At 40.5% G+C, this 288,358-nt stretch overlaps 3 protein-coding genes and 1 pseudogene across 9 annotated transcripts in view; 2 read left to right on the forward strand and 2 right to left on the reverse strand.

Annotated features, from left to right (window-relative positions):
• Window positions 1-1,422: 1,422 nt before the first annotated feature.
• On the reverse strand, window positions 1,423-177,892 carry CATSPERE (catsper channel auxiliary subunit epsilon). 7 transcript variants are annotated; one of them, XM_005539623.4, is made up of 22 exons: window positions 177,710-177,892; window positions 175,219-175,267; window positions 161,149-161,222; window positions 160,788-160,857; window positions 158,678-158,745; window positions 149,525-149,549; window positions 144,041-144,118; window positions 123,978-124,084; window positions 90,568-91,060; window positions 82,037-82,514; window positions 70,695-71,137; window positions 60,992-61,050; window positions 58,787-58,862; window positions 54,043-54,095; window positions 50,873-50,923; window positions 49,163-49,196; window positions 49,013-49,092; window positions 36,808-36,907; window positions 33,805-33,891; window positions 26,006-26,163; window positions 8,580-8,633; window positions 1,423-1,997 (listed from the first exon to the last, which is right to left on the reverse strand). In XM_005539623.4, exons 1-22 carry the CDS (start codon window positions 177,772-177,774, stop codon window positions 1,847-1,849), a joined length of 2,853 nt encoding a protein of 950 aa, XP_005539680.2. In that variant the 5' UTR covers window positions 177,775-177,892; the 3' UTR covers window positions 1,423-1,846. The 7 variants fall into 7 exon arrangements, with proteins under 7 accessions (XP_005539680.2, XP_073890439.1, XP_045246936.2 ...); XM_074034338.1 differs by lacking the exon at window positions 123,978-124,084; XM_045391001.2 differs by lacking the exon at window positions 26,006-26,163.
• Window positions 177,893-188,124: 10,232 nt separating this feature from the next.
• Window positions 188,125-232,094, forward strand: ADSS2 (adenylosuccinate synthase 2). The gene is made up of 13 exons (XM_005539631.3): window positions 188,125-188,411; window positions 201,993-202,095; window positions 202,867-202,935; window positions 207,357-207,407; window positions 215,615-215,681; window positions 215,961-216,068; window positions 217,110-217,191; window positions 219,756-219,882; window positions 221,120-221,274; window positions 222,282-222,406; window positions 224,309-224,406; window positions 229,142-229,291; window positions 230,945-232,094. The coding sequence occupies exons 1-13, from the start codon at window positions 188,229-188,231 to the stop codon at window positions 230,995-230,997; spliced, it is 1,371 nt and encodes a 456-aa protein (XP_005539688.1). The 5' UTR covers window positions 188,125-188,228; the 3' UTR covers window positions 230,998-232,094.
• Window positions 232,095-240,015: 7,921 nt separating this feature from the next.
• On the forward strand, window positions 240,016-245,951 carry LOC135968875 (homeobox protein TGIF2 pseudogene; annotated as a pseudogene).
• Window positions 245,952-250,182: 4,231 nt separating this feature from the next.
• The window catches only part of SPMIP3 (sperm microtubule inner protein 3), a 41,025-nt gene continuing 2,849 nt past the window's right edge, over window positions 250,183-288,358 (reverse strand). The window contains exons 2-5 of the mRNA XM_065541001.2: window positions 279,267-279,335; window positions 268,553-268,648; window positions 264,116-264,288; window positions 250,183-250,873 (exon numbers count right to left, since the gene is read on the reverse strand). Coding sequence (XP_065397073.1) covers window positions 250,755-250,873; window positions 264,116-264,288; window positions 268,553-268,648; window positions 279,267-279,322 — 444 coding nt within the window. The 5' untranslated portion in view covers window positions 279,323-279,335 and the 3' untranslated portion in view covers window positions 250,183-250,754. The remainder of the gene's footprint in view (window positions 250,874-264,115; window positions 264,289-268,552; window positions 268,649-279,266; window positions 279,336-288,358) is intronic.

Genomic DNA, 288,358 nt, shown 5'->3' on the forward strand with positions numbered 1-288,358 from the left:
CATTCCTTCTCAAGAGTATTATTACCCTTTGGAGTTTTTGCTGTCAGGTGAAAAATGCTGCTACACCATGACTTTGGTTTGTATCTTTCTGACTGACAGAAGCTCTGGCTGAGCTTCCTTAGTGGATAATCACCTGATCTTGAAGCCAGTCTGCCTGAGTTTGAATTCCAGTTTCATCACTTACCAATGATACAACCTTAGTAGATTTATCTACCCTCTCTGTGCCAATTTCCTCATCATCTCCATAACGGGATAATAATAGTTCTTGTTTCACAGGGTTATTGAGGAGGTTTAGTTATTAGAAAAGTTCCTGGCATATAATAAACACTAAAAAAACGTTGTTTTAAATATGTTGATTGGCCGTTTGGATATGCTCTTTTGTGAGACGACTGAAACTTTGCTCATTTTCTATCGGGTAGTTTGTCTTTTCCCCTGCTCTCTAGTTTCAGATCTTGTTTCACCTCTTTCACTACATATTTTAAAGTTTTCTTCATATAGGTCATGTTCTTCTCCCATTAAATTTATATAATTTGTCACTACAATGAATAGATTCTCTTGCCAACAGATGATAACTATTATAGAGAAAGTATTGATTTGTAAATATTTGTCCAGTATAGAGCCATCAAATTCTCTTATTCTGGTAAAACTTGTTGGGCTTTCTTAGCACATAATATGATTTAAAGAGAGGATTTTGTCCCTTTTTCCCCAGCATTTGTACTGTTTATTTTATGTTTCTCTCATGATGTCAGAACTTTCAAAACAGTGATGAACAGCGGGTATCTCTGTCTTGTTCTTGATTTTGGTAAAACGAGAAATTCTTTGCGGACAACAGCTTTGATCAATGCCCGTGGAATTTCGTCTTGCTTGTGATCTTCCATTCTTGATTGCCTGCACTGTGGATTTCAGACTTGTTTAGCCAGCCTCCACGATCACACAATCCAATTCTTTTAAAATAAATCTCTTTAGAGGAGAGTAAGCACGCACATGCACGTGCGTGCACACACACACACACACACACACACACACACACACACACACCTCTCCTTCTGGTTCTGCTTCTCTGGTTGAATCCGGACTGATACATACAAATACTAATTATTTAGAAGGCTGTGGTAATATCTGGACAAATTAAGAAGCTTATTTGGAGCATCAAAGTCAAAATTTAAAACTTAGAATTAAAGTTTAGGTGTAGCTCCAAATTTTACACGCTCACGCCTGTAATCCCATGAAAGGCTGGAAAATTGCTTGAGCCCAGGAGTTCAAGACCAGCCTGGGCAACACAGCAAGACCCTGTCTCAAAAAAATAAAATAAAATAAAATAAAATAAAATAAAATTTAGAACATCAGCTGCTCATTTCTAATATAATATATTTTACATTTCATATGTGAATTTACCAGTAGAAAAAATCTGCTTAGGGCAGGTTATTTAAATCCACACACTTTTATTAAATCCTTTATATATAAATTAACTACAGTCATATAAGGTTTCATGTGAAAAGTTTCATGCAAAATAATACTTGACACATAAATATATTTTCAGAATTTCACTTTCATTCTTACAAAGGATTATAACAGTCAAATTTAGTTTTTCATGCCATGTAAGAGTACATAGAGTACCTTTAAAATGAAGGCAAACACATAAAGGATTAATTTAATAACACACTGTATATGAAAATATTTCTATTTTGGAGAGGGTTCAAGAATATTTTTCAGATCTTGAACTCAATGCCTACTATGAGCTTATATTTAGTATTCTTAATACTAAATACTAACACTCTCAATCTAAGTATAAAATACACTGTTTCTCTATATACATATATCTGTAATAAACAAACTGTCAGTTTTCCTAATTCTTCTTATGTTTTCGAGGGTTGTGAAGTGGTTTATAAATATATTGTCTATAAATCTTCACGTACTGAAAGTAGCTCAAAATGAGAATAGTGAAGAAGAGCAGCATCAGGACGAAGAGGAAAGCAGCCACCAGGTAGACACTTGGACTGGAATCAGAAAAATAAGAGGCATTAGAAGTCATTGTTCACACTTTGGCTGTTAATTTCTTTAAATAATTTTTGAATGGCTAGCTACTATGCCATTGACAGAGAACAAAGATGAATAAGACGCACCGTCCAGCCTCACGGTGTTTACCTTTTAGTGTTTGAGGCTGACCAGGCGGGAAAATAGACAAGGTGATCAATGCAGTGAGAGGAGGAAATGAAGTTGTCTTTTTTTTTTTTTTTTTTTTTGCGATGGAGTCTCACTCTGTCACCCAGCGGGGAGTGCAATGGTTCACTGGAACGCCTGTCTCCTAGGTTCAAGCCATTCTCCTGCTTCAGCCCCCCAAGTAGCTGAGATTACAGGCAGGCACCACCACGCCCAGCTAATTTTTGTATTTTTAGTAGAGTTGGGGTTTCACTATGTTGGCCAGGCTGGTCTCGAACTCCTGACCTCAAGTGATCTGCCCACCTCGGCCTCCCAAAGTACTGGGATTACAGGCGTGAGCCACCGCGCTCAGCCAGAAATGAAGTTTGAGGGAACCACACATCATGGAAGGCGTTCCAGTAGAGGGGATATTTGAACTGAGCCTGGGCAGGAAGTTCTGTGGGAGTCACACATCATGGAAGGCCAGGGAAGGGGATGTCTGAGCTAAGCTTGGGTAGGAGTTAGCTCAGTATGAGTATGAGTGGGAGTAGGAGTTAGCTAGTTAGCTAGATAAGAGTGGAGGAAGAGACCGAGGTGGGAACAGTGTTTCAGACAAAGGCAGAAGGGTATGGGAAGGCATGAAAACTTGGTAACACCTCAGGACCACTCCTAGACATTCTGGAACTGCAGCTCCTTCAGTATGACAGGAGCTCAGGTGCCAAAGGGAGTGGTTAGAGATGAGGACTGATAGGTGGGCAGGGCCAGATTGGCAAAACTGCTTAAGTTAAGCTAGAGAGTGGGTTTTAGCCTAAGGCAGGAGAGAGCTTCAGAGGGATGATATAGGATTGACATTTTACAGGGATGATTCTGGAGTGTGAAGAATGGAAGAAAGCAAAGCATGCGTGTGAAGGTAGAAAAAGCAATTATGAAGTATTTGAATAATCGAGGTAAGCTATAATGAGAGTCTTAACAAAATTAATGGCGGAAGAAATGGAGAGAAGTGGATATATTTAAGACACATTTAGAAGTTAGATTGGATCGATCTTGGTGATTATTAAGATGTGGGGTTTGAGAAATATGAAGGAATAAAGGTGATCTTCCTTGCATGCTTTGGAGTTAGGTTACTGTGAGAATGGTGTTACCTTCACGGATGGAGGAAATTCAGAGGGAGGAGCACTTTTTTGAGGGCATGTGCGTATATGGTTGGCTTACTTTGGTGCATATTTAATTTGAGGTACCTGAGGGTCAGCCAGGTGTGTGTGCGTGTCTGTGTGTGTGTGTGTGTGCAGCACTTACTCTAGCCAGATATCTGCCTCTTCACCTGGAACTCTGCATGGGTACTTTTTTTGTTGGTTTGTTTGTTTTTTGAGATGAGGTTTCTCTCTGTTGCTCAGGCTGGAGTGCAGTGGCATGAATACGGCTCACTGCAGCCTCGACCTTCTAGGTTCAAGCGATCCTCCCACCTCAGCCTCCCAAGTAGCTGGGACTATAGACATGCACCACGAAACCTGGCTATTTTTTTGGGTGAGGAATAGAGATGGGGTCTTGCCATGTTGCCCAGGCTGGTCTTCAACTCTAGGCTCAAACAGTCTGTCCAACCTAGCCTCCTAAAGTGCCGGGATATTAAGGTATGAGCCACCACGCTGGGCCTGCATGAATGCTTCTGATCAGAGTGGATTTATTTCTTAAGCCAGACACTGTGCTGTTTTCTATTTGGTGTCCTGGTATCTGACATTAGTTTTGGAGTCCCTTTTAAACCATAATTATTTGTTTTCAATGTTATAGTTTCCCCAGGCTTCCTTTGTCTCACCTTTCTCTTCTGTGGCAATAAACTTAATCTGTCCCCAGTGTATGATTTCCTTCTGAGAACTTAGTTAAGCCACTTCACCATCTCATATCTGCCTGACACTGTGCATGGTTCTAGCAATACAATGACGAGTGAAAACAGACATGGTCCCCATCCTTGGGGAGCTTACATTTTAGCGGGATATAATCATTAATCAAATAATGAGAAAATAAATAAAAAATTGCAACTGAGGTAAGAACTAAGGAGAAATATACAATGCAATGAAAGCTTCTGAAAGCAGGATTTAACCTGGTAAATGGATCAAGAAATGCCTTCATGGGAAAAAGGTAATTATCTTAAAATCTGATGAATAAATAGAAGTGAAGTTGGTACAGTGAAGTTGGTAAAGTGAAGTGTAGGTAAATAGAGGACGGAGGATTCTAGATAGAGGAAATGGCATCTGCAGAGGTCCTGCTATGGGAGAGAGCATGGAGAAGGACAGGACTGAAAGAAAGTTGCTCGGTCTGGAGCTGAGAATATGTGAAGGACATGATCCAAGATGAGACTCGAAAAGTAGGTAGGGGCTAGATCATGCAAGGATTTGTAGGCCAAAACTCCTTAAGGAGTTTTAATTTTATGGACAGAAATGTGAATGTTTCAAGCTACTAAAACTAGCATTGAAAAGATTACTCTAGCTCCAGTGAGGAGAATAAGCTAGAAGAACATAGGAGTGGATGAGGGGAGATTGGTTAGGAGTCTCTTGTAGAGATAATGGTAGCCTGGATTAAGGAGGTGGTGATGGAGTAAGAAGTGGATCCATTCAAGGATGATTTAGGGGATTAAATGAATGGCAGATAGTTGTGGATTGGATGAACTGGAGAGAAACAGAGAGACAGAGAGAGAGACAGAGAGAGAGAGAAATGAATGTAAATCCTTGGTTTCTTTTTTTTCTTTTTCTTTTTCTTTTTTTTTTTTTTTTGAGACAGAGTCTTGCTCTGTTGCCCAGGCTGGAGCGCAGTGGCCGGATCTCGGCTCACTGCAAGCTCCGCCTCCCGGGTTCCCGCCATTCTCCTGCCTCAGCCTCCCGAGTAGCTGGGACTACAGGCGCCCGCCACCTCGCCCGGCTAGTTTTTTGTATTTTTTAGTAGAGACGGGGTTTCACTGTGTTAGCCAGGATGGACTCGATCTCCTGACCTCGTGATCCGCCCGTCTCGGCCTCCCAAAGTGCTGGGATTACAGGCTTGAGCCACCGCGCCTGGCAATCCTTGGTTTCTTGGTTTTGGTTTTGGTTTTTGACTCCTAGAAGTTTGGCTTGCATAGTTGGATGTACATTTCATGGGACAAATTGTACAGGGAACAAGTGTAGGAGGGAACATTGGAAAACAGGGTACCATTCCTATCATAGCCTGTGTGAATGGATTTTCCTGGAGCTGTGCAAGGACAATCTATATGGCTATATGTAATTGTCCTAATGCATCAGTTTTAAGATAGATTAAATAATGGGATAGGGGAGCATGGGATAAGATCATGAGTTCACTTTTGGACATGTCCAGTTTGACTAGTCTTTGAAACATCTAAGAGAAGAAGTTAAGTAGACAGTAGGATGTATGCCTCTGGACTGTTTTAGAGATATTATTTGGGAGTCATGTGCATATAGATGCTAATTGAAGTCATAATTGTAGATGAGCTTGCCAGAGTGAGAAGCTCAGGACAGAACTGAGCCTCATGGGAGGCCAACATTTAAAGGCTGCTAAAGGAGGGTGAGGCTTTCTTTACTAGGGAGAGAGAGGCAGTGGCTACAGAAGTTTGGGAAAACCCATGGTGTGATGCAACAGCCAAAGGAAGAGTCAACACTGAAGAAAGATCTAATAAAATGAGGACTGAAAAATATCTGTTAGCTCAATGAAGGCCAAAGCTATTTCAATGAACTAATCGGTAGAGTGAAAAGACAGAAACCTGACTGGATGGACTGGAGAAAGACGGCCGGACACAGGGAAATGGAGGCTGTGAGTGTAGACAATACCTTTGAGAAGTTTTGTGCTGCAAAGGAGAAACTTGAGGGTCACTAAAAACCTATTAGAAGGATCTAGTTGAGAGGGAGAGTTGAATATACAGAAGAGAGAAGGAATAATTGATTTGAAAGTTTCCTCAGTAAGTGGAGAGGAACAGATAGGGTGCAAAGCATAGGTGGAAGAATTAGATTTAAAAGGAGGAATCATATTTCCTTTGTTGTAACAGGACGGAAAGAGGAGAGGATGGATATAGATGTTAGTAGATTTTTATGTTTGCAATCAGGCATAGAGGGCGTTCCTATCTCATGGTTTCTAATTTCTTTGTGAGGGTGGAAACAAGCTCACCTGATGATGATTAAGGAAAGCAGGTTTGAGGAGGAAGCGAATTAGATACAATCTGAAATCGCTGTTACAGAGAATGCTGCTCAGGTGTAGTCACAGAGAAGGTAGGTAGTTGGGGATTTGCCAGAGGGAGGAACAAATCCCAGAGGGGTGAGGGTGTACTTTCAAGCGTACTTGAAATAATGGACTTTGAAATGTAAGGAAATGCAAAGTACAAAAAGAGAGATTGAAAGTAGAGGGGGAGGTTCCAGGAAGGGTGAAGGGGGGTTGCGGTGGGTGTCGTGGAATTAACAAGCTGGAAGGACAGGAGGTCGTGATCAGAGAATGGGATGTGATGTCTGGATTGATGCTTTAGGAAGCAGAGAAGTTACAAGTAATGACAGTGTGGAAGGTGTAACTATGGGAGTGGACGGCTGAAGTACAGTAGAGGGAGGTCACCAAGGATGTGGTAAGGCCACGATTTTGGATGCTGGATGCGAACACTGATAGTGGGACTTGATGTGGAGAGGAAAACAGTGTGACGGGGCCAAAGTTGAGAATGAACGCAGCAGACTGTAGAGAGGGCATGGTGATGAAGACAGACAGCTGGGGCTGCAGCAGACGCCATGAGCCTCAAAGGATCAGGGTATGTTTTGTGTTGGTTTTTTTGGTTTTGTTTTACAAGAACGAGGATAAATAATGATCTGGAATTGGTAATAGGACCCCCTGAGGTACATGGGAGGTGAAAGAAAAGAGCACCACTTGAGAGGCCTGAAGGTGGAGCAGTGCCTTTGGGGGAGAGCCTGGTTACCCCTAAGGAGAGAGAGGGAGGGCTCAGAGGATGGTTGAAGATCTGGGTGAGTTTGCTGGTTAAAGGATGGCAATTCCAGAAAGCAGAATGGAAACGCTGGGAAAGTGGTGGGGTTGAGTGCTGGGCTAGGAGCAAGGAAGTGCCGAGCTCTCCGCCTTCTACAAACTCATCTCCAGTCGCTGCTCAAGAAAAGGGCTCCATTATTAAGAAAATAATCAACCACCAGCCAGCCCTGGTGTGCCTCTGCTACCCTTCAGGGCCCAGGTGTTACTGGAGGCGAACCTACAGTCACTAACCAAATAGACTGTCCTGTATGCTATGCTCATGTGCCCTGGCTGCTGGACTCTAGCTGCTGGCAGGTGAGAGCGGGGGCAGGTGGGTGAGATCCTCCTCCTTTGCCTTTCTCCCCGCTAACTCACTTGACTCTTTCTTTGGTTGATGGGTACTTGGGTGGGCATATACCTTAATATTCATCTAAATCAAACATACCAACCCAATGACCTTAATATTCACCTAAGTCAAACATACCAACCCCATGAGGAAGAAAAGTCACTAGGAAAAGGTTGTGCCTGTTTCCCAAGGTTATGTAGAAACAACTCTTGACTTCATTTGCAGGTTATTCCCACTATTAACACTGTCAGCACAGAAACCCCAGGAGCCAGTCATATTTACAGTGGGGCCATGAATAGCTTAATTGTTTTCCTTATGCCCTTATTTAACAATCCTCCCCCGCCCCCCCCAAAAAAAACCCATAAAACAAAACCCAAACACCCAAATTCCAAACACCAGGCCCAAAACGGAGTAGCAAAGTCATCTGGGGTTCTAACTTTAGTATCAGGACTTTTCATTCTGCCCTCCAAAGGAACTGGAGCTGAGTCCAGGGAAATCCCTTTACTGTTTCCTAAATGCATCAGAATGAGGGTCTGTGGTTGAAAGCTGACCCAGGCTTAGAGCAGAGGGCACAGCCACTGTCACCTCCCAATCCCTACCACTGCATTCTGGCATCTGCCAACTAGGAGCAGCTGAGACACATGTTTGAAAGGAAGACAGTGGCTGTTGAGTGGGATGGCACGAAAGGGGACCTTTGCTGCAGTAACAGTTCTCAGGAATTCCTTCCTGCTGTGTCCCTGTATACACATTATACACATATACAATTTTTAGGATGTCATATAGGGGGCAGAAGTAACAGGGCTTCAGGGAAACAGCAAGTTTCTGTCATTGGGAAGACAGATTTCACAGATAGCCCCCAAAAATCTAAATATAGACTGATTAAAACCATTGACTCTGCAGTGAACACTTCATACGTTTTTTTTTTGTTGTTTTAGGATTCATTTGCATATTATATACTGTATAATAATATTTTTCATAATAAGATTTAAGCGGGGGACCCTGAAAACTGAGTGCACAGGCTGCTTCTGGGAGACACGGGGGGGAGGTGCTTTTCCTTTTTAGCTGCCACTTGTATCTTAGAAATTCCGTAATTAAAGTCCAGTTAGGCACCGCTCATTACCTGGGAATCAGTCCAAACGTCTCTATTGCAAACATAGCTGTTAGGTTGCAGAAACTGCAAATTGGAAAAATAATATTAAAGATTAAATTAATTACAATATATTTTAAAATGCTCTCCATGTCCCTATGGTAACAATCAAACCATATATAATCCTAGTTAAGGTGTCATTTTCTTGACAAAGGACAGATGGATACATTCACAGAAGAGCTGTGATTATTTTTCCCTGTGTACGTCTCAGGCTTCTCTGAGATTCCTCAAGAGCTGTCTATCCTAACAGCCTTACATCATTTTGATAGTGGTTCCCAAGGCAACAGTAATAATGATATTACTAATAAGTATTGGCAGAAATAAAAAAAGCTAACCTTTATGAGCATTAATACTTTTTGAACATGAATACTGGCAGGCACGGTGGCTCACACCTGTAATCCCAGCCTTTGGGAGGCCAAGGCGGGCAGATCACCTGAGGTCAGGAGTTCGAGACTGACCTGACCAACAGGGTGAAACCCCTTCTCTACTAAAAATACAAAAATTAGCCAAGTGTGGTGGTGGGCACCTGTAGTCACAGCTACTGGGGAGGATGAGGCAGGAGAATCTCTTGAACCTGGGAGGTGGAGCTTGCAGTGAGCTGAGATCGTGCCACTGCACTCCAGCCTAGGTGACAGAGCGAGACTCCGTCTCAAAAAAAAAAAAAAAAAAGAATACTAATTGAGCATTGCTATGTACTAGGCAGCATGCCAAATGCTTACATGCATTATCTCAGTGGATCTTCACAGCAACCCTTCCTTTTAGATGAGGAAACTCAGATGAGCAGCTCAGGCAGGTTAAGCAACTTGAGAAAGTTTACACAGCTGTTAGCAGCAGAGCTGGGATTTGAAGTCAGGTTTTTCTGACCTGGCTGCCCATCATGTTCACCTGATGTAGGCTAACTCCTTCAGGAAGCTGAGTATTAGGGGCTCCATATATAAAACTGTTATTTCTAATGTTACTGAATGTCTCTCATTGTTAGGTATATTGCTTGGAATGAGGCAGGATATAGCCAAGCAAACATTTCTGACATGATTTCACCCACCTACATGTGGGAGAGCATAGAAGAAAGGTACTTATTTTTATTGCATATTTGTTATGTGCTTGGCAAAGTTAGAGATTTTTACCCAGATGCTTCATTTACTCCTCAGAATACTGTAAGGCAGGTATTATCAACCCATTCTACAGATACAGAACGGCTCAAAAAGAGTAAGCAATTTTCTTTAGACTGAGTAGCTAGTAGTGGCAAAACTGGGATTCAAACCAAAGTAGACGCTACCAATATATCAACTTGTGGAACTGGCATGTAAATACGACCCACAAACAACAATACAAGATACAGGGTTGTACATTCTAGGCTGGGCGTGGTGGCTCACGTCTATAATTCCAGCACTTTGGGAGGCCGCGGCGGGTGGATTGCCTGAGCTCAGGAGTTGGAGACCAGCCTGGGCAACATGGTGTAACCCCATCTCTACTAAAATACAAAAAATTAGCCAGGTGTGGGGGTCTGTGCCTGTAGTCCCAGCTACTTGGGAGGCTGAGGCAGGAGAATTGCTTGAACCGGGGAGGCGTAGGTTGCAGTAAGCGGAGATCGCACCACTGCACTTCAGCCTGGGCAACAGAGCGAGACTCCATCACACACACAAAAAAAGTGAGTGATGTAGACACCTATCACGGGAATGTTCACAGCACGGCAAAGGGGCTTGTGTTGGGTCCTAAAGGTTGGAGTTTAAGGATGAAGGGCTAGCGTATTCCGGGTATAGGGAGAGATGAGCAAAGGTTTGGAAATGGGAATGAATTTGTGAGGTTTAAGGGATGATGAGGAAATATCTTGGTGCATGTAGAGGGAAGTAGTGGGGGTTTTGTGTGTGTGTGTGTGTGTGTGTGTGCGCGCACGCTCATGCCTGCACATGTGCCCTCCAGAGGGCTTTAATGAAAGGCTTAGGAATTTTGACTTTACCCTTTTTGTATAAAGGAGTCATGACTGTTTTTGAATTTAATTCAATAGCAGGTTGTAAAGTGATTTGGAATAGAGAGATTAGATGTAAGTGGGCCATATGGAAATATTATACACAGTAGTGAACAACCCAGTTCTGTGATAATGAGGTCTAGACTTGGGTAGAGGCGACTGTGACTGAACAGAGGGCCAAGCTGACCTTTGATAGAATGAAATTGTGATGGAATCAGCATGGAATAAGTGCAGTTGGAACTTTACGGTTTAAAAGTTGTTAGATGTAGTATTGTCAAATGGACTGAGTTGGTTGATAGTGTAGTTTAGGTATTCTGTATCCTTACTGATTTTCTCTCTACTTGTCCTATCAATTTCTGAGAAAGGAGTGTTGAAATCAACTGTAGTTAGGGGTTTGCTGTTTCTCTGTTTAGTTCTATCCGTTTTTGTTTCATGTATTTTGAAGCATGTATTTAGGATTATTATACCTTCTTTATCACTATGTAATGAGTCTCTTTATACCTTCCTTGTTCTGAATTCCTGTTATCTGCTATTAATATGGCCAATCTGGCTTTCTTTTGACTACTATTAGCATGGTTTATCTTTTTTTTATCCTTTTACTTTTAATCAATCTGTGTCTTCATATTTAATATGGGCTACTGGTAGACAGTCTGTAGTTAGGTCTTATATTTTTATCCAATATGATAATTTCTGTTCTATAATTGGGATATTTAGACCATTTGTATTTAATGTAATTGTTGATATCTTTAAAGTTAAATCTACAGTCTTGCTATTTGTTTGCTATCTTAAGTTGTTATGTATTTTTAAGTTATATATTTTGTTTTCCTTTCTCCTTTTCTTCTGTCCTTTTTTGTATTAATAAAGTATTTTTTAATGATTCCACATTATCTCCCCTATTAGTTTTTATAGGATTGTATCTTTTTCTAATGTGGTTGGTATACAATACCAATCATTAATTTGTCACATTTTTCTGGCAAATAATATACCATTTAGTGGTATATTATTTGTATATATACCATTCTTAAGTATAAGAATCTTAAAACACTATGCTTCTAATCCCTACTGCCATCCTTTGTGCCATTGTTTTCATCCATTTTACTTTTATTACATGTTGTAAACCCCAAAGTATTTTCTTTTCTTTCTTTCTTTTTTTTTTGAGACAGAGTCTCACTCTATTGCCCAGGCTGGAGTGCAATGGCACGATCTCGGCTCACTGCAACCTCCGCCTCCCAGGTTCAAGTGATTCTCCTGCCTCAGCTTCCCAAGTAGCTGGCATTACAGGTGTGCACCACCATGCCTGACTAATTTTTGTATTTTTAGTAGAGAAGGAGATTCACTATGTTGGCCAGGCTGGTCTCAAACTCCTGACCTTATGATCCGCCCGCTTCGGCCTTCCAAAGTGCTGGGATTACAGGTGTGAGCCACCGCACCTCGCCACACAAATTTTCTTTAACTATTTTTGCTTTTTTTTTTTTTTAACCTTTTGAGACAGGTTCTCACTCTATCACCCAGGTTAGAGTGCAGCGGCACCATCACAGCTCACTGCAGCTTCAACTTCCCAGGCTCAACCAATCCTCCCACCTCAGCCTCATTTGGGTGAATAACCAGTGAGTACCACTGCTGGGTCATACAGTAAGAGTATGTTTAGTTTTGTAAGAAACTGCCACACAACTGTCTTCCAAAGTGGCTGCACCATTTGGGCTTCTATCAGCAATGAATGAGAGTTCCTGATGTTCTATATCCTTGTCAGATTTGATATTGTCAGTGTTCTGGATTTTGACCATTCTGGTAAGTGTGTAGTGGTATCTTATTGTTTTAATTTGCATTTTCTAATGACATAGGATGTTGAACATTTTTTTCATATGCTTTTTTGTCATCCATTTATCTTCTCTGGAGAGGTGTCTGTTCAGATCTTTTGCCCCTTTTTAAATCTGGTTATTTTCTTATTGTTGCGTTCTAAGCCTTCTTTGTATATTCTGGATACCAATTATTTACTGGAGCTCTCTTTTGTAAATATTTTCTCCCAGTGTGTGGCTTGTCTTCTCATTCTCTTGACATTGTCTTTCACAGAGCAGAAGTTTTTAATTTTAATGAAGTCCAACTTTTTTCAACGATTTATTTCATCGATCATACCATTGGTGTTTATCCAAAGAGTCATAGCCATATGCAAGGTTCATTAGTTTTTTTCCCTATATTAGTTATCTTCTATGAGTTTCAGAGTTTTGCATTTTATATTTAGGTCTATGATTTCTGTATTCCTTTTTTTTTTTTAATTTTAGAGATGGGATCTCGCAATGTTGAGCTTGAAGTTCTGGGTTCAAATGATCCTCCCCAACAGCCTCCTGGGTAGCCGGTACTACAGGCATGCAACACCATGCCCAGCTGTAAGACTTGTACTGAGGGGTTATGTTGCAAGCATAACCCAGTTCTTATCATGCTCCATCTCAACAAACATGTTGTTTCTAGACAGATTTAGATGCTACCAAGTTCTAGAGAGCAATAGGAAGTCAGACTCAGGAGAGGAAGGGTCACACAGAAAAATACTGCAGAATTTTGCCAACTCATATAAGCAATACCCTAAGAATATGTATAGAAAAATGAATTCTGAGAGTGTTAGACCAAGGAAGTGAAAGCATAACTAGGTCATATCCAATTGTTGATACGAATGCATTAAATGAACTTGCGAGGACAGCCACCCTTTATTATAATGTATAGAAATAAGTAGAAAGACTTAGAGAAAGGGAAATACTGGAGTGAACTGATCAGATGTGAACTACTCATTCTCCCTGAGATAGGACCCATACGATACTCCATTCACCATGGCATTGAGAACTACATCAGTGACAGAAACACCAAAGGTGTTGATCCCGGAACACTTAACAGTAAACTTCCTGCATGCTAACCTTCATCTCAAAGTTTCCTTTCCAGGCAACCTGCAACACCTAGAAGAACTCAATTTAAGTTTTTTGGTTGAACTGTTCAGAAGACTGATGAGTTTTGGGGACTGATAGAATATTATGAGATTAATCAATAGTGGCTATTTCCCCCCACAATGTATTCTCATCGAAGAAGCAAATCCATACTCAGCATCTGATAAGCAGCCATTCATTTAGCAAATTATTCCCTCCTCCCCACACCACTATCATGTAAACCTTTAACAAACTGCTGTTCCAACCTGAAGGAGTTCTGAATTCCAGACACTGAAATATATTACACTGTACAGAAAACAGTAAAACTCAAAAAGTACATGTGATATGGGAGCTTTCACCACCATCCCTCGACACTCTGACACCTGCAGAGCAAAGAACATGAGCTTTGCTATCAGACTGACTGAGGCTCAAGTCTGGTTTCACTACATTGTCTGTGGCCCTGGGCGAGAAACCCAGCAGGCAGAAAGGAGCAGAGGCCATTTGCTTTCACCGGGGGAATACTGTAATCCACCTCCCTTCTTCCTTCAGGACCACATCCACTCTATGATCCTGCTGCCATGGAGTTTGTTTTTATCATCATCTCATAGAACATCATGCTGGTCCACTATACTGATGATACATGACCTGGAGGGCAGGAGGTAGCAGATGCTGCAGATATATTAGTAAGATAAAGGAGACAAGGCCAAGTGTCGTGGCTCACACCTGTAAGGCCAGCAGTTTGGGAGACTGAGGCAGGTGGATTGCTTGAGGTCAGGAGTTTGAGACCAGCTTGGCCAACATGGCAAAATCCCGTTTCTACTAAAAATACAAAAATTAGCCAGGCATGGTGGTGCATGCTTGGAATCCCAGCAACTCGGGAGGCTGAGGCACAAGAATTGCTTGAGCTTGGGAGGCAGGGGTTGCATTGAGCTGAGATCACGCCACTGTACTCCAGCCTGGACCATAGACCAAGACTGTGTCTCAAAAACAAAAGATAAAGGAGACAAGGCCAAGTCTGCTGGCTCCCACCTGTAATCCCAGCACTTTGGGAGGATTGACTGAGGCAAGGAGTTCAAGACCAGGCTGGGCAACATAGCAAGATCTTGTCCCTACCAAAAAAAAAAAAAAAAAGGTAAGAGAGATAAATCTCACGAGTTGTGGGGTACATGATGCACTGTTGAGAGTCAAAGACAAGTTCCTGCTTTTTATACTTCTTCCACAAGAAAGGGATGTGCCTTTTTATGGCACACTTTGGATTTTGGAGGCAACATATACCACACATAATTTGGATGTGCTTCTCCAAAGATGCAGAGGGACCTGAAAGTCAGCCAGAATGGGGTCCAGGGTGAAGAGCCTGTCTAGATGGTCCAGGTGATGCAAACAGGGCTGAGATGTGGCTCTTAGGGCCTAACAGATCTAAAGGTGCTTGATACGTCTGTGGCAGGTGAGGAGGCTGTGTGACTGTGGAAGTTCTGATGGGGGATACCAGCAGATGCCTCTACAGTTTTGAAGCAAATGCAAGTACTCTTGGGCAAGTAACAGTTCTCTTGAGAAACAGCTCATGGTTTAGTTACTGGCAGAAACTGAACTTCTGACCCCCAAACACCAAGTAACCAAGAAACCTGGGTTGCCTCTCATAGCTGAGTGTTAGTCTTGTCTCTAACACCAGGAAGTCGAAAGTGCTCAAATGAACCCTGTCATGAAGTGTAAGTACAGAACTGGTCTTGGGATGCCGAAATGCACAAATAAGCATGTGAATAGCTGACTCAGCTCCCGTTTGCCTAGATGTGGGGAGTTCCCCACTGACTATAAAGAAAAAAATATGAGAAAGATTTACAGATTGCTCTGAATCCAGATGTGGACAGCTGTGGCACTATAGCTCCATCCACATGTAATTGTGAGGAACAGTGGAGAAGAAAAGGCCTCCGAGCATAAAAATCTTCAAGTACGATAATTTTCCCACTTTTCCTAATAGGAGAGGTGGCCTGAGGCATAATCACGGGCAGGGGTAAATATGTGGCCACATGGCCAGGACTTGGAAAAAACAAGAGTTGATGAGAAGAAATATGAGGGAAAAGCATGTAGATGAAATTCTTAGAATGAGACCAGTATATCTGAATTTTGGGGTTTTATGTGAATGTTTATCAAAACACCTTTACTAGAGAGGAAGCTCTTACCTTATCACCTGAGCACCACATGGTTGGCCTCTTTCCCCAGCTACTCGAATGCTTGCTCATGGGCTCATAAACAATGTGGCTGTGGTGCCTAGGATGACCTTATAAGCACGGATTTCCCTTACCAAGGATGGCCTGGATACCACCACTACAAAATACCATACAGTAGTCCCCCTTTATCCACAGAGGACGGTTCCAAGACCCCCAGTAGATGCCCGAAACCATGGATAGTACCAGACCCTACATATAACTGTTTTTTCTATACATACAAACGTATGATAGAGTTTAATTTATAAATGAGGCACAGTAAGAGCTGAACAATAACTAGTAATAAAACAGAACAATTATAACAACATGACAGAATCACTACTTTTGCACTTTGTGGCCATTACAAAGTAAAGTAAGGGTTACGGGAACACAACAGTATTGCTTTAACGCTACAATGGATCTGATAGCCAGGATGGCTATTAAGTGACTATCGGGCAGGTTGTGCACATAGCACTGATAGACTAGACAGAGATCATTCACATCCCAGGCTGGACGAGGTGGGACAGTGCTACATTTCATCATGTTGCTCAGAATGGCATGCAATTTAAAATCTATGAATTGTTTACCTCTGGAATTTTCCATCTCATATTTTTGGACCACTGTTGATTACAAGTAAGTGAAATCACGGAAAGCGAAACTGTGGATCGGGAGAAATAGCATGCAGGTATACCTTGTTTTGTTAAGTTTCACTCTATTGTGCTTCGCAGATACTATGCATGGTACCAATAGACTTGCTCAACACAGGGTTACCACAAACCTTCCATTTTTATAAACATGTGCTTGCTTTGTGTCTATCACATTTTGGTAATTCTCACAGTACTTCAATTTTTTTTTTTTTTTTTTAAACAGGGTCTTGCTCTGTCGTCAGGCTGAAGTGCAGTGGCACAGTCACAGCTCTCTGCAGCCTTGACCTTCTGGGCTCAAGTGATCGTCCCTCTTAGCCTTCTGAGTAGGTAGGACTACATACACATGCCACCATGCTCAGATAATACTTAAAAAAAAATTGTTGTAGTGATGGGATCTCACTATGTTGCCCAGGTGGGTCTTGAACTCCTGGCTTCAAGCTATTATCTCGCTTTGGCCTCCCAAAGTGTCAGCCTTTTTCATTATTATTCTATCTGTTATAGGATCTGTGGTCAGTGATCTCTGATGTTACTACTGAAAGTGTCCTGGTGCACCATGAACTGCGACCATATACGATAGTGGACTTAATGTTACGTATGCTCTGACTGCTCGCTGACCTCCATCCCCCATCTCTCCAATCAGCCTCCCTACTCCCTGAGACACAGCAATATTGAAATTAGGCCAATGAATAACCTTAAAATAGCCTCTACGTGTTCAAGTAAAAGGAAGAGGCACATGTCTCTCACTCTAAATCAAAAGCTAGAAATGATTAAGCTTCGTGAGGAAGGGATGTTGAAAGTTGAGACAGGCTGAAAGCTTGGCCTCTTGCGCCAACAGCCACATCGTGAATGCAAAGTTTCTGCAGGAAAATTAAAAGTGCTACTCTAGTGAACACATGAATGGTAAGACAGTGAAACAGCCTTATTACTGATATAGAGAAAGTTTGGTCTGGACAGATAATCAAACCAGCCACAACATCCCTTAAACCAAAGCCTAATTTAGAGCAAGGTCCTAGCTCTCTTCAATTCTAGAAGGCTGAGAGAAGTGAAGAAGCTGCAGAAGGAAGGTTTGAAGCTAGAAGAGGTTGGTTTATGAGGTTTAAGGAAAGAAGCCATCTGCAAAACATAAAATTACATGGCAAAGCAGCAGGTGCTGATGGAGAGGCTGCAGCAATGATCCAGAAGATCTAGCTAAGATGATTGATGAAGGTGGCTACCTTCCACAACAGATTTTCAGTGTGGATGAAGCAGACTTCTGTTGGAAGAAGATGCCATCTAGGACTTTCTTTTTTTGTTTTTGTTTTTTTTGAGGTGGAATTTTGCTCTTGTTGCCCAGGCTGGAGTGCAGTGGCGTGATCTTGGCTCACTGCAACCTCTACCCCCTGGGTTCAAGCGAGTCTCCTGCCTCAGCCTCCCAGGTAGCTGGGATTACAGGTGCCTACCACCACACCTGGCTAATTTTGTATTTTTAGTAGAGATATGGTTTCACAATGTTGGTCAGGCTGGTCTCAAACTCCTGACCTCAGGCGATCACCCACCTCAGCCTCCCAAAGTGCTAGGATTACAGGTGTGAGCCACCATGCCCGGCCTCACCTAGAACTTTCACAGCTAGAGAAGAGAAATCAGTACCTGGCTTCAGAGCTTCAAAGGATAAGCTGACTTTCTTGTTAGGGGCTAATGTAGCTGATGATTTTAAGTTAAAGCCAGAACTCATTTACCATTCCAAAAATTCTAGGGCCCTTCAGAATTATGGTAAGTCTACTCTGCCTGTGCTCTTTAAGTGGAATAACAAAGCCTGGATGACAGCATGTCTGTTTACAGAATGCTTTACTCACTATTTTAAGCCCACTGTTGAGACCTACTCTCAGAAAAAAAAAAAAAAAAAAAAAAAAAAGATTCCTCTCAAAATATTACTACTTGGCCGGCATGGTGACTCACACCTGTAATCCCAGCACTTTGGGAGGCTGAGGCAGGAGGATTGCTTGAGCCCAGGAGTTTGAAACCAGATTGGGCAACAGAACCAGATCCTCTCTCTTATTTTAAAAAGTTAAAAAAAAAAATAGGCCAGGTGCGGTGGCTCATACCTGTAATCCCAGCACTTTGGGAGGCCAAGGCGGGTGGATCACAAGGTCAAGAGATTGAGACCATCCTGGCCAACATGGTGAAACCCCGTCTCTACTAAAAATACAAAAATTAGCTGGGTGTGGTGGCATATGCCTGTAGTCCTAGTTACTTGGGAGGCTGAGGCAGGAGAATCGCTTGAACCCTGGAGGTGGAGGTTGCAGTGAGCCGAGATCGCGCCACTGTACTCCAGCCTGGCAACAGAGCGAGACTCTGTCTAAAAAAAAAAATAATAATAATAATAAAAATAACCCCCCAAAAAACAAAATATTATTACTCATCAACAATGCACCTGGTCACCCAAGAGCTCAGATGGAGATGTTCAAGGAGATCAATGTTGTTTTCATGCCTATCATGCCTACTAACACAATATTCATTCCGCAGCCCATGATCAATGAGTAAGTTTGACTTCCAAGTCTTACTATTTAAGAATTACATCTCATAAGTCTATAGCTGCCATGGATAGTAAATCCTCTGATGTATCTGGACAAAATCAATTGAAAACCTGGAAAGTATTCACCATTCTAGATGCCACTGAGAACATTCATGATCATGGGAGAAGGTAAAAATACCAACATTAGCAGGAGTTTGGAAGAAGTTGACTCTAACCCTCATGATGGCTTTGAGGGACTCAAGACTTCAGTGGAGGAAATCACTGCAGATGTGGCAAAAATAGCAAGAGAGGTAGAATTAGAAGTGGGGTCTGAAGATGGAACTGAATTGCCACAATGTCATGACGAAACTTGAATGGATGATAGTGCTTTGCTTCTCATAAATGAGCAAAGAAAGTGGTTTCTTTCTTTTTTTTCTTTTTCTTTGATGGACTCTTGCTCTGTCGCCCAGGCCAGAGTGCAATGGCGCAATCTCGGCTCACTGCAACCTCCACCTCCTGGGTTCAAGCGATTCTCCTGCCTCAGCCTCCCAAGTAGCTGGGATTACAGGCGCCCACCACCAAACCTGGCTAATTTTTGGTATTTTTAGCAGAGACGGATTTTCGCCATCCAGGCTGGTCTCGAACTCCTGACTTCAAGTGATCCACCTGCCTGTGCCTCCCAAAGTGCTAGGATTACAGGCGTGAGGCACCGCGCCCAGCGGTGCTTTCTTGAGATCAGATCTATTCCCGGTGAAGTTGCTGTAAATACTGTTGAAATAACAGTGTTTATCATATTACATATGTTTAGTTGATAAAGCAGTGGCAAGATTTGAGAGGACTGACTGCAGTTTTGAAAGTTCCACTGTGCGTAAAGTGCTACCAAACAGCATGGCGTGCTACATTGAAATCTCTCATGAAAGGAATGGCTGCAGCGAAGTTCACTGTTGCCTTATTTTAAGAAACTGCCACAGCCACCCCAACCTTCAGCAACCACCGCCCCAATTAGTCAGCATCCATCAACACTGAGGCAAGACCTTCCACCAACAAAAAGATTATGACTTGCTAAAAGTGCAGATGATTGTTGGCATTTTTTAGCAATAAAGTATTTTTAAAATTAAGCTAGTTATATATTTTTTAGACAATGTGCAATGCTGTTGCACACTTAATAGGCTACAGTATAGTGTAAACATAAGATTTGTATGCATTGGGAAACCAAAAAATTCACATGACTCGCTTTACTGCGGGGGTCTGGAACTAAACCTACAGTATCTCTGGGGTGTGCCTGTATTTGGCAGTGGCAGCAACCAACCAAAGCCTTCTGTGTGTGTGAATCCAGAGGTATCAGACAGCCGTCTGGTGACAGGTTGATTATGGCATGGAGGGGACAGCGATTTATTCTTTCTGTGACAATTTTGGGATTTGAATTTGCCTTTGCCTGCAACACCACACAGGGATATAACGAGTGTCATGTGTATTTTCATGGTATCCCCACAAGATTGCTTCTAGCCAAGGAACTCATTTTATAGCAAAAGAAGGCAGCGAGGTGGTGGCTCACACCTGTAATCCTAGCACTCTGGGAGGCCAAGGTGGGCAGATCACCCGAGGTCAGGAGTTCGAGACCAGCCTGGCCAGCATGGCAAAACCTCATCTATACTAAAAATACAAAAATTAAACAGGTGTGGTGGCGGGTGCCTGTAGTCTCAGCTACTTGGGAGGCTGAGGCATGAGAATAGCTTGAATCTGGGAGGTGGAGGTTGCAGTGAACTGAAATCATGCCACTGCACTGCCCTTCAGCCTGGGTGACAGAGCAAGACTCAGTCTCAAAAAAAAAAAAAAAAAATAAGGCAAAGGGCTGATACACATGTAATTCACTGGCCTCACAGAATAGTAGCATGGACTTTTAAGGCTGCTATTTATTATGAGGGTAACCATAATTACTGGCTACCTAGGACACTTTTGGTATTACACCTGCTGCTTGGGTGTAAATGTTAATAAAGCTTTATTTTACTCGCAGAAGTGCTCTGGTGTGGATGATTATATTGTAAAGCTGTGAAGCCAGCAGGAAAGGTTATCTGTGAGGTTGGGGAATTCTCTCTCGATGAAGTAAATACTTTTGTCAGTGAGTAAGATTTGGAGGTGTTTCTCCCACAGCCAGAATACAGGAATCTAAGAACCAAGTGATGGAACTGGGAGTGGAATTTCACGATTTCACTTATGGCCCCAGGAATGTACAGATACGGATTGCTAAGAGCTCAGATTCCTTAGTAGTGAAAATTGACAGCCTGGCCAACATGGTGAAACCCCGTCTCTACTAAAAATACAAAAATTAGCCAGGTGTGGTGGCACATGTCTGTAATCCCAGCTACTTAGGAGGCTGAAGCAGGAGAATCTCTTGAACCCGGGAGGTGGAGGTTGCAGTGAACTGAGATCGCGCCACTGCACTCCAGCCTGGGTGACAGAGTGAGACCCTGTCTCAAAACAAAACAAACAAAACAAAACAAAATACACACACACAGAAAATTAAGGTTATTCTACTAGGAAATAAACCTGAAATACTGGCTAAAGACATAGTGAACATAGGTTAGAAAATGGAGAAAATAAAAAATACTAACTATAGCTTCATGATCACACGTAGATACTAGGAATACAGTATCTGTACTTATTTTCTACCTAGCTGTCATCTATTTGAACTGATCTTTCTTTCTCCCATTTCCCCTGCTCTTTTATGTAAGGTGTGTTGGTAGTGGTAAACTCTGCCACCATAAAGGCCACAGGGTACGGAATAGGAAGGCGTGATCATGACAAAATTAAAGGAGGCCTGAGTATCATTCAGACTTTGGACTTGGGGCTAGCTGTGAGACTTCAGTTTGTTCTCTTTTGGGGGGCTAATAAGTACATTTGTGACTATGTAGGGTTAATGACACTATGGTAGGTGGAGATATTTGGAAGTTGAAGTTTTTTGGAAAAGTAAATGAGGATGTGGACTGTCGAGGACATTTGTTCTTTCCATTGACTAATTTTCTTTTCGTGAATGTCGTCTTTTGTTTAATCTGTGTATTGAGTTTTTAGTTAAGTTGATTATATTTTTTGTTTTTAGAAATTTTCTCTGTTTCTTTCCAGGTCTTCTGGTCAGCTTGGATAGTTTCTTCTTTCATTGTACTTTCAGGGCTCTCTTGTAAATACACTTCAGCATTTAAGCTTACATATTTTGTATTCTGTATGTAATAAACCCAATATTGGAAGCTTTGTAGGTTGGTTTTGTGGATTGTTTCTGTTGACCCTTGTTCATGATTTCTTCTTCTCTTATGTTTTGTTGGTTGGTGCTTTTCCTTTGGGAATTTTCTGAGGCTTGAGCTTAAAGCACAATCCTCCAGAGGAGGGGTATACATTTGCTTCTGCTGAGCATACTGGAGGCACTCATAGGCTGGGGCCACTTTAAATTTGTGGCTAGATTATTCTTTTTGGACAGTCAGCTAATATGAAATCCAGGCTTAAATCTATTCAGTGTACATTTGTAGTTAAAACTCTTAGGGAATAATTTTATTTTATTTTTTTAAATCTGGAGCCAGGATTGATTCAGGCATGTATTGTTGCCATCTTCCCTAAGGATTCTGCCCTTCGAAGCCTTAGGTTCTTTGATCTACTCTCCATCTCTGCTAGGGCCCCACACTTGTTCTCCTTTCTCCTACATGTTGCCTTGTGATCCAGGTCACTAGGGATACGCAGATAACCCTAGGGAGGATAGAGCGTCTTTAGATAACTCCAATAGGATGTAATGCATTTGCACTTTTTCGGAATTTCTGGCCTACAGATAATTCCCTCAGTTTCCCACCCATGTGGCCATGCATTTAAAAGGTGTATGCGTGTTAAATGTACTGTGCAGGAAAGGCTTTCCCTGAACACTATATCTGTCATATTGTAAGAAATAGAATGCTATTTATATTTTTTAGATTCTAGCCTGAATTGTAGCCTATAAAATGATGTTCTTTCACTTGTTAAAATTTTATTTTTGGCTTACCATAAGATTATTGTCACTTACAGTGTCTCCCTAGCACTGGGAGAGAATGTGTGTGCTCTGCAGGCATTGTAAGATGCGGCAGATCCTCCCCACTACCCACTCAACGTGCTTCTATTCTGAAGTGAATGAGAGATGGGAAACTGGAATCTTCCCTTTTCATAGTTGGTCTTAGTTCTGCTGAGCCTTTCACATGTGAACATCTTACACAACAAAGATGATTCTAGTGTTAAAAGACAAACAGCACCCATTTTTTCTACCACATGGCTTAAAATGTGGATCAAGTATTTCAACTGGGACAAAACGAAAGATCTGTTGAAATGTTGGTGGAACTACTGGCTCTACTGGACTCACTGAGAGATGCTATTTCAGTTTCTAGCATGACACCGTTTATGAGAAATCAAAAGTAATTTTGGCCACATACAATATTATCCTTACAAACTGACTTTAGATCCTAATTCCTAGATAAGCCAAGACTCCACTTTACTTATCTCTTGACTTGGGTTAATTAATAATTTTATTCACATTCTCCACTTGCTTATCTATTTTATGACTACTTGATCTATCAAATTCTGAGAAAGATATATTAAAGTCTCCTAATAAAACTGTGTTTTTGTCATATTCTTACCCTGTTTCTTTTTTTTTTTTTTTTTTTTTTTGAGACGGAGTCTCGCTCTATTGCCCAGGCTGGAGTGCAGTGGCGGGATCTCGGCTCACTGCAAGCTCCGCCTCCTGGGTTTATGCCATTCTCCTGCCTCAGCCTCCCGAGTAGCTGGGACTACAGGCGCCCGCCACCTCGCCCGGCTAGTTTTTTTTGTATTTTTTTAGTAGAGACGGGGTTTCACCACTTTAGCCAGGATGGTCTGGATCTCCTGACCTCGTGATCCGCCCGTCTCAGCCTCCCAAAGTGCTGGGATTACAGGCTTGAGCCACCGCGCCCGGCCTACCCTGTTTCTAATAGTTTTAGTCTCATGTATTGTCTGGCTTTTTGTTGGGTACATAAAATTCATGAATATTTTATCTTCCTTATGGATGATACCTCATATCACTATAAAATATCAGTGTTTTAGTCCCATTTAATGTCTCCTGTTGTCAGTGCACCTGTAGGCATCCTCTTACCTTCCAACTTTCTAGATGAGAATTAGGCATAATACTTGTTCCCCCATCCCCAAAACAGGAGGCCCATGTTAGTTTCCCTGAGTAGTTTTCTGAAGCCCCCTCTTACTTGTGGGGAAGCATTCTTGGCCCCATGGCATTCGGAAAAGCCTCCTGGAAGAAATCCTCTCTGTTAGCCTTTCTTATGAACTCCCAGCCTTCTTTCGAAGGTGCCTTTGAATAGCTTAGAGGCTAATAGTGGAAATAACCAGTTTTGAGACACCCTCTTTTCAAATCCTGCATTGATAATCATGATTTTAGAACATGTTTGGGACATCTCTGTTAGTGACAGTCACCTTTAAATATCCTGTTTTACTGCATTTTTAAAAATTACCTTTCTATTTTTGTCTTCATTTTTCTTTTATTTGAGTAACTCACTGGTCTGCCCCTTCCTCATCACCCCAAATTCCTTAACAGTGGGTGTCCCCTAAAGCCCTTCCATTCTCTATTTATAATCAGTCAGCTAACTTATGTACGTTCCTTGAATCCCCATAGAAGGTACCCACATCTGTATTGTTAACTTTTTATCATCAGCTCTTCCTTTCCACTCCGGGCCCAGATTAGAAATCTTAACTGTTGATAGGACATCTTCACCTAGATATCTCACTGTCCTCTCAAATTCAAAGTCAGAACTCTTATCTCAACACCTCACCCAAAGTAAAACCACCCCATTACCTATTGTGGTCAAAGGAAATACCATTATTTTAATCACCTGGTCTAGAAAACATGAAACTATATCAAGTCCTTCTTTACTTGCCACGTTAGATTGATATAATCTCTCGTCATCAGACTCTTTTTTCCCTTCTTTCCATTCTTACTGCCACTAGGCCTTCCTTTGACCTCTTTCCTTGTTAACGTCACTCTTCTCCATTATCCATGTAGAGTTTATTTTTACTTTAATTTTAATTTTATTTTTTTGAGAGGGAGTTTCACTCTTGTTGCCCAGCCTGGAGTGCAATGGTGCAATCTCAGCTCACCGCAACCTCTGGCTCCCGGGCTCAAGCGATTCTCCTGCCTCAGCCTTCCGAGTAGCTGGGATGACAGGCATGCGCCACCACGCCCGGCTAATTTTGTATTTTAGTGGAGACGGGGTTTCTCCTTGTTGGTCAAGCTAGTCTCAAATTCCCAACCTCAGGTGATCCTCCCGCCTCAGCCTCCCAGAGTGCTGGGATTACAGATGTGAGCCACCGTGCCTGGCCTGTTTTTCTTCCGTACCATTCTTTATGCTATTCTCAGGCTAATTTCCCTGAACTATGCTTTCATCACACCGCTTTCCTTGTGAAGACACTAATGAAGGTCTCTAGGACATGGGCTGAAATTTACTTAAACATTATGAATTGTTGTAAGTTTGTCTCCCTCCTTTGTTTTCTACCTTCCTCATTCAGGGCACTTTCTGCCTTCCTTTGTGACTCCACAGGCCGTAGACAATATGCTAACCTTTTGCTAACATGTAGCTGCATTCCGTTATCAGTGTGATTTTTTCACTGGAAGCCTCTGTCCCAGTCTTCTGGCAACGTAAATTCTACCGATGTTCTGTGTTCCCCAGAAAGTTTTCTTTTACTGCTCAAAAGAGCATTAATCTTTCCCATCTCTGAATTACTATTGTGCTGTCAATAATGCAAATAATTATATTTGAAAAATATCTCCTGTATTTTGCTCTGATTTAACTTTTCTTGGCTTTTATGTGCACCCCTCCCCCCACTCCTCCTTCTCCAGGCAGCTTAATTGTAAATACCTTGAAGGATGAGACTGTGCTTATATTTGGATCTTTCATGGCAACTGAACCCAGGACAGTCCTCAGAATGTAACTGTAAATTGATTAATTTAATTAACACTTAACATAAAATCTTCTACCCACATAGAATGTTTCATGTGATTGCTACAAAATGAAAAAGCAAATATGTAAATAACAAGAATAACAATGATTGAATGTATAGGATGCATCAAATTAAAAAAATGAAGATTTCATTTTGAAGAACTAATGCTAACACTATTACAGTAATACATATATTCACCTATAGTTTGGATCCAGGATCTTCACACGAAATACATACATTCCAGAATGGCCCAGGGGCCAAAATATATGGTTGCCATTAGAACTGTTGATAATCTCGTATGGTTGATCTAAGTCTCCTGGTTTTCCCATAGCATAAGAAAAACAGTGTATATAGTTCTGAACAAGAAACAAAGACAAAAATTTTAAGGTCATTTTATGACTCTGATAAGCAAAATTATAGTCTCATTTATCTTGAAAACTTATTTAGAGATGTAATGGCTATTCCCTTCTATTTTACCACTGTAGTGCTCTATATAGCCTTTTAAGAGTTACACTGGGTTAAAATTTGATAAAAAGTGATGCTTAGTGAAAGTAAATGTATTTATAAACAATTAAATTAGAGTGCTGAGAATATGTAAGCATATTATTTTCCTAAATCGACAAAATACAAAATGCTCCAAAGATGCTTAAGTGGGGACAGAAACAATTTTGATCACAAGATACAGACACAACAGTCAAGATGGTACATCCTTGGGTTTTTATCTTCCCCTAGGATCTTCATTTAGCCCTATTACCATTACCATGTCTTTCTATGGGTCTCAAGATACAAACTGTCTCCTGCCTGCCTTTTAAAAAACACAGATGAAACAAGCCTGTATTTTTAAAGGTTACTCTGTTAAAACAAACACAATGAAAGCAAATGATTATTAAAACTTGCAGATACCTGATCCTACTATTACATGGCATTGCTTCTGGGTTCTTTTAGATCCTGTATGTTTTCACACCCTACTTAAAGGACTCTTCCTCTACCATTCTTGCTCTCTGAAAGCTTCTCATCTGAAGGAAACAGGAAGCCTTACAAGGTCATTACTTTGGATGTGTCTGAGCTTTTGTCTATCAACATCCTTCAAGGTTGCATGGTTTGGATGCATCCCTCAAAGCTCACGTGTTGGAAACTTGATCCCAAAAGTTGAGATGGGAAGTGAGGTCTAACGGGGCCAACCAGGGGTTTGGATCACAGGGGCGCTACCTTCATCAATGAGTTAATGCCGTTATCGTGGAGTGGGTTGCTTATAAAAGGATGAGTTCAGCCCGCCTTGCCTGGCCTCTCACTCGCCCTCACTCTCTCTCTCCTTTTGCCTTCTGCCATCTGATGATGCAGCAGGAAGGCCCTCACCAGATGCCAGCTCCTTGATCTTGGACTTCCCACCCTCCAGAATCATGAACCAATCAATTTCTATTTTTATAGATTGCCCAGCCTCTGGCATTCTGTTATAGCAGTACAACATGTACTAAGACAATGGTATTTTTCTTTTTTCTACATATCTTGAAACATTCCTCCTTCATGAACAACTTTCTAGTCAGTAGAGCTTTGTGATGACTCAGCTCTTGCACAGTCTCAAAGAGACTTCCTCATGGCAACTCCGTGGATGAAAATGTTATCATGATTAGATGGCAATAATGGTAAGCTCTAGAGGGAAGCTTATTGCATACTGCTATATCCTCAGTCTGGCACACGGTAGTCAAGATACATTTATTGAATTAATGTGTGTTTTGTTTTGTTTTTAGGGATGGAGTCTCACTCTGTCACCCAGGCTGGAGTTCAGTGGCATGATCACAGCTCACGGAAGCTTCGATCTCCCAGGCTCAAGCAATCTTCCTGCCTCAGCCTCCCTAGAAGCTGGGACTATAGGCATGTGCCACCAAGCTTGGCTAATATTTTTACCTTTTTTTTTTTTTTAAAGGAGATGGGCGTCTCACTATGTTGCCCAGATTTCTCTCGAACTTCTGGACTTAAGCAATCCTCCCACCTCAGCCTCCAAAAGTGCTGGGATTACAGGTATGAGCCACAATACTTGGCCTGAAATTTTTGAAAACTGTTTTATTCAGATGTGAGGTACAATTCTGATTATGCCTGCCCTTACTTACCTGGATATCATGAAATGTGAGGATACAGACATATCCTACATACTATTACTTCCATTCCAATAATCAATTACAGTCGTGTACTGCATAGCAATGTTTCGGTCACTGACAGAACACATATACAATAGTGGTCCCATAAGATTACAATGGAGCTGAAAAATTCCTATTGCACAAATACTTACCATTTCCTGACATTATTCAGTACAGTAACGTGCTGTTCATGTTTGCAGCCTGGGAGCAACAGGCTCTATCATAGCCTAGTTATATAGTAGGCTACACTGCCTACGTTTGTGTAAGTACCCTCTATGATGTTTGCATAATGACAGAATTGCCTAACGAAGCATTTCTCAGAACATGTTCCCATTGTTAAGTGATGTATGACTGTATTCTTCATTTATTCTAGGAGATGAAATAGTCATCAAAGTCTGTAGCTAATTTCACAGTATAACTTTAATTAAAGAATTCCAGTAGCACCTCTTCCTGAGAGCAATGTTTGTGGATATTCGTCTTTTTTTTTTCTGTCTGTCCAGAGTCCATCATCATTTTTAATAGAATGCTGATTCCTCTTGGATATCATCAGAGTGAGGGTAATTCCAAGTCCCCACCTTTCATTCCAGAAGCTGACAGCCACAGATTCTTTTGCTCCCAACCCCAGGACATAACTGAGGTGGTGGCAGGGCAACTCTACCAATCCAAGTTATCTCCCAGGAATATGAATTAATAATGAGGGCTGCAACAATGAGAGGAATGTTTAGAGGTCGTTCATCAGAGTGCCAGTGCCCCAGCCAGGTTGAAGGACGATTGTTGGGAGTAATAAAATTTTAGGCTAAAATGCATTCCAGAAAAAAATGTAACATGTTACACGACTGAGTTCAGAGTAATATGCATAGGCCATCAAGATGAGGAGGAGTTTTACATGCATATATTACATGGTAAAAATGGAAATAAAAAATTAATTTAAAAAAAAAAGATTAGGAGGAGAAGTTGGCTTACCATTTATATTCTGGTAACCACAAGTATGAGTAGAGCCAAAAACCCAGTCTGACTAAATGGAGCAGAAAGCCCACTTGATACTCGGCTGTGTGTACGCCCCTGGCTGGTTGCCTTGGCTGTGGGTTCCCTCCTCGGGTTAATGAAACTGTGATGTGAAAGAGCAGAGGAAGTAAATAGTAACCAGGGACAGGGAACACATGTGTCCAGCTCTACTTTGACAGACCTCTGGGAAAAGTTTGGAAGATATTTGTATGAAAAGCAGAGGAGGAGATCACCAGATGGACAGAATTTTGTTGTGTGTAGAGTTGTATGGACCTGTACTGTCAAGGAATTTTCGGAGAAAACAGACTTGCCATAGATCCTTTGGCTTCAGTTAGAGTCATTATAAAGAATCTAAATGTGTTGCGTGCCCATGTTGCCATACCTGCCCCGTCTGTGGCATCTTTCCGGGAAGGAAACCCCCAGGCAGCAGGGGAGGGACTCAGGAGACTGACTCACGTGCAGGGTGGTGCCAGCTGCAGAAGCTCCAGGAACACAGCTTGAGCAACCTGTGCTGAGCCGAGGAGCCTTTCACTGTGTGTTAGTTTGTTTTCTGTTGCTTATAACAGAATACCTGAAATGGAGTGATTTATAAGGAAAAGGAATTCATGCCTTTCCAAGGAGGCTGAGAAGTCCAAGGTTGAAGGGTTGCATCTGAGGGCCATCTTCCTAGTGGGGACTCTGCACAGTCCCAAAGTGTCACAGGACATCACATGGCAAGGGGGCGGAGCATGACAGCTCAGGTCTCTCTTCCTGTTCTTATAAAGCTGCCAGTCCCACTCCCATGAAACCCACGAATCCATTATCCCGTTAATCCATCAATCTGTGAATGGATTAATTCACATTTGGGGGCTCTGCCTTCATCATCCAATCACCTCTTCAAGGCTCCCCCTCTCAATGCTGCCGCATTGGAGATGGAATTTTCACATGAGTTTTGGAAGGGACAAAAATTCAAAACACACTACCAGAACTGACTAATCATCCAGGGAAGGATTTTTGAAGGATTCTTGTGTATAGGCCACTGCATCCTTCGTTTGATAAAAGGCCAGGTTCAGGAGTGGGAACTTAGGAACAGAAGCCTCAATGGACACAGACCAGGACTAGTTATTCTAAGGGGAGAGATAAAGGCTGAATAATTCCTTCTCACTGAAAATTCCTCTATTTCCCTTCTTAGCAGGTCATTTTATTTTATGTAGGTGAATTATTCTATAATTACATTTTAATCATAAGCGGCATCCCTAAAACTCTTGATTATATTTAATTTGAAAATATTACTATATGTCTCGATAAACTCCAAAAATCATTTTGACATTGCTTTTTGAAAAATCTGTTTCTTCTAGCATTTCTTGCCTTTGTCTACCTTTCTGCCATTGTGGTCTGTAGCACTTTTATGAAACAATATGTTGGGTTAATGAAAAATAAGTAAAAGACCCATTTTTTAATGTATCCCCACTTGAAAATATAAAATACCTTATATTTTTTGGTGAAGCGTTCTTCCAGGTCAAAAACAAACTGTGAAACTTGTCTTACCAAGTTAGTTAATACATAGGTCCATGAACTTAATTGGAAAAGGACGTGGTATATTCCAAATATGTTCAGACGCTGTGCATATATCATACAACAAAGCATTGCTAACAAAGACTTAATAGCCTTGTGTCATTAGGTATTTTTGTATATAGACACGCAGGAATATTTATATTGTTTCCTATTTCGTTATTTCCTAATGTGAATGATGATACCTGCTGACTCTTGCTTCTTTTTCTGTGTCACTGCCAGAAAGATATCACTGCCTGATGTTTCCTGTTACATTATTAAAACTCCCCTGTCCCTTGCCATTATTGTTTTTTCCCCCTTCTTTTTTCATGTGAAAGCCCTCTTGATCAAACCACCCAGCCTCTTAGAAAACAAATCTCCTGGCTGGGCGTGGTGGCTCATGCTTGTAAATCCCAGCACCACTTTGGGAGGCTGAGGCGGGTGGATCACCTGAGGTCAGGAGTTCGAGACCAGCCTGGCCAACACAGTGAAACCCTGACTCTACTAAAAATACAAAATTAGCCAGGCGTGGTGGCACGTCCCTGTAATCCCAGCTACTTGGGAGGCTGAGGCAGGAGAACTGCTTGAACCTGGGAGGCGGAGGTTGCAGTGAGCTGAGATTGTGCCATTGCACTCTAGCCTGGGCAACAAGAGTGAAACTCTGTCTCAATTAAAAAAAAAAAAGAAAAGAAAAGAAAAAACAAATCTCCCCTAGCCTCATGCATTATACTCAATTTTTAGCCTTTTTAGCCAAGGACTTCCCTGTCTAGTATCTTCAGCCACTTCAAGAAACTCAAATCCGATTCTGTATTGTGTGGATGTAGACAAGCACTCAGTACCCATATTCTCCCTTTCCTTCTCAACCTCCAACCTTACCAGGAGAAACTGTGAAAATGCCACTTTTGCTTATGAGTCCTTCAGTGTTTTCCCTAAGAATGTACAGTCCCCAGAGCTACTTCCCTGATTTTTTTTTTTTTTTAAATGTAGGCGTCATTCATCCTTCTAGAATCAGAAGGACTATGTAGCAATCAGTATAGCTCCAATAACCGGAAGGCTTTCTATTTCGTTTCAGGTATATGTTTCAGGAAGAAAGCAGCCCTGATTGCCATGTTGAGATAAGATACAACGTAGTAATGACACCTGTCAGTGAGAGTAGCCTTATTCACGAGGACATAACTCGTCTTTGCAGGTACCTGCTTTCTGTTATATTCGGACTTCAGACTGAATTCACCCTTTCAGTGGTGAGCTTTAAGTTTCTCACGCAGTAGAATCGAATATGTAGGGCCTGGTGTGGGCACTCCAGAGTCTTTCTAGACTGTACGCTACCATTTCAATTGTTCTTCAACAGTCCCCAGATCAGCATATCAGTATCATCAAGGTGCAAATTTTTGGGCCCCACCCAAGACCTGTTGAATCAGAAACTCTGGGAGCGGGACCCAGCCATCTACTTTAACAAGGTCTCTTGGTGATTCTGATGTTTGCTCAAGTCTGAGAACCACTGTACCGTATCATACCGATTGCGGCAGGCTTCATGGTTGTCAATTACCCAGTGAGCTCACTGCTTCTTTGGAGTATGTTATTTCGGCAGAATCTTAGAATATTTAGGTGCCTTTTGTAAGATATGGGGATATCATCCTCACCTATCATTTATACCTATCCCTAACTCCAGACCCCTGGATGTCCTTCAACGAAAAATCAGGAGGATAAGTTTTCTTTTAACTGATTTAATTACCAGTTTAATTCCTTATGATTTTTATTTTTTAACGTGATCTTTTTTCTTTTTTGAGACAAGGTCTCACTGTGTCACCCCGGCTGGAATGCAGAGGCGTGATCATGGCTCACTGCAACCTCAGCCACCGGGGCTCAAGTGATCCTCCCACCTCAGCTTCCTGAGTAGCTGGAACTACAGGCATGCACCACCGTGCCCAGCTATTTTTTTTTTTTTTAATTTTTGTAGAGATGGGGTCTTACCATGTTGCCCAGACTGGTCTTGAACTCCTGGGCTCAAGTGATCCACCCGCCTCGGCCTCCAAAAGTATTAGGATTACAGGTGTGAGCACCGTGCCTGGCCCCCTTATGATTTTTATTTTTATTTTTATTATTTTTATTATTTTTATTTTTTTGAGACGGAGTCTCGCTCTGTCACCCAGGCTGGAGTACAGTGGCGCGATCTCGGCTCACTGCAAGCTCCGCCTCCCAGGTTCACGCCATTCTCCTGCCTCAGCCTCCCGAGTAGCTGGGACTACAGGCGCCCACCACCACGCCCGGCTGATTTTTTGTATTTTTAGTAGAGACGGGGTTTCACCGTGTTAGCCAGGATGGTCTTGATCTCCTGACCTCGTGATCCGCCCGCCTCGGCCTCCCAAAGTGCTGGGATTACAGGCGTGAGCCACCGCGCCCGGCATGATTTTTAAATAGTAGAAAAGTACTCTTTATAATAGGCATATGATCTATAATGAATTAATTTGGTCCACAAATATTTAATGAGCAACTACAATGCATCAGATGCAGTGAAAAAAACAAAATTTCCCTCATGGAGCTTACATTCTAGTAAGGGAGCTAGAAAATAAACAAGATTTTGAAAGTAGGCTATGTAACGTGTCATAGTTATAAACGCTAATGAGATTAAATAAAATAGGGGAGGGAGGCTGGGCGTGGTGACTCAAGCCTGTAATCCCAGCACTTTGGGAGGCTGAGGCAGGTGGATCACTTGAGGTCAGAAGTTGAAACCAGCCTGGCCAACATGGCGAAACCCCATCTCTACTAAAAACACAAAAATTAGCCAGGGATGGTGGCACACGCCTGTAGTTCCAGCTACTCAGGAGGCTGAGGCAGGAGAATTCCTTGAAACCAGGAGGCAGAGCTTGCAGTGAGCTGAGATTGTGCCACTGCACTCCAGCGTAGCAGCCTAGGCAACAGAGAGAGACTCCGTCTCAAAAAAAAAAAAAAAAAAAAAAAGGAAAGAAAATAGAGAGGGACAAATATGGGCTATCATGAAAGTGAAGGTTAAGTTTTTCCGTATGGTGGCCAAGGAAGTCCTCATCAATGACCTGACTTTTCAGTAAAGACTGAGGAAGTAAGGGAGCTAGGTAGTCTTTAAAAAGACTCACTCTTGATGCTTTCACATGTTTAACAGATATTTAATAATCTGCAAACACATATTTACAGCAGTGAAAATTAAAATAGCGACACAGAACCAACAAAAGATCAAACAGAAATTAAGATGAAGCATTTTAAATATACCATGATACAATATAAAAATAGGATTTGGTTTACCCAAACAAATTTAAATCCAAAATGTTTCCATCAAGGCAATGTGTCTCTTACCTCAGGTCCCCAGACTTCTTCTAGGGGGAGGTGCTTGTTAAGTTCAATCATTGACTTCCATGTCTGTGCTTCATGTAAACAACCACTCTGTCAAAAGATTGCATATATATGTGGGTAGGTAGAAGTTTCCATATCAACTTATTCCTAAGTATTTAATGTTTTGTTGCTATTGAAAATTTTGTCTTTTTAAAACTTTTATTATTTAAATGTTGGCTGGTAAACAGGAATAATTGACAATTGATTTTTTGTATATCGATCTTGTGTTGAGAGAATTTTGTTTTGAGACAGTCTCACTCTGTTGCACAGGCTGCCGTGCAGAGAAGATCATAGCTCACTGCAGCCTCGAGCTCCTGGGCTCAAGTGATCCTCCTGCCTCAGCCTCTTGAGCACCTAGGACTACAGGTGTGTGCCAACATGCCTGGCTAACTTTTAGTTTTTTAATTTTTGTAGAGATGGAGCTTCGCTATGTTGCCATGGCTGGCCTCGAACTCCTGGCCTCAAGCCATCTTCCTGCCTCAGCCTCCTAAAGTGTTGGGATTACAGGCATGTGCTTGGCTGGGAGAATTTCTAAACTCACTTATTAATTCTAATTGTTTCACATGAACAGTTGTGTCATCTGTGAATATGACAGTTTTATGTTTTTCTTTCCCATTCTTATCCCTTTTATTTGTTTTTATTATTTTTTTCTTATTACAAAGATCTTCAGGAATAGTGTTACATAGAAGTGGTGATAACACCAGAGGTCAGGAGTTTGAGACCAGCCTGGCCAACACAGTGAAACCCTATCTCTACTAAAAATATAATAATTAGCTGGGTGTGGTGGCGTGTGGCTGTAACCCCGGCTACTCGGGAGGCTGAGGCAGGAGAATCGCTTGAACCTGGGAGGCAGAGGTTGCAGTGAGCCAAGATTACGCCACTGCACTCCAGCCTGGGTGACGGAGTTAGACTCTGTCTCTAACGAAAAAAAAAAAAAAGAAGAAGTGGTGACAACGGCCACCCTTGTTTTGTTCCTAATTTCCAAGTGAAAGTTTTCAAATTTTTACCATTAAATACAATGTTTGCTAAAATTTTTTATATCTATATTTCAATAGGTGAAGGATGTTTCTATCTATTCATAATTTTCTAAGATTTATTTATTTATTTATTTGTTTAGAGACGGAATCTTGCTGTGTTGCCCAGGTTGGAGTGCAGTGGTACGATCTCAGCTGATAGCAACCTCCACTTCCTGGGTTCAAATGATTCTCCTGCCTCAGCCTCCTGAGTAGCTAGGACTACAGGCGCATGCTACCACACTCGGCTAATTTTTGTATTTTTAGTAGAGACAGGGTTTCACCATGTTGGCCAGGCTGGTCTTGGAGTTGACCTCAAGTGATTGCCTGCCTCAGCCTCCCAAAGTGCTGTAATTTTTTTCTGAAAGTGATGAGCTCCAAGATAGGAATTGAGCAACTCAGATACAGGCATGGATAAAGCAGAAAGATGGGTGTTTCAAGTTGCCGTAACAGCAAGCAGAAATAATACTGGGAAAAATGAGATATAGATAGAGATACAGAGAAATTGATATTGGCAAGATGGTGCTGGAGAATTGAACTATGGAGCTCACGCTGGATAGGAAGGGAAGGGAAGAAACGAGAGAGAGAGAGAAGGAGAAAGTAGAGGGTTCAATACAGCAGATGGCCAGGTTGCGTGAGACAAAGTAGGAGTCTGGAGTAGTGTGAATAACAATGAGAGAGCTAAAAGATTGGGGGTTGAGGTCAGAGAGTAAACTGTTTGAACTGAAATGCATTTTTTTTTTTTGAGGCAGGATCTTGCCCTGTCACCCAGGATGGAATGCAGTGGCATGATCACAGCTGACTGCAGCCTTGACCTCCTGGGCTCAAGTGATCCTCCCATCTCAACCTCCTGAGTAGCTGGGACTATAGGTGTGCACCACCACACCAGGCTAATTCAAAATTTGTGTGTGTGGGGAGAAGGGGTTCCACTATGTTGCCCAGGCTGGTCTCAAACTCCTAGGCTCAAGCGATCGTCCCGCTTCAACCTCCCAAAGTGCTGGGATTATAGGTGTGAGCCACCATGCCCCGTCCTTAAATGTAGTTTTAATGGGGGCTGCTATAGTTGCAGTGCGCTGAGATTGCACCACTGCACTCCAGCCTGGGCAACAGAGCGACTCTTAAAAAAACAAAAACAAAAACAAAAAACAAAAGAAAGAATTCTTGCAATACTCTGGGGAGTGGCAGGTGGAACTCAGTTCTCTTGGCTGCCATCTAGGTGGGTTATACTTCTGGATGATTAAGGTGTCTGGTAGATAAGAACATTACTTTGGAAAGAGCCATCCCTGGTTTTTTTTTTTTTCCGAGTGAAATCTATGGGGAATATTAGAAATCAGTGCTGGTAACTTCTAGGGAGGCCCCATCATGACAGGAGGTCCTCAGGGCAGAAAGGCCCACACAGGGAGGGGAAACGTGCTGACTGGGAGTGGTAAGAACACTCTGCTGTGACCTACAAAGTGAAAGGGCAGAATAAGGGAGATTCGCCCAGGAAGCCCAGAGCAACCCGTCATGGAGGGTGGAAGGAAATCAGCAGAGCGTAGGGACATTGAAGTCAAAGTCAGCGGGGTCAAATGATGCCGAGAAGCTGAGTGAGACGAAGCCCAGAGTGTCCATTTGACTTAGTGCAAAAGTGATAAATGTCCTAAAGCCAAAGGCAGACCCATAAATACTCAAACACTGAATATAGTTTGGAGAGAAAAGGAGACTCAGAGTTGCGTCATCCTACTATAAATGTTATTTTATTTTTTCTGACCCCTTTATGTCTGTCTTACGTGACGACAACTTCTTTTTTTCATAAATGAATTTGAGTAGTCATATAATTTAATCTAGAGGTGATTTTTTTCCTACCCACTGCTGCCTTATTCTATTTGCCTTAGATTGCTTATTTATAAATTTAAAACAGAAAGACATTGTCTAGTTGCATGCTAAATTCTGGTTAAATCCAAAGATGCCATACCTGTGCCATAGTATTATTAAAGCTATAGTCATCCCTGCCATGTATTTCCCACACTATGAAATTTGCTCCAACATCTTTAACGTAGCCATTATCATCAAATCTGAAAGAAACAACAAACAGAAAGATACTAGTTTAATATAAAATAGAGGGGTTAAGAGTTCCAACTTCTGAGTCAGAAGTGCTGAGGTTTAAATCCTGTCTTTATCACTTCATAAAGTGATAAAGTAACTCTGGGGGAGTTAAACTCTTGAAGTCTTGAATTTTTTTTTTCTGTAAAATAGTAACAGTATCTATTGTTTAGGTGTCTTTTGACAGCTGGATGAAATAAACAGATATTCTTTCATTCACCTCTCAAAATAAAACCTGATAGTAACGAAGGAGAAATGTTTTACTTTCTGACCATTTGGAACTCTAAGTTCTCTTCACTGGACAGGGTCCATCTGTTGATCAGGTGAGGGCAGCTTAGGCACTGCTGTCATGGGTGTTAGCAGGGAGAAGGATGGCGGGATGTGATGGATGGAGAAAGGGCAGAGCAGGATGCCCTGGTGTCCTTTAGCTCATATATTCATTGGCCGCCTATTATCTACTAGACGTACTAGAGAATGAAACCACAGAATTATTGTGATGAGAACGGAGATGCTGCAGATCCCCGCAGGAGGAACCAGCTGGACGGTGTGGCTGAGTCTGGAAGGATCAGGGGTGTCGGTAAGTCGAGGTGGGACTGAGAAGCAGACGTAGCCTGTACGCTCTCTGGGTCTATAGTCACGCCTAGCCCATGCTCAGAGAATGGACGACAACTTCTACCAACAGCAGACACCAGCAAGGGGACTCAAAGATGGACTGGCTACCCCTGCTTTGATGCTGGGGCTGGAGACACAGGCCCCATTGGGCTTATTTACCTCAAACTCAGTGAGTGTTCAAAAGAGCTGTAGTGCTTCATATTAATATTTTTCTCCCTGCTACCATGTGAACACAGAGGCTTGAGCTCAGAGGTAAAAGTTCAGTTCTTGATAAAGTCGTGCCTTTGCACACCAGAACTTGTGACCATAAGAATGATTGCACGTTTTCCTTCTCCATCAGTTACTCCCATATTTCCGAATGAAATTGTGCCCCCTGCCCGTTGGGTAGAATTTCACTTAGGACCTTAGTGTCAGGCACTTGTTTCGAGGCTGCTGGCTCTGGGACTGTCGCCCCACCTTCTCCATCTGATAGAACTTCTTGCTGCACTCACTTCTCTGTGTCTATCATCCAAAATAACAGGTCCTTGACAGTGTCTCCTGATGCACTGCCCCATCTCTGCTTCACCTCGCAGTTGTATCTGGCTTTCTAGGTCTGCTAAACTTGCTACCACCCAACCCTTGTTATTAAAAGCATTTATAGTCCCATTCTCACAAACTGGGGACAAAAATTTTAAATGTCAAAAAGTGGTACCTGAGAATAGGTACCTTTCCATCCTATTTAGTTTTGAGAAGTCATAGAGAGATGAACTCAGAAGGTTAGTTCTCAAACAGCATGACTAGCTAGGGATTGGAGTATTGGTGTTTGGCGTCTTTTCTGATAGGGAAGAAGGCCACAGAGAATTCGAAAACTCTACTGAGAGCTCTGGAACCCTTTTGCAACAGACGAATACACACATGTGTAGGCATACGCGTAGTTTTGTATAGTTTCAGATATTTGGGTCAGGCTTTAGCTAAGCTCTAATTCTAGGAGCTTTGGAAAAAACAGAATGTTTGATTGCATTTTCCAAAAGTCATCAGACTATTGAATTATTACTATTTATAGGTAATTTAGAGATGGGGTCTTGCTCTGTTGCAGAGGCTGGATTGAGTGGCACAATCATAGCTCACTATAACCTCTAACTCTTGGGCTCAAAGGATCCTCCTAACTTTAGGACTACAGGTATGTGCCACCACACCCAGTACATTTTAAGATTTTTTGTAGAGATGGGGAGTCTCACTATGTTGTCCAGACTCATCTTCAATACCTGGCCTCAAACCATCCTCCCGCCTCTGCTTCCCAAAGCACTGGGATTACAGGTGTGAGCCACCACGCCTGGCCAGATTCTTAAATTATTAAGAACTAGTTGCAAGCCATAAGTTTTATTTGAAAAAAAAAAAAAAAAAATCCTAATTGAACTGAGCCAGCATCTTTCGAAAGAGTAATACGCTGCAGTGCCATCTAGTGGCAATAAGTGTAAATTACATGACCCATAATTTCTGGATTTGTAAAGATCTTTCATAGTGATGTTTAATTTATATCATTGAAAATATCTGAAAAAATACTTGTCTATGTAAGCATGGCTTATTTTCATGAATGTTCTTTAATGTAGGGTATGATACTAATTAAGCCTCAGAAATGCAGAAATGTTACCAGTTGGCAACTCTTCCTTGCGATTTGTAACCTCCCCACGATGGCAGTTCCATTTTGGGAACTGGGAAAGAGACCTCTCCGTGGACCTGCAAACCTGTTAGACAAATCCTTGTGGCTATCCCATTGCACTAACCATGACTTTAATTTCCTGTATTCTGATGCCATAACTTCTGGGGCCGTGCTCTCTCTAGGGGGTCTGCGGAAGGTTAGCCAGTTCCTAGAGATAGCAAACAACTCTTCCAGGAGCCCCTGCCTGTGAAAGGGGTTCTTTACTAGTAGCCCTGGGCTACTATCCTCCTACCCTCATCACCCCAGAGGCAGACACCCCACAACCAGGGACGGTCCCTAGTCCCCAGAGCGCCACTGAAATTATTCAAAGTAGCCAATTTCAAACGTGCTTACCCTGCCTCTCCTATTCCTTCCCACAGAAACTGCAATGAGGCTCTGCCCACATTTTCCCCGCACTCCCTCTGCCTCCTGACTGACCCTGGCGTTTCCACGTGTGGCCCCGTGGGGTGTGCCTTGCCCCCAGTTTGCAGGGATCTGTATGTATAATACACTTCCTTCCTGATGGTCATCTCTGCGTCTGTATATCTTACCATACCTGACTAGAGCAAGTCCTCAGGACCCTTAAAACACCCACAGTATCTGTTCCTGAACTCCCTGCAGGGTAACAAAGAAATCCTGCCCCATTGTTTCCTCCAGGGTTGCTTCTGTGGCACTAAATTCTAGTTTGGGATTGGAGAGTAATAGACTCATCATCAAATGCTCGTAAGCGTGAGGCGAGCCCTGGGACTCTGAATCCAGCTGTGATGACTTCGGTTCCCAGCTGGATCACACTCCCAGGACTGGCTTCCTTCTTATGAGTGCTGGACAGTGAATCTATCGTCCTTTTATTGGTCAAACTCTGCCAAGCCTTGTACCTGAGCCATTCCCTATAACGATAAGGCATTTATTATAATCCAGAGGCCTAGACTATGGGCGAATTTCCCAGTGGCCACCCCTGCCGCTGATGCCGCTGATTCTCAAACTTAATTGATTCGAGTCTGCCAGAGTCTCCAAGTGAGCAGCTAAATTCACCTCTGATGAATACCTGATCGGATGCCCAGTTATCAACTATGTACACTATAATTCAATGGAACTGGGCGCGGGCCTTACTGATCTGTCCCTCTGTCGTTGGCCTCTAGTATTCAGTTCATTATCTTAGGAGAATTGGAAGCAAAAGGTTTGATCAAGTGATTCGTAGTAGCAAAGAGACAAATAAGTTATTTCCACAAACAAATGCTGCCACAAAAATCCCAAAGAGTGCCGTTCCAGTAGACTACTCTCCCGCCTCACCCTCTCCCATCCCCCACTTGTCCTGTCATCTGCCCCTTGACCTTGTAGAGATTTCCAGCTCCCCAATTCCTCTCTCCCTCCCACCCTTCCTTCCTTCCTCCCTCCCTGCTTTCTCGCTTTCTCTCTCCTTCTTCCCTTCCTCCCTTCCCTCCTTCCTTCTTCTTTCCTCCCTCCCTTTCTCCCTCCCTCCTTCCCTCCCTCCCTCCCTCCCTCCCTCCCTTCCTTCCTTCCTTCCTTCCTTCCTTCCTTCCTTCCTTCCTTCCTTCCATAGAATTTCACTCTGTTGCCCAGGCTAGAGTGCAGTGGTACAATCTTTGTGCACTGCAACCTCTGGGTTCAAGCGATTCTCCTGCTTCAGGCTCCCGAGTAGCTGGGATTACAGGCACCTACCACCAGCCCGGCTACTTTCTGTGTTTTTAGTAGAGACAGGGTTTCACCATGATGGCCAGGGAGGTTTCGAACTCCTGACCTCAAGTGATCCACCCGCCTTGGCCTCCCGAAGTGCTGGGATTACAGGCGGAGCCACCGCGCCCGGCCCTCCCTGCTTTCTCACACAGCATTTCTCTCCTACATTCTCTTCTTTCCCTACTCAGCCCATTCTCATGGCTAATCATCTGACCCCCAGTTATATTTATGCTAATTTTGCTGGTGAGAAATCTGTCAGTCTAGGTGACATTCCATTATAGGTAATCTGTCTTATTTGTATGACAGTGTATGTGATTTTCCCTTTTTCTTTGATGTTTTATGGCTTCATTCTGAGGTATCTGAGACTTCATGCCAATCCTCAACCTTATGATTTGGGCCTTAAATTCTGAAAAGTTTTCATATTTTCTTTCTTTTCATTGAATGTTGCTTCTCTTTTCAACGCATTTTCTGTAATTTCCCCTTCTGGAAAAAACTATTAAGCACATATTGAAATTTGTCACTCTGCTGAAATTGTTTCTTAGCCTCTTTCTTATTTATCTGTTTACCTATTTGTGTTGCATCCTGGTTAATTTCCACATCTCTCTTTTTTCAGTAATTCTCTCTTCACTTGTATCTAATCTGGTTTGTAATTGTGTCTAAAATTTTGAATTTAATGACTACATTTTCACGTCTAGAATTTCAAATTTTTAAAAATATGCCTTTCTTTTCATAGTCATATTATTTCATTATGGTTTCTACTTTATTTTTCCTCTTTATTCATTTTGAACACATTTTCTATATTGTTCAGATTGTTCTGTTATTTTTAAGCATTTGTTTTGTGTGCTCATTTTTCACTTATTTTATCTGCTGACTTGCCCTCATGAGGGTCCATTTCCTTAAATGTTTGTAAATTTAGATGATCAATTTTTTGATGGTGGTGACTTTTCCAGTAAGAATATTATGTCTCTGGATTTGCTTTTCCAATTACCTTTGTTTCAAGGGGTTTGCTTAGGGGTTTCAAGTCTACTTGATAATTTTTAGCTTCATTTTTCTTGTGGCACTTTCTGTGACTAAACTCTATTCCTATTAGGTATAAGTTCAGATCCACATCCATAGGAGGCCTGAGGTGGACATTTTGGTGGACATCTCCTATTCTTATAGGAGGTATGTTTTTGCCTACAAATTCATGTAGGTTACAATCTTCCTTGTGGCTGACCTGGGCATTAAGCAGAGTTTTCCAGTCAGTCTCTCTCTCTCTCTCTCTCTCTCTCTCTTTTTGGACTAGGTAGCTCTTAATATATCCTGAATTTACAAAATAGCCTCTTGGCCTCACAGGGGCTTGAAAACCCAGCTTCCAATTTCTAGTTCCATCATCCTGGGCCAATACCCCTGGATCACACAGGCAGGCTGAAGAGCGTTGCTCTGACTTTCAGTTCTCTCTTCACTTCTGCAGAGTGCACCTTCTTTCTTTCAAGTTTCGTTATGTACAAAATATTTTTGTTATGTTTTATCCAGGATGACGTGTCTATCACGGGTAGGGAGTGACTCACCTTAGCTCAGTCTGCTATATTACTATAATCAGAATGACTAATTTTTAACCTTCCTTTCTTTATCCTCAAACTGTAAACATGCTCATCTATCTTCCTCTTTAAAAAAAATCCAGGTTATATTTTGTGTTTTTCTCTATAGGTAAATTCCTGTCTCTTTTTTCTATTTTCCAGCCAAAAGCTGAAAAAGTGTAGACTACATTTTGCCTCTACTTGTAAACTTCTCGTTTATTTTGCAAATCCCCTGCAGTCTGGCTTCTGTTCTCCCCATTTCGTAGAAACTACTCTCCCTTGAGGAGCAGTAAGGAAGCCACTCGCTGCATCTGAGTGAGTGAGGTGAAGTTTAATCGGAGAAGGGTAACAGAGGCAGAACATCAAACAGAACCTTGGGAGTCACTGTAAGGGCTTGGGCTTGGCTTTTACTCCATGGTAAGGATTTTGAGCTTTGGAGCAATGTCCTTTGACTTTGTTTTCAAGGTTTTACTCTTGCTGCTATATGGAGGCAAGAGTGGAAAGAGAGAGAGCAACAAAAAGGCTGTTGTAATAATCCAGGTCAGTGATGATGGCTTGGGTCCGTGTAACAGCAGGCATTGACAAATAGATAGACCCAATGGGCTTTGCTAATGGATTTGATGTAGGGTATATGAGAGAGGGAGGAGTCAGGGAGATTCCAGTTTTGGCCAGATCAACAACATGATGGAGTTGCTATCACTTAAAATGGGGAAGGCTACTGGAGGAGCAGGTTTTGAGAGGAAGATTAGGAGTTCAGTTTTGGACAGGTTATGTTTGATGTATCTATTGATATCTAAGTGGAAAAGTGATATGTGTATTTAACATCTCAGTGGATGTGTGAGTCTGGGGTTCAGGAACTGTATCTGATTACATTTTATAGACCACCCTGCAGTTAGATTTGAGCCACGACAATAGGTTCTGGATAATGGGATGTGGCTGGAAACCACCTCTAGTTCTGAGCCTTTAAAACATCCCATACAATCCTCCAGCCTTTTTCCCAGACATGGCGGCAAGCTAGGAGAGACCGCGTCCGGATGATGTAGTTCTGCATATCAGATGATGACATGGAGAGTTAGGCACTGGGATTTTAGGGTTTATTTGTTACTGCAGCATAGCCTAAGCATACTTGACAGATACAAGGGGAGATGGTCAGGCTGTAGGTGCAGTATTGGGATATATCAATATATTGAGACATCCAGGCCCATGTGACTGGATGACGACATTCAAAGAGAAAGCTGAGATGGGGAAAAGAAAAGAAATCCCTGAGCCTTGGGGCATTCCAACACTAAGAGGTCAGGGAGAGAGAGAGCCAGGTGTCAAGCTTCTGAGCGGGAACGTTTGTAGTGCCTGCGAGCGACGAAAGAGAGAATTAAATATGGGTGATGTTGAAAAAAGCAAAAATATTTTTGTTTAGAAGTGTGTCCAGTATCACACCGTGGAAAAGGGAGGCAAGTACAAGACTGGGCCCAATCTCCATGGTCTCTGTGGGTGGAAGACAGGTGAGTGGCTGGATTCTCGTACACAGACACCAAGAAGAACAAAGGCATCATCTACGGAGAGGAGACATGGAAGGAGCAATTGGAGAATCCCAAGAAGGACATCCCTGGAACAAAAATGATCTCCACTGGTGTTAAAAAGAAGGCAGAAAGAATTGGTCACTGCCTTATTTACTCACAAACCAGAATTGTCTCATTATTTTATGTGTACTGTAGTGTAATTGATCTCATACACCAGAATTCAGGTCATGTATAACTGGCAGAATATTTTTGTGGGACAGCCCTGATAAGTAAGACTGGCTTCTGGTTAAATGAATATGATCAGTTTTTTTGAATTTTGACAGTAATTCGCACTCAGTAAATGCTATCCCTGTTTCTCCTTCTAAAGATATGATTGGACTTGATGAATAATGCTCAACTTTTCACAAAGGCGAGAATGCCATCCCCAAACCTATTGGAGACTGGCTTTTAATTTAGATGTGTATAACTAGTTATTTGAATATATTTTAATACTGGAAAAATCCTTGCCCTGTCTCAGAACCAAGCAAGACTCACCTGTGTTTTTGTTTGTTTGTTTGTTTTAAATTTGTGTTCATTTGCCTGTGAAAGGCAAGGGCTGAAGATAAGGTCGCAATGTTTATGTTTTTGGTCTTAACTCTGCCAGTCTAATTAGAATTTCCTGTATCTAAAATGCTGCCTTTTACTTATTGAAGGGCATTTTAATGGCTTATGTGTCATATCAAATAAAAACACTTCTCACACTTATAGATGACACTTGTCATCTTTTAAAAGTCAGTGTGATAAGAAATAGTAGCAAGTTACACTTTACTCTCAGACTCTTTACTAAGTCAGCCTTTTAACTTAGGATTGTCATTAAACAGCCATTCAAAAACTTAAAACTGTAGAATTCCTGTGTATGTGTGATTGGCAATGGCGCTTTGCCAACTTATTAGAAGGATTAAAGTAGAGGAGTTATATACACAATTATAAATTATAGGTGATCACAAGACTTAAGAAAATTAAAAACAAAATCTCAGATCATGAAAAAAAAGAAAAAGAAATCAGGGAGGAACTAAGTAATTAAGGGGGTGCTACCAGCAAGGAAGCAGGAAAACAGGAGAATGAGCTATCCTGGCAGCCAGATGAAGAAAATATTTCAAGTAGGAGTAAATGATTAACCATGTCAATTCTTGTTAATGAGATCAAGGAAGGTGGGACCTGAGCATTGACCATCGGTTTAGCTGAATGGAGGTCATGGATCATGTTGGCTGGCGGTGCCAATAGAGTGGTGAGCACAAAGGCCAGACTGACGGCGATTTGGGAGAGAATGGGAGAAGAGTTGGTGACAGTGACCATAGAAGCTGAAGGGCTAACAGAGTCAAGACAGGGTTTTTTGGTTTGTTTGTTTGTGATCGTGTTTGTTGATTTTGTTTTGCTTTGTTTTTTGGTGGGAGAAAGACCTGTATATTTCTAGGATGAGTCAGTAGAGAGGGAAAAGTTGATGATGGAGGAGAAGAAGGAGAATTTCAGGAGCAATGTTCTTGATTAGGAAAACCGGTGGGGATCTAGCTTACAAATGGAGGGACAGGCCTTAGACAGATACACAGACAGTTCATCCATAGTGACAGGAAGGCAGACAGAGTTCCTGGTACAGTTGCTTGAGGATGGACAGATATGGCGGTGGAAGTTTGTGGAGGATCCCTTCTAACTGGTGTCACCTTTGAGTCATTCATGTTCCTCATTCTCTTTCCCTTACCACTCACATCTATCAATTATCAAGCCCTGCCTATTATAATCACTCATTTTCTTTCTTTTTTTTTAAATTTTACTTTAGGTTCTGGGGTACATGTGCAGAACGTGCAGGTTTGTTACATAGGTACACATGTGCCGTGGTGGTTTGCTGCACCCATCAACCCGTCATCTAGGTTTTAAGCCCTGCATGCATTAGGTATTCGTCCTGATGCTCTCCCTACCCTTGCCCCCACCCCCCGACAGGCCCTGGTGTGTCTAATCACTAATTTTCTTATATACAGGATTCTTCTTCTTTGTCCTTGTTGCTATTTCAGTCATCTGTTTTTCTCCTCCTAGTGATGCAGGTGAACCCCAAACTTGGGGCTCAGCTTGGGAGGTTTTTGGCTTCACTCAGGAAAGAATTCAAGATTGAGCTGATGGTGAAAGAAAGAAGTTTATTAGAGAGAAGTGTACAGCAGAATGGCTGCTCTGTAGACGGAGCAGGGCTATCCCATAGGCAGAATAGCCCTCACTCATGGATAGCTGGCTAGCTATACTTATACCTATTCCTAAATATATGCTAAATAAGGGGAGGGCTATTCAAGAATTTTCTAGAAGGGGGGCAGGGACTTTCTGGAACCATATAAGAACACTTCTGAGTTATTGCCATGGCATTTGTACTGTCATGGTGCTGGTGGGAATGTCTTATGCAAATGCATTATAACTCTAAGTGCTAGCTGGTTTTGGCCAGTTTCTTGGCTACATCCTGTTTTGATCAGCAGGGTTGTGAGAACAAGTCCTGCTGATCTCCTACCTCACCAGGACTACCAATACAGTGACTAGCGGGTCTCCCTACTCAGATTTGTTTCTCTGAAATTCATCTTCTACGCCTCTCCCAGAAAGAACTAGCTAAAGCAAATATTTGATCATGCCATTCCACCGTAAGACTTGATAGAAGGCCTTCCACGGTCTGGAATCCACCTAGCTAGCTTCCCGGCCTCTTCTCCTGAGACTTCGTGACTAATTTTTGCCTCAACGACATCACACCGTTTGAACTATACATTTTCTTCCTCCAACTATCTGTTTTACTTGAAAGACTGACCCAGCAGAATTCAACATTACTCTCCTCACTTCTCTCCTTCCCTCTTCTGCCTCTAGCAAAACATTCATTATCCTTAAGACTCAGTGACTCAGCTCAAATGCGAGTCTTCTGGAACATTTCCCCGAGCCCCGCTCTCTTTACAGCTGGGTTGGAATCTTTTGCGTTTCAATCCTAACCACCCACACTGTTCCATTCTATCATTACACTCAGCGTATCTGTGCATATGTTTCTCTGCTCTATCAGACTCTTCTGCTTTTCAGGGTGGAAATCCTGTCACTTATCTTTCCATTTCCAGGGTCTAGCACAGTTCTTGGTGCAAAGTAGGTTTTTAGCAATGATGAACGGAAGTGTGCACTTCTCTGAGAGAGAAGATTAAGATTTTTTAACCTTGGGGGGTTAAGCATTACATAAACGAACAAACACAAAAACACAAACACACTAGGCCTCTGGTAGGGAAAGCAGTGCTTTGGGTGCCCAGGAAAAGCAGTGGCATGATTAGGTGTCTAGAAGAAGATCAAAACTAAGAAAGCAAGCAGATTAGCCGGAGAGCACGGAGAGCATGGAGAGCTCTGACAGATGGACTGCTGGAGTATGATTTAAGATGCAAAGGGCACATGGTAGCATCTTAGAAGTGCCACGGGCAAGGGGTAGGGGCCAGACCATGCTGGCAGAGGCCTGCAGGATCCCAGTGCGAAAAGTTCTGGTAACAAAACTAAGTTGGAGCGTCTTATTGATTACTTCTGTACCTACCCATCCTGAGAGATCTCAGAAGCTGTCTGCAGCCTAAGAGGTCCCCAAAAGCTGAAAGCCTTGACCAAGAACATTTTGTTGGTGTTGTAGACATAGGAATTTTACTGCCAGCAATCTATCCTAACAGCATACCTGGACTAGTGACCAAACATGTACATGAACGGATATTCACTATTATTTATTTACAATAGCAAAAAATTTAGAAATGTGAGTCGTTTACCTCATATTTTTCTATATTTTAAATTTTGTAACAAGCTGTATAACTTCCATAATAATAAACCAAAAATATAAGAATAAAGTCAGAGAGGAAAGCAAACAAATACTAAATCACTTGGAAAAGTCTTCCTAATAGCATTTCATTCATATTTTTATTATGAAATATTATTTGTTTTTGTTTTTCGAGCCAAGGTCTCACTCTGTTGCCCAGGCTGGAGTGCAGTGGTGCGGTCTTGGCTCACTGCATCCTCTGCCTGCTGGGCTCAAGTGATCTTCCCCTCTCAGCTTCCTGAGTAGCTGGGACCACAGGCACACACCACCATGCCTGGCTAATTATTTTAATTTTTGTAACCACAGGGTCTTGCTATGTTGCCTATGTTGATCTCGATCTCCTGGGCTCAGGCCATCCTCCTGCTTCAGCCTCCTAAAGCACTGGGATTACAGGTGTGAGCCACCGTGCCTGGCTGAAATATTGTTTATAAGAATTGAGTTACGGATGGTCAGTGCAATGGCTCACACCTGCAATCCCAGCACTTTCGGAGGGTGAGGAGGGTGGATCACGAGGTCAGGAGATCGAGACCATCCTGGCTAACACGGTGAAACCCTGTCTCTACTAAAAATACAAAAAATTAGCCAGGCATGGTGGCGGGTGCCTGTAGTCCCAGCTCCTCAGGAGGCTGAGGCAGGAGAATGGCGTGAACCCAAGAGGTGGAGCTTGCAGTGAGCCGAGATCACACCACTGCACTCCAGCCTGGGCAACAGAGCGAGACTCCATCTCAAAAAAAAAAAAAAAAATAGAGTTAGGGATAATATTTTTGAAATGACCTCAATGTACTTGTTGGCAATCTAGTTTCTTTTCTTATAAGTTTTCACTTATTATTGGCTTGTGGAAAGAGAAGTTATATCACCTGGGGAAGGTAGTTCCTACCAAACAGGCAGGGGTGCTGGTAGGAGCCTGGGGAGAGATTCAGAGGGGGTAAAGCAAGGGCTTCCCTGAGTCGGCAGGCTCTCAGCTCTCTTACCCATTGAAATTTCAGCTGCCAAATGGTAACGTCCCTCAACATGCAGGGACCATCACAGCCCAGCTTTGTATAACTTGTACTGAAAACTAAGTCTCACATATATTGAGTAGAGTCAGAAATACGTGTTGTTAGATGCATGATCGATTAATCTTGTTTTCATACTCTGAGTTTGAAACTGTCAATATAAGTTAAAAATGTTGATGAGAATATACTTACAATTGAATCACAGGTTGAAACTTTTCTGTGAAGTCAAGCCTCAGAGGGCAGCCATATTTTTTCCCAATATACCTTACTTTCTAGAAAAGGAAAAATACTTGAGTGATTTTATATATTTGGTCCATTGACAAAATTTTATAGTTTTCTTACCAAGTTTTTAGATGGTTGATGCCTCAGATATGACCTGTAAAAAAGACATTCCTCATTATTTATTTCTTGTTCCTCTTTTCAGACTTAAAAACTAAACCCGTGACTTTGTTTAGGTAAGGAGGTATCACAAAGGTCAAACAGATAAATATAATTATGAAACACTGAGCACTCACTATGTTTCAGGCACTTTCTACACATATGTACATACATATTAACACGCTCTTACAACAGCTAAGGTGTGAATTACTGTCCTCTCTTTGTAGATCTGGTACTATTCTCAGAAACTGTGTGAAACTCATTCAAGGCTACAGACCTTGCTTTACTGCTGAGCAGGATGTGTGACAAGAAAGCCCGTGTTCGTTGGGCTGTTCCAATGCAGTTCTCTCCAGAACATGAACAGATGAAAGAAGAGGATACTTCAGAATCAGTAACAATAGATGTGTATTTTAAAACTTCAGATATTTCCTAATTTAGATTTCTCACTAGAGTGGAATGCTTCATGTTCATGAACTCAAGGACTTACTCCTTCAAAATCACCTCCCCCACATTCCCTGTCTTCTCAGTCCTCATACTTGAATCACTGTTACCAGCCACATGTTCTATATATGTTACCACGTGGCAGGAAACAGACTCAGGAAACTCCCATCACAGTGACACAGTCTATTTCATATTCTTGCCTTTCAGGCGCAGCTGCCACCTAGACACTAAAAGGTGGTGTCCTCATCAACTATTAAACATTTTCTTCTCATCCTTGTATTTTACCAACGGCTTTCACTAAGCATTGCAACCTGGAGCATCTCGGCTGGGCCACTCTCCACCCTACCTTAATGAATGAAATCACTTAAAGAATATGCCTACTGGCTAAACATTCTTTCATTTATTTTAATTAATAAATTATTATTTTAAATAATAAATTTCTAATTAGAATTAGAAAATTTCACAACTTTTCAAAGATGCTTGTAAATATTTCAGACGCTGTGGACTTCTATATTTTGACAGTCTAATAAATATTTAACATTTTAAAAATGAAGATCTTTATCTGCCAAAGGTAAAAGTCAAATTTTGTTTAGTTATATGTTTAATACAGCACATTATTAAAAATAAATATGCATACAATTAAATATAAAATCTAGAAAAAAGTTCAGTTAGTATTTGATGTCAGGACTTTCCGAGTAAATATATTACTTCTAACTAGCTGAACTACAGTCATGTAGAATTTGAGCCACCATGCCCGGCTAGTGTTTTGTATTTTTAGTAGAAATGGGGTTTCACCATGTTGGCCAGGCTGGTCTTGAACTCTTGACCTCAGGTGATCCATCTGCCTCGACCTCCCAAAGTGCTGAGATTACAGGTGTGAGCCACTGCACCCGGCTTCAGTCATGTAGAATTTGAGAATAAGGATGTAGGCAAAAAAAATTCTTGTATGTCTTCCTTAAATTACAGGGAGCAATATGAGATTTGAGACTACATATATGTAAATGAGGTTTGCTTTGTTTATCCAATTAAATTGAAGGGGGAGACTGACTCTCTTGTATGTTTCAGGAAAGTTAATTATACCATCTACACATTTTGCTTAATGCTAAAACTGACTGCACAGTGTCAAGCCAAACACATGGATGCTAATAATAATCCACTGAATAAGTACTGATTGTAAAGTATTGGTACTACGTTAATATAAAACTCAGTGCTTATGTTAAAAAAATTTCTTACTTTTCAATCACGTATGAAAAATCATGGTGATGACATTCTTTTTTACTAAATCTACAAAAAACAAAACATAATGAAGTTGTAATATTTGCACACATTTAATCATTTAACTCATTGATTCTCAAACTGGAGAGTGTCACAGAATCATCATTTACTGAATTAGAATCTCTGGTTAGTGTGTGGCCTTAGCATTTCTGTTTTTAAAACATCAGTTTCATAAATGTTTCAGGAGATACCAGAATTTGAAATCTACTGATTTATCTCTTATATTTGATACATGTTTATTAAAAATTTATAGCAAATGCAGGGCTTGGGGAGAGGTTGCTGAAAAGATGGACAATTTCAATTAGATAAGAGGATAAGTTCCAAAGAGATCTATTGTACAACATGGTGACTTTAGTTCATGATATATTGTATTCTTGAAAAATGCAAAGAGAGTAGATGTGAAGTGTTCCCTCACCGCCAAAATGATAACTATGTGAGGTAATACATATGTTAACTAGCTAGATTCAGTCACTCCACAATGTATTTTAAAACATCATGTGGTACCTGCTAAAAACATATAATTTTATCTGTCAATTCAGAACAAAAACCCCAAACTCCCCAACGCAGAAAGAAACAAGAGTTGGCAAGGAAGCAGAGAAATTGGGACCCATATATATTGCTGGTGATAATGTAAAACAGTGCAGCTGCTATGGAAAACAGCTTGGAGGTTCCTTAACAAGTTGAACATAGGATTACCATACAACCTAGCAATTCCACTCCCAGGTACATACCCACGATAATTCAAAACGGGTGTTCAAACGAACACTTGTACACAAATATTCATAGCTGCACTATTCACAAAAGCCAGAAGGTAGAAACATCCCAAATATCCATGAACTGCTGGATGGATAAACAAAATGTGGTATATCCATTCAATGGAATATTACTCAGCCATAAAAGGGAAGGAAGGACTAATACATGCCTGTTGAACCTCAAAAACACACTAAGTGAATGTAGCTGGACGCAAAAGGTCGTATATTGTAGGATTCCATTTATATGAAATATTCAGAGCAGCAAATCCCTAGAGATTATGGTTTTGAGACAGCAGATTATGGTTGCCAGGGGCTGGGGGAAACAGAGAATGGTAAGTGACTGCTAACTGGGTAAAGAGTTTCCTTTTGGGGTGACAAAAATATTGTAGAACTAGATAGTGGTGCTAGCTGTACAACATTGTGAAGGTACTTAATTCCACTGAATTGTATACTTTAGAATGGTAAATTTATATTATGTGAATTTCATCACACTTTTTAAAAAACTGCCATGGTAAAACACACACATGCACACACAAATAAAAATAAAAACTCATAGAAAATCTATCAAAATGAAAACAAATTTCTTTGGACTGTTTTAGTAGACGTAAACTTTTTTTAAACACAAGATTTCTAGTTGCTACTATTGTGCAGGTAAGGAGTTATTTTACGGATTAACATAATTTCGAGTGAGGGTTCGTAAGACAGAAGGCTATAATGGTCGTTGTAATTATAGGAGTTTTTAGTTGGGTAAATTATTCATCTGACCATTTTAGCTGGCTGCTTCCAGTGGAACTTAGAAAGAACCCTCGTCACCACCATTTTTAGATAGATATTGGAAGTCTAGACCATCCTTCACCCTGAACCCAAATTGGACCCCAAGATTTGACAACTCTCCTTCAGTGACAAGTCTCCTGGCTCTCCAGAAGTATTTTGGACCCCATGCTATTCCAGGTCTCCCGTGGTGACTGTAAAAACCATAGGCCCACTGCAACCTGAGCCCAGGATATTAGAGCTTTTAGGGTTCCAGGGAAGTGGGTCATTGACTAAGAGGCCCAGAGTAAGGTCCTAAAATCCGTGTTTTCAAAACATGTTCTCCAAGTGATTTTGATGAGTAACTGAGCTTGATAATTATTATTTGGACCCTTCTAGAAACAGACTGCTTCAAGCTGCTTTCCATCTCACTTTAGAAGGAAATCAGGCCTGAGAAGGAATTCTGAATGCAGTGGTACTGGGAATTGATTTTGGTAACATGTTTACACCAGTTATTCTCAAACGTTAGTGCCCCTTGTAATCTCCTGGAAATTTTGTTAAAATGCAGATTTTGATTCAGCAGGTGTGGGATGAGACCTGAGAATCTGCATTTCTAACAAGTTCTCAGGTGATGCCAGTGTTGGTCCACAGGCCATGCTCTAAGGAGCAAAGATGTAAATCATCCCTGAAATAGGATGATACCGGCTGTATGAATCAGCTAGCCTTTTTGCATTTCCTGGGAAAGGAATTACAGGTGCAAAGATGTTAGGGAATGCAAATTTAGGAAATGATGAATGAGATGCAAATACTTATCAATCCAGCAACTGATTATTACAACTCAGTAATAATTAAAAGATTATTAGAATGACAGAGGAGCAGACACTTGTTTTGGATGTGAGCAAGTAATTTCATAAATACTCAGATAAGAGTCAATGTTCTCCTACTCTCACTCCTAACTGAAGGAAAGGAATCTCAATAAATTTCTGTCTCTGTTATACATGTAGCCTCAGCTAAACAGATTTGTGTATGCTGCCTTTGATTTTCTCCCATGTAGAAGAAAGAGCGCCATGGTGAATGGAAGGCACGGCGTCCAATGTGCTTCATCGTGAACCATAGTAGGACTGACACAGTTCACACGTTGGGATTCTCTGGGGCATCACTGAGGTTCTGCTAGGCTTGTTCTAAGAAATTTCCCATAGAAAATGGTGCAGAAACTGAGGCTTCTCTGATATGGGTGTAAGCAGTTCTCTGATGGAAATGAAATTATAACTGGTTTGAGAAGGATGGAAAACAGGTGTTTCTCCCTCCTATGTTTCTGGGAATGAGCCGTAGACTGAAGAGTTGAGACAGGCAACTGTGAAGGATAGAAACTGGCTTACCAAAAGGGAAGGTGGAGAAAAAACGCTGGTAATAGAGAAAGAGGATGATTCTTTTTATTTTTAGTATGATTCACATGTAGTATTTGGCAAAAGTTTAAACCAATTGAATCTAGGCATGAATGTCAATTCAGTTTTGGATCTCATTGTGAATGTGTCAGTCATTAGGCTATTATTACTACGATTATCATTTAGTTTATCATTTGTTTTAAAACTTAAAGAGTAACAAGTCAAATGGAAATATACTTACCCTTTAACTGCAATGAATTTTTTATCATCACAGCCAACAGCTATCTGGAACACCTAAAATGAAGTAACTTAGGTAGTGAGTTCAGCAGTTCTGATTCGTATGATCTAAAATATTACGACAGCTAAAACCAATTACATTTTAGATTTAAAATAGTAACTTTAAAATCTGGGGTTCTCTTATACTACTGCTCTGCACGGTTTTCTTCCTCTTTCCTTGATCATTTTTTTTTTCTCTGCTTCCTTTTGTCTTTACTGCTCATGAGGCCCAAAGGTTGGGTCTCTCCTTTCTTACGTTTGTATCTCAGGGAACTGATCCAAATTCATCTTTTTTTTTGAGATGGAGTCTTGTTCTGTCGCCCAGGCTGCAGTGCAGTGGTGCGGTCTTGGCTCAGTGAAACCTCTGCCTCCCGAGTTCAAGCAATTTTCCTGCTTCAGCCTCCCAAGTAGCTGGGATTACAGGCATGCACCACCACACCCAGCTAATTCTGTATTTTTATTAGAGACAGGGTTTCACCATGTTGGTCAGGTTGGTCTCAAATTCCTGACCTCAGGTAATCCACCCGTTTCTACCTCCCAAAGTGCTGGGATTACAGGTGGGAGCCACCATGCCCGGCCCAAACTCATCTTTTACCTGCTTCTCTACAACCATGACTATCAACTCCCTACTTCCAGTATGTACCTCTGACTCAGCTGGCAGGTTTCTATAATCCGTCCAGCTACTAATCTGACTTTCTGTTTTCACTTTTGTAGACCAGTAATTTCTCAGGGTACTAAGCATCACGTGAAGCAGCATCTCACAATCGTTATTCCTTCTTTAAGCAGCAATAACTCTATTCAAAGGAGCGCTGGCCACAGGCTGATTAATGAGTAAACCACTGTCCTCGTTTTATGGATATTTAATCGAAACATTACTCATAATTGCTTTTTTAAAGAAATGCACATACGTGCTTTGTTTGAAAACAAATGACCTGTGGATCCTATAGCTTTGTTAACAGAGCCCACGCTTCTCTGTAAGTCAACTTTGGGATACAGTGGAGAAAGGCAAGTACAAAATCAAACAATGGCATCTTATAGACAGGCTGTGCCATGATGCCTTGTTTCATGGGCTGGAAATGCCCAAGAAGGGCATTTGATATGGAAAGGCTCACTCTCAACCAAATAAAATCCCACTAGAATCTGATGCAATATATATTGCATCTACTCCCAAATGTACCTCTGCTGTTAGTAGCAATTTTTACCTTCTCTTTTTTAACAGATTCAATACTTTTGCAGTAAGAACAGGGTAGAATGAATATTACACACAAAAATTAAAATAGAATTTCATGGAACTTTGCTAAGAAGACAGGTTATATCTGGTAGCTGGAATGCATTATATCTAAAGATGAGACTATTAGCTTCATTAAAGCTCAGTTATTAGGAAAATGAACTGCTGCAAAATATCTTACCCTGCTTGTAATGCTTAGATACATGTTGCTTAAAAATAATATACGGGTTCCATGGAACTAAAATACAATTAATTACTATACAGACATTAAAGGAAGGCTAACAGAGATAGTGAGAGTTAAAGTGAATGAACGCTTCATTGATAAGACCTGTCAATTTTCCTGGCAGACAGTCATGGCTTCTTGTAACCAGCGTCCTGGTTCTCCTTCCACTGGGATACCTACTTCCATTTCCGCCCGGCTCCAGGACCCCTGCCCTTCCAGCAGGCTGTCTCAGTAGGGTCTACACACTTGTGTTCTGCCTTATGCATGTCCTCGGATAGTGCACATTTCCACAAAGCAAATCTGGAAAAACTCTAATACTTCCTACCCTATAAGAAGGACGTGGTGGTCAGGAGGGTGGGGATAGAAGAATGATGTCCAGCCAAGTTTGGTGGCCTTAAAGAGTTGACCCTGCTCAATCAAGACCTTTCAGTCTTCATTTCAAAGGCATGTTCCACAGTGGGGAGTTCATGGATTTTATTTCCTGGACCACTTGATTTCATGCACAGGGCCTGATTTGTTCTCCCAACCACTCTACCCGCAGTCCTCACCACCCACCATCATGAAATCGTTGCTTTCCTGATCAGAATCATTGGCCTGCCCTTTATCTTTACTAAATTATCTATATAAGAGCTGACAAAGGTTCTCAAATCTATCATAGTCAGGACCCACCATCGCTTGATGATCTCATTTGCAATATTTCTTCTCTTCCTTGTCCTAGCTGAAAAAAATCACCCCAAGCCTCAGGATCAACAACCATGGCTAGGATTAAAAATGTGAGTTAACCTGTAGGTGGATATTGAAAAGGAGTTGCAGGTATAGTGTGGGGAGCATGAATGATCCTGTTTTCTAGAGTACCCACTGCTGCAGGGCGGACATATGCCCCAGAACTGCACACCTAATTAGAGAGATTCTGACATATCGCCTAAATGACAACATTGCTCCTCAGTGCAGAGACGGAGCCGGACAGCTCCTGCCTTAACCAAGAGTCGGACACAGCATATTTCTTGTAACCAGACAGATTAAGTGACCTGAGACAGGGATTCTAAAGGCCCTCAACACAAATACTGTTAGATAATGCACTGGACAAAGTTGCAGTCATCCCTCCCTGGGAAAATTCGTCTCAGAAGGATTTACTAAGACCCTCTGGGGGCTGGCCTACATTGCTGCATTTCCAGTTCTTGGTGCATGGTTAAAAAATGAGATGCAGCCTTGTTGGAGCTCCCAGTTCTATTTGCTGCTCTGCTGCAGGCTCTGAACACTAAATGACAAAGACAACAGGCTCCTATTCAAATAGCGCAGTCCATGTCCATTGGGTCTAGCAGGTTTAGCAAGGGCCTAACTTCACCCAGTGGGATAAGTCTGTAGGCCATGGTTCTGTGTATACACAGAGCTGGGCCCTGTGTCTCTACACTATTTATCTGGGAGGCTGATGGCTTGCTAAGCCATGAGTATGGGAGCACAGGGAAGGGGCCTTAGGGTTGAAGGCATACTGCGCAGTTGTGTACACGTTTTGATTTCCTTGACTGCTTAGAGGACCTGCCTCCACAAGGCCATATTTTTCTGTTGCCTGAAAGGGCTACTGCATCTTTCTTCATTCTCTTTCAGTGGGTAGGTCAGGACAAACCACCTGCATTGGGCACAGAGGATGGCGAGATCTGTCCTGTCCTTGTCTGCAGGACACCAAAGAGGAAACAGAAGGAAGAAACCAGTGTATTAGATAATTACTATGTAATAGGCATTGTTTTAGGTACTTTACATGAATAATCTCATTTAATACTCTTGACAACCCCATAAGATAGATGGTACATTTTCCCTTTTACAAATGAGGCAGCTGAGGCTGAGTAAGTAGCCAACCCAAGCCAGTGGGGGGTAGAGCATGGATCTGAACTCGGGTTAGAGGAATCTGATTTTGTCATGCTTTGGCTGGGCAGGATAGAATGAACAGGGATCCCTCAAAAGATCTATAGATTAGATAGGGCTAGAGGAAACCACGATGCTTCGGGAAGGCATCCATAAAGGAAGAGGGTACAAGCAGTTAAAGACAGAAACTGCAGACCTAGGCTAGGGCAGGAACTTGCTAGGTTGTGGCTTCTTACTTCCTAAGTGGATTAAGCTGGCATGTGGTAGGCAGACGGGAGTTGCTGGTGTGCACCTGCAGGTGATTTCCTGGGGAAGCAGTGTGTGTCCACAGTGCTCAAGGATGGATCACGTCTGCCTCAGTTCAAGGCTCCCTCTAAATGTGTGGAACCTCGCCCTGGTAGGAACGCAGGTTTCTCACGCTTGGGTTCTGAATGGGAGGGGCCAGGTCCTATTTTGCTTTGTATTCCCCATATATAACACAATGCCTGGTATACAGTAGGTGCTCCATATATGTTTATTGAATGTTAGGCTGAGAAGTAATAGAGAGAGGAGACAAATGTGAAATATAGACTCAAAGGAGGCGGGGTTGTTAAGAATTTATGTTTCACAATAATATAATATAATAATATATAATATAATAATAAAAATGTTCAGTTACCTGAACACCCTGATACTATTTCATTCCTCCATGCCTTTTCCTGGAATGTTTTTGCACTTGCCTGTTGAACTTCTACTCATTCATCACTGGTCATTTTGTGTATCCCTTTCTTTTCACCTTTCCCCTCCCAATCTCAGTCAACTTCCTTAGTTTACTTTCCTCTGGGCTGTTTGAGAACTGTGTATACCACATTCTCTTAAGCTGGTTTATGTTTACCTCTAGGGAAGGTACTCTGTCTTTTTATTTTTGTAATTGCCATTACTGAGCGCATAGACTGACACACAGCAACACCGAGTAGGCATACAATAAACTTTTAAAACGGAATAAATGATTTTTCTTTTTTTTAAAATTATGAATAAACAATTTTTTGAATAAATAAGTGCAGGATAAATATGGATGTGGCCGGCAGTCTCTTCTTTGACAAACCATATCCAACTTTTGTCATTCCCACTTATTTTCAGTTTTCCTTTACACAATTTTATATATCTTCACAACTTCAGGAAACAGTGGTTTTACATCTTTGTATGTGTTGATATATCCCACTTTAGACAATAAACTCACAGAGGGCAGAAATCTTCTGTCTTCAAAATGAAGTGAGGCTATCTTTACAGTGGAACATTCCACAGAGTTGCTAAGTAATAGGAGGGTGGTATTGTATGGAGGTACTTTATGCATTATTTGGTTGACCACCTATACATTCTTGAAGTAAAATATTTGGGTCTTCAACCCACGTCACTTACCTTTTGGGCTATTGGACATGTTTTTGAATATTCACTAGGCCGAAGTTGAACCATCACAAGACCTGTGTTGTTGTGTCTAGGAGAAACAATCCGTGCAGGTTATTGTCTCATATGAGAGAAACAATCCGTGCAGGTTATTGTCTCATATGAGAGACAGGCATGACACTGTCTTTCTGCAGAGCAAGTGCAAAGTCCCAGTACACGGTGTGATTGGCCTCCCACGCGAATTTCTAGAGGCCTGGCGGATGGCGCTGCTGGTCACAGTTCTCTGCTTCTGCTAAGGCAGCTCTGCGTGCTGGTCCTATTGTAAAGCTGCTCCCACCTCATGGTATCCCATGTTTTGGCCACCATAGGGTTAATGCGATGGGAAACAGAAATGAGCATCCTATCAGCATTTCAACCACCCTATTTCATTAACACGTCCCTGGGTAATGGGGTTTTGCTGCTGACCTGCCTGAAGGTGGCAGCCACTGTGTGGGTTCCTCCTCTGGCTCCTACCCGTTTTCCCCTCATATTAATAATACCTTTGGAGTGATAAAGAATGAGTTGTAAAGTTAGTTTTCTGAGCCACATTAAGCTGTGTAATATGATCTGACTGGGATTGAAAGCTAGGTCAGATAGAATACCTTCCTCCACTATGAAGTGCACATGAATCATTTTGTGTTCAGGCAAAATGTGAGGGCTAAAAAAAATAATAGAAGAAGAAAATGTGAAAGTTTGATTTATACCTACACCTGCTAAGGTTTTTCTTGTCAAAAAAAAAAAAAATGAGGACAAACAAAGACAAAAAAATATCCTGGGCAATTTTATGTGTATTCTATAGCAATGTAAATCTTAGTAAATATCCACAAAACCAAAAATATCCTAGACCATTAGGAGCATAAAGAGATAAGCTGGTGGGTGAAAGGGAAAGGAAGGAATTGAGCCTCTCCTGGCTATGGAGGCTAAAGCAGCATTTTCACCCTACTCTTCCTGATCAGTCTCTGTCACGGATATGGTATTTATGTGTGTGTGTGTGTGTGTGTGTGTATATATAAATATAAAAATAACATATACATATATAAAAATAATATATATACACACATATATATAAAATATATATAAAATTCTGTTTTCTTTTCTTCATAGCACTTACCAGTATCTGGAATTACTTATTTGATGATTGGCTGTTTTCCTACTGGAGAATGGGTTCCATGACACTAGAACTTCATCTTTCTCATTTATCCTGTATTTTAAATACCTAGACAGTGCTTGGCATAAAGCAGGTACTGCTTTAAAACTCATTTGGAGTTTTAAAACTCACTTGCTTCCAAAACTCATTTGGAATAGCACCGGACTAAAGAAAAATGGATTCTTCCTGCCGGGCGCAGTGGCTCACGCCTGTAATCCCAGCACTTTGGGAGGCTGAGGCGGGTGGATCACCTGAGGTTGGGAGTTCGAGACCAGCCTGACCAACAATGATAAACCCCGTCTCTACTAAAATTACAAAATTAGGCCGGGTGTGGTGGCGCATGCCTGTAATCCCAGCTACTCGGGATACTGAGGCAGGAGAATCACTTGAACCTGCGAGGCAGAGGTTGCAGTGAGCTGAGATTGTGCCATTGCACTCCAGCCTGGGTGACAGAGCGAGACTCCATCTCAAAAAAAAAAAAAAAAAAGAAAAAAAGAAAAATTGATTTTTTCTAGGGAAAATATGCTATTTTTTAAGAAAATCCTTCAAGACTGTAATGATAGCCATAGGAATGCCTTCACACAGAAGTCCATGTTGGTTGTCTTCCTCCAGGCAGCCTAGCTGCTACCTTACTGCAGGAGTCAAAGACAGCATTTTATCTGGCTCTACGCAGAAAGAGTTTCTGTGATATCAGAGTTCTTGTTTTTGCTAGTGATGGTATGTAGAAACTTCGAGATGGGAACTAGTGATAAAACATGCTTGAAAATTATTCGATGAAGAAATAGCCCTTTTTTTGCATCTTCATTTGGATGAATGAGAACTTCAGATAGGTCCTGTTTCTTATTAAACTACAAGGAGTATTTTACATTTTATACAGTTAAATATTAATTTTACATCTATCCAGACATTGAAAGGAATTTGAAATTTGAATAGTTAAAAGAATATGAGGCCATTTAAATAAAAGAACACCCACAAATCAATAACCTGAGTAGCATATTTGATACTGAGAAAGTTCTTTTAAAAGTTATACTTACTGCATCTCGAAGTAATCATATAGTCCCTCATAATCTACATTCTGATAAAATGTTATTGTCTGAAAAAAGAAAATTTAAAATTTATGTAAACCAGGGAAATTGGGGGTGGTGATCCCACTTTAGTAGCACATGGCTTTCCACATCTAGGCACGCAAAATGCCTTCATTAGGGTATGTAATGATGTTGATCACTTGTAAGTGATCGACAAGATTGACTGGTGGATAGACAGGTGCATAGATATGTAATAAAGCAAGTATAATAAAATATTAATGTGCATAGTGGGTATAGATATAGAGCTGTTAAATGTAAAATTCTTTCAACTTTTCTATATGTTTGACATTTTCCATAATAAAATGTTGCAAAATTATAATATAAATTGAATTCATAGCCTCACCAAGAATCTCACATAAAAGTAATTCTACCTGATAGAAATGTTTATATGTGCTTTTCAGGAGGTATATACTAAAATATTCATTGTAACATTATTCAGAATAGCCCCCAAATAGAAACAGACCAATGTTCATCAACAGTAAAATGGCTACGGATATCTTGTAGTACATTCGTACAGAGGGACACAATAGGTCAGTGAGTATGAATGAATGCCAGCTACAGAAAACAACATGGACTTTCATGAGCATCATATTCAAAGACAAGAGCAAGACAAAAATACAATATATGTAGATATTTATGGATGGATGTGTGTATATAATATATATGCAATGATTCCATTCATATGAAGTTCAAAAATAGACAAAGCTTAGCTATATTACTTAGTGATGCATATGTAGGTGGTGAAACTATTAAGAAAAGTGAGGAAATTATTATTATTATTATTTGAGATAGAGTTTCACTCTTGTCACCCAGGCTGGAGTGCAATGGCACAATCTCAGCTCACTACAACCTCCACCTCCCAGGTTCAAGCGATTCTCCTGCCTCAGCCTCCCGAGTAGCTGGGATTACAGGTACCTGCCACGACACCCAGTCACTTTTTGTATTTTTAGTAGAGACAGGGTTTCACCATGTTGGTCAGGCTGGTCTTGAACTCCTGACCTCGGCGATCTGCCCGCCTCGGCCTCCCAAAGTGCTGGGATTACAGGTGTGAGCCATGGCGCCTGGCCAAAAAGTAAGGAAATTATTACCACAAAAGTCAGACGAATGTTTAACTTGGAAAAGGAGAAAATTCTGATAAGGGAAAACTCACAGGAGGGCTTTGGGTACTTCCAATGTTACATATTTTTTTACTTGAATGGTGATTACATGGGTGTTTGGTTTATAATAATTTGCTAAATTATGCATAAATGTTTTATTTACTTTTGTATGTGGCTGTTATATTCATTTGTGAAAAAACGAATGATTAGCTATGATGCTTAGCATCATACTAGCCAATCATTAGTCTGTGAAGTTACAGTGACCCAGTCCGCATTATATAAGCAAGGTGCTTTCATAATACTATTGTACTTCACTGAGCCTAAATTGCTATAGGATGTAAGACTCATCCTGATTTCAGAGATGTTAAATGTTAAGAAAAAAGTGCCCTATCGAAGAGATCACTTGAGGTCAGGAGTTCAAGACCAGCTTGGCCAACATGGTGAAACCTTGTCTCTACTTAAAAAAAAAAAAAAAAAAAAAAAAAGTACAAAAATTAGCCAGGCGTGGTGGCATGCACCTGTAATCCCAATTACTCGGGGGGCTGAGACACAAGAATTGCTCCAATCTGGGGAGCAGAGGTTGCAAGTGAACCGACATTGCGCCACTGCACTCCAGCCTGGATGACAGTGAGAGACCCTGTCTGAAAAAAAAACCAAAGTGCCTTAGAATTGATAAAATATGGTAGTTGTAGTGATGGTAGTAGTAGGAGTACTGGTAATAGTGGTAGTGTTTGTAGTAATGCACACATATAGTACTTACTATGTGCCAGGTGCTTTTCTAAGCCCTTAATGTGTACTAGCTCATTTAATCCTCATAAGAACCTTATGTGTCAAGTTGAAAGAAGAAAAAAAAAATGAGAATAAAAGAACCTTATGAGGTAGGTACTTTCATTACTATTGTTATCCCCAATTTACTGATGAGAGAATTACAGAGAGATTTGAAAACTTGTTCAGTGTCATTTGGTAGTAAATGATAGAGCCAGTATTTTATTAAAAATGCAAATTTTGTATTTTTGCAAAATGCAACGTTTTATTGCCATTGGTCATTTGTAAATTTTTTATGAGTAACTAGTAGTTTGAAGGTCTGAGTTGCAAATACACAGATAAACAGTAGACCCTTGAACAACACAGGTTTGAACTGTGCAAGTACAGTTACACATGCGGTTTTGTGTTTCAATTAGTATACTGGAAAATTTTTTGGAGATTTGTGGCAATTTGAAAAAACTCACGGTTGAACCATGTAGCCTAGAATATTGAAAAAATTAAGAAAAAGTTAGGTATTTCACGAATACATAAAATATATGTGGATACTAGTCTATTTTATCATGTGCTACTGTAAAATATATACAGATCTACTACAAAGTTAAAATTTATCAAAACGTACACAAACATTTATAGACCACACATGGTGCCATTTGCAGTTGAGAGAAATGCAAACAAATGTAAAGGTGCAGTAATAAACCACAACTGCATGAAATTAATGGCAGTACATGCTGTACTGTGTGATCATTTCACAGCCACCTCCCATTGCTATTGCTGTGAGCTCAAGTGTTGTATCTGCTTAAAATGCTGTGTGACACTAGTCATCCTGTGGGCAGTTTGTCCTTCCAGTAAATTGCATATCACAGCAAAAACTGATCTCTTGTGGTTCTTGCATATTTTTTTAATCATGTTTACTGCAATACTGTAAATCTTAATAACACCATGGGCCCATACAAAGTGTCACTAGTGATACTGTGGAAGGTGCTTCGAAGCAAAGAAAAGTCATGACGTTACAAGAAAATGTTGAACAAGAGAGAAAATCGAAAAACAGAACAAAACAAAAAAAGAGAAATGAAAAAAAAATGTTGAATTGATTGATATGCACCTGTGTGTGTGTGTATATATGTATATGCACTTATATATATAACCTGTATATATGTACCTGTATAGATATGTACCTGTGTGTGTGTGTATATATATACCTGTGTGTGTGTATATATATATATACACCTGTGTGTGTGTGTATTTTATATATATATATAGAGAGAGAGAGAGAGAGAGAGCTATATATATATAGCTGTAGACTGAGGTCTGCAGCTAGGTTGCCCATCATTTCAGAAGATTTATCTTGTAAACAGATAATGTAAAACTTATGGTATTGATAAATACAGTGTAGTATTGTAAATGTGTTTTCTCTTCCTTATGATTTTCTTAATTGCATTTCTTTTCTCTAGCTTACTTTATTGTAAGAATACAGCATAGGCTGTTTAGGTTAGGCTTCCAGTCAACAGTAGGCTGTTAGTAGTTAAGATTTTGGGGAGTCAAAAGTTATACCATGGTTGGGCATGGTGACTCGCACCTGAAATCCCAGCTCTTTGGGAGGCCAAGGCAGGCAGATCACCTGAAATCAGGAATTTGAGACCAGCCTGGCCAACATGGTGAAACCGTCTCTACTAAAAATACGAAAATTAGCTGGCCGTGGTGGCACACACCCATAGTCTCAGCTACTAAGGAGGCTGAGGCAGGAAGATCGATTGAACCCAGGAGGTGGAGGTTGTGGTGAGCCAAGATCACGCCGCTGCACTCCAGCCTGGGCAACAAGAGCGAAACTCCATCTAAAAAAAAAAAAAACTAATAAAAGTTATACCAGATTTTCAATGGGGCAGGGGTTGGTGCCCCACTCCTCACATTGTTCAAGAATCAACTGAATACTATACATCAAATTCTTGGAAAGAAAAGCAAGAGTTAAATATATCCTTTTATTTTGGTACATTATCAATCCAGTCCTATTTTATTTATCATACTTTACTTTTCCCCTGTATCATCTTCCCCCATAGTAGGCAGAAATATATCATACATCAAACAACTATGTTTGTATCCTTGAAAATATACCTTTGGCATCTTTGTATCCTTGGAATACGTATAATGCCTTTTTGTTTGTTATTTATGTGTATGTATTTGTAATATTCATAAATGTTATTACACTGATAGTGCTATGGTCTGAATGTGTTCCTCTAAAACTTATGTGTTAAAACCTAATCACCAATATGATGGTACTGGAGGTGGGGCCCTTTGGGAGGTGAATAGGTCATGAGGGCAGAGCCTCCTGAATGGGATTAGTGCTTTTATAAAAGAGGCCTCTGAGAGTGGCCTTGCCCCTTCTGCCATGTGAGGATACAGTGAAAAGACACTGTCTGTGAGGAACGGGCCCTCACCAGAGACCAAGTCTGCTGGCACCTTCATCTTGGACTTTCCAGCCTCCAAAACTGTGAGAGAGTAAATTTCTGCTGTTATAAGTGACCTGGTTTGAGTTATTTTTGTTATGTAGCCCAAATGGACTAAGATAGATTTCAAATAGTTTCTTATAATTTTCATTCAACTCTGTGTTTGAAGATCTATCCATGAGACTGCATGTAAATCTAAATCCATGTTGTTTCCAAATCTGTTGATGCCAGATTATATGATTATTTAAAATAAGTAATTATATATAATATTATAGATTGATAAAATAAGTATCAAATGAAAGTAGAGTTACTGTTTCCCTGAGAACTAAGTTGATTTTTTTGGAAAATTTTGATAAAGCAAGTCACTGAAGAAATTGCTGAATTAGTAGGTATGAGCAAGGTAATACTAAAAAACTGAAAAAAATTATAAAATTCTAGAGTTTCAGTTGCTTTTCCAGTGCCTTCAAGTATTTTTTTTCTTTATCTTAAAGAAACTGAAATAGGAACTCAGAAATGATGCATTATGAGCAAGGTTATACAAGAAAGGAGATGAGGAACTACAGTAAGTGGACCTATTTTAAAGAAAAGGCTTTGGTCCTATATGAAAAGTATGTTCACTTAAATTAAAGTAAAATGTTTCACATATATTAAAGTAAAATGTTTCACATATATTGGTTTCACTTTTTATGATTCTCTGCTTTCACTGACTTTGGAATTAACTGACCACTTCCAATCCATTGTATCAGATAGCAGGCTCACTATTATACATGCTTAAGGAAACTGAGCCAGGCTAGAAAGGGAAGGTGGGGAACAGAAACCACCACTTTGAGTTACACAGTTTTCAAGAAGAAATTGAAGTAACGTGAAATACTCACATTATGATATTAATTTGAAATGCACTATACAAAAATAATATACACAGTATATTTATATCTATTGTTAAAAGTAAAACGTTTATTCAGAAACAGAATGCTTGTTTCTTGGTACTGCAAGGAAAAATTAGCATTTAGATAAAAAGTTTTCTCAGCAAGGCAATTTTACTTTCTGCAGAAAGGATGCTCCTCGCAGATGGAATAATGGCGAGAGCACCCTTTCTGCAGAAAGTAAAATTGCCTTGCCGAGAAAACTTTTTACCTGAATGCTAATTTTTCCTTGCAGTACCGAGAAACAAACATTCTGTTTCTGAATAAACATTTTACTCATAACAAAATGGTGACCCATACAGGGATACATTCTCCTCTGGGGGCAGTCTCTAGTCCTCTCTCATGAGGAGGTGCCCCACTGCCTCATTGTGGTGGCCTCAGGGGTAAGGAATAGAGACCCAGTTGGTGTAATGAATAAATCTGGACTCTCAGCAACACGGAAAGAAACTGGCTGGCAACCTGGAGTAAAGGATCCTCACATACCACATGGACCAGGTAACCTCGTGCACGAGCCAAGGAATGAAACACTGGAGGAGCTGGTAAAGTATTTCCTTGGTGGTCAGGACTAAGGAAAGAAAGCCATGGGGTGGTAAAGTATTCCTTGGTTAGGATATACCAAGGAAAGAGATGTCGCAGGGGCAGTAAAGCATTCCTTAGTCAGGACTAAGGAAAGAAAAGCCGTGGGAGGTGGTGAAGTATTCCTTAGTCAGCCTGTCTTAGAGGTTAAAAAGAGGTGAAAAATCCCCATTAGAGAGAGACTGAACCTCACACAAACCTCTGGCAATAGGAAAAATATTCAAAACTTACCTTTCCTCTCTTCTCAATGGAAGAAAGAGGCTAAGCTCCACTCCCACCAGCTGCTCCTTAGGGGAAAGGGAAGGAGAGGGGAGAACAGCAGAGTAGGTGACTGGCAGAGGCAAGGGAAAGACCAGCAGAGAGGAAAGAGAAACTAGGAGAGGAAGTCAGAGAGAAAGAGAGCAAGAGCAGCAAGTGCAGCTCCACAGTTGTAGATCGCTGGCACCTGGCAGAGCGGCAATGGCTAGGATGCTGTCCTCGCACCCAGCCGTGCAGCTAGAGCCCCCAGGTCACCAGCTGCCAAGCCCAAAGCCTTCGGCACTGCTCAGGTACGTCCCCCCACCCTCGGAGGACACTGGCCATGGATGCCTGCAAGTTAGAGCCAAACAGGAAAGTGTGAGTGTGCCAGGGCCAGGAGACCACACTGCGCAGCCTGGCAGGCAAGAGGTAGGTCCCTCTCCCCAGCCTGGCTCTGCGTGGAAGAAGAGGACAAGGACTGGTGCCAGGAGGAGAGCAGAGGAGGCGAAAGAGCATGACTCATACAACTTGTGGCAGGCATCTGCCAAGCCTCTGGGCCAGCGACGGCCCGGGGCCTGGGCTGTGGCCACGAGGATTCCACCCAGTCCAAGAAAAACTAAGTGCAAGAGAGGAAGGGAGAAAGTAAAAAGGAAAACCAGAAAGAAACAGGAGAGACAGATGGCAGCACACACTCTGGGGCAGGTTCTGTGCCATTGCCCGGCCCCGCCAACTGCAAGAGTGGGAGAACTCAGGAGGGAGAGAGCATAAATGAGAGAGAGAGACAGATAGAGGGAGAGAATAAATGAGAGAGAGAGACTGAAAGAGAGAGAGATCAGAGAAAGACACAGAAGGTAAGCCTAGGAAGAAAAATAGTGTAAAAAGAAGTCAGAAAGTTAAGGCATGTCAAAGATTGTCTGTGAAAGTCATAAAAAAAGTTATAAAAGGGAATTTATGCAAGAAATATTGTATAATTTAAAAGTAATCAGGCCTCCTGAATATAAAACTATTAAAGTTTGTTAAGTTTCTTAAACTTAACAGGAGGCAGTGAAGTCAGACACTTTCAAGAGCTGACCCATCAGTCCGCCCTTATTCATCCCCACGTGAATGTATAATAGTATTATAGAGGACCTTTACCGAACACTCTGCCAAATAATTAGAGCAGTATTTGTGCTCTAGTTCAGTTGGCTATCCATTTTACCCTAGCATTTCATCAACCAGAAAAACTTTTCTTTTAAAAACTCAAGCAAAACAGCTAAGCCAAACATGTTAAAAAAGTTTGAAGAGAAACTATCAAATCAAGAGGAAGAAATTGTAAAAGTAAAAAGTTTCCTCTTCAGAGTTTCCCTTCTTATTAAAGAATAAATCATAAGTGTTAGAAATAAGTTTCTTTTTTTTTTTTTTTTTTTTGAGACGGAGTCTCGCTCTGTCACCCAGGCTGGAGTGCTGTGGCCGGATCTCAGCTCACTGCAAGCTCCGCCTCCTGGGTTCACGCCATTCTCTTGCCTCAGCCTCCTGAGTAGCTGGGACTACAGGCGCCCGCCACCTCACCTGGCTAGTTTTTTTGTATTTTTTAGTAGAGACAGAGTTTCACCGTGTTAGCCAGGATGGTCTCGATCTCCTGACCTCGTGATCCGCCCGTCTCGGCCTCCCAAAGTGCTGGGATTACAGGCTTGAGCCACCGCGCCCGGCCAGAAATAAGTTTCTTTTAAAGACTAACTTCCTTCAAGCCTTCAAGCTTGCTTACTTTGTGCTAAAAACTCTTCGTTAAGCCCTATCCTGTGTAGCTGTTAGACATGCTCACAGGCATGTAGTACGTCCTATGTCCTTGTACTTTTACCAAGATATCTGTGCTGGACGTGCTCACAGGCAGGTCCCAGCTCACAGCCTACACCCCTTTCTTATTTAGGAATGTTATTACTTTTGTAAGTCTTTTAGTAATCAACTTCCTCTTTTCCTTTGTTCCCTATTGCCTTTGCCTACTTAGGAAAGTTTTAAATTATTAGCCAGTCAGGTTCAGCTTAGATTGTGAGGTCTAGCTTCAGCCAATGGAGACAAGACACAGTAGCAAGGACAAGCCCCATAAAGGATAAAAATTGCTTCCCTCCTTTATTCAGGTGCGCTCTTGCCATTGTTCCATCTGTGAGGAGCACCCTTTCTGCAGAAAGTAAAACTGCCTTGCTAAGACAATTTTTTGTCTAAGTGCTGATTTTTTCCTTGTGGTACCAAAGAATAAGCATTCTGTTTCTAAGTAAACATTTTACTTATAACACCTATTATGACATTGTTTGCAAAGATGGCTGCAATAATTTTTCCCATTCCCATATGCATGTCCCGTATGCAGTGTAACTTGCTATTTCTCCATAAGAGCTGGAGTTCATGTCACCATCCTATGAGTTAGGGATATGTGGCCAAACCTAGGCTTCTGCTCTCAATGTCTTGGAACACTGCCCTGAGACTGCCACAGAAGAAGCCAGGTCTAGTCTGGAGGATAACACTAGACCTGGCTTATCCAGCAGAGACAAGTGTTCCAGCTGAGGCCCCTTATATTAATGAGGCCATCTTAGGTCATATAGTTGCAGATGAATTACCAGATGCCCACACCATATCAATGAACCCAGATGATACCAGCAGAACTGCCCAACTACTCACAGCCCAAACTATTGATTGATAGAATTTTTTGTTTGTTTGTTTGTTTGTTTTGAGACGGGGTCTCACTCTGTCACCCAGGCTGGAGTGCAGTGGTGTGATCTCGGCTCACTGCAACCTCCACCTCCCGGGTTCACACCATTCTCCTGCCTCAGCCTCCCCAGTAGCTGGGACTACAGGCGCTTGCCACCATGCCTGGCTAATTTTTTGTATTTTTAGTAGAGACGGGGTTTCACCGTATTAGCGAGGATGGTCTCAATCTCCTGACCTTGTGATCTGCCTGCCTTGGCCTCCCAAAGTGCTGGGATTACAGGCTTGAGCCATCCGCACCTGGCCTAGAATCGGTTGTTGTTCTAACCAATTAGGTTTTGAGGTGGTTTATTATATTACAATAGACAACAGAAGAGAAGTGAACAATACAACTGACAATGAGTTTTGAAGGAATGTATTATTAGTTATTAGGTGGCAAAGAGGGCTTGGATATTGAAAGCAAAAATAATGACTTGGGAATGAATGGCTTATCATTTTATTATTTATTAAAAACTCAGACATTCCTCAACATTTTCTCAGCTGAGCCTAGAAGGGAAATCCATTTATAAAAATGTTAATATTATACTTTTTTTTTTTTTGAGATGGAGTCTCGCTCTGTCACCAAGGCTGGAGTGCAGTGGTGTGATCTCGGCTTACTGCAACCTCTGCCTCCCAGGTTCACACCATTCTCCTGCCTCAGCCTCCCGAGTAGCTGGGACTACAGGCGCCCGCCACCACACCCGGCTAATTTTTTGTATTTTTAGTAGAGATGGGGTTTCACCGTGTTGGCCAGGATGGTCTCGATCTCCTGACCTCATGATCCGCCTGCCTTGGCCTCCCAAAGTGCTGGGATTACAGGCGTGAGCCACCACGCCCAACCATATTATACTTTTATACTTATTAAAATCAAATGAAGAAATTTAAAATATTAGCTTACCAGAGTTTTGGTGCAGTGTCCAAAGGCAGCTTCAAAGGAAATGTCATGACTCTCTTCTAATATTTTAGGGCCATAGGATTCCACAACAACATACAGACCAGTATTTTCTGGATAGATGATTTGAGTCCAAAGTGTCAGAGTCTCTCCCTTGTCCAAAAAGTAAAAAACACGAGCAACATTATTATGAAATGCCATGTATGGGCATTTGTCTTTTGTCGTGAAAGCTACACTTCGTATTTCCAGACTCAAGGGATAGTCCTGTATTTGTATTGTGCCATTGTCCAAAGCATACAGGAAATATGTGTAACCAGATGTACTTAATAAAATGAATGCTCTTGTTGTGTTATTTGTCCATAAATGCAGCTTTACTACATCTCTAGTATTAATCTTGGAATGAAATATTACATTATTTTCCATTTTTATCAAAATATTTCCATAATAATCTGGAAAAAAGAGAAAAGTTTGGTTAGTCTAAGCAACCATAAATCATGCTGTTTTAGTTAAGTGTACTTTTAACTAAAATAATTTCTTTTATAATGACCCAGTATTTTCATACTTCGAGAAAGTTAGAATGTGCAGATATGAACCCATAACTTTACACTATATTGGGGAACTTCTCCCCACTTCATTGTATTAGTTTTCTTCTTGAATACTTTATCACTGTGATATATAACATCATTTAACATAAAAAAAGAGCTGGAATTCGTGGATTCAGTAATAACAAGGATGAACATGGCAGGAATAGAGCTATTAGGAATTCCTCATTGTGTTGTGGATTGAATTGTGTCCCCCTCAAATTCTTGTGTTGATGCCCTAACCTTCAATGCGACTGTATTTGGAGACAGGGCTTTTAGAGGTAATTAAGGTAAAATGCGCTAAGAAGCAGGGGCTCCTAGTCCAACAGAACTGGCGCCCTTATAAGAAAAGGAAGAGACACCAGGGATCTCTCCAGACACACAGAGAAGAAAGGCCACAGGAGGACACAGCAAGATGGTGACTGTCTACAAGCCAGGAACAGAGGCCTCATCAGAAACCAATCCTGACAGTACCTTGATCTTGGACTTCTAGCCTTAGAAATAGGAGAAAATCTAAATTTCTGTGGTTTAAGCTGCCCAGTTTGTGGGATCTTGTTATGGCAACCCTAGCAGGCTAACATAGCTGTGATGAAGACATGGAGGTGAGTGGGGGTGACCGTGGCATAAAGCATAGCCTACCTCTGCAGGTTCACTCATAGCGGATAATAAGCTTTCTCCACTTCATATTCTGCCTAAGTCACAGTGGGTCATAGTGGGTAACTATCTTAACCACTGTAGTTCTGTCGCTATGTCTCTAAAAGGAACAGTAGGGCTAGATGCTTTCATAGCTTTCTTTTAAGATATCACATTCTCTGTGTACAGCCTCTAGGAATATACTTTAATTGTCAAAAGAACACTTGAAGAGGACTGGCTGGAAGGAAGAGGGGAATTCTTTGAGTGAAGGAGGTTCAGGCTGTGTTGTGCTTATGCATCTTATATTTGAAATCAGAATAAGTCAGTAACATTTTTACAAATTACTATAAATTGTATTCTACTTAAACTTACCTAATCAGAAATATGTGCAGTAGATCACAAGGTAGAAGGGGAGAAATGTGAATGGATGACATAATAACATATATTTCTATGCTGAATGAAAAAGTAATTGCAGGATGCATGCAGTAGAACGATATATACAATTTAAAACCCCAAGAAACAAAACACTACATTGTTTTTGGATTATATATAATGTCCAAATTGCTTCATGACGTGGCCTGTCTGTTCGTTAGACAGGTTTGTCTCTGCCATTTTTTGCCTTACACTGTGTTATCTACTGAGACTGACCTAACTTCAGTTCCCCAAACGTACCATGTTCTTTCCTGCCTCCACATCTTTGCACATGCTGTATTCTCAGCTTGGAACACTACCTCAATGCCCCATCCTAACCAGTGAAATCATTCGCTAATATATATATACTCTCTCCCCAGTTTTCAGTTGAGAAGTCATTTCCTCCACACCTAGTTTTCTGATCCCATACATCTGGATTGATGTTCCCAGTATTTGCTTTCATAGCACTTTCTCTTTAGCTGATCACACTGCTGACTACAAACATTATAAATGATCCTTACATTAAATATGAAGTTAAAATGAGAATTAAGAATAATTTAAAAGAATGATTTAAAAGATAATATGGCTAAAGCCATACAGAGAAAAATTCATAGCCTTTTGCTTGTGTGTAGCTTTGAATGCTTAGAAAACAAGAAAGACTAAAAATAAATGAACTAACCATTTAACTTAATAAGCAGGCAAGAGATGACTAAAGTTACAAAAAGAAAGCAGAAGTGAAGAATCAATAATGACAAAAGCAGAAATTAAATACAAAAGAAAGTAGATAAAATTAAGAATTCATTTTAAAAGGAGAAGAAAGCAAAAACAACCTAAAAAAATAGACAATCTCTTGCAAGCCAAACTAACAAGGGGGTTAGGCACAAACAATATTATAAATGAGGAAGATCATTACAGGTACATAAGAAATTTAAAAGTTAAAATAGCCCACTTTTACCAATAAATTAGAAAATCTACATAAAATGAATTATTTCCTAGAAAGATACGAACTTCTGAAATTGACTCAAGAAGGGATAAAAGATTAGATTAGCTCAATTAGAGAAAATAAAAATAATGAAGAGATACAACATTCCTGGTTGGGAAGACAAATATTGCAAACATCTATTCAACAAATTTATTGAATGCCTACTATGGGGCTATACTGTTCTAATACTTGGGAGGAATACATTCATGAGAAAAACAGAAAATTCCTTCTCTTGTATGGCTTACATTCCAGCAGAGAAGACTGCCAATAAACATGAAAATAAATTATTTAGTGTGTTAGGTGATTAAGGATATAGTAAACAAAAAAGTATAGCACCAGGACAAATAGATTAGTGGAACAGAATAGCCTAGAAACAATCTGGTTAATGTGAGGAATGAACACATAATAGAAGTAGCATTTCAGATCAGTGGGAGAGGTTTGCTTAATAAAAGAATGGTTTAAGGCAACATCAGCTTTCAATGGGAAAAATACAATTAGATTCCTAACTCTTGCTAAATATCAAAACATAAAAATCAGAATTATAAAAATAATGAAAATATGTAATATTTTTATAATTGAAATGACCTGTCATGGCATATCAGAAGTTACAAATAAAAATATTAACAAATTTGACCATATAAAAATACAAATTCGAAATACCAAACTCCCTCCAAAAAGGTACAGGAAGTTACACACTAGAGAAAGTAGTTGCAATACATGAGATAAAGAACATATGAATATAGATAAACCCAATGCAAACATGTCCAAACAGTACGAATAGAAAATTCACGGAAAAGGGGGAGTTGTGGGCAAGATGGGAGAATAGGAACAGCTCCGGTCTGCAGTTCCAGTGAGACCAACACAGAAGGTGGGTGATTTCTACATTTCCAACTGAGGTATCCGGCTTCTCTCACTGGGACTGGTTAGACAGTGGGTGCGGCCCACGGACGACAAGCTGAAGCAGGGTGGGGCGTCGTCTTACTGGGGAAGTGCAAGGGGTCGGGAACTCCCTCCCCTAGCCAAGGCAAGCCATGAGGGACTGTGCCATGAGGAACCCACGGTCTTTGCAGCCCACAAACCAGGAGACTCCCTCAGGTGCCTACACCATCAGGGCCCTGGGTTTCAAGCACCGTTTGGGCAGACACCAAGCTAGCTGCAAGAGTTTTTTTTTTTTTTTTTTTTTTTTTCCATACCCCATTGGTGCCTGGAACACCAGTGAGACAGAATGATTCACTCCGCGGGAAAGGGGGCTGAAGCCAGGGAGCCCAGTGGTCTAGCTCAGCAGATCCCATCCCCATGGAGTCCACCAAGCTAAGATCCACTGGCTTGAAATTCTTGCTGCCAGCACAGTAGTCTGAACTCGACCTGGGACACTCCAGCTTGGTGGGGGAAGGAGCGTCTGCCATTAACGAGGCTTGAGTAGGCAGTTTTCCCCTGATAATGGAAATAAAGCTGCCAGGAAGTTCGAACTGGGTGGAGCCCATCACAGATCCGGAAAGCTGTTGTTGCCAGACTGCCTCTCTAGATTCCTCCTCTCTGAGCAGCGCATCTCTGAAAGAAAGGCAGCAGCCCCAGTCAGGGGCTTATAGATAAAACTCCCATCTCCCTGGGACAGAGCACCTGGGGGAAGGGGCAGCTGTGGGCCCAGCCTCAGCAGACTCAAACGTTCCTGCGTGCCAGCTCCGAAGAGGCAGTGGATCTCCCAGCACAGCCCTCAAGCTCTGCTAAAGGACAGACTGCTTCCTCAAGTGGGTCCCTGACCCCTGTGTCTCCTGACTGGAAGATACCTCCTAGCAAGGGTTGACAGACACCTCATACAGGAGAGCTCTGGTTGGCATCTGGCGGGTGCCCCTCTGGGACGAAGCTGCCAGAGGAAGGAACAGGTAGCAATCTTTGCTGTTCTGCAGCCTCCGCTGGTGATACCCAGGCAAACAGGGTCTGGAGTGGGCCTCCAGCAAACTCCAGCAGACCTGCAGCAGAGGCGCCTGACTGTTAGAAGGAAAACTAACAAACAGAAAGGAATAGCATGAACATCAACAAAAAGGACGTCCACACAAAAACCCAATCTAAAGGTCACCAACATCAAAGACCAAAGGTAGATAAATCCACAAAGATGAGGAAAAACCAGCGCAAAAAGGCTGAAAATTTCAAAGACCAGAACGCCTCTTCTCCTCCAAAGGATCATAACCACTTGCCAGCAAGGGAACAAAACTGGACAGAGAATGAGTTTGATTAATTGACATAAGTAGGCTTCAGAGGGGAGTAATAACAAACTCCTCTGAGTTAAAGGAGCATGTTCTAACTGAATGCAAGGAAACTAAGAACCTTGATAAAAGGTTAGACGAATTGCTAACTAGAATAACCAGTGTAGAGAAGGACATAAATGACCTGATGGAGCTTCACAGCACGAGAACTTTGTGAAGCATACACAAGTATCAATAGCCAAATTGATCAAGCAGAAGAAAAGATATCAGAGATTATAGATCAGCTTAATGAAATAAGCATAAAGACAAGATTAGAGAAAAAAGAATGAAAATGAATGAACAAATCCTCCAAGAAATATGGAATATGTGAAAAGACCAAACCTATATTTGATTGGTGTACCTGAAAGTGATGGGGAGAATGGAACCAAGTTGGAAAACACTCTTCAGAATATTATCCAGGAGAACTTCCCCAACCTAACAAGACAAGCAAACGTTCAAATTCAGGAAATACGGAGAACACCACAAAGATACTCCTTGAGAAAAGCAACCACAAGACACATAATCATCAGATTCATCAAAGTTGAAATGAAGGAAAAAATGTTAAGAGCAGCCAGAGAGAAAGGTTGGGTTACCCACAAAAAGAAGTCCATCAGATTCACAGCAGATCTCTCTGCAGAAACCCCACAACCAGAAGAGTTGGGGGCAATATTCAACATTCTTAAAGAAAAGAATTTTCAACCCAGAATTTCATATCCAGCCAAACTAAGCTTCATAAGTGAAGGAGAAATAAAATCCTTTACAGACAAGCAAATGCTGAGAGAGTTTGTCACCACCAGGCCTGCCTTACAAGGGTTCCTGAAGGAAACACTAAATATGGAAAGGAAAAACCAGTACCAGCCACTGCAAAAACATACCAAACTGTAAAGGCCATCGACACTATGAAGAACTGCATCCACTAATGAGCAAAATAACCAGCTGGCACCATAATGAAAAGATCAAATTCACACATAACATATTAACCTTAAATGTAAATAGGCTAAATGCCCCAACTAAAAGACACAGACTGGCAAATTGGATCAAGAGTCAAGACCCATCGATGTGCTATATGCAGGAGACCCATTTCATGTGCAAAGGTACACATAGGCTCAAAATAAAGGGATGAAGGAATACTTACCAAGCAAATGGAAAGTAAAAATAAATAAATAAATAAATAAATAAAAATTAAAAAAAAATGGGAGTTGCAACCCTAGTCTCTGATAAAACAGACTTTAAACCAGCAAAGATCAAAAAAGACAAAGAAGGGCATTACATAATTAAGGTAAAGGCATTAATGCAACAGGAAGAGCTAACTATCCTAAATACATATGCACCCAATACAGGAGCACCCAGATTTATAAAGCAAGTTCTTAGAGACCTACAAAAAGACTTAGACTCCCACACAATAATAGTGGGAGACTTGAACACCCCACTGTCAATACCAGACAGATCAATGAGAGAGAAAATTAACAAGGATATCCAGGACTTGAACTCACCTCTGGACCAAGCGGACCTAATAGACATCTACAGAACTCTCCACCCCAAATTGACAGAATATACATTCTTCTCAGTACAACATTGCACTTATTTTAAAATCGACCACATAATTAGAAGTAAAACACTCCTCAGCAAACACAAAAGAATGGAAATTGTAACAGTCTCTCAGACCACAGTGCAATCAAATTAGAACTCAGGATTAAGAAACTCACTCAAAACTACACAACTACATGGAAGCTGAACAACCTGTTCCTGAATGACTACTGGGTAAATAAATTAAGGCAGAAATAGGTAAGTTCATTGACACCAATGAGAACAAAGACACAACATACTAGAATATCTGGGACACAGCTAAAGCAGTGTTTAGAGGGAAATTTACAGCACTAAATTCCCACAGGAGAAAGCAGGAAAGGTCTAAAATTGACACCCTAACATAAAAATTAAAAGAACCAGAGAAGCAAGAGCAAACAAATTCAAAAGCTAGCAGAAGACAAGAAATAACTAAGATTGGAGCAGAACTGAAGGAGACAGAGACACGAAAAACCCTTCAAAAAATCAATGAATCCAGGAGCTGGTTTTTTGAAAAGATCGACAAAACAGACCACTAGCCAGCCTAATAAAGAAGAAAGGAGAGAAGAATTAAATGGACACAATAAAAAACGATAAAGGGGATATCACCACTGATCCCAAAGAAATACAAACTACCATCAGAGAATACTATAAACACCTCTATGCAAATAAACTAGAAAATATAGAAGAAATGGATAAATTCCTGGACACATACACCCTCCCAAGATGAAACCAGGAAGAAGTCGAGTCCTTGAATAGACCAATAACAAGTTCTGAAACTGAGGCAGTAATTAATAGCCTACTAACCAAAAAAAGCCAAGGACCAGACAGATTCACAGCTGAATTCTATCAGAGGTACAAAGAGGAGCCGGTACTATTCCTTCTGAAACTATTTCAAACAACAGAAAAAGAGGGACTCCTCACTAATTCATTTTATGAGGCCAGCATCATCCTGACACCAAAACCTGGCAGAGACACAACAAAATAAATTTCAGGCCAATATCCCTGATGAACATCGATGCAAAAATCCTCAATAAAATACTGGCAAACAAAATCCAGCAGCACATCAAAAAGCTTATCCACTATGATCAAGTCGGCTTCATCTCTGGGATGCAAGGCTGGTTCAATATATGCAAATCAATAAACATAATCTATTTCATAAACAGAACCAATGACAAAAACCACATGTTTATCTTAATAGACGCAGAAAAAGCCTTCAATAAAATTCAACACCCCTTCATGCTAAAAAACCTTCAATAAATTAGGTATTGATGGAATGTGTGTCAAAATAGTAAGAGCTATTTATGACAAACCCACAGCCAGTATCATACTGAATAGGCAAAAGCTGGAAGCATTCCCTCTGAAAACCGGCACAAGACAAGAATGCCTTCTCTCACCACTCCTATTCAATGTAGTATTGGAAGTTCTGGCTAGGGCAATCAGGCAAGAGAAAGAAAGAATGGGTATTCAAATAGGAAGAGAGGAAGTCAAATTGCCTCTGTTTGCAGATGACATGATTGTATATTTAGAAAACCCCATTGTCTGAACCCAAAATCTCCTTAAGCTGGTAAGCAACTTCAGCAAAGTTTCAGGATACAAAATCAAGTACAAAAATCACAAGCATTCCTATACACCAATAACAGACAAACAGCCAAATCATGAGTGAACTCCCATTCACAATTGCTACAAAGAGAATAAAATACCTAGGAATACAACTTACAAGGGATGTGAAGGACCTCTTCAAGGAGAACTACAAAACACTGCTCAAGGAAATAAGAGCGGACACAAACAAAAGGAAAAACATTCCATGCTCATGGATAGGAAGAATCAATATAGTGAAAATGGCCACACTGCCCAAAGTAATTTATAGATTCAATGCTATCCCCATCAAAATACCATTAACTTTCTTCACAGAATTAGAAAAAACTACTTTAAATTTTATATGGAACCAAAAAAGAGTCCATATAGGCAAGACAATCCTAAACAAAAAGAACAAAGCTGGAGGCATCACGCTACCTGACTTCAAACTATACTACAAGGTTACAGTAAGCAAAACAGCATGGTACTGGTACCAAAACAGATAATATAGACCAATGGAACAGAACAGAGGCCTCAGAAATAACACCACACATCTACAACCATCTGATCTTTGACAAATCTGACAAAAACAAGCAATGGGGAAAGAATTCCCTATTTAATAAATGGTGTTGAGAAAACTGGCTAGCCATATGCAGAAAGCTGAAACTGGATCCTTTCCTTACACCTTATACAAGAATTAAGATGGATTAGAGACTTAAACTTAAGACCTAACACCACAAAAACCCTAGAAGAAAACCTAGGCAATACCATTCAGGACATAGGCATGGGCAAAGACTTCATGACTAAAACACCAAAACAATGGCAACAATAGTCAACATTGACAAATGGGATCTAATTAAGCTAAAGAGATTTTGCACAGCAAAATAAACTATCATCAGAGTGAAAAGGCAACCTACAGAATGGGAGAAAATTTTTGCAATCTATCCATCTGACAAAGGGCTAATATCCAGAATCTACAAAAACTTAAACAAATTTACAAGAAAAAATAACTCCATCAAAAAGTGGGCAAAATATATGAACAGATACTTCTCAGAAGAAGACATTTATGCAGCCAAAAATCATATGGAAAAAAGCTCATCATCACTGGTCATTAGAGAAATGCAAATCAAAACCACAATGACATACTGTCTCATGCCAGTTAGAATGGCGATCTTTAAAATGTGGCGATTCCTCAAGAATCTAGAACTAGAAATACCATTTGACCCAGCAATCCCATTACTGGGTGTATACCCAAAGGATTATAAATCATTCTACTATAAAGACATATGTACACCTATGTTTATTGCAGCACTGTTCACAATAGCAAATACTTGGAACCCAAATGCCAATCAATGATAGACTGGATACCAACCCAAATGCCCATCAGTGACAGACTGGATAAAGAAAATGTGGCACATATACAACATGGAATACTATGCAGCCATAAAAAAGGATGAGTTCATGTTGTTTGCTGGGACATGGACGAAGCTGGAAACCATCATTCTCAGCAAACTAACACAGGAATAAAAAACCAAACACCACACGTTCTCACTCGTAAGTGGGAGTTGAACAATGAGAACACATCGACACAGGGAGGGGAACATCACACACCGAGGCCTGTCAGGGGTTGGGAGGGTAATGGAGGGATAGCATTAGGAGAAATACCTAATGTAGATGATGGGTTGATGGGTGCAGCCAACCACCATGGCATGTGTATACTTATGTAACAAACCTGCACATTCTGCACATGTATCCCAGAACTTAAAGTATAATAAATAAAAAATAAAACAGAAATAACGAAATGACAAGAAAAATAGAAATTCACAGAATATGGCCAATACATTTATGAAACTAGATAAAACATCTAATTATAAAAGATATGTGCAATAAAATGAGAATAACATTTTCTATATAACCAGTAACTGTTAAACAGATTATATGAAAATGACACATTTTCAAACTTTTGGGGAGTTTAGACTGTGACAAACTTTGCTGGTGGGTAAGTGAGAAGGATTTATCAACTTTTTAAATATTTGTAATTTCTGATTCACGAATTCTATATCCAGTAATTTATATTACAGAAACACTTGTATCGGTATGTGTACATATGCATTATTTGTAACAGAAAAATAACTGAAGCCTAATATCTATCCAAATAGCTATCTGCACCCCTGTTAATTAGACAGTAGTGTGCATAGACAGTGGAACATTACATAGCAGTTAAAATGGCATTAATTTTATATCTATTATATGTATTGTTTTGAAAACATGCCCATTATATTTAGTATTTGCTTATTTGAAAGTCTGGACAAACTCACAGGAGTTTTTTTTTTTTTTTTTTTTTTTTTTTTTGAGACAGGATCTCGCTCTGTTGTCCAGGCTGGGGAGTTCAGTGATGTGAACATGGCTCACTGCAGCCTTGACCTCCCGGGCTCAAATGATCCTCCTGTCTCAGTCTCCTGAGTAGCTGGGGCCACAGGCGCGTACCACCATGCCCAGTTTTAAGTTTTTAGTAGGGATGAGGTCTCTCCATGTTGCACAGGCTGGACTCGAACTCCTGAGGTCAAGTGATCCTCCCACCTTGGCCTTCCAAAGTGCTGGCATTAGAAGCATGAGCCACCACGCCCAGCCTTACAGGAGTTTCTTAATAGTTGGTTATTTGGGAAATGAGAATGGTGAGAGTTGAAGGACTTGAACTTCCTACTTCATAAACTTATGAATGGTTTGAGCATGTTATATTTCATTGTTTCTGAATGACCTTCAGTACAACATTCAAAGTGGGTATCTGTCATCCTCTAAAATCTATCCCCAATGTATCATTCTAACCTTGTCTTCTTATCACTGTGGCTCATGGTTGTTTAAAAAACACATACAATCCTGTTTCATATGTGCTTTACAACATAAAACCTCCCTTTACAGGTTTCAGAGGGAGCATGGCCCTATCAACACCTTGATTTTCCACTTCTAGCCTCCAGAACTGTGAAGTAATACATTTATGTTGTTTTAAGTCATCCAGTTTGTGGTAGTTTGTTCTGGGAGCCCCAGGAAACGTAACACAATACCACAGCACCTCCTACACATACGACGTATACATAAATTGCTTAGTTAGAATCTACTGATTGATTAAAATGAAACTCCCCTCTCCCCAGCAAAAAGAAACTGAGTTTGCCCTTTTGCTATGTGAGTTCATAGTTAACATTACTTGAATTTAAAGTCGATTCATTTGTAGGTGATAAGAAGTGCACCTTTGGCTGTCAAAAACACCACATATTGGTACATTAAAAATTGTTACATCATTATAAGGAAGGTGTCTATAGTAAAATCTAGAATAATGTTAGTAGACTGAGAATGCCTTACCTATGAAAACTTCATGAATAATGCTGTCATTTGATAGCATTGATAGATTTCCATGTCCTGCAGGTGTCTGTAAAATCCCAGTAAAGGTGAAATTATGGTAACAATAGTAGATACTATGCTTGTTCCATAGTATTAATCCTGGCAGTGCTGAAAATATAAAATATGGAACGAAAACACTGTCAATAGGGGCATCTAACGTAAACTCTTGGGAAACCCACTGTTTTGTATCTTCATTATATATCACTAAGAAAATCTTTTTGGTGACGGTACATATAGTGCAATAACTTAAAAACACAGCAATCTCCAGAGGGTGTCCTGTATACTCAACACTGTGTATCGTCAGAGTAGCAGTTACTGATAGATTTAGGATGTTTTTCAGTTCTGTGGTAGTTACTAATCTGGTAAATTTAAGAAGAATATATTCGAGGTAAACTTCATTTTCTGTCCAGACTGCAAAGTTGCTTCTTCTTTCTTTAGCCTATGAAAAAGTGAAAAATGATGAGAAAAATCTTCGATTTTAGAGATGGGTCTAACAACTTCTCTTTTTTAAATGTAAATTTTATTTTTTAAAATTTTATTTCAATAGGTTTTTGGGGAACAGGTGGTGTTACATGAATAAGTTCTTTAGTGGTGATTTCTGAGATTTTGGTGCACCCAAAATCTCTGAGCAGTGTACACTGTACCCAATGTGTGGTCTTTTATCCCTCATCCCCCTCCCATCCTGCCCCCGACTCCCGCCCGAGTCTTCAAAGTCCATTGTATCATTCTTACACCTTTGTGTCCTCATAGCTTAGCTCCCAAGGTCTAACAACTTCCATCTTCTAATTTGCTACATTTAAAAAATAGAGACCAGGTGTGGTGGTTTCATGCCTATAATCCCTGCACTTTGGGAGGCTGAGGCAGGAGAATCACTTGAAGTCAGTGGTTTGAAACTACTCTGGGTAACACAATGAGACCCCATTTCTACAAAAGTTAAAAACTAGTTGGGGGTGGTGGTATGTGTCTGTAGTCTCAGCTATTTGGGAGGCTGAGGTGGAAGGATCACTTGAGCCCAGGAGTTCAAGGATGCAGTGAGCCATGATTATGCCACTGTACTCCGACCTGGGTGATAGAGTGAGACCCTGTCTCTAAAAAAAATAAATACATAAAAACAAAAGGTAGTAAATACTATGGTTTGATTCGTTTCAATATATTTTTGAATAATACTTCAGGCATAGAAATATATTAAATAGAAATTGATCATATTACATATAACCATAAAGATAAATTATCCCAATTACTTGTTTATAAATTGTTTCTATCAATAGGAATAATAAATTTTAATTCCTTTTAAATCTTTTAAGCACATCAGCCTTCTCTTTATGTATTTATCACTCTGGCCTGGAGTGCCCCTTTGACCTTGATGTTTACTAAGGTCAACATATAAGGTCTCTTCAAATATTAACTCATTTTTGTAATTCTAGATTCCTTGGTTACCAGATAAAGAGAAGAGAAAACTTAAAACCTTAGACAAATGAATTGTACCCTTTTATGGATATAGGCTGTTAGATGGGAAGGGTATTCAGAAACCGCTGTGCCTGAAACTCGGTGGGCCTAATTTCATCAAGGAGTCCAAGGCCTCCCTTCTCCTCTGCCTCCTCTCCCCACTGTTTCTAATTTTTTCAGGATTTTCACTTAGTATGTAATTTCTATGTACATGACATTCAAAAGGAGTCTTTTGAAAACATCTTGCTGTCCTCATTTTACTTAATGTACAAATATTTAGCGTATACTGAAACAGGAGGTAGGCAGATATCAAACTGGTAACCAAAGAAAGACACAATTTGGGATAAAAAGTCATTTTGCTAAATGCGGATTCACTTTAAAGTATAGAACTTATGTTGCTGGAAACGAGTGAAACAATTCTTAAAGAAGAAATAGAGTAGAAACAAAATGATGAGCTATAGAAGAAACCCACGGTCATTGTCATTCTTGTCAGAGAGATGGGAAGAGGAGCACGTCATAAACATGATAGATGAGAATTCCAAGGATTCCCAGCCAAGAAGTGAGTTTTCACTCTCACCCACAAACCCTTTCCCACATAACTCCACTTAATGCTTCGGCATAATCATGCAGGTGAGGTGAAAGATCCTTTGAAGTATTCAAGGTCTCTTCAAAATGTAAGGTAGTAAGTCTTTGAAGGCAGGAAAGGGGCATCAAGCTGGGCAAGTTGAGAGAAACCCATCCACACTCTGGATTCTCAGCTCCTGATGAGGAGTGGGGTAAGGGAGTGGAGAGGAACTCTCCTTGAGCCATGCGTGGCCTCTACGCAGAGTGTAAAGCAGCCTCCCTGACAGAATTGGGACAGCGAAATAGGAGACAGAAGGAGAGGGAGAGGGAGAAGGAGAGGGGAGTGTGGAGTGGGCAGGAGGAGAAGGGGAGGAAGAGAGGAAGATGCACCAAAATTCAGCGTCAGATGAGAAAGTAAAGATAATTACCCAATGATCAAAAAGCTAGAAGCTAGGCTGTAAAGCAGAGATAGCTCTCCCAAGGATTTCGAAAGTTGGTGGCACCACTGTGAGGTATTAAGAGATCTGTGGAATGTTGTCAGTGCTGAGGTACCAAGAATGTCTAAAAAGAAAATAACTATAATAAAAATGCTGAAGGTTCTAGTGGAAAAGATGGGCAACATAGTGAAGAGATGAGGAATTTCAGCCAAGATATAGAAATGATAAAAAAGGAACAAAATGGAAATTCTATAAATAAAATAAAAATCAAGAATAAAGAAATAATTGGAGGAGTTTGAGATCAGCCTAGCCAACATGGCAAAACCCCGTCTCTACTAAAAATACAAAAATTAGCCATTGGCTGAGCATTGGGGCACGTGCCTGTAGTCCCAGCTACTCATGAGGCTGAAGCAGGAGAATCACTTGAATCTGGGAGGTGGAGTTGCAGTGAGCTGAGATCGTGCCACTGCACTCCAGCCTGGGCAACAAGAGTAAAACTCGATCTCAAAAAAAAAAAAAAAAAAAAAAAACAGAGAGAGAGAGAGAGAAATAATTGGGGCCAGGCATGGTGGCTCATGCCTGTAATCTCAGCACTTTGGGAAGCCAAGGTGGGAGGATTGCTTGAGGCCAACCGTTTGAGGCAGCAGTGAGTTTTGATTGTGGCATTTCACTCCAGCCTGGGTGGCAGAGTGAGACCTTGTCTTAAAAAAACTCAGATGCACTTACCAAGAAGCTGGAGAAAGCAGAGGAAAAAAGCAGTGAACTTGAAGACAGGTTAATAGCATGTATATAAGCTGAAATACACAGGAAAAAACAGTGAAAAAATAATGAACAGGTCATCTGAGATCTGTGAGACAATATTAAAAGGTCTCATACAGGTGTTTTTGGAATCCTAGTAGGAGAGGAAAAAGAAAATTAGGTTGAAGAAACATTTGAAGAGATAATAGCCACGGACATTCCAAGATTAATGAAAGACATAAACCCAGAAATCCAAGAAACTCAATTGAACCTCAAGTAGGATAAACACAAAGGAAATAACATCTAGGCACATAGTAGAACTGCTGAAAACCAGAAAGAAATTTTCCAAGAATCTGGGAAATTTCATATATATATATGAATATTTCAAATAAAATTATATATACATATATATAAATATATAAAAGAATAAAATACTTTGGAATAAATTTGACCAAAGAGGTAAAAAATCTGTACACTGGAAACTATAAGATATTAATGAAGGAAACTGAAGAAATACATATAAATGGAAAGATATCTCATATTCCTAAATTGGAATAATTACTATTGTTAAAATGTCCATACTAATACCACCTTCTGTAGACTCTGATTAACAGAGTCAATGTAATCTCTATCAAAATTCCAAGGGCATTTTTCACAGAAATCGAAAAAACAATCCTAAAATTCATATGGAACCATGAAAGACCCTGAGGAGCCAAAGCAATCTTGAAGAAGAACAAAGTTTAAAGCATCATAGTTCCCAATTTCAAACTATATTACAAAGCTATAGCAATCAAAACAGTATAGTACTTCCTGAAAAACAGACACATTTAAGCCAACAGAACAGAATAGAGAACCCAGAAGTAAATCCATGCATATATGGCCAACTAATCTTTCTTAATAATGCAAAGAACACAATCCAGATAGAAGAGTCTCTTCAATAAGTGGTGTGGAGAAAACAGGATATCCACATGCAAAAAAAAAAAAAAAAAAAAAAAAAAAATTTTTATGCTCTAATTAATAAAATTGCTTTCTTACTTTCTCTTTTGGATAGCTTGTTGTTAGTGTATAGAAATGCAACTAATTGTTGTATGTTGATTTTGTAACCTGCAACTTTACTAAATTTATTTGTTAGTTCTAACAGTTTGGGGGCAAAAAAGAGAGAGAGAAGAAAGGAAAGGAAAAAAGAAGTTATAAAAATTGAAATTGTACTAGTTATTAAAATTAACTCAAAATGGATTAAAAACTTAATGTAATATCTGAAACTCTCAAATTCCTAGAAGAAAACACAATAAACCACCTTGACATTGGTCAATATGGTCTGGATCTGTGTCCCCTCCCAAATTTCATGTTGCATATTATAACTTCTTCCAGTGTTTTACTTTTAGTCTACCTATCCCCCTTATATTTAAAGTGGGCTTCTAAATAAAAATGTATAATTTGGTCTTTAAAAAAATCCAATCTGACAATCTCTTTTAATTAGTGGTTTTAGACCATTTAGATTTAATGTAATTATTGTTGTGTTTAGACTGAGTTATACATTTTATTTTCTATTGTATCCTCTGGGTTTTGTTCCTTTATTTCCCTTTTCTGCCTTCTTTTGGATTTTATAATTTTTTTTAGTATTTCATTTTAGTTCATTGAAATTTTTACTCTATCTTGTATAAATGTTTTTAGTGGTTGCTATCAGGATTACAATACATCCACTTAAATTTATTTATATATATATATATATATATATATATATTTTTTTTTTTTTTTTAGAGAAAGTGTCTCATTTTGTCACCCAAGCTAGAGTGTAATGGTGTGATCACAGTTCACTGCAGCCTTCAACTCCTGGGCTCAAGCAACCTTCCCACTTCAGCATTCCAAGTAGCTAGGACTACAGGTGTAAGACACTTCACCTGATTAACTTTTTTAATTTTTTATTTGTAGAGAACAGGATTTTGCTTTGTTGCCCAGGCTGGTCTCAAACTCCTGGCATTTAGCAATCCTCCTGCCTTGGCCTCCCAAACTGCTGAGATGAACTATTCTACTCAGCCTTATCAGTGTTTTGTAGTCTTCCTTGCAGAGATCTTTCACATCCTTGGTTAAATTTATTCCTAGGAGTTTTTTTGTTTGTTTTTGTTTTTGTTTTTGGCAGGTATTGTAAATGGGATTGCCTTCTTGATTTATTTTATTTTATTTTTTTTCTGAGACGGAGTCTCGCTGTGTCTCCCAGGCTGGAGTGTAAGTGGCCGGATCTCGGCTCACTACAAGCTCTGCCTCCCGGGTTTACGCCATTCTCCTGCCTCAGCCTCCCGAGTAGCTGGGACTACAGGCGCCCGCCACCTCGCCCGGCTAGTTTTTTGTATTTTTTAGTAGAGACGGGGTTTCACCGTGTTAGCCAGGATGGTCTCGATCTCCTGACCTCGTGATCCGCTCGTCTCGGCCTCCCAAAGTGCTGGGATTACAGGCTTGAGCCACCGCGCCCGGCCACTATGCTGCTGATTTTTGTATGCTAATTTTATATCCTGCAACTTTACTGAATTTATTATTTTCAAGAATTTTTTTGTGGAGTCTAGGTTTTTCTAAATATAAGATCATATTATCTGCAAAAAGGGACAGTTTGAATTCCTCTTTTCCAATTTAAATGCCTTTTATTTCTTTCTCTTTACTGACTGCTCTGGCTAGGACCTCCAGTACTAAGTTGAATATGAGTGGTGAGGGTGGGAATCCTTGTCTTGTTTCAATTCTTACAGGAAAGGCTTTAAACTTTAAACTTATATATTCAGTATGATGTTTAGCTGTGGGTTTGTCATATATGACTTTTATAATTTGGGGGTATGTTCCTTCTATGCCTAGTTTAATGTTTTGTTTTGTTTTGTTTTTTGAGGTGGAGTCTCACTATGTCGCCAGTCTGCAGTCAGTGGTACGATCTTGGCTCACTGTAACCTCCGCCTCCTGGGTTCAAGCAATTGTCTTGCCTCAGCCTCCCAAGTAGTTGGGACTACAGGCGTGTGCCACCACACCTAGCTAATTTTTGTATTTTGAGTAGAGACGGGGTTACACCATATGGGCCAGGCTGGTCTTGAACTCCTGACCTCGTGATCTGCCCGCCTTGGCCTCCCAAAGTGCTGGGATTACAGGTGTGAGTCACTGTACCCGGCCAGTTTGTTGAATTTTTATCATGAAGGGATGTTGAATTTATCACATGCTTTTTCTGTATCTATTGAGATGATCAGACGGTATTTGTCCTTCATTCTGTGGATGTAACACACTGATTTGTGTATGTCAAATTATCCTTACATTGCTGGTATAAATCCCATGGTGTGTTCTGGTTTTGATGTGCTGTTTTATTCAGTTTGCTAGAATTTTTTTTGAGGGTTTTTGTGTTTTATGCGCATCAGGAATATTGGCCTGTAAGTTTTGTTTTATTGTGTTGTGTTCTTCTCTGGTTTTGGTATCAGGGTAAGGGTGGTCTTGTAGAATGAGTTAGGGATAATTCCCTCCTCTTCAATTTTACAACTTAATAGTAAAAAAATCCCATTTAAAAGTGGGCAAAGGTCATGAATAGATATTTCTCAAAAGATACACAAATGGCCAACAGGTATGTGAAAAAACAGTTAACATCACTTATCATCAGGGAAATGTAAATCAATACCACAATGAGATATTATTTTACCCTGTTAAATGGCTATTATTGTTATTTTTTATTTTTTTATTTTATTTTATTTTATTTTTAAGAGATGGGGTCTCACCATGTTGCCCAGGCTGGTCTCTAACACCTAGGCTCAAGCAATCATCCCACCTTGGCCTCCCAAAGTACCGCAACTACAGGTGTGAGCCATCCTGCCCAGTCTGGCAATTATTAAAATGACAAAAAAAAAAAAAAAAAAAAAAAATTAACAGATGCTGGCAAGGAGGCAGAGAAAAGGAAGCTCACATACCCTATTGGTGGGAATGTAAATTAACACAACCGCCATGAAAAACAGTATGGAGGTTTCTCAAAAAACTAAACATATAACTACCATACAATCCAGCATTCCCACTACTGGGTATTTATCAAAAGGAAAAGAAATCAGTGTATCAAAGGGAAACCTGTACTTACATGTTTATTGCAACACTATTCACAACAGCAAAGACATGGAATCAACGTAAGTGTACATCAATGGATGAATGGATAAAGAAAATGGGGTGTATGTACCCAATGGAATACCGTTTGGCCATAAAAATAACAAAATCATGTCGTTTGCAGCAATATGGATGGAACTGGAGATCATTATTGTAAAGTGAAATAAGCCAGGCACAGAAAGACAAATACTACATGTTCTCACTCATATGTGGAAGGTAAAAACCGTGATCTCATGGAAACAGAATGGAATGATGGATATTAGAGTCTGGGAAGGTGGGGTGCATGGGAGGGAGTATAAAGAGAAGTTGATTAATGGGTACAAATATACAGTTAAATAGAAGAATAAGTTGTAATGTTTTATATCTAACTGACAGTTCAATAGAAGAAATAAGTTCTAGTGTTTCTAGTATATATATATAAGTATATATAAATAATTATATATATATATATAATTATTTTTATTTATTTATTCATTTCGAGATGGAGTCTCGCTTTGTCGCCCAGGCTGGAGTGCAGTGGTGCGATCTTGGCTCACTGCAAGCTCTGCCTCCCAGCTTCACACCATTCTCCTGCCTCAGCCTCCCGAGTAGCTGGGTCTACAGGCACCCACCACTGCGACTGGCTAATTTTTTGTATTTTTAGTAGAGATGGGGCTTCACCGTGGTCTCGATCTCCTGACCTTGTGATCCGCCCACCTTGGCCTCCCAAAATGCTGGGATTACAGGTGTGAACCGCCGCACCGGGCCAGCAACAATATTTTTAACATTTCAAAGTCACTAGGAGAGAGGAAATGATACCAACAAGTAGACATAGTAAATATTGAAGGAGATAGATATCCCAAAGACCCTGACTTGATCATTACACTTTCTATGCATGTAACAAAAACTCATTATTCACTTTGTTTGGGGAAAATAATATTTGGGTCTTTTGCCCATATCAAGGTAAAACAAAGCTCTCATATTATGACTGAACTGCATAATAACATACCAGATTAATTTTATTTTTAGTTGTTGGAGGTGTATCTCTACTGTAAAGAGGTCTCCGAGAAGTTGAGTTAGAGCTGTTTACAGCCTTAGATAAAACAACTGGGCAAAAAGCTGCATGGTACGTCTCTGTTTATCCCTGAATAAATGGTATGGTAAATACATTTGTAAAATATAAATATATTTATTAAATCTAAAATATCTCTTACTAACCTTGGATAAATATTTGACCCAACACCATTTTCTTGATGAAATGCCAATAATTCCACCATTAGGAAGATTTAGAATTCTTCCCAGTTTTAGAAATCCACGAAAACTTTTTTGGTAAAGAACACCATTTGTAAGAAAAAATACTCCATCCCGCGATACGATCACATCAGCCACACTCCGTCTTTCAGCATCACTCAGACTGCCTGGAGGCACTCTGATTCTGGTCCACGTACGGAATGAATCATTTGTTTGAAAGGTCTCCATATCAGTTACCAAAACAACAGATGCAACAACACAAGCATCCCAGGAAACCATTAATTGACTACCACGTGGTGAAGAGATTGGTAAAGAACCAGGAATTTCAGGTATGGTCAACAAAGGAAAAGTCAACACAATAAGAAAATCTGCAATAAAGCAATCTTGAAAAGTAACTTGGTTTCCTCTAATCTCCTTTAGTGCATCATCTCTTGTCATTGGTACCATAATATGCCAGGTCCTAAGAAGAGAAAGAAAAGAGAGTAAAATGAGCTCTGCCTCGTCTGCTCCATCTTGTACAGTTGATATTTATCATCTTGAAAACATTTTTAATTTTTATCAATACAAATCTGGATAAGACAAATAGTATTAAAATGCAGCCACTGCCACATTGTTTTTGTCATGCTTCACTCTGGTCCTAAAGGAAAACAATCTTGACTCTTGCAGCTGTTTCTTCTGCAATATGTCTCTGTATTGTCAAGTAAAGATTCTTTTTTTTTTTTTTTTTTTTTGAGACGGAGTCTCACTCTGTCGCCCAGGCTGGAGTGCAGTGGTGCGATCTCGGCTCACTGCAAGCTCCGCCTCCCGGGTTCACGCCATTCTCCTGCCTCAGCCTCCCGAGTAGCTGAGATTACAGGCGTCCGCCACCACGCCCAGCTAATTTTTTGTATTTTTGTAAAGATGGGGTTTCACCATGTTAGCCAGGATGATCTCGATCTCTTGACCTCGTGATCCGCCCGTCTCAGCCTCCCAAAGTGCTGGGATTACAGGCATGAGCCACCGCGCCCGGCCTCAAGTAAAGATTCTTATATGCTCTTTCTTAATATATAATTTTTATACATTATCTATTACCTTCTTTTTTCTCTTTTATTACTGCTACTTGTGGAGCAGGGCTAACTCCTAGGCAGTGTACCCAGAGCCAACCCTATTGCCTTCTTATATGGCAGATCAAGATGTATCTCTCATGTACCATGCCTACTTACACATCTTCTCTCCATCTCTCAAATTAGTTACATTACCTTTTTAGTTACATGAATAGAATGTTTATATTGTTTAGATTTACTGTGTAAATATTGCTTTCTACTGAACCAGTTCTATGAGTATGTTTTCTTCTCTCTACATGCATATATATACACAACTTTTCCTGGAGTTAATACTTGTTTTGTCTAAAAATTTTGGTTAGTTTTCCAGTAGGTAGTTAAAATAGCATTTTATGCTATTTTCCATGTGATAAATGCAGAGATAATCCAGTATTTGTTTCCTGGGGTTTCCCTTCATTACTCTCTCTTTGCTGCCACTTACAGGATCTCATGCTTTGATCTTTTCTGTTTTGCTAAAGCACATTCCTCAGCACCTTCCTGTGAAAGAATGTATAAACATACATTTTTTGAGACCTTGAATACCTGAAAAGATCTTTATTTTACACACCTGATGAATAATAGGTTAGGGAGAGGGCATTTTCTCCAGTCCTTTGGTAATCAGAATCACTGAGAAAGTCAGGTGATAGATTGATTTTTATTATTTAAATGGTTGTCCTGCTATAAGTTTTTGGGATCATTCCTTTTTCTCGCCAATCTAAAATTTGACAGGGCAGAGTCTATCTTTTGAAGTGGGAACATGGAGTAATATACAAAAGCAAACACTCTGACATATCTTAGAAGCACTGAACATTTCTAAGCAGAGTTTCTCAGCTGGGCAATTCAAATGACAGCAGGCTGAAAGATGTTCAGTAAACACGTCTTGAGTCACTCATTTTCTTAATGAATACATACTTGGGTTGGCGATGATGACATTGTGCCCACTCAGCAGGACCCAGGTGAAGGGGACCTCAAGTTAGGGCAGTTGTAGAACTGTCACCAAACCTCTTATGCCTTAAATCATGTCAAAAAGAAACTCAGTGTAATTTCCACTTTTTGCAAGCCACATCACCTGGCTCTAACATTGGTTCCAATTGCAATTTCTTAAATCACAATATCATTTTGCTACATTGTCCACTGGTTATATAATAACCTCAAATATGCAGTCACTTTGTAACTAGGTATGTATGACTGTTTTGTTTGAATGGACAATTGGTTATCTACAGGCATAAATGGGACTCAGCACAAAAGGGCTGCACAGGGCAAACTGCTCTTTTTTGATTTTCCATATCAATCATTTTATTTTCAAATTTTAATTTTTAAAATTGTGACTATACACTTTTCAAGAATTTTTTGGCTTTCCACTGTATGGCATCCTAATATATATATTCTCTTATTTTTGTGAAGATGCTATTCATATTGGTAAGAGTTCTCCAGAGAATAGAATAGGATATATAGAAACAGACAGAGATTTATTATGAGTGGTTGCCTCTCACATGATTATGGAAGCTGAGAAGTCCCATGATTTGCTGTCTACCAGATTGGAGGCCCAGTAAAGCCAGTGGTGTAGTTCCAGTCCAAGTCCAAAGATGTGAGAACCAGGAGAACCAACAGAGTTAGTCTCAGTCTCAGTCCAGAGACCTCAAAACTGGGATGCCAATGTTGTGAGTCCTGGTCCAAGTCTGAAGGCTTGAGAAGCAGGAAAGCCAATGGCTGAGTGCAGGAAAAGATGGATGTTGCAACTCAAGAAGACACAGTGGATTTGCTCTTCTTTTGCCCTTTTGTCCTATTCAAGCCCTCAATGGACTGCATGATGCCCAACCACACTGGTGAGGGTTATCTTCTTTACTCAAGTCTACCAATTCAAATGCTAATCTCTTCCAGAAATACCCTCACAGACACACCCAGAAATAATGTTTACCAGCTATCTGGGCATCCCCTAGCCCAGTAAAGTTGATGCATACAACTAACCATTACAAGTCCATTCATTGTCAACTTGGCACCCATATGCATCTCAAAGTATCTCTAAATAAAGACAATAATGAGGTCATAATTCTACCTAACATGGCACAACAATACTGCACAACAACTGAAAATGCACTACTCTCTTCTCCAGAAGAGGAGGTTGAAGTCCTTCAGTGATGTTTGCTCTTCTCCCAATATTCTGTAACTTAAATTATATGGTAAAAAGTTAACTATATGTATATATATATACACACACACACACAAATATATTCTTAACAAAATAAGGAGGAAATACTCATGACGATTACATTCTGCATTTATATAACTGGTTATGTGGTTATAAGCTGGTATTTATAGCTGACTTCCTCTGCTACCCATTCTGTATTACTTCTGCCTTCTGTAAGAACCTCAGCTGGTCATGGTTCTTTACCTGAGGGATAACTCAAATCTCCATTCCTAAAGTGTCTGGGCCATTTGTAGTCTTGGCTGGAATGGGTTTGTACAGTTTTCCATTGACCTTAATCACAGAGCATGGTAATATTATGAGATGCATAAGGGATCTCCTGTATTTCAGACATAGTCTGCCTTATCTACATTGTGGAATAGTATTCCAAATTCCCCTTGGTAGTCTGGATAAATCACTCCAGCAAACACAGTATCTCCTGTCTTTGCCTGCTGACTCAGAGCCATGAGGAGCCCAAAGTGGTGAGGTGGTAGGCCAGCAGAGCATAAAGTCCTAGGAACTGGAGGCAAAAGTCTGCTAATAGGTCTCTAGGGGTAATAGTGAGTGTTGCCACTCCCATTTCCACCCCGACTCCTGGAGTTGAGAATGTTGGCAATTGGAAAAACACCACCATATATTAGGCATGACTCAGAGCATATATAGCCTTCTGGCAAATCTTGCTTAGCCGTTCAAGGTATTGTCACCTGGGGTCACTGTAATCGAGTTTTCAAAAGACTGTTTCACTATTCCATCATGCCAGCTGGAGAACATGGTAAAACCAGTGAATTCCAGGAGCATGGATCCAGTGCTGTCTTCTCTTGCTTTGAAAATAAATGAAATACCATCAGAGTGGATAAGATATTCTGTAAGTCCACCGGATGATAATTATGGCAGAAGGATTGTGTGTAAGGAAGACAAATTCACATCCAAAGTAAGTGTCTATTCCAGTAAGAACAAAACACTGCACCTCCATGATAGAAATGGTTCAGTGTAGTCAGCCTGCCACCAGTTAGCTGGCTAATCACCACACAGAATGGTGTCATATTGGGGGTCCACTGTTCGTATCTGCTGCTGGCAGATTGGGTACTCAGAGATGGCCATAGCCAGATCAGCCTTGGTGAGTGAAAGTCCATGTTGTTGAGCCCATGAATAACCTCAATTTCTGCTACCATGGCTACTTTCTTTCATGAGTGTATTGGGTGATGACAACAGTGACTGGAGAAACAGGCTGACTGGTATGCACAGAATGGGTCATCCTATACATTTAATTGTTAAATCTTCATCTGCTGACATCACTCTTTAGTGATCATTCACATGGGATACAAGTATCTTCACAATTTTTGCACATTCAGAAAGGTTTATCTGCATACCTCTTCCCCATATTTGTCACCAATTTTCCAATCATATTCGTTTGAAGTACCTAATCATCCAGCCAAACCATTGGCTGCAGTCCATGGATTGGTATATAATAGCATGTCTGGTCATTTCTTCTTCCATCCCTTTACTTTCAGTTTATGTGTGTCCTCACAGGTGAAGTGGCAGCTTGTAATTGGGTCTTGTTTTTCAGTTCAATCAGCCACTCTATGTCTTTTGAGAATTTAATCCACTTACATTCAATGTAATTCTACTTCCATTTTAAAATTGTTTTTTAGTTGCTTTATAGATCCTTTCTTCCTGTTTTACTATCTTTCTTTTGGCTAAGAGATTTCCTCTAGTAGCATGATTTTATTCCTTCCATTTTATTTTTGTGACTCTATTGTAGGTTTTTGCTTTGTGGTTACCATGAGGCTCACACATAACATCTTATAGCTATAATAGGTTATTTTAAGCTAATAACAACTTAGATTGAAATTTTTCTATATTTTACTCTACTCTTCCTCACAATCATGATTTATGTCTTTTTATATTGCATATACCTTAACCAATTATTGTGGTTATTTTTAATAATTTTGGCTTTTAACTTTTATACAATAAGTCAGTTACAAACCATCATTACAGTATTAGAATATTCTAAATTTGACCTATTTTAGGCATATTTCAGATGTTTTCATATTACTCATTAGCATCCTTCTCTTTCAGTTTGATGCACTCCTTTTAGTATTTCTTGTAAGACAGGTCTAGTGGTGATAAACTCCCTCAGATTTTGTTTGTCTGTGAAAATCTTCATTTTTGAAGGATGGCTTGTCGAGCACAGTATTCTTGGTTGACTTTTCTTTATTCAGCACTTTGAATATGAATGTATCATCCCATTCCCTTCTTGCCTGTAAGACTTCTGCTGAGAAGTCTGAAGCTAGGTGTATTGGAACTCCCTCATATGTTATTTGCTTCTTTTCTCTTGCTTCTTTCAGGATCCTCTCTTTGTCTTTCATCTTTGACAATTTGATTACAATAAGTTTTGGGATAGTCTTATTTGGATTGAATCTGACTGATGACCTTTAATCTTTATGTACCTGGATAATTATAATTTTCTGCAGGTTTCAAAAGTTTCCTATTTCTTTAAGTAAACTTTCTACCCCACTGCAAATCTCTACTCCCTCTTAAACCCCAATGACTTAAGCATTTGCTATTTTGATGCTGTTCCATAAATCCCACTGGCTTTCTTCATTCTTTTGATTCTTTTTTCCACCATAACTGTATATTTTCAAGTAATCTGTCTTCAGGTTCACAGATATTTTCTTCTCCTTGATCAACTGGCTGTTGACGCTCTCTATTGCATTTTTCATTTTGCTCACTTATTTTTCAGCACTTGCATTTTTGTTTGATTAAAAAAATCAATCTCTATTAAATTTATCATTCTGATCATGTGTTGTTTCCTCATTTTGTCGAACTGTTTCTCTGTATTTTCTTTAAGTGCAGTAAGCTTCCTTAAAACAGTTATTTTGAATTATATGTCAGACAGTTCATACATCTCTAACTCTTTAGGGCCAGTCACTGGCACTTTAGTTTGTCCATTTGGGGACACCACATTTCCCTGATTTTTTTGATCTTTCTGGTCATGCATTGATATCTGTGCATTGAAGTAGTAGATATTTATTCCAATCTTCACAGTATAGTTTTGTCTGGGAACACAATTCAACAGTAAGCCTGTCCAGAGATTCTAGGTGGGTCAGCTGGTATGGCCCATAAACCTATGACCATGGTAGCCACTGAAACACTGGGGGGCACCTTAAGCCCAGGACCATCACAGTTGGTACAGCACCAAGCTGAAAACCCTTGGCCACTGAAGATGATGTAGTGATGGGATTCATCTGAAGTCCACAGCCTCTAAGATCTGCCTGCTGCTGAGGTTTCTCCAAAACCTAAGGCCTCTGTAGTGAGCTGGCAGTGATGCAGGCCAGAGATTGAGTCAATTTCCCTTAGCATTCTCCTTCAGGGATGCCCAGAAAGGGGCTATGTTCCTATAGCTGTCCACTTTTTGGTGCTGCTGCATAGCATGCAAAGCCATCTGTAAACCAGGCCCAAATTTTCTTTTCCTCTGTTAACTCATTGTAGGGAATGCCCCATGAGACCATAGGTGCAAATGGGGAGAGAGAAGACAGTGTAGCAGCAGTAGGAACCATGCAAATTTGGGCCACTTCCCCTAAAATTTACTTGTCCCTTGAGGGCCTGTTAGGGTCCAATCATGTATATACCACTTCCATCTGATAATGGAGTATTGTGTTGCTGTGCATGTCCAACATTATGACTCACTGAGTCAAGTAACACCCAGTTCATGATGGACAGCTAGGGTTGCATGGTAACTTGGTGGCCCATGGTCAAGCATTCGGTCTCTGCTAAAGCCCAATAGTAGCCCAAGAATTGTCTCCTAAAAGGAGAGTAGTTATCCAAGGATGATGAAAGGGGCCTTTCTCCAAAATCCAAAGGGAGTGTGGTTCAATTTACCTGTAAGGGCCTGCCAAAGGCTCTATATACCATCCCTATCTGCTAGATCAAATGGCCCAAGTGGCAGAGCAGTTTGCACAGCAGCCTGGACCTATTGTAGAGCCTTCTCTTATCCTGGGTCCCACTGAAAACTCACAGCTTTTTGGGCTACCTGGGAAATGGCCCAGCATAACGTTCCCAAATGAGGAATATATTGCCTCCAAAATCCAAAGAGGCCCATTAGGCACTGTGCCTCTTTCTTGGTTATAGGAGGTGCCAGATGCAAACAACTTAACCTTCACCTTAGAAGGGATATCTTGATAGGCCTCACACCACAGGAATGCAAGAAATTTCACAGAGGTAGAAGGCCTCAAATTTGAGTTGGATTTATTTTCCACTCTTTAGCTTGTGAATGTCTTACCAATATATCTAGGGTCATTGCCACCTCTTGCTCACTATGTCCAATCAACATAATGTCATCAATATAATGGACCAGTGTGATATCTTATGAAAGGGAAAGGTGACCAAGATGCCTGCAAACTAAATTATGACATAGGGCTAGAGAGTTGATATACCCTTGAGGTAGGACATTGAAGGTGTATTGCTGGCCTTGCCCATGGAAGGTAAACTGTTTCTGTTGGGCTTCATAGACAGGGATGGAAAAAAAGGCATTTGCCAGATCAATAACTGCATAGCATGTAGCAAGGGATGTGTTAATTTGCTCAAGCAATGAAACACATCTGGTACAGCGGCTGCAATTGGAGTTACCACCTGGTTAAGCTTATGACAACTCACTATCATTCTCCAACATCCATCTGTCTTCTGCACCAGCCAGATACATAAGTTGAATGGGGACGTGGAAATCATACCATCCCTGCATCTTCCAGTTTCTTGATGGTGGCACTAGTCTTTGCAGTCCCTTCAGGAATTCAGCATTGCTTTTGATTTACTATTTTCCAAGGTAGAGGCAGTGCTAGTGCCTTCCGCATGGCCTTACTCACCATAATTATCCTCACTTCACAGGACAGGAACTAACATGGGGATTCTGTCAGCTGCTAAGTATTATCCCAAGTATGCATCCTAGAACTGAAGGAAGAATCACAGCATGGGTTTGGAGACCACTGGATTCACTGTGAGACAGGCCTGAGTTAAAACTCCATTGATCATCTAACCTCCATCAGCCCATGTTCTGATAGAGGCCCACGGTGACATTTTGGATCTCCTGGAGTCAGTGTCAGTTCAGAGCCAGTAGCCAGTAAGCTGTGAAATGTCTGATATTTCCTTTTCCCCAATGTGCAATTACCCTGGTTAGAGGCCACAGGTCTCTCTGAGGTAGGCTGGGAAAAGATTCACAACATATATTTTTATGGTGAATAAAGGTCCTTCCTGAAGGGGATGCAGCCGCCTCTTTATTTAAGGGCTTTTGGGTCTATAGACAGGCTCAAGTGTACTATGTATATGTTTTGTGAAGTTTTCTTTTGCTCCCTGCTTTGTGCTGTTTCTTCTGATTTCCATTTTTCTGGTTATTGAGTTAGGTGTCTGACTATCATATTGCAGGCTTTCTGTAATTTTCTGGTGGTCCTTCACTGTGCACTAATATTTAAGAAAGGAGCCATGACAAGGTGTGAGTCAGCTTTATCACTGAGCGTATGATACCTCTTGCTTCCATTGTGACCCACTGTTTCTCCCCACACCTCATAATATAAGTTCTTTTAAGTAGGTCTGATCAGTTAATCCAAAGAAGAATCCTCTCTTATCTTGTCAAGAGGATATATGTTATGTTTCCATATTTAGGGAGCAGGGCTGAAAAAAAGGGCTGAATGCACACTGGGGAGTTCCTACCATATTATTTTATACACACACACACACACACACACACACACACAGTTATTGACTATAGTCACCCTGATGCACAATAATCTGAAAACTTATTCCTCCTGTAAATCTGAACTTTTGTACCCTTTGATTAATACTTCCTCCTTTTCACACCCTCCCCCATCCCCCACCTTGGCTCTGGTAACCATCATTCTACTCTCTACTTCTATGAGGTAAACTTTTTTAGCATTTTCATGTAAGTGAGATCATACAGTATTTGTCCTTCTGTGCCTGGCTCATTTCTCTTAGTGTAATGTCCTCCAGGTTTCCCTACGTTGTTGCAAGTGACAGAATTTCCTTCTTTTTAGAAGGCTGAATAGTATTCCATTGTGTACATATATCACATCTTCTTTATCCATGCATCTTCTGATGGACACACAGGTTGCTTCCATATCTCAGCTATTGTGAATCAGTGAACACGGGAATGCAGATATCCCTTCTACATACTGATTTCAAGTCCTTTGGATATACACTTAGAAGTGGGATTGCTGGATCCCACTGGTAGCTGTAGTGGATTGCTGGTAATTCCATTTTGAGTTTTTTGAGAAACTTCCATACCATTTCCCATAATGGCTATATTAAATTATATTCCCAACAACAATGTACCAGGGATACTTTTCATCCACATCTTTACCAACACTTGTTATCTTTTGTCATTTTGACAAAAGTCACTCTAATAGGTATGAGGTGATACCTTGCTGTGCTTTGAATGTGCATTTCCCTAATGATGAGAGATGCTGCACTTTTTTCCACATACCTATCGTATTGTTGTTTGGAATCTGTAGTTGGGCAGGGCTCCATGCTGGGATCCAAGGCTAGGTGAGGTGTACAGAGTGGACAGGGCCAGAGGCTATGCTCCACACACATGCATTGGCTGAGCTTATCTTTAGATCCAGGGTAGTCTTATACATCATGGTATACTATGCAGCCATAAAAAAGAATAAAATATGTCCTGTGCAGCAACATAAATGAAGCTGGATGCCATTATCTTAAGTGAAATAACTCAGAAACAGAAAACCAAATACTGCATGTTCTCACTTATAAGTAAGTGGGAGCTAAACAACAAGTACACACTGACATAGAGATGGAAATAATAGACAGTGGGGACTCCATAAAGGGACAGAGTGGGAGGGGAGTGAGGGTTAAAAAGTTGCCTATTGAGTACAATGCTCACTATTTGGGTAATGGGTACACTAGGTGCCCAAATATCACCATTACTCAGTATATCCATGTAACAAACCTACACACGTACACCTTGAATCTAAAATTTAAAAACAGAAAAGCACAGCATCAAGGTGTGGTAGAGTCGCCACTCAGCTGTTGGTGTTGTGTGAGGCCAGATACTCCCTCTGCAGGTAAATGCTGACCCACACTTGCCTCCTGCTAGGGGGAAGGCTTCAGGAAAACACCAGGGCTTGGGTGGAACACTGCTCTACCTCTGCGGTTGAGTGGGGCCAGATGCTCCCTCCAGAGGAGAACACGGACCTGCACCTGCCTTCTGGCCTGGGGAAGGTTTAAGGAGAATGCTGGGGCTGGACGGGGAAGCTGGCTAGCGACGTGAGGCTGGCAGACCTGTGGGCCATGTTTCTTGCAGAGTGATGCTGTTGGCTAGTCCCTCTGGTGTGGTGCCCCATTTGCCAGAATGCAGAGTCATCACTAATGTCACGTGCTGGTTGCTGGTTGCTGTGTGCTCCAGGCCTCGTTCTTCATTTCTAACTGATCCCGGGTGGTCTAGCCCTGCCAGCACTCCCAGTGTGTTCTGTGGGGTGAGACAGGACTAAGCCTCCCATGAAGGGTCCCAGAATGGTGGAAAAGTTGAATATCCAACTTTACTATCTTTCCCCATGGGGGAAACTGTGGGCCTAGGGGAATCTGTGTGTGGCACTGTGTAGCTTGGGAGATACGTGACATGGTCAAAGAGAAACAATTCCTCTTACCCTCTGAATATGGCTTTTCTTAGTTCTGCAGTCCAACGGGGTGTTTCAGCTTCACTTCTGAGTTCTTGGATATTGGCAAAGGTATTCTTGTTTGTGGATAGTTGCTAGCTGGATTTCTAGGGGTGTGGGGAGTTGGGCCAGAGAACTCCAATTCTACCATCTTGCTGATGCAACTTCCCACCAATTTAGAATTCTCTTCTGTAAGTGCTTAACAGAATTGCTAAACCTACTCAGTTACCACTTCTCCCTCTGCTTTCTATCTTTTGTTCTTGCCTCCCTTCCAATTTTTGACTTCATAGGTTTGTAACCTTAAAATATTTTTTTTCTCCCTGTCATTTTGGTAAGATTTTGAGAGAGAATAGAGATAAATAAACATACTTAATCTGCCATGTTTTAATTTATCTTCATTTAACTAAGTTTCCATAAGCCATGTTCCTTTTGTTCTTTTGAAAAGATTTTTTAAAAAGAAGAGATGGGGATCTCATTATGTTGCCCAGGCTGGTCTCAAACTCCCGGGCTCCAGACATCCTCCTGTGTTAGCCTCCCGAGGGTGAGAGCACTGTACCCAGCCTTGTTATGTCCTGCTTAGGAGCTTCGGTGGCCCTTAATTATATACAGGAAAAAACCCTCGAACATTTCCAAATGATTTTCTGGGAATCTCCACGTGTTTTTCCTTTTCTTTGCTAATCAATTTCATTTGCCATATTATATTTCAGATGTGTTCTTTCCTCCTTCCAAAACTGTTTATAGTCTTCGCCTCTCTTGGAGTACCCACTTCCCTCTTCTCCTTCCCTGTACTATATGTGTTCTCTAAGGTCCTGCACAATTACTACCTCTTGTGTTTTTCTTTCTTGTTTTACCACAAAATATATCTTTTATAAGAATACTATTTCCGGGGGGCGGAGCAAGATGGCCGAATAGGAACAGCTCCAGTCTCCAACTCCCAGTGCAAGCGACACAGAAGACTGGTGATTTCTGCATTTTCAACTGAGGTACTGGGTTCATCTCACTAGGGAGTGCTGGACAATCGGTGCTGGTCAGCTGCTGCAGCCCGACTAGCGAGAGCTGAAGCAGGGCAAGGCATCGCCTTACCTGGGAAGCGCAAGGGGAAAGAGAATCCCTTTTCCTAGCCAGGGGAACTGAGACACACAACACCTGGAAAATCGGATAACTCCCACCCCAATACTGCGCTTTAAGCAAACAGGCACACCAGGAGATTATATCCCACAACTGGCCGGGAGGGTCCCACACCCACGGAGCCTCCCTCATTGCTAGCACAGCAGTCTGCGATCTAACCGCAAGGCAGCAGTGAGGCTGGGGAAGGGCTGCCCGCCATTGCTGAGGCTTAAGTAGGTAAACAAAGCCGCTGGGAAGCTCGAACTGGGTGGAGCTCACAGCAGCTCAAGGAAACCTGCCTGTCTCTGTAGACTCCACCTCTGGGGACAGGGCACAGATAAACAACAACAAAAGCAGCAGAAACCTCTGCAGACGCAAATGACTCTGTCTGACAGCTTTGAAGAGAGCAGTGGATCTCCCAACACGGAGGTTGAGATCTCAGAAGGGACAGACTGCCTGCTCAAGTGGGTCCCTGACCCCTGAGTAGCCTAACTGGGAGACATCCCCCACTAGGGGCAGTCTGACACCCCACACCTCACAGGGTGGAGTACACCCCTGAGAGGAAGCCTCCAAAGCAAGAATCAGACAGGTACACTCGCTGTTCAGCAATATTCTATCTTCTGCAGCTTCTGCTGCTGACACCCAGGCAAACAGGGTCTGGAGTGGACCTCAAGCAATCTCCAACAGACCTACAGCTGAGGGTCCTGACTGTTAGAAGGAAAACTATCAAACAGGAAGGACACCTACACCAAAACCCCATCAGTACGTCACCATCATCATCAAAGACCAGCGGCAGATAAAACCACAAAGATGGGGAAAAAGCAGGGCAGAAAAGCTGGAAATTCAAAAAATAAGAGCGCATCTCCCCCGGCAAAGGAGCGCAGCTCATCGCCAGCAATGGATCAAAGCTTGATGGAGAATGACTTTGACGAGATGAGAGAAGAAGGCTTCAGTCCATCAAACTTCTCAGAGCTAAAGGAGGAATTACGTACCCAGCGCAAAGAAACTAAAAATCTTGAAAAAAAAGTGGAAGAATTGATGGCTAGAGTAATTAATGCAGAGAACGTCATAAACGAAATGAAAGAGATGAAAACCATGACACGAGAAATACGTGACAAATGCACAAGCTTCAGTAACCGACTCGATCAACTGGAAGAAAGAGTATCAGCGATTGAGGATCAAATGAACGAAATGAAGCGAGAAGAGAAACCAAAAGAAAAAAGAAGAAAAAGAAATGAACAAAGCCTGCAAGAAGTATGGGATTATGTAAAAAGACCAAATCTACGTCTGATTGGGGTGCCTGAAAGTGAGGGGGAAAATGGAACCAAGTTGGAAAACACTCTTCAGGATATCATCCAGGAGAACTTCCCCAACCTAGTAGGGCAGGCCAACATTCAAATCCAGGAAATACAGAGAACACCACAAAGATACTCCTCGAGAAGAGCAACTCCAAGACACATAATTGCCAGATTCACCAAAGTTGAAATGAAGGAAAAAATCTTAAGGGCAGCCAGAGAGAAAGGTCGGGTTACCCACAAAGGGAAGCCCATCAGACTAACAGCAGATCTCTCGGCAGAAACTCTACAAGCCAGAAGAGAGTGGGGGCCAATATTCAACATTCTTAAAGAAAAGAATTTTAAACCCAGAATTTCATATCCAGCCAAACTAAGTTTCATAAGTGAAGGAGAAATAAAATCCTTTACAGATAAGCAAATGCTTAGAGATTTTGTCACCACTAGGCCTGCCTTATAAGAGACCCTGAAGGAAGCACTAAACATGGAAAGGAACAACCGGTACCAGCCATTGCAAAAACATGCCAAAATGTAAAGACCATCGAGGCTAGGAAGAAACTGCATCAACTAACGAGCAAAATAACCAGTTAATATCATAACGGCAGGATCAAGTTCACACATAACAATATTAACCTTAAATGTAAATGGACTAAATGCTCCAATTAAAAGACACAGACTGGCAAACTGGATAAAGAGTCAAGACCCATCAGTCTGCTGTATTCAGGAGACCCATCTCACATGCAGAGACATACATAGGCTCAAAATAAAGGGATGGAGGAAGATTTACCAAGCAAATGGAGAACAAAAAAAAGCAGGGGTTGCAATACTAGTCTCTGATAAAACAGACTTTAAACCATCAAAGATCAAAAGAGACAAAGAAGGCCATTACATAATGGTAAAGGGATCAATTCAACAGGAAGAGCTAACTATCCTAAATATATATGCACCCAATACAGGAGCACCCAGATTCATAAAGCAAGTCCTTAGAGACTTACAAAGAGACTTAGACTCCCATACAATAATAATGGGAGACTTCAACACTCCACTGTCAACATTAGACAGATCAACGAGACAGAAAGTTAACAAGGATATCCAGGAATTGTACTCATCTCTGCAGCAAGCAGACCTAATAGACATCTATAGAACTCTCCACCCCAAATCAACAGAATATACATTCTTCTCAGCACCACATCACACTTATTCCAAAATTGACCACATAATTGGAAGTAAAGCACTCCTCAGCAAATGTACAAGAACAGAAATTATAACAAACTGTCTCTCAGACCACAGTGCAATCAAACTAGAACTCAGGACTAAGAAACTCAATCAAAACCGCTCAACTACATGGAAACTGAACAACCTGCTCCTGAATGACTACTGGGTACATAACGAAATGAAGGCAGAAATAAAGATGTTCTTTGAAACCAATGAGAACAAAGATACAACATACCAGAATCTCTGGGACACATTTAAAGCAGTGTGTAGAGGGAAATTTATAGCACTAAATGCCCACAAGAGAAAGCAGGAAAGATCTAAAATTGACCCTCTAACATCACAATTAAAAGAACTAGAGAAGCAAGAGCAAACACATTCAAAAGCTAGCAGAAGGCAAGAAATAGCTAAGATCAGAGCAGAACTGAAGGAGATAGAGACACAAAAAACCCTCCAAAAAATCAATGAATCCAGGAGCTGGTTTTTTGAAAAGATCAACAAAATTGACAGACCGCTAGCAAGACTAATAAAGAAGAAAAGAGAGAAGAATCAAATAGACGCAATAAAAAATGATAAAGGGGATATCACTACTGACCCCACAGAAATACAAACTACCATCAGAGAATACTATAAACACCTCTACGCAAATAAACTGGAAAATCTAGAAGAAATGGATAATTTCCTGGACACTTACACTCTTCCAAGACTAAACCAGGAAGAAGTTGAATCCCTGAATAGACCAATAGCAGGCTCTGAAATTGAGGCAATAATTAATAGCCTACCAACGAAAAAAAGTCCAGGACCAGATGGATTCACAGCTGAATTCTACCAGAGGTACAAGGAGGAGCTGCTACCATTCCTTCTGAAACTATTCCAATCAATAGAAAAAGAGGGAAACCTCCCTAACTCATTTTATGAGGCCAACATCATCCTGATACCAAAGCCTGGCAGAGACACAACAAAAAAAGAGAATTTTAGACCAATATCCCTGATGAACATCGATGCAAAAATTCTCAGTAAAATACTGGCAAACTGGATTCAGCAGCACATCAAAAAGCTTATCCACCATGATCAAGTGGGCTTCATCCCTGGGATGCAAGGCTGGTTCAACATTCGCAAATCAATAAACATAATCCAGCATATAAACAGAACCAAAGACAAGAACCACATGATTATCTCAATAGATGCAGAAAAGGCTTTTGACAAAATTCAACAGCCCTTCATGCTAAAAACGCTCAATAAATTCGGTATTGATGGAACGTACCTCAAAATCATAAGAGCTATTTATGACAAACCCACAGCCAATATCATACTGAATGGGCAAAAACTGGAAAAATTCCCTTTGAAAACTGGCACAAGACAGGGATGCCCTCTCTCACCACTCCTATTCAACATAGTGTTGGAAGTTCTGGCTAGGGCAATCAGGCAAGAGAAAGAAATCAAGGGTATTCAGTTAGGAAAAGAAGAAGTCAAATTGTCCCTCTTTGCAGATGACATGATTGTATATTTAGAAAACCCCATTGTCTCAGCCCAAAATCTCCTTAAGCTGATAAGCAACTTCAGCAAAGTCTCAGGATACAAAATTAATGTGCAAAAATCACAAGCATTCTTATACACCAGTAACAGACAAACAGAGAGCCAAATCAGGAATGAACTTCCATTCACAATTGCTTCAAAGAGAATAAAATACCTAGGAATCCAACTTACAAGGGATGTAAAGGACCTCTTCAAGGAGAACTACAAACCACTGCTCAGTGAAATAAAAGAGGACACAAACAAATGGAAGAACATACCATGCTCATGGATAGGAAGAATCAATATCGTGAAAATGGCCATACTGCCCAAGGTTATTTATAGATTCAATGCCATCCCCATCAAGCTACCAATGAGTTTCTTCACAGAATTGGAAAAAACTGCTTTAAAGTTCATATGGAACCAAAAAAGAGCCCGCATCTCCAAGACAATCCTAAGTCAAAAGAACAAAGCTGGAGGCATCACGCTACCTGACTTCAAACTATACTACAAGGCTACAGTAACCGAAACAGCATGGTACTGGTACCAAAACAGAGATATAGACCAATGGAACAGAACAGAGTCCTCAGAAATAATACCACACATCTACAGCCATCTGATCTTTGACAAACCTGAGAGAAACAAGAAATGGGGAAAGGATTCCCTATTTAATAAATGGTGCTGGGAAAATTGGCTAGCCATAAGTAGAAAGCTGAAACTGGATCCTTTCCTTACTCCTTATATGAAAATTAATTCAAGATGGATTAGAGACTTAAATGTTAGACCTAATACCATAAAAACCCTAGAGGAAAACCTAGGTAGTACCATTCAGGACATAGGCATGGGCAAAGACTTCATGTCTAAAACACCAAAAGCAATGGCAGCAAAAGCCAAAATTGACAAATGAGATCTAATTAAACTAAAAAGCTTCTGCACAGCAAAAGAAACTACCATCAGAGTGAACAGGCAACCTACAGAATGGGAGAAAATTTTTGCAATCTACTCATCTGACAAAGGGCTAATATCCAGAACCTACAAAGAACTCAAATTTACAAGAAAAAAACAAACAACCCCATCAAAAAGTGGGCAAAGGAGATGAACAGACATTTCTCAAAAGAAGACATTCATACAGCCAACAGACACATGAAAAAATGCTCATCATCACTGGCCATCAGAGAAATGCAAATCAAAACCACAATGAGATACCATCTCACACCAGTTAGAATGGCGATCATTAAAAAGTCAGGAAACAACAGGTGCTGGAGAGGACGTGGAGAAATAGGAACACTTTTACACTGTTGGTGGGATTGTAAACTAGTTCAACCATTATGGAAAACAGTATGGCGATTCCTCAAGGATCTAGAACTAGATGTACCATATGACCCAGCCATCCCATTACTGGGTATATACCCAAAGGATTATACATCATGCTGCTATAAAGACACATGCACACGTATGTTTATTGCGGCACTATTCACAATAGCAAAGACTTGGAATCAACCCAAATGTCCATCAGTGACAGACTGGATTAAGAAAATGTGGCACATATACACCATGGAATACTATGCAGCCATAAAAAAGGATGAGTTTGTGTCCTTTGTAGGGACATGGATGCAGCTGGAAACCATCATTCTTAGCAAACTATCACAAGAACAGAAAACCAAACACCGCATGTTCTCACTCATAGGTGGGAACTGAACAATGAGATCACTTGGACTCGGGAAGGGGAACATCACACACCGGGGCCTATCATGGGGAGGGGGAAGGGGGGAGGGATTGCATTGGGAGTTATACCTGATGTAAATGATGAGTTGATGGGTGCTGACGAGTTGATGGGTGCAGCACAGCAACATGGCGCAAGTATACATATGTAACAAACCTGCACGTTATGCACATGTACCCTAGAACTTAAAGTATAATAATAATTTAAAAATATTAAAAAAATAAAAAATATGAAAAAAAAAGAATAATATTTCCTAAGCTCATATTAGTCATTCATGTTAATGGAATGTTATGACATCCAAGGCTACATATTCTAAATAGTTCTCTGAATTCTCTACCCATGCATATTTTCCTTATATTTATTTTAAAGTATAACTTAATTTCATTATGATTATGTCACGTATACAAAACAGTATATAATGCACATACACCATTTAAAGAACACTAAGACAAACACCTGTCTGTTAATCACCCAGATCAAGAATCAGAACATTACCAATACCTTAAAAATTTCCTGTATGCCGCACCTTCCCTACCTCCCCCACCTGCTCACAGGTAATCACTGACCTGACTTAGTGATTGCATTTATGTTTACATTCCCATGTTTTTTGTTTGTTTGTTTGTTTGTTTTGGTGGGGAGACAGGGTCTCACTCTTCCACCCAGGCTGGAGTGCAGTGGCAAGATCATGGCTCACTGCAGCCTCACTCTCCTGGGCTCAAGAAAGCCTCCCACCTCAACCTCCCAGGTAGCCAGGACCACAGGCGCAAACCGCCAAGCCCAGATCATTAAAACAATTTTTTTTTTTTTTAAAAGAGACAGGGTCTCCTTATGTTGCCTAGGCTGGCCTTGAACTCCTGGGCTCAAGCAATACTCCCACCTTGGTCCCCCAAAGTGTTGGGATTACTGGTCTGCGCAACTGTGCCTGGCCTCCCATGCGTTTTTACACCTAGTTTTGCCACATATATGTCTTAAGAACATAGAAGTGCAAAGAGAAATAGAAAAATCCACTATTATCTCTTGCAACTTCAGCAACTCTCTACCATTAATTAACAGATCCAGCAGGCAGAAAATCAGTAAGGACATCGCTGAACTAATCAATCAACTGGATTCAATGCACACTTACAGACTACTTCATCCAACAGCAGGAGAATACATAGTTTTCTCAGTCCCACACAAGTATTCACCAAGATGCACCATATGCCGGGCCATAAAATGCACCTTAACAAAATTTAAAAGAATAGAAATCATACAAAGTATGGTCTCAAACCACAATGTAATTAAACTAGAAGTCAAATTCACATAAAGAGCAGTATCCATTAAATAAACTGGAAAAATAATTAATAATCTTCCAAAACAAAGTACCAGGCCCAGTGACTTTCTTTTTAGGCTAGCGAATGCTAACACTGAAGGAACAAATAATGCTAACTCTCTAGAAACTCTTCCAATAGAAGCAGAGGGAATTTTTCCCAATTCATTCTACGAGGCCAGCCAGCATTGCCCTAATACCAAAACAAGACAAAGACGTCACAAGAAAGGAAAGCTACAGACCTTTTAAATCCAACAATGTGTAAAAAGAATTGCTCATCATGACCAAATGAGATTTACTCCAGGTATGCAAGGCTGGTCCCACATTCAAAAAGAAATTAATGTAATCCACCAAATTAACAGGCTAAAGAAGAAAAATCATATAGTAGATGCAGGAAAAGCATCTGACAAAGTCAACACTCATTCATGCTAAAAACTCTAAGCAAACTAGCAACAGAGGGGACCTTCTTAAACTTGATAAAAAGAGTCTAAAGAAAGCATACAAAAACTTAACAATGAGAAACTAGGTGCTCTCCTCCTAAGACTGGCTACACGACAAGGATGTCTCCTCTCATTATTCCTATTCAACATAGCATTGGAAATGCTAGCTAACATGAGAAAGTGAAATAAAAGGTGTTCAGATTGGGATGGAATAAATAAAACTGGTTTTTGTTTGCAGATGACATAAACAACTGTTTAGAAAATCTTAAAGAACAGAAAAAGAAAACTCCTGGAACTAATAAAAATTATACCTGCAGGATACAAAGTTCACACAACAGTCAATTCACATGCTTTAAAAAACTAGTTTGAGGATGGAGGCAGAACAAGATGGGTGAATAGAAGCCTTCACCAATCATCTTCTCCATAGGAACGTGAAATTTAACAACTACCTACCCAAAAAAGCAACTTCATAAGAGCCAAAATCAAGTGAGTAATCACAGTATCTGGTTTTAACATCATATCAAGGAAACAGACACTGAAGAAGGTGGGAAAGACAGTCTCAAGTTGCCAGTCTTGAGTTGCCAACATCACCCCTTCCCCATCTCTCAGTAGTAGCTGCATCGTGCAGACAACGAATCTGTGTGCTTTGGGGAGACAGAGTACAGTGACTGTGGGACTTTCCATCGGAATTCAGTGCTGCCCTGTCACAGTGGAAAGCAACACCAGGCAGAACTCAGACGATACCCACAGAGGGAACATTCTGACCAGCCCTAGCCGGAGAGAATTGCCCATCCTCATGGTGGGAACATGCGTTTTGGCAAGCCTTGCCATCACAGGCTAAAGTTCTCTGGAGTCCTAAATAAACTTGAAAGATAGTCTAGGCCACAAAGACTGCAACTCCTAGGCAAGACCTAGTGCTGTACTGGGCTCAGAGCCAGTGGACAGGGGTGGCATGCAACCTAGTGAGACACCACCCTGGGTCGCTAATGGAGTGCTTGTGCCACCCCTCCCCAACGCTAGGCAGCACAGCTCACAGCTATGAAAGGGACTCCTTCCTTCTGCTTGAGGAGAGGAGAGGGAAGAGTACAAAGGGCTTTGTCTTGCAACTTGGATATCAGCTCAGCCACAGCAGAAAGGACACTGGGCAGTTCTGAGGCCCCCATTCCAGGCCCTAGTTCCTAGATGACATTTCTAGACACACCCTGGGCCAGAAAGGAACCTGCTGCCTTGAAGGGAAGGACCCAGTCCTGGCAGGATTCATCACCAGTTCTTGGGCCCTGAATGAACAGCAGAGGTAGCTAAGTAGTACACATCGCGGGTGTTGGATGAGACTCTGAGATGTGCCAGCTTCATGTGTGACCCAGCACATTCCCAGCTGTGGTAGCTTGAGAAAAGCAGAAGGAAGAGTAAAAGGGACTTTGTCTTGCAGCTTAGGTACCAGCCTGGCCACAGTGGAGTAGGGTACCAAGCGGGCTCTTACGGTCCCCAATTCTAGGTATTGGTTCTCTTAGGGTCCCCATTTCCAGCACTTGCAGCACTTTTAGACTTGCCTTGGGCTAGAGGGGAACCAACTGCCCTGAAAGGTGAGTCCCAAGCCTGGCAGCATTCACCACAAGCTGACTAAAAAGCCTTTGGTCCTTAAGTGAACATTAATTGTAGCCTGACAGCACTCATTGTGGGCCTGTGGTGGTGGTGGCCACAGGAAAAGACTCCTCTGTCTGTGAAAAGGAAAGAGAGGAGTGGAAAGGACTATGTCTTGTGGTTTGAGTGCCAGTTCAGCTGCAGAAAAATACAGCACCAGGTAGATTTCTAAGGTTTCTGACTCCAGGCCTTGGCTCCCAGATGGTACCTCTGGACCCACATGGGGCCTGGGGGAACTTGCAGCCCTTAAGGGAAAGACACAAGACTGGCTGGCTTCATCATCTGTTGATTGTAGAGCCCTAGGGCCTTAAGCGAACATAGGTGGTAGCCAGGTTACAGCAGGCCTTGGGTGAGATCCAGTGCTGTGCTAGCTTCAGGTCTGACCCAGTGCAGTCCCAGTGGCAGTGGCCACAGGGGTGCTGTGTCATCCCTCCCCCAGCTCCAGGCAGCTCGGCACTGAGAGAGAGAGATTCCGTTTGTTTGGCAGAAAGTAAGAGAAGAGAACAAGAGTGTTTACCTGGTAATTCAGAGAATTTTTCCAGATTTTTTCCAAGACCACCAAGAGTCACAGCATTACTGGGCTTGGGATGCCTCCTAATGCAGATATGGCTGCAGTGACCAAAAACTTAGATCACAACACCCAAGTCCCTTTGAATACCTGGAAAGCCTTCCCAAGAAGGATAGGTAAAAACAAGCTCAGACTGTGAAGTCAACAATAAATACCTAATTCTTCAATGTCCAGACATCAGTGAACAACTACAGGCATCAAGACCATCCAGAAAAACATGACTTCATCAAATGAAGTTAATAAAGCAACAGGGACCTCTCACAGAGAGAAAGAGATATGTGGTCTTTCTAACACAGAATTCAAAATAGCTATTTTGAGGAAACTCAAGAGAAATTCAAGATAATACAGAGAAGGAATTCAGGATCCTATCAGATAAACTTTTAAAAAAAAGAGTTTGAAATAATTAAAAAGAAACAGAAATTCTAGAGTTGAAAAATGCAATTGACATACTGAAGAATGTATCAGAGTCTCTTAATAGCAGAATTGATCAAGCAGAACAAAGAATTAGTAAGCTTGAAGACAGGCTATTTGAAAATATACAATCAGAGAAGACAATAGAAAAAAGAATAAAAAAGAATGAAGTATGCTTACAAGATCTAGAAAATAGCCTCAACGGGGCAAATCTAAGAGTTATGGGCCTTAAAGAGGAGGCAGAGACAGAGATAGGGGTAGAAAGGTTATTCAAAGCGATAATAGCAGAGAACTTCCCAAACCTCAAGAAAGGCATCAATATTCAGTACAAGAAGGTTACAGCACACCAAGCAGATTTCACTCAAAGAAGACTACCTCAAGACATTTAATATCAAACTACTAAAGGTGAAGGATAAAGAAAGGATCCTGAAAGCAGCAAGAGAAAAGAAACAACTAACATACAATGGAGGTCCAATATGTCTCTCAGTGGAAACCTTACAGGCAAGGAGAGAGTCGCATGATATATTTAAAGTGCTGAGGGAAAAAATATTGTACCCTAGAATAGTAAATCTGGGGAAAATATCCTTCAAACATGAAGGAGAAATAAAGATGTTCGCAGACAAACAAAAGCTGAGGAATTTCATCAACACAAGATCTGTCCTACAAGAAATGCTAAAGGGAGATATTTAATTCAAAAGAAAAAGACATTAGTGAGCAGTAAGAAATCATCTGAAGACACACAACTCACTGCTGATTTTAAGTACACAGAAGAACACAGGATATTAAATACTGTAATTGCTGTGTGTAAATTAGTCACATGTTAAGTAGAAAGGCTAAAAGAGGAACCAATCAAAAATAGTAACTACAACAACTTCCAAGACATGGACAGTACAATAAGATGTAAATACGAACAACAAGAAGTTTAAAAGCGGGGGGACAAGGTTAAAGTGTAGAATTCTTATTAGTTTTCTTTTCAAATTTCTCATTCGTTTAGGCAATCAGTGTTGTCATCAGTTTAAAATAATGGGCTATAATTATTTGCAAGCTTCATGGTAGTCTCAAATCAAATAACATACAACAGCTACACAAAAAATAAAAAGCACCAAGAAATTAAAACATACCACCTGAGAAAATCATCGTCACTAAAAGGAAGACAGAAAGGAAGAAAAAAAGGAAGAGAAGACTACACAACAACCATAAAACAAATAACAAAATCACAGAAGTACATCCTTACTTATCAATAATAACATTGGATGTAAATGGACTAAACTCTCCAATCAAAAGACATACAGTGGCTGAACGGATTAAAAAACAAGACTCAACAATCTGTTACCTAAAAGAAACATGCTTAACCTATAAAGACATGAATAAATTGAAAATAAAAGAATGGAAAAATATATTCAATGCAAATGGAAAACAAAATAGGAGGAGTAGCTATACTTATATCAGACAAAATAGATTACAAGACAAAAACCATAAAAAGAGACAAACAAGGTTATTATATAATGATAAAGGGGTCAACTCAGCAAGAGGGCATAACTTTATTGTAAATATATATGCAACTGACACTGAAGCACCCAGATATATAAGGCAAATATTATTAGAGCTAAAGAGAGACATAGACCCCAATACAATAATAGCCAGACACTTCAACATCCCTCTTTTAGCATGGGACAGATTATCCAGACAGAAAATCAACAAAGAAACATTGGACTTAATCTCCACTACAGACCAAATGAACCTAAGAGATACTTACAGAGCATTTTATTCAATAGATGTAGAGTGCACATTCTTCTCCTGAACACATGGATCGTTCTCAAGGATAGACCGTATATTAGACCACAAAACAAGTCTTAAAACATTAAAAAAATTCAAATATAAAGTATCTTCTCTGACCACAATAGAATAAAACTAGAAGTCAATAACAAGAGGAATTTTGATAACTATTCGAACACATCAAATTTAAACAATATGCTCCTGAATGACCAGTGGGTCAGTGAAGAAATTAAGAGGGAATTGAAGGGCAGGCAATTATAGTTCAGACAACAGGCATGGATGAAAGAAGGAATTGAAATATTTCTTGAACCAAATCATAAGAGAAACATAACACATACCAAAACCTATGGAATACAGCAAAAGCAGTACTGAGAGAAGTTTATAGCTATAAGTGCCTATACCAAAAATAGTCAAAAAACATCAAACAAACAACCTAATGATACATCTTAAAGAACTAGAAAAGCAAGAGAAAACCAAACCCAAAATTACTAGAAGAAATAACAAAGATCAGAGCAGAGATAAATTAAATTGAAATGAAGAAAACAATACAAAAGATCAATGAAAGGAAAAACTTGTTTTTTGAAAAGATAAATAAAATCAATAAACTTCTAGCCAGACTAAGAACAAAAGACAGAAGACTCAAATAAATAAAATTGGAGACGAAAAAGAAGACATTACAACCAATGCCACAGAAATTCAAAGGATCATTAGAGGCTACTATGAGCAACTATACACCAATAAATTGGAAAACCTAGAAGAAATGGATACATTCCTAGACACATACAACCTACCAAGATTGAACTATGAAGAAATCTAAGATTTAGACAGACCAATAACAGGTAACGAGATTGAAGCTATAATAAAAAGTCTCCCAGCAAAGAAAAGCCCAGGACCCGATGGCTTCATTGCTGAATTTCAGCAAACATTTAAAGAATTAATACCAATCTTACTCAAACTATCCCCAAAAATAGAAGAGGTGGGAATACTGTGAAACTCATTCTATGAGACCAGTATTACCTTGATACCAAATTCAGAAAAAGACATATCAAAAAAAGAGAACTACAGGTCAATATCCCTGATGAACACTGATGCAAAAATCCAAGACAAAATTAACAAACCGAAGTCATTGACATATTAGAAAAATCATTCATTATGACCAAGTGGGATTTATCCAAGGGATGCAAGGATGGTTCAACATACACAAATCAATCAATGTGATACACTGTATCAACAGAATGAAGTACAAAAGTCATATGATCATTTCAATTGATACTGAAAAGCATTTGATAAAATTCAACATCCCTTCATGACAAAAAAAAATTTTTAAACCTGGGTATAGAAGGAACATACTTCAACATAATAAAAGCCATATATGATAGATCCACAGTTAGTACCATACTAAATGGGGAAATCCTCTAAGACCTGGAACACAAGTATACCCACTTTCACCACTGTTATTCAACAGTACTGGAAGCCCTAGCTAGAGCAATCAGACAAGAGAAAGATATGAAGGGCACCCAGATTGGGATGGAAGAAGTCAAATCATCCTTGCTTGCAGAAGATATAATCTTTTTTTTTTTTTTGAGACGGAGTCTCCCTCTGTCACCCAGGCTGGAGTGCAGTGGCTCAATCTCTCCTCACTGCAACCTCTGCCTCCTGGGTTTAAGTGATTCTCCTGCCTCAGCCTCCTGAGTAGCTGGGATTAAGGTGCGTGCCACCACACCTGGCTTTTTTTTTTTTTTTTTTTTTTTTTTTTGCATTTTTAGTAGAAACGGGATTTCAGCATGTTGGTCAGGCTGGTCTCGAACTTCTGACCTCATGATCTGCCCTCCTCAGCCTCCCAAGGTGCTGGGATTACAGGCATGAGCCACCATGCCTGGCTGATACAATCTTATATTTGGAAGAACATGAAGTCTCTATCAAAAAACTATTAGAACTTACATATAAATTCAGAAAAGTTGTAGGATACAAAATCAACATACAAAAAATCAGTAGCATTTCTATATGCCAAGAGCAAACAATCTGAAAAAGAAATAAAAAAGTAATCCTGTTTAGAATAGGTACAATTAAAACTAAATACATAGGAATTAACATAACCAAAGAACTGAAAGATCTCTGCAATGAAAACTATAAAATATTGATGCAAAAAAAGAGGACACAAAAAAGGAAAATATTCCATGTTCATGGATTGGAAGATTCAATATTGTTAAAATGTCCACACTACCCAAAGCAATCTACAGGTTCAGTGTAACCCTTATCAAAATACCAAAGACATTCTTTACAGAAATAGGAAAAAAAAATCCTAGAATTTATATGGAACCCACCAAAGACCCAGAATAGCCAAAGGTATTCTAAACAAAATGAACAAAACTGGAGGAACCACATTACCTGACTTCAAATTATACCACAGAGCTATAGTAACCAAAATAGCATGGTACTGGCATAAAAACAGACACATAGACCAATGGAACAGAACAGAGAACCCAGAGACAAATCAATACATCTACAGTGAACTCATTTTTGAGAAAGGTACTAAGTACATATATTCGGGAAAGGACAGTCTCTTCAAGAAATGGTGCTGGGCGCTGGGCATGGTGGCTCACGCCTGTAATCCTAGCAATTTGGGAGGCCGAGGTGGTGGCGATCACCTGAGGTCAGGAGTTCAAGACCAGCCTGGCCAACATGGGGAAACCCCATCTCTACTGAAAAATACAAAAGTTATGCGGGCGTGGTGGGCACATGCTTGTAATCCCAGCTACTTGGAGGGTGAGGCAGGAGAATCACTTGAACATGGGAGGTGGAGGTTGCAGTGAGCCGAGATCATGCCATTGTACTCCAGCCTGGGTGATAAGAGTGAAACTCCTGTCTCAAAAAAAAAAAAAAAAAAAGGTGCTGGGAAAACTACATATCAATATGCAGAAGAATGAAACTAGACCCCTATCTCTTGCCATATACAAAAAACAAGTGAATTAAAGACCTAAGTCTAAGACCTCAAACTGCATTTAGGAAACTCTCCAGAACATTGGAGTGGGCAAAGATTTCTTGAGCAATATCCAATATCCCATAAGCACAGGCTACTAAAGCAAAAATGGACAAGTAGAAGTAGAATCACATAAAATTAAAAAGCTTCTGCAAAGTGAGACTCAAAAAAAAAAAAAAAAAAAAAAAAAAGCTTCTGCACAGCAAGGGAAACAATCAAAAAATTGAAGAGACAACCCACAGAATGGGGGAAAATATTTGCAAACTATCCATCTGACAAGGGATTAATAACCAGAATACATAAAAAGCTCAAACAACACTATAGGGAAAAAATCTAATAATCCAAATAAAAATGGGCCAAAGATCTAAATAGACATTTCTTAGGTGAAGACATAAAAATGGCAAATAGGTACATGAAGAGGTACGCAACATCACTGATCATTAGAGAAATGCAAATCAAAACTAGAATGAAATATCATCTCACCCATGTTAAAATGGATTTCATCCAAAAGACAGGCAATAACAAATGCCGGAGAAAGGGAACCCCTGTACGGTGTGGGTGGGAATGTAAATTAGTATAACCACTATGGAGAACAGTTTGGAAGCTCCTCAAAAAACTAAAACTAGAACTACCATATGATCTAGCAATCCCAGTGCTAGGTATATACCCCCAAAAAAGGAATTCAATGTATTGAAGAGATACCTACTCCCATGTTTATTGCAGCACAATTCACAATAGTCAAGATTTGGAAACAACCTAAGTGTCCATCAACAGGCGAATGGATAAAGAAAATGTGGCACATATACACAATGGAGCACTATTCAGCCATAAAAAAGAATGAGATCCTGTCATTTGCAACAATATGGGTAGAACTGGAGGCCATTATGCTAAGTGAAATAAGCCAGGCACAAAAAGACAAACTTCACCACATTCTCACTTATTTGTGGGAGCTAAAAATTAAATCAATTGAACTCTTGGATATAGAGAGTAGAATGATGGTTGCCAGGGGTTGGAAAGAGTGGGGTGTGTGTGTGTGTGTGTGTGTGTGTGGGGTGGGGGGTTGTTGTGGAAGAGTGTAGGGATGGTTAATGAGTTCAAAAAATAGAATAAGATGTGGTATTTGATATCACAACAGGGTGACTACAGTCAATAATAATTTAATTGGACGTTTAAAAATAACTAAAAGAGTATAATTAGATTGTAACACAAAGAATAAATGCTTAAGGTGATGGATACCCCACTTACCCTGATGTGATTATTATACATTTTATGCCTTTATCAAAATCTCATAAACCCCCAAAATATATATACCTACTATGTACCCACAAAAATTAAGGATAAAAAAATTTAAAAACATAGTTTACCCATTACTAAGCAATGTATTATTTAATTTTTCTAGTGTTGCACTTTATATAAATGGAATTACACTTTACCTTTCCTCTATGACTTACTTTTATCATTCCATATTATGCTTGTGAGATTCATTCATATTGATTAGTGGTGCTTTGTATATTTTCATTGTTGTATAGTGTATACATTGTTAGCATGTTTACACCGGGGTGTAAACCATGGATGAAGCTGGAAGCCATTACGCTCAGCAAACTAATGCAGGAACAGAAAACCAAACACGGCATGTTCTCACTTGTAAGTGGGAGCTGAATGATGAGAACACATGGACACATGGTGGGGTGAGTGGGAACAACATATGCAGGGAACCTGCTGGTTGGGGGGAATGGGGAGAGGGAGCGCCTCAGGAAGAATAGCTAATGGATACTGGGTGTAATGCCTTGGTGATGGGATGATCTGTGCAGCAAACCACCATGGCACATGTTACCTATATAACAAACCGGCTGTGCCCCTCAACTTGAAAGTTGAAGAAAAAAAAATAAAGACCAGCTTGGGCAACAGGTGGAGACCCTGTCTTTACAGAAAGTGGAAAAATTGGCCAGGTATGGTGACACATGCCACTTGGGAGGCTGAGATGGGAGGATTGCTAGAGCCTAGGAGTTTGAGGTTGTGGTGAGCTGTGGTCATGCCACTGCACTCCAGCCTGGGTGACAGACTGAGACCCTGTCGAAAGGAAGAAAGGAAGAAAGAAAGAAAGAAGAAAGAAAGAAAGAAAAGAAAAAGACTAAGCCAATCTATTGGTTGAACAGCAGGTGATTTTGCTGTGGTAGAAACCGGTGAGCGCCACTGAAAAGCACTGCCTTGTCTTTGCTGGCCTCACACTGTATAGGCTGGAAAAGCCAGATTTTTTTTTCCTAGTCTCTCTGGTAGCTAGAATTGGCCATGTAACCCACTGTGGCCAATGAGATATACAAGGACATCTAAGAAATTATTTTCTTTTCCTTTTTCTTTCTCTTTTTGATATAGGGTCTCATTGCCATCCAGGTTGAAGTGTAGCGGCCCAATCATAGCTTACTGCAGCCTCAAACTCCTGGGCTTGGGCATTCTTCCTACCTCCGCCTCCCAGGTAGCTAAGACTACAGGTGTGTGCCACCATGCCCGGCTAATTTTTGTATTTTGCGCATACAGGCATGGTTTTGCCATGTTGCTCATGCTGGTCTCGAACTCCTGAGCTCAGGTAATACGCCCACCTCAGCCTCCCAGTGCTGGGATTACAGGCATGTGCCACCGCACCCAGCGCAGTTACTTTCTTTTCTGACAAAACGATAGCATCATTAAGGAAAAGGTCCTCTTTGCTACGTTGGCCACTCACTGTCACCCGCCTTTCTCACACTGAGTGAAGACTTGTGCTGTTAGAGCTTCAGCAGCCATCTTGTGACCATGAGGCCACAGATGAGGCCAACACTGAGGATGGTGGAGAAGAAGGTGGAAAAAGCCTAGGGCCTTAACCCACTGGCTACTTCTAGGCTTCTTTTTAAGCAGCAGAAATTTTTTTTTTTGTTGTTAAACCATTATTAATCAAGTTTTCTGTTACAGTTAAACCAATAGTGATAGGCATGTTTGGTTTCTTCATTATACATTTCTCCATGAGTGGAAATTAAAAGTTTCTTTCTTCTTCTTTTTTTGCAATTGCAAACAATGCTGCTACAAATATTATTTTACACATCTCCTTAGGTAACTGTGCATGGTTTCTCTAGGGTATATAATGGTATTGAGCTTGTAACCATGGGGGATGTGCATCTTTAACTTTGCCTGATAATGTAAAATTCTTTCAAATTGGTTGTGCCAATTTACCCTTCCATCAGCAATCCACATTAATGTTCCATTGTTGCATATCCTCACCAATGACTTTCTAAAACTTTAATATATTTATCAATCTGGTATATGTAAAATGGATCTCATTGGGCTATTAATATTTTTCTTTGATTACTAATGAGGCTGAACATCAGGTCATATATTCATTAATGAGCTGAATTTATCAAATGTTTACTTGCATAGTTTGAGTAACTTTTGAATTGTAGAAATCCTTCACTATCCTGAGACAATAAAGATATTCTATATTTCTAAATTTTTTCAGTTTAGCCTTTCATATGTACATATTTAATTCATCTGAGATTATTTTTACATACAGTATGAGGTTAAAAATTTTTTATTTCATTTTTTACTAAGCCAAGGAAAGCAGGAAGTAAAAAAAATTTTGAAATAAAGCTTTATTTTGTCCCTATTGAGATGATCATCTAATTTTACTCCTTTAAGCTATTAATGTAATAAATTACATTAAAACATTTAAAAATATTATACACAACTTGCACTTCTGGTATAAATAAACTTGATCACATATCATGTATTTTTCATATATATTACTGGAGCTATGTATTTATTTATTTAGAGACAAGGTCTCACTCTATTACCTAGGCTGGAGTACAGTGGTAAGATCATAGCTCACTGTGGCCTCAAATTCCCGGGCTTGGGCAATCCTCCTGCCTCAGCCTCCCAAGTAGCTAGGACTACAAGTGCATGCCACTACACTTGGCTAATTTTTAATTTTTGTATAGAGATAGGGTCTCTCTCTGTTTCCCAGACTGTTCTGAAACTCCTGGCCTCAAGCAACCCTCCTGCCCTGGCCTCCCCAAAGTGCTGGGACTAAAGGCGTGAGCCACTATGCCTGGCCTATTGCTAAATTTATTTGATAATATTTTATTCAGGATTTGGCATCTACATTCATGAACAAGATCAGCTTATGATTATGATTTTCCTTTCTTACATAGCTCTTGCCTGAATTTTGGGTATGCTAATGACTTCATCTCACTGTTTAGGATTGGAATTATCTGTGCTAGTGCTTTCTTCTCCTCAATGATTGTTAAATAATAATTGTTTCTTTTCAGTTAAAACATTACTCAAGTTCTATATGTATTTTTTGGGTCAACTTTGACGGTTTACATTCTTCTAGAATTTTTCCTTAGGTGCTGTGGAATTGGGGCCCACCGAATAATGCTGCTTGGCTCCTTGGATTCAGCCCCCTTCCTAGGGATATGTATGGACAAATTTCCCACCTTGGCAGGGGTCCCGGGTCCAGAGTATGTAAAACTCCTGGGTCTCTGTGTGTGCCTGAGTGGCTGCTCTGCTGAGGCTCCACACAGCTCTGTGTATTGGACCCAAGGCCCTGGTGGCATGGGCTCATAAGGGCATCTCCTGATCGTGCGTTGCAGAGATCCATGGGAGAAGTGTGGTACTGGCATAAGGATGAATATGTAGGGCAATGGAATAGAATTTAAAATTCCAGAAATATACTGTCGCATTCACTCTTAATTGACTTTCAACAAGTGCCAAAACAATTCAATGGGGGAAACGACCGTCTTTTCAGCAAATTATGCTGGGACAACTAGATCTCCAGATATAAAAGAATTCATTTGGACCCCCACCACAAAATGAACTCACTGCAAATACAGACCAAATATAAACTCAAAACAGACCAAAGACTTAAATGTAAGCGCTAACACTATAATACTCATAGGAAGAAAAACAGTGTGGTACTTTGTCACTTTGGATTTGGCAACGGTTTCTTTGATATGACACCCAAAGCACACAGAACCAAAGGAAAAAAATAAGTAATTAGGAATTCATAAAAATGTAAACTTTTGTGCTTTAAGGATATCATGAAGAACCTGAAAAGACAATTCACAGAATGGGAGAAAATCCTTGTAAATCATGTGTTTGATAAAGAACTTGTATCTAGAATATAAAGAACTCTTACGGCCAGGTGCGGTGGCTCACAAGTAAGGTAATTATTTACCGAACTCTTGGTGAATCAGTGAGTGAGGGCGATCATAGTGATGGCTGCCAAATTGTTAAGAAACACCTTCTACCATCACACAGTTCAAAACTCAACAATCACAAATATGGTGGCTCTCTGAGTGCTTTCCTACAGCATTGTTTATTGTCATGTCATAGTCTTGTCTACTTTACAAATTTTTATTTTACGATAGTTTGTATTCATCCATCCATTCATTCATTTTCTAACCTACTTATTCCAGTTCAGGGCTGTGGTTGGCCAGAGCCCATTCTGGCAGCTCAGAGTTCAAGGCAGGAGCCTACCCTGGACAGGACGCCATCCCATTGTAGGGCACACTGACATTCACACCCACACTCACTCCAACTGAGACCACGCAGACACACCGATGAACTTCAAGTGCACAGCTTTGGGATGTGGGAGGAAACCAGGATACCTGGAGGAAACTCACGCAGACACAGGGAGAGCATGCAAACTCCACACAGCAGTGGCCCCAACAGGGAATCAAGTTTTTTCTAATCAATGTTATAATGAACATTATTTGAGGACCTGCTGTTTGTCATTTCCTATGTTTGGAATTCTCCCCCAGTTGGCTAGGTTTTACTTCTTTTCAATAATGCAGATGTCCCCTTTTTAGGAAAGTCCTCCCTGACTCCCTCTCCTCCAGGCCAGAGTTGGTGCACCCTCTTTGTGTTCCTCTGCACCCTGGCCTCACTCCTATATAATGTCTGTTTCTTGTTTGTCTCTCGCACTAAATGGAAGATTATTGAAGGCAGGTACTTTACCCTTTAGTTAAAAGCACCTTGCCCTGTGTCTAGGTGCTTAATAGACTAAGGAAGTCTGTCTATACCTCGTGATAACCTACTAACTTTAACAGTAATGTATCTTGCCTCTCAGGTAGAATTTGTGGTGTGGTGTGTGTGTGTGTGTGTGTGTGTGTGTGTGTGTGTGTATGGGTACTGGACACCACTGGGGTTGACTTTTATAAACCAGCAGGACACATTTTGAGATATTTCCAGGATTTGCCACCAACTCAAATGACGCTCTTGGATTGAGGATTAGGTATGGACACATTGTAAAACTCTAATTCAAGAGTCTAGCATTTTCTAAGTTAGTAATTAGTTCTGATTATCAATTTTTTTGTGTTTTATAAAAGAAGGCACTTGAAAATAACATATAAGACATATTCCATTAAGTGCCACTAGGATTTTAAAATCTAGTTTAAGTTTTCATATTTCCATATTTAAAATTAAAAAAATTAAATACCCCTTTTTCATTTTCTCATTTGATACATAGGTTTTTCTCTTCAGAATTGTATGTATGATAGGCTTCTGTCCCAATGTAGCCATCTGTGTGCTGAGTACTATGGAATTCTGTAAAAACAAAATAAAATTTCATTTTTTATTATTTTCATAGCTAAAGTAATTTGATATGACATCATGATACATTGAATTTGTTATTGTGGTTAAGATATTGTTTACATTTGTAAATTTACTGTGTGCTCAAGATTCAGCTTTGTTCTTTCCACCTTATAGCCTCCTCCCCATGCAAACTTAATGAATTATAAATAAGTCACAATACAGTTTCCAACTCGTCAAAATCTCTACACACAATCAGAATCCTGGATGATACTTAAATAAATAACCCTAGTTTTAATCTCAATGAAATACAGTGTAGAGTTTCTAAAACTCATCTGTTAGAATTCTTTCTACGTGAGCCTGCCTTCGAAATGACATATTCTTTCAAGGCAGGTTTCAAACGATATCTGGAGGCTTTAAGAAAAATGCTCTTAGAAATCAGATCGATCTGAAAAGCTCCCTTTTTCTCATGATACATAAGGAGAAGGGGAATTGAGTTGGAATTATTCCTAGTAAGGTACTTTTAGAACAGAAGCAACTGTTTTACTATGGGAAATTTCTAGAATTAAAAAATCAGATGATGAGGGCTAGTCTAGAATTTTATCCTAATCCTCTAATACTGCTTTTGTTTAACTTTCTAAAAACATGGCATCCACTCACAAAGGAACCTTTAAGATTGTTATCATGAGTGCCAGTAAGGAGGGATTCGAGGGGCGAAGGGATTATCTGATAGTAGAACCCATTGTGGGAAGTAGGAATAATGGTCAAGGAAGGCCTTTCCTGAAGAATACTCATTTCATGATTTTTTTTTTGTTTTTTTTGAGACAGAGTTTTGCTCTGTTGCCCCGGCTGGAATGCAGTGGCACAGTCTCGGCTCACTGCAACCTCCACCTCCTGGGTTCAAGCGATTCTGCTACCTCAGCCTCCCAAGTAGCTGAGATTATAGGCATGCACCATCATGCCCCACTAATTTTTTTAATATTTAGTAGAGACAGGGTTTCACCATGTTGGTCAGACTAGTCTCGAACTCCTGACCTCAAGTGATCCACCTGCCTCAGCCTCCCAAAGTGCTGGGATTACAGGCATGAGCCACTGCACCCTGCCTATTTGATGATTTTTATAGAGAAGTATAGGTTTGCCTAATAAATAATAATAGATACTTTAATTTTGTTTCTGAAAATCATATTTACTATTCAGAATTTTAAATACAACTACCTTTTGTATAACTGCTGAGCAAAGAGTAAATGAAGCATTCTTAATGTAGCAAAGAGTAAGATGGAAGTAAAATACAATAAATAACACATACAAGAAGATTGTAGGAAAAATATCAAGAAAAAGTTAATATAATCATATAAACAAGCTTAAAAATATATTTTTTTGATTAAGAAAGTAATTCATGGTCATTAAAGATAATTTTATAAATATGGAAAAAATTAACACATAAAAATTAACAAAAAGGCAAAAACCACATTAGTGTTTTCTTCAGATTTACCAAGTACAGGCTACTGTTTTATATTCATGTTCAGTCTATAAACATCATTTTCAATGTCTGCATAATTTTTCACTGAGTGAATTACCACCATTTGCTTAACACTCCTGTATTGGACACTTTGGTGGTTTTATTTTTTTCACTATTGGTAATATTATTGCTAGGAACATCATCAGATACACAGTCTTTTCTATGGTTAGGACTATTTCTTTTGATAAGATTCTTGGAAGTGTGATTGCTGGCTCAAAAGTTATAAACACTTTAAAAACTCTTTTAGGCGGGGCACAGTGGTTCAACGCCTGTAATCCCAGCACTTTGGGAGGCCAAAGTAGGTGGATCACCTAAGGTCAAGAGTTTGAGGCCAGTCTGGCCAACATGGTGAAACTCTGTCTCTACTAAAAATACAAAAAATAGCTGGGCCTGGTGGCAGGCTCCTGTAGTCCCAGCTACTCGGGAGGCTGAGGCAGGAGAATCACTTGAACTCAGGAGGTGGAGGTTGCAGTGAGTTAATATCATGCCACTGCACTCCAGCCTGGGCAACAGAGAGACTCCGTCTCCAAAAGAAAAACAAAACAAAACAAAACAAAAAACCTTTTAGCCTGGCATGGTGGTGTGCACCTATAGTCCCAGCTACTCAGGAGGCTGAGGCAGGAGGATCATGTGAGCCCAGGAGTTTGAGGCTACGGTGAGCTATAATCACACTACTGCACTCCAGCCTGGGTAACAGAGTGAAAAACCATCTCTAAAAGCAAACAAACAAACAAACAAAACTCTCTTGATACATATTGCCAAAATAATTTGTAAAAGAATTATGCCAAGTTATGTTATTACTAGTGATCTATGACAGAACAAGTTTCATTATAATTACTGCCAATGTTTGTGTTGTTATTATTATTATTATTTGAGACAAGGTCTTACTCTGTCACTCAGGCTAGAGCGCAGTGGCTCAATCACAGCTCACTGCAACGTCTGCCTTTCAGGCTCAAGCAATCTTCCCACCTCAGCCTCCCGAATAGCTATGACAAGTGTGTGCCACCACGTCTGGCTAATTTTGGTATTTTTTGTACAGATGGGGTTTTGCTATGTTGCCCAGACTGGTCTTGAACTCCTGGGCTCAATCCTGCCTCAGCCTTCCAAAGTGCTGGGATTATAGGTGTGAGATACCATGCTTGGTATTATTATTACGATATTATTATTTTTAAATAGTATTTTAAAATATACTAAATAGTATTTCAAAATATTATAATAGTATTGCTACTAAAAATAATCGTATTAAAAATAGGATTATTATTTTTAATAGTATTTTTCTAGTTATATCATCAACATATGGCTATACATGTTGTTAAATTTAATAAACATAGTTCTGTTGATCTTACCTGATTTTTTAGCAGCATTTGATACATGGGATGAATCTTCCCATTTGAAACACTCTAACTTGGCTTGGTTATCACTCCCTCCTGCTCTATTAGTGGTTCCCAGGGTCTGGCCTTACTCTCTTCTCAGAGTATATTCTCTTCCTATCTGATCTCATTTCACTAACATGGCTTCAAGTATCATCCAATTCCTGTACAACTCATCAAATTGTAAGCCAGATCCCAAACTGTGTATCTAGTTCTAGACTAAGGATCTAATTAGATTTTTAATTGTGACTTCCAGTTGTCTCAGAAGCACTTCAAACCAATATGTTCAAAACTACACTTCTGCCTTGAGGCTTTGCCTCTCAAACCTGCATTTATAAATATTTGTTGAACAAATAATGAAAAAAATCTCACCACCCAGAGGAGAGTATGAATCTCTCATGAGACAGCTGTGATAAGAGAATTCTAGACAGAAGGAACAACAGTTACAAAGCCCCTGAGGTGGGAGAGGAGTTACTATGCTTGAGGAATTGACAGGAAAGCGATGGCGGGTGTACAGTAGAAGGGGAGGCTAGCAAGCAGGTAAGTCAGAGAAGAGACAGGAAAGGGCTACATCATGCTAAGCATTGTATGCTTTGCAAAATAGGTTAGATTTTATTCTTAGTACGATGGCCAAACATTGAAGAGATTTTAAAATAGAATTTTAAATTATTTTATTTCAAAATTGTTTGACTCACAAGAAGTTTCCAAGTACCCTTTCCCCAGCTTTTCCCAATGGGAATAGCTGACAAAATCCTAACGCATTGTCAAAACTAGGAAATTGATGCTGATACAACATTAACTCGGGTACAGACCTTATTCAGATATCACCAACTTTTCCAGGCACTCTTTTATTTATTTATTTATTTAGCATGGTTCTATAAAACTTTATCACATGTGTAGATTCATGTAATTACCCCCACAACCAGAACACAAGAGTGAATACATCACATAGAAGAAACTCCGTCATGTTACCACTTAAGATTCACAACTGCCCACATATCCTTACCCCTGAAAACCACTTATCTGTTTTCTATTACTACAATTTGTTACCTCTAAAATGTTCTATAAATGGAATCATACAGTATTCAACACTTTGAAAGTGGCTATTTAACTGAGCATCCATCCAAGTTGTTGGGTGTTATCAGTAGTTAATTCCTGAAATGTTAAGAGCTAAACAATAAAACTCTTAGAAGAAAACATAGGGAAAAATATTCAAGACATTGGATCTGGCAATGATTTCTTGGATATGACACCAAAATCCCAGGAAACAAAAGGAAAAATAGCTTTCATTAAAATTAAAAATTGCTGTGCCTCAAAAGTCCCTATGAACAGAAGAAAAAGATAATCCACAGGATAGAAGAAAATATTTTCAAATCACATATCTGATAAAACATTAATATCCAGAATACACAGAAAACTTAAACCTGAGCAATAAAAAATAACACCAAACAACCTAATTAAAAAATGAGTCTGGGAGCAAAGGGATCAATTTGCTCCACTCACTATAGCCAGTGGCCATATACATCATTGGAGGACCTGAGGTTATACTCAACCCACCTGCAGCTTCCACCAGTGGAGCCTGCATGCATTTTTTATCTGGAGGCCTAGGGATCCACCTGCCCTGCCCACCACTGCCAGTGCCCATGCATACCATCTGAGGGCCTGAGGATGGTCCTGACCTGTCCACTGCCACCACCACCAGTGCCCCAGCATGCTGTCTGGGGACCTGGGGATAGATCCACCCTGCTTGTTGCAAGTGGCACCCACAAGCACCATTGGAGTCATGAGGATAAGCCAGACCTGCCTATCTCCACCTTCACCAGTGCCCACACGCATCATTCAGAAGCCTAGAGGTCAACTCACCCCAACTGCCCCTGCCAGTGTATATGCGTGTTGTCCAGGGGCCGGCAGATTGATCTGCCCCACCTGCTACTACTGGCACTCACATATACCCTCCAGGGGCCTGGGGATTGTTCTGCCTGACACCACTGGCACTTATGTATGCCTTTCAGGGGCCTGAGAATAGACCTGTCCTGCCCATCACTGCCACCATGTGGATTTACTGAAGACCTTGGGACTTGCCTGCCCAACCTTCCACTGGCACTGGCACCCATATGTGTGTGTCAGTGGCCTGGGGAGTGGTCAATTCAGTCAACCACTGCAATTGCTGGTACTCATGTGCTGCATGGGGGCTGAAGGGTTGGCCTGCTGCTGCTACTGCCACTGCTTTTGCAATGAATGCTGCCAAGGGGCCTGAGGACCTGACACCCATCTGGCCCACTGCTGCCACTGCCAGCACTCAAGCAAGCCACCTGGAGGCCCAAGAATTGGTCTACCCAGACCTGCTACTACTAGCGCCTATGTAAGCTGCCAGAGGGTTCAAGAACCCGATGTTTAGCCAGCTGTCCCTACCACTGGTGTCCATGGACCAGCCTTCCTGGTTCTCCTGTCCCCAACAAAGCCCCACTATAGCCTTCAATAACAACCACAGCATAAGACACTGGAAATCTCAGAGACATCATTGACACTCATTATATACTGAAGAAATCATGCAGAGACTACACTACTGTGCCCATCCAGAATTAAAGCCAAAGCAACCTACCCAACCAACATCGAAGAAATATCCAAAGGAAAAGGTATTCCACTATGAAAGCCAATCTATAAACTAAAAGAAGCAACTTTTATACCATAACTTTTATACCAATGTATCTGTGCAAGACACAAGAAACATGAAAAAGCAAGGAAACATGACACTTCCAAAGGAACACAATAATTCTCTGTAACAGATCCCAACAAAAAGGAAATCTAAGAAATGTCTGAAAAGGAACTGAAATAATGATATTAAAGAAACTCAGAGAGGGAGGAGAAAAAAAGAAACTTAGTGAGATATAAGAGAACATAAATAAACAATACAAAGAAATTAGGAAATCAATTCAAGATCTAAATAAGAGATTTAACAAACAGATACTAAAGAAAAAGGTCAAACAGAAATCTTGGAATTGAAGAATTCAATGCATAAAATAAAAAATACAATTAAGAGCTTTAACAATGGACTAGATGGAGCAGAAGAAAGAATTTCTGAACTCGAAGACAGGTCTTTTGCAATAACCCAGTCAAACAAACAAAAAGAATAAGAAAGCATAAAGAAAGCCTATACGACATATGGGATACCATAAAGCAACCAGATATTTGAATTTTGAGAGCTCTAGAAGGTGAAGAGATGGGCAAACACATAGAAAACCTATTTTACAAAATAATCGCTGAAAACTTCCCAAGTCTTGCAAGATATATAGATATCTAGGTACAGGAAGCTCAAAGATCTCCAAATAGATTTAACCCAACAAGATTTTCTCCAAGACACATGAATTTCAAACTGTCAAAAGGTAAAGGCAAAAAGAGAATTCTAAAATGAGCAAGAGAAAAGCATCAAGTCACACATAAGGGAATCTTCCTCATACTAACAGTGGATTTCTCAGCAGAAACCTACTAGGCCAGCAGAGAATGAGATGATATAGTCAAAGTTCTAACTGCCAGTGTGGAATACAATACTTAGCAAAGCTAGCCTTCAAAAATAAAGAAATAAAGTCTTTCCCAGGTAAGCAAAACCTGGGGGAATTCATCAACAATAGATCAGCCCTACAAGAAATGCTTAAGGAAGTCCTACATCTGGAAGTGAAAGGATGGTATCTACCATAATGAAAATACACAAAAGCATAAAGCTCAATGGCATATCAATAATACAAAGAAGAAAGAGAAAGGAGTCAAATGTTACCACCACAGAAAACCTCCAAACTGCAATGATAAACAAGAAGGAATGAAAGAACAAAGGATATACAAAAGAACCGGAAAAAAACTAACAGAATGACAGGAATAGTCCTCACCTATAAATAATAACCTTGAATGTAATGTAAATGAATTAAATTTTCCATTTAAATGACATTGACTGGCTGAATGGATTAAAATAAAACACAATCCAACTATATATTGCCTATAAGAAACTCACTTCACTTGTAAAGATACATGAAGATCCATAGTGAAGGCATATAAAAATGGAGTCAAAGTGAGCAGGAGTAGCTATTATTATAGTAGGTAAAAGACTTTTAAGTCAAAAACCATAAAAAGAGGCAAAGAAAGTCATTAGATAATAAAAAATAAATCAGTTCAGCAAGAGGATATAGCATTATTTAGAAATGTTATTTGCATTAAGCCAGGCGCAATGGCTCATGCCTGTAATCCCAGCACTTTGAGAGGCCGAGGTGGGCGGATCACCTGAGGTCAGGAGTTCGAGACCAGCCTGACCAACATGGTGAAACCCTGTCTCTACTAAAAATACAAAATTAGCTAGGCGTGCTGGTGGGCACCTATAATCCCAGCTACTCGGGAAGGCTGAGGCGGGAGAATTGCTTGAACCTGGGAAGCAGAGGTTGCAGTGAGTCGAGATGGTGCCATTGTACTCTAGCCTGAGCAACAAGAGTGAAACTCTGTTTCAAAAAAACAAAAAAGAAGGCCGGGCGCGGTGGCTCAAGCCTGTAATCCCAGCACTTTGGGAGGCCGAGACGGGCGGATCACGAGGTCAGGAGATCGAGACCATCCTGGCTAACACGGTGAAACCCCGTCTCTACTAAAAATACAAAAAACTAGCCGGGCGAGGTGGCGGGCGCCTGTAGTCCCAGCTACTCAGGAGGCTGAGGCAGGAGAATGGCGTAAACCTGGGAGGTGGAGCTTGCAGTGAGCTGAGATCCGGCCACTGCACTCCAGCCTGGGCGACAGAGCAAGACTCCGTCTCAAAAAAAAAAAAAAAAAAAAAAAAGAAAAAGAAGAAGAAAAAAAAGAAATGCTATATGCACTCAACAGACCCAGATATATAAAGCAAATATAATTACATCTAAAGGGAGAAATAGACCTCCATAAAAATAATAGTTGGGGAGTTCAACACTCCATTCTCAGCATTGGACAGAACTCTAGATAGAAAATCAACAAAGAAACATTGGATTCAAACTGTACTTCAGATTAAATGGACCTAACAGACATTTACAAAATATTTTGCATGAAAAGTGCAGAATACACATTCTTTTAATCAGCATGTGAAACGTTCTCTAGAATTAGCCATACGTTAGGACACAAAACAAGTCTCAAACATTTTTTTAAAAATTGAATTCGGCAGGGCGTGGTGGCTCACGCCTGTAATCCCAGCACTTTGGAAAGCCGAGGCAGGCGGATCACGAGGTCAGGAGATCGAGACCATCCTGGTTAACATGGTGAAACCCGTCTCTACCGAAAATACAAACAATTAACTGAGCGTGGTGGCGGGCGCCTGTAGTCCCAGCTAATCGGGAGGCTGAGGCAGGAGAATGGCGTGAACCCGGGAGGCGGAGTTTGCAGTGAGCTGAGATCGTGCCACTGCACTCCAGCCTGGGAGACAGAGCAAGACTCCGTCTCAAAAAAAATAAAAAATAAAAAAATTGAATTCATATCAGGTGTCTTCTCTGACCACAGTGGAATAAAATTAGATATCAAAAACAAGAGGAATATTTGAAACTATAAAAATACATGGATGAAAGTGGACATTCTGGGGAAGAAAAGAATGCATGGAAATTAAACAACATGCTCCTAAATGACCATTGGGTTAGGAAAGAAATTAAGAATAAATTTAAAAATTCCTTGACACAAATGAAGATAGAAACACAACATATCAAAACCTATGGATGCTGCAAAAACACTGCTAAGAGGAAAGTTTATAGCAATAAACACCTAGGTCATAAAAGTAAAAGGATCTCAAATACACAACCTAATAATGCACCTCAAGGAACCAGAAAAGCAAGAACAAATCAAACCCAAAATTTGTAGAAAGAAAGAAAGAATAAAGATCAGAGCAGAACTAAATGAAATAGAGACTAAAAAACATACAAAAAAAAAAAATAGAAAAAACTAGCCGGGCGAGGTGGCGGGCGCCTATAGTCCCAGCTACTCGGGAGGCTGAGGCAGGAGAATGACGTAAACCCAGGAGGCGGAGCTTGCAGTGAGCTGAGATCCGGCCACTGTACTCCAGCCTGGGCGACAGAGTGAGACTCCGTCTCAAAAAAAAAAAAAAAAAAAAAAAAAAGAATCAACAAAACAAAAAGTTGGTTTTTAAAAAAGATAAACGAAATCGATAAACTGCTACTTAGAGTGACCAAGAAAAAAAGAGAGAAGATTCGATAAATAAAATCAGAAACAAAAAAGGACACATTACAACTGATGTGGATCCACAAACCTTCAAAGGATCCTTAAGGACTATTTATGAACCACTATATGCTAACAAATTGTGAAACCTAAAGGAAATGAATAAATTCCTAGACACACAAAACCTACCATGATTATACAAGGGAGAAATAGAAAACCTGAACAGACCAATAATTAGTAACATGATTGAATCTCCAATAAAAAGTCTCCCAAAAAAGAAAAGCCCAGGACCAGATGGCTTTACTGCTGAATTTTACCAAACTTATAAAGAATAACTAATACCAGTTCTCTGCAAACTATTCCAAAAATTTGAAGGGGAGGAAATGCTCCCTAACTCATTTTACAAGACAAGCATTACCCTGACACCAAAACCAGACAAGGACACAACAACAACAACAACAACAAACTACAGGCAAATATCCCTGATGGCACAGATGCAAAAATTCAAAACAAAATACCAGTGAAATGAATCCAACAAGACATCAAAAAGATAATTCACCATGATGAGGTGAGATTTATCCCAGGGATACAAGGGTGGTTCAACATATGCAAATCAATAAATATGATATATCACATCAACAGAATGAAGAACAAAAACCTTATGATTGTCTTAATGGATGCAGAAAAAGCATTTGATAAGATTCAACATCTCTTCATGATAAAAAAAAAAAACACAAAACAACTCGACAAATTAGGCATAGAAGGAACATACCTCAACATAATAAAAGCCATGTATCTGTCACAGACCCACAACTAACATCATACTGAATGGGGAAAAGTTGAAAGCTTCTCCTCTAAGAACTGGATCAAAAAACTGGTGCTCACTTTTACCACCCCTATTCAACATAATACTGGAAGTCCTAGCCAGAGCAATAGACAAAAGAAAAAAAAAAAAAGAATCAAGGTTGGAAAAGAAATTGTTCTTCTTTGCAGATGACACAATGACACAATTTTTTTTTTTTTGGTGGGGGAAGGGGGACAGAATCTCACTCAGATGGTGGCTCACTGCAGCCTCAAACTCCTGGGCTCAAGTGATCCTCCTGCCTTAGCCTCCCAAGTAATTGGCACGACAGGCAGGTGCTACTATGCCTGGCTAATTTTTGTGTGTGTGTGTGTATATATATATATATATATATATATTTTTTTTTTTTTTAGAGATAGGGTCTCACTATGTTGTCCACACTTGTCTTGAGCTCCTCTCAAGCAATCCCCACCACCTTGACCTCCCAAAGTGCTGGGATTACAGGCATGAGCCACCACATCTAGCCAACACAATCTTATATATAGAAAAACCTAGATTCCACCAAAAAAATGTGTAGAACTAGTAAATGAACTCAGTAGTTGCACAATACAAAACCAACATAGAAAAAACAGTAGTGTTTCTGGCCAGGTGCAGTGGCTCACGCCTATAATCTCAGCACTTTGGGAGGCCAAGGTGGGCGGATCACAAGATCAGGATATGGAGACCATCCCGGCTAACACGGTGAAACCCCATCTCTACTAAAAATACAACGAAATTAACTGGGCGTGGTGGCGGGCGCCTGTAGTCCCAACTAATGGAGTTGGGGGGGGGCACAGCTGAGACAGGAGAATGGTGTGAACCTGGGAGGCGGAGCTTGCAGTGAGCCAAGATCACGCCACTGCACTCCAACCTGGGTGACAGAGTGAGACTCCATCTCAAAAAAAAAAAGAAAGAAAACAAAAGACAGTAGTGTTTCTTACACCAATAGCAAACTAGCTGAAAAACAAATCAAGACAGCAATTCCATTTACAATAGTTACAAAAAAATTACCTAGGAATAAATTTCAGGAAGAGAAAGACCTCTACAAAGAAAAGTATAAAACACTGAGGAAAAAAATCGAAGATGACATAAACAAATGTTAAGACATTCCATATTGCAGTTATCAGACCAATTAATATTGTTAAAATGACCATACTACCCAGAGTAATGTACAAATTCAATGCAATCTCTATCAAAATATCAAGGATGTTCTTTACAGAAATAGAAAAAAAAATCCTAAAATTCATATGGAACCACAAAAGATCCCAAGTAGCCCAAACAATATTGAGCAAAAAGAATAAAGCTAGGGGCATACACAACCTGACTTCAAATATAGTACAAAGCTATAGTAACAAAACAGCATGGTATTGTTATAAAAACATAGACTGATAGAATAGAGAATCCAGAAATAAATCCACATATTTACAGCCAACTAATTTTTGACAAGGGCACCAAGAACATACACTGGGGAAAGGATGCCCTCTTCATTAAATTATGCTGGGAAAACTGGATATCCATATACAGAAGGATGAAATTAAACCTTTTTCTCTCACTATATATATATCAACTCAAAGTGAATTAAAGACTTAAAGGTAAGACATGAAATGATAAAACTACTAGAAGAAAACAGAGGAAATGCTTTAAGACATTGGTCTGGGCAAACATTTTATAGCTAAGACTTCAAAAGCAAAGGCAACAAAAACAAAAATAGACAAATGGGACTTTATTAAATTAAAAAGCTTCTACACACCAAAGTAAACAATCAACAAAGTGAAGAGACAGTCTGTAGAATGGGAGAAAATACTTGCAAACTATTCATCTGATAGGTAACCCTCATACGCTGTTGGTAAGAATGTAAATTGGTACAACTCCTATGGAAAACAGTATGGAAATTTTTCAAAAAACTAAACATGAAACTACCATGCAATCCAGCAATCCCACTACTAGGTATTTATCCAAAGGAAATGAAATCAGTATATCAAAGGGATACCTGAACCCCCATGTTTATTGTAGCATTATTCACAATAGCCGAATATAGAAACAACCTAAATATTCAGCAATGGAAGAATGGGTAAAGAAAATGCAGTCTACATATATGACGTAATAGTATTCAGCTATAAAAAAAAGAATGAAATCCTGTCATTTGCAGCAATATGCATGGAACTGGACGCCATTATTTTGAGTGAAATAAACCAGGCACAGAAAGAGAAATATCATATGTTCTCATATGTGGGAGCTAAAAATGTGGATTTCATGGAAGTAGAGAGTTGAAAAGTGGTCACCAGATGCTGGGAAGGCTGATGGGGGTGGTGGTGAAGAGAGGCTGATTAATGGATATAAACACACAGATAGAAAGAATAAGCTCTAGTGTTTGATAGCATAGTAGGGTGAAGATTAATCATTTATTGTATATTTGAAAATAGCTAGAAAAGTTGATTTTTAACATTCTCTGCACACAAAAAAAGATAGATGTTTGAGGTGATGGATATCCCAATTACCCTAATTTGATCACTACACATTGTATATGGGAACCAAAATATCACATATACCCCCAAAATAATCTATACATAATCTAATAAGATTATTAGCAAGATTATAAAAAATCTTGTTACTCATTAAAATAAAACTCCCTCCTCCAAAGACAAAACAAAACAAGTGTTAGTGAGCCTGTAGAGGAATTGGAACCTTTGTGTACTGTTAATGGGAATGTAAGATGGTACAGGTGCTATGGAAAACGGTGTGGCAGTTTCTCAAAACAATAAAAATAGAATTACCATGTGATCTAGCAATTCCATTTCTGGGTATATACCCAAAAGTTTTGAAAGCAGGGATATGAGCAGATATTTGTGCACCCATGTTCATAGCAACACTGTTCACAAAAGCCAAAAGGTGGAAGTAACCCACGTGTCCAGTGATGGATGAATGGACACGCAGAATGTGGTATGTTTTTTATATATATGATGGAATATTATTCAGCCTTAAAAAGGAAAGAAATTCTGAAACATGCTGAAACATGGATGAACCTTGAAGACATTACGCTAAGTGAACTAAGTTACAAAAGGCCAAAAATATTGTATGATTCCATTTACATAAATTATCTACAAGCCAGTATGAAATCCTGATCTTAAACTTCTAGCCTCTAGAACTGAGAGGAAATAAATTTGGTTTTTTTTTGTTTTTTTTTTTTGAGACGGAGTCTCGCTCTGTCGCCAAGGCTGGAGTGCAGCAGCGTGATCTCGGTTTACTGCAACCTCTGCCTCCCGGGTTCAGGAGATTCTCCTGCTTCAGCCTTCTGAGTAGCCGGGACTACAGGTGCCTTCTACCACGCCTGGCCAATTTTTTGTATTTTTAGTAGAGATGGGGTTTCACTGTGTTAGCCAGGATGGTCTCCATCTCCTGACCTCGTGATCCACCCACCTCGGCCTCCCAAAGTGCTGGGATTACAGGCATGAGCCACCATTCCCAGCCAAATTTCTGTTTTTTAAGCCACCTGGTCTGTGGTATGTTGTTAGGATCACCTGAGCTGACGAATAACATGTATGCTGGAAACATACATGTTAAGCAAATGGATGGCAGATGGTGGGAATCTAATTTCTTAATCTTGAGGTAGGAGATTACAGCTAAGCAAGGAAGGAGTCCAGAATGATTAATGTGGTCATAAATTAGGGTTGAAGCCATGTGTATAAATTCACATTTAGCTTAATCTAAATACAGATAGTTAAATATGGAAAAATTTCTAGATATGTGTGTGTATATGCTTGGATTAGGACACGCATATATGTTTCCTTGCTCTGACAGCTGAGAGAGGAAAACAGCCAAACAGCAATAGGCACACTTAGTGCCCCGATCTTGATTTCCAATACCACTCTCTAATACAAGAACCAAAAGGGTCCAGAGCTCGTAGGAGAAACGTCTGATTCTAGGACTGGGAATGGAAGATGGTGCAGGGGCTATGACGCAGGAAATATACAGGATTAGTTTGGAGCATCTTATAGTGCCAGTAAGAAAGAAAGTGTTAACAACAAAGAAAACAACAAAACAACCAAACAACAAAACCCCACTATGATGAGACAATGTCAAAGGGATACAGGAGCTGACTGAAAGAGCTCCCGATAAATAAAGTAGTGTTGGATTATAACCCAAAACATAAAATAAATATTCATGAGTCCATAGTGATATAAATAAATGATTGAATAAGTAAATAAATAAGTCAGGGATAAGACAAGTCTGCCATAATACAAGAATTCCAAAAATATTTATGTAGATACTCCTTTCCTTAAGAAGGTAAAGTATAACTGTACTGAGTGACTTACTTCCAAGGAGAACAACACAGACAGGGAGAAGAAAGAGGAACTTTACAGTAGAGGATCACGATCTCCAGCCAGGTGATGAGCGGCAACATCAGCAGTGACACATCATATGATTGTATGCACCCCTGATTACGTGTGATGGGAATGCCACTTTCCTTCTGTGGTCTTCCTGCCTGAAACACCTAACTCCAATCTGATTATGAGAAAAATGTCAGATGAATCCCAATGGATTGACATTTTACAAAGTATCTGACAAGCAATCCTCAACATTTTCAAGGGCATCAAAAGCCATGAAGTCTAGAAACTGTCACAATTAAGAATGTAAAGAGACAAGACAACTAAATATAATTTGCTATTCCTGGTGGGATTCTGGAATACAAAATGAACATTAGCTGAGGAAATGTGAATAAAATATGGACTTCTATTAATAACAGTGTATCAATATTGGTTCAGTAATTATGACAAATATACAAGAGTAAGATATTTATAATAGAGAAAACTAGGTGTGGGATAAATACGAACTCCTTGTACTATCTTTGTAATAATCCTGTAAAACTGAAACTGTTCTAAAAGTAAAAGTTTTTTGAAAAGTGAATGAATACAAGGTGAAGACATAGAAACCTTATATTTAAAAAAACTCTTCCAAAATGCTTAGATATGAGATAAAAGGAACATGGTATTGCCATCAGTATTTCAAGTGCAGATAATAGCTGGATATTTGTGTGCTCCTTTATTTGTTAAACATAGTGAAAAGAGGAATATTTAACTGTCCCACATTGGTTTTACATTCTACTATGGTTACCACGTTAAATAAAAAATAAGCAAGCTTATATACAGAGTCAAAAATAAAACTTTAGAAAGAAAGGAAAAAAATACGCATGAAATATCTCCAGGTCATAGAAAGCTATAAAAGTGAAACACAAAATGTGTTAAATAACCAAGTAAAATGTCTGAAAATAACTGATATGAAGAACTCAGTGAGTGGGTTTAATACCATATTAGAAATAATTTTCCAGGTGCAGTGGCTCCCACCTGTAATCCCAGTGCTTTGGGAGGCTGAGATGGGTGGATCACTTGAGCCCAGAGGTTTGAGACTAGCCTGGGCAATGTGGCAAGACCTGGTCTTTACAAAAAATACAAAAATTAGTCAAGTGTGGTGGTGTGTGTCTGTAGCCCCAGCTACGTGGGAGGCTCACTTGAGCCCAGGAGGTTGAGGCTGCAGTGAGCCATGATTGCGCCACTGCACTGCAGCCTGGGTGACAAAGTGAGACCTTGTCTCAAAATAAATAAAAAATTTCAAAAAGAAATTATTTTAGCAATCTAGAAGTTGGTCAGAAGAAATATCTGAGCCAAACACGGCACAGAGAGATAAAAAGAGGGAATATATTGATAAGAGGGTAAACGTCATGGCAGATGAATCAGATGGGTCTAATATATGTTGAAATGGGATTTCAGGAGATAGAATAAGAACATGTTTATTTGGAATCCCAGAGGAAAGGGAGAAAAATGATGAAGCACAGACAATATTTGAAAAGACATGACTAATAATTTTCAGAAGATTGTGAAAACCCCAATCCACAGATTCATAAAGTCAAATAATTCCAAGTAAATATATTTGTTTTAATTCACATTTAGATACATCATAGTAAAACTGCAGAAAACAAAAGACAAAGAGAAAAATCTCAAAAGCAGCCAGAGGAGAAAAGATGGATTGCTTACTTACTCAACACCTCTTGTAAGCTGTAGTACCCTACTTTTTAATCGAGCCAATTCGGGCAACACACTTCACACATTTATAACCTGACAGAATCTCACACTGACTCTAGCATCATCAACTCAAGCATCATTTTCCCTTCTCTGTCAAGGCCTGTCTATCCCTGCATCTCGGCTGCCTGTGGAAACCTATTCTGCATTTAGAGATGCACAACCTGGAAGTACTAGGAGTTAACAAGCCAGGGCAAACCTCTGACTAATGGAGGACGGGAAGCTTTCTTCTCCTCTGTGAGGCAACTCTGAGGCATTTTCTGTTCTTCCGTTGGACAATTTAAAAACACATTCCACATGGCTTCTTGGAGGGGCTCAGCGAGATTGTGCTCTAGTGGTCCACGGCAGTGATAGCCAAAAAATTGTATCTCCCTCCTTTCCTGGCACGCCTTTCCTGGTCTTCCACTCTTATTCCTGGCATCACCTCCAAAAATAAACTACAAGCACGCTTCTGAGGAGCCCGGGTTAAGACAGTTTCGAAGGAGTAACAGGCAGAAAGATGGTTTCCTAACAGCAACAGTGGAAGTAAGGAGCTGGTGAAACAGTATCTGATGAAACTGAAGAGAGTTGCCAGTTAGAAAGAATATACAACAGGCATTAGAAAGAATATACAACAGGCAGAACAAATATAAAGCAAATCTAAGAATATATTGTGTCAATATTAGATGAAAACGAACTTAATGCTCTAATTAAAGACATATAATGCCAGTCAAGATAAAAAACAGAAACAAAAACTCAACTTTAGAGTGTTTATAAGACACGTATTAAAAATATGTCTGGTTTGAGTTGGTGTTTGGAAAAAACTGTAAGGATACAGGAAGCTGAAAGTGAAAGCAGGAAAAATGTACACCCACATACAAATATTCACCCCCCCAAATCTGGTTTAGCTATATCAGAAAAACACATTGTAAAACAAAGCATTTCTAAAGATAAAGGTGGTCATCACTTCATTTCATCATTGTGGATGACTGGATCAAAACTGTAGTTTCAAAATAATTCCTTCAAACTGCTTGTGTGAAACAAAAGCCCTGATTTGGTGATGGCAGCCATCTTGGAGGCAGTGACACCTAATTAGAGACCAAAAACATGAGTAGAAGTTACCGAGATGAAGAAAACGGATGGCCGGTTGGTATGCAGGGAACAGCATAAGCCAAGCAGATGCATGAAACAGCAGGTGTGTGTGAGGAGATAGAAGAGTCCAGTGGCCGGAGGGAAGACATCTGTAGAGGACTGAGGCCAGAGAAGAGGGGCAGAGGCAGATAAGGTTTTGTATGTCACATTAAGAGCCTAAGAGTTAAGAGTCTATGCTGTTGCTAATGGAGAGCCATAAAAAGGATTGAATAAAATCACATCATCATGGATAAATGTGCAGATGAAAAGAAAGTAAAGTATTACGAATGCACTAAATAACATTAAAAGGTGCATATTCACTTAAAATGATTAGAAATTAAGCCAATAGTCATACTTAAAGTGTTTAATTATCATTAATTTATTTTATTTCCTCTAAAGTTGATTACCAGATGAAACAATTGGTTGTGTATCCTTCTGATTTATCAATCCTTCCTTGGGAATTTGATTATCATGAGATAGGATAACAAGCTATTAAAAAATCAGATAGCTCTTGACTCATTAAAACGTAAACAGTCCCATAGGAAATTAACAGTCAGCTAATTCTTCATTTTAGATTTTTTTAATACATTTTAATTGTAACAGAAGACAAAATTGAAATCTTGAAAGAGGTAAATTTGTAACAAAAAGAAAGGATTTATCCACGGTGTTGCATCTTTAGAAAATTCATTTATCTCCAAGTGATAAAGGATTCAACAAGTGATGAGACATTTTTGAAAGAAGGCTTTGATATGGATGCTCAAAGAACATCTCTAAAGCATCTTAATGTTCAGCCCCTTCATGAATGAGGAGGTTAATAGAAAATATACCCTATACACCAATAACAGAGAAGCAGATCACCAAATCATGAGTGAACTCCCATTCACAATTGCTACAAAGAGAATAAAATATCTAGGAACACAACTTACAAGGGACGTGAAGGACCTTCAAGAACTACAAACCACTGCTCAAAGAAATAAGAAGACGCAAACAAATGGAAAAAAAATGCCATGCTTATGGATAGGAAAAATCAATGTCGTGAAAATGGTCATACCGCCAGAAGTAATTTATAGATTCAGCGCTATTCCCATCAAGCTACCATTGACTTTCTTCACAGAACTAGAGAAAAACTACTTTAACTTTCATATGGAACCAAAACAGAGCCTGAATGACCAAGACGATCCTAAGCAAAAAGAACAAAGCTAGAGGCATCATGCTACCTGACTTGAAACTACACTACAAGGCTACAGTAACCAAAACAGCATGGTACTGGTAACGAAACGGATATATAGACCAATGGAACAGAACAGAGGCCTCAGAAATAACGCCACACATTTACAACCATCTGATCTTCAACAAATCTGACAAAAACAAGCAATGGGGAAAGGATCCCCTATTTAATAAATGATGCCGGGAAAACTGGCTAGCACTATTCAGAAAACAGAAACTGGACCCCTTCCTTAAACCTCATACAAAAATTAACTCAAGATGGATTAAAGACTTAAATGTAAAACCTGAAACCATAAAAACCCTAGAAGAAAACCTAGGCAATACCATTCAGGATATAGGCATGGGCAAAGACTTCATGACTAAAACACCAAAAGCAATTGCAACAAAAGACAAAATTGACAAATGGGATCTAATTACACTAAAGAGCTTCTGCACAGCAAAAGAAACTATCATCAGAGTGAAAAGGCAACCTACAGAATGGGAGAAAATTTTTGCAATCTATCCATCTGACAAAAGTCTAATATCCAGAGTCTACAAGGAACTTAAACAAATTTACAATAAAAAAAACCAACTTCATCAAAAAGTGGGCAAAGGATATGAACAGGCACTTCTCAAAAGAAGACATTTATGCAACCAGCAAACACATGAAAAAAAGCTCATCATCACTGGTCATTAGAGAAATGCAAATCAAAACCATAATGAGATACTCTCTCGCACCAGTTAGAATGGCCATCACTAAAAAGTCTGGAAACAACAGATGCTAGTGAGGATGCAGAGAAATAGGAATGTTTTTACACTGTTGGTGGGAGTATAAATTAGTTCAACCATTGTGGAAGGCACTGTGGCGATTTCTCAAGGATCTAGAGCTAGAAATACCATTTGACCCAGCAATCCCATTACTGGGGATATACCCAAAGGATTATAAATCATTCTACTATAGACACATGCACACGTATGTTTATTGCAGCACTATTCACAATAGCAAAGACTTGGAACCAACCCAAATGCCCATCAATGATAGACTGGATAAAGAAAATGTGGCACATATACACCATGGAATGCTATGCAGTCATAAAAAAGGATGAGTTCATGTCCTTTGCAGGGACATGGATTAAACTGGAAACCATCATCTTCAGCAAACTAACACAGGAACAGAAAACCAAACACTGCATGTTCTTACTCATAAGTGGGAGTTGAACAATGAGAACACATGAACACAGGGAGGGGAACATCACACATCAGGGCCTGTCGAGGGATGGGGGGAAAGGGGAGGGAGAGCATTTGGCCAAGTACCTAATGCATACGGGGTTTAAAACCTAGATGACGGGTTGATAGGTGCAGCAAACTACTGTGGCACATGTATACCTATGTAACAAACGTACACATTCTGTACGTGTATCCCATAACTTAGGGTAAAATTAAAAAATAAAGAAAAAAGAAAATATGAAGAATGTTCAATTGGAGTTCGAAATAAAGGTTTACTATTGTAGAGATGGAGCATAAGTTCAAAACCACTATAACGGCTAAACTAAAAGGTATCATGCAAATGTATTTAGTTAGGTGTGGGCAGCTTAAAATCCTGTCTATTGATTATAAATTATTCACAGTCCCTACAAAAGAAAGACAGCATTCTGTTCTTACTATGACGATACCAATGTTTCCACTTACTATTGAAGGTTCTTCTGCACTCCCGAGCAACTCATCAGGATCAGCATTTTCTGGATCATATACCCACACACTGATAACCTAGAAAATAAAATTTGTTTGCAATTCTTTACATTTTATACAGATTTCATTTTTAATTGTGGCAAAACATAACCATAAACACATTTTTTATTTAAAAATTTTTGATTATCTCACTTTTAAAAATAAAAAGCAAAAGTGCTTTACATAGGTAAAGGATGTCAACTGAAGGACATATGAAGGAAGAATTAATACAATGCCTGTACACCCCTTAAGTATGTAATGTTGAAATGTCATATGAACGCTTACGGGTATTTTTTGAGACGGAGTTTTGCTCTTGTTGCTCAGGCTGGAGTGCAATGGCGGTATCTCGGCTCACTGCAACCTCTGCCTCCCAGTTCAGGTGATTCTCCTGCCTCAGCCTTCCTAGTAGCTGGGATTACAGGTGCCTGCTACCACGCCTGGCTAATTTTTTGTATTTTTAGTAGAGACAGAGTTTCACCATGTTGGCCAGGCTGGTCTCAAACTCCTGACCTCAGGTGATCTACCTGCCTTGGCCTCCCAAACTTCTGGGATTATAGGCATGAGCTACCGTGCCTGGCCTATTTTTCTGTTTCTTTTCTTTTCTTTTTTTTGAGACAGAGTCTTGCTCTGTCGCCCAGGCTGGAGTGTAGTAGTGCAATCTCAGCTCACTGCAACCTCTGCCTCCTGGGTTCAAGCAATTCTCCTGCCTCAGCCTCCCGAGTAGCTGGGATTACAGGCACCCACCACCATGCCTGGCTAATTTTTGTATTTTTAGTAGAGACGGGGTTTCACCATGTTGGCCAAGCTGGTCTTGAACTCCTGACCTCAGGTGACTCGCCTGCCTTGGCCTCCCAAAGTGCTGGGATTACAGACGTGAGCCACCGCGCCTAGCCTATCTTTCTTTATAGCCATAAATAGACACGGCAACCTCACCCCCACTCACATACATTTTATAAAAATGAAATCACCCTATACATGTTATTTGTAACTTAACATTTGTGACTTGATGCAAGGCCAGTTCAATAGATACAGAACTGTTTTCTTATTTTTTCTTGGGTATTTATTCATATACTTAAAAATTATATTAAAAATACAGCAAAAGCTGACTCTCTCACCCTGTACTCCATCACTCAATTCCCATCAATCCATCTGCACTCCATAGGTATTATTAGTAACTTCTTGCTTAGATTCCTATAAAATGTTTGCGTATAACCAACAGATATATTATTTTCATCCCTTTTACAAAATGCTAGGATGCTAAACATATTTTTTCTGAATCTTTTGTTCATCATCTAAAGTTATTTTAGATATCTTTACATATTTCACTGATTTTTCAGTTGGATATTATTCTAAGTTATGGAGGAACCACAATTTATTTAACCAGTAACCTACTGATAAACGTTGGTTTCTCCCTTGCCATTATAATCAATCAAGGCGACAATGAGCAACTTTGTACAACTTTGAGCATATTGTTAGGGCACATGCCTAAAAGCGTAATTGTTGAGTCACGGGGTAAATACATTGTAATTTTCATAGATACTGATAAATTGCTCTCCACAGCAGTTGTACCAATAGGGTCTCTCAGTAGTGATGTATGAGAGTTCTTCTTCCCTCATGTTCTTTCCCAACATCAGGTTTTGTCATATGTTCAATTATTGCCAGTCTGATGGGTGAAAAATGGTACTGTGGTATCGTTATTTAAAAATTTTTATTTATTTATTATTTTTTGAGATGGAGTTTTGCTCTGTCGCCCAGGCTGGAGTGCAATGGTGCAATCTCACCTCACTGCAACCTCCACCTCCCAGGTTCAAGCGATTTTCCAGCCTCAGCTTCCCGAGTCGCTGGGATTACAGGTGCCCACCACCATGCTTGGCTAATTTTTGTATTTTTAGTAGAGACAGGGTTTCGCCATGTTGGTCAGGCTGGTTTCGAACTCCTGACCTCAGGTGATCTGCCTGCCGCGGCCTCCCAAAGTGCTGGGATTACAGGCACAAGCCACCACACCCAGCCTGGTACTGCAGTATAGTTTAAATCTGCACATCTCGTATTTTGAGAAAGTTTGAGCTTCTTTCTGTATGTTCAAGTTCCACTTGTATTTCATTTGCTCATTTGTTGTTGTTGTTGTTGGATTTTTTCTCTTTTAACGGTTTATTTGAATTTTTTTTTACATATTAAGAAGACATTGATTTGTTTACTTTAATCAGTTGTATTTTTCCACCTGTATTCCATTTTCTTTGGAGTTTATGATAATTTTTGGCCATGTTATCTGTCATTTACTTATCTTCTAGCTTTATGGAGTAAAAATTATCATATATTTTGGTTTGTCTTCTGCATTTTGTGATATAGTTAGAAAGGTCTCCAATTATCAGGTTGTAAGAGAATTCTTCCAGGTTTTCTTTGTTACTGGATTTACTGTATTTACATATTCAATGTAAAATTATTTCAAATTTATTTTGGTGTACTATGTAAGGTATGATTCCAATCTTTGCTTTTTATTAAGTATGACTACCCAGTTATCCCAATATCATTTATTGACTAGTCCATCTTCTCCCCAGGGATTTGAGATGCTACTGTCATTGCTTAGTAAAGATCTAACTGTATTTTGGTTATTTCTGGATTCATATGCTTTTCTATTCATCTTGACTGCCTTTTCAAGAGTTAGTATCTCACACGTTAAACATGAAGGCTTCACCATGTATTTGAATGCCTGCCATGACCAGAACCCTATCCCTGTTCTTATTCAGTGTTTTTCTGAACACTGTTTGTTTTTCTTTAATCCATAGGAATTCTAGAAACATCTTGTCTAGTTCTGAAAAAGTATATTTTTTTCATTAAGATGGCATTGCATTGATAAATTCAGGAAAATTCATATCTTTATGTTGTAGAGCACATTTATTAAGGAAATAGTGTGCCTTTCCTTCAGGAGAGTTCTACAGTTTTGTCATATAGGTGTCATGCATATTATTAAGTAAAATTCCCATGTGAGACATTGACAAATGGAGAGAATTCTCTTTGCTTTGGTACTCTTTCAGATTCAAATCAGATACACCAGCTTACACATTCGTCAAAAGTTCAACTGGTTTCACCTCATCCCAGCCAAGTCTATCCATCCATCATTGGCCAGTTTGCTTTTCTGTCCTACCTCCAACCTTAGCAAGTGGTCCTAAGTATGAAAGCATTCTCTGGCTTTTGTTCACCTAGCAAGGACTCATTCTTCTGGAATGTAACACCTTTAGATTTCATTTTACTCACAGCGCTTTGAGTCTGAAGGATTTTAAAATTTTATCATGTGATTTCTTTTTAAAGCAGGAGTGAAGGTGTTTTGTGTCCTTTACTATTTTCCTGGAGGTCTTAATTATTTAGTTTAAACGATTGGTTTCTTTTTTGACCCATGGATACAGAAATGTTTAAATTCCCCAACATGGGGATTTTCTAGGTAATTATGTTACTGATCCTTTTTGTTTGTTTGTTTTTGTTACTGATTTCACACGCCTGAATATAAATCAAAACCCAGCAAGGTCATGGAAATGGGTTTTGCAATCACTTCCGCCTGGGCTCTATGTGTTTGACTGCTTGCAAAGTTATATTTGTATTTATTTCTTGGCTGTAGGTTCTTGAATCTCTTGGGCTGTTAAATTAGGACGTGCACCTGAAATCTGGGTAATCCCTTATCTGTTTACAGCGCCCAAAAGAGGTGTATCATTTCTTTGCAATTATCCTAAGACAGTCAGTAGAGCTTTACCAGTCTCCATTTTACAGACATTTATAAATTTTAAATATTTTATTAATATTATTATTATTATTATTAAGATGGAATCTTGCTCTGCCGCCAGGTGGGAGTGCAGTGGCGCGATCTCGGCTCACTGCAACCTCTGACTCCCTGGTTCAAGTGATTCTCCTGCCTCAGCCTCCTGAGTAGCTGGGACTACAGGCACGTGCCACCACGCCGAGATAATTTTTGTATTTTTAGTACAGACTGGGTTTCACCGTGTTGGCCAGGATGGTCTCGATCTCCTGACCTTGAGATCTGCCTGCCTCGGCCTCCCAAAGTCCTGGGATTACAGGTGTGAGCCACCACTCCCAGCCAAGACATTTTCTAAACCCTAACTTCATATAGGGAGGTTAGTTTCAGCTCCCTTGACTCCCATAGGCTGAAACTTTCATTCCCAGTCCCATAAAATCATTAAAACATCACCCCTTTTCCACTACTTTTAATTATAAAATAAAACATAAAGGAATAATATTCATTTGTATGTTTAGTTGTATGTTTTCTAGAAAGCTCACATTCTGTTCTAATTCAGTCTTGAAACTCTGACTTTGAGTTCCTTAATTATTTCTGACCACCAGGAAATTCCTTTTCTTGCTTTTAAATTCCATATGCACACCTGCACCTGTTTTAATGTAAAGGTCTGTGAGTGTGTGTGCTAGCAGTATACACACATATATTTTCTATAGGCATTTCTATGCGTTTTGAGTGAGAAGGAGGTTATTCTGCATTATTTGAGTCTGTAATATATATTCTACTTCTGTCAGTTCTCCTATATTTTCTATGTATCTTAAAATTCCTTAATTACCGATAATATTATTTCTTGCTTTTGAGCGTTGTTATAGTTGTAACCTCAAAAAATAATTCAGTAATATCAGTGGGATTTGGAGTAGGAGTAGTTATGGGCACTGAGCTCACTCAAAGATAAACACAGTTTATCTTGTTTTACTACTTCTTTTCTTCCAGTAAGTTGCTGCTTTTAGAGACTTATAGTATCTCTATAGAGGTGTAATTTCCAAATACTATTTAACCTTATTTCAGTTTTCAACATTTTGAATATATCTTCCCATCATACTTCTAATCATCCTCTATTCCAGAATTTTGAAACTTTTTGATCCTAGGACCCCCTTCATACTTTTAAAAATTATTATGAATCCTACAAGGCTTTTGTTTTATGTGGTTTAGATCCACCAGTATTTACCACATAACAAATTAAATTTGAGAGCATTTAAAGATAATTTATTTATTTTCAAAACTATGGTACATCTATTATATGTTAATTAACATTTTTATGAAAAATAACTATTTTTAAAAGGAAAAATATTAGTAAGAATGGATGCTTAATATTTTAAAAACCATCTTTAATATTTGTATTAATAAAAGACAGCTGGATAATCATCTCTGCTCCTTCAGGCAAGTTGTTGGTAAAAATTATCTTGGTAGAAGTAAAAGGGGGGAAAATCCATCCTTATGCAGACAGGTGGTTAGAAAAGGGTGAACCTCATGGACCTCCTGAATGGGTCTTATAGAAAGAGACACACCTTGAGTACCACTACTCTAAGCAAATATCATTGCAAAATTAGTTTGAAAAATTCCTCATCTGGTAAATATGGAAGATAAGAGAGAAACAATGTAGTAGTGATACATGAAGGCTATACAAAATTTAAAAAATATTTTACCTGGGTTAAGTTGTTAAAGAAATGTCTGCGTGGAAAAAGAGGAAACATATTTTAGTAAACAGCCCATTAAACGTTAGTTTGAATATTCTACATTCAAGATACATGTTTCTAAACCTTTGCATATTCTCTTTATATTTCATTATAGTACATAAAATTAAAGGCTAAATGTAAAAAACAAAAAATCACATATGTCTATTTATTTATCAATATCGTTATTGATTCTCATTTGTCATCACAGAAGTCTGAGTGGCTTAAATCTGCATGCTTCCTTAACACTGCAAGTTCACAGAATCAAAACTTCATGATTAATCTTCTTCAAAATGTTGATACTGTCATTCTACATAAAAAACCCTACAGTCTTTATATGTTACAATTTATGTCAAACAGAAAATTGTCTTTTAGCATGACAAATCCTTCCCTCACCAGCCCTGAAAGGAGTATCAGGCCAGGCCTGGTGGCTCACACCTGTAATCCCAGCACTTTGGGAGCCCGGAGTGGGAGGACTGCTTGAGCCCGGGAGTTTGAGACCAGCTTGGGACATATAGTGAGACTCTGTCTCTATTTTTAATTATAAAATAAAACAAAAAGGGACTAATATTCACTTGTATGTTTAGTTGTATGTTTTCTAGAAAGTTTTTTTTCACTGTAAAGTTACCTGCATATTTTTAGCATATATCATCTCTGAAAGTCAGTGCCTCGTGACTATGTCCTTCCGTTTGCTGATTACTGCAGTGTCTAGTACATTATTATGCACAAAACAAAATGAAAATGCTTTGGGAATCAGTAAATGAGCATGCAGTGAGTTTCTGAGACTGTACAATGAATATTCTATCTCATGTGTTCAATCCGATACGTTAGAAAGCTGCCGAAAACAGCTACGGTAAATCTTAACAGGTCAACTGTGCCCAGAGTTCCACACAGTCCAAGGCTGATGAAAAAGACCCCGGCTCCAGGGCTGATACCTTCTGCCTTGTGTTATGCTTACTTGTCACAGGCACAGGAAAGAAGAACTGAGTCACCGAGTGAGTTACCAGCGTCTCTGGAAGGAAAATTTGAAGGCAAAAGGAAATACTTGTAGATAATAAAAGAAAGGCTTTGGTATTAATACAGTAACCTCTAGAGAAGGAATCAGTATCAGCTGACATTAAAGTGACAGCCTCAATTTCCATGGAAGACAATATCAGCAGCATTCTGCTGGGTCTTTATCAGTTTTCTTGGCTTTCTTGAGTTAGTGCACAGGCTGAAGTGTAGAGTTGAGAATAAGACTGAAGAGAAAACCCTGGAATGAATTGACATTTAAGGTAAGGACAGATGACAAAAAGCCAAAGAAAAAGACGGGAAAAAAAAACCCATTATGGAAATAGAACATAGTGGTATTAGAGAGTGAAGGAATGAGAGAGTTTCAAAAAGAAAGTGATTCTCAGAATTAAATGTGGTATAGAAATTATTACAGTAAGAGGATCAAAAAAATCCCATTGAATTTGGCAATTACCTTCAGTGACTTTGCCACAGCAGTTTCCGTAGATAGATAGATAGTAGGGGGATACAGTGATGAAACAGAAAAATGTTACAGTGAACTCGGGAAGACTAGTTTCAGCACAACTTCATGGATCTTTTTCCCTTTTTATTCTCTATTCTAATCCTAGAGAGACAGAAAGAAGAAAGCAAGAGAGTTTGGATGCTAACATGATACTTGTTCATGAATTCTTTCTAGCATCAGAACTCTGGTTTAGGGGCAGAGTCAATAGGTGTCGAGAGCCTGGGGAAAGAGGCAGTGCTTAGAAGGGTCCTGTACTCTACAGTATTTATCTTGAAATTCTTAACAAATTTATCTTTGACATTATGTTTTGTAAGCTAAGTGTGATGAGACAATGAAGCATGCGCCGGGGACGTGGGGTTTTGGCATTCATACAGTCCCGCCTTCTGCTGCCTCTCTGCCTCCCTGGGATGGATTATTTACCCTGATTCCCCTCCATGCTCTGGCACCTTGGGTCCTGACCAGCCTTCCCCTCCTTAACCCGTCCCACAAGCTGCTTCTGTCTTTGACCTGGGTGAGGGCCTAGGCTCAGGTGTTGGGGGATTGTCGGGGTAGGGCAAATGCACGCTGCAGTGTCTTGGAGTAAGGCACGGCAGCGGCTGTCCCATACCTGGCTGGCAGCACCATGGCATGATGATGGTGATGATGGCGTGGCTTACTCATCTTGGCAGGAGTAAACCTCTTGCCTCCCCCTAATCCAGGTATCTAGCATGGCCCAGTGTAGAGGCTGCAATACCCTTGGGGGTTGCCCATCTGCCATGGGTTGAGGTGGGAGGCCCATGAAGGGAAGATACATGGCTTGACTACTTCAGATCCCTCCACTGGCTGAGCATGATGTGCAGGTCTATTGAGAAGGGAAATCTGGCGGTTGGTGGGCTGTGCACTACGAGACTGTGCACCTGGCCCACGAGTACGCCACATCCTGAATCACCCACCAGGTGACTAGGAGGGTCTGCACCTGACCCACAAGTAGTCTACATGCTGAACCACCCACCAGGTGACTACAAGGGTCTGTACTTGGCCCACCAGTACTCCACAAGCTGAATCACCCACCAGGTGACTAGGAGGGTCTGCACCTGGTCCATGAGTATTCCTTGTCTAAGGGAGCACGACGTTAAATTGCAAATAAAAAACACCATGAAAGGTAATGAGAGTGACTATAGGAGGAGAAAAAGCTTTAAATTTGATACCTTTAACAGTATTTTCCCCGTGCTTTTTGAGCAAGAGACCCCAACTTTCATTTTACACCAGGACCCACAAATGTATGAGCCAATTTTGGATGTAATGATGCAGAAGTGGCACAAGAGTACAGTAATTACCTCTAGGTAAAAGGATTTTAGGGATTACAAAATTTAGACACTGGCGTGGCATGGTGGCTCCCAGTGCTTTCAGAGGCCAAGGCAGGAGGATTGCTTGAGGCCAAGAGCTTGGGACTAGCTTGGGCAACAAAACGAAACCCTGTCTGTACAGAAAAAAAAAAAAAAAAAAAGTGGAGCACAGTGGTGTGTGCCTGCAGTCCCAGGTATTCAGGAGTTTGAGATGGGAGGAGTGCCTGAGCCCAATAATTTGAGGTTGCATGAGCTATGATTGCACCACTGCACTCCAGCCTGGGTGACAGGACAAGATCCTATTTCAAAAACAAAAACAAAAAATTTAGACACGGATAACGAGATAATTAGTGAACTGAATGAAACATTTAAAAAATAACTAAGAATGAATCACAATAAGACAGAAAGATAGAAAAATACGACAAGATTTTAAGAGTCAGGAAAGACAGAACTAAAAGGTGACACACATTTCTCTTAGGAAAATTTAGAGAGAAAAAAAAAGAATAAAGGAGAACAAATATTTAAAAAGATAGGCCAGGCACAGTCACTCATGCCTGTAATCCCAGCACTTTGGGAGGCTGAGGTGGGTGGATCACCAAAGGTCAGGAGTTCGAGACCAGCCTGGCCAACATGATGAAACCCCATCTCTACTAAAAATACGAAAATTAGCCAGGTATGGTGGCGGGCGCCTGTAATTCCAGCTACTAGGGAGGCTGAGGCAGGAGAATCACTTGAACTCATGAGGCAGAAGTTGCAGTGAGCTGAGATCATGCCACCTTTCTCCAGCCTGGGCGACAGAGCGAGACTCCGTCTCAAAAAAGAAAAAAGACAATGTGAATTTTCGAGAATTGATGAAAGACACCAATATTCAGATTCAGGAACTGTAATACATCTCAAAAGAAATATACAATAGTAAAACACCAAAGATAAGGCAAGATCTTAAAACAACCACAGAGAAAATATAGATTACCTAAAAAGGAAAAACCATTTGAAAGACAGCCGACTTATCAACTGAAGTTGGAGCCAGACACAAGAAAAAATAATTTTAAAGCATTGAGAGAAAATAGCAAGCAACCTAAAATCATATTCCCAGAGAAATGATTTTTCCAGAGTGAGGATAAAATAAAGATATTTTCAGAGGCATGAATACTGAGAAATTTAATCACTCAGAAATCTTCCCTAAAGGAACCCTGAAACGATACACTTCAGGAAGAGCAAGTAATATGAGAAAACATGTCTGAGAATATAAGCACCGTTGAGCAAAGAAATGATAGGTCTGTGGATAAATCCGAATAAATATTGACTGAAAAATGTGCAATTTGAAGGATAAACAACTAGAAAGTACCAAAATGATGGTAAGGAGTAAGCCATAAACCGGGAAGGGAATATTTGGAGGTAAAATTCCTGTTAATTCTAGAGTCTGCAACACCAATTACAATTGCATCAGAAACATAAAATACTTTAAAATAAATATAACAGAAGATGCATAAGACCGCTCATCTGAAGCCCACATGGTTGTGTCATTTTGCATTCCCACCCGTAATGAAAGACAGTTGTTACTGGTTCATGTCCTCGCCAGAAGTGGGTGTCATCAGTGTTTTTCTCCTTCAATATTGTGTTGGCTATTCGGAGTCTTTTGCTTCTCCATATACACTCTAGGATGTGTTTGTTCATATTTATAAAGTAACTTGTTGGGATTTTGATTGGGATTGCACTGAATGTAGAAATCAAGTTGGGAAGAGTTGGAGTGGGGTGGGTATTTCTACTACCACTTGTCAAGATTTAAAAAATACAGTTATAGTAATAAGGATAATGTAGTTTTGTTCAAGTATGGACAAATATGTCAGCTGAACAGAATAGCCAGCCCAGAAAAACACTCATGCATATACGGAAAATTGATACATGAAAGAGAAGATATTCTGGATAAATAGATTATTCATTAAATGAGTATGAGAAAATTAATTATTCATGTAGAAAAAATAAAGAGAATTCCTATTCTAAGTTTGTACAAAAACCGATTCCAGGTGGATTAAAGACCTAATTTTAGAAGGAAAAAAACATATAGAACTTTTAGAAAACAATATAGGAGCCTATCCTTATGATCTTGTAAGTAGGAAAAGATTTCTTAAATAGATTTTAAAAGGCATAAACCCACAAAGGAAAGTATTAATCAATTTATCTACAATACTAAAGACCTTTCTTATCAATAGGAGGCATGGAAAGTAAAACTCTGCATAAACTGGGACAGAATACTTTCAGTATATATATATATATATATATATATATATATACACACACACACACACATATATATGTGATAATGGAGTAGTAATTAAGATATATAATGAAATCCTGTAAATTATTATGAAAATAAAAATACCTCAAAAGTCGATCAAAATACTTATTGAACAGAAAAGAGAAGAAAAATTCCTGCTGAACAGATAAAATATACTCAATGCACCAGTAATCAGTAAAATGCAAATAAAAATACAACGACATAATTTCATACCTAGTAGACTGGAAAAATTAAAAAGTCAGACAATTTTAAGTGTTGGTGAGGATACAGCAAAATGGGAACTTTCACGCACTACCAGTGTGGATATAAAATTGGACAATCTTTCAAAAGTGACTTGGGCATCCCCCAGGAAAGTTGAACAAATGCACATCCTACTTTTAGGCTATTGTACTTTTAGGTCTCTACCTTAGAGAAACTTTCATTTATACGCATTAAATCAGTACTACTTCCCAAACTACAATGCACATATAAATTCCTACAGAATCTTCTTAAAGTGCAGATTATTATCCCATAGGGCTGGAATAAAGCCTGACATTCTTCACTTCTAATAAACTTCCAGGTGATGTCAGTGCTGCTGATCCTCAGATTACATTTTGAGTAGCAAGACACTATGAGGTATGTTCAGGCATTCACAGCATCATTTGTAGTTGCAAATAAATGCATCAGCAGAATGAACAGAGTCATACAATGAAATACCATAGAGCAGTCACAATGAAAGAACTAAAGATTCTTCTTTGACTATGGATAAGTCTCAAAAACATAATTTTTAGAGAAGGAAGCAACTCATGGAAGAATACTTACCATATGATTCAATTTAAATAATGTTCAAGAACTGACAAAACTAAACAATTTATTACAATCAAATATAGTCACTAAACTATAAGAAAAAGGCAAGAAATCATTCATTGTACAGTATTTAGGATAAAATAACGAAAAGACAAAGAACAATATCCAGAATAGTGTCTAACTCTTGGAGGGTGAATAGAGTGTGATTGGTAGGGCATAAAGAGGTGTTGGTAGGGCATAAAGAGGTGTGATGTTCTATTTCTTGATTTGGGTAATACACATGTGGGTACTGATTTCATTACTATCCTTTTAATTCTTTATGTAATCTTTCTAGCCATTAATTATTATTACTTTGTTTTTATTTTTATTTTTTCTAGAGATGGGGTCTTGCTCTGACATGGAGGCTGGAGTGCAGTGGTGCAATCATAGCTCACAGTAGCTTTAAACTCCTGGGCTTAAGCGAACCTCCTACCTCAGCCTTGCAAGTAGTTGGAACTACAGATGCAAGTCATCATGCCTGACAACTTTTTAATGTTTTTTGTAGAGACAGGTCTTGCTGTGTTTCCCAGGATGGTCTTGAACTCCTGGGCTCAAGTGATCCTCCCATCTCAGCCTCCTAAGTAGTTGGGACTACAGATGCAAGTCACCATGCCTAGCAAATTTTCTCTATTTTTTGTAGAGACAAGTCTTGCTGTTTCCCAGGCTGCTCTTGAACTCCTGGGCTCAAGCAATCCTCTCACCATGGCCTCCCAAAACACTGAGATTAAAAGCATGAGCCACCACGCTAGGCCTCATTATTATTCTTTAATTGATATTTTTACAGGTGACAGACTGAAAATTCTTACAATATATATTACAGAAAAACTCTTAGTCCCTACGGAGTTCTCTCTTTTGGACTAACCTTTTGGTTAGTGCTTTTAGACTAGGTGCTTTTCCTTCTGTTCTTACTTACAAGGAGAAAACATATCAAGATCAGGGTAGCCTGGAGGCCCATCTCTTTCAGCCCTAGCTCTTAGGTCTTAATGTGTGTAAATGAAATTGGTAATCCATTCAATGCTTCTTGGCAGATGTCCTAGTTTGGTCTGCTATAACAAAAATACCATAGACTGGGTGGCTTTAACAACAAACCTTTATTTCTCATAGTCTGGAGGCTGCAAAGTCCAAAGATCAAGGTGCTATCTTCTCACCGGGTCCTCGCATGATGGAAGGGAAAAAGGAACTCTTTGGGGTCTCTTCTGTAAGAGCACTAATCCCATTCATAAGGACTGCTCCCTCATGATCTAACCACTTCCCAATGGTGCAACCTCCAGATACCATCATATCAGGGATTAGGTTTCAGCATAAAAATTTGGGGGTAAACAGGGTGGGACACAAACATACAGTCTTATTGCAACAGATTATCTTCTCTGGCGGTTCCCAAGAGCTCTACTTGGGAGAATAGAAAGTAGCCCATTTGGCCAAAGGAGCAGGTCCTTTTTTACAATTCAACTCTACCAGAAATATTTTCTTTTATATATATATATTTATTTATTTATTTTTGAGATGGAGTTTTGCTCTTGTTGCCAAGACTGAAATGCAGTGGCGTGATCTCAGCTCACTGCAACCTCCGCCTCCCAGGTTCAAGTGACTCTCCTCCCTCAGCCTTTCTAATAGCTGGGATTACAGGTGCCTGCCAACACGTATGGCTGATTTTTTTTTTGTATTTTTAATAGAGATGGGGTTTCATCTTGTTCAGGCTGGTCTTGAACTCCTGACTTCAGGTCCACCCGCCCTGGCCTCCCAAAATGCTGGGATTATAGGTGTGAGCCACCGTGCCCGGCCTATTATTTTATTTTATGAGACAGAGTCTCATTCTGTCACCATGCTGGAGTACAGTGGCACAATCATAGCTCACTATAACCTTGACACAGTAACCTCAAATTTCTGGGGTCAAGTGATTCTCCTAACTCAGCCTCCTTTGTAGCTGGGACTACAGGCATGAGCCACTGTGCCTGGCCTCTACCAGGGTTTGTTATCCCCAAACTTGCCCTTGTCTATTTCTCAACTGGTTCAGAACCCATAGAGGAAAAGCTGGTGATTGGTATTTCTGAAACTGCCAACAAGGACAGAAGCCTGCCAGTTTCATGAGTGGCAGAGACTCGATCCTCCCTGCTTCTCAATAAGACTCTGGGAAAGTGGCAGTGAGTGAGAGGCGGCTGGGTTAATGTGTACTCCCGTGGGGCTTGCTGAAACCGAGGTATTATTCGGACTTACAATCTAGCTCAGGATGTCCAATCCAAAAATTCCACATAAACTGCAGAACCATCCGACTTCAAGGGACTATGTGGACCAGGACAATAAAACTATCAACAACAACCATGCTTTACTGAAGACATGAGTATTCTGATTGGTTCTGCCTGGATCGTGTATGTGCCAATCCTCAACTAATAACTGTAACCAAGGAAATGTGGGTTTGTAGAGTTAGACCATATACATCACATGAAATTAACAATACTATCACAGAATAGGGAGGAACAGTTTCCCCAAGGGAATAAACGTGAAGTGGATAAAAAGAAGTAAGTACTTTCCAGGCATCCTGAGGTCAGGATCCACATACTATAGTTCCTTATATCCTACACAGTGCTTAAGATGTTGCCATGATCATGATACTAAAGCATATTCCGAATCACTGATACTTTTTAAACTTACTGAATGATTTTTATGCAGTTAATAATGTATTTGTGTACCACTTTTTCCCTTCTTATATTCAGCTACCTTCATTTTGTCATGATTTTGAAAAGCTATCTAATACAAACACGGTATTTCTGAAATGCATATAATAGAAGAGCCCTATAGACTGAAAAACCAGAGTCAAATCTCAGTGCTATCTTTTAGTAGCACTGTATTTTTTCCGAATTGTTTAACCCATCCATGCTTACGCTTCCACATCTATAAAGACTTACATTTATGTGGTTATTATAAAAATTAAGAAAGAATTTATATTAAAGTACAAACATCTAGACACAGTATGTGCTAAAATAGTGGTTGCTCTTAATTTTACTATTTGTTCTTCAGTATTTCTTTGGCAGTGTATTTGAGAATAGCTTGGTTGGTGAATGAAAGTTGTATGGAAACCATAATATAGATAATCTATTTGTGGTTAATTAAAAGCTGAAGCGAAATACTCTTTAAAAGCATAATTACCTATTCAGTACTGCATTACTTACCTAACTCTATAGTACCACAGAAAGCAAGTGTGAGAACTGTCCACAAATAAATTGCGTTCTTCTTCATCCTAAAAGAAAATGCAAACGGAACTGTGATATATTAACATTAAATCAAATGCAAATACGGATATAGGCATAAAAGTCACACTGGAACTAAGTTACTTATCTAAGATCAGAGGAAGAAAAATTTCAGAATAAAATTTAAATATACATTTAAATATTTATATCTTGCCATCTTTATCATTTTTATTACATTTGTCTTCCTCACTGAAATACAATTCAACTAATTTTCTCATTCAGTGGGGTAATTTTGCTCCCCAGGGACTTTTGGCAATGCCTAGAGATACTTTTGGTTGTTACAACTGAGTGTTTTCAAAAGTCAGATGTGGCCGGGCACGGTGGCTCACACCTGTAATCCCAGCACTTTGGGAGGCCAAGGCAGGTGGATCACCTGAGGTGAGAAGTTCCGACTCCAGCCTGACCAATGTAGAGAAACCCCGTCTCTATTAAAAATACAAAATTAGCCGGGTGTGGTGGTGCATGCCTGTAACCCCAGCTACTTGGGAAGCTGAGGCAGGAGAATTGCTTGAACCCAGGAGGCAGAGGTTGCAGTGAGCCAAGATTGTGCCACTGCACTCCAGCCTGGGCAACAAGAGCAAAACTCCATCTCAAAAACAACAACAACAAAAAAAACGAAACAAAAGGAAAAGGAGTCCCTTACTTCCTCATGAATTGTGTTGTAGTTTTTTTTTTTTTCTTTTTGAGACGGAGGCTGGAGTGCGATGGTGCAATCTCAGCTCACTGCAACCTCCGCCTCCCAGGTTCGCGATTCTCCTGCCTTAGCCTCCCGAGTAGCGCCTGCCACCACGCCCAGCTAATTTTTGTATTTTTAGCAGAGACAGGGTTTCACTATGTTGGCCAGGCTGGTCTTGAACTCCTGACCTCAGGTGATCCGCCCACCTCGGCCTCCCAAAGTGCTGGGATTACAGGCGTGAGCCACCATGCCCAGCATGAATTGTGTTCTTGAAACTGGCAAATACTCATAGACTCAAAGAGATAAATTCAAGTATGTTTCACTCTATAAGGATTGAAAAAGGAATTAATATTCATCTGGCCTCTCTCACATAGCTCTGTCTACTTGTGCCTTGACAATAAAGCTTTTTAATTAAAGAGAAGGCACAAGCCTCAAAGTAAAGGCAGGATTGGTGACGTGGCGTCTGTAAAACTGCAGCTTCAGGCGCGCTTGTGCGGGAACACCAGCTGTGAGGTATGTAGCCAGTATTTGTTATTAATTATTAAAACGCCAGTGTCTTAAAATGCTTTACTTTGTCTTTGCGTGTTTTTGGTAAACTAGAGAGACTCAACCTCATTCGAATTCATTTGCATTCACATGTTTTCTTCAGTTGAAGACAATGCAGTGGAGTAAAAATAAATCTGCTAGAAATTACTCTTAATCCTAGGCGTTGTCATAGGAGTGTATGACAGGAGATCCACTCATCTGAGAGTCCTGTTATCATTAAGGTGGTGGCTATGAACTTGAACATACTTACTAATAAAAAGACGAAGATAAAAATTGTATGTAATTTTATAATTTAGAATTTAACATGAGCTATATCTAAAAATGGACATTCTGAGAATAACTTTAGGACTTGTTTATAGTTACGATTAATACTATTTAAGGCCGGGCGCGGTGGCTCAAGCCTGTAATCCCAGCACTTTGGGAGGCCGAGACGGGCGGATCACGAGGTCAGGAGATCGAGACCATCCTGGTTAACACGGTGAAACCCCGTCTCTACTAAAAAATACAAAAAACTAGCCGGCCGAGGTGGCGGACGCCTGTAGTCCCAGCTACTCGGGAGGCGGAGGCAGGAGAATGGCGTGAACCCGGAAGGCGGAGCTTGCAGTGAGCTGAGATCCGGCCACTGCACTCCAGCCTGGGTGACAGCGCGAGACTCCGTCTCAAAAAAAAATAAAAAATAAAAAATAAAAAAATACTATTTAAAACAGGTTAAATTAGATTGAAAAGCTCAAAAGAAAGGCAAAATAAAATATAACAGGATAACAGGATGATTATTCAAGACTTAACAACATATGATTAATATCAACTTACTGGGCCAGTAACGATTGGTTTTATAGCATGAACACCAGGTGAGGAACAACGCAATTCTGTCCTGGGTGAGCTAGTGTTTAAAAAGATGGGAAAGAATAATTACAGGTGCATATGAGATTAATAAAATTCCCTTACCATTTTTTAAGCCTAAAAACTTCAATTGTATGCTGATAAGAGATATTTTTAAATATTTGCAATATTTTACTTCTATACTACATTCAACCTGATTTTGTCTTGCTTTTCATGTCTACTTAATGAAAGAAAATTTACATTAAATCACAGCCTTGAATCTGAATGTTCACATTGTGTGAATGAATTAAAAAATATATACATACATTGATATTCATGACATAAATCTTACCTTTTATTTAGCACAAAACAAATTTCTGGCACACTCCACTCAGTAAATAATGTTCCTTCATACTCTAACTTAATCTAAAAAAGAAAACAACAGTTCGAGCAAAAAATGTGATTCAAAATTTTCACCTCAGGGTTCAGTTGTAGGATTCAATTTTCTGGGTCCTAATTATTTAAAGAAAGAATAACTAAAATTCAATTTCCTTTAAATTGTACAAAGTAATGTGACAAAGAAAAGGTAACTTAACCCATCTGGGACACTTTAGCAGTCATTCCAAAAAACTATAAACTTTTAATTTTATTTACTTCAGCAATAATCCACTGGTCGTGTGCGGTGGCTCATGCCTGTAATCCCAGCACTTTGAGAGGCCGAGGCAGGAGGATCACCTGAAGTCATGAGTTTGAGACCAGCCTGGCCAACATGGTGAAACCCCGTTTCTACTAAAAACACAAAAATTAGCTGGGCGTGGTGGCACACGCCTGTAATCCCAGCTACTCAGGAGGCTGAGGCAGGAGAATCGCTTGAACCCAGGAGGTGGAGGTTGCAGTGAGCTGAGATTGCACCACTGCACTCCAGCCTGGGTGACAAGAGCAAAATCCCATCTCAAAAAAAAAAAAAAGAAAGAAAAAAAAGAGGCTGGGCGCGGTGGCTCAAGCCTGTAATCCCAGCACTTTGGGAGGCCGAGACGGGCGGATCACGAGGTCAGGAGATCGAGACCATCCTGGCGAACATGGTGAAACTCCGTCTCTACTAGAAAAATACAAAAAAACTAGCCGGGCGAGGTGGTGGGCGCCTGTAGTCCCAGCTACTCGGGAGGCTGAGGCAGGAGAATGGCGGGAACCCGGAGGGCGGAGCTTGCAGTGAGCTGAGATCCGGCCACTGCACTCCAGCCTGGGCGACAGAGCCAGACTCCATCTCAAAAAAAAAAAAAAAAAAAAAAAAAAGAATCTATTACGTATCTAAGAAGGGACTGACACTCTGGTAGGTTCTGGGGATTAAAAAAAAAAGACAAATGAGAAATGATCCTTCGCTTAAAAACAAGTCACTTTTAATTCTGAGATTCTATTATTTACACATAATTGACTATTAACATAACTTTCATCACCTTTTTCTTATTTCTAAAGCTACATTTTTTCCTGCCTCTCTATTCTTTCATTTAGAAGTTCGTTCTTTCTCCTCCTGAAGTATACCAATCCACTTTCTAACATTATCAGTCTTAGTTTCAGCACTATTCCTCTTCTTCCACCAGAGCTGGAACCCAATTTTACCTTCTAATATTTGTGACACAAAATTATATACACGTACACAATATATGAAGATTACTTTGGTGTTTTAACTCGGAAAATGGAGATTATAACAGGTGGTAAACCGTTTCATAGATTTGATATTATAGGATAGTGTATAAGAAGAAAAAACAGAAAAATTCATGAGAAGATAAAACATAACTTTGAAATATATTAAGCAAAATTTGATAGAATTGCTAGAAGAAATTTCAAAAGCCATAAATACAGTGGTAGATTTTTAAATACACTTTTCTCAAATTAAATAAACTTGGGGAGGGGAGGGAAACGTAGTCAAAGACTTAAAAAATATAATTAGTAAGTTTATGATATGTATGTTAAAACTATATACATTCCTAAAAAGTTTTTTCTTTTTAATTTTTTTTTTTTTTAATAGAGACAGGATCTCACTATGTTGACCAGGCTTGTCCCAAACTCGTGGCCTCAAGTAGTCCTCCTACCTCAGCCTTCCAAAGTGCTGGGATTACAGACATAAGCCACTGTACCCAGCCCCTAAAATTAAGCAATATAAAATATATACATCATTTGCAATCTCACATAGAACAACTGCCAAAACTGACCACATTTACAAGGAAAGTTTTAACCAATCTTGAAGAATTACTATCACATATACAATGCCTTTTGATATTAGTGAAATAAAATTAGAATTTCTCATAAAGTTAGCCAGAAAAAAAATCCTAAGATATTTGGAGTCTTTAAAAAAACAAACAAAAAAACTCTACTTCTAAATCATTCATAAGCAAAATCATAAAGTATAAAATGTTTATGAATAAACAGTAAAAGCATTTAATATTTATAAAAATCTGTGGTATGGCCAGGCGTGGTGGCTCACGCCTATAATCCCAGCACTTTGGGAGGCTGAGGCAGGCGGATCACGAGGTCAGGAGATCGAGACCATCCTGGCAAACATGGTGAAACCCCGTCTCTACTAAAAATACAAAAATTAGCTGGGTGTGGTGGCATGCGCCTGTAATCCCAGCTACTCAGGAGGTTGAGGCAGGAGAATCGCTTCAACCAGGGAGTTGGAGATTGCAGTGAGCTGAGATCACACCACTGTACTCCACCCTGGCAACAGAGCGAGACTCCTTCTCAAAAAACAAACAAACAAAACAAACAAACAAACAAAAATTGTGGCCAGGTGCAGTGGCTCATGCCTGTAATCCCAGCACTTTGGGAGGCCAAGGCAGGTAGATCACTTGAGGCCAGGAGTTCCAGACCAGCCTGGCCAACATGGCAAAACCCTGTCTCTACTAAAAATACAAAAATTGGCCAGGCGTGGTGGCACATGCCTGTAATCTTATCTACTCAGGAGGCTGAGGCAGAAGAATTGCTTGAACCCGGGAGGAGGAGGCTGCAGTGAGCCGAGATCGCACCACTGCACTCCAGCCTGGGTGACAGAATGAGATGGAAAAAAAAAAAAAAAAAAAAAGAAGGCTCTAGATAAGATAATTTGAAAGTGAATAAACTCTGTTTTCAGTGTAAGATGATAATAAAAGGACAATAGAGAAAATCCCCCCAAATAAAAGGAAGGATATAAGTAGAAATTTATAAAAGAAAACAAATGAAAGAGCATTGGGAAGGGGCTTTGGGGATGTAGTGTTTAAAATTTATTTAAATTTCCTAATAAACACAGAAAGAACAATTAGGATAGTCCCCAAAAACACTGGACAACAATACAGCAACCAATAGTAAAACTCACTTAAGCCCAGGAGTTTAAGACCAGCCGGGGCGACATAGGGAGACAACTCTCTATAAGAAATTTAAAAATTAGCTGGGTGTGGTGGCACACACCTGTAGTCCCAGCTACTGGGGAGGCTGAGGTGGGAGGATCACTTGAGTCCAGGCGTTAAAGGCTGCACTAAGCTGTGATTGCATCACTTCACTCTAGCCTGGATGACAGAGCAAGACCAAGGCCCTGTCTCCAAAAAAAAAAAAAAAAAGAAGATGAAGAAGAAGAAGAAAACAAAGAAGCAATTAAAAAATGATTAAGTGATTTAAGAGTAAGCAACAAATACGAAAGATAGGCACAGAAAATCCAATATACATTGGATGCATCTGTACATCCAGATACATGGGGGACTATAAAATCCAATACAGTATCTGGAGATCCTGAAGAAGAAAACCAAAATATTTGGAACACAGCAATAACAGGAACTATAATTAAAGGACGATAATCTTCTTATAATAATATTCTATAATTAAAGAATAATACACGAAATTGAAAAACTGAAATGAACATAGAATAAGATCATTGAAAGTAGAATAAGATCATTGACTAAAAAATACGCAAGAGAATGAAAAAAGAAAGTAGAATAAGATCATTGCCTGGTTGTTAAGCAGTAAGCTGAGTGCGGTGGCTCACACCTGTAATCCCAGCACTTTGGAAACCGAGGCGGGCAGATCACGAGATCACGAATTTGAGACCACCCTGGCCAACATGGTGAAACCCTGTCTTTACTAAAAATACAAAAAAAATAGCTGGGCTTGGTGGTGGACACCTGTAATCCCAGCTACTCAGGAGGCTGAGGCAAGAGAATTGCTTGAACCTGGGAGTCGGAGGTTGCAGTGAGCCGAGATCATGCCATTGCACTCCAGTCCGGGCGATAGGGTGGGACTCCATCTCAAAAAAACAAAAAAGCAAAACATACAAACAAACAAAAAAAAAAAGCAAAAAAAGAAAGAAACCAGGCAGTAAAAGAGTAAATAAAAGAGCAGGGCACCAAAGATGTTCAAAAGGTATAAGCACAAAGGCAACCACTAAAACAAAGATACGAACCTTTCTAAATATAGAAAGACAATTTTTTTAAAGAAAAGAATCCAGAAGAGAAAGAAACAGTAAATATAACACACCTAAGATAAACTAATATGAGAACTGAGACCAAAGACATGTTATATAATTAAATGTGAATGGGCTTAACTCACACAGCAAGACCCAATGCATGCTGTTCGAAAGAAATACCAGAAGAAAACGGTGACCCAGAAAGACTAAAGTAATGAGAGAAAACCTCGGTGACTTTGGGTTTGCCACCAACTTCTTAGATATGCCCCAAAAAGCAAAAATCAAAAAAAAAGTTTGATAAATTGGACTTCATTAAAATTAAAACTTCTGCTCTGTAAAAGACACTGTAAAGAGAATGAAAAGACAAGCAACAGACTGGGAAACAATATTTGCAAAGTTACTCATATCTGATAAAAGATTGGTATCCAGAATACACAAAAAAACTCTTAAAACTCCACAATAAGAAAATGAAAACCCATCTTTAAAAATGGGCAAAAGATCTGAACAGGCACCTCACCAAAGATCATATACAGGTGACAAAGAGAGGAAACAAGAGGTGCTGGAGAGGATGTGGAGAAACAGGAACACTTTTACACTGTTGGTGGGACTGTAAACTAGTTCAACCATTGTGGGAGACAGTGTGGCGATTCCTCAAGGATCTAGAACTAGAAATACCATTTGACCCAGCCATCCCATTACTGGGGATATACCCAAAGGATTATAAATCATGCTGCTATAAAGACACGTGCACATATATGTTTATTGCGGCACTATTCACAATAGCAAAGACTTGGAATCAACCCAAATGTCCATCAATGACAAACTGGATTAAGAAAATGTGGCACATATACACCATGGAATACTATGTAGCCATAAAAAAGGATGAGTTCATGTCCTTTGTAGGGACGTGGATGCAGCTGGAAACCATCATTCTCAGCAAACTATCGCAAGAACAGAAAACCAAACACCGCATGTTCTCACTCATAGGTGGTAATTGAACAATGAGAACACCTGGACACAGGAAGGGGAACATCACACACTGGGGTCTGTCATGGGGTCGGGGGGGGAGGGGGGATAGCATAAGGAGATATATTTAAGGTAAATGACGAGTTAATGGGTGCAGCACACCAACATGGCACATGTATACATATGTAACAAACCTGCACATTGTGCACATGTACCCTAGAACTTAAAGTATAATAAAAAAAAAAAAAAAGAAAAGGAAAGAAAAGAAAGAGAAAAAAAAGAGAAAGAAAAGACTCTCCATATCGTATGTCATCAGGGAACAGCAAATTAAAGCAACGAGATACCACAACACACCTATTAGAATTGCAAAAATCCAAAACACTAACAACGCCAAATGCTGGTGAAGACGTGGAGCAACGGCACTGCCATTCATGGCTGGTGACAGTGTAAAATCGTACGGCCATCTTGGAGGACAGTTTGGCAATTTCTTACAAAACTACACATACTCCTACCATATATCTAGCAATTGCACTTTTCGGTATTTACCCAAATGAGGTCCACATGAAAACCTGCACACGAATGTTTGCAGCAGCTTTATGTATAATTGCCCAAACTGGGAAGCAACTGGGATATTTTTCACTAGGTGAATGGATAAACTATGGTAGATCCAGACAATAGAGTATTACTCAGTGCTGAAATGAAACGAGCTATCAAGCCATGAAAAGGCATGGAGGAAACTTAAATGTGTATTGTTAAGTGAAAGAAGCCAATCTGAAAAGGTTACATACTGTTTGATTCCCACTAAATGACATTCTGGAAATGGCAAAACTACAGAGACAGTTAAAAGACGTAAGGGGCTAGGGAGAGGGAGGACTGAAAAAGGCAGAGCAGAGAGAATTTTTAGGGCAGTGAAACTACTCTGTGTGATACTATAATGGTAGAAATACGTCATTAAACATTTGTCCAAGCTCACAGAATGTACAACACAAAGAGCGGACACTAATGTAAATTACAGATTCTAGTTACTAATGATGTATCAATATTGGCTCATCAATTTTAAGAAACGAAGGACACCAATGCAAGATGTTAGTAATAGGGCAAAATGGGGAGGTTTTATGGGCTCTTTCTATACTGTTTGCCCATTTTTCTATGAACCTAAAACTGCTCTAAAAAATAAAGTCTGTTAACTCTTACAAAATTTTTTTAAAAGCCATGGGCAAAAGTATACCAGAAAAATGGTCCTGTCCAAAAAAAAACCCAAAAAACAAAAACCACAACATAAAAGCAGGAATTGTGACTCTGATATTAGATAAGGTAGAATTCAAGCCAAAACGTATTCAAGATGCAGAACAATGAGAACTCTCCTCTGCTGCTGGTGGGAATGCAAATGGTGCACCTACTTCAGACAACAGTCGTGGGCCAGGTGCAGTGGCTCATGCCTGTAATCCCGGCACTTTCAGAGGCTGAGATGGGAGGACTACTTGAGCTCAGGAGTTTGAGACCAGCCAGGGCAACACAGCAAGACCTTGTCTCTAATAAAATAAAATTAGCTGGGTGTGGTGGTGCATGCCTGCAGTCCCAGCTACTCAGGAGGCTGAGGTGGAAGGATCGCTTAAGTCCAGGAATTCGAGGTTGCAGAGAGCCATGATCGTGCCACACACACTACCCTAGGCAACAGAGTAAGAGTCTGTCTCAGAAAAGAAAAAGAAGAAAACTGTTGTGTCGTTTCTTATTTGCTGTAAACATATCACTGCCTTCTAACACAGTAATCCCATTCCTAGGTATTTAACCAAAATAAAAATATATGTCCCCACATATGTACATGAATGTCCACAGCAGTTTCATCTGAAATAGCTCTAAGTTGGAAATAACCCAAATGGCCATCAACAAGAGAATGGACAAATGGTGGCATAAGAAAGCAAAGGAATACTCAGCAATAAAAAGGAATGAAGTTCGTATATATGCAACATTATGGATGAATCTGAAAGCACTAAGTCAAGTGAAAGAAAACTGACCCCAAAAGGCTATATACAGTATGGTTTCATTTCTATGACTATCTAGAATATGCAAAACTATAGGATCAGGAAATAGATTTGTGGCTGCCAATGGCTAAGATGGGGAAGGTCAAGCATGACTGCAAAGGTGTGATGAAACTTTCTGGGGTGATGTCAATGTTCTAGATCTTCATTACTACAGTGATAATGCAACTGTATGCATTGCCAAGGCTCATCTAGTGTGATGAATATGCTTAAAAGGAGTAAATTTCCTTGTATGTAATTACCTCAACTAATTTGCCTTTTACAAAAGAAACTAAAGAAATATATAATCATAATATATAAACCTTATCTGGATCTTGATTTACATAAACAAACAGAAAATGACATTTATATGACAATTGGTCATTTGAATACTGACTAGATATTTGATGACACGAAGGAATGATTATTAATTTTTAGGTGTGCTAATTAGTATTGTGGTTATGGTTTTTTAAACAACTTTGAGATATAATTCATGCCATACAATTCACTCATTTAAAGTGTACAATTCAATGGTTTTTAGTATCTTCATATAGTTCTGCAACTATTACTGTAATCAATTTTAGAACATATTCAACACTCCACAAAAGAACTGCCACACTCCTCGGAGGTTACCACCCTAGCCCTGTCTCCCAGCCCTAGGCAGGCACCAACTTACTTTCTGTCTCTACACACTTGCCTATTCTGGACATTTCATGTGAATGAAATCATACACGTGGTCCTTTGTGAAACGTTTCTTGCACTTAGCGTAATGTTTGCAAGGCTTATCTATGTTGTAGCACATAAAAGTACTTCATTCATTTTTATTGACAAGTAATGTCCCATTATATACATGTACTACATTTTATTTATCCTTTCATTAGCTGTTGAACATTTGCATTGTTTGCACTTGGGGGCTATTATGAATAATGCTTCTATGAACATTCATGTGCTAGTTTTTGTGCGGACATTATGTTTTCGCTTCTCTTGGATGTAAAACTGGAAGTGCAATCTGCAGAACACGTTGGTAACACTATGTTTAACTGTTTGAAGAGCCACCAGGCTGTTTTCTAAAGTGCCTGCACCATTTGACATTTGTCCGCAATGTAAGAGTTCCCATTTCTCCACATCCCCACAAACACTTGTTATTATCTGTCTTTTTGATTACAGACATCTGAGCGGGTGAAGTGGTATCTTACTATTTGATTTCCATTTCCCTGATGGGGATGTGCTTACTGGCCATTTGGATATCTTCTTTGGAGAAATGACAATTCAGATCTTTTGCCCATTTAAAAAACTGGGTTGTATTTTTATTACCAAATTATATCAATAGTAGTTCTTTATACATCTAAAAACAAGTCCGTAATAAGATATATGATTCACAAAATTTCTCTCCTATCCTATGAATTGTCTTCACTTTCTTGATGATGTCCTTAGAAGCACAAAAGATTTTAATTTTAATGATGTCCAATTTATCTATTTTTTCTTTTGTGGCTTGTGCTTTTGAGAAACCATCACCTAATCCAAGGTCATGGATTCTCCCTTATGTTTTCTTCTATAAGTTTTACAGTTTTAGCTCTTATATTTAGGTGTTTGATCCATTCAGAGTTACAGTTTTGGATGTGGTCTGAGGTGGGGTCCACATTTATTTTTTTCATGTAGATATCTAGTTGTTTCAGTATGATTCTTTTTCCATTCAATTCTCTTGGTATCATTATCAAAAGTCAACTGACTGTAAATGGGAGGTTTCATTTCTGAACTCTCAATTCTATCGTATTGACGTATATTCCTATCCTATGTCAGTACCAAACTGTCTCAATTACTGCAGCTTTGTAGTAAGCTTAGTATTCAAACGACCAATTGTATAAATGTCAAGAACTGTGAGTCCTTCCACTTTTTCTGTTTCAAGACTGTTTTGTCTATTCTGGTGCTCCTGAATTTCCATTTACAATTTCCTATGAATTGCCATACGAAATTGTTAAAATAATTTATTAGTTCTAATAGTTTTTTTGTTACATTCCTTGGGCTTTCTATATAGAAGATCATGTCATCTGCAAATAGAAATAGTTTATCTTTCCCTTTCCAAAGTGGGTGCCTTTTAGTTCATTTTCTTGCATTATTGCCCTGGCTGTGGTCATTTTTAAAAAGAGTCTTATCATTTAAAGGTACACACTGAAACATTTATGGATGAAAGGATATGTCTGGAATAGTTTCAAAATAATTCAGGAGGGAAAAAAGTGGGTGATAAAGTCAATGAAACAAGAATGGCCATAAGCTGTAATACTGGAGCTGAGTAACGGATATATAAGGACTTAATCTCCATACTTTTATGTATGTCTAAATTATGCTAATTTCTATATTTTATGTATATTTAAATGTTTCACTTATAAAAGTTTCAAAGATGTAAGTTCAAAACACAAAACAAATTCTGTGGAAACTGCCAAGCTTACATATAAACCTTCCCAATGATTAACTTAAATGTAGTCAAGTGCCTGCAGAAAGTTCCCACAATACTTACCAACTTCATGTTTAAGTGATTCGGTATTATTTAAACAGAAAACTGATACACTGTTTCAATTTACACAGAGTGGAGAAGGATTTTTTAGACATGCTTTTCATCAAGAAGAGTCATGGAAAACCTCTGAAGTCTTCTGTACATTCAATATTTCCTTTCTCTCTCTCTCTCTTTTAGAGACAGAGTCTCATTGTGTCACCCAGGCTGGAGTGCAGTGGCATGATCATAGCTCACTGCAGCCTCTCCCTGCCAGGCTCAAGCAATCCTCCCACCTCAGCCTCCTGAGTAGCTGGGACTATAGGCATGCACCACCATGCCCTGCTATTTTATTATTATTATTTGTAGAGATGGGGTCTCACCATGTTGCCCAGGCTAGTCTCAAACTCCTGGGCTCGAGCAATCCACCTGCCTTGGCCTCCCAAAATGCTGGGATTTCAGGCATGAGCCACAACATCAGGCCCCTTCCCTTCTCTTAATATCACTTTCAAGCAAGCTGCAATATCATTGGTTTTGTAATATTACTCACTTGCCCTTTATCTACCTTTTTTGCTGATAATCAAACTCCAGGGTCCAATTTGCATTTCTAAAATGACATAACTGTTTTGGCGGTCATTTATGAATTAAAGATGGACCATTTCTGCCAAAAATAATAAAGAAAAATCGAGATTAAAAAGGTGATTCTTAAAAAGACCAATAAGGCCAGGCGTGGTGGCTCACGCCTGCAATCCCAGCACTTTGGGAGGCCAAGGTGGGTGGATCACGAGATCAGGAAATCGGGACCATCCTGGCTAACGTGGTGAAACCCTGTCTTTACTAAAAATACAAAAAATTAGCGGGGCGTGGTGGCACACACCTGTAGTCCCAGCTTCTCGGGAGGCTGAGGCAGAAGAATCACTTGAACCCGGGAGGCAGAGGTTGCAGTGAGCCGAGATCGTGCACTGCACTCCAGCCTGGGTGACAGAGCGAGACTTTGTCTCAAAGAAAAAAAAAAAAAGAAAAAACAATAAAATGGTCCAACACATGGCAAAACTGTCCAAGAAAGGAAGATCAAGTGTGCAAATAAATTCTATTAGAGACATAAAATAGCTACAAACAGAGATTGAAATGGTAAGCAAAGATTCTAAACAAATGAATAGCAATAAATTTGAAAGCAAAGTGGTAAAAGCAAATATATATTACACAGATTCCTCTTGCCTGGTTTTGAATATTACAAAGTTTATACAGCATGTGTTCTTTTCTGTATGGCTACTTTCACACACTATAGTGAGATTCGTCCATATTGTTCTGTGTCAACACGTGGACACAGTGCACTCATTTCCACTGCCGTGTGGTACCTCACTATGTGAATACACAGAAACGCATTTATTCCTCTATACTACTGATTGACATGCTTCTGGGTTGTTTCTAGTCTGGAGTGATTGGGAATAATGCTGTTGTAACCACTCCTATATAGGTCTTCTGGTGCTGGATGTATACCTAGGAGTCAAACTAGTGTGTCACAGGATACGTATCTATTCAACAGTATTGGATAATAGAAAACAGGTTTTCAAAGTGGTTATACCAACCTGCATTCCTTCTAGTAGTGTATTAGAGTTCCTATTGCTTTACATTCTGACCACCCCTTGTTATCTTCAGTCTTTTTAATTTTAGGCATTCTGATTGGTTTGTAATTACATCTCCCTGTAATTTTAATTCACATTTCACGAATTTTTCATAAGTTTACTGGTCATTTGTATATCCTTTTTTGTGAAATATCCCCTCAGGTCTTTTCAACCTTTCTTTTTTATACTTTAGAAAATTTTAAACAACATTGTAATGATGTGCTTCTTAAAGACGTGGTAGAATTCCCATATGAAACCATCTGGGCCTGGTTCAAATTATAAATATTTATTTTTTTATAAAAGGAGTACAACACTGATAGAAAACACAACAGAAACTGTTAAATTATTTAGTAAAAATTAACTAAAGACTCCTGATTCTAATTTACGGGTGACACCATACAGTGCTAGGAATTCATTTTTGTGTATTGTGTTCTCAGCCACGATAATTTACTCCTACGTAATTCTAGGCTATCCCTGGATTGCAGGAGCTGGAAACCAGGAAACCCTCCTCAAGGGTTCTGAATGATATTTACATTCTGAAAATCAGATGTGGACTGGAACTTGTGAAAAAGAGGAAGTCATTTGTCTTCCTCAAGCAGTGGTACCAAAAGTCCAGGTTTCAAAGATAAAAGTGGTTTTGGGGAACGCCTCTATCCTATATTTCTATTAAGCACCATCCCCCACTAGGTACTGGGAGAGATTTGTAGCATGGACACAAATTTCCTCCGGGTACTGATCTCTGGTGGCAACAGCAATTTTTTGACTATTGATAAACCAAAAAATTAGTGGGGGTTTCTAAGACCCTTGCTTTCCTAGCCCTCCCAACAGTTTGGTGAGCACCTAATTTCCTTTAACAAATAAATTTCTGCTTGAAATCTAGAGTGGTTTCTGCTGAAATCTAGAGTGGTCCTCTGACCCCTGACTGCCACATGCTCCCTTAAAGGCAAGGATAATATGACAACTATTTAACAAGTTGTACAGCACAGGCACTGACAGTTCCAAGCGAATACCAGGCAGCATGCTATCCAAGTGTGTACTGGCTGGATTCTGCCTGCCTTAGACAGCATCTGGAAATATGGAAGAGTGTCTTAGGTTACAGAATCCCTGAGGATTGTCACTGTCACTTAGTGTTTGGGAACCAAGGAAGCAAGATGTTCTGCAAAGGATAGTTCCTCACAATGAAAACTTTTCCTGCTCAAAATTTCAGTGGTATCCCCACTGAGATACACTTCTGTGGAGCAAACTCATGTATGAATATTGATAAAAGAATCTCATATAAAATAGTAACAATAGTCCCTGAAAGCATATTGAAATACTACATTGATACTGTGTGGGGTTTTTCCAAAATCCAAGGATGATACAATATAAGTGAATACATTAATATGATTCACTATGATAACAAGTCTAAGGAGAAAACTCATAAAACTTTTTTCTGTAGACTGTGAAAAGGCATTCCACAATTCACTATAAATATCACTTATAGTGACTATTTTTACCATATTCAATAAATTAGGAACCAATGAATACTTTGTTAATTTAATGAAATGTATCTCTCTCTGCCCAAAAGGGAGCATCTGTTTAATTGGGAGACATTAGAAAAAATCTACTAAAGTTAGGAAGAAGATAATGAGATCAACTCTGGAGGGCTACATCATTCTTCATGAATTGGAAGATTCAATATCATAATGATACCAGTTACTATGAAAACAGTGTCAGTTCTCCCCAAGTGCAATTCCAGTCAAAATCTAAGCAGATTTTTGTTTGTGAAAATTAACACTTTTTTGAGACTCTGTCTCAAAAACAAACAAACAAAAAAAATAGAGCCCCCAAAAGTTTAAATCATAAGACAAAGGAGGAGAGATACTTGGCTCATCAAAATTTAGCTTTTTTTTCCAGTAAAGTATCCATAAACAAAGTTAACAGAAACTTGAAAGAGATAACTGAATCTTTGAAACCAACATTTGATTAACTTTTAGAATACAATGTAGCTAGCACTGTGTTAATCAGAAAAGGCAGAAAACTAAATAAAAAATGGGCAAAGGGTATGAACAGGTAATAGAAGGAGAAGCCTGCATAATACGCAAAGAGATGCTCAAAATCACCAGTCATCAAAGAATTGAAAGTAACAACGGCAATAGCTATCACTGGATAATAATGAGATTGGGAAAAAATAGGAAATTTAATAATATCAAATTTTGGTGAAGATGTACATTGAGTGAGAACATAAATTGTAACTGCCATTCTGGAAACAATCTTGCAGAACTTCCTTAAATTAAGTGTATTTCCCATGGCCAGGCAACTCTATTTGGCTACATATAGCAGGTAAATGATTGCACAGATATACAGATGCATAAAAGGACTTGTAGAGAGGACACTCATTACAGTATTGTTTGTGATGGCAGGAAGCTGTATGTCCAGCAATAGGGGTATATAAAATATAATTGATTTACACTAGTAATTAGGCAGCAATAAGAAGAAATGAAGTAGAAAGTATTGAATAAAAAAAGTAATATAGAGAATGAGGTCTATAGTTTGTGTGACCAAACATCCTGATTTGTCTAGACAGTTCCAGTTTATACCTGTTGTATAATTATTAATAGCACTCCCATTCTCAAGAGGTTAGGAAGTATACTGAATGGTTATCCTACCTATATAATAACACCACATTGTGAATAGTAAATCACAAAAACACTCAAAACAACACTATTTTTGCTACATGCAAATTTAAGGACATGGATTAAGGAGGGGACCTGTGTTAGGGTAATACACGGGATGAAAGAAATGAAATGGAAGAGCGACAATGACTGTAAAACTCAATATGATTAACTCTGCTCTCTGCTTTAAAGTTCAAAAAATTTAATACTTAACTATAATTTATTAAAAATTCAACACTTACAGTACTTCTGGTACTAAAAATGCGATAGTTTGGGCTGTTACTGGAATACCTGTGGAGGAAGAGGCCAAGTATGAATATTAAAACTAACTTATTCTTCAAATATGAGGATTCTCTACATGGTCAGGGCATAGCTGGGTTGCCAGGAGCTTCACCCTTCTGCCTAATTCCCTTCCTGGACAGCAACTCAGGGCTGAAATTGGGGCTATCAGTGACCTCTACCCACATCTCTGGATGTGTTAGGGTTTGCTCAGTATCTGAAGACAGTAAAACAAGATGAGAAGTTAATACTCTTTACCTGTTTTTTTTTTTGGTAGGATGAAAACTCTTGAAGAACATGGGCTGTAACTCTTTCACTTACAAAGAGTTAAAATAAGAATAAAGATTGGAATTTCAAAACCCAGTATTTCTTTCTTTCTTTTTTTTTTTTTTTGAGACAGGGTCTGTCTCTGGAGTACAGTGCAGCACTTTTGGCTTACTGCAGCCTTGACCTCCCAGGCTCAAGTGATCCTCTCACCTCAGTCTCCCGAATAGCTGGGACTACAGGTGCATGCCACCACGCCCAGCTAATTGTTTTATTTTTGGGGTAGAGACAGGGTTTTGTCATGTTGCTGCAATGGAGGGTTCTTAACTCCTGTCTAACGCAGGATTATCAGATTCGTCTAACGCAGCCCTGTCCAATATAATTCAAGCCACCTCCTATTAATTAAAAATGTTCAAGTAGCTACTTTAAAAGCACAAGAAGAAATGGGTGAAATCAATTTTAATAATTTTTAGCTTTTAATTAATTAAAACTAAACAAACTAAAACTAAACTTAAAATTAAACTTAAAATTAATAATATTAAGTTTTATTCAACACGTAATCAGTATAAAACGATTATTAGAGAGATATTTTACATTCCTTTTTCATACTAAGTCTTTGAAATCCAGTGTGTACATTACACTTACAACACATCTCAATTTGGGTTATATTTCAAGTGCTCAAAAGGCACATGTAGCTGGTGACTATCATAAATCATCACCCTACAATTCCTTCAGCTTCCATTTGCTTCAAGAATCTATTCCATGTCTATATTGCATACCTAATTGCAATTGGAATTGCTCCATCCCTAAAGTTTTAAATCAGAGGCCTTTTTTCTGTATGTAGAGGAAGAGTTGCTAGGATTATGCAATTCCCTTATCAGAATTATACAAGCCTTAATAGCACTCTGAATTCTTATTTTTAACAGAAATCAGTCACCTTTATAATGAAACACATTTTCTGTATATACAGATCGAATAAAAAAAAGTTCATGTATTTTACATATACCTATAAATAAAACCGAAATCTATCGTCATTGAAGGCTTTTTTTGAAGTGTGAACCACCTCACACTTCTTATGACTCTAAGATCCCTTTCATTACAGAGAGAAAAATACAAGTGGCAAATTTTGTACTTTAATTTACAAAGTTAAATTATGTAATTTAATAAGATCTGGTAGTGAAAGGATGAAATGACCTTTCCTGGCAGGCCTTTTCTCCTCACCTGCTCCCTCAACAGCTGCTTCTCACTCCTACTGGGGCTGAGGACAGGCTAGGGAGAGAACAGTCCTTCAAAGAGTCACGTTTAATTTATTAATTTAGTCCCAGATAACAATGACAATGCCTTTTCATCCTTGCTTTATCATGTCTAATATTTAATGTATTCTTGTTGGAAACGGATCTAAGAGGCCCAAAGGTATGTGGGGTGTGCAGATAGACACGTGCTATTTTTTAATGAAAAGGGCACTGTCATCTCACTCTTGGACCACAATGATCCTCTCCTCTGGCAAAAGAAGGGTGCACAAGGGGAGAGGAATGTAAGTATTCACAGGGGCTGGGGTGTGATGGCTCATGGCTCACAGCTCATGGCCTGTAATTACAGCACTTTTGGAGGCCCAGGCAGGAGGATCCCTTAAGGCCACGAGTTCAAGACCAGTCTGGGCAATATTGTGAGACCCTGTCTCTGCCAATTTTTTTTTTTTTTTTTTTTTTTTTTAAATTTAGCCAAGCGTGGTGGCGCGTGCCTGTGGTCCCAGCTATTCAGGAGGCCGAGGTGGGAGGAGCGCTTGGGCCCAGGAGTTTCAGGCTACAGGGAGCTATGATGGCGCCACTGCATTGCAGCCTGGGCAACGGAGCAAGAGGCCGTCTCTAAAACAGACAACCGCCGCCCTAAAAAACAAAAAAGTAAGATTTCACTGGGACTCAGATGTTCTGAGGACAGCATGAAGGTACTGCGACCTTACTGCAGGAACTGGATCAGCAAAGTGCAAACAGCGGCCCCTCTCGCTCATGGAAAACTCTCGGGTGGGAGCGGCGGGACACTGGTGCCGGTGTTGGGGAGTCGGGAGACGAGGCAGTGGTCGGCCAGGGCCAGCGGTCCCGGGGCGCATGGGGTGGGGAGCGGGACCCTCCCGCCCGCCCTGCGGGGGGTAATCCCCGCCCAGTCGCTCGCCTGCGACTGGCGTCTCTCTACCTCCAAACGGCCAAGCCACAGCAGCTCAGCCACGACAGCAGCACGGCCACTTCCCGGGCTGACATGGCGCCTGCTCCGCCGCCGCCCAACCGCCTCGGCCACTCCGGTCCAGGCCTCGCGCATTCCCGGGTGACGACGGCCAGGCGGGCGGCAGGAGGCGCTTGGGTCCCGGCGCGGCTGGACAGGGCGGGCCGGGCCTGAGGACCAGCGAGGGAGAAGTGTGCGCGTGCGCGCCGCTGCCTGCGCTCCCTGGAGGCCTGAAAGTAGCTGGAATGCGAACCTGCACACCGGATTTTAGGAAAGGCAGAACCAGGCTTTCCAGCAGTGAGATAGCAAAAACACTTCGAAAAATCCGAGTTGCCAATTAAAAAAAAAAAAAAAAAGAAAGAAAGAAAGAAGGAAGGAAGCAGGGAAGGAAGAAAGAAAGAGAAGAAAAAGAAAAATCCCAGTTGCCTGAATGAATGTGAAACTTTTAAGGTAGTGTGTGTTTTAGCCCACATCTTCATGTGACTGTGTATGGACACTGCAATAGCAAATACATATCTGGCAGTGCTTTCCAGGGAGCAGGCACGTTATAAGTGATGGTCGTTGTTGTTGTTGTTGTTGTGGTTTTGAGACGGAGTCTCGCTCTGTCGCCCAGGCGGGAGTGCAGTAGCCGGATCTCAGCTCACTGCAAGCTCCGCCTCCCGGGTTCCCGCCATTCTCCTGCCTCAGCCTCCGGAGTAGATGGGACTACAAGCACCCGCCACCTCGCCAGGCTCATTTTTTTTTTTTTGTATTTTTTTTTAGTAGAGACAGGGTTTCACCGTGTTCGCCATGATGGTCTCGATCTCCTGACCTCGTGATCCGCCCCTCTCGGCCTTGTTGTTTTTGAGACAGAGTCACCCTCTGTCACCTAGGCTGGAGTGCAGTGGCTCCATCTGGCTCGCCTCACTGCAACCTCCGCCTCCCGCGTTCAAGCGATTCTCCTGCTTCAGCCTCAGGAGTAGCTGGGATTACAGGCATGTGCCACAGGGCCCGGCTAATTTTTGTATTTTTAGTACTGAGGAGGTTTCCCCATGTTGCCCAGGCTGGTCTCGAACTCCTGGCCTCATGTGATCCACCTGCCTCAGCCTCCCAAAGTGCTGGGATTACAGGTGTGAGCCACCAGACCTGGCCAGGCACACCATAAATGATTTTTATTTTATTTATTTATTTATTTGTTGCAGGAGACTGGAGTTTTATTATTACTCAAATCAGCCTCTCTGAACAACAGGGGAGCAGAGTTTTTAAGGATAGCTTGGTGGGTTGGCGGAAGCCAGTGATCCAGGAGTGCTGGTTGGTCGGGGATGAAATCATAGGGAGTAGAAGCTGTCTTCTTGTACTGAGTCACTTCCTGGGCGGGTGCCACAAGAACAGATGAGCCAGTTGATTGATCTGGGTGGTGCCAGCTGATCCAGCAAGTACAGGGTCTGCAAAATCTCTCCAGCACTAATCTTAGGAGCAGTTCAGGGAGAGTCAGAATCTTGTATCCTCCAGCTGCATGATTCCTAAACCTATTTTCAAATCTTGTGGTTAATGTTAGTCCTACAAAGGCAATCTAGTCTCCAGGCAAGAAGGAGGTCTGCTTTGGGAAAGGGCTGTTACCGTCTTTATGTAAACTATAAACTAAATTTCTCCCAAAGTCCAAAGTTAGTTCAGCCTATGCCCAGGAATGAACAATGACAGCTTTGAGGTTAGAAGCAAGATACAGTCCATTAAGTTAGATCTCTTTCACTGTCTCAATCATAATTTTGCAAAGATGGTTTCAACCCTTCCCTTTGGGTAGGTTATGAAGATGGGAAAAGGCCGTTGATCACTCTGGCTTATTCCAGATGACAGAGGACGTAATGGGAATGGGAGTGAACTCCAAGGTGAGAAGAGTGGAACCGCTGTGCAACTGTCTAAGCGACTCATGCAGGCCTGGCTGGGTTTCCAAGGCTGGCATGGCAAACACATTAGTACTCTCATCTATAGTTTTACTACAATGTTTAAGTGAACAGCCTGCTATAAGGTAAATAATGAGTCCTAGGATGAGGAGTACAATTCCCAATTTTAAAAGCAAAGATTTGAAAGCATTAGTCTGGGGACTTCTAACCCACAAAGAATTTAGTGTTTAGTCTAAACTGCAGAAAAAACCTCAAGAACACCTAACAACAGTGTACTATAGTTTTTCTTTTGAAGCATAATTTTTTTCTCTCATCACCATTTTTATTCAAAACAAACCATGATAGAACTGATTTGTTTATAAAATAAACTTTAGTCTTACTGTACTTGGCCTGATTATTTGCATAAAGTGCAGCAATAATAATTATTTTTCACTTAGGCTTTTTTCATTGGCTTTGATAGAACTCTGTTCCACGAAGAATCTCAGATAAGACTTTTTAAAAGGTGAGCCTAGGCTGGGCGCAGTTGCTCATGCCTGTAATCCCAGCACTTTGGGAGACTGAAGTGGGTGGATCACGAGGTCAGGAGATCAAGACTGTCCTAGCCAACAAGGTGAAACCCCATCTTTACTAAAAATACAAAAATTAGCTGGGCGTGGTGACGCATGCCTGTAATCCCAGCTACTCGAGAGGCTGAGGCAGGAAAATCACTTGAACCTGGGAGGCAGAGGTTGCGGTGAGCTGAGATTGAGCCACTGAACTCCAGCCTGGCGACAGAACTAGATTCCGACTCAAAAAAAGAAAAAAAACTGAGGCCAGCCTCAAATACCTGTGAGTTGGTATTCGAAAATTCCTTTCCTCTTGAAGTCTCAAGATAACTTGGAGTTCCTGGGCCCATTAGAAAGTGACATTCTTTACTTACCACAGGTCAGGAACCTTGTACAGGGACTCTGTGTCGACAAGGTATGAGGCCAGATTCCCCAATGGGCTTTAATTGGCTCTGTAAGTCAACTTTGATTCTTTAAAGGAAGCATGCCATTCCAGTCAAGGCCTTGGTAAAATAACCAATTTCTCCAGTTGTGTTCTGTTACAAAAGAAAACAGATTCTTATTGCACTTATGCAATTAACCATACTGCCATAAATTGAGAATATTCACAAATAGTTTCCAAATTTTGGAGAAATCAGGTAGAGAGGAACAAATATACTCTAAATTTTGTTCACAGGAGTATATTTTACTCACTTGTTAGAAGTTGCAAATAGCTCTAAAGAAATAAGTTCTCCTGACTCTGAAAACAAAAGGTTTAGCAATGTTTAACACATTAGCTCTCCATGAGAGCCCTATAAGTTTGGTTTTTTTCCTCCATTCCAATAACACAATTTTTAAAGTTATCTGAGACCTGCACTCAGAGTCCTATATCTGTCATATAAACTGCCTTTTGAAAAGGACCAAAGGTCTGTGGATGGCAAAAGCCCATAGCCACTATTAAAGCTACAACTGACTAGGAATTTTGGTTACTTCTGTGGCATACAACAATTTTACATAACAATTATAATTATTAATAATGTACACTAAATTATAACATTAGAGAAATTTCCCATACTTTTGGAACACATACCAGTAACATATTTATACAAACACAGCCCCAAAGAAAACCAAACACCATTCCCTCTTCTATTTGAAAAGTTTTTTCTATTCTAATGTCACAATCTCCCAGAGTTATTAATCAGAAACCTGCATTTAAGAGCACTTGTTAAATTTTATAGCCGATTATAAAATCATGTTTTAAAGAGGACCAACGTGAGACAACAATTGTCTGTGGATGACAAAAACATTTTAGGGCAGCCACTGTTAAAGGCACAACTGACAAAGAAATTTACCTCTGTGGCACACAGTCATTTAACATAATAATTATAATTATTACTGGTAACATATCCTAAGTCATATTAGAATTATAGCAGTTTTACCTAATTTTGGAACATATACCAATAACACATTTACACAAATATAGACCAAAGAAAGCCGAACACCATTTTATATTTGACAATGCTTCCTGTATGATTTTTGGACTTTAGAGGACCTAATATCTAAAATATTAGGTTAGAAAGAGACATAATTTATAATTTGATTTTGGAAAGTCTATCAAATATCAAAGGTTTAAAACACTGGATATCACAAAATAGAATCCCAGGTCACTATAAGTCATTCATTTGGCCAAAATGATAACTCCAAAACAATTAAAAACAAAAAGAAAAACCTTTACTGTGATAGAGGTGACTTAGCTTTCCAAAGGAAGATCCAATGAAAATAGCATGAGGCCAACTGAATCTCTCTTCTCTCTCTCCTCCTTTTTTTCCCCTGCCATTTATCCAACGGAGAAAACAAAACCCTTTCATTATCTTTTAACATTACATAAAAATCGTCTTCAGAAGAGAAAACCAAATTTCATGTGCATCTTTAATGTTAAAGCTAGTTTTTTAAATAAAGTTTTATATCTCTATCCAGTTTTAATTAGTTTGACCATAAGGTAAGATTTTCATAAACTTTTTAGAACCCTTTACAATTTTCCATCAAACAGCAGATCAGTTTTCTAAGAAAACCCTGTTATTTGGACACAGGGGCCCAGATTCTGGCCCCACATCAGTATGATTTTAATATTTTAACCTACAGAAAAAAGCTAATTATTTCTTTCAGCTCTTAGCCAACTTATTTATACCCACAGAATTTTTTTTTAGATTCACCCTTTACAAACCTTTTCACTTTGCTTAAACCTTCAGATTTGTTCCGTTCCTCTTTTAGGATGAGACAATCTTTAAAACCCTCTGAACTAGACAAAATTACATGCCCTTTAACAAAAGCGATATTCCTATGCCTTCTTATAATCTTTTACCAAAAAAAATTCCCTACACACCTTGTATGTAAAACTGTTTCTCCAGTAATCTCAGTTTCACGTTAGCAACTTTCATTTTAGTGAAAAACCTGATCAGTGAGTGAGTTTAACCTAGGGGTGGAACCTAGGACACCAGACAGAAGTGAAGATAAGGCCTGTTTTCAGCATAACTAGGGGCATGGCTGTCCATGTGTCCCCAGGCCTTATTTATAACCTAATGCTCCAAAGTAGGTAAATCAAACGATTTCAAAAGTCCAAGGAACAGCCGGGCGCGGTGGCTCAAGCCTGTAATCCCAGCACTTTGGGAGGCCGACACGGGCGGATCACAAGGTCAGGAGATCGAGACCAGCCTGGCTAATACGGTGAAACCCCGTCTCTACTAAAAAATACAAAAAACTAGCCGGGTGAGGTGGCGGGCGCCTGTAGTCCCAGCTACTCGGGAGGCTGAGGCAGGAGAATGGCGTAGACCTGGGAGGCGGAGCTTGCAGTGAGCTGAGATGCCGCCACTGCACTCCAGCCTGGGCGACAGAGCGAGACTCCGTCTCAAAAAAAAAAAGTCCAAGGAACAATTTGACTTTAAAGCATTTAGCAAATCTGATATCTGATCTTAATTTAGACTAAATGTCTATATTTTCATGACATTTTACCAATAATCTTTAAAGCTGTCTTTATTTCCAAAAGATTACTAAAGTCATGTGACTAAAAAGGCATTCAAGTTTCTATTTTTCCGACAAAATATGTGATGTAAGCGCTCATTTTTCTAAGGAAATTAATCAGAGCTTTTTTATGTAAACGTCACACACCAGACAGAAGATTCAGCACTTGTGAGATTTTTCATTTGCCAGTTTTTTAACTGGATTACTGGCTTCATGGGGGAGCCCCTGGAGGAACAGGGCCAGGAAAGCTGGTGTTTCTAGGGCCAAATAAGCAGCAAATAAGCCACTGAAGGCAAAGACAGATTCTTAAAAATAAGGGTTCCGTTTTATACTGGATCCCGGATCCCAAGAGGAGGGAAATACTTCGAGAGAAGGCAGTGCAGTGCTTTTACCGACTGTGCATTTCATTGCAAGGCACCGCAAAGCCAATTAGTCCATTTGTAATTAGACCACCCCCCGTGGGAGTCTCCTCTCTCTGTGGGGCAGGGGGAATGTTTCCATGTCTTCCAGGTGGCCAAAGCGTGCTTCTCTGATCCAAGTGTGCAAAGACTCAAGTATGCCTCCATAACTACTATTAGCCAACCTCTAAAACATATTTCCTACCTGGTTGTTACACACCAAAGCTCTCTCAGAATGAGAAGTAATTTCTGATACCCCTAAAACTCAAAACCGTCAGATAACACAATGCAAAACAGAACAGAGCCTTTGATTTTGAGAGGGATCTATCTGTTTTTAATTCTCGGGGTTTCATGAGGAAAACAGAGCTTTCTTCCAAAACGGGGACTGTGGTGCCTCCTGTTTTTCCCAAGGAGTCCCAGGCTGCCGGAAGCTATCTCACGGCCTCTCGTGTGCATTAAGATAGGCAAAACAAAAAAGTGGAAGAAAATAATTCAGTTGACTGAGAAGGCAAAAAGATCTTTTTCCAGAAAAACAAGATCCAAGAAGACAGAAACATAAAGGCCTTTTAAATATATCTATAGCTGGTTTATCCACTTTTAATTAAGCTGACTCTTAACTATAGTGCTCTTTAAAAAACAAACCCTTAAAAATTTTATTACCCAACTTTAGCCATGCCAAGCGGCCAATATTTTTGGCTTTTGAATTCTACCACAGGTAACTTCCCATATGAAATTAATACATTTTAACTAAGGTTATAATTTAACCATGGACACACAGGTGTCTCAAAGAGATGGTAAGCAGTTTTTTTTTTTTCTACAAGATTTAGAATCTCCCCCAGGGTAGTTTAGAGAAAGGAAAATTCAAGACAGGAAATCAGAAGCTATCCATGGGGGCGGGGGAGGCGGGAACCTCGATAAATGGCAAAGTTACATAAATAAAAAACCAGAGGGGAATCATTCTGGAAGCCAGGAATAGAACGCAGACCCCCACTGTCAAGAGGCAAAGCCTTAGCTACTGAGTTATACAGCACTGAGCAGTTTCTGTTCTTTCCAGGAGCCTAAAGAAGCCAATTTCAAGCTTGCAAAGGCTTTTAACTGCTCAAGAAAATGTTTAGGGCTAACCTACAAATCTCCAAATTCCTGTCTTCCAGATGGCAGAAACCAAGAGGAAGTATCTCCACATGGTCACAAAGTTAAGCTCTTAAGGACACAATACAAGACAGAGAAATTTCACACAGTATTGGCTTCAGGGACCTGTAGTAAAGTTTGTAACTGACCAGCCTGCCAAGCTGGCTTGAAAAGCAGGCTTATAGGGGTCCTAAAGCCACGTTCTATCCTGTGGATACCCATCTCTCCACTACAGAACACAGAAAGACAAATTCTCAGCACAAAACTACACCAGATTTGCTACAGCCTAAGACTAGTCTCACAAATCCTTTTTTCTATTCATCAAACCCTTGCAGAGGAGACAAACAGTTTACTATTTACTGAGAGAGAGAGAGAGAGAGACCAGAAACTTGTCTGGTAAGAATTTCACACCCTTTTTGCCAACATACCAGATTTCCAGGTTCCCTTTCTCTGCAGCTTCCAGAAGAATGGAGTGGCTTTTGTTGACCCTGCTTGCTTGTGCTATAGCTGTGGGGTTCCAGCCACTTTACAAGGGAAAGTCACCCTTTCCTGCTTTATGGAACCATAGACAAGATTCTTAATTTGCAAGATGCTGCCCAGAGGGCTGCGTGGGGAACCAAATTAACATTTTCCATCCCAGCAAAACACACATAACAAAACACATATTAGTCACCTCATTCAGCACCCAGTATCAGCCTGGCAAAGCTCAAAACCTTTCTCCCGTTGGTCCCTGTTGTCTTTGATCCACTCCAGGTGGGGAGGGATGACCTCGGAATGGTAATTCACAATGGGGTCTCTGGGCAAAAGGAAGAGCAGATAGTCGCCCCAAGATAGGCCTGTTGAGCCTTCTCTAGGGCTCATCAAATGTGACCAGACAAATAAGGAGGGGTCTGAGTTAGGTCTGCTGGACTCCATCAGCAACCTCTTCTGAGATCCCTTCCACATAGACAAACACACACAAAGACGAGAGGACAGAGGCCTTCCCAATCAGATCCCTAACCAAGAACTCCAGGAGTATCCCTTCCCAACTATCCTCCTATTCTCCTTCTGAGAAACCTCTTTGAAATCTTCTGATTGAGGAGAAGTCTCCCAAACCTGGACTCTTCCTACTAGTTAGAGCCAACCGAGACCCCCCAGGAGCCGAACAGACACCCTGCAGTGGGGCTACAGACACCCCACCATAGGGCTACAGAACCAGTCGGGAGAAAGGAGGCATTGGCAGCACCTAGGATGCTCTCCAATCCAGACACCCCGCCCCGCAATGGGGCTACAGACAGACACCCTGTGATAGAGTTACAGTTAAGGGACATCTCCCCAGGACTATTTCTCCATTGCAATTAAATCCATGCACACTGGGTTGGCAGCGCCCCGCCAGTAGAGAGAGTACCAGAGTCAGCCCCCAGTCCAAGAGAACTGGGTGGCCACCTGGGCAGGCTTCTGGATCCATCGCTGGAGGGGGGCCACTGAACCACAAGCAGGTAGCCACAACAGCAATCCCAGACACGCCCCCAAATTTGTAACCACCCAAGCAGTTCACCTTGTCCACTGCCGAGACAGAGTCGATTCATCAAGACAGGGGAATGGCAATAAAGAAATAGTAATTCATGTAGAGCTGGCTGCGCAGGAAACCAGACTTGTTTTATTACTCCAATCAGTCTCCCATAAATGATTTTTAAAAATTGAATGGAAATGATTAGTAACATGTGCTTATTCAGTATCTACTATCTGCCCAGCACTACCTCGGGCATTTGAGTAGAAAGAAATAGATGGCATTCTCATTTCCAAAACGTTTGTGATCTTGTAATAAGGCCAAGATAGACACCAATTATCACATAGTATTATAATTAATTTGTTTACTACTCAATAGACCGAATAATTTGAATCCTTGAGGGCTGCAATTGTATCTTTATTTCTCCTATGTTATCAGTGCCCAGGACACTTAGTAAATAGCAGGTTCTCAATGTTCCTGACTTAACTCATTGACTAGAAATAAAATGCTAAAGTGCACTCTAGAGACCATTAGTGAACATACAGTATGTCCAGGCGATTTGGGAGATGGTACATGTAATGTGATTCTATTCCCACTTTTTTTCGAAGCACCTTTTATCAGAATTAAACATCATGGTTAATTTGTGTTGGAGTTGAAAGGGCATTAGATGAACAGTAGGTATACGCCAGAATCTAGTTACAACTGTAACTAAGAGACAGTGGAATCTACAGGAAGGACATGGGCTCTGGACTCAGATGATCGAAGTACCAATTCAGGCCTCACTAGGGCAAGTTACCTAGCTTTCAAATCCTGTAAAATAAGGATAATAGAGGATCACCTACCTTATATGGTTGTGGGGATTTAAAAAAAGAAAAGAAGTGCATGACAGTATCTGCATATATGTACTATATATGACAGGTAATCCACTCCTCCTCTCTGAGCCTTTGTTATTACTGTGTAAAATGAGAATTAGGACTTTACTTGATTTATTGATTTCAGATCTCATGTCCTTTACCTTATCGCCTTACTGTTGAATTTTGTCTTTTTTTTTTTTTGAGACGTTGTCTCGCTCTGTCGCCCAGGCTGGAGTGCAGTGGCCGGATCTCAGCTCACTGCAAGCTCCGCCTCCCGGGTTCCCGCCATTCTCTTGCCTCAGCCTCCCGAGTAGCTGGGACTACAGGTGCCGCCACCTCGCCCAGCTAGTTTTTTTGTATTTTTTTAGTAGAGACGGGGTTTCACCGTGTTAGCCAGGATGGTCTCGATCTCCTGACCTCGTGATCCGCCCGTCTGGGCCTCCCAAAGTGCTGGGATTACAGGCTTGAGCCACCGCGCCCGGCCTTGAATTTTGTCTTATTTGATCCCTGTCCCCATCTCTGTTACTTCCAGACTTTCAATTTCCAATTCTACACTTACACGTTCCGATTTTATGCTGTTTGTACTGAGAAATTCCACACTTTGTATTTTGTACACGTTCATTCCTTAATAAAGACAAATCCAGACAAACCTGCAGATGGCAGACACAGTGGCCCCAGAATACGCCGCCGCAGCCCAGAGCGTTGCGTGCTGGGAATTGTAGTCCGACGCTCCACACGCGCCTCCGCGCCTCTCCAGTTTGAAAGCGAGAGGTAGAGCGGGTAGGCGGGGTGCTGAAGGAGAAGCGCTCTCGAAGCCCCGCCCCTGACCTTTTCCGCTCGCGAGGTTCGCACAGGAGTGGCGCGCCAGGCCGCGGAAGGGGCGTGGCCGCGGAAGGGGCGTGGCCGCGGAAGGGGCGTGGCCTCGGCCCGGGGTGGTGGCGGTTGCCGCCACCACGGCCTCTTCCTGCGGGCGGTGCTGCCGAGGCCGGCCTGCGCGGGGCAGTCATGGTCCCCCATTGAGCGGGCTGTGGCGGAGAGCGGGGCGGGGACTGGCTGGAGGGTGGCGGCCCGGCGGGGCGGGGGCGGGGCCGGCCTCTGGCTCCTTCTTCCTCCGCATGTGGCTGGCGGCCGCAGAGCAGTTCGGTTCGTTCACTCCTCGGCTGCCGCCTCTCCTTCGGGCTCTCCTCGCGTCACCGGAGCCATGGCGTTAGCCAAGACCTACCCGGCGACATCCTCCCTGCCCAACGGCGATTGCGGCCGCCCCAGGGCGCGGCCCGGAGGAAACCGGGTGACGGTGGTGCTCGGTGCGCAGTGGGGCGACGAAGGCAAAGGGAAGGTGGTGGATCTGTTGGCGCAGGATGCCGACATCGTGTGCCGCTGCCAGGTGAGGCGACGGGCCTCTCACGGGAGGCTGGGCCCGGGAGCTCGGGCTGCCTGGCACCTGGTGCCCAGGAACTCGGACCCAGGACCCGGATCCACTGGCCAAAATGAGGTGTCACCTTGAGGCTCTCTCCTCCTGTCCTGAGCTGCGGCGACGTGGAGAAATGGCGGGAGGTCGGGGACCCCTGACCTGGAGCGTCGGGTGAAACTTGGGGTGGTTCTGGAGGAAAAGGTGGGCTGGCGGGGAGCCTTTGAGAGATGCGCGATGCCTGGGGACTTGCAGTTTGGCGTCTGGGGACTGGTGCTCCGCCCCGGGACTGAGGCCAGGGTGGAGGTGGGATGCGGTCCGAGTTTGAGGAGCTACCGCCCGAGGCCTGCTCCCAACTCTTCCGACTGCGGGCGGAGACCCGGCGCGACGGCAGAGTCCCCCCATCACCGCCCCCCACCCCGCCCAGGGCGGCGGAGTGGGAGTGGATTGTTTCGAAATGTCCTGAAACCCAGAGTCGCCGATCCCCCGTCTGCAGGACTGTGGCATGCAGTGTTTTGCTTCCTCTGGTCCACTTTGTTGACATCCAAACCCACCCACCTCTGGGCTTTGGACTGTTGTTTTAGGGCCCTGAGTTTCTTGTTTTTGTTTTTACAATGTGCTCCGTACCTTAAAGTTAAGGAGAAAGTACTTTTACTAGTTGGTCCCAGAGGAAGGAATCCCTTCTCTGTTGAAAAAAAGTAAATACATGGATATCAAATTGAGTCTTTAGAAATAAATATTTGCATTGCCAAGGTGACATCGAAAGTGCACTTTCGGAAAACAAGGTGGTAATGAACTTCTAACGGGAGACACGTGGTTTTCGATGTAAGCTTTCTTCCTATTTGTCGTTTCCTTTGAACCAACATACAGGGGAGGCCTTTGTAAAGGCTCTCAGATAACTCTCTCCAGCTTCAAAATTCTAAGTAGATGAGTAATAACCACGTTCAAAACAAAGCATAATTTAATATTTGAAGTTAACTGCTGTCTGTTTAGGTTGCAAGAGTATTTGTTTTTGAACATACATGGCATGATATGATGGTGCCATGTTGTATATGTTCTAGTAAGTCATAGGCCCCCTTGAATACCATTCTGAGCATGCAGAAACAGTGAAATCACAGGTATATAGAAGAGCTAAATGCAAATACTGCAAATATTCTCTGATTTACCTTGTTTCATTTTGTTTTGTTTTCATGCAGAAATCCACCCTGTCCATTCTGAAATAGCTGTTACACTAATTGCCTCTTAGGAAACCGTCACTACCACCTCTCTCTCCCTCCTTCCCTTCCAGCCTATTACTTCTCCACCCCTCTGGCAACACACTTTGTACCTTAGCACTCTGGAGGGTGTTGCCATTGAATTCCTGCCCCACACTTTCTTAGGAAATACTCCAGAAATCCAGCCTTTACCTACCTTTTGTCTTACATTCAGATCTGGTCATGCTGTGGGGAAGACGCACCAGAACGCCGAACTTTCTTGCTGTCTAGAAGCGGAGAGAGGCGGAGGCCTGTGTGTCTCCTTCACTGACATCTTGAAATCTTTACGTGGAAGTAGCTCAGGTTGAGCTACACTATGGGTTGTAAGAAGGTTTGGAGAACACAACCATTATGGTATTTATTCTAAAGGATTCTCAATTTAATATTCTATCGAGAAATATTAGAAGTAGTTTGTAGCTTGGAGAAGGTGTTACTAATGTTACCAAGAAAGTAGTCTTGAAGTCGTGGACCGACCTGATCTGATGCCCTTGGAAAGTCTAGAGAAGTGATTGAGAAGGAACTAAGTTTGGCTTTAAAATGTTACCTGAAGATAGTGGAGAAACAAATGAGGGGCCCTGTTAGGCAGACTTCCCTCATCTATATATTTTTGACCTAACTACCTTCCTTATAGAATCCTTATGTTCTTCTAGTGCCTTTTAAGAGTGTATCATTAGGATTCTTTATTAGTCTTGTTAGCAAAAAATAGATGAGTAATGAATAGATTTAAGCATTATCTCTTTTGTGATTTACCTTGGTAACTTTGTATTATTTGGTTAGCCCTAGTAAGCTGGCATCTACTTAATGAAGTTCTCCTAGGTTTTAAAATTGGAATGTTGGAGTTCTTACTGAGTGTGTATAGAGAGCTGGAAAAAATCAACAGTAAGACATTGTGAGCTTGGATTGCCTTGTCTGATGTCTTAAGTTTTGTGTGTTAGTGAAAACATGTCCTTTGTTAGAGTTTAATATATTCTGCCATATTGATGTCATGAGTTCAAAATTTATTCAGCACTGTTTCTCCAGAAATGATGTACACATAATGTATCCATATTTCACCAGTAGAATCATAAGGACTTTCTCCCAACATAAAATATAGTTTTAAAAAGAAAAACTGGCATTGCATTTAATGATAAATTTTAATATATAAAATGCCTTTTTGGAAACACTAGATGCAAACCCAATGGCATTTTCACTCTTACAGCGCTTAAGGCCTGTGTTGTTCAGATTCAGGATTTATGGGAAGTTATTTATAACTTGGTAGGTTCCCCAGATCCGTAAATATGTAGCACTTACATCAAAGGACAGCCACTACTGATGCCTTAATTTTAAATCAATATTTATTTTAAGAAGAAGAGAGAAGAATTAAATAGAGGCCCAACCCTGGGTACAGGTCATTCATCTAGTAAACACTGAGTATCTTCAGGGGATCACTTAGCCTGGGAGTCAAAAATCTGAAAAAGGCAGGGATTGTGCCTACAAGGAGCTCACAATCTGGGGGACAACTGCTGTGTAAGCAAAAATATTGAGAAGGTCGGGATGGAGAAAGGTACTAGCCTAAGTGTTTCAAGGGATTAAAGTATGGGACCAAAAAGGTCCCTTTCTGGCATCACAGAAGGAAGTCTAATACTGTTTTTTCCCAAATTCTCTCAAAGTAAAATACTGTGCTTTGGTTTCTTTATTTTGCTGAGTAGAAACTACAGAAACTTCTTAACTGTAGTAGTTTATACCAGGCTTTAAGCAAAGGCTTATTCATTGTTTTTGAGGAAAGTAAGTTTGGTGGTCTTGGTTATAATGACACACACGAAGTTGCCTGTGATCAGGAAAGGCTAGAGCAGTATTCCCTGTGTTTTCTCTCCAAGGCTTTAAAGCCAATACAAAAAGAAAATACTAAAGTTAGTTATAAGGGAAGGCAGACCCTATCACTTGATATATGTTTTTAAAAGCTTGCTGTAAAAATAAACATACTGAAAAAATACTACTATTTTCTAGCTAGATACAAGTATCTGCTGAAGATCTGAAACCACTATTAGTAAGTGTTAAAGAAGCATAAAAGACATACCAGCAGCAAACTGAGACTTTCTCCTTGAAATAAAAGGTGAAAGGTAATTTAAAAGAAAATGTTAGTATTATTTAATGCCTTGACCTTGTACAGCTAAAATGATCTGCCAGGATAGTAGGTAATTAGCATTTAAGGTAAGCCATTCTTCCAGGTTTATAACAATTGCTATTTCCATTTTCTGATTCTTTTTGTATCATTTATAGCATTTCCCTAGTATATAAGTATTTACCAATGTCTGTTATACTATACTTGGTTAAATCTTGTTCTGTTTGGTTACTGTGGTTTCTCTACCAGAATGTAAATTTTCTCAAAAGGGGGACTTCGTTTTTTTGTTCTGTAGCGCCTAATACTATATGAAGCAGAAGGGAAATACTCAACCAGTGTATTCTGGGTGGCAAGATCACCCCTAGAAATTTATTTGAAATAAGTAATAGTAACCCTTTCTTGTAATTGTTTTAACATCTCTCTGGACAATTTAATTGACTGGTGACATACATTTAAGGTGGAATTCCTAGCATTCCTTGGATTAACATTTGTTGCTTAGTTTTTTAGCTGGAATGTTTTACATTGTACCATTCAAAGGCTTTGTTTATATTAAAATCTTATTTCTTGTTTCTAGGAGAAAATAGGTAACTGATATTTATCTCTTTTTCATGTATCTCCTGAACTATTTCAATTGAATGCCATGTAGGGTTCTAATAACTAGCTTTTCTCCGCTGAGGACAGTAAATCTCAATGTTCAGTCAATGAGGATGTCCTAGGTTGCTATTTCAGTTAGTAAATATAGTATCCTGTCAGCTCTGCTTTTGAGGCATGAGTTTTTATATGTATATGAGACCATCTCAGTGGTGTCTGATCAAAATTATTCTGTTTCTTTAACTTTGGTAGGAATGGATGGGTTTGTTGGATATTTTCAAGTATCTCTAAGAAAAACTGTTGCCTAGAGCAAATCTAGAATGAACCAATACATTGATATGTACTTAGTAGCTTTCTTGCTGTAACTGGATACGAATCCAGCTGTCTTACCTCTCAGGGACTGTGTCAGATGTTGACACCGAAGATTAGTGTGGACTAAATAATGATAAATAAAAATTGGTGACTATTATACTTTTATCAACAGAAACATCAACATTCAGTATTGCCTACTGAAAGCAATGAAAAGAACAATAAATGAAGCGGGGAGTTCCTGTGGCTACTCTGGCTCTGGGATGGGATAGTTCTTTACATTGAACCAAAATTTATATTTGATTCACATAATAAAATTCTTTTTAAAAAAGAGGCTCCATGAGATTTCTGAAAATGAGATTTTTGTCTATATTAAGGTTTAACATCTTTTTTAAAGGAAGAATTTTATTAGAAAACTTTTTTGACTTGAAATCTCTAGTTTAATTTCAGTGTGTTTTTAAGAAAATATTTTCATGAATGTATTTAGGTGAATTTTTATCAAACATTCACAAAGAGCTGTGTGATATCATTGGTTTATACACTTTTGGTTGGATGTCTTATGCTCTCAGCTATGACCCTGGTTTGGTGAGTGTGAAAGAATATTAGAGTTTGGTAGCCAGAGTCTAAAGCTTCTTAATTAGGAACCTAAGATCCTCTCAGGCAATGCCTCCTTCCACTTTCATTGTGAGAAGTTATTTCATAATGGTAATGTAAGGTCTAAAATATAAGGTATCTGAGGTTTTCATCATTTGTGACGTGTGTATGAAACTAGAAGGTAACTATAATCATGCAAAGTAAAGTGGATACTTTTAAACCTTTAATGGATAACTGAGCTTGGATATCTTTGCTAAAAAGAAATTAAGATACACTGTATATTTTTTTCTCTTCCTATCTAGTGTGTCTGGTTACTGATGAGTAGTTAAATTTGATCAACTTGCTGGTAGTAACTTAACCTGCTCTACTTTGGAATCATAAGCTAATTGCAGTTATGTGAATGCTTTCGTGAAAGAACAATCTTCATTTATAACTATTGCTGTGGATTGATAAGTGCTTTAGTTTTGGTGAATGGTAACATGTTTTGTCTGGAAAGGAGGAGATACAGATCTTACAATCTTTACCCTGAAAGCAGCATAGATAATAAGCATTGACTCCAAAGATTTTTAGGCTCTTAAGAAGCTTGAAGACTAAACAGAAAAGTAGCAACCCCTTTTCAGTTGCTGAAATAGTTTAGGGGCACGGGATCTGAGACATTGCTGCTGTCTACTGTAATCCATAGTGGTCACTGACTTCCTGATGTTCATTTTGAGCTCTGTGATTACAGTATGTTGTTTTCATGTATTCAAAGCAAAGGGACAAAGATAAGACACAGAGGCCTAACTAAGTAGCCAGAAAAATGCCTCTGGGCTTTGTGCATGAAGTTGTTAGCCCTTGACACTTGGGCCTGTATTCTGGAAAAGAGACCATTGTTTCAGGTCTACAACACTGAGGATCATTCACTGCCTTCATCTCTCTACCACACAGATACCAAAAATTTATGTTCAGAAAAGCATTTTATCAACTCAGAAATATGACTTATTTCTAAGAAAAAAAAAAGTTCAAAAAATTATATTTGCAGGAGTGAAGAAAGGAGTGATTTGGGGAAGGAGAAGGCCCAGTAGCAAAACCAAGTTAAGAATCAAAAGTCACTTTTGTAGACTAATATCATTTAATTCCTTTCCAACCTTTTTTTTTTTTTTTTAACCTCCCCTGGACCTTTGGAGCTTCTTAGCTAGAAGCTTATACATATTAGCATTTCCTGATCCAAAATTTTATTCTATAATTGGATTTGACAGCCTCTGGTTCTGAGGAGTCATGGAAAGAACATTCAAAACACTTGTCTTTCCGACTTCTGTAAACTTAACATCAAATTAGGAAGAAAAGGAATGCATGGAAAACGAGAACAGTTGCAAAATAACTAAATACTGTTATATCATTCCTATATCCTGCAGTAATGCTTTAAAGTGTTGTCCTTGACAGCATAAAATGTTATTAATATCTAGCAATTAATCATTTTAATATTCAGTTTTACTAGTACAAGATGTAAACTCAGCAAGGGGTATATATACTATGTTGTAGTAAGTTTGTTTTGTGAACCGTTTGTGTTCTTTGTTTGCAAGCAATGGAAAGAAACTAACTCAAGCAAAATGGAGATTTGTTTAAAGGAAGAGCAGGATGGTGGCCTGAGATGAAGGCTGCACCTGGAATCTCAGCAGCTAGAACTGGCAGCCTGTTTCTTTAGGATGCTTCCCGTAGGTGACAGGCGTCTCAGACTGCTACTGCTTTCCTCCTCAGTACTCAAATTCAGATTCCCAAGGGGGAGGAGCTGACTGGCTCAGGTTGAAACATGTTTCCCTGCCTGGATCAGTTTGCTGTGGCTGGGGAGATGATTCCTATGATTTACAAGTAAGGGAAAAGGAGGGGGACTGAGCATGCGAAAGCTCTAAGTAACCTGGAGTTAATTTTGTATGGGAAAATAAGGTACGAGGAAGCATTTGTTCTGGATTGTTCCTATTTGTAAATTATTTTCCAACAGTCTAATATGCTATTGACCTGTAGTGCTTTTCTGGAAGAAAAAATAGAGTTAAATTGGTTTGTATTATTTTAACCTTAATTAAAATAATGAAAATCAGCTATGTATTGATTGTAAAAACTAAAAGCATACACCTGAAACTTTGCTTTTCAGCTTTGAGAGCATAGAATTTTAGTCCTGGTTTTTGTTTCTGTCATGATGTTCCAGTTTATTTCATAGCTCTGTGATGAGATACATTTTTTCCTGGTAATTAAGAAGCTTATTTAATATTTTCTTTGTATTTAATCTTAATGTAAGAATAACAGTCAAAGAAAATTGATAAAATATATATTATATTAGGGGATGTTTTATGACCGCAATTGAATTTTCTTTCATATATTGTTCACCCTAATAAAATTAACGTGCATTTATTCTTGATATTTAATATAAGAGCATCATATAAGGCATTATAAGCTTGTGCTTTTCCTCAAAGAAACCTGCCGCATAGCTACTTGTGGACTTATGCTGTTTTTTGTTTCTTGGGGGGTTGGAGAGGGGTATATTTCAGAATTAAAATGGTTTAAAAATTGGCCTCAACATGAAAGCCTGCCTTGCAGTGTTGTGGCACTGATGGAAGTGTGAATGTGAAGGCGGTGTTAGCACGTGGCTGGAGAGCCACTCTGCCACTCTGCCTCCCTCCCTCCTTCCCTGCCTCCCTGCCACGTGGCTTGTGAGGAGCCACGTACCTTTCTGTGCCTAGGCCTCCCCATCTGTGGAATGGAGTCAGTACCACCTACTTCATAGGGATGTTGTGAGGACTGAAAAGAACAATGTCAACTGTTTTTAATACTCAGATGCAAGGATGATGTCAGTGAAATCTGTACTGTATAAAGGCTACACAAAAATGGACAGACATTTGGTTAACTGTGGCAGATACCAAAAATGTATGTTCAGAAAAGCATTTTACCAACTCAGAAATATGACTTATTTCTAGGAAAAAAAAAAGTTCAAAAAATTATATTTGAGATTTATTACTAAATATTTTCCCTGTTGGATGTAATTGATCCAGAAACAACGTTGAGATTCCACAGCCCTTTGTTTATATAACTATTAATTGAACATATTCTATTTTTTTTTAAGTAGTATAGAATATACAGCTATGGTAATGGAAAGTATTTGTTAAATGCTACAAGAGTGACTGGGATCATAAGTGTTATGGGAGTTTGACAAAGAAGCAGGAGGTAATTAGTGTAACTGTTCATGTGATCATAAGATTCATACTTTTGTGGAAGATAACTGATCAAGCTTGGTTTGTGGAAAATTGGGATTGAAAAGGAAATTGTATGTTTCCATTAGAAGTAGAACAACAACAACAAAATATCTCCCATCATTTATTTGGTACTATCTGGCCTCCCCAGTGCTACCCGGGAGAATCATGGAACATGATTAATCAAACACATCCTTGCTGTTGCTCATCCTGGCACATACTACATGGAGTTGCCCATGGGCCCATGTAGGAGCAGCTCCATCTGCCCTTATAATATGTGGGTGGGAGACTGAGGGGTGCTCGTATTTGAAACTGGTTTTGGTTGTGGTACTCATATTTGAAATTCTTTGTTTTGCTGTCTGCTAATACGTGACCTCTCCTTGGACCAGTGTAATCTCTGTTTGAGGACAATTGCCTGAAGTCCCAAGGTGGATAATCTGAATATTTTAGGTTTGGCATCCAAATAGGCACTTTAAATTTGAAGCTTTGTCTGTTGCATTTTATAAAATACAGTATACTAAAACTTGTTTCGTATATGGATTACCTCATCAAGAAACTCCTTATGAGCAGCTCCTTCTCAGTTCACCTCAAGACCCTTCTGCATAGTGTATGTTTCGAGATTAAAAGTTATGCCCCAACTGCCCCCCAGAGCACTAGTGACCAAATAGAAATAAGACTTAGATATTTTCCTCTAAATCCTACGTAGGGTAATCTAGGGTTTTTCTGGGTATATTTAACCATATTTACACACTGAAACAATTTAAATGATATTTAAACCATATAATAATCAATGTAATACTGGTTATTGAAAAATGTTGATATTTTTCAATAACTAATATTTGGATGAGCAAACTTTATACCACCGTGTGACTTTAAGTCTTTTACTGCTGAACTTTCCAGCTTGCATTACCTATAAACTTGGACAAACTTAAGGAGTTAAGCCAATTTTTCCTTCTAAAGTCATCCATCACAACCATCTGCCTAAAAAATTATGTGTGTGTGTGTGTGTGTGTGTGTGTGTGTGTGTGTGTGTGTGTGTGTCTAGAGCAACCATTGCCTCTTTATTATGGTTAATTCCATCATTACTACCTGTCTTGGTAAAATATTAGCTAAGAGAGTAAGCTTTTGTTGCACAAAAAGAACATTGTCATGCACTGCCAGTAATAATTGTCAAATAATAATTCATCAAATGATTATATTAATATATCTATAAAAGTAATTTTATGTAAATTAGGAGACTTACTTTAAGGGTCTACTCCAAAAATTAGAGTAGTTTATTTTTAACCTTGAGCAAATGATGAAATTTTAAAAACTTGTTTTTTGGGGGATTTTTTTGAGACAGAGTCTTGCTCTGTCGCCCAGGCTGGAGTGCAGTGGCGCGATCTCGGCTCACTGCAAGCTCCACCTCCCGGGTTCACGCCATTCTCGTGCCTCAGCCTCCTGAGTAGTTGGGACTACAGGTGTGCACCACCACCCCGGCTAATTTTTTATATTTTTAGTAGAGACAGGGTTTCATCATGTTAGCCAGGACAGTCTCAATTGCCTGACCTCGTGATCCACCTGCCTCGGCCTCCCAAAGTGCTGTGATTACAGGCGTGAGCCACCGTGCCCGGCCTAAAAACTGGTTTTAAAAAAATAAACTGATTGTAGCTGGACAGGGTGGCATGCACATGTAGTCTCAGGGACTCAGGAGGCTGAGACAGGAGGATTGCTTGAGCCCAGGAATTCAAGGCCTACTTGGGCTATAGTGAGACCCCATCTCTAAAAAAAACCTGATTTGGCTTTGATAATAATACCTTATTTGTTGTCTCAAAATTACCAAATACTTTATAACAACTTAGTAAAAATTTATTAAACTTAGTAATTTGTAACAAGAGGAACTGAAATACAGGTAAGAATTACCCTGTACGTTATTTTTAAAAGACTAAATTAAGATAAATAATGTTCTTTTGGTGTATACTATATGTCCTAGGATTCTATCAGAATTGATGATAAAATTACACAAGTGTGAAATAATAATACATACTAGGAAGTTTATTACAAGATTGTTTATAGTAGCAAAAGATTGGAAACAGGCCGGGCGCGGTGGCTCAAGCCTGTAATCCCAGCACTTTGGGAGGCTGAGACGGGGGGATCACGAGGTCAGGAGATCGAGACCAACCTGGCTAACCCGGTGAAACCCCGTCTCTACTAAAAAATAACAAACTAGCCGGGCGAGGTGGCGGGCTCCTGTAGTCCCAGCTACTCGGGAGGCTGAGGCAGGAGAATGGCGTAAACCCGGGAGGCGGAGCTTGCAGTGAGCTGAGATCCGGCCACTGCACCCCAGCCTGGGCGACAGAGCGAGACTCCGTCTCAAAAAAAAAAAAAAAAAAAAGATTGGAAACACTCTGAATGCCTCTCATTATGGGACCAGTATAATAAGTTATGATATATGTACATATACAAAAGGATAAAATACAACTGTTAAAAGAATGAGATGATTCTCTTTGCAAGGTTATGGAAGTACGCAAGCTGCCCACCTGTATATAATTTGCTAGCATTGTATATGTAAAATAAAACAGTACATATGTTTTGTATGCAAAAATCACTTCAGGAAAGACACCAAAAACTTGTGCTAACTGGTTGTCTTACAGCAAGGGCATGAGAAAGGCTTCACATTTTACTGTGCATACTTCTGTGCCATTTGGTGTCTGTATCATATGTGGGAATTTCCTATTTAAAAATAAATAATAAAAACTAATGCACCTGTTTCCTTTTTGGTGTCACCTGAAGGTGTTGCCCATCATCCCTGTTTCTGTCTGCCTGTGCCTTTCCAAAGTGTGTCTTACAGATTTTAGTCCAACACTGCCAAGTTTTTTTATTTTAAATATATGCCATACCTTAGTCTTCAAAGAGTTCTTTGCTTTATACAGTGCAAAACACCATGTAAATAGGTACTTGCTTTTTGAAGATTTTTTTTTTTTAGCAGGGCCAATTTTTCTAGCATTTTTGTGACCTCATAATTGGTGATGATTTGGTAAAAGTAGTAATATTCAATTTGTTAAAAATAACCTTGTGGATCGGGCAGAATGGGGGAAGATGGTCAGACAGAACCCTTTACCAATTGTTCTCCCACAGGAACACCAGATTTAATAACTACCCACACAAAAAAGCACCTTCATAAGAACCAAAAATCAGGTACCTGGTTTTAACTTCCTATCACTGAAGGAGGCATGGAAGAGGGTAGGAAAGACAGTCTTGAATTGCTGATACCACCCCTTCCCCAGCCCCAGCAACCATGGGGCACTGAGAGAGAATCTGTACGCTAGGAGGCAGGAGAATGCAGTGATCCTAGGACTTTGCATTGGAACTCAGTGCTGCCCTTGTCACAACAGAAAGCAACACTGGGCAGAACTCAGCCAGACCAGCCCTTACCAGAGGGGAAGTGCCCATCCTCGTGGTCAGAACCTGAGTTCCAGCAAGCCTAGCCAGCACATGCTAAAGTGCTCTGGGGTCCTAAATAAATTTGGAAGATAGTCTGGGCCACAAAGACTGCAGTTCTTGGGCAAGTTCCGGTGTTGTGCTGGACTTGGAGCCAGTGGACTTGGGGGGCGTGTGACCTAGTGAGACACCAGCCAAGATAGCCAAGGGAGTGCTTGTGCCCCCGTTCCCCCAACCCCAGGCAGCACAGCATGCAGCTCCAGGAGAGGCTCCTTCCCTCCACTTGAGGAGAGGAGAGGGAAGAGTCCGGAGGATTTGGTCTTGCAATTTGGATCCCAGCCACAGTAGGACAGGGTACTGGGGGAAGTCCTGAGCTCCCCATCACAGGCCCTAGTTCCAGCACAAATTTCTAGACACACCCTGGGCCAGAAGAGAAGTTGCTGCCTTGAAGGGAAGGACTGAGTTCTGGCAGGATTCATTACCTGCTAGCTAAAAAGCCCGTGAGCCTTGAATAATTAGCAGGCAGATATCTACCCAGACAGGTAAGGAAAATGTGGTACATAAACAAAGTGGAGTACTATTCAACCAAAAAAAGAATGAAATCCTCCTGTCATTTGCAACAACGTGGATGGAACTGGAGGTCATGTTACGTGAAGTAAGCCAAGCACAGAAAGACAAACTTCACATGTTCCCACTTATTTGTGGGAGCTAAAAATTAAAACAATGGAACTCATGGAGATAGAGAGTAGAAGGATGGTTCACCAAAGGCTGGGAAAGGTAGTGGTAAGAGTTGGGGGTGGGGTGGGGAGATGGTTAATGGGTATACAAATATAGTTAGATAAAAATACATGTAGTATTTGACAGCACAACAGGGGACTACAACAGTAATTTATTATATACATTTTTAAATAGCTCAGAGTATAATTAGATTGTAACACAATGAAAAGATAAATGCTTGAGTTGATGGATACCATATTTACCCGGATATAATTATTACTCATATGCCTGTATCAAAATATCTCATGCGCCACATAAATATATGCACTACTACGTACCAAGAAAAATTAAAAATGAAAGAAAAATAGCCTCGTGATCAGCCCTCATTCTCAGGCAATATAGTTTTGATTGGTATTTTTTGTTATAGAAGGATGTTGTTAAAGTTTTTATTTGTTGCAAATACATCCCGAGTTTACTTTTAAAAGTCTGTTAATGTTGTATAGAAGTTTAAACATATATGTAATCAGCTGACAAGTGTGAAAACTTGTGTTTTCTTCCATGTTTTTTAAACATATAAATTAGAAAAGTTATCTGGTTACTTAATATTTAGTCTCCTTTGTACCTAATTTTTGTAATTTGACTTTTTCCATTTTGTTATTTCTGCATAAGCTTCGTAGAAAGCAAATTTCATCATGAGTTTATAGTATGATTCTCAGTGTTAGCAGTTCCTTGATGCACGATATTATTTTATCCAGAGATGAGCAGGTTCTGGGGATCTGTCACTAACCAAACCTAAAAGACTGGTATATAAATTAGAGGCCAAGGATAACCAATATTTGGGGGAGATTCTTGTTAAGTCCATGTAAGAATACAAATTTCAGGTCACAGAGTTGCTTGACAGAGTCTGAAGACGATGGGAATTATATGCATATTTACATCAAGTTAGGGTAACTGGATAGATTACTCTTCTCTTAGAGATTTTTTTGTGTGTAGATGGAATATCATGGTTAGTTAGATTGCCATAATCCTCCATAGCCAAAGACAGACTAACTGCTCTATGTATTTTTTTCACTTTTTTCCGTCTTTTAAGAAGGAGTATGATTTTCTGTCTTTCAGAAACCTGAATTCCCCAATGTCCATATTCTTTCAGAATAATCACTCAAGTGTACTACAGTGGGGAAAGGAGACAGCCAAACTATTTTAAAGCCTTTCACGAATCAGTAAAGGTGGCAAATATTTGGACTCTCTTAAGTTGACCTTTTGGCAGGAAGTCATTAATTCACTTTGGAAGGAGATATGTTATTTGTCACGTTTATCATCAAACTTAGTTTTCCCCTGTCTTATATTTTAGGGTGGAAATAATGCTGGCCATACAGTTGTTGTGGATTCTGTGGAATATGATTTTCATCTCTTACCCAGTGGAATAATTAATCCAAATGTCACTGCATTCATTGGTAAGTATATAAACTGAGCTGCATGGGGATTCCCCCCACCAGTTGATAATGGCATTTATTTTTTATCATCAAAACTGATTTCATCTCTCACTAACCAGGTGGTTCATTGATCTCTTACTAATTTTGACCTTGATACCTTCTGGAATATACCTGACTTTGGCTATTTGTCACTGTAAGGTGTTTTAACAGTAATACTTTTTGGAATGATTACTTTGCATTCATTTGTGCTCACTGACAATCTTAATTCTATAAAGAAGTATTAGATCATCGAATCAGTTTTCCAAATACTTTTTTTCCCCAAATACTTTCAACCATGACTCATAGTAAGAAATACGAGAGGTTCATGAGTTTATTTTGAACCCTTACAATACATGATGCAATCTGATCTTTTCTACTCTACTTTTTAATTTTTAAAAATCCTTATCACAACCTACTAAATTGACTTGTGACCTGATAGGGTGTGATTCCCCAACCTGAAAGATACTGATTTAGTGTGTACTGTGACCATGTTCCATTTGCTTAAAATTAACATAGTTTCCTTCAAAAACATATTTCACTTTGTTTCCAAGAAATTTTCAACTTCATTGAGTATAATTCTAGCATAAAATATTCACTATATTATGTTCCATTATGTATTTAAATTATACTCCTATGAAAACTTGGAATCATTTCTGTGGTAACACCCTGGTAAATCAGAATGTCCTTTAAGTTACATGTGTCTGAGTTGTAATTATAGTGGCTTACGGCTGGGATTTGTTGGTTTTCCTTTAGGAAATGGTGTGGTAATTCATCTACCTGGATTGTTTGAAGAAGCAGAGAAAAATGTTCAAAAAGGAAAAGGTATGAAAGAATGAGTCTACTAGGTAACCAGTTGTTCTTTGTAAAGTTTTATTAGGATCTTATGCCAGGCAAACAACATGTTTGTCTTATACTTTAAAATTGCAGGCTACTATAAGACAAATTTTTAATGTCAGTTATTAAGTTTTATTTATTATAAACACTGTTTTAAACAGAAGACTAACATCTTACGTCATTATGTTAAGTCTTGATTTTTTTACACATTGGTTATCTGTAAACTTTATCTTAAGGTAGCTAGAATTACAATATGTGGGTGGCAAAACTAGGAAATTCCTGAGTTTGCACACTGTCAGTCTTGTTTTCTGAAAGGTCTAGAGCTCTCCTTTTGTTGCTACAACTCAGGGATAAAAAGGAATTTTTTTACCCCCCCATGCTACACAGATGTAAGGGGAATTGTTTAGGGCCCTCCTTCTAAATGAAGTAAATGCTGCTTTTATGCAATATATCCATGCCCATCTTCTTAAAAGAAATAGTCCTGGATTCTTGCCTTTACTGATCTCTTGGATTTTTAGAGGTGTGTTTACATTAACCTTGGCCATCTCATTAGGGTGTGAGGGGAATTTGATAATACAAACCCAGTTTAAACATCTCTAATACAAAAATCTGAAATCCAAAATGCTCCCCAAATCTGAAACTTTTTGAACACAGACATGACACAAGTGGAAAGTTCCATACCCAACCTCATGCAACGAGTCACAGTCCAAACATAGGCGCACACACAGTTTATTCAGTGTCTCCAAGGGAAAAAAGGCCTTCTCCCCTTTCAGCTTTCATATATCTTTTCCATGCACGCCCAGATTCCCCCACACAAGCGTGCCCACAGAGGGTAATAAAGTGGCATGTGTGCTAGCTGGATGTTCCAACTGTGGTAATAAATGAAATATAGAATACAGATGGAGACTGAAAGCCTACTGTTTGTTGTTACTGCTGTTTGCCAGCTGATACAGATACTCTGGTGCTGCTGCTGTACTGCTTAGTTACCCTGAACACATTTTTTCCACTGTATTAGTGGTATGTCATATTTTTTCCTGTTAAATACTTGCATGTGAATAACTGTAAGGAAATAATTACTTATCAGCATATAAATTCAGAGTCAAGAATGTTGGTATTGGTAAACAACCACAGATGGAGGAGGAAGAGGAGGAGGGAGGAGAAGGAGGAGGATGGAGGAAGAAGAGAAGGAGGAGGAGGAGGGTCCCTAAACTTTTTCATGCACAAAATTATTTAAAATACTGTATAAAATTGCCTCAGTTGATGTGTATAAGGTGTATATGGAACATAAATGAATTTCATGTATATATTTGAGCCACACACCCCAGAGATCTCATTATTTGTATGCAAATATTCCAAAGTCCAAAAAAAAAATCTGAAATCTGAAATATTCTGGTATTTGGAATAAGGGAATCTCAACCTGTAATACATAATTGAGGAGAATCATTAGTATAGTTTCCCCTTGAATTAGCTCACATTTAAAAGACGCAATTACTGTTAAAGTATTGTTCAGGTTTTTTTTTTTTTTTTTTTTTGGAGATGGAGTCTTGCTTTGTCATGCAGGCTGGAGTGCAGTGGCACGATCTCGGCTCACTGCAACTTCTGCTTCCTGGGTCCAAGCGATTCTCCTGCCTCAGTCCCGAGTAGCTGGGACTACAGGCACGTGCCACCATGCCTGGCTAATTTTTTGTATTTGTAGTAGAGATGGGGTTTCACCATGTTAGCCGGGATGGTTTCCAGCTCCTGACTTTGTGATCCGCCAGCCTTGGCCTCCCAAAGTGCTGGGATTACAGATGTGAGCCACCGCATCCTGCGCTGTTCAGGTTTAAAAGTAGCAATCTGTCCTCAAGTGTTCTTAACCACTAAATGTGATTTTACAGAACCCTGTCTTTGCTACCATCTCTTTTCTCCTTTCTGCGTTTTTACCTGTGACCTAGTCTGTGATTTTTATATTGGTGCTGCTCTCTGTTCTCATCTCCTTTAATAAGTTTGCCCTACTCCCTTTTTCCTTCTAGCCTATCCGACCCTGCTCTTTTTCCACTTTACTGAATTTCTTGCTCCTATTTTCTTTATTGTATCTCCTAAACTAATTTTAGAGTACATGTTTGTGTGTCGAAACAACCATAGAGGGGGACGCTTAATATTCCAGGTTTACTTTTTCGCACGTTACCGAGGAGGTTCTCCTCTTTAATCTTTAAGGAATATATTTTAAAAATAAATCTTAAGGTAAAAACAAATTTTTCATTATTAAAGATTAGTTTTGAAATGTTTGCAGCTTGGCAGTTTGTCTTTAGTATTGTCTTTAAAGAAAAACATCAATTTGGATTCATTTGTTCATTCAAGCATTTTTTTTTTTTTGGAGACATGGTCTTGCTCTGTCGTCTATGCTGGAGTGCAGTGGTGTGAACACAGTAGTGAGCCTCTACCTCCTGGGCTTAAGCAGTCCTCCTACTTCAGCCTCCCGAGTAGCTGGGGCCGTAGGCACGTGCCACCATGCCTGGCCAGGTTTTTAAATTTTTTTTATTTTTGTAAAGATGGGGTCTTTCTGTGTCACCCAGGCTGGTCTCAAACTCCAGGCCTCAAGCAATCCTCCTGCCTTGGTCCCCCAAGTGCTAGGATTATAGGCCACTGCTCTCAGCCAAAAATAATTTTTAAAACCACTTATTGGATAACAGGCCCTGTGCTATGAAAACTCACAGCCTCTCCTCTAGGTCTTCCACAGTTAAATGGGGAGACAGATATATCTCCTTACAATTCACTGTAGTAAGTACAGTAATTAACAGTAGTACCTTAGAAGAATTAGTGAAAAAGCTTATTTTCTGTGCTTTTTTTTTTTTTTTTAGATGGAGTCTTGCTCTGTCACCAGGCTGGAGTGCAGTGGCACGATCTCGGCTCACTGCAGTCTCTGCCTCCTGGCTTCAAGCGATTCTCCTGCCTCAGCCTCCTGAGTAGCTGGGATTACAGGCGCCCGCCACCACACCCAACTAATTTTTGTATTTTTAGTAGAGACAGGGTTTCACCATGTTGGCCAGGATGGTCTCGATCTCCTGACCTCAGGTGATCCGCCCGCCTTGGCCTCCTGAAGTGCTGGGATTACAGGCATAAGCCACCACACCCGGCCCATATTTTTTATAATAATTATCTTTTGGGAAAGGGTGCCATTCCTAAAATTAACTCCCTTCTGTCAAATTTCTCCCTGCTAGGTACCTAACCTCCCCTAGCAAATTTCTGCCTGCCAGGTACCTAACCTCCCCAGCATGATGTTTTTCTACCATTTGCCTTTTGGATTCCTAGAAATATTTTATGTGGATGTGACTGGTTTGAATTTGGAGCTTTTAGAGCAAGACATTTGGAAAGATAGCATGTGAGTGAATTTATGTATGGAATGAATGACGTGAGAAAACTCTTGTTAGACATGATGTTTCCTATACAGAAGAAAAGATACAAACATGATTGCTTCAGTAAAAAATGCTTTTAGGCCGGACGCGGTGGCTCAAGCCTGTAATCCCAGCACTTTGGGAGGCCGAGACGGGCGGATCACAAGGTCAGGAGATCGAGACCATCCTGGCTAACACGGCGAAACCCCGTCTCTACTAAAAACACACACACAAAAAAAATTAGCCGGGCGAGGTGGCGGCGCCTGTGGTCCCAGCTACTCGGGAGGCTGAGGCAGGAGAATGGCGGGAACCCGGGAGGCGGAGCTTGCAGTGAGCTGAGATCTGGCCACTGCACCCCAGCCTGGGCGACAGAGCGAGACTCCGTCTCAAAAAAAAAAAAAAAAAAATGCTTTTAGACATTGTATTTCCTTTTTTTTGAGACAGCATCTCGCTCCACTGCCTACACTGTAATGTAGTGGCACAATCTTGGCTCACTGCAACCCCTGCCTCCCGGGTTCAAGTGATTCTTGTGCCACAGCTACCCGAGTAGCTGGGATTAGATGCACCCACCACGACGCCCAGCTAATTTTGTATTTTTAGGAGAGATGGGTTTTTATCATGTTACCCAGGCTAGTCTCAAACCCCTGGTCTCAAGTGATCCACCTGCCTTGGCCTCCCACAGTGTTGGGATTACAGGCATTAGCCACCATGCCCGGCCTAGACATATTTCTAAAGAAATTAAGATTTTAGGCTGAGGTGGGCAGATCACGAGGTCAGAAGAATGAGACTGTCCTGGCTAACACGGTGAAAACCAGTCTGTACTAAAAATACAAAAAAAAATTAGCCGGGCGAGGTGGCGGCGCCTGTAGTCCCAGCTACCCGGGAGGCGGAGCTTGCAGTGAGCCGAGATCGCGTCACTGCGCTCCAGTCTGGGCGACAGAGTGAGACTCCGTCTCAAAAAAAAAAGAAATTAAGATTTAAAACTGCTGTACAGAATATTCAATTAAAATATATCTTTTTCTCCTTTCTCTCCAGGACTAGAAGGCTGGGAAAAAAGGCTTATTATATCTGACAGAGCTCATATTGGTAAGGTGGATATATTGCATTTATTTGTAACTATCTTTTTATCAGAAATTTATCAAATGAAAGTATTTAGTAACTAATTTTGTCTTTTATTTTTATTTAGCATAAGTAGGATGGATTGTAGTAATTGAGTTCTAAATACAAAAAAAACTTACTTTTTTTCTTTTTTAACAAAGTCTAGGCTGAAATTTACCTATTTGAAAAAAAGGTTAGCTAAGCAAATTTGTAATACAAGTGGTATTTCATAAGACATCTCTAATTCTATTTAAAAATAAGCCACATCAAATGCAAAGAACATTTATTTGTACATGTAATATTCTTGTAAAAGTAAGTGTACCATTTTGCAGATAGAGTGAGTCTTTGTGCCTAAAATGTAATAATTATTGCTTTTTAAGTGATTCAGATTTTGTTCAGACTAACCTAAATTTCAGCCACTACCAATAAATTTGGGATTTTCTTTTCTGTTTATTTTTCTCTTTCAGAACCAATAGAATTGTTAATTAGCAGTGACATGATTAAGAGACAATAACCAGAAAATAAATCAGTAAAAACCATGTAGGAAACTTCTCTATGATTGATCTGCACTCTTAAATTATATTTAAATATGTATGTGTCCTGTGGCAGTAGCTGCTCTAGTTTTAACACTGGCCTCTATTTAAAAGGCAGCCTCATCAAGATACTTAACAGTATTTATCAGCCAAGCACAGAAATCAAATAATGGTCCCTCCAGATAATAGCCACAGACTTGAATCCTAGGTATAATCCTAGTAACCCAAATAAAATAACTTATTTAAAGTAAACTCTATTGGATTAACATACAGTTTTTATATGAAACTGGCTTCTTTGTTACATTGTGTGCCACAGGCTTCTTAATCTGTAAAGTCTGAAAGGAACAATTTTTTGTTTTTACTGAAAAACAGTTTTATGTCAATATTTGTTGTCCTCCTGTATGTTGTCTATTAGTAGGCTGGTTATCCTTGAATGCAAAGACTTTGATAGCTGTTTGTTAGTGTAACTGGATAAAATGTGGAATACTTCTGTATTTAACATAAAACTAAGCTTGTGAGTAGTTTATATTTCACCTGGTTATACTTAAACTATGATAGTATTATCAGTAATACTTTTATTTAAAAGGCACCTTTTATATTTCCAGAATAATTAATAACATAGATGCATAACCAAGACAAAAACCAAAGGAAACAAAGAAGCTTTGCAGTCCCAAATGATAACATGCAATTTGGATAAGGACAAAAGGGTTTTGTTTTGGTTTTCAGAAGAAGGAGGTTGTCATTTTCGTTGCCCATTTTAAGCTTCTGATTTTAAAAATATTTATATTTTGTTTGTTAGCTTATCTTAGGACTTGAATTTTAAACTTATATATCACTGTTGTGCTATCATATAGGAAGCAATACAGTGTTACTAATACTTTTTTGTTGTTGTTAGATGGAGTCTCGCTTTGTCACCCAGGCTGGAGTGCAGTGGGGTGATCTCAGCTCATTGCAAACTCTGCCTCCTGGGTTCAAGCGATTCTTCTGCCTCAGCCTCCTGAGTAGCTGGGATTACAGGTGTGCCACCATGCCCAGCTAATTTTTGTGTTTTTAGTGGAGATAGGGTTTCACATGTTGGTCAGGCTGGTCTTGAACTACTGACCTCAGGTGATCTGCCCACCTTGGCCTCCCAAAGTGCTGGGATTACAGGCGTGAGCCACTGCCTCCAGCCCTACCAATATTCTTTCTTATTGGCAGTTTCCTAGGTGTATAAGGAAAAATATGTTTTTGTGAAGTACTTTTGTAGCGTTTTTGTTTGCTTATACTTACTACTCATTAGCTTTATTTATTCTGTTACCAATAGTCAACTTTATCTTCTTTTACCTTCGTGATTTTATGTGTAGCTTTTTGGTATCCATTGTTCCTATTGTGGATAAAGCAAGGCACTGCATTAGATGATAAAAACCACTACTTATCTTCAGAACGTTCTAATGGCTTTTTGTTATGTTGTCTGCTCTGTGAAATTCATTATCTTAATCAGCATACCACAATTTAGGATTGCAAAACAGAATAATCCCTAATACCTGCCCTTTGAATAACGTATAGCATCAGCGTATGTAATCAGGTAGTTGGGCTATGTGCAGATATAAATGTATGCTGATGATATCAGCCTGTTGGAAAGAACATCGTGTTAAGAGACATATCCCTGTTCCTGTCTGGATTCTCCATCTTCCTTCTTCATTGCAATTGCTTTGGGTCTGTCACTTAACAGTTCCATCCTTGGTACAGCATAGAGGTTAAGCAAGTTACTTAATTATTTTAGACCACCAAAACAAAACAACAAAGTAGTATGGGAAGGGGTAAAAAGGCCTAGAGTAAAAGGAAAGTAATTTAGTTTAAGCCATAATAAATGTAAATGAATATTATTATTTTATTTACAATTATATTTCTTTAATAATGATTTTTTTCCCATAAATGTATGTCCTTAAAGGAAAGTATTTCTGACAGGACTGAGCCTGTAGAAGATAAGCTCAGACTAAAATTTAGGTGTTAGTAGTAATATGTGTAATAATGGATGTGTTGTGCTTTAAAATGTGTGTTACTATAAGCCTATAAGGTTCATTTCCTAGGGTCCTTAAAAAGTCTTACAAGAAACATATTTTTTATTTTATTATTTTATTTTATTATTTTTTGAGACAGGGTCTCATTCTATCACCCATGCGGGAGTTCACTGGCATGATCTTGGCTCACTACAACCTCCGCCTCCTGGGTTCAAGCGATTCTCGTACCTCAGCCTCCTGAGTAGCTGGGATTACAGGCATGTCCCACCACGCCCAGCTTATTTTTTTGTGTTTTTAGTAGAGACAGGGTTTCGCTATGTTGGCCAGGCTGGTCTTGAACTCCTGACCTCAAATGATCCACCCGCCTCGGCCTCCCAAAGTGCTGGGATTACAGGCGTAATCCACTGCCCGGTCAGAAACATGTATTTTAATATAATCAATTCTAAAATAGTGAAAAGGAGTAAATAGTATCATTAAAAAATCAGAAAACTAATTGGAAAATCGTTGCTGTGAAACTGCTTCCGTCTTTGCTTTAGAGACTGCCCTGTCAGCATGGCACTGAATGGACAGTTTTGTAAGCTCCATTGTGATTTAAGGCGTTAGAATTCTCATTTCAGAACTGAGTACAGGATCTGGCATATAGATGCTTCAAAATGTTCATTTACTTCCAAGGATTTTTAAAATCTTCCGTAGTATGAGATTCTGTATAAAAGTGTGGTGGGTGATACGGAGCGTAGTACAATGGAAAAAACTATAGGCTTTGAAACTGAGGGATCTGGATCCAAATCTTGATTATGGATCCTCTGGCAAGTGATTTCCTTTGCAGTCACTAGTTCCCCAATCAGTAAAAACACCTTACACAGGTTGTGTCCACAAAGGAAAGAATTTTACGTGTTTTATTCATATATGTGTACACCCAACAGCTAACTTAAGTGCTGTACTTGGTCAAGATATACTGTTTTTATCCTGACAAATACTGCTCTGTAGTTTTCTTTAGTTTTGTTGTCTGTTCTTCAATTTTGGTGCCTTCTATTTTTCTGAAAGAGTTATGTGTGAGGTTGGTAATATTTCTTGTTTAAATGTTTTATAGAAAATCTTTGTGAGGATGTTTTTATGAATTCCATGAAGATTATGAATTTTATTTCTTTAATAGATATTGGGATATTCAGATTTTTCTGTTTCTTCTGTCAGTTTTAGTAATTTATGTTTCCTAAAGAAATGTATTCGTCTAACTTCTCAAATTATTGGTAACTTTTGTAGTCTTCAGTGATGTCCCTCTTTTATTCATGGTATCCATTTTATTGATTTTGTGGGTTTTTTTTTTTTTTCTTCCCAAAAAACCATTTTCTCTATTTTCTGTTTCACTGGGTTCAGCTCTTTCTATTCTTCCTACTTTCTTTGGTTTAAATTTGCTCGTTTTTGTAGTTCCTTTAGAAGCTTGGATCATGAACTCTACTAGACCGACGTCGCTCTCTTCCTCCCTCCTTTCCTCCCACCCTCCCTTCCTTTCTTCCTTCCTGACCTTTCTTTTCTAATGTAAGCATTTAAAATTACATGTGTTCCTCTAACACATGTAATGATGTTAGCTATATTCCACAAATATTATTTATACATTCATTTCCATTCAGTTCAAAATAACATAATTTATATTTTAACCTATATGTTGAGTATGATGTTCGTGTTTCCAAATATTGGAAGATTTTCATGATTTCTCTCTATTCATAATTTAATTTTATTGTGAACAGAGAATATACTCTGTATGATCCTAATCTTAGTTTGTTGAGACTTCTTTTCTGGCTCAGGATGTGGTCTGTTTGGTTAATGGTCTTCATGCACTGGAAAGAATATGTGCTCTGCTCTTGTTGAGTAGAGTGTTCTTTAAATGCCAATTAAATCAAATTGTTTGATAGTGTTGTTCAAGTCCTGTATCCCAGCTGATTTTCTATCTATATTCTGTCAGTTACTGGGAGGAGTGTTGAGCCTCTGACAATAATTGTGGATTTGTCTATTTCTCTTTTGAAGTCAGTCAGTTTCTGCTTCATGCACATTGAAGCTCTGTTAGGTTCATGTATGTTTACAGTTCTGATTTTGATGCATTGAACCTTTCCTCGTTATGAATTGGTATTAACAACCATAGCTTTTTATGATCAGCAGGTTTCCCTGGTGCTGTTAGTGGGAAAGTTTTGATGCTGTATGTACTAGTTAGTTACTTTTCAGAAGCTAAATTTGTTATTGTGTGATTTAAAAGTATCTAATAAGCTATGAATGTTAATACCACAATATCCTCTTTATGGTAATATTCCTTATTCTGATATCTACTTTGATATTAATATAGCCACTAGAGTTACCTTAAGAGTACTATTTGCATGGTGTATCGCATTCCATCCTCTAATGATCTTTAGTGTGTCTGTCTCTTTGGATCTTATAATGTATTTTTTATAGACAAAATGTAGTTGGGTCTTGCATTTTATTCATTGTGACAATTTTATCCTTTAATTGGAATGTTTAGACTATTTAATTTTACTATAGTTAATTATCACTATGGTTAGATTTATGTCTGCTCTTTGTTTTCTTTTTATTTATTCTTTATTTTTCTTCTTTTCCTGCTTTCTTTTACACTGAACATTTTTAATATTATCCCCACTGTTAACTTACTAGCTATACCTCTTGTTTTATGAATTTATGAATTTTGGTAGTTGCTGTAGGGGCTATAATTGCATCTTTTAGTTACTCGAGTTACCTTCAAGTATTTCACTTAGAAGGTTTAAGCAGTTGATTTTTTTAAGGCAACTTAAAAATTATTAAGTTGCTGGCCAATTCTTTACATTAGCACACTAATGCAAGGACCTATTGCATTAAACTTTTGCCCTGTTCACTGAATCTCATAACTCAGTTTGTACTGTGAGAGATGCTTATTGAGGGAAAATGGCCTAATGAGTGGTTGAGACCCTTAAAAAAATTAAATATGAAATCCAGATTTGTTAGGTGTCTGTTCTTTTATTTAATATCGATGTATTACATGCCTACTGTGTCAGGTATGGTGCTGAGCACTAAGGATTCAGCAGTGGAAAAGACCAAAAGCATCCCTTAATGGAGCATATCGTGTACTAGTGAAAACAGATCATATTACTAGAAATGTGTAATCCATGTAGCATGGCATATAGTGCTCAGTTCTGAGGAGAAATAGTAACTCAGAGAAAGGAGCTAGGCAATGGCAGACAGTTTGAAGGAGGAGGTAGGGGCCTACAGTTGTATGTAATGTGGCCGGGGAGCCTTCACTGAAAAGTGACATTTGAGTCCAAGACCTCAGGGAGATGTGAGAAAGCAAGCAAAGTGGCTGTTACATGTTCCGAGTCTCATACTAAATATGGTATAACATTAATCATGTTAATAAAACTTAAGTATAATAGTAAATTAAAACTTTTAAAATGCTGTTAATAAACTTAACTAAAGGTGCACAATTATGATGTTTTCTTTGTTTGCAATATCTAGGCTGTAGAAAGTGAAACAGATAGTCCAAGGCTGTTCTTTCAAAACAGTAATAGTGGAGGCATTAATGCTCCATGCCGTGATGAAGCCTTATGAACGTAATTATTCTGATTACACTAATTGCTTCCTGGGGCCTAGAAAAACCAAGGAAAGCATTAGCTCTGTGACAAGGCGCTAAATTAATGTCTGAAAAATATGGTTCACCTGCTTTGCAGCAACCATTTATCTGTGGGTTGTCAGTTGCTTTTTAAATTTCTTTGAGCATAAAAAACAAAACATTTACTTTCAAATGTCTTTTTATTCAAAAGAAATGAGAATGGTATACTCTAAGATCTCAATCTTGTCATAACTGATTTGCAAATTCAGGGTTTAATGAAACAGCCCTTCAGAACTATTCTGGCCTCTCAAGTAACTGAGAAAGACTATTGCTTGGGCAATAAAATGGGAACATGATGATAAACTGACCCTTACAGATCAAAATTATTGTTTACATAAAGAGTATTTTATTCTTTTTCATTGCTGTGCAGTATCCCTTTATATGACCATTTCACACTTTTAAAAATCCATTCATTCTACCATTGATGAAAATTTGAGTTGTTTCCAATATTGGGATATTACAAATACTGTTACCCTGAGCATTCTTGTAGATATCTTTTGGTGTGCAGTATACTGATATGACTTTAAAGGTGTTACTGTTACCTAACTGTGTGGCACTAAGGCAGATATTGCTTACTAGATACTTTTAAATCACACAAATTTAGTTTCTGAAATATAACTGATTAGCATGTACAGTATCAAAACTTTCCTACTAACAGCACCAGGGAAACCTGTTGATCATAAAAAGCTATGGTTGTTAACCTTGCCAAGCATGGCAGGAGGATTGCCTTGACAGTTTTAGTAGTGTCTCAAAAGGAGGAAAGTAGAGAAGAGTACATACATGGTTTTATGGGCAGGGTTAATCAGAGGATGGGTTTAGATTGGGTTATCAGACTTTTCTAGCTTCACCATCTATAACTTCAATATCAGTCTTCTAATGCTTCTAAATAGTTCTTTTACAGATGCTACCATTAATCCCAAGAACCTCATATCAGTCTTTCTGTTAAACATCTACACATTTCAACTTAATTATTTGGAAACAGTGACTTCATTAGCAAAAAGAAACTATAGTTAAATATACTAAAAATCAGTAAATTGTACATCTTAAATGGGTGAATTTTGTGCTATATAAATTATATTCCCATAAAACTGTTTAAAAACAAAACAAAAAACAAGAAGCCTTGGTTAGAAGTTCAGAGACCAAAATTCCAGTTCTGCCTCTTCTATAAACCAGCTATTTGTTCAGTCAGTAAATATTTGAGGACTTGTTTGCACTGGAAATCAACTAGTAGACTAAACTGACATGATCCTAATACTCTCAGAGCATTGGCAGGGGAGAAAGAGTACAAGTTATGTGTAGGTGTAGAAAGAGGCAATATTTCATGCAGAAGTACATGCCTTGTAGCTGAGGGCTGCAAAGAATGCCAGTGTGACCAGAGGGCAGTGCGGGTGGCAGAGCATGAGTATAAGATGAAAGTGTAGACTGTGCAAGGAGGCCAGATAATAAAAATAATTTTGTCTCTTTTTTTAGAGCAGTGGAAAACTGTTGAGTTTTAAGGGCAGGGGAGGTGTGAATGCCATATTTGTGTCTTGGAAAGATGCTTTGGCTGCATGACAGCATTTGGATTAGCGATGTCTAAGAATGGAAAGAGGTACACACACTAGGAGACTACAGTTTTGGTGAGAGATGATGGAAGCTCGAGACTAGTGAGGAAAAGGAAGGTGTCAACATGAGCCCTAGATTCTAGGAGTCCAGAACCTAAAGAAAAAAGAGTATTTTTGTAAATTGACCTTTGTAAAATTTTAGGGCAGAATGTTTCAAAATTAACCTCTTAATGACTTAGTTTTTTAAATAGTATAGACTGTAATAAATAAGAGTGAAAGATCAGACAGATTTTCATCTTAATGTACTAGTTGGTGTTATCATCTTCTACCATTATCACTTTTAAAAATGTGTTTAATTTGTTATACTGAAATGAGGCTGAAGGGATTTATAACTTCAGTAATTTGAAATGCAGTGTATTTTGCTTTTGTGTATTATCTTTGTTTCAACAACTGTGGTTTTATTTCCCCTCAGTATTTGATTTTCATCAAGCAGCTGATGGTATCCAGGAACAACAGAGACAAGAGCAAGCAGGAAAAAAGTATGTGTGTGTGTTTTTTGTTTGTTTTTTGTTTTTTGTTTTTGGTACAGTTTAAGCATTTACAGACCCTTATATTTTAATTCTAGACCAGAAGTTTAAGAAAAGTAAGTATTAGAATATCCTGTTTTAGAGAAAATCAGTAGGATTATGAACATATACTTAGCAAGAAATAATATAAACAGAAAATAGTCATATGTAACTTTATTCACTGTAATGATCTGACCATAAGACCTACATCTTTCTTGTCTAACTTAAAGCTTGTTTGGATTTGTTTTTAAGTTTGGGTACAACAAAAAAGGGCATTGGCCCAGTTTATTCGTCCAAAGCTGCTCGGAGTGGACTCAGGATGTGCGACCTTGTTTCTGACTTTGATGGCTTCTCTGAGAGGTAACTAACTTGTGTTTGAAAATGGAAGGAATGAATGCATTTTTAGATTTTTTTTTTTAAACCTAGGGTGTAAAATGGTACAGTCAGTGTTCTAGTTAAAATAGTGGTGGTTGGCCTTTTTAAGATTTGAAATGTTCAAGTTATCTTCATTACATTATACTTAATCTTTAGTTACGGATTAACTTCATGAAAAATAACATGATGGTGGTTTAATAGAATGTCCTAAGAAGACAAAGGCAGAGTTATATTTAAGAATTGAAATATGGAATGGTTTCCTGAGAAATAGAATGATTCCAGGGGCTGTGGCAGTCCTTGGATGGTTACATTCTAAGGTCTTGATCCTTGCATTTTCAGACCTGGAGACTCCTTATGTCCTCCCACCCAGAAATCATTAGCTCTCAGATACTGGTGAATTATTGTATACCAAACTCAACTTGAAAAACAGAGATGCTACGTTAACACATGCTTTCTGTAGCCAGATCTCCATGGGAAACCTAGTAGTCATCAAAAAGCTACTCAGTGACTCAATGATAGGGAGTTGGTTGTGTATAATAACAAGTGGCATCAAAGCTATAATGACATTGTATCCCCTTTCAATCAACCACGTAACATTTGTCTGCACTGGCAGTGCACCTTTACTGAAGAATGTTAGATTGCTAATGTCTGCCTCTCTCTCTTTTACAAGTATCGTGTAAACTGCCCCTGTTTGTTATGGTACAGTATAATACAGTTAATTCAGATTTAAGTCTTTTGTGTTTACAGATTTTAGTCATTCCATTTCTCTTCCCTCCCTACACACATATCACCTTAATTATATTGTCGCTATGCCTAAACTTGAGTAAAAAAATAATTTGAATGTCTTATGTATTCATATGGCTGATCTCCTTTATTAAATTTTATTTCTCAGAAGGTAACGTCAGTTTCAGGATTAATTTGCCGTTAAGATCGTTTACCATCTGCAGAAATCATTGAAATCAAATGATACTATTTTAAATATTTTTGTACAGAGTGATAATGTCTTGATTTATCTGTATTTCTCAGGTTTAAAGTTCTAGCTAACCAATACAAATCTATATATCCTACTTTGGAAATAGACATTGAAGGTGAATTACAGAAACTCAAGGTAATGCTTTCTGATCTCTTTAATGTTCTTTTTAATACTTGTTTGCCAAATTGGCATCTAGATCTTTTCATTCCTGCAGGCTTTGGGTAAGAACTGGCAAAGGAAATTGTTTGTCTTGGACATGGTATGTTTAAGTGACTTTACATGATATGGTTTAGATAAAATACTGAGTAGGGAGCAGGAGGAGTACCTGAAGTAAAGGAGACAGAGTCCAGATCATACGTCTCATGTGCAATGACAGGGAGTTTAGATCTTATCCTGGAGATAATGAAAAGCTACTAGGAAATTTTGAACAGAAAGAAGACTAGATTTGCATTATCTAAAAATCACTTCTAACAGTTGGAGGATAGATCAGCAGAGGGCTGAGTGAGAACTTTTCAGGCTAACCAACCCGTTTAGGAAGGATAACCCCATAGGGCCAGTTTCTTTAGCACTGCACTCTTAAGAGACAAATAAGGTAATTGACCAAAGATTAGTCTTTTCTTGGCAACTATTAGGTGTCAGTGGTGCTTACATTGGTCAGTAGTTGAAATTCCTATCCTCTCCATTCTTTCACCTTTTACTATTTTTGATGAACTTCAAACTGTTTCCTGTGAATCTGATTATTATTTCTTCTCATCTATAAATAAGTATCAGTATCAGTTCCAGAACTGAGTAGGAATCTACAAACCTCATATGCCATTCTAGAATAAATGCAGACCTTAGGTCTGCCCTATCACTGAGTTCTAAACAAATATGACCTACAAGGAACGTTTTAAATGTTAGGTATTTGCATTTCAGTGCACTGATTGCTGTTACAAATAGACTGCCATTTTCTTTTTATTCAGTTATGCAATAAATATTTTGTTTTATTTTGTTTTTTGAGACAGGGTCTCGCTTTGTCATCCAGGCAAAGCGAGAACTGTATGAACTATATGAACTTTGTCACACAGTTCATACAGTGGCATGAACACAGCTCACTGCAGCCTTGACCTCCTAGGCTCAAGGGATCCTCCCTCCTCAGCCTCCCGAGTAGCTGGGACTATGGGCACACCACCACACCCTGCTAGTTTTTTTTTGGTAGAGATGGGTTTTCACCATGTTGCCCAGGCTGGTTGTGAATGCCTGAGCTAAAGCAATCTGCCTGCCTTGGCCTCCCAAAGTGCTGGGATTATAGGCATGAGCTACCATACCCAGTCTATTATGCAACAAATATTTTAACTTTTTGACTAGCAACTTGGACATATTTACTTGCCAAAGTATGAGTATGGCTTCTCAATTCCATTTTATATGTGTTCCACGTGAATGTAAAGTAGATGAATAATAATAAATAGAATTGGGTAAGAAGATTCTTATAGGTAACGTGTGTTGAACGAGAAAACTTTAAGAAACAAGTGGGATGACTAGTGTGGTCATTTCAGGCATGAAAATAGAACTAAAACGGGAATAAGTCAGAAATTGGAGGCTAGAGCCAAGGAGCGATCTAGACATTTATCAGTGGGTATTAACGCACTCCGGTGGGTTCATGAGTAGATTCTGGAATTTCCATAATAGTCTACATATTTAAACATAGTTGAACCTAGGTTTCATGCAGTTATACTATAAGGCCTTAGGGGAAGCTCTTGGTTATTTTACATTTTTAATTGAGTTCTGAAGTTAAGCAGTAGTACTAACAATTAAATGCTTTGAGAAATTTTTATAATGCCCGTGTGTTACATAGTATTGGACATTATCTACTAGTAATAGTGTAGAGATAGATAATGTTACAGTAATGGGATAAAATTTAAAAGAATAACAGCAATCAATCACTAATAGTTGCATACTTGGCAGTGTAACTTGTGGCCCTCACCACATTTTGAGAATCACTCTGATGCAAGTTTCAGAATTCATGGTTGGCCAGACACAGTGGCTTACACCTGTAATTCAGCACTTTGGAGGCTGAGGTGGGTGGATCACTTGAGAACAGCCTGGGCAACATGGGCAAATTCACCTCTACCAAAAAAAAAAAAAAAGAAAAAAAATGTAGGTGGTCATGGTGGTGGTGCACCTACCCAGGAGGCTGCGGTGGGAGGATTGCTTGAGCCTGGGAGGTCGAGGCTGCAAGTGAGCCATGTTCCCACCGTGTACTTCAGCCTGGGTGACAGAGCAAGGCTCTGTCTCAAAAAATGAAATAAAATTTAAAAAATCGTGGTTTTTATGTTATAAATGCAACTTTTCAAATACCTCACAAAATTTAAAAGCACAATGTAATATAGTCATTTATTTTTATTTTCCTGAAAGCTGTTTTATGAAGTATGATTACTTTGCTGAGAGGGTTTTATTTGCAGTGAGGTTAATATAGAACCTTTGAATTTCACCGTATCTCTAGTTTTTGTTGAGCTAATGCCTCTTTTCTGTTCCTGGAAAATCAGCATGAGAGATGAAAGCTAATCCAAATGTTACAATAGAGTGAGCACCGTCACCAGTCCTTTTCTGCTTTGCGTTTGTCAGTTTTCATGTCATAAAGTCAGGTAATTTATTCTTGTTCTGGTTACGTTAAACATTTTTTAATATACATGGAAATTGGTTGTTGTCTTTGTGTATAGGGTTATATGGAAAGGATTAAACCAATGGTGAGAGATGGAGTTTATTTCCTATATGAGGCCCTACATGGACCACCAAAGAAAATCTTGGTAGAAGGTGCAAATGCAGCACTATTAGATATTGATTTTGGTAAGTAAGGTACGATTTATAGTTAAGGGAGCTTAACTGAACCCTAAGTAGTTAAGATATAAATAAGTAATGTTAGCATTAAGGAGTTTGAAAACAATGTTTTTAGCTTGTATATTCAGGAAGGATGAAAGTTTGTTGTCTTGTGACACTCTTTTTAAAGGAATATTACAGAACACACAATACATGTGTTAAGTTCCCTATTTTATTAGAAAAATAAAATCATTTGAGTTCAGTAGGTCTGAGGTTCTGTAAATTGTGGTTTTCATTGGTTTATGGTTCAGTTTCAATGCCTGGAACTGTAAGGTAAGATAAATTCTGTGGAAGAATATGCATCTTTAATTCAACCTTTTAAAAATGTGTACATTATTATTAAGCAAGATTTATAAAAGCCTATTTATATAGATTAATTCCCTGGGCCTGAGACTCTGAATTCAGAGCATTTCCTTCATCTTCAAAAGGTTAATTAATGCTTAACTTCTTTCTTCAAACTACTGCCTCATTAGTTTGTTGACCGTTTCATTTAAATATGATTTCTCATGATTAGTCTGATTGTTCTCAGCTTTTACTGACATTTCATGGGCTTTTGTCTCCAAGTAAACTATTGAAGAAAGTGTATTTCTGTATAGTAGATAAGTATTTTTTATACCGTACTATGCCTAGCCAGTCCGGAAAGAAAACAGAGTGTCTGCTTGGTGGAGTGAATAGTTAAATATGAATGAGACCTTTGGGGGTGAGAAAGTATGCCACTCTTTAACTAGCTCTTGTAATTTGAGGGTTATTCCCTAAGTAGAGATTAAAAGCTGGGGAAATGTTGAATACTACAAAATTCTTGTGTTGCCGTCACTCCAGATTGCTACAACACTTTAAATATTCATATGAGGGAGTCATATTTGTTTTACACTAACAGGGAATTCTGAAAACATGTAGATGAGTTTCAGCATTAAATTTCTTCATAATCCATTAAGTGAGTAGCTACCATAAAGAGCTGAGTCAGTAACTGTACATGCATTCAAGGAGCTGCTCTGGTAAGCACTTCAGTTAAAGCTCTAACCTCGTTTTTATATCGTTACAGCTAAAATGAATAAAAAGTAAAACATTGGGACTTTGAGGGGGCAGTTACAGTTCAGATCTGTTAGATACCTATAATATACTCAAATGTAGAATTGTAATGGTATTTCTATTTTAAAATGTGTTGTTTATGTGTATAGTATATTTTAATGTCTGGTTCTGTTTTTAGGGACTTACCCTTTTGTAACCTCTTCAAATTGTACTGTTGGAGGTGTTTGTACTGGTTTGGGTATGCCCCCTCAAAATGTTGGAGAAGTGTATGGAGTTGTGAAAGCTTATACAACTAGAGTTGGTATTGGTGCCTTTCCTACAGAGCAAGAAAATGTAAGCCTATTCTAAGTAAATAATCAAAATGTATTAAAAATTCATTCTTCTTTTTTTTTTCTTAATGAATTATTGTCTCCTGTACCTTTCACTCAATTTGCAAGATTGGTCAGAACAACGTTTTCCTAAATACATAATTTTGGCTGGACATGGTGGCCTCTGTCTATAATCCCAGCACTTTGGGAGGCAGAGGCAGGCAGATCACTTGAGCCCAGGAGTTCAAGATCAGCCGGGGCAACATGGTGAAACCCTGTCACTAAAAAAAATACAAACATTAGCTGGGTGTGGTGGCGAGCACCTGTAGTCCCAGCTACTGGGGAGGCTGAGCAGGAGGATCGCTTGAGCCCAGGAGGCAGAGGTTGCAGTGAGCTGAGATGGCACCATGGCACTCCAGCCTGTACAACAGAGTGAGACTCTTTCTCAAAAAAATAAAGTCACAAAAATAAATAAAAACTGTGTAATTGTAATGATGCCAGACTATAAGAGATAATGAAATGATAGCTTTAAGCAGAAAGGGGCAAATCAGGGACTTGGGTAGATCATAGGAAAAACAAATTGTAGGAAGTGACCTTAGCTTAGATATTTGAGCATGTTTTCGATCTTAGTTTTCTTCAGAAGGGCATTATGATATCAATGACTTCTTAGATATGTTTGCCTTATGGTTTCCAGGAAAAACATCAAACTACAGCTCTTGGAAGAATTGGCTGGATTCGTTTATTTAATAAATACTCAGTTTTTTTCTTAATCTGTCAATCTAAATTTTAGGAAGTTGTCTGTATAACATTGTAAAAAATACTGACTTTAAAAAATGGTAGTAAATGAAGCATTCCAAATAATGCCTCCCTCAGATAAAATCCATCATCTCTGTGAAATTCTATCTTCAATTTAGTTATTACCTGAAAGATGTTTATCTCACAGAGGCTTTGCTATGGTCTCTAGTATATATTATTCCATCAAATATATAGCACTGCTATTCTAATCCTAAAGTTCTATTTTCTCTTCTGTAGGAAATTGGAGAATTACTACAAACAAGAGGTAGAGAGTTTGGTGTAACCACTGGAAGGAAAAGAAGATGTGGCTGGTTGGACCTCGTTTTGCTCAAATATGCTCATATGATCAATGGATTTACTGCGTGAGTATTCTTCAGAAACATTTAAAAATATTTCAGGAAATCATAGATGATTAATGGCCATAGGTTTAATTTTGTGGAGTACCTTAATAGGAAAATTTCACTCTTTAGACTCCATATTGAAATTGTAGTGCCAAGCAGAAGTAGACCAAGATATAGGGGGAAGGGTACACAAGGAGAGGGACCCCAAGTTATCCTCCTAGACATCCAAGGTTGTTGAAAAGAATCTTGATACTCTTACATGTATGTAAGTATCGAGGCAGGCAGAATAGGGTACATAGTCAGACAGCTGGATACATAGGTGAATAGATAGATAGGTTGATAGCACAAACACCATGAGCATGTACAGAGGGGAGGCGATGTACCTAGTGATTAGCACATGGGCTTAATGTCTGCGTTCCTGGATTCAGATCTCAAATCTGTGCATTATGCGTACACGTGTAGCTGAGCAAGTTAATCATTCTCTGCCTCTGTTTTATCCTCTCTAAAATCTGTATCCTCTCTAAAATCTATATAACAGCATTACCTACTTCACAGGGGTATTTTTAAAATTCGGTGAGAGGCCGGGCGCGGTGGCTCAAGCCTGTAATCCCAGCACTTTGGGAGGCCGAGGCGGGCGGATCACAAGGTCAGGAGATCGAGACCACAGTGAAACCCCGTCTCTACTAAAAATACAAAAAATTAGCCGGGCGCGGTGGTGGGCGCCTGTAGTCCCAGCTACTCAGGAGGCTGAGGCAGGAGAATGGCAGGAATCCGGGAGGCGGAGCTTGCAGTGAGCCGAGATCGCGCCACTGCACTCCAGCCTGGGCAACAGCGTGAGACTCCGTCTCAAAAAAAAAAAAAAAAAAAAAAAAAAATTCGGTGAGAAACGTAGAGTCTATAGCACACTGCCTGGCTAACCGAAAATACTCAGGAAAAGTTAAGTTGTTATTAATGCTTATACATGAATAGGTAAATAAATGTGTTCATATCTGTGTTAGACTGAACTTCCAGTAGATAACAATAAGGTTAAAAATAAAATTTTTGGACAAGAATCCCAAATTTAGTTTGTTATCTAATTTCCACAGATTTTCTCTTTAAAACCTGTTTTCCGGTCAGTTTGTCGGGAAATTTTGATGTATCATGAAGAGGTCCTTGATGTGGTTTTTCTCACTCTTCTTTGACAATTTCTGACCAGAAGGGTAGAGGTGATGGTAACCAGAGTGAAGAACTGAGGGATGCTGGCATGTGTGTAAATGTACATGTATCTTAATCATCCATGTAGTGTAGTGAGTTCTGCTGTGTTCCACGGCCACAGTGCAACCTTAACTCCAGGCAGTCCTCCTGCAAATACATGTTGTTTGTTCATCAATCATAAGAAAGCTGATCTGGGCATGGTGGCTCATGCATATAATCTTGGCACTTTGAGAGGCCGAGAGGCAGGAGGATCGCTTGAGGCTGGGAGTTTGAGACCAGCCTGGGCAACTTGGTGAGACCTTGTCTCTACAAAAAATACAAAACAATTAGCTGGGGCTGGTGGCACACGCCTGTAGTCCCAGGTACTCAGGAGGCTGAGGTGCAAGGATGACTTGAGCCCGGGAGGTTGAGTCTGCAGTGAACCATGTTTGTGCCACTGCAGTCCAGCCTGGATGACAAAGTGAGACTGTCTCAAAACAAACAATCAAAAAAGAAAGCAAAATTCCTCAGTGAAAATCTATTACAATCACTAGCAAAGGAACTCAGTGTGCGTTGTCCTCTAGTGTCTTCTGTGTGGCACGCTTTAAAATCTAATCCTAACCAGTTTTCAGAATTGCTTTAGAACTTTCAGCTTTGCATGAATTTTTCTTTACTCCTGCATTAATCAAATTAGATAGTAGAGCCTTTAAGAGTTTGCTCTTTTAACATTGCCTTTTCTTCCAAAATTAGGTTGGCACTTACCAAGCTGGATATTTTGGACATGTTTACGGAAATCAAAGTTGGAGTTGCTTACAAGTTAGATGGTGAAATCATACCTCATATCCCAGGTATTTTCTTGTAGGCAATATCTAAAGGATACTATAAGGTGAATGTATTATAGCAATTTCATAAAGCTCTTCCATATAACTTGTGATAGATAGATAGCAACAGGCTTGATATGCCCTTTATGATTTGTGCAAATTAGCTCACTTATTATTAGTTATTTGGTTCATAGCTAATACTTATTTAGTTATTGGGTCACAACAAGCATGTGCTCAAACTCAAAAGAAAAAACATGGACCTCTGAGCCCAGCCATACTGCTCTTGAGTCTCATTTGCCCTCCTTTGAAAGTAGTTTCCATGGAGGTGTTTCTCCCTTCCTTGGGAAAGTATGCCACTCTTTAGAGTGGGTAAGAAGAGGGGTAAGAAGAGCCCATGTCTTGTTAAGCTGGCTCTCAATACATTAGCCCTCCCTATCCTTCAGGCCCCATGAATGACTTTCTCTGCCCTTTATTCTATAGTAGTCATTTGATAAGGATTAGGAATATGCCAAATGAAGGAATATTGACTAGCTTAATAAAACTTGATGAGCCGGTAAGTTTTGTGACTACCTTATGACCACTGTTTCTTAGGAATTAAGGATAGCTCTGAGTTCTTAGAAATTAAATGCATATTATCTTTCCTTTTCTTACATGTATATAAGTATAGAGGGAGTCTAGATATCTTATAAAAAAGTGTCTACTGCCAATTGTAGGATAATATTCACTTGGAAAACTGGCTGTTCCAATATGTTATGTCCTGGTTCTTAATTCTATTTACAAAGCTATTTCAAGAGTTATAATTTCAGACACCAAAGAGAATAATCTAACCAAGTATAATGACATGTGGCAAGGTCTACCATAGAGAACATTACAGCAAATTCTTTTAATTAAAATATTAAAAACTAACAAAACAGATAAAACTGGTCAATTTCATGTGTTTAATTTTAAAGCTGTTCTTGGTCAGGATCCCCTGGAACCACTCTTGAAATGAGATTTGTATCCAAGAAGTGTAGTAGAGAATGCTTTCAGCAGTAGCGTTTGTGAAAGAAGCAGAGGGACTAGTTGAAATGCAGTGCAGCCCATCCTATTGGGAGCCACAGAGCTAGGGTGGCCCTTTAGAGTTGTACTAAATTGAGGCAAGTAGCCAGAACTTTGTGCCTCTGCACAACTAGCCACTAAATAAGAGCTGTTCCTCAAGTGAGTTAGCTCCCTTTGGCCAAGAGCAGTTCCTGGAGAGGGACGGAGCTATGAATCAGCAACATGCAGTACTCCCCACCAGTAGCAGAGAGTGCTTAAAGAGGGTAAAATAAGTTGACAAGCCTCTGGGAATAGCTCCTGTAGGATTCTGGTTGTTGTCTTTCCTAGGGAAGCTTACAAGAGGAAGGTTAGTGGTGTAAATTAGCCCCTACCCTGGCTATCACAGCGGGAAAGTAGAAGCAAGAGTCCTATTAAGCTTAAAGCTAAGGCTCCCCCTATCATGTTGGATTTCATGTGCCAAAGCCAGCAGGCAAGGGAATGGAGTCACTAGAAGAGGTAAATGATTCTGATCAGTATCTCCAATATGCTTTTAAACCCACTGGTGAATTTTTATTTCTAGAATTTCCATTTAGTTTTCTTCTCTACTTTCTATTTCTCTACTGAGATTCCCTATCTGTTCTCTCAGTAACAATGAAATTTTCTTTTTTTTTTTTTTGAGACGGAGTCTCGCTGTGTCGCCCGGGCTGGAGTGCAGTGGCCGGATCTCAGCTCACTGCAAGCTCTGCCTCCCGGGTTTTTACGCCATTCTCCTGCCTCAGCCTCCAGAGTAGCCGGGACTACAGGCGCCCGCCACCTCGCCCGGCTAGTTTTTTGTATTTTTTAGTAGAGACAGGGTTTCACCGTGAAATTTTCTTAATTTATATTAGCTACATTTTTTCTGTTAGTCTAACATTTAGACCATCTCAAGTCGAGTTTCTGTTGACTATTCTTTTCCTTGGTTGTGGATCACTGTTTCTATGCCTAATGACTATTGGTTGACTATTAGACATTGTGGATGATATATTAAAGAGACTCAGATTCTGTTACCTTCCTCTGAATAGTGTTGATTCTTGTTTTAGGGGACAATTGAGTTATTCACTGATCATCTTGAATTTGTATAGTTTGGTTTTATGCTTTGTTGTGTAGTTACGTGGAAAACCCAAGATGTTTTTCAAACTTTAAGCTGGTATAAGTCAGTCTCCAAATTTTGTCTCTTCTATAGATCTTGGTTTTTGGCTTCATTATGGGGGGTTTGTCATAGGTTTCACTCAAGGGCATGGCTTTTATTCTTAAAGAGCAGCCTTTCTGGTGGCTCTGCTGGATACCAGGAGAGTTCAGGTAGAATAATGAGGTCTCATCACTCCAGCAGTGCTGGGCACCAGGGCTCCCTGTCCCTCCGTTTTCAGAAGCACTGCCTGGCTTCTAGAGTCTGGTCGAAGTCCCCCCATTGTGTAGCAGCTGAGGTCTGGGAAGCCTCTGCTGGTCCCGCTCTTGCCTGTGGCGTCCTCCTGTGGCCATGGGACTCTCACATGGACTTCTCGGGGGCCCTTCTCTCTGCAGCTCCTCTCTGATGCCTGGCCCTGCTGATTCTGGCTGCTTCAGCTTTCCTGAAGTCAGCTGTCTACCTCCCCAGGTCAGCGGAGCTGCCATCCTCTGTTTACACCAGTGTTCTGAACTGTGGTCAGGAAATTGTTCCTAGGCAGAAAGTTGGGTGGCTTCTGGGCTTGCTTGTGAGTTTTCTCTCCCAGGAGCCATGGCTTGGTGCCTGCCTGTTGTCCACTGCCTAGAAGGAGTTGTCACTTTGAGAACTGGTTGGGAACTGTGTATTTTACGATGACTAGAAATGGAAGCCCCACTGATTCTCTTAATTCCTCCTACCACCTACCACAGCACTTCCGGCATACCTACTTAGTATGGTTCATTACTTTTTCTAAGCTTCCAAGAGCATTCCTAGCAGGATGTTTGCATCATGTCTGTGTCATGCATCATGAGAGGATATTCTCTTACCAATATACTCTTACTCAACTTTGTTCTACCACCTGCTGCCCCCCTTCACCCAGCATCCCTCAGGATCCAGTTCCATATACACTCTCTTCGTGCCTACTGGCAAATGTTGGCTTGTTCCTGCAGATCTTTTAGAACATAGGATCTTTCCTTCCTTAGTAGGCCCTTCCTTAGCCGGGTTACATTGGGCCTGAGCCTAGTTACTTGCTTACCAGAAGGGGAGGTGAAGGTAGGTGTGAGATGGGCACATGCTGCCTTGCAAGCCAGGGGCCTCTTCAGCATCTTCAAGCAACAGGATGCCGCAGCCTTTAATAGAAAGTATGGGACGTTTTGCAGACCCAGAGAGTTTGGAAAATCTAGGGATTCAGGATTTTCAGGTACGTCAATTCAGATGTCCCATTCAGAGTCTCAGGGCCCCACTTTTTCCCAGACAAAGCTCTGACTTTGCCATAGCAAACTTGCTGGATTGCAGAATTCAGGTTTTTCTGGAGCTGTGCAGTCTGTATGATTGAATTATCATCTTAATCCTCGTCTTGTTTTGCTCTCTGCTATAGGAGATGGAATTTCGTCTAAGTTCTGCCAGACAGGTTGCATTATCTTTCTCCAGTTCATGAATAGCATTCATCAAGAGCCATCCAGTTCTGTTGTTCCACTGTGCTCAAATCTCAACGCCTCAGATACAGGCTATCCATACTCTATTTACCCCAGTGATAGTCCTCATTGCCAGCCAGCCAGCTAGCCAGTGATCCTGCCTCTTAGTTCTCGTTTTAGAGCTATCTTCCTCTGACCGTTCCTGGTGCCAGCTATCTTAGATTGAGTTCCCTAGGAAACAGACTCCAATGTAGAGATTTGCACATAGGCGTGTTTGCTCATAAGTGCACTGAGCAACAACATCTGTGAGGGAGTGGGAGAAGCAGGATTATGCAGAGGGAGAAATTGCACTGCAATATAGTTGTAAACAAGCCTTCGCTGATCCCATAGGGAGCTCTGGAGCTAACATAGCCCTTGACAGTTGTCCCAAATTAAGGTTAAGTGCCCAGGTTTCTGTTCCCACATTGACAAGTCAATGGATATGGGCTGCTGTGGGGCAGCAACTCCCTTTGGTGGAGGGCTAGTCCTGCAGAGGCTCTGAACTGTGAGTGGTCAGCAGGCAAAGCTCCCACAGCTCTCAGTCTTCAGAGAAATCTGGGCAGAGTACCATAGCATCCACTATATTGACTCAAGTCAAAGAAACTCTTCTTTAGTGCATTTTCAGTTTCCATTAGGGGATACAGAGAAAATAGGTGGAATAATGAAGAAAATTTCAAGCAGAACCATAGATTTCTCAGAAGACAGCAGGTATGCAGGCCTTCTTTCTGTGAGGTTGCTGTCATTATGCAGATCTACAATCCCTATCAATAGAATGGAAATTCAATAAGCTTTAAAATTGGAAAGTTTTAAGTTTAGCACCCAGATTCATTTGGCAGCAAAACCAGACTTGAACTAATGTTAGTATTACATAATCTTTATCCTCTTATAGCGAATAATCATATGTGTTGCTGCAGAAATATGTTTGATTATAGAATACTACCCCAGATGGTATTTGCACTGTTTTACCTTTATACTACCTGAAGAATTCTAAATCCCAGAACGTATCTGGCTCCAAAGATTTTGAAAAGAGATTCTGAACCTGCAATATATCAAAAAGTTGTTTGACAGTAAGCAGTGTGTACCATGAACAAATGTCCTCTTTAACTTTTAGCAAACCAAGAAGTCTTAAATAAAGTTGAAGTTCAATATAAGACTCTCCCAGGATGGAACACAGACATATCAAATGCAAGGGCATTTAAAGAACTACCTGTTAATGCACAAAACTATGTTCGATTTATTGAAGATGAGCTTCAAATTCCAGGTAAACATAAAAGACACTTTGTGAATGACTGTCTCTACTTTCGTTTTTTGTTTTTTGTTTTTGAGACGGAGTCTCGCTCTGTCCCAGGCTGGAGTGCAGTGGCGGGATCTCGGCTCACTGCAACCTCCGCCTCCCGGGTTCAAGCTATTCTCTTACCTCAGCCTCCCAAGCAGCTGGGATTATAGGCATGCGCCACCATGCCCAGCGAATTTTTGTATTTTTAGTAAGAGACAGGGTTTCACCATATTGGCCAGGCTGGTCTCTCCTGACCTCGTTGATCTGCCCACCTCAGCCTCCCAAAGTGCTGGGATTACAGGCATGAGCCATCATGCCCGGCCGACTGTCTTTTCTTTTAACTTACCTGTCTGCCTTTGAAATAGAATAAAGGAAAGATCGTTGTTACTTTACAGAGTGCACATGATTTGCATAAATGCCCAGGAAGATCTAAAGTCATAATTTTATTCCTTAAAGTAAATATAGTGTTCATCTTTGTAGAAATAATAGATTACTTCTCACCCTTTCTGACCCTGTCTTTAATCCTTAGTCTTTTTTTTTTTAATCCTGTGACATTGTCTCATTCCTTTCTTCCTCTTAATAACAAATCCTCGTGTATCTCTACCACCACCAAAAATGGTTTGTGTTTTTGGGGGATTAAAAACGGTTATGGTTTGGGTTAAACTACCCTTGAGATTTAGTTTCCTGAAAATACATTGGGAAGTAATAGGTATAGAAAATGGGAAATCTCACTAGAAAAAATGTAAGAAAAGAATTCTTAAAAATAGTTAAGACTGTTTATTAAAGAACACATGTAAGATGGCGAGGGAGTTAGGCATAACAGCGTTATGGCTGTATCTAGTTATGTGAAGTCATTCTTTTAACAGATGGCTTTTTCCTTATATCCTTTTGTTGGCATTGATGGGTATTTGAAGGATAAGAAAGAGTGAAGTATGTGGGATGTGTCCTTCATATAAAATCTATTATGCACTTACTCTGATTTTGCCTTGTGGTTCATTTGTATTTGTGGTTCGTTTCCAGCATGATTCCTCCCTCCTAGCTTGATGTCAAATTTAGTAAGCATATTTGCTTACTGCTCTTAGTCAGCATTTTCTTGAAATATAAACAGCAATGAATGTAACAGAAATCTGTAAAATACCACAAAGGTTGATCCTAACAGTACCTTAAGGAAGCTGGTAATTCTGCAAATAATCTAAAACCATGTGGTGCAGATGATTCGATTTCCATAGACTCACGTAGTGGGCAGTTTCTAAGGCTGTGCAAATTAAAATCATATTCTCATCTAGATGTTTAAGATGTTTATCTTGGCCAGTTATCAGGAACTCGATCAGACTTTCTGTAGGTCTCTGCTGGTTTTGGTCAATATTTTACTATCCTAAGTCATTAGAAATGAGGAAATTGAAAATATTTCACAGTTAAAAAGGGAACAGTAAGGCATACTATCCTGTGCCGGGTCTTGTTTGTACATCCTGTTTAGAAGTAGGCACAGTCTGCTAACAGAATAGAGAACATCAAAAGGGCACTTAGGGGAAAGTTATGGTGATACTGAGAAAAGTGGGGGACACCTGTTTTTTAATCCCAAAGAGTGAACATTAGAAATGAATTGATGCAGTTCCTTTTCTCTTTGTTTTCTCCTAGTGAAATGGATTGGTGTTGGTAAATCCAGAGAGTCGATGATTCAGCTCTTTTAATGATTGCCAGTAGCACAAGAAACACTCCTTGAGAGGGAGAGGAAAAGACTTTCTTAAATATTTCATTTATGACCTGCAAATTCAAGAATAAAGACATTGAAGTAAGTTTGAAGCCCTACAGTTGTTTCCAGTCTTTTCAGATGGATGCCTATTGTGGAGATTAACTTTGGCATATTCCAGTGTCAGCTTTCCTTAGCTGGAATTGCCAAATCATTTGTTGCTCCTGCTGCTCTCATGGTGCCACGTTTTTTTCCCCAATGTTTAGTAATAGTATCATCCGTGTTGTTTGATATCTAAAGTAGAATTACTTTTAATGTAGTTTTTCTTCATTATTGTCATTGCGTGTTCTTAAGTTTTACCCCATTAGATGGTAAGAACAATTAATGCAGTTTTGCACAAATATTTTTACATTCTGATCATTCAATTCTGTTATTGTAATCTTTGTTGTTAGAAACAAATGATGGAAACATAGGGGTTCTGTAAACTTTTGTAATGCTATGAATTCTGTTTAAATTTTGGGCTGTTTATTTTCTGCTGAGACCATTGCAAACCTGAGCTTTGGCGGGTTGGGAGGGGTTATATATTCATGGGTCCTTTAATTTGTACAGAGCACAGAACTGATTTCTCTCTGTCAGTGATTTAATACATTGAACATTGAGTGAAATGTTCAAAGAGAAAAGATGTTTCCCAAAACAACGTTTATGTTAAAAATAGTCATTAAAAGATCTGTTGTAATAGATGGTGGATATTTTTCTTTAATTTCAAACATTACCTCTGAAATGTATATCTTTTCTTTTTTATCTTACCATTAGTTTTAAATCTAGTGGATTGGTTTTCAACATTGTGCCTGCCGATATGCCTACAAAATCATCTGTAAGTGTCAAAATGAACCCAAGCTGTTAGCCATAATTTTGATTATGCCTTTATTTCTCCTTTCTTGGAAAAAAAAAAAAAAAGGTGTTATTTTGACAATTAGGCATAACATTGTTTTGTAGATTATCTTTTAATGAACTATTTTACATGTTAAATTAGGTGCCACTTAAATTTATTTTATTATACCATCAATAGCTGATTAAAAGAACCAAATATTTCTAGTATGCTTTGCGTATTGTGTTTTTGTTCTACTAAGAGAGGTTAGTAATACTAGTATATAGGAACGAGCTTTATCTCTGTAGTGTAATACTTAGTTCAAGAAAAATTCTAAAATAGGAGCAGTATCATTAGACTCAGTAAGTATAAAGAACAGTACAGATTATCCTACAAGCCAATTATTGATCAATAATGACTTATATGTAAAAGTAATTTATAATGAATATATAATTTCTGTTTAATAGAAAATGAATGGGCTTTTAAAGTCTGCATTCTTATCTTGGTTACAAGTATTGCACTATTAAAATGTATTTTTAGTAATGGTTCAGGAACAGATACAAAGAACCCATTCTCCTTTTCAAGTATAGGTGTTAGACTCCACCTAGGCATTGGTATGCAGTGGCGACAGGAGCACAGTCCTCCTGAAACTTACTGTAGTGGGGGACAGCATGGTAACCAAATAGAGATTTGTGAACAGTAGCTACATGCTGCAGTGGAAAAGTACAAGGTCTGATGGATGAGAATCTAGTCTTAATTTAGCAGGGGTTGGAGAAGCCATTAATGGAAATAATGTCTTAACAGACCAAGCCGATGAGTACAGAGCAGACAGCGGGACGTGTACTGTACAAAGGCCCAGGGGCTGGGAAGAATTTGGAAAGTTGGAGCAACTAAACAAAATGAGTGAGGGGCTGATGAGATTGATTAGCTTGGCAGTAAATTCAAGGAGTAAAATCATGGTGTGTGTGTGTGTGTGTGTGTGTGTGTGTGTGTGTGTGTGTGTGTGTGTGTGTGTGTGTGTTCTGAGGCAGAGTCTCGCTCTGTCACCCAGGCTGGAGTGCAGTGGCGCAATCTCAGCTCACTGCAACCTCCACCTCCCGGGTTCAATCGATTCTTCTGCCTCAGACTCCTGAGTAGTTGGGATAGCAGGCACACGCCACCACGCCTGGCTAATTTTTGATTTTTAGTAGAGACGGGGTTTCACCGTGTTGGCTGAGCTGGTCTCGAACTCCTCACCTCAAGTAATCTGCCCGCCTCGGCCTCCCAAAGTGTGAGATTATAGGCATGAGCCACCACGTCTGGCCAAAACCATGTTTGACATGAAAGAAGACTATAATATAATACAAGACATACAGTAGTTCCCCCCTTATCCATGAGAGATACGTTCAAAGACCCGCAGTGGATTCCTAAAACTGTGGGTAGTAGTACCAAATCATATGTGTACTATTTTTTCCAATTACATACCTGTGATAAAGTGTAATTTATAAATAAGGCATAGCATAAGATTAATAACTAATAATAAAATAGAACAATTATAACAATGTACTATAATAAAAATTATGTGAATGTGCTCTCTCTCTCAAAATATCTTCTATTGTACTGTATTTACCCTTCTTGTGATCATGGGAGATGCTACAATGCCTCCGTGATCAGATGCAGTGAAGTGATGTGGGCGTTGTGATACAGCAATGGGCTACTGTTGACCTTCTGTGTTCCTGAGTCCGTAATGGCTTGGTGTCACTCATTTCAAGGGATTCCTTGCTGAAGTCTTTGCATGGGCTCAGTGCTTTTTGGAGTGACACATTGCCGTTAATCACAAGATGTTTTCTGTTCATATCTTCCACCCATAAATGGAATGCCTTTTCCATCTTAGCACTTACCATGCACCGTGGCCACAGCTTTTGCAGTTTGAGGTGTGACAGCAAAACTAGCATGAATTTCTTCTTCCTCCTTCAAAATTTCACAGATTTGTTCTTACTGTAAATCTTAGCAACATCAGCATGAGATTTGTTTTTATTTCCTTCAACAGAACTTTCACTTTTTCACTTGAAATGAGTACTTTTCAGCTTCCCTTTGGCATACCTGAATTGCCAGCATCACTACTCTTGTGCTTTGGGGCCACTATTAAGTAAAATAAGGGTTCCTTGAACACAAGCACTGAGATACCAGGCAGTCGATCTGATTAACCACTCGATCTGATAACCGAGACAGCTACTAAGTGACTAACAGGCAGGTACTGCAGACAGTTTGGAGACACAGGACAAAGGGATGATTGACATTCTGGGTAGGACAGAGAAGGATGGCCTGATGTCTCATTATCGTACTGAGAGCTGCTTGCAATTTGAAACTCATAAATTATTTCTGGAATTTTCAATGTAATATTTTGGGGGCAGGTTTGGCCTACAGTAACTAAAACCAATGAAAATGAAACCACAGATACGGGGAGACTACTGTATTATGCTTAAGAAGGCCCTAATGCGAGTACAGGAAAATTGCTGAAACTATATACTCTAAATTTCAAAACTCAGTAGATGGAAACTGTATGGCAGAACAAGACACTGAAATGGGAAGAGGGCCTATTTAATACATATTTTTAATATACTAATTAATGAATATAGTTGAATAGGGATGCAAGAATATCTGAGGCATTTTTGAGAAAGTAACATGTTGAGAGAGGAGTCTTTTTCCTGCCAGATGTTAGAACATTACAAAGCTACTGTAATAAAAATATATAAAAAATATATAGCATTGCTATGAGAAAGAACAAATACACAAGAGAAATGGAATAGACATTCCAGAAATAGATGCAAGCGTATTTGGGAGCTTAACACAGGCTTATCTAATCTTAGGGAAAGCCACCTTCATAAAAACAGCAAACTCAGGAACCTAAGGAAAAAATGTTCAGATTGAACTGAGTTTTTATATATATATAAAAGTTTTTATATATATATAAATGTGTGTATATATATGTGCGTGTGTGTGTGTGTATATATATATAGTATTATGAACAAAGTTTTTTTTAAAAGCCTTAGAAAACAAACTTGGGAAAAAATATTTCAATGCATATCCCTAATGTACAAAGAGCAAATAAAGTGACAAGTAATAGAAAAATGGACAAAAAAATTAATATATATCAAGCAGTCCACAGAAAAAGAAGTATCAATGGCCCAAAACATGGAAAGTATCCACCTCCACCTTTCCCTATAGATTAAAAAATATAACTTAACATTGAGAAACCACTTCTCATCTCGAATTGGTAAATATGAAAAGATCAGTGCTACTAAGAATGTGGAGAAATAGATAATTTCATAAACTGCTGGTTACAGTGTGAATTAGTTCCGTTTGTAGGGGAAGCAATTTGGCAATATCTGTTAAAATTTGTATTTGCAAATCCTTTGACCCACCAGCAATCACACTACAAAAAGAAAAAAGAAGGCCGGGCTCAGTTACTCACGCCCATAATCCCAGCGCTTTGGGAGGCCAAGACGAGGTCAGGAGTTCGATACCAGCCTGGCCAACATGGCGAAACACCATCTCTACTAAAAATACAAAAATTAGCTAGGTGTGGTGGCAGGCACCTGTAATCCCAGCTACTTGGGAGGCTGAGGCAAGAGAATCACTTGAACCCGGGGGCGGAGGTTGCAGTGAGCTGAGATCATGCCACTGTACTCCAGCTTGGGTGACAGAGTGAGACTATCTCGGGAAAAAAAAATACATTTAAAAAAAGAAAAAGGCAGCCTTATTTCATAAGTAATTGAAAACAATGTGAAGGTCCGTTAATAGCATAAGATGGTATTCTATGAAATAGAAGAGAGGAGGGAATAAAATATAAAACTATATTTGTTGGTGTAAACCAAGGACAAAATATGCAAGGGTGTATATCAAATGGTTAACATTGGTCACTAGGAGAGAACTTTGAAGTTTTCCTTATACATTTTTGTACCGTTTATATTTTTAAGAGCATATAGTTTTTAACTTATTTTTAAGAAATGAGTTATAGGCTGGGCATGGTGGCTCACGCCTGTAATCCCCAGCACTTTGGGAGGCCGAAGCAGGCGGATCACGATATCAGGAGATCAAGACCATCCTGGCTAACACGGTGAAACCCTGTCTCTACTAAAAATACAAAAAATTAGCCGGGCGTGGTGGCGGGCGCCTGTAGTCCCAGCTACTTGGGAGGCTAAGGCAGGAGAATGGCATGAACCCAGGAGGCAGAGCTTGCAGTGAGCCGAGATCGCGCCACTACACTCCAGCCTGGGGGACAGAGCGAGACTCCCTCTCAAAAAAAAAAAAAGAAATGAGTTATAGTAGTTATTGAGAATAAATTGCTATTTGAAATGTACCTGAGAACTGAGTACATTCAGTGTTTAATAATTTTAGGAATCCACAGTGTAAATCATGGTCAGTATACTTTTGAGGAAGGATAATTGAGATGTTGACATTTGACATCATGTTATAGGCTTGGTCTTTAGAAACCATATGAACACCACACTGACACAAATACCGATATTACAAATGAAAGAATATGCTATCATTAGATACCAGAGTCATACTGTACAAGCTAAAAGATTGCCTGTTTGGAAAATGCTTCCGGAATTTAGGGAGAGAAGATATTATTGGCTTTTTAACTTGCTGCCCAATGCTTTTTTCTCTTAAGGTTGAAAAGTAATTTTGCTTGGAAACACCAACAACCATTAGCCTAGATGTTTTTGTAGAACAGCATCCATCTTTCTAGAATCTACCTGAGAAGAAAAGATCTGGGTGACTTTTATACACAGCATCCATCAGTCTTCTTTCACCTTTCTTAGGCGTTTTTTTCTGGCTTTGTCATTTTATTTTTTATCAATGTGATACATGCATATGGTTTTTATTTAAACATCTTTATTGAAGTATAATTTATATATTATAACATTTGCCTGTTTTAAGTATACAGTTCAATGATATAGTGAATTTACAGAATTATGCAACTGTCATTACTGTGCAATTTTAGAACATTTCCATCACACTGTAAAGATTCATCCTGCCCATTTGTAGTCACCCCCATTCCCACACCCAACCTCACAAGTCTACTTTTTGTCTCAATAGAGTTGCCTTTCTTGGACATTTCACATAAATGAAATCACAATATTTAATCTTTTTGCATCTAGCTGGATTTTTTAATATCTTTTGAAACAATACCATGTGCTTCATTCCTTTTTTAATGCTGAATAATATTCTATTATATGGATATACCACATTTTCTTCATCTGTTCATAGACACTTGAGTTATTTTCAGGGTTTTTTTTTATATTATGATAGTACTGCTGTGAGCATTTGCATTTAAGTCTTTGTGTGGACATAGGTTTTTGTTTCTCTTGGGTAGATATCTAGGAATGGAATCTCTGGGTCAGATCATACATTTATGTTTAACGTTTAAAAGAAATTTCCAAAGTGACTGCATCACTTTACATTCCCACCAACAATGTATAAGGATTTCCATTTCTTTACATCCTCATCAATACTTGTTATTATGTATCTTTTGATTATAACCATTCTAGTGGGTATGAACTGTTGGTTTCTTGTTTTAATTTGTGTTTCCCTAATATGACTAATGATGTTTTAGCATTTTTTAATGTCTATTTATATATCCTTGGCGATGTTTATTCAAATATTTTGCCCATTTTTAAATTGGTTGTTTTTTTTTTTTTTGAGACGGAGTCTAGCTCTGTCGCCCAGGCTGGAGTACAGTGGCCAGATCTCAGCTCACTGCAAGCTCCACCTCCCGGGTTTACGCCATTCTCCTGGCTCAGCCTCCCGAGTAGCTGGGACTACAGGCGCCTGCCACCTCGCCCGGCTAGTTTTTTGTATTTTTTAGTAGAGACAGGGTTTCACCGTGTTAACCAGGATGGTCTTGATCTGCTGACCTTGTGATCCGCCCGTCTCGGCCTCCCAAAGTGCTAGGATTACAGGCTTGAGCCACCGCGCCCGGCCAAATTGGTTGTTTTTTAATTATATGAGAAGTCATTATACATTCTAGATTCAGATTCTGTATTAGATCTAATTTGCAAATTTTTTTTCTAGTCTGTGGCTTGCCATTTCATTGTCTTGGTGATGTTTTTTGAAGTGCGAAAGTTTTAAATTTCAGTCAAATCCAATTTATCAGTTTTTCCTTACCTAGGTGGTTTTTGGTGTCACATTTAAGGAATCTGCCTAATCCAAGGTCATTAAAAGTTTTATTTGATGTTGTATTCTAAAAAAATGTATAGTTTAAACTTTCACATGTGAAAGACCATTTCACAAAATCGTCTTTGATCCATGTTGAGTTAATTTTCATGTGATGCAAGGTAAAAGTCTTAGTTTATCTCCTTGTTTATAGATGTTTACTTGTCCTCACACCATTAGTTGAAAATACTATTCTTTTCCCATTGAAATGCCTTTGCCCCTCTGTTCTTATACCAGCACCACACTGTTTTGATACTGTGGCTTTATAGCGTGTTTTGAAATTGAGGAGTACAAGCCCTCCAGCTTTGTTCTTTTCAAGATTGACTTTGCTATTCTGGGTCTTTTGCGTTTGATATAAATTTTGGGGCTGGCATCAGAAAAATGGCAGAGTTTCAGCTCCAGATACCCATTTCTCCACAGAATCAGCAAAAAACAAATAGGAACTGTCAGAATGAACTTTGTCAGAACTCTGGAAAACACAGGTTTACATCAATCAGGCAAACAACAAATCAAGAAGAAGGCAAATTAAAAATGGTAGGAAAGCTGTGTGGTGTTTTTACTTGTCCTTGCCCATCCTGTTTCCAGGTCAATGGCAATCTTGAAGAAAGCAACCTGCATTGCCAATGTGCCTGGTCTCTGGTTCTAAAGGGAGCAGAGCAGACCTTATTTGCAAATTATTGTGGGTTTTCTATTTTAACCTCTCTGTGGCTACCTGAAGGGCTGACACATAGTACCCATCTGTGTTTTATCTAACTCAGAATTCACCTAGGATGGAAAAGTAGTGAGCATTGCTTGGAAACATTATAGGGAGAACAAAAAAACCACAACTGCTTGGAGCAAAAGATGATATACAGTTGAGGCATATAATACACAATCTAAAGCCTGGGAGGAAGAACAGAGGAGAGTTTATTTGAGAAATTAGGTCGTTCAAAAGTGTAAATTAGGGAATATAGAAAGCCATATACGTGCTCAGGGCAGGACGCATGCCCAGAAAAGACCTGAGAAGATCCTAAACTCTCACCTTTGGCTGATCTCTAGGTTTAGTGCGAGAAGAGAAGGCTGAGGCAGAGTTGGAATCCCTGAGCCCAGAGCTTTGTATGTGTGTGTGTGTATGTAATCCTAGTATTTAAGAAAATCTTTGTCAAAGCAGTAGCCGAACACAAACTAAAGGAACAGAGACTTCAGTAACTAATACAATAAGGAGTACAGTTTTTGCAAAAACAGAAACAAAAAAAGGTTCGAAAAATCAGTAATACAATCTTAGCCTTCAACAATCAACAGCAAACCCTAGGGAAAAGAAAAACTGATTTACAGAGTTTCCACATTATAATATTCAAATGTCCATTTTCAATAACAGCAACAAACTGCAAAGAAACAGGAAAGTATGATCTACTCACAGGAAATAAAAGAAAAAGACTAAAGCCATCCCTCAGAAAGATGATACCTCAGACTTACTAGACAAGGACTTTAAATCAACTGTCTCAAATATGCTCAAAGAACTAAAGGAAACCAGAAAAATGATGTATGAACAAAAGAATATCCAAGAAGAGAAATGATGAAAGGGAACCAGATAGAAATTCTGGAGTTGAAAAGTACAGTGACTAAAATGAAAAAATTTACTAAAGGAATTCAGAAGATTTGAGCAGGTAGAAGTAAGAATCAGTGAACTTGAAGACAGGACAACTGAAATTATTCAATCTGAGGAGCAGAAAGGAAAATGAAGAAAAGTGAACAAAGCCTAAGGGAGCCTACCATCAAGTGGACCAACATGCATTATGGGAGTCCCAGAAAGAGGCAGAAAGAATATTTGAAGAAATAGTTCATCAAAAAGTTCCAAAATTTGATGAAAGGCATGAATCTACAAATCCAAGAAGCTCAGTGCATTCAAAGTAGAATAAACACAAAAGAGATCTACAATGAGACACATAATGAAACTATCAAAAGACAAAGATGGAGCATCTTGAAAGCATCAAGAGAGAAGTTATTCATCATGTAGAAGGGATCCTCAGTAAGATTAAAAGCTGATTTCTTACAAAAATCATAGAGGCCAGAAAAAAAAATGGGATAACATTTACTTAGTGTACTAAAAGAAAAAACTAAGAATATTTGACAAAATTATGCTTCAAATATGAAGGAGAAATTAAGACATAAGTAGATAAACAAAAGTGGAGGAAGAGTATTACCCATAGGCCTTTCCCATCAAGAAGTGCTACATGTCCAGGCTCAGTGGCTCCCACCTGTAATTCCAACACTTTGGGAGGCCAAGGGATATGGATCACTTGAAGCCAGGAGTTTGAGACCAGCGTGGCCAACATGGTGAAACTCCGTCTGTACCAAAAATACAAAAAAAATTAGTCAGGTGTGGTGGTGGGTGCTTGTAATCCCAGCAACTGGGGTGGTTGAGGCAGGAGAATCACTTGACCAGGAGGTAGAGGTTGCAGTGAGCTGAGATCACCCCACCGCACTCCAGCCTGGGTGACAAAGCAAGATTGTCTCAAAAAAAAAAAAAAAAAAAAGCTACAGGGGAAGAGCTACAGGGAGTCTCCCAGTTTGAAATGAGAGGAAACTAGCCAGTAACTTCAAGCTGAGTGAAGAAATAAAGATCTCCAGTAAAGTTAAAAAGGTAAAAGCCAGTATTAATGTATTTCTGTTTTGCAACTCCACTTTTTATTCTACATGATATAATAGGCAAATGCAAAATGCATAAAAAATAATTACAAATTTATGCTATTGGGTACACTGCATAAAAATGTAATTTGTGACAACAATAAGGTCAGGAAAGAACTGTATAGGAGCAGAGTTTTTGTATGTTATTGAAGTTAGTATCAATTAAAATAATACTGTTACAAATTTAGGATGTTAATTGTAATCATCATGGTAACCATTAAGAAAATATCTAAAATATATACACAAAAGAAATGATAAGGAAATTAAACAGAACCCTACAAAAAAAATCAGCTCAGGACAAAAGAAGGCAGTAATGAAGGAAATTAGATATAAAAGATAGTTCAGGCCGAGCATGGTGGCTCACGCCTGTAGTCCCAGCACTTTGGAAGGCCGAGGTGGGCGGATCAGGAGGTCAGGAGATCAAGACCATCCTGGCTAACATGGTGAAACCCCGTCTCTACTAAAAATACAAAAAAATTAGCCAGGCGTGGTGGCCGGTGCCTGTAGTCCCAGCTACTTGGGAGGCTGAGGCAGGAGAATGGCGTGAACCTGGGAAGCAGAGCTTGCAGTGAGCCAAGATCGCGGCACTGCACTCCAGCCTGGGTGACAGCGAGACTCTGTCTCAAAAAAAAAAAAAAAAAAAAAATTCAACTGTATGCTATCTACAAGCAATTCACTTTAATCCAAAGATACAAATAGGTTGCAAGTGAAAGGATGGAAAAAGTTATCACACAAAATAGACTTTACATTTAAAATTGTTACAAGAGACCAAGAAGGGAATTATCTGTTGATAAAAGGGTCAGTTCATCAAGAAGATGTAACAATTATAAACATATTCATACTCAGCAAGCAACAGAGCCCCACCAAAATATATGAAGCAAACACTGACAGATTTGAACGGAGAAATGGTTCCACAATAATAGAAACTTCAGTACCCCATTTTAATAATAAAATTTATTATTATTAGAACATTTAGAACATTAATAAGGAAATAGAGGACTTAATTAACATTATAAATTAAATAGTACACTTCCCCCAACAATAGCAGAATACACAGTCTCCTCAAGTGCACATGGAACACTGTCCAGGACAGAGGATAGGTTACAAAACAAGTTTAAAAATACTGAAATCATACAGAGTATCTTCTCTGATTACAATGGAATGGAGCTAGAAATCTATAACAAAGAAAACTAGAAAATTCACAAATACGTGGAAATTAAACAACACACTCTTAACCAACAGATCAAATAAGAAATTCGAAGGGAAATTAGGAAGATTGCTCTTTTGCATTTTACGGATATAACTATTTTGACAAATCTCATGTCAAATGATAAAGTTATGTGATGGTAATATGTCAACTTGACTGGGATGAGGGATGCCCAGTCCCTCGGGTTAAAACCTTGTTTCTGGGTGTGTCTGTGAGGGTGTTTCTGGAAGAGATTAGCATTTGAATCAATGAACTGTAAAGACTGCCTTCACCAGTGTAGATGGACATCATCCAATCTGTTGAGTGTCCACATATTTAATAGAACAAAAAGGCAGAGGAATAGTGAATTTGCTCTCTGCTTGAGCTGGGACATTCATCTTCTCCGGCCTTTGAACTTGGGCTGGGACTTAACACCATTGGCTCCCCTGGTTGTAAGGCCTTTTGGCTTGGACTAGAACTACACCACCAGCTCTCCTTGGCCTCCAGTTTGCAGATGGTAGATTGTGGGACCTTCCAGTCGTGGCGTTCATGTGAGCCAGTCCCTCATAAGTCTCTTTGTATCTGTCTGTCTGTCTGTCTATCTATCTATCTATCTATCTATCTATCTATCTATCTATCTATCTGTATGTATATACACACACACACATTGTATTAGTTCTATTTCCTTGGAGAACCCTAATGAATGCAGATTTTGGTACCAAGAATTGTACTAGAATAAGAAAATTCTAAGAATGAGTTTTTTGAATTGTTTCTGGGGCTTCTGAAATTTGCTGTGTAATCTAATTGGATTTAAAGGGGCTGATGACTCTGTATCCAGTAGTAAAGAGAGCCCTAATAGTTCATGTTTGGATACTCCCTAATCAACTCCTTATAAGAAGCAAGGGGACCGGGCAAGGTGGCTCATGCCTGTAATCCTAGCACTTTGGGAGGCTGAGGCAGGTGGATTGCCTGAGTTCAGGAGTTCAAGACCAGCCTGGGCAACACGGTGAAACCCCGTCTCTACTAAAATACAAAAAATTATCTGGGCATGGCAGCATGTGCCTGTAGTCCTAGCTACCCGGGAGGCTGAGGCAGGAGAATGGCGTGAACGCAGGAGGCGGAGCTTGCAGTGAGCCGAGACTGTGCCACTGCACTCCAGCCTGGGTGACAGAGCGAGACTCTATCTCAGGAAAAAAAAAAAAAAAAAGGAAGCGACCTCAAGGGTTCCGTATATTATATTTTTGAACATTTTTTGAAAACTAAGGAGTAAAATAGCATTGGTTATTGCTCCTAAGGTCACTGAAATTGCTGAGAATCAAATCCTGGGACTTGATGAATTTCAGCACATGTTGAATTTCCAGCCCCACAGCATCCGCTCTTAAAGCGGAGGCATTAATTAGGAAATAGTGGAATCCTGTCAATTGAAATGGGGATGTTTGGGAAGGCCTAGATAAAGCTGGAGACATTGAGCCCCTAAAATCTGATGAGTCTTTTTTGCCAGCGGTCCCCCCATCCCAGTGGAAGTGACTTCCCCAACCCCAGTGACAGTGGCGTTCCTGCTCACAGTGACGTCAGCCTTTCCTGCGCTGAGGAAACCCTGCATTACCTAAGGAAACTGTGACAGGGTGGTGATTCCCACCACATCCCCATTCAACACTATTTGGCCTGTGCAGAAGAAGATGGATCTTGGAGAATGACAGTGGATTATCATAAGCTTAACCAGATGGTGACTCCAATTGCAGCTGCTGTACCAGATGTGTCATTGCTTGAGAAAATCAGCACATCCCCTGCTACCTGGTATGCAGCTATTGTCTTGGAAAATGCCTTTTCTCCATCCCTCTCCGTAAGGCCCACCCTAAGCAGTTTGCTTTCAGTGACATGACCAGCAGTGCACCTTCACTGTCCTGCCTCAGAGGCATATCACTTCTCCAGCCCTAGGTCATAATTTAGTTCATGGGGATCTTGATCACCCTTACCTTCCACAAGATATCACACTGGTCCATTACTTTAATGACATTATGCTGATTGGACATAGTGAGCAAGAAGTAGCAATAACTGTAGACATATGGTAAGACATTACCATGTCAAAGAGTGTGCAGTAAATCCAACTGAAATTCAGGGACCTTTACCTCAGTGAAATTTCTAGGGGTCCACTGGTGTGTGGTGTCGAAATGTATCTTCCTCTTTCTTTCTTCTTTCTTTCTTCCTTCCTTCCTTCCTTCCTTCCTTCCTCTCTTTCTTTCCTTTTTTTTCTTTCTTTTCTTTCTCTTTCTTTTTTCTCCTTCCTTCCTTCCTTAGAACGTCATTTCAAACAAATTTATTTATTTGTTTCATGAGAAAGAGCATTCTAAAAGCAGTGTAGCCAGCATACAATCACATTGCTGCAGAACATTGAATAAGCTTTTTAAAAATCACAGGGCAGAGAATGGGATGGCAAATTGTTAAAATCAGGAAAGAGAATCCAACAAAGTAGGAATCCAATTTGTTTCCCACAGTGGGGTAATCAGTTTAGGAAGTCCATTCGTGGTGTTAATTACAACAATGGAATGGAAACACTTCAGTCGATACCAGATATTTTCATATACTTGTTTTGGTAAGAGATATCCCTCCTAAGGTGAAGATTAAGTTGTTTCATCTGACTTCTCCCACAACCGAGAAAGAGGCACAGTGCCTGCTGGGCCTCTTTGGATTTTTGGAGGCAGCATATTCATTTGGGTGTGTCACACTGGGCCATTTACTGAGTGACCTGGAAAGCTGTGAGTTTTGAGGGGGGCCCAGGGCAAAAGAAGACTCTACAACAGGTCCAGGGTGCTGTGCAAGCTGCTCTGCCACTTGGGCCATGTGACCAGCAGATCTGTCAATGGCAGGTAGGGGAGCCTTTGGGTAGGTGAGTCACACCTCCAGCCTTTGATGCCCCACGCCCAGACTGAGGCTGCATGGGCCCGAAAACCGCTAGGAAAAGTGAAGAGGGGATTCAGGCTCAGAGAGGGAAGGACGCTTGCCCAGGGTCACGGCACCAAGTGAAGGATAGGGCCTTGCTTGTTCATCTGGATTTTCAGGGGTTGAGTCTGGTACCAGGCCAAGGGGCCTGACCAAGGAGAACATCCAAGAAGCAGTCAGTAGAGATGGCTCACCACTGTCTCTGCAAGGCTTGCCCCAGGTCCAGCCTGGCTCCTCGGCACCACGTTGGACAGCGATCTAGGTGAAGACGAAGGCCTCCTCTCCCTGGCAGGCAAAAGGAAGCTCAGGGGGAACCTATCCAAGGAGTCAGTGGAGATCCTCGGGCACTGGCTATACTTGCACCTCTGTAATGTCTGCCCCCTGGGGCTGGGGAAGCCGAGCCTTTGTGGTCAGACCAACCTGTCAGCACTGCAGACGTGTAACTGGTTCATCAATGCCTGGCGGTGGCGTCTCCCAGACTGCAAAGATGCGAATCAGTTTACCCTTTCCCGAGGTAGGGGTGAGGCCTCAGATGTGGCCCTGCCCAGTAGCAGCAGCCCCTCAGGGCTGGCTGTGTCTGTCCCAGCTCCCACCGATGTGCCCTCCCTGTCTGTGCGCTGGGTGCTGCTCCACTCAGGCCAGCGGGGAAAGCTGCCCCCCTTCCCTCCTTGGGAGCTGGAGCCCCCCAATACCCTATGACTGCTGGTAGCACACTCACCCTGCTGACCAGGACTGAGGCTGGAAGCCCCACAGGGGACTCTCCAACATGCCACCAGCCACATCCCTAGAACAAGACAAAGAGGCTTCAGCAGCTTCCAGCTGCTTCCAGTCCTCCAACTACAGAGGGCTGCTGAGATGGAGCTTGAGAAGCAGCAGCACCCATCACTCCCATTCCTCCACACTCCTTTCGTCTCTGAAAACCTCAAGCAGGTGTGTGTCAACAGGGGTGCTCGAGGCTGAAACCAGCAGTCTTGGGTTACCGTTTGGGTCCCCTCCATACAGAGGGTTTTCTGTGGATCACTGCCAAACATTGGGATCATGTCCTCCATCCAGAGGGCTTCAGCAGGAAGACGCCAGCTGGCATCGCTGCGCTGTGATGGGGGCCCTCTTCTCTGCTGACTCTGCCATTTCTCCAGGCCTCCCCTCAGTGAGGAGACCAGGCGATGGGAGACAGGCATGGTGCTGCTGCTCCTGCTCCAGAGAAACCCTGGGACACCTTTGTTCTGCCTGGTTTCCTGGGTCAGGAAACCTGCCCAGTTCAGGCCTCTGTTGGGTCCAAGCTGCCCCTGTGCTGCTCTGTCAAGCCAGGTGTGGACATTCCAAGTTCACAAGCATGGACAAAAGAAAAGAGCAACCCCGCGGATGTAACAGAACTGACTCCAGCTGAGTGTGTAGATTTTTGCTAAACTGTTTATCCCTTTTTGCTGGGGTTTGCATTAATGGCAGTCGTTAGCCCAGGTGTGGGGAATGAGAATGCATGGCTTGATGGGATCTGATGAACTGGGAGTGACCCACCATTGCAATCGGGGATTGTTTTGCAAGGAAATAGTGTTTTTATTTGGGGGACCAGCAAAATCTCTACATTAGTGTAAAATTTCAAATAGTTGTTATGTCGTTGGTTTGGTTTACCAAGAAAAAAGGACAGAACAAAAGGAGTTCAAGACCAGCCTGGGCAACATGGCAAAACGCCATCTCTATTATAATTTTTTTTTTTTTTTTTGAGACAGTCTCACTCTGTCTCCCAGGCTGGACTGCAGTGGCATGATCTCGGCTCACTGCAACCTCCGTCTCCCGGATTCAAGCAATTCTCCTGCCTCAGCCTCCCAAGTAGCTGGGATTACAGGCACCCGCCACTACGCCCAGCTAATTTTTGTATTTTGGTAGAGACAGGGTTCCACCATGTTGGACAGGCTGGTCTCAAACTCCTGACCTCAAATCCACCCTCCTGAGCCTCCCAAAGTGCTGGGATTACAGGCATGAGCCACCACACCTAGCCGCTCTATTATAATTTTTTTTTAAAAAAGAAAGAAATTTAGGGAACAGTATTTGGATAGATCTGTCTAAATGGGCAAAAAACACAAAGATATCTATCCCATGTGAATGTTCATTGAAGAGAACCTCAACAGAGGATTTTGTTAATTAATTGTATTTCTGAGACAAGATATGCTCTGTTGCCCAGGCTGGAGTGCAGAAGTTTGATCATAGCCCACTGCAGCCTCAAAGTCCCGGGTTCAAGCCACCATCCCGCCTCAGCCTTCTGAATAGTGGGGCTACAGGTGCATGCCTGGCTTATTTATTCATTTATTTAGTAGAGATGACGTTTTATATTGACCAGGCTGGTCTCAAACTCCTGGGCTCAAGCAGTTTTTCCTGCCTCTGCCTCCCAAAGTGCTGGGAGTACAGGCATGTGCCACTGCACCCAGCCAACAGAGAAGAATTTTAATAATCAGATGGATAGGATGACCCATTCCGTGGATACCAGTTTCTTTCCCCAGCCAACACTGTCATTACCCAACGGGCTCATGAATAAAATAGCCATGGTGGCAAGGAAGGAGGTTACACATGGGCTCAGCAACATGGACTTCAACTCACCAAGGCCGACCTGGCCCCCAGTATGGCACCATTCCCTGGAGCGATCAGTCAGCTACCTGGTGGCAGGTTGGTTACACTGGATTACTTCCATCATAGAAGGGGCAGCAGTTTGTCCTTACTAAAATAGACACATACTCTGGATGTAGATTTGTCTTCCTGAACATAATACTTCCGCCAAAACTGCTATCTGTGGACTTACGGAATGCCTTATCCACCATCATGGTATTCCATATGGCATTGCTTTCTGATTAAAGAATTCAAACTTTACAGCAGCAGAAGTGCAGCAATGGGCTTATCTCATGGAATTTTTTTGGTCTTACGATGTTCCTCACTATCCAGAAGCCACTGGCTCGATAGAGCTGTGGAATAGCCTTTTGAAGAATCAGTTGCAGTGCAGCTAGGTGGCAATAGCTTGCAGGGCTGCAGCAAGGTTCTCCAGAAGGCTGCAAATTCTCTGAATCAGTGTCCGGTATACGATGCTCGCTCTCCCATAGCTAGGATTCACAGATCCAGGAATCAAGAGGTAGAAATGGGAGTTGTATCACTCACTCTTACCCATTAGCAAAATGTTTTCCCAGGATGTCATGCTCTGCTGGCCTAGAGACCTTCGTTCCAGAAGGAGGAATGCTTCCACCAGGAGACACAATGAACCCGCTGGACTGGACTCATTGGACTGCTGCCCAGCCATTTTAGGATCCTCATGCCTCTGAGTCAGCAAGCTAAGCAGGAAGTTATGTTGCTGGTCGGGGCGGTTGATCTGGACGAGCAAGGGGAAATTGAACTACTACTCCACTCCTCCACAAAGGAGGAATATGTCTGGGATATGGACCACTTAGGATGTGTCTCAGCATTACCATGCCCCAACCCAATCCAGGCAGGACTACTAATGTCCAGATCCTTCAGCAATGGAGGTTTAGGCCACTCCACCCGGTAAAGAACCATGACTGCTGAGTTGTGTGTTGAAGTCAAAAGGGATACAGAATGAATAGTAGGAGAAGGCGCCATTTTATAAATACCAGTTGCAACTGTGTGGCCAGTTATAGGAATAAGGACTGTAATTGCCATATGTCCTCATTTTTTTTTTTTTTTTTTTTTTGAGACAGAGTCTCACTCTGTCGCCCAGGCTGGAGTGCAGTGGTGCGATCTCGGCTCACTGCAGCCTCCACCTCCTGGGTTCTAGTGATTCTCCTGCCTCAGCCTCCTGAGTAGCTGGGATTACAGGCACACACCACCATGCCTGGCTAATTTTTGTATTTTTAGTAGAGATGCGGTTTCACCATGTTGGCCAGGCTGGTCTCAAACTCCTGACCTCAGCTGATCCACCTGCCTCGGCCTCCCAAAATGCTAGGATTACAGGGCTGAGCCACTGCGCCCGGCCTCATTTTTTAATAAGCGTGTTTGTATGTATACATACATATTTTAGGCAAAAATGTTTGCTTTATTTCCTCTCATTCCTTTATCATATAAGATGTACTGACCTTATATATAGCATTTGAGTATTGTTAATGCTACATCATAGTATTTAAGTTATGGAATATCAGGAAAAGAGTAAACATCATTAAAAGACTTTACCTCCTCTTCTGGGAGGTAAACACCCTGGGATTAGCGCATTTTCAGTTATATGCAGAATGTTAATATCATGTTAGGCAGGATTATGACCTTGTTATTATCTTTTTTGGAAGTTAAGTATGGTTTAAGATGTTTATAGGTGCCAAGTTGACAAGGGGTAAACTTGTGATGGTTAATTTTTTTTTTTTTTCGAGACAGGGTGTCACTCTGTCACCCAGGCTAGGGTCCAGTTGTGTGATCTTGGCTCACTGCAGGCTCAAACCCCTCAGGCTCAGGTGATCCTCCCACCTTAGCCTCCTGAGTAGCTAGGACTATAGGCATGTGCCACCATGCCTGGCTAATTTTTGTATTTATTTGTAGAGATGGGGTTTCACCATGTTTCCCAGACTAGTCTCAAACTCCTTTCTTCAAGTGATCCACCCACTTCTGCCTCCCTAAGCACAGAAATTACAGGAGTGAGCCCCTGTACCTGGCCTGATGGTTAACTCTATTTGTTCACTTGATTGGGCTAAGGGATGCCTAGTTAGCTAGCAGAACATTATTTCTGGGCGTGTCTGTGAAGGGTTTTCTGAAGGAGATTAGTGTTTGAGTCAGTAGACTGAATAAAGCAGATGTCCTTCACCAATAGGACAGGCATTATCCAATCCCTTGAGTGCCTTAATCGAACCGAAAGATGGAGGAAGAATGAATTTGCCATCTCTGGTTGAGCCAGAACATACAGCTTCTCCTGTCCTTTGACATCAGCACGCCTAGTTCTCAGGCCATCAAACTTGGTCCGAGACTGACAACATTGGTTCCCCAACCTTCGAACTTGGACTGGAACCACAACACCAGCTTTCACGAGCTTCCAGCTTGCAGATGGCAGATCCTGGGACTCTCAGCTTCCATAATTGCACAAGCCAATCCATCAAAACAAATCTTCATTTCATATATATACACATACACATATTCTGTTTCTCTAGAGAACCCTATCATTTGATCATTGATTAGCCCTTCACATCTAAAACTAAGGCGATGGAAAGCTACATGGAACTCTGCATTCTTGGAGAAGTTTATCCATCGATAGGTGTTACTTTGGAGTGAGTGAGGAGGGAGCTAACCAGTATGCTGGGGAACTGGGGGAGGGCAGGGGTCCCTAGAAGCCAAATGTAAGGTTTTTTTCCTTGGGATCCTTTCCTCTCCTTAGAGAAGACCCTTTAGCTTTCTGCCTGAGGAGCTGATGCCTAGCTGTCAGGCTTTCTTGCTGCCAAGATAAGGGTACTAACTCCTGTGTACAGACTCTCAGTTAACCCTCTTCATCTCCCTGCAGCCCCAGACTACACCTGGGTTTCTCCATCCAGAGCCCCTTGAGGGTCTCCAGTGCTAGTTTTCTTCCTAATTGGCCAAGTCCCCCAGTTTTTTTTTTTTTTTATTTTTCCCAACAGTGATGCAATTATTGTGCAGACTCAATGATCTTACCTGATCCCACGTGTAACCATTGGCCTAAATCTAAGATAGCTTGCCAGCATCAGCAATAAGAGGGAGTGGGGCTAAAATTCAAGTTCTCTTAAGGATAGATCTTGAATCCTTGTTCTAAGCTGACCAACTTAATCTGCAAAGAATTTGCAACATGTAAATATTTTAGGATTATAGCCATCTGTATACACACTTAAATTGAAAGTAGTTCTGCTGCCATTAACTTAGTCTAAAAGAGCCACCTAAGAATGCCAAACGTTATTTTGTTCAAATGCCATGGTTATTTTAGTTTAAAAGCATTTCTTTCAAAGCCGCCTCTCTCTTCACAACAGTAGAGCTCTGGCAGTGAATTAAGTGGTCGAGGATTCAGCGAAACTGTGGCTAATTTCTGGTTCCAATCTGGAATTTAAAACAAATTAAGGATTTATTTAAAGACTACTCGCTCCTAATTTTTAACACACTGTCCTTTTAGCAGTTGTGCACAATAACAAAATAACTTTTGGGGTTTAAGACAAATGAATTCACTTAAAATATGGGAAAAAGGACTCAGTCAAATTATTGTTTTTTTGGTTCAGTCTCTGATTAAGAGGCATATTATTGAATTATGCCAAAATGTAAATAAAATGAAATAAATTACATAAATTTGCATGTTGACATTTCATTCTGTACCCCCAAACCTTTTTAGTCTTACCAGTGCATTATTTTGTATCAGATTGCACTTGCTGCCATCCCTGAATTCTTTTTTCTCTTTTTTCAGAGATTTCTTTGTTTTTTCAAATTTTATTGACTATACACCTTTGGATTAGAAAAGTTCAATGAACTCCAAAACAGAATAAACAAAGTTAAAAACCGTACAAAATCAATCAGTATGTTATTTGGGAATAGATATGTATATGGTAAAAACAGTCAATAGCAAAGGCAAGATTAACACAAATTCAGGATAGAGGGTATGTCTGGGTAGAAGGATGGGAGACTCAAAGGCTTTAAGTATATTAGGAAATTATTTTTCACAACTGACCTAAGGGATAAATAAGTATTTTTATTATTACTCTTTAAATTGGATATGTACAAAACATTTTTTGCAGGTATGATAGATATCACGACAAATAGAAAATAGGTCAGGCGTGGTGGCTCAAGCCTGTAATTCCAGCACTTTGGGAGGCCGAGGCGGGGGGATCATTTGAGGTCAGGAGTTCGAGACCAGCCTGGACAACATGGTGAAATCCCATCTCTACTAAAAATACAAAAAATTAGCTGGGCGTGGTGGCAGGTGCCTGTAATTCCAGCTACTCGGGAGGCTGAGGCAGGAGAATTGCTTGAACCCGGAAGGCGGAGGTTGCAGTGAGCCGAGATTGCATCACTGGGCTCTGGCCTGGGCAACAAGAGGGAAACTTCATCTCAAAAGTTTAAAAAAAAAAAAAAAAAAAAAAAAAGAAGAGAAAAGCAAAGAAATCAATGAAGTTCATCCATTCTTCTGTGTTACTTATAATAACACAAACCAGAAACCTGGGAGTCACCCTTGACCACTCTCTCACCAACCAAATCCAATTAATTTTCACTTCCTACTTCTCTCCACGCCCCCATCACACCCTGGCCCAGGCCACCTGGACTCTCACCTAAAACACTGATATCCTTTCCTCTTCCTTACACTCCTGCTGTAACCCAACCTCCACACAGCAGCCAAAGAAAACACTTTCAACTGGTCTTTCTTCAACTTGAATCTGTTTCAACATCCCATTTGCTATCAGAAGCAACAGAGTGACAAGTACATTGCCCAAGGTCATACAGCCAGGAAATGGCAGAGGCAGAACTCAAAACTACTGGTCTTACTTGAGATTTCACATGTCTTATCTCTCCTACCTTGGGTGATACTGCCATTGCTAAATTCATACCCATTGGTGTTCCCTTGTATTTTATAACCTCTAATCTATAATCATTAACAGTTTTGCTTATCTGAAAATAAGAGTTCAAAGAGGGCTTCACTTTAATACAAGTATTGCTCAAGGAACCAAAGCCTAGTGTTTCAAATTGTAAAAAAACTTTTTTTTTTTTTTTTCAGATGAAGTCTTACTCTGTCGTCCAGGCTGGAGTGCAGAGGTGCCATCTTGGCTCACTGCAACCTCCGCCTCTCGGGTTCAAGTGATTCTGCTGCCTCAGCAAAGTAGCTGGGATTACAGATGTCTGCCACCATCCCTAATTTTTGTATTTTTAGTAGAGATGGGGTTTTGCTATGTTGGCCAGGCTAGTCTCGAACTCCGACCTCAAGTGATCCGCCCAGCTTGGTCTCCCAAAGTGCTGGGATTACAGGCGTGAGCCATTGCACCCGGCTGCATTGTAACAAAACTTTATTATATTATTAGGTGAATATTAGAGTTTATTACATTACTCTAATATTTAGAGTAATTCTCAGTGGTACTCTGATATCGCCATCTCAAAAAGATTAATTTGCCCAAGTATACATCGCTTGTAAGAGGTACAGTCCGCATCTGACACAGAACAGACTCCAAAATCATTAATCCTTCATTGTTCTAGTCTACACTCCTTAGTGCTTCAACAGTATCTCAAGAAATAAACATTTCTGGATATTAAGAATGGATAACATTTCACTAGCCCAAGGAGTATGACTAGAAATGAAATCTTTGAGGATTTTTAGATTTAATCGAGTGTGATCCTGTCTGTAGTCAGCAACAACATGACTTTTCAAGGTTTTTTATGGAGTCAAATAGCAATGATGGCCTTCTAATTACACTATATCTGGAAATGTATTAAAGTGATTTAGAAGTGTGAGGAATTCCATTCAGCAACTCTTCGTGATCCTTGTAGGCTGTACGATGGGTTGAATCATACACAGTTCAGCCAGGTGAACTCAACAGTCAATGTTGTAAGAACCGTGGGTGTTATCAACTCTGAAACGTGCTACACAGATTGGGGATGCTATGGAAAGAAAGTGTGAAATGATTTTTTGGATTTCCTTATCATCTGACAAAATGTAATTATTGTTCACGTGGATTTGTGGTGGTGACTCCTTTGAAAGTCATTGTTGGAAAATAAAATGAACAATTAGTTGATAACCACAGAGAAACTTTAACCACCTTGCTGAGAATTCCATGTATTCCAAATACGTTAATGATTTCATATAATATCACTCTTTAACAATCAAGAGTTTTTGTTTGTTTTTGTTTGAGATGGAGTTTCACTCTGTTGCCCAGGCTGGAGTGCAGTGGTGCAATCTTGGCTCACTACAACCTCCGCCTCCTGGGGTTCAAACAATTCTCCTGCCTCAGCCTCCTGAGTAGCTGGGACTACAGGCATGAGCTAATTTGTGTGTGTGTGTGTGTGTGTGTGTGTGTGTGTGTGTGTGTGTGTGTGTGTGTTTTGTAGAGATAGGGTTTCACCATGTTGGCCAAGCTGGTCTCGAACTCCTGACCTCAAGTGATCCACCCACCTCAGCCTCCCAAAGTGCTGGGATTACGGGTGTGAGCCACCACACCTGGCCAGTCTAAGATATTTTTCAAGGATAACTTTGATCATGCATGATTTTTACCTTGTGTACCGATTTTAGAACTTAATCTCAGTGATATATGCAATTCCATTGTATTGGTCTTTTACAGATATTGATTATGGGACACGTTTATTCTTGTTCAATACTAATAGTAACTAACATTTTTGAAGGCATAGTAATATTACATACAGGCACAATGCTTAAATTCTTTATATCGGTATCTCAATTCTATTAGGTAGATACTATTTTTATTCTTTTCACAGATGAGAATATTGAGGGTCAGAGAGCCTAAGGGTCACGCTGTCGGTAAAGGCATATATTTTATTTCAGAAAAATGAGTTATTTGAATTATTTGGCACTAGGGTGAGTCATACAAGGGTAACTTTCCACCGAGGGGCCATCTTATCCTCCCAGGCTATAAATTCTCTGAGGACAGTGCCTTCTACATACCCTCCACTGTGTCTTGCACATAGTCAGTGCCCGAAAAATGTTTCCTAAGGAAATCAATGAAATTATGTGTGCTGAGAAATAATCTTAACTGAGAAAGAATTTCCTTAACTGAGGAAGAATTTCTTAAGCAATAACCATGCTCTATCATGGTCTATATTTAATCAGACACCTCAGAGAACTGAACATAAATGTAAATCCTTGCTAATCTAGATATATCTTCTGCCCTGTAAATCTAGGCAGGGCACGGTAGCTCACGCCTGTAATCCCAGCACTTTGGGAGGCCGAGGCGCGTGGATCACCTGAGGTCAGGAGTTCAGCTTGGCCAACATGGTGAAACCTCTTCTCTACTAAAAATACAAAAATTAGCCAGGTATGGTGGCGGATACCTGTAATCCCAGCTACTCGGGAGGCTGAGGAAGGAGAATCGCTTGAATCTGGGAGGCGGAGGTTGTGGTGAGCTGAGATCATGCCACTGCACTCCAGCCTGGGCAACAGAGTGAGACTCCATCACAAACAAACAATCACTGGCCAAATCGTTAGGATAAACAGCCTATACCTTTGATAAACAACTTAATATTCTTTCTCTTATTCTGTGAAAAACTCTTCCCCAAGGAATCCTTGTCAGGCCTCTTGCAGACCAGCCCTTTGCCGGCCTGTTGTTGTTTATAAAATCATTGCCACCTATGCATCTCTCAAATGTAGATACATCTGCTAACTATTACACTGCTAACACCCGTCATCTGCTGCCTAAATCACTGCTTCTCAAACTTGGCTGTGCTATGGAATTATCTGGGGAGTTTTTTTTTTTTTTTTAATAATTATATTTTTTATGTAAGAAAGTTGACAATTTGACAATTCAGATAGGAGAAAAAAAACTACCTCCAATCTATTCCTAAAAATAATCACTGATAAGATTTTTGTTATTCTTCTAGAATTTTTAACACATATATAATTTTTACCTTTAAAACCATTGTTATTTTATAACTTCGAATTTAGCAATATGTTACTAAATTGTTCAATTTATAGATCTATGTAATTTTTTTTTCATTATTATACTTTAAGTTCTAGGGTACATGTGCACAACGTGCAGGTTTGTTATGTATGTATACATGTGCCATGTTGGTGTGCTGCACCCATTAACTTGTCATTTACATTAGGTATATCTCCTAATGCTATCCCTCCCACCTCCCCTCTCCCCACAATAGGACCCGGTGTGTGATGTTCCCCTTCCTGTGTCCAAGTGATCTCATTGTTCAATTCCCACCTATGAGTGAGAACATGTGGTATTTGGTTTTCTGTTCTTGCGATAGTTTGCTGAGAATGATGGTTTCCAGCTGCATCCATGTCCCTATAAAGGACATGAACTCATCCTTTTTTATGGCTGCATAGTATTCCATGGTGTATATGTGCCACATTTTCTTAATCCAGTCTGTCACTGATGGACATTTGGGTTGATTCCAAGCCTTTGCTATTGTGAATAGTGCTGCAATAAACATACGTGTGCATGTGTCTTTATAGCAGCATGACTTATAATCCTTTGGGTATATCCCCAGTAATGGGATGGCTGGGTCAAATGGTATTTCTAGTTCTAAATCCTTGAGGAATCACCACACTGTTTTCCACAATGGTTGAACTAGTTTACAGTCCCACCAACAGTGTAAAAGTGTTCCTATTTCTCCACATCCTCTCCAGCACCTGTTGTTTCCTGATTTTTTTATGGTTGCCATTCTAACTGGTGTGAGATGGTATCTCATTGTGGTTTTGATTTGCATTTCTCTGATGGCTAGTGATGATGAGCATTTTTTCATGTGTCTGTTGGCTGTATGAATGTCTTCTTTTGAGAACTGTCTGTTTATATCCTTTGCCCACTTTTTGATGGGGTTGTTTGTTTTTTTCTTGTAAATTTTATTGAGTTTTTTATAGGTTCTGGATATTAGCCCTTTGTCAGATGAGTAGATTGCAAAAATTTTCTCCCATTCTGTAGGTTGCCTGTTCACTCTGATGGTAGTTTCTTTTGCTGTGCAGAAGCTCTTTAGTTTAATTAGATCTATCTGGGGAGTTTTAAAAACGATTGATGCCTGGGACCCCCGCTTTACCACCCCACCCAGAGATCCTGATTTAATTGGTATTGGGTATAGCCTGGGTGTCCAGATTTTTTAAAACTCCAAGCAATGTAACCAAAATTAAGAATCTTTAACCTGGCCAGGTGTGGTGGCTCATGCCTGTAATACGAGCACTTTGGGAGGCTGAGGCGGGTGGATTGCTTGAACCCAGGAGTTTGAGACCAGCCTGGGCAACATAGTGAGACCCTGTCTCTACAAAAAATACAAAAAGTAGCTGGGTGTGGTGGCACGTGCCTGTAGTCCCAGCTACTCGGGGGGCTGAGGTAGGAGGATCACTTGAGCCTGGGCTGTCAAGGCTGCCGTGAGCCGAGATTGCACCACTGCACTCCAGCCTGGACAATGGGAGGGAGATCCTGTCTCAAAAAAAGAAAAAAACTTTAACCACTGCAATTTCCTCCTGACTCTCCACATTCAATCTTCGCCCCATGCTGCTCCCCACCCTGCCCCTCCTTTTCTTCTTCACAGTTAGAGTAACATTTTCAAAATGAATTTTAAAAAATTTTTTATTTCCATAGGTTTGGGAGGAACAGATGGTATTTGGTTACATGGTAAGCTCTTTAGTGGTGATTTGTAAGGTTTTGGTACACCCATCACCCAAGCAGTATACACTGAACCCAGTTTGTAGTCTTTTATCCCTCACAAAATGAAATTGTAACCATTACTTCTGCCCTTCTTAAAACTTTTCAACAGTTTCCCCTTATTCTCAGACTAGAGGCCAAACCCTGAATATGACCTGTAACCTCTTTCTTACTCTGGTCTTGCCGTCCCTCCACCACACCCTGCTCCATGATCCCTCCTGATTTCTATACTCCAGCACACCCTTATTTTTTTTAGTTCCTCAAACGTGTCATGCTCCTTCCTGCCACAGGGCCTTTGCACATGCTGTACTCTCTGTGAACCTGTTTCCCCACTCTTTGCCCAGTTAACTTTTAGCTTATCCTTCAGCACTTGGCTCATCATTTCCTAAGGGAAGCTTTCTCTGGCTTACTATACCCCATATAAACTCTGCTTCATAGCATTTAAGGCAGGTAGACTTTTATGATTATTTACAGTTATTTATTTTTTAGAGTTGGGGTCTTGCTATGTTGCCCAGGCTGGAGTGCAGTAGTATAATCATAGCTCATGCAGCCCCAAACTCCTGGGCTCAAGTAATCCTCCTGACTCAGCCTCCTAAGTAGCTTGGACTACAGGGGCCACTACGCCCAGTTAATTTTTAAATGTCTTCTGTAGAAGTGGGTTCTCACTGTGTCACCCAGGCTGGTCTCAAACTCCTGTCCTCAAGCTATCCTCCCACCTCGGTCCCCCAAAGTGCTGGGATTACAGGCATGAGCCACCACACCCATCCATGGTTATTGAGTGTAGAAATCTTGTGTCTATTTTTGCTTCACGTGGTATTGCTAAAACCTGGCACATTGACTGGCACTTAAATAGGCCTTCAAATTATTTACTGAAGGGATACGTATGAGTAAGTGAAAGTGTTCTTGGCATCAAATATATACCAAGTCCAGTTGATGCCATCCCCAAAATATCTCTGGAATCCATTTACTCCTCTTTATCTTCCCTGCTGGTCCCAGGCACCATCATCTCTGGTCTAACCTACTAAATTGTTTCTCAGTGGTCTGCCTGCGAAATGTTTCCCCTCCATTTTCCCCTCCAAACAGTGTCTTAACAGCAGCCAGAGGGCGGGCGCGGTGGCTCTCGCCTGTAATCCCAGCACTTTGAGAGGCTGAGGCAGGCAGATCACGAGGTCAAGAGATTGAGACCATCCTGTCCAACATGGTGAAACCGCACCTCTACTAAAAATACAAAAATTAGCCGGGCCTGGTGGCACGCGCCTGTAGTCCCAGCTACTTGGGAGGCTGAGGCACGAGAATTGCTTGAACCCAGGAGGTGGAGGTTGCAGTGAGCTGAGATTGTGCCACCGCACTGCAGCCTGGGCGACAGAGCAACACTCCATCTCAAAAAAAAAAAAAAAAAAAAAACCCGCAGCCAGAGTAATACAAATAATGCTGTTAAAATATAAGATGTCACTCTTCTGTTAAAAATCCTTCAATGTCTTACTATTGCTCTTAGAATAAAATCCAGTTGCCTGATCCCTCTTAACTCGTTACCCACCAAATGACACTGGTCTCCTTTCTGTTCCTCAAATATGCCAAGCCCTTCCCAGCTTCCAGGCTTTTGCACTTACTGTTACTTTTGCCTGAAATGCCCTTTATATGACTCATTCTTATTTTTCAGGGCTCAGCTAAAATTGCATAGACATTTTCCCTGACTGCCCTATTTAAAGTAACTTCCTTTAGCTATCCTCATCTCCCTGCTTATTTCCCATATAGCACTACCACAATCTATGATTTGAAAAAAAAATGCACTTGTCTATGATCTATATCCCCCACCAGAATGTCAGCTCTGCGGAAGCAGGTATCTTGTCTTCCCTGGTCACTGTACTCGGCAGATGGCAGTGTCTGGTTCATAATAGTTGCTCAACAAACAACTAAATCATACTGGGGTCACCAGCTTCCAGCACGGACCCCAGTGATTCTCGCCCCCTGGTATTCATGCCTTGTGTAATCCTCTGCACATTGCTTTAGAGCTGACTGTCTGTGACTAACAGGATACATCAGAAGTGACAGTGTATGACTTTTGTTTTCTGTTTTTTGAGACAGAGTCTTGCTCTGTCACTCAGGCTGGAGTGCAGTGGCATGACCTCAACTCACTGCAACCTCCACCTTCTGGGTTCAAACGTTTCTCCTGCCTCATCTTCCTGAGTAGCTGGGATTACCGGCATTCACCACCATGTCTGGCTAATTTTTGTATTTTTAGTAGAGACGGGGTTTCACCACGTTGGCTAGGCTGGTCTCGAACTCCTGGCCTCAGGTGATCTGTCTGCCTTGGCCTTCCAAAGTGTTGGGATTACAGGCATGAGCCACTGTGCCTGACCAAGAAGTGTCAGTGTGTGACTTTTGAGCCTGGGTCATAAAAAGCATTGAGGTTTCCACCGTGGTCTCAGATTGCTCTGTCTAAGGGAAGCTAACTGCCATGCTGTCAGGACACTCGCACAGCCCCATGGAGAGACCCACATGGAAAGGCACTGAGGTCTCCAGCCAACAGCGAGCACCACCTCAGCAATCACGTGTGTGGGCCCCCTTGGAGGTGGATCCTCCAGCCCCAGTCAAGCCTTCAGGCAAGACTGCAGCCCCCACTGACATCTGACCGAAACCTTAAGAGAGACCCTGAGCCAGAATGCCCAACTGAGCAGTTCTCAAATTCCTACCCACAGAAACCATGAGAACATTTAAAAAAAAAAATCATCATTAATGTTTTCAGTCACTACATTTTGGAATGATTTGTTACTCAGCAATAGATAACAAATAGACATTCAATCCATAATTCAATAAATGAAGGGTGAATATATAAATAAAAATCATCTCTAGAATTGGTCCAGCTGCAAACCTCACTAAATAGGGGACTGTCTGAAGCTGTTTCTCCTCTTATGGTCCCCAGGCTGCACCACTTTCTGGTACTGTGTTTTTAATTGTCCCTAGATCCCAAGTTGACTGCATCTCTTCTGCCTCAATCCATTCTTTCTATCAGAAGCATCACCGATTTTGCACAAATGAGAGGGTACAGAGTTGTCTTTCATTTCTCTCCGTTTCTTTTTCTGTTCGCACTGTCCTTTTTCACTCCAAATGCTCTGCCATATGAGTCTTCTTTCCATTTCCCCTGAAACCTCCCTCATTTAATTGAAAAGCGTGGGCTTTGGAGGGTAACATATCTCCGCTTGGGCTGGACTGATGACTTACCAGCTACTTGCTTGAGTAGAGTTTTTAAAGTCTCAAAGCCTGTTTCCTCTTCTGCTAGATGGGGCTAACAATAATTCTACTACTACCTAGTTCACGGGGACTGTTACCACTAATTGCAGCGAGGAGTGTGTACACGTACGTGTGTGTGAGTATGCCACTTAGCGCGGTTCTAGGCACATGGCAGACATCCTTAAATCCTAACAGCTATCCTCAATGGTAGACTTTGATTCTTCATCTTACAGAGGAGCAAAAAGGTTCAGAGAAGCTAAGTACGTTGCCCAACACCACGTAGCTAGAATGCTCCAGGCCTGCAGTGTTGCGATGCCTGGATCCTGTCCAATGCTTCATGCCGTTCACACTGTATCACTGCCACAGTGAGCTGCTCTTCTCACCTGCAGTCCATGCCTTCTCCAACCCATCCTGAGCGGAACTGATAGACTCATGTCCTCTAAAGCTGATTGGGTCACTCCCTTGACTATGATCCTACAATGGCTCTGGTTGTCCAAATTCAGCTTCCCACACTCCTTCAGCTGCTCTTCTGTTCGAGTATTCTCTCCTACTACTCTGCCAGTCCGCATATCATCTTTCACTGCCCCTTCTACGCTGCCCAGTCAAGCCAGTATTCGTCTCACTGGAGTCCTCTCCACTCCCGTACACGCCACACCATCCTGTGCACTGTCCCTAGTTTCAGGGTCCCTATCTCTGCTGTCCTTGTTTCTTCTCCACTGTGCACACCTGACCCATCAAGGCCCAGCTCCGGTCCCCATTCCTGCACGCTGCTCTTCTGGCTATTCTAGGTCCCAGTGATCTCATTTTTTTTTTGAGACGGAGTCTCGATCACCCAGGCTGGAGTGCAGTGGCACGATCTCAGCTCACCACAACGCCCACCCCCTGGGTTCAAGTGATTCTCCTGCCTCAGCCTCCCAGGTAGCTGGGATTATAGGTGCATGCCCCACACCCAGCTAATTTTTGTATTTTTTTAGTAGAGATAGGGTTTTGCCATGTTGGCCAGGCTGGTCTCGAACTTCTGACCTCAGGTAATCTTCCTGCTTTGGCCTCCCAAAGGGCTGGGATTACAGGCGTGAGCCAGCGTGCCTGGCCTCATCTTTTAACTCCTGCTCCCCTATTTGGTATTTAGTCAGTCCCCAAGCTTCATCTTCCCAATTGGATTGTGAGTTCCCTGCAGGACTGAAATCATCTCCTGGACTTTCTATGAACTGGCACAATATATAGTAGATGGTAAGCATTTCATTGCTTTGTAAAATTCATTTAGCTCCATAGGTTTGGAAAGAATTAAAAACTGTTTTCTAAACTAAGCAAGGGAGAACGCCTTTTGTATCTGTTTGTCTGTCTGTCTATGAGATCTCATAGCAGAGGAGTTGCAAAGAAGGTCCTGTTGAAGGTCACTTTGGAAACTGGAGGCCCACCTGGATTTCCTCATGCAAAGGAAACAGATTTCAAACTCCCAGTTGGTCTTGAGAGGACAACCTGCTCAGCCAGTTCTGTGGGGACGGGAACCCCACTGACGTTTTCTGATCCCTTCTTTTTAGCCCCTCCTCAATCCCCAGCAACTTCTGCTGCCCCAAGCTTCATACTTCAGCCCGAACCCATGTCCCACGAATCTCTGGCTTCCATGGCCACAATGCTCCCCAGGGTCCCCTGGGACAGCAACCCCCACCACTCTGCACACCCTCCCAGCACCTCCTTTCCCAGTGACCTTGACCTCAGCTCCAGCCTCCTCCCCAGTCCCTCAGCTCCCGACGTGGTCAGGCTCCAATCTTCTCTGAGCCTCCAGAACCCAGCTTTGCCCTGCTTGAAGCCTCTCATCCCAAACCCCTGCTGGCAACCCCTGGCTCCCCTGGTGGTTCCATCTATTGCTACCCCTATCCTTGGCTCAACTCCCCCAAGATCCACTTCTCCCGCCCAGTCCTGCTCTTCCTGATGGCTGTATTTGCTATTCCCTGGGGCCCAGGGGCCCAGCCCAGGCATTCCGTATTTTAAGTAAATAGAAAGTGACTCTCTTTAAAGAAAACTATTAAATAAATAGCAGTACAGGTGACACTCAGGTGTGACAGAGGCTGTGTATCTTCAAGCACAGCTTGAAATGACCTGGGGCTGAATTCTGCTTCTCCTACCGCCTAGCTGTGTGACCTGGGGCTCATTAATAAACTGCCTCTGACTTGGCTTTTCCTACGGTAAAATTGGGAAAATAGTAGGACTTGACTTCAGGGAGCTGCTTTCAGGACTAAATATGTGCCTACCACAGTGTAAGAGCCTCCAAAATATTGAGGTTTACTCATTTTAAAAGTCTGTTGGCCAGGCGCAGTGGCTCACGCCTGTCATCCCAGCACTTTGGGAGGCCAAGGCAGGCAGATCACTTCAGGTCAGGAGTTCGAGACCAGCCTGGCCAACAGCGTGAGAACCCGTCTCCACCAAAAATACAAAAATTAGCCAGGCATGGTGGTGTGGGCCTGTAATCCCAGTTACTCGGGAGGCTGAGGCAGGAGAATCACTTGAACCCAGGAGGCAGAGGTTGCAGTGAACCCAGATGGTGCCACTGCACCCCAGCCTGGCCGACAGCGTGAGACTCCATTTCAAAAAAAAAAAAAAGTCTGTCAATGAAGTAATTCATCCCAAGAACTAAAATTCAAAGCACCAGTGACAGCAGGAACACAACAATGTTTAAATTGGTGTCTACATGTCCCCCCCCAAGGTCCTGTATGTCGGGAGCCTCAGTCCCTTTCAGTATTTATTTAATTTATTTGAGATGGAGTTTTGCTCCTGTTGCTCAGGCTGGAGTGCAATGGCACAATCTCAGCTCACGGCAACTTCTGCCTCCTGGTTTCAAGAGATTCTCCTGCCTCAGCCTCCCGAGTAGCTGGGATTACAGGCATGCACCACCAAGCCTGGCTAATTTTGTATTTTTAGTAGAGATGGGGTTTCTCCATGTTGGGCAGGCTGGTCTCAATCTCCTGACCTCAGGTGATCTGCCTGCCTCAGCCTCCCAAATTGCTGGGATTACAGGCAGGAGCCACCATGCCCAGCCCCCTTTCAGTATTTTTTTACATGCTGCAGCCTCACATATTACAAGGGGAACTTAGAATGTCTGAAGCATACCTCCAAATGTCAAATCATTGTTGTAAAGTTTGAAATCGGGAATAAGAAAAGTTCCGTTAACACTATGTTTAGGCACAATAATGACTTTGTTATGTGACAAGGGACTCAGTGAAGACCAGGTGTGGTGGCTCACACCTGTAATCCCAGCACTTTGAGAAGCTGAGGCGGGAGGATCACTTGAGGTCAGGAGTTTGAGGCCAGCTTGGGCAACATAGTGAGACCCTCATCTCTACAAAAAAGAATTAAGCAATTAGCTGGGTGCAGTGACTTATGCCTGTAGTCTCAGCCACTCAGGAGACTGAGTCAGGAGGATTGCTTTAGGCCGGGAGTTCAAGGCCAGCCTGGGCAACATAGCAAGACCCTGTGTCTAATTTAAAAAAAAGAAAAGAGTGGTCAGACTTGAGACTGCGTGTTAAAAAGGATATATGCATTTTCATCCCTGAAGTCTCCTCTGCAGGGAGCTAGATAGGGAGGCGCCTTGGGAGGCCCCCTCAATTCTTCCTGCACGCAGAAACACACACACATATCCATGCCTCCAACTCGACTGGTCCCAAACAGGCTCCCTGAGACAGCGAGCCCATGGGAGATGCTGATCTGTGGCCCAGGCAAGGTTAATCTCAGAGAGTTAAGAGCGGTTGGCCTGACTTACCAATCTCATAGAACGGCAGAGAATAGTCTCTTTGGTAAGTGGTTTCTTTGTACCACGGCTCAGCAGGCTTTGAATGTCTTCGAAAGCAAATGTATCGAATGAGCGTTTGTTGGTCTAATTGAGGCTGATAGTGATATTTTCTCTTGGGTGGAATTGTCAAGTCTATGAGCGGTCTAAATGGAAATAGAAACAGTTTGCTGAAAACCCAGTAGGAAAAAGCCGTCCATTTTCTTACCAGCTGGAATCCATTCCCTGGAAATGGCCATGAGGCTAACAAGAGAGTATTGACAAGACTCCCATAGCTCTACGACCAGCCCTGGCAAAGCTGTAGTAGATGGTTCAGGGACTTCTGTTCTGTGTTCTTCCCTTTAGCATCCCTCCTTCTCTCCAATGACAGGTCCTAGGAGGTGATGCATATCACACTCTCCACTAGATCTGCCCATGCACAGCCACTCCCCGCGCTCCAAGGTCCCTGGTGCCCTTTCCCAGTGTAACTGTTCTGTGGATGTTTGTTGCTTCAAGGAACCAGTGCAGGCCTGGTGTGGTGGCTCACGCCTGTAATCCCAACATTTTTGGAGGCTGATGGGGGCAGATCGCTTGCGCTCAGGAGTTCGAGGCCAGCCTGGGCAACATGGCGAAAACCCGTCTCTACAAAAAAAATACAAAAAGTAGCCAAGTGTGGTGGTGTACACCTGTAATCCCAGCTACTAGGGAGGCTTAGGTAGGAGGATCCCTTGAGCCCAGGAGGCAGAGGTCACAGAGAGCCGAGACACAGCCTGGGTGACAGAGCAAGACCCTGTCTCAAAGAAATAAAATAAAATAAAATAAAATAAAATAGGAATCAATACATCTGGTTAGACTAACCACTATGTGCCTCTTGGGGTTTGATGGACTTGAAATCAGTTATAACCTTCCTGTACCCCTGTTCAAATAGGTATCCTCTGGAAAAGAAAAGCAAAGAACAACTAAAATGTAATGGCAAAATATCGTTTGTGGCAGTGTACTTTCACTGGCCCAGCTTTGGTGATATATATCAAGACCTTGAAAATCTGCACATATTTTGTCCCAACAATTAGGATGTCAACAAAGACTTAGCTCTAAGAATGCTTGTCCAAGTGTTTTTATGATAATAAAAAGAGTGGGACAGCTTGCATGTAAAAAAATAGGAAATTATTTAGACAATGACACAGAAATATGTGGGAATGCCACGCCACCATTAAAAATGATGCTGTACGGCTGGATGTGGTGGCTCATGCCTGTAATCCCAGCACTTTGGGAGGCCGAGGTTGGCAGATCACCTGAGGTCAGGAGTTCAAGACCAGCCTGGCCAACATGGTGAATCCCGTCTCTACTAAAAATACAAAATTAGCTGAGCGGGATGGTGGTCACCTGTAATCCTGGCTACATGGGAGGCTGAGGCAGGAGAATCACTTGAACCCAAAGGCAGAGGTTGCAGTGAGCTGAGATTGCGCCACTGAACTCCAGCCTGGGCAACAAGAGCGAGACTCATCTTAAAAAAAAAAAAAAAAGGATGACGTAGTAGGATTATAACTTTTGAAATGGAAAAAAGCCCACAATACATGTTTAAACAAAGGTTTCAGTTGAATTATGCATTGAATTGAATTGAATTGAATTCATTCAATTGAATTAAATGGATAAATCATATGGTATGTGGATTATCTCAATGCAGCTATTACCAAAAATAAAAAGGTTTCAAAATACCCATCCCGTCCTATTTTGATGTAGATCTGGATGATTCTGCATGATTATCTTTGGGTGATGATATTGTGGGTAACTTTCAATCATTCAGTTTTTGATTGTGAATGTTTTCTAAATGTTCTCATACACGTTTATGTTTTTAAACTATAAAATAGGTGAGATGAGCTGCTGTTGATGTGAAAACTATTAAGTGTTAGCTGAGATTTAGGAACATCTAAATCTAAAGGGGGTGATAGCCTTCTGTGAGTTTATCGCTGTGAACTAATCACACAGCGTCACAGAGGAGACGAAGACTGCTTCATCATGAGTTATGTTTGCCTGATTGGGTAACCTCGATTGTGACGGGCCTTCTTTAAGAAAGAGTGTGCTCTTGGACTTTAAGAATGGAGTGGCTGTGCCTGACGTTCAGAAAAAGCAAGAGCAAGCATCTGACCATGCTCATGGGGTACTGAACGGGTTGAGATGCTGGATGATTGGAAGGTGCTCTGTTGTGGATGGGCCTAAAGAATCATTGAGAATACCCACCCACCTCCACTTGTTCTTATTTCATGCTTATCAGGTACGTGACCTTGTAAAGTAGGTGCCTTAAATGATGGTGAGGGTCCTCCTTTTCCTACGAAAGAATGACTCCCACTGTCAATCAAAACATTAGCGGCCTGGGGAATGCATCAGTCTCTTGTGAATTCGGATTCTGTGTGACCATCACTACCAATCTAGTCACTTCTGTGTCACTGATGGCTCTGAGTGCCGAACCAGGCCCTGGTGACTGCTCCTAGATTGCCTCTGCTGGACTGCCAGCCTGCCTCTACCTCTGACTGGGTGTTTCTCTAGCACCAGAATATTCTCCCTTTTCAAGTAATACATCAATGCCCTTCTGAAGACAAGACTTTCACTCAAAGGAAGGACTCCAATACTGAAGGACATCAAGTTGGTGGAGGAATATATCTGGGGAAGGTAAGCCGTTAGACACCTATCAAGTTATACCATGACTACAAGAGCTGAACTTAGGTCTCATCCTGCCAACGTCATTATTTCCTAGTTGTTGTTTTGTTTTGCTTGTCTTCTTTTCTCTTCTTAACTAGAAGCTTAATGAGCTCATAGACTGACATTTGCATTGAGTTTTCCACTTAAGGCTAACCTTGGGCAGGCACAAGTCTTTCAGATCAAGGTTCCCTTTAATTGAGCCGTCCTCTGGTAGGACTGATATTTGGGTGCCAGGCGAGGTGGCGGTGGGAAGTGGAGGAGAGCGATGTCAGGGTTCACACAACGTGGAGGGTGTCCTGTGGAGTTGGGCCATGAGCAGCTCTGGCAGTGGGGGTCTATCATTTCCTTTCTTGTCTATCCTCTGACAGAAAACATAGCCCTACTGGTTTAATATAGTATGGATTTGAGTTAGAACAAACAGTCTTGAACTGGGAACCAGAAAATGTAAATGGATTCAAGCCCAACTTTTTTTTGTTTGTTTGTTTGAGTTTCGCTCTTGTTGCCCAGGCTGGAGTGCAATGGTGTGATCTTGGCTCACTGCAACCTCTGCCTCCCGGATTCAAGTGATTCTCCTGTCTCAGCCTCCTGAGTAGCTGGGATTACAGGCATGCACCACCCACCACCACGCCCAGCTAATTTTGTATTTTTAGTAGAGAGAGGGTTTCTCCATGTTGGTCAGGCTGGTCTTGAACGCCTGACTTCAGGTGGTCTACCCACCTCGGCCTCCCAAGTGCTAGGATTACAGGAATGAGCCACCGTGCCCGGCCACCAAGCCCAACTTTTATACCAACTAACGGGGTGACCCCAGGCCAAACATGTCACCTCTCTGAGCTCCACTTCATTCATCTAATTAAAACAGAATGGCCCTTAAAGCTACTTCTTGTTTGATCATCGATTACATTTAGACTCTGCGCTGTTTGAAGCCACACATGCTGTGGCTCCCTTCTTGCATGGAGGATACCCAGGAGCCGACTATGTCACAGGCAATTAAGAGAAATGTGTAATATATACTAGATGTTGAGTCAAAGGATAGCAAACATACGTCGAGTGCTTACAGTGCTCTGGAATGTCACTCCAGTTATTTTATTTAATAGATAAGGCAATTGATACGTGGATAAGAAATGAAAATTGCCCAAAGTCAAACATTTTGTAATTTATTCTACTTGCTGCTTTTAACCCCTGTGGTTTCCAGCCTCCTCTAACTATAAAATAAGGTCAAAGTGCCGATGGGCTGGGTGCAGTGGCTCATGCCTGTAAACCCAGCACTTTGGGAGGCCAAGGTGGGTGGATCACTTGAGGCCAGGAGTTTGAGACCAGCCTGGCCAACATGGTGAATCCCTATCTCTACTAAAAATACAAAAAAATTAGCTGGATGTGGTAACGTGTGCCTGTAGTCTCAGCTACTGGGGAGGCTGAGGCACGAGAATTGCTCGAACCTGGGAGGTGGAGGTTGTGGTGAGCCAAGATCTTGCCACTGCACTCCAGCCTGGACAACAGAGCGAGACCTTGTCTCAAAACAGTAAGATATAAAGTAAGAATAATGTCACCACTCATTAAAAAAAAAATTAACAATTTGGTATATTTCCTTCCAAACCTCTTCTATCCACTAAATAATACTTATTTTTGCTGTCATCATTATTATGAGGAGTAGTGTATCTTCCCCCTGCCCACCACTTTTTATCATTGTAACTTTCATGACATTCTTGGAAATTGAGACTGAGGAGGGTGTCTCACCTGGGAGCTCTCTTTGCACTATGATCAAAATGGAGTCTTGCCAGCTGCCCAGGGTAATAGCCTTGCAGGTCTCTTCCTTGGTGAGCAATGAATATACTAGAGCAGAAAGTGAGAAGAAAGCCGTTCTTACAATTAGTTCATTCCAGAAGAATGCCAGCTGCGGCATAATACAAAACGTATTTGGTCTTTGTCCCCAGTTCCTGGCACTGAGCCCCCAAAACCCATGGACTTTCCTGGTAAGAGTCTTTTTCATGCATAACGAACCCTTTTCTACCATAGCTGAGTGTATGGGCCTTGCAGGCCTCCCTCCTCCCACCACAACCTCCTGCATCTGTAATAAAATGTTATTTATGTTCAGGATTCATAAGGAAATATTTAGTGTATCAGGTATTAAGTTCAAAATATTAGGAAAAAAGAAATAAGTGGATATACAAAACCAGCAGGTGGGCAAGCATATTTCTGGAATAAAATAAAGTTAAATGAAAAGAAAAATAAAAGAAAAATAAAACCAGTGGGGCAAATGTTGATAACGGTTGAAATGTGGGAATTGGGCTGGGCGCCATGGACACCTGTAATCCCAGCACCTTGGGAGGCCAAGTTGGGCGGATCACTTGGGCTCAGGAGTTCGAGACCAACCTGGCCAACATGGTGAAACCCGGTCTCTACTAAAAATACAAAAAATTAGCTGGACATGGTGGCACATGCCTGTAATCCCAGCTACTGGGAAGGCTGAGCCAGGAGAATTGCTTGAACTTGGGAAGCAGAAGTTGCAGTGAGCTGAGACTGTGCCACTGTACTCCAGCCTGGGCAACAGTGTGAAACCCTGTCTCACAAAAAACAAAAACAAACAAACAAAGAAAAACGAGAAATGTGGGAATCCGTAAATGGAGGGCTCTGTCTGAAAAAAATAAATAAAAACAAAAATAATAAAAGAAATGTAGGAATTGGTAAATGGGGGCTCATCATACTGTATTTTTTTATTTTTGATGTTTACAAAATTTCATCTTTTTTTTTAACTGTAACAATAAGTCTGTAAAGACTAAATGTGAAGCAGCGCTGTGATGTCAAAGCACGAGGTGCTTGCAAGCCGGGGAGGGGGACTCGAGCCCTGTCTGGAGGCTGAATTTTGAGGTGTTTTGGGAGCATCACTGAGCTAACATGTGGGGACTGGGAGGGAGTGCTTCTGTGGGGTGAACGTAAGAGGGAGTGGGACAAGGGTGGGTGGTACAACTGGAATACAGCGGGGCTGAGGGAGACCAGGCTGGAGGGCAATGGTGCACAGGTTTTATGCTTTAAAATACACCTATTTTAATTTATTTAATTAATTTATTTATTTTGAGATGGAGTCTCACTCTGTCACCCAGGCTGGAGTGCAGTGGCCCGATCTTGGCTCACTGCAACCTCTGCCTCCTGAGTTCAAGCTATTCTCCTGCCTCAGCCTCCCGAGTAGCTGGGATTACAGGTGCCCACCACCACATCAGGCTAATTTTTGTGTTTTGAGAAGAGATGCGTTTCACCATGGTGGCCAGGATGGTCTCAAACTCCTGACCTCAAGTGATCTGCCCACCTCGGCCTAGCAAAGTGCTGGGATTACAGACATGAGCCAGCGCCTGGCCAGAAATACATCTCATTTTATAGTACATTGCTTTTCCTTTTATATTATAGTTATACAACTGTAATGAGATAGGTTGGTGTAAAAGTAATTGGGGTTTTTGCTATGACTTTCAATGGCCATTATTTTCAATGGCAAAAACTGCAATTACTTTTGCACCAACCTAATATTTTTAAATTATATGTGGTTGGTTTATATTATTTACAGATTTTATTTCAGAAGAATAGCAGAGATATTACAAAATATCTGTTATTTAAAAGGGGGTATTGTGTCTGAAAGTTTGAGGTTTGTTTTCCTAATGGAGGTGATAGGAAATCTTTGTGAGGTTTGTTGTTGTTTGTTTCGTTTGCTTTTAGAGATGAAGTCTCACTCTGTTGCCCAGGCTGTAGTACAGTGTGATCATAGCTCACTGTAGCCTCTAACTCCTAGGATCATAGAGGTTCTCCTGTCTCAGCCTCTTAAGTAGCTGGGAGGGACTACAGGCATGTACCATGTGCCTGGCATATATATATATATATATATATTTTTTTTTTTTTTGTAGTTTCACTATGTTGCCCAGGCTACTTTGTGAGATTTTGAACAAGATTCATGACATGATATAGAAAGATCTTTTTTGATGGCAATGTGGAAAACAATTTTTTTTAAAAGACAGGGTCTCACTATGTTGACCAGCCTGGTCTGGAACTCCTGGGCTCAAGTGATTCTCCAGCCTTGACCTCCCGAAGTGCTGGGATTGCAGGTGCGAATCCCAGCCAGAAAACAAATTTGAAGACCATCTGACTAAAAATAGAAAGACTGCTTAGGACGTGATTGTAGTGCTTTATGTGGGCCATGATGAAGCTCTGATATGATGGAAATGTGGATGGAGAGGATAGGGCTGATTGAGGATATTTTAGGAGATAGGATAGAGGGTAAAAGACAGGGAAGTGTCCAAGACAAAGCTGCGTCTTCGAGCATTGGAAAGAATCCTGCCTTTCCCCAAGAGAGGGAACACAGTAAGTGGCCATCACTGGGAAGGTGACTTTATTTTGTGATGCCTGGACATGTGGGGTCTTTCGGGATGTCCCACAGATTCTGAGCAGTCAGTAGATGCCATAAAAATTCACAGTCAGGAGGCCAGGCACAGTGGCTCACGCCTGTAATCCCAGCACTTTGGGAGGCTGAGGCGGGCGGATCACGAGGTCAGGAGATCGAGACCATCCTGGCTAACACGGTGAAACCCCGTCTCTACTAAAAATACAAAAAATCAGCCGGGCGTGGTGGTGGGCACCTGTAATCTCAGCTACTTGGGAGGCTGAGGCAGGAGAATGGCGTGAACCCGGGAGGCGGAGCTTGCACTGAGCCGAGACCGCGCCACTGCACTCCAGCCTGGGTGACAGAGTGAGACTCCATCTAAAAAAAAAAAAAAAAAAAAAAATTCAGAGTCAGTAGAAAGTAGCACATTGTTTTGCATAAAATATCTCACTAAATATGTGTCAGATGATGGATGAAAACTGAAACTATGCCTTCAGTTCGACTCAACCAACATTTATCGAACGCACACAAAACACCCTGCACTGTGCTAGGCTCTGCAGATACAAAGCTGACTAAGAAGCAGCCCTTGTCCTCAAAAAGCTCTTCACATGCTGAAATAGTGATCTGAATAAAGGGTCGATAGGACACAGAAGAGGGAGGAGTATCTAAGACCGGTGTAAGCAAAGGGGATGGGGAGGAGATTCCAAGCAAAGGGAATTATAGGTGCCAAGACGTGGACAGAATTGGGTTCTGAGTGGAGTGTATGAGGGCCAGAGTGGGCCCGGTTGTCTAGTATGAAAGGCAAGTGCTGAGCAGGGCGAGTTCTGTCTCTGTCTGTGCAAAGAGGACCTCTGGGAGCTCTGATTTGCAGAAAAACCACAGGCTGTCTGGGCCTGCTCAGTGCCTGGGATAATCTGACTGAGCCCTGGCTGGTAAATAACAATGGGGTATTAAGTCATAAGAAGAAAGATGAACTGGCACAATAAAGGGAACAAATGCCATTTCTGAATGCACGGGGGTGGGCCACGTAGCTTTCTTAGGCACCTATCCATTTTCTGAAGCACCACCTTGGAATGTTACCGCAGGGCCACACTACCATTTAAGAATCCACCTAAAGGACGTTGGTTTCTACAGTGGCTGGGCTGTTGGCGGTGGGCTGGGTTTTGACCATGGCGTGCATACAAACACACAGCTGCTGAACACAGGTGAATAAACTCAGTGCCGCTCCTTAGAAGCAGTCAGTAAAAGCTGGTTTGAGGATAAAGAATCCTTACACCAGCACCAAGTAACACTCCCTGCCGCCACCCCTCGGGAGTGTCTCTTGGCAGGTTTTGGGAAGAGTGGAGAGACAATGGGAAGGTGCGCGTAAGGAGATGGGTGTGGAGGGAGGGCTGGCTGGGTGGAGAAGAGAGTTTTGACCTCCTAAGGGGAAATGCCTAGCCAGGCCCGAGGCTATGCGTTACCCGGCCTCAGCGAATGACTGTGAAAGCACGTGTGGACTCTTCAGACTTGGCTGTGGAGCCCAGCCCAGCTCAGGGCTCTGCTCAGAGTGATTCTGTTGACCTGGGTTTTAACCAGCTGTAGAAAGCCCTGTCCTTCTCTCTGGGCGGGTGCAGGCACCGTGCATGATTTCGAGTCCCTGATGGCTTGGCTCTTTGAGGTGGTGTATTCAGTCCACATGAGAGCAAACCTGTTCCCTGGGAGTGTGGCTGTAACCGGAGCGGGATCTGGGCTTAGCCACAGTCAACATTCAACATGCATAGGAGAGGCCACGGGTGTCTGTCCTCCAGAGCCTGGCCCCACAGCCCCAGGTAGCCTGTGCTCTTATGACCGCACTCTGCTCTGTTCCGGCTCTGTTGGGACTCATGCTCCACAGAGCATTTTTACAGAAATGATCTCACTTCATCCTCACAGTCACCTCGCAAGGTAGACCTGATTAACTCTCTGCTTTATAAGAATAGCCCAAGCCCCAGAAAGGTTAAGCGGACTTTTTAAATAGTAAAGTCCACTTAAACGAGGAAGTGCCAGCACTGTGAATCAAACCCAGGTCTCCAAACTCCATGTCGCATTCTGCCACCCAAGGGTATGTGTGATGATTTTTTTTTTAAAATAGGAATCCGGTGCTATTTTCATACAAACTCTGTGATTCTCTCATTTTGGGGCAGACAGCAAATAGACATTGTACACTAAAAAATAGGAAAAGCCATAAAGACACAGCAATGTTGGCTGGAAGATGCTTTTAACTCAATGAAAAGTACTCACTGTGAGCTCTTTTGTGTCTCCAGTGTGCTAGGTGCTAGGGACACAGTGATGATAATATTGTCTTTCCACTCAGGAGTTCATAATCTGGTCAGGAAAGCCATATTTAGGCAACTATCTAATCATAGACAATGTGGTGAGCACTATACCTGATAAGAAACTGAGGCTCGGGGGAAATAAATAACTTAGCTGCAGACATAAGCTAGTAAGTCCAGAAGACGGAACTGAAGGAAGGACTGGGAAGCCCCCGGACCTGTGCCCTCATCTCCCAGGTTTTACCAGCTCCAGAAGAATCTCCTCAAGGAAGTGGGGAGCCTCAGTTTCCTCATCAGTAAAATGGGAATGACACTGTCTTCTCCATTAATGGGTACATGAGAGTAAATGAGACATTTGTACTTGGTGGCTGACATCTCCCAAGGTGATGATGTGGATACAGGAGACAGAAATTATTTAGTCAGATGGAAAAGGCAACAGAGTCCTCGGTGGAATTTCCCTTTTAACAAAAGCAGCCCCAAAGTCATTTCTTTTCTAACAAAGAGCAGCCTGTAAAATTGAGCTGCGGACATGAATAAGCAAGCTGGAAACTTGCAGGGTGAATGCCAGCAGCTGTGTCCATAGAAAAGGGCTACCTGGGGGCCAGGCATGTTCAACATGGAGGCTCCATCTTCCCTTTTCTCTGTCACCACGTATATAGTAAAAACAAAAACAGGCAACAGAACGTGACCCAGCCAGGTAGAGAACCCATCTGCATAATAAAATATTAGGGTGGGGTGGTCAGCTTCTTCACATGCCATGCAAACAACACACCTAGTCCTAACCAGTTCTTCTCATGTTATGCAAATGGCACACCTGGTCCAACCAATCTTTTGTGCCCTACGTAAACCAGACCTCAAACACCACCTCCTCAAGCTCATCTATAAAACCTGTGCTTCACCAGGGGCCAGAAGACCCATTGGGCCTCCCTCTCTCTGCAAGAGAGAGATTTTCTCTTTCTTTAGCCTATCAAACCTCCGCTCTTAACCTCGCTCCTTGCGTGTTCACGTCCTTGATTTCGTTGGCGTGAGGCAGTGAACCATGGGTCGTACCCCAGAAAAATGACGCTGCTTCAATATCATCCCACGCAGGATGAGCTGGCCACACGGCTGCCTCTGGATCTTCAGAGACTGTTTCGATCGAAGTTTTAAAAATCTATTTAAATCACACATGAATTCTGTATCTTTGATCTTCTACAACACACTGAATTTAACCCACTTAAAGTGATCTTTTCAGGAGTATCCTGCGTTCCACAAACCAATGCCACACTCAGCCCTTCTCTGAGTGACAGGCCTCCAGCCTGTAGCCAGGGGATGGCACCAGTAAACAGTTGTATATATGTTGTATATAGTAGGATTTTTTTTTCTTTTTTTTCTTTTTTTTTGAGAAGGAGTCTGGCTCTGTCGCCAGGCTGGAGTGCAGTGGTGCAATCTTGGCTCACTGCAACCTCCACCTTCCCAGGTTCAAGCAATTCTCCTGCCTCGCCTCCCGAGTAGCTGGGACTACAGGTGTGTGCCACCACACCCCGCTAACTTTTTATATTTTTAGTAGAGACAGGGTTTCGCCATGTTGGCCAGGATGGTCTTGATCTTTTGAACTCATGATCCACCCGCCTTGGCCTCCCAAAGTGCTGGGATTACAGGCATGAGCAGCTGCGCCCAGCCAATATGATTATGAATACAAGAATTTTATGTGGCCACTGCTAAGTGTGAACCATTTAACATTTACTTTGATTCAGTGTCCCTGCTGATTTTAATCTGGTTTTCCATAGCATAGCTCTGAGGCTTGGGCATTTAAGGATGAATTGGATACATGCTTGTGCAAAACCACGCAAGGGCAGGCTCAGGTGCCATCAGTCACCAGGGGACAAACCACACATAAATGACTGGATAATTTTGCTCACTCATTCATTTTAATGTTTTCAACAACCGTGCCTACAGGGCCTACTGGGAATGATAATCTGCAAGGCAGAGGTCATGATAGTGAATTGCAGAGAAAGGGAAGTAAGCCCGGCCCAGGGGGCTAACCTGGAGATGCAGCAAAGTGCACTGACCATAAGCACAGACGTGAGTTTAAGATCCATGTCCGCCAGTCACTGGCTGTGGGATCTGGGACAGTCATTTAACCACACAGTGCCTTGGTTCCCTCATACGGAACTCACAGTAGTGAAGGTTAAAGGAGTTCAGATGCACCTAGGACAGTGCTTGGCACAGAGTAAGAGCTTCAGAAGTATTTACCATTATTATTCTGGGGGTGGCGACAGGCAGGAAATAAAGAAACAGATAAAATAGGCCAGGTGCGGTGGCTCACGCCTGTAATCCCAGCACTTTGGGAGGCCAAGGCGAGTGGATCATTTGAGGTCAGGAGTTCGAGACCAGCCTGGCCAACATGGTGAAACCTCGTCTCTACTAAAAATACAAAAATTAGCCAGGTATGGTGGCGGGCGCCTGTAGTCCCAGCACTCAGAGGCTGAGGCACAAGAAATCGCTTGAATTCAGGAGGCAGAGGTTGAAGTGAGCCAAGATCGTACCACTGCACTCCAGCCTGGGTGACAGCACAAGCCTTTGTCTCAAAAAAACAAAACAAAAAACCAAAACCCTTTCCTTCCCGAAACCCGGATGAGGAGGAAGCAGGGGAGAGAGGAACAGAGCTGGCGCCAGTATTTCCTGATTGTCTCCCCAGCGGCTTTGCTCTTTCTGGGTGTGTTTGAGATCTGTTTTGTTCACTGTGGGGCCTATTTAACTCTGGTCTCCTCTGGGGAAAATGGAAACAAACCTCTACTGGCCACTCCTTCCTGGTGCTCTGTGGTGTCTGGACCTGGCCTGGAGTCGGGGGGGTTTGGGTGGAACTGAGCGCAGCAGGCCCTGGGGCCCCTGGAGGCCTAAGGCTGGGCTGTCTTCAGCTCTCTGGGGCTTGTCCTCAGAGCCGCACATGGGTCGGGGGGCAGGCACACTGACGGCTCCCACTCTTCCCGCACCTGAACTAGTCTCGGTGCCCCCACCCTCCACCCATAGTGCTCACCGTGGGACAGCTCTTGATGCCTTTCCTGACCTGCCAGCACATGGGTCCAATCCATCAGCAAGTCCGTGCATTCCCCCTCCAGGCTGGATCTCCCATGGGACGGCTTTTCTCCAGCTCACGGCTGCCCCTTGGCCCAGATCACCATTGCCTCCCCTTGCTCTCTGCAATAACCCCCACTGTTGTCTTCAGACAATCTGTTCTCAGAGCGAGCTTCATAAAAAGTAAATCAGATCAGGGTCCTCCATTGCATAAAACCCTTCAACCCATTGCGTGTGTAATAGCGTAAAACTCAAATGTACTGTTGTGGGCCACAAAGCCCTCCAGGAACGTCTCCTGCCTCTACCTCCCCACCCTTCTCCCAGCTCCAGCCCCCGTGTCACCGTGTCATGGCGTCTTTCATGACTCAGGGCTTTTGGACCTGCACTTCCTCCTCCCCAGACCACTCCCTTCTCCCGCCCCCCTACCCCTATCACCCAGCATCATGCTCGGCTGTTAACTGCTCAGAGAGCTGTTCCCTGAACACCCTGGCTAGAGAAGGCATTCTCCTTCTGCCTGCCTCTCCGCCTTCATTATTCTCTCTCACACCCTTTTTCATTTCCTTTATAGCCTTTATCACAACTTCCAATTATTTTATTTGTTTCTTTTTCTCTCTTTTTTTTTTTTTTAATAGACAAAGTCTTGTTCTGTTGCCCACACTGGAGTGCAGTGGCACGATCTCGGCTCATTGCAACCTCCGCCTCCTGGGCTCGAGCGAGTCTCCTGCCTCAGCCTCCTGAGTAGCTGGGATTGCAGGTGTGTGCCACCACGCCTGGCTAATTTTTGTATTTTTAGTAGAGATAGGTTTCACTATGTTGCCCAAGCTGCTCTTGAACTCCTGACCTCAAGTGATCCACCCGCCTTGGCCTCCCAAAGTGCTGGGATTACAGGCACGAGGTGCTGCGCCAGGTCTTAAAAGCAAATTCTTAAGGTGTACCCAAGAAGGACACATCCATCCATTCACTCCTTCTGTAGTTTCTGGAAGAAAGACTTCTCTTTTTTGACCAAACATGACTAAAATAACTCAATATTAAAATAAACATTACGGGTGTGTTGTGGCTCACACCCATAATCCCAGTACTTTGAGATACTAAGGAGGATTGTTTGAGGCTAGGAGTTCCAGACAGTCTGGGCAACATAGTGAGACCTGGTCTGTACAGAAAATTTAAAAATTAGCCAGACAGCTTGTAGTCCTAGCTACTCAGGAGACTAAGGCAGCAGGAAGATCAGCTGAACCCAGGAGTTGGAAGATCATAATCCAGCCACTTCACTCCAGCCTGGGCAACAGGGCGAGACTTTGTCCCTAATAAATAAATAAAAATAAAATAAAATAAACATGAGGCTTGCTCAAAGCCACGAAGCCAATGGGGCTACAAGAGGCTGACGCCCAAATCACAGTGTGAGGTTTCTGTCACAAATTTATAGCTACTCCACTTCTGCAGACTCCATCACAGATGGTGAAGGGAGAGCGGGGTTAGGATTTACAGACTCATCTGATATCAAATTTAGTACAACAAAACATATCTAGGGCTTGTTATTCTTGTGCCATAGAGGACCTTGAAGAAAGATTGAAACGGCTCCTTAGTTTCCATCTGTGCTGTCAGCTCTCATCGTGCCGAAGCACAGGGGCAGTTTGTTTTACCCCAAGCAGAGTAAAATGGTCCGATCCAAAATGTAGGCCTGCGTGGCTCAGACTTCTCAGTAAAGCTCTTCCCAAGCAAAAACCAATATCCTTCTGGTCTTTTGGGAATTTGGAGTTGCCTGTTTGCTTGGATTCTGCAGTGAGTGTGAGGTTTCTCTTTCTCACAACTTCCCTAAACCCAAAGTAGAGGCTAGAGCAACTCTGTGTTGGATGCTAATTCACCATGTTGGCTTCTGATTAACCCCTTTTATTAGCCCATTTTCCTATTGCTATGAAGAAATACCTGAGACTGGGTACTTTATGAAGAAAAAGAGGTTTAATGGACTCACAGTTCCACATGGCTGGGGAGGGCTCACGATCATGGCAGAAGGCAAAGGAGGAGCAAAGGCACATCTTACATGGCAGCAGACAAGAGAGTTTGCTCAGGGGAACTCCCACTTATAAAACCATCAGATCTCGTGAGACTTATTCACTGTCAGGAGAAGAGCATGGGAAAGCCCCACCCCATGATTCAATTACCTCCCACCAGGTCCCTCCCATGACACGTGGGAATTATGGGAACTACAATTCAAGATGAGATTTGAGTGGAGACACAACCAAATCATATCACCCCAGGCCTCTAAGATTTCCAGTTTCTCTATAGTTCCTGGTATCAGAGCAGGTACTTACTGTAAGTTCTGCCCTTCGGCCAAACAGCGTTGGTGTTATCATACTTCAATTGTCCCCTACATCCCTTCTGTATCACTCTTTCCCTATGGTATCTAAACCCTGGGTCTCGGGGGTAATGGTGCAGACATCCACCATCTCATCTCACTGCCACCGAGACACATATGTGGCTTCTGTTCATAAGTCCCTGTTAAATATTTCTTTGTAAGAAACTGGATTTATCAGTCTCTTTCTTTGGCGTCTCAGCTTCCTCTGACTTTTGCTAGTGGGTTTGCATAGACCTGCTCATCAAGAAACATCCAAAGAGCTTCCCTAGAACTCCCTGGCAGTGGTCTCTCAACCACTGAGCAGCAGGATGTGCAGTTCTAACTCCCCAGGCACCTGGCTGCCTGGCCTCAGCCCTGGAGGCAGTGCCTCTGGAAGAACTATACCTTGGCGGGATCAGTGGGCGACGCTCAATAAATTCTCGTAGTCGGATGGCTGTCATGATGGATGGGAATCTGAAAAAAATATGTAGAGTAAAGGATCATATTGCCAGTTTACACATAGTTCCATGGGTGAGCTATCTAGTACCGCAAAGTCCATCTTGAAAGAAATTGGTAAAAATATTTGACATGGTGGAAGGATGATGCTTACAGGCTATTTAGGGAAGGAAATACAAGATTAGTAAAGGAGCAAAAAGAAATGGCAAGCATAAGGCAAATACAGATATGCTTTTCTTTAAAAATCAAAGGTAAAATTAAATAAGTATAAATCAATAAGAAAATAAAAAGCAAAGGTACTGCGCTAACGTTAGCTGGGCATAGTCTCCTGTCTCACCTCATTGTTCTTTTGTTTTTGCTTTGATCAGTTGTGCCTCAAGATCCTGTCTCATTTCTTGCAAGCTAAGCACAACATTTCCCAGAGTCCCTCACGACAAGAATCCCAGCTAGGAGTGAGAGCCCTTTCATCGGCTGTGCTTGCTTGGGATTTGGAAGGTGGACGTGAGGCAGAGGCTGCTGCCGTGATCTCTACTGGCCAGCAAGGTTGTGGAGACATAGCACTTCTTTGCAGCAAATGTCCAGTGTCTCATCTCCAGCTTTGGGGCAGACAAGAAGCAACTGTTGTGAAGGCAGTGGCTGAAGTCTGTGTCCCAAGGTTCAAATTCCAGCTTCCTGGGTGGCAGAGGCGGTGGTGTTGGGAGTAGGTTCTTGAACTCAATACTCCTGGAAGCAGCTTCCTGATCTGGACTGACATAGCTTTAGCGGTGATGGGTCAGTTTGGGGGAGATGTTCCAGATGCCTCCTGGGGGCCCCACCCAGAGCCTGTTCCTCCAGCCCTTCTGAGGATTTTTTTTAAGCACTTCATTTTGTATGTTAACCCCTTTCTGTTTCCCACACTGATCCTAGACTAAACATGTATGTTGTTTCTAGTCTAAAATTTCTTATCACATTTTTTTTTTTTTTTCCACAGGGCCTCACTCTGTCACCCAGGCTGGAGTGCAATGGCACAATCTTGGCTCACTGCAGCCTCCACCTCCCGGGTTCAAACAATTCTCCTGCCTCAGCCTCCTGAGTAGCTGGGATTAGAGGCACCTGCCACCACACCCAGCTAATTTTTATATTTTTAGTAGAGATGGGGTTTCACCATGTTGACCAGGCTGGTCTTGAACTCCTGACCTCAGGTGATCCACCCACCTTGGCCTCTCAAAGTGCTGGGATTACAGGCATGAGCCACCAGGCCTGGCCCACATCTGATTATTTACTGGAGAATATGGCTTGCCACAAGCAAACTACTACATTTAAATAATCACATAAAGTGGTGAGACCCCACCTCTATGAAAAATACAAAAAAAGAAAAAGGCTGTGTGGAGGTGCTTGCCTGTGGTCCCAGCTACTCAGGAGGCTGAGGCAGGAGGATCGCTTGAGCCCAGGAAGCGGAGGTTGCAGTGAGCCAAGATCACACCACTGCACTCCAGCCTGGGTGACAGAGTGAGACTCTGTCTTAAAAAAAAAAAAAAGAAAAATCACAGGAAAAGGAGTAAACAATGGGAAGGAAAACTGAGTGGCTAGGGGACAAAGGCACACGTTTTACCATTTACCTTAGGAATTTTGCACTCTGCCTATCTATTATGTATGCATAAAGACAAGTGGGCCTGTGGTTTGCACAAACATGGCTAGTGGTGTAGCAGGAGAACATTGGACTGAGACATACGTGACCTGATGCAAGTCATTTCCCCATTCTCCACATTGATTACAATAGCTCTCTGCAGGGTTAAACGAGGCAGTGATGTGTGCAAGTGTTCCGTGTCCTTGAAAACATCTTTGAGAAAGGAGAAATGTGAGTTCCTATTGACAATCATGGATTATGTATCAGGTAACAGGTATTAACTCCTATTAGCCTCCTAGCAACCCCACAGAGTTTTATCGCTATTTACTCCCAAGAAATTGAGGTACTGAAGAAGTCAAGTAACTTGTATGAGGTTACCAAGGAACCAGGGCTGGAACCCTCTGGCTGCAGAAATATTTATTTTAACTCTTATGCTCTATCAAAACAATCACAAGGCACCCAGACCAACAGCCAACACAAAACTAGGACTGTTCCGTAACCAGGAGACAGAAAGGACTGGAAAAAAAAAGTGTATGATGTCTCCTCCTCTTCCCTTTCATAGACAACGGTTAACTCATTGCCTGCTGGCTGGCTAGCTGCTTTATTTCACCTGAGTGTGTTTTTCAAAGCAACTTGAAGATTTAAAATGCATTACATTATAATGGAATAGCTGGCTATCCAACAGAGCCTAATCATTTATAATGTACTTTTACTGCTGTGATTATTTGAAAAAAAGAGAGAGAGAGAGAGAAGGAAGGAAGAAACAATGAAAGAGAAAATCTGTAAATGCACCTGAGCTCTGGGTTAATTTGATAACCCGAACTCCGAAAGCTTTGTGACTGCAGAGTTTACTTCAGTAGAAGTGATAGGCTGGACAGAAGTGATGATTGGCTGGACAGAAGCGATAGGCTGGACAGAAGTGATGAGAGGCTGGACAGAAGTGATGACAGGCTGGACAGAAGTGTTGATAGGCTGGACAGAAGTGTTGATAGGCTGGACAGAAGTGATGATTGGCTGGACAGAAGCGATAGGCTGGACAGAAGTGATGATTGGCTGGACAGAAGTGATAGGCTGGACAGAATAATGCAGGGTATTCAGGGTTCTTGCGCTCCTAACAAAGACAGCCCCAACTATCCTTTCGAAGATAGAGTGAGGGCTCAGTGCCTAGAAATTCTGAATCAGTCTTGTACGGGAATAAATTGGTCATGGGTTGCCATGCTTTTTTTGGATATATAGGAGATGTACATATTTATGGGGTGCATGTGCCATTTTTATACAAGCATACAATGAGTAATGATCCAGTCAGGGTAATGGGGGTGTCCATCACCTCAATCATTTATCATTTCTTTGTGTTAGGAATATTCTAATTCCACTTTTTAAGTTATTTTGAAATGTAGAACAGGCCGGGTGCGGTGGCTCAGGCCTGTAATCCCAACACTTTGAGAGGCCGAGGTGGGCAGAACACTTGAGGTCTGGAGTTCGAGACCAGCCTGGCCAACATGGTGAAACCCCATCTTTACTAAAAATACAACAATTAACCAGGCATGGTGGCGCATGCCTATAATCCCAGCTACTCGGGAGGCTGAGGCAGGAGAATCCTTGAACTCAGGAGGCAGAGGTTGCAGTGAGCCGAGACGGAGCCACTGCACTCCAGCCTGGGCAACAGAGGAAGACTCCATCTCAAAAAGAAATAAAAATAAAAAAAGAAAGAAAAAAAAAGAAATGTACAATAAATTACAGACAATAATCACCTGTTGTGCTACCAAACACTGATCTTTTTTCTTCTAACTGTATTTTTGTTCCATTAACCATCCACCGTTTATCCCCTCTTCCCCACTCCCCTTCCCAGCCTCTGCTAACCATCATTCTACCAGCATTCTACTCTCCATCTCCACAAACTCAATTTATTTTCTTCTGCAAGTTCAAATTTTTTCAAGCTCCCACATATTAGTGAGAACAGGCAACATTTGTCTTTCTGTGCCTGGCTTATTTTACTTAATATAATGTCCTCCAGTTCCCTTCATGCTGTAAATGACAGGATTTCATGCTTTTTTTTTTTTTTTTTTTTTGAGACGGAGTCTCGCTCTGTCACCTAGGCTGGAGTGCAATGGCGTGATCTCAGCTTGCAGCAACCTCTGCCTCCCAGGTTCAAGCAATTCTCCTGCCTTAGCCTCCTGACTAGCTGGGACTACAGGCACCTGCCATCATGCCCAGCTAATTTTTGTATTTTTGTAGAGATGGGGTGTCACCATGTCTTGGAACTGCTGACCTCAGGTGATCCTCCTGCCTCAGCCTCCCAAAGTGCTGGGATTACAGGCATGAGCCACTGTGCCCAGCCAATTTCATGCTTTTTTATGGCTGAATAATATTCCATGCATATATATCTCTCTCACATTTTCTTTATCCATTCATCCATTGATAGACACGGGTTGATTCCATAGCTTGGCTATTGTGAATAGTGCTGCAGTAAACATGGGAGTGCAGATGCCTCTTTGATATAACAATTTCCTTTCTCTTTGATATATACCCAGCAGAGAGATTGCTGGATCATATGGTAGTTCTATTTTTAGTTTTTTGAGGAGCCTCCACACTGTTCTCCATAGTAGCATTCATTATTGCCTGGCTTTTGGACAAAAGACATTTTAACTGAGGCGAGATGATATCCCATTGCATTTTTCTGATGATTAGTAACGTTGAACTTTTTTTTTTTTTTTTTTTTTTTTTTTTTTTTTTTGACTCACTCTGTCTCTAGGCTAGAGTGCAGTGGTACAGTGGTGTGATGTTGGCTCACTGCAACCTCTGCCTCCTGGGTTCCAGTAATTCTCCTGCCTCAGCCTCCCTAGTAGCTGGGACTACAGGCATGCATCACCATGCCCAGCTAATTTTTTGTATTTCTAGTAGAGACAAGGTTTCGCCATGTTGGCCAGGATGGCCAGATTCACCTTGTGATCTGCCTGCCTCGGTCTCCCAAAGTGCTGGGATTACAGGCATAAGCCACCATGCCCGGCCATGTTGAACTTTTTTTTTTATACACCTGTTGGCCATTTATGTGTCTTCTTCTGAGAAATGTCTATTCAGATTTTTTGCTTATTTTAATTAATCAATTAATTAATTAATTTTTTGAGATGGAGTTTTGCTCTCATTGCTCAGGCTGGAGTTCAATGGCGTGATCTTGGCTCACTGCAGCCTCCGTCTCCTGTGTTCAAGTGATTCTCCTGCCTCAGCCTCCCTAGTAGTTGGGATTACAGGCGCCCGCCACCACACCCAGCTAATTTTTTGTATTTTTAGTAGAGGTGGGCTTTCATCATGTTGGCCAGGCTGGTCTTGAACTCTTGACCTCAGGTGATCCACCCACGTCGGTCTCCCAAAGTGCTCAGATTACAAGTGTGAGCCACTGCTCCTGGCCCTTTGGCCCATTTTAAAATCAGATTTTCTTTTCCCTATTGAATTGTTTAAGCTCTTTATACATTCTGGTTATTAATCCCTTGTCAGGTGGGTAGTTTGCAAATGTTTTCTCCCATTCTGTGGGTTGTCTCTGGTCGCCATGCCATGCAAATGTTTTTAGAGGAATGCATTAGCAGTGGTGGTTGAGTCCAAGTCAATGCTCCTACGATAATCAGAGGACCTTGTCTGGGAGTGGTTACCGATCTTCAGAGAATTTCCTGTACCTTATGTAAGGGATACCAAATCACATTTTTTTTTTTTTTTTTGCCGTTAATCATAATCTCTTGGACACATAAAGAAGTGTAGTTTGCGATAAGATATATCAGTACATTTTATTTTAGTCCATCTTAAAAAATATAGCCACATACCAAATCCAAATGTAATAACTCAAGTATGAACATATGGTAAACTTACCATCATTTTCATAGTCACAGCCAGTACTGTACAACTGTTGTTCTCAGCACCAGGAACAACATAACTTTCATCTCCCTTAAATATGTAATTGTTTAGTTGCCTTAATAAAAGACCCTCACTTAGATGTGCCCCAAGTAAAATTCTTCCAAAGCAAACAAAAGTGCTATCTGTACCCTTGCCCTACCATTCACTCAATTTCAATTATGCCTAGGAAATCTTTGAATGTTTTTATTTACCACTGAAAACATAGTATGCCCAGAGTAAATAATGCCATAAGACAATATTAGAGCCATCCATGAATTCTACACGTAAACAACTATTTTCATGTTTTTATAGTGTATATATATGTGTGTGTGTGTGTCTATATATATATATATATAGACACACACATATACATACTTAAATTTTTTTTTTGAGACCGTCCCACTCTGTCACTTAGGCTGGAGTGCAGTGGCACGATCTCAGCTCACTGCAACCTCTACCTCCTGGGTTCAAGCAATTCTCATGCCTCAGCCTCCTGAGTAGCTGGGATTACAGACATGCGCCACCACGCCTAGCTAATTTTTGTATTTTTAGTAAAGACAGGATTTCACCATGTTGGCCAGGCTGGTCTTGAACTCCTGACCTCAAGTAATCCACCCACTTCGGCCTCCCTAAGTGCTCGGATTACAGGTGTGAGCCATCATGCCTGGCCCATACAGAAATATTTAAACCACAGCAGATATTCTATTTTGTAATTTTTAATTTTCCCTTCTTTTCTTTTCCTTTTTGAGACAGAGTCTGGCTCTTTTCGCCCAGGCTGGAGGGCAGTGGCGCGAACTTGGCTCACTGCAACCTCCACCTCCCGGGTTCAAGTGATTCTCCTGCCTCAGCCTCCTGAGCAGCTGGGATTACAGGTGTGTACCGCCATGCCCGGCTAATTTTTTTTGCTTGTTTTTAGTAGAGATGGGGTTTCACCACGTTGGCTAGGCTGGTCTCAACCTTCCGGGCTCAAGTGATCCTCCACCTTCAGCCTCCTGAGTAGCTTGTACTGCAGGTGCATGCCACCACACTCGGCTAATTAAATAAATTTTTTTTTTTTTTTTTTTTGTAGAGATGGGTCTCACTATGTTATCTGTTATCTAGGCTGGTCTTGAACTCCTAGGCCCAACCAATCCTCCCACCTCGGCTTCCCAAAGGGCTGTGATTACAGGCCTGAGCCGCTGTGCCTGGCCCTATTTTATATTCTTTGTTTCTCATTGAACAATATATCATAAAACTTTTTCCACATTGCTAGACTACTTTTTTTTTTTTTTTTTTTTCCCGAGATGGAATCTCGCTCTGTCGCCCAGGCTGGAGTGCAGAGGCACAATCTTGGCTCACTATAACCTCTGCCTCCTGGGTTCAAACGATTCTCCTGCCTCAGCCTCCTGAGTAGCTGGGATTACAGGCGCACGCTACCACACTTGGCTAATTTTTGTATTTTTAGTAGAGACAGGGTTTCACCATGTTGGTCAGGCTGGTCTCGAACTACTGACTTCGTGATCCATCCGCCTTGGCCCCCCAGAGTGTTGGGATTACAGGCGTGAGCCCCCTGTGCCCGGCTGAGTATTCTTAATTTTAATATTTCACATTCCTTTGTGTAGTTTAGTGAGGGCCATCCACCAGTCTATTTAACATAAGACTCCACTCCACCCCACTTCTGAACTCCTTTTCCCTGCCTTTACTTTGTTTTTCTCCAAAACACTTTTCCCCATTTGCCATACTGTACGTTTACTTATGTATCTTATTTATATTTGTTTCACCCTGCCCTCATTAGAAAGTAATCTCCATGGTGGTTGCAGTAGCTCATGCCTATCATCTCAGCGCTTGGGAGGCCAAAGTGGGTGGATCGCTTGAGATCAGGAGTTTGAGACCAGCCTGGGCAACATGGCAAAACCCCATCTGTCCAAAGGATACAAGAATTATCTGGGCAGGTGGCGTGTGTCTGTAGTCCCAGTTACTTGGGAGGCTGAGACGGGAGGATTGCTTGAGCCTGGGAGGTGGAGGTTGCAGTGAGCTGAAAAGACGCCACTGCACTCCAGCCTGGGTGACAGAATGAGACTCTGTCTCAAAAAAAAAAAAAAAAAAAAAAGGAAAAGAAAAGAAGAAAGGGCAGGGTTGTCTATTTTGTCTACTGCTATAGCAGTCAGGTCAAAGATAATAATTAGCACATGGTAGACATCTGACAAATATTCATTGAATAACTGAGTGAGTTATAATTTATTTAACCCAATACCCTAATTTTGGACATTTTGGTCATGCTGAACATCTCTATGAATACGTTTCATTCTATTGAATTTATTTCTTAAGGTACATTGCTAAGAATGAGTCAAGGCTTGCACAGCTTCGTGGCTCCCAGGAGGATTCAGCCACCTCCATTAACTAATGTTGGCCCCCAGACCACTGAGGTGAGACTCTCCGCGCACAGAAATTAAAATTTAACAATACAACTTTTTATCACATTGGTGTTCAGAAGGTGAACCAAGATAAATGAATTAAAAATGCACGTTGCAACAAACTTCCTCAAAGTTAATGTTCAACATGCTGACTTCAGGAACAAATCTGTAAGATTTGTCAACTTTCTCAGTACGTTTTTGGCATTATATAATATGGATTAAATCAAATTTGTACAACATACAATAATAGTAAAGAACCTAATAAAATTCACCCATCTGTGGTAAAATTTCTTAGCAAACTGTAGGGAACCTTCTCAATCTGATAGTGAACATCTACAGAAACCTACAGCTAGCGTCATACATAATGGTTAAGGACTGAGTGCTCTCTTCCTAAAATCGGTAGCAAAACAAGAATGTTTACTCTCATTACTCATATTAAACATAGTGCCGCAAGTCCTAGCCAGTACAATAAGAAGAAAAGGAAATAAGAGGTATACAGATGTCCTTAGCTGCAAATGACATAATTGTCCACGTAGAAAATCTCAAGAAATCTACAAATAAATTCCTAAAACCAACAGCTATGCTTAGCAAGATCGTAGGATTCAAGATTAACATGTAAAAAAATCATATTTCTAGGTATAAATTAAAAATTGGAACAAAAATTTAAAACACAACTATTTACAATTGCTTAAAAATGAAATATGTGAAAATCAAACAACACATATACAGGATTTGTATGCCGAAAACTACAAAATGCTAATGAAAGAAACCAGAGAAGACCTGAGAGGTAGACTACATTCATGGACTGGAAGAGAACATAATAAAGATAACAATTCACTGTACAATGATCTGCTTTATCTTAACAAAATCCCAGCAGGATGTTTTGTAGATATAGACAAACTTATTCTAAAATTTATTTGGGACTGGGCGTGGTGGCTCATGCCTGTAATCCCAGCACTATGGGAGGCCGAGGCGGGCAAATCACAAGGTCAAGAGATCGAGACCATCCTGGCCAACATGATGAAACTGTCTCTACTAAAAATACAAAAATTAACCGGGCATGGTGGCACCTGCCTGTAATCTCAGCTACTCGGGAGGCTGAGGCAGGAGAATCGCTTGAACCCGGGAGGCAGAGGTTGCAGTGAGCTGAGATCCTGCCA

The sequence above is a fragment of the Macaca fascicularis genome, chromosome 1, assembly GCF_037993035.2.
Source record: "Macaca fascicularis isolate 582-1 chromosome 1, T2T-MFA8v1.1".
NCBI classification, from domain to species: Eukaryota; Metazoa; Chordata; class Mammalia; order Primates; family Cercopithecidae; genus Macaca; species Macaca fascicularis.

Coding starts and splice junctions, on each gene's coding strand:
- CATSPERE (XM_005539623.4), bottom strand. CDS start 177,774: ATGTCAGCCCGGGAAGTGGCCGTGCTGCTGTCGTGGCTGAGCTGCTGT. Junction 124,085..144,040: donor GTGCAGAAGAACCTTCAATA/GTAAGTGGAAAC, acceptor TTGTTTTTACAG/AATTCCATAGTACTCAGCAC. Junction 54,096..58,786: donor CATGTCCAATAGCCCAAAAG/GTAAGTGACGTG, acceptor ACTTCATTTTAG/GTGTTCCAGATAGCTGTTGG.
- ADSS2 (XM_005539631.3), top strand. CDS start 188,229: ATGGCGTTAGCCAAGACCTACCCGGCGACATCCTCCCTGCCCAACGGC. Junction 202,096..202,866: donor AAATGTCACTGCATTCATTG/GTAAGTATATAA, acceptor GTTTTCCTTTAG/GAAATGGTGTGGTAATTCAT. Junction 224,407..229,141: donor AATCATACCTCATATCCCAG/GTATTTTCTTGT, acceptor TTTAACTTTTAG/CAAACCAAGAAGTCTTAAAT.